This window comes from Scyliorhinus torazame, chromosome 4, assembly GCF_047496885.1.
Source record: "Scyliorhinus torazame isolate Kashiwa2021f chromosome 4, sScyTor2.1, whole genome shotgun sequence".
NCBI lineage: Eukaryota > Metazoa > Chordata > Chondrichthyes > Carcharhiniformes > Scyliorhinidae > Scyliorhinus > Scyliorhinus torazame.
Window position 1 is genome coordinate 310,492,999 of NC_092710.1, and position 272,819 is coordinate 310,765,817.

The 272,819-nt window shown below is 46.7% G+C and overlaps 1 protein-coding gene across 1 annotated transcript; it reads left to right on the forward strand.

Moving 5' to 3' along the window:
- Positions 1-32,001: 32,001 nt before the first annotated feature.
- Positions 32,002-233,902, forward strand: mrps5 (mitochondrial ribosomal protein S5). Its single transcript, XM_072500060.1, has 11 exons — positions 32,002-32,178; positions 66,471-66,614; positions 78,868-78,993; positions 80,633-80,866; positions 114,362-114,396; positions 201,028-201,118; positions 218,141-218,187; positions 221,786-221,843; positions 225,688-225,750; positions 230,489-230,625; positions 233,377-233,902. Exons 1-11 carry the CDS (start codon positions 32,133-32,135, stop codon positions 233,599-233,601), a joined length of 1,206 nt encoding a protein of 401 aa, XP_072356161.1. The 5' UTR covers positions 32,002-32,132; the 3' UTR covers positions 233,602-233,902.
- Positions 233,903-272,819: the final 38,917 nt, after the last annotated feature.

A 272,819-nucleotide genomic window follows, 5' to 3' on the forward strand; every position in this document is an offset into this window, starting at 1 on the left:
ATTGTCACTGGACTGGTGATCCAGAAACCCAGGATAATACACTGGGTATTCGGGATTGGATCCCGCCACGGCAGGTGGCAGAAATTGAACCCAATGAAAAATATCTAGAATTAAAAGGTGAATGATGACCATGAAACCATTGTTAATTATCCCAAGGGACCCAGCTGGTTCACTAATGTCCCTCAGGGAAGGAAATCTGCCGCCCTAACCTGGTCTGGCCTACATGTGACTCCAGACCCACAGCAATGTGGTTGACTCTTCATTGCCCTCTCAAGGGCAATTAGGGATAGACTCATAGAATCATGGAACTTAAAGTACAGAAGGATGGGCACTAAATGCTGGCACAATCTGCCACGGCCACATCTCGTACAAATGAATTTTAAAGAAAGTCCACAGAGCATAGCTCAGACAATTGATGGATCAGGAACAAATGATTTTTTTTTGCCAGTAAGATTGTGGCCCTCCGTCTTCTACTTCTCTTCCCTTCCCCTTGCCAATTAAGCCAATCCTCTCACCACCAGCGTTCTCCACCCCCAGGAAACCACGCAACCCCTCCCACCCCTCCCACAACCCCTCCCTCCCCACCCCCCGCCCCCACCGCACCCCCCCCTCCTTCCCGGCCTTCACTGTCATATGTTTCTAGCTTCTAACTTCTAGTATAATGGGTGGCCATGGTTTGGTGTTGACTAGGACACGGGAAGAAAAGGTTTGGATGAGCTGATGTTTACAGAGAGTGTAGTGTAGGGGTCCAACCAAGTCAGCATTGGAATAATTGAGTCTGGTGACGTAAACATAGGCAGGACTTTCAGCAGCAGTCGGGCAGAGGTGAAGACAGGGGATGTTAGGATGTTTGTGACGAAGAGGGTGTGGAATTTAAAGAAAAGTAATAGGCCAAATAGAAATTCTCCGACCGTTTGCTCACAGTGGGATTCTCTGGTGCCGCTGGCAGCTCACTCCCGCACGCATGTTTCCCAGCGACGTGGGACGGCTTCAATGGGAATTCCCATTGACAACAGCGGAAACTGAAAATCCCGCTGCCAGCGTACGGCACGCCGGCTCCCGCTGCCGAGAAACACGCGGCTAGTTTTGGGGTGGGTTCTCCGGTTTCCCAGCTGGCAGCGGCGGTTGGCAGGGCCCCACTCATTGGTCGTGGCATTCTCCACTCCCATCGCTGTCAATGGGAATTCCGATCGCCGCCAGAAGTCCACAGGCAGGGGTGCGTTGCCGGCGGCACCAGAGAATCCCTCCGCCAACGAACGGCCTTTTTCTTCATAATGTTTAACAGGAGGATTGAAGCTCATCCGAGGTTGGATGTTGCTGAGCTGAGATGAGTGACAGACAGAGATAAGCCATCCCTTAATCAACGGACTCGATCTAAGCTCTACATTGTTGCCGCATCCAGTCACGAATGATGGTGAACAATTTAACAACTGATTGGAGGAGGACTCTCCAATATCCTCATCCTCAATGAGGCAGCCCAGCACACAAGTGCAAAAGAATAAGACTGAAACATTTGCAATAATCTTCAGGCAGAAGTGGCAAGTGGATGATCCATCTTGGCCTCCTCCAGATGCCCCCAGAATCACAGATGCCAGCCATCAGCCAATTCGTTTCACTCCACGTGATATCAGGAAATGGTTGAATGCACTGGATACTGCAAAGGCTGTGGGCCCTGGCAACATTCCGGCAACAGAACTGAAGACTTGTGCTCCAGAACTTGCTGTGAGTTGTATTTTTAAATGAAATGAAAAATGAAAATGAAAATCGCTTATTGTCATGAGTAGGCTTCAATGAAGTTACTGTGAAAAGCCCCTAGTCACCACATTCCAGCACCTGTTCAGGGAGGCTGGTATGGGAATTGAACCATGCTGCTGGCCTGCCTTGGTCTGCATTAAAAGCCAGCGATTTAGCCCAGTGAGCTAAACCAGCCCCTAATGATAGGCTTGCCGACCACGACGATACAAACAAACAAGAATTTTATGGAAAGGTGTTTACTCTACAGTGTGTTAGGATAGACTGTCCATTTGCCCGCGCAAATGGCTGATGATTTCATCAATTCATCATGTGATCAGAATCTTAAAGTGACCTTGTCAACAACAAACATGAATACACAACACTTTCCTCCCCCTTTACATTAGAGGTCCCTGTAATGAAACATAATATAATAGTAACAATCAAAATTTAACAATATGAACAATTAATAAACTCAACAAGTCAGTAAGTTAGACCATAAGACCACAAGACCATATGACCATAAGACCATAAGACATAAGAGCAGAATTAGGCCACTTGGCCCATCGGGTCTGCTCCGCCATTTAGTCATGGCTGATATTTTTCTCATCCCCATTCTCCTGCCTTCATAAGACCAAACTTCGCCGGGCGACACATGCGCGGGAGCTTCAGCGGACGCTCATGGCATCCCCGCGTATGCGCAGTGGATGGGGTCTCTTCCGACTCCGCCATAGTGGAGACCATGGCGAAGGCAAAAGAAAAAGAGTGCCCCCACGGCACAGGCCCGCCCGTCGATCGGCGGGTCCCGATCGCGGGCCAGGCCACCGTGGGGGCACCCCCGGAGCCAGATCGCTCGCGCCCCCCCCAGGACCCCGGAGCCCGCCCGCGACTTCTGCCCACGCCGGATCTCCGCATCTTTGGGGGCCGAGCCCCAACATTGAGGGGCTAGGCCAACGCCGGTTGGAATTTCCACCCCGCCAGCTGGTGGAAACGGCCTTTGTTGCCCCGCCAGCTGGCGCGGAAATGACATCTCCGGGCGGCGCATGCGCGGGATCGTCAGCGGCCGCTGACAGTTTCCCACGCATGCGCAGTGGAGGGAATCTCTTCTGTCTCCGCCATGGTGGAGACGGTGGCGGAGGCGGAAGGGAAAGAGAGCCCCAATGGCACAGGCCCGCCTGCGGATCGGTGGGCCCCGATCGCGGGCCAGGCCACCGTGGGGGCACACACCGGGGCCATATCTCCCCAGCGCCCCCCCCCAGGACCCCGGAGCCCGCCCACGCCGCCTTTTCCCGCCGGTAAGGTAGGTGGTTCAATTTACGCCGGCGGGACAGGCAATTTATCGGCGGGACTTTGGCCCATCCGTGCGGGAGAATCGAGCGGGGGGGCCCGCCAACCGGCGCGGCACGATTCCCGCCCCCGCCGAATCTCCAGTGTCGGAGACTTCGGCAACCGGCGGGGGCGGGATTCACGCCAGCCCCCGGCGATTCTCCGACCCGGTGGGGGGTCGGAGAATGTCGCTCTTTATATCTGAATAGCCCTTTGTGTATCATGATTGTCAAATATGGTTGTGAATTTGGATTTACATTTATCTGGAGATAAGCTTGACTAAGGTAAACTTTACTGAAATGCTGGACTCCAGCCAACCGAGCAAATAAATCATCAATTAAAAGGCAGAGGGTACTGCTCTGCACACAGCACCAGGTTGATGCTGCAATGAGGCAACTATGAAAAGCCCCTTTAGCCAAACTACGGCGCCTGTTTGGGTACACTGAGGGGGAATTCAGAATGTTCAATTCACCTAACAAGCACATCATTCGGGACTTGTGGGAAGAAACCGGAGCACTCGGAGGAAACCCACGCAGACACAGGGAGAACGTGCAGACTCCACCCAGACAGTGACCCAAGCCAGGGATCGAAACCAGGTTCCTGGCGTTATGATGCCACTGTGCTAACCACTGTGCCAACGGAGTCTGTCTCTAATGGTGTCAGTCAAGGCATCTCCAAATTCACAGCATTCAGCTAATTTCTTCAAAGTAGCTACAAACTGTGTGATCGGTTTACCTTTTTGCTGGTTACGTTTGCGGAACCTGAACCTTACGGTGATCACTGAAGGTTTAGGTGAGAAGTGGCTCTAAAATATCTCCACACTATCATCATCATAATTTTTCAAGCCTGATTTATCTAGCTGCACCAGAGTACACAGGAGGTTGAATGTTTACCCCCCCCCCCCCATTGTACTCAGGAATGTTGGGACCATCCTATCTAATGTAATTTTATTCACTTGAACAAAATAATCAAATCTTTCAGTAAATCTGCTCCACCGCTTGGTGGTCTCATCATACGGTCCCACGGCGCCAAATATTCCAGTCAGTTTTACGATGGAAAGGGCTTGTGTAAGCACGATGTGCCACAAAATGTTTAACATGGCCTTGCTTCCTTTTTTAAACAAGGTATTCCTGAGCTCAGCCTGTTTCCTTCTGAGTTTTGGATCACCCCCCAGCTCGAAACTATTGTTACAGCGTACTTGCTACTCACAGTACTCCCGTGTTCAAAATCTTTCCGGGCAGAGCACGTGACGAGCTGCTTTATGATGTTCCGACCTCCTCCTGCCCAGTTTCCTTTGTGGTATTTTTAAAGGATAGCCTTGCAGATCACAAAGATACAAACAAACAGGAGTTTTATTGGAAAGGTGTGTACTCTACAGGCTGAAGGGACGATCCTTTAAAACTGAGATGAGGAATTTCTTCAGCCAGAGGGTGGTGGAACTGTGGAACTCTTTGCCGCCGAAGGCTGTGGAGGCCAAATCGCTGAGTGTCTTTAAGACAGTGATACATAGGTTCTTGATTAATAAGGGGATCAGGTTATATGGAGAAGGCAGGAGAATGGGGATGAGAAACATATCACCCATGATTCAATGGCAGAGCAGACTCGATGGGCTGAATGGCCTAATTCTGCTGCTATATCTAATGGTCGTATGGTCTTATGGCCTGAGGTAAGAGCAAGTTCATCAGTGAGAACTGGGAAATAAATGAACAAAGTGTCAAAAAAGTTGTAAGCTCTCATGTAGCCCCCAAATCCATTTACACGCTCTTAATTTACCACATGGGCATCACCAAGAAAGGTATCAGGAGGGATGAGAATCACAGCGAACAATTCATGCAGAATAATCCTGACTGCAATAGTTGTTTGTTCATGTGATTGATTATATTTAATTTTATAAAAATGGAGGCACCTAGTGCTTATCCATGCGTTTTAAACTATTACTTTCTACCAAAATGGCCACGGAGGAAATATGATTCTGACAGGCTGAAACTCCTCAGGGATTATTTTAGATTCACTTGGTGTTCCCTGAGATTAAAAGGATGAAATATTTGTTCCTTTGTGGCAATCATTGGCTGTTCAGGCGATATGAATGCTTGTCCTACGCTGCCTGGTTTGTCATCATTTCTTCTGTTCACTCCTATATCTCTCGCAGGTGCAAAGTGATTACTGTCAAAACGGACATGTGTACAATTCCTATCAGAGAGAAATTACTGGTTGAAGACACATTAAACAACGTATCGTCAGGAGCTACGATTTGCCTGGAAAGAAGTGTACTGTGAAGGAAAGGCAGGCAGAGCGAGAGAGAAATAAATAAAGCTGAACAGGGAGATAAACGGAGTGGAAAAACAGCAGTCTGAGCAGGATGTGGTTCAGTATGGCTACGTGTGCTCCATGCTAACGCAAGGTGATGAATGCGTCGTCTCACTTTAGAATTGCACTGACTTGGAGAGACAGCAAAGGAGTCCAGGAGAACTTGAATGAGGGAAAAAAAACAAAGATGGAGGCAAAGAGATTTCACATCTGCATTTCCGACAGCAACCACTGGATTGTTGTCAAGTGGCTAAGCTTTCATCTCCCCGGTTAAGTCCAGCTGTAACTTCCCCTTGTATTATCTCAACCAAGATTAGTGAACTCAGCACAGAGCATTGACTGAGCATGGACTCAGTGCCAAAACACACAGTCCAGTCACCCATTGAGCCATTCAAACCAGCAAAGCTGACTGCTTTGCCATCTTGGGTCATCAGAAAAGTAAAGTGAGAATATAATGTATATTGCCTGACCGTGGGAGTGCTACATGTGGCAGTGAATCTTTAATGTGAACAAAGAAAGAAGCAACAAATTGTACCATCAAATTGCTCCTCAAGGGCTGGTGAGGAGTTAGGAGAATGAAGAACAATTTCAAATGAAAAAGAATTTGTTAGACATGATTCAGTCAATGGAGCCACTGTCAGGAATTGACGACGAAGCCCAGAGACTATGGTACAAGACTAGTGACACAGCAGTGAACATAACAGAGAACCCCAAACCTTCTGCCAGCATATAAATAGTAAGTGAGCATTAAAAGGGATGGTGGTATCTATTCATAATGAAGAGGGTGATTTTGTTTTATTCATTCATGGGGTGTGGGTGGCGCTGACTGGGCCAGTATTTATTGCCCATCCCCATGTTCCCTTGAACTGAGATTCAACCCACTTTCCTGTGGGTCTGGAGTCACATGTAGGCCAGACTGGCTAAAGGTGGCAGATTTCCTTCCCTAAAAGACAGTGGTGAACCAGACACGTTTTTAATGACAATCAACAATGGTTTCATGGTCAACATTAGACTTTTAATCCCAGATTTTTTTATTGAATTCAAATTCCACCATCTGCTGTAGTGGGATTTGAAACTGGGTCCCCAAAGTATTACCCGAGTATCTGGATTCAAAGTCCAGTGATGATACCACTGTTCCACTGCCTCCCACTTTGAGGTGATGCCTGGGAGAGGGGGCTGCACATGGTGCGAACCCCAGGATCTTAAGGATAAGGGGTGTGGACCTGGGCTCATATCCTCCTTCCCTAAATAAAATGTCAATGATGGGCATTATCAGTTAATCATTCCAAAGTGAAATCTCATTTCCTACCAACTCCCGCTTATTTTCTCTGCCAGTGATAAGCGGGCATGAGGAGTGGATGCCGCGGAGAGACCATGAGGTTTTGGCTTTCTAATGGTCTGTGGCACTATCCATCAATCAAAAACCTGTACAGGTTGGGCTGGCACAAGCAGGTACAATCATATGCTCAGGAGGTGAAGGCATTCAAGCACTGGAAATGCTACATGAGGCACTGGGATGGAAAAATGTACCCATGACCCTACAGACCTGATTAGTTCTTTTGGGCTTTAAATGAACAGTTTTGTGTCCATCAAGAATTCACTAGATGCTAGCCTGGAGTCTTGTTTTGCTCTTCTGAGGTTAAACAGCAACTGAAGACAGAATCCAAAGGCTGTATAATGAAAGCAATTCAAACAGCTCAAGACTTGGTCAGATGACAGAGTGGTTTGAGGTCGAGCCACACAGCTAAGGGTGGACGTTACGGACCCTTGTTAAAACCCATTGTATTTTGAGCAGATAACTGTGGAATCATTAGCACAACCTTGGGGATGAGGAATCACAATAGCTTTGCCTTTGTCCAGAGCTGGCTGGTGTAGACATGGTGTTGACTTGGCTGGAACATCCACACAGTGTGAGGGGTGTCGCATTCTAGGAGGATGACGAGTTAGCCACTGTCCATTTTTAAAAGCAGAATTCAAATAAGATAATATGGGAAAAAAATGTGTAAGGTATTTTTTTCTCCACGCTTTCTAGGGCATGACATATTTAAAATCATGATGGGTTTAGGTAGAGAAAATAAAGAGAAACTGTTTCCAATAGCCAAGTGACACAAAGTTAAGATGCTTGGCAAAAGAACAGAGACGACATGAGGATTTTCTTTTCTCAATGGATGATTGGAATGCCCTGTCAGGTGGCAGAAGCAGGTTCAAAAGGGAATTAGATAAGTATTTGGAAGGAGGTTTTTTTAAGACGTAAATGGGTAAAGAGTGGTGTAGCATAAAGGGTTAATGCTGAATGTATTAATAAATAATCTACATCGTCAATGATGTAAGATCACATGACAACAGAGCCTTGAGAGAGATAGTTCTATGTGAAGAATCATGTAGACACTACGTTGTAAATAGTTAACATAATGTTCAATAAAAGATTGAATTTGCCAACAGTATCGTCTCCAGCCTCACCAGTAAGTCCAGGACCATGATTATTTATTTCATTGGGATATGAGCATTTGTTGCCCATTCCTAATTGTCCTTGAAATGAGAAACTTGCCAGGGCCATTTCAGAGTCAACCACATTGCTGTGGGTTTGGAGTCACAGATAGCCCAGACCAGCAAAGGACAGCTGACTTTCTTCTCCAAAGGATATGCATGAACCAAATGGATTTTTAACAACAATTGATGATAGATGTCATGGTCACCATTGCTGAGACTAGCTTTATAATTCAATATTCATCAACTGAGATGGCAATATTTGAATCCATGTCTGTTGACCATTTTCCGGGGACTCTGGATTACGAACTCAGTGTCATTACCACTGTACCACCTATAAACCAATGTATATTTACCTTTGTGGTGTATTAATCATAAGACCATAAGACAGAGAAGCAGAATTAGGCCACTCGGCCCATCGAGTCTGCTCCGCCACTCAATCATGGCTGATATTTTTCTCATCCCCATTCTCCTGCCTTCTCCCCATAACCCCTGATCAATCAAGAACCTATCTATCTCTGTCTTAAAGACACTCAGTGATTTGGCCTCCACAACCTTCTGCGGCAAAGAGTTGCACAGATTCACCACCCTCTGGCTGAAGAAATTCCTCCTCATCTCTGTTTTAAAGGATCGTCCCTTTAGTCTGAGATTGTGTCCTCTGCTTCTAGTTTTTCCTACAAGTGGAAACATCCTCTCCGCTTCCACTCTATCCAGGCCTCTCAGTATCCTGTAAGTTTCAATAAGATCCCCTCTCATCCTTCTAAACTCCAACGAGTACAGACCCAGAGTCCTCAACCATTCCTCATACGACAAGTTCTTCATTCCAGAGATCATTCTTATGAACCTCCTTTGGAACCTTTCCAAGGCCAGCACATCCTTCCTTAGATACGGGGCCCAAAAGAGCTCACAATTTTCCAAATGGGGTCTGACCAGAGCCTTATACAGCCTCAGAAGTACATCCCTGGTCTTGTATTCTAGCCCTCTTGACATGAATGCTAACATTGCATTTGCCTTCCTAACTGCCGACTGAATCTGCACGTTAACCTTAAGAGAATCGTGAACAAGGACTCCCAAGTCCCTTTGTGCTTCTGATTTCCTAAGCATTTCCCTATTTAGAAAATAGTCTATGCCTAAATTCTTCCTTCCAAAGTGCATAATCTTACACTTTTCCACATTGTATTTCATCTGCCACTTCATTGCCCACTCTGCTAGCCTGTCCAAATCCTTCTGTAGCCCCCTTGCTTCCTCAACACTATCTGTCCCTCTACAGATCTTTGTATCATCTGCAAACTTAGCAACAGTGTCTTCAGTACCTTCTTCCAGGTCATTATATTATGAAAAGTTGTGGTCCCAGCACAGACCCCTGGGGCACACCACGAGTCACCGGCTGCCATACTGAAAAAGACCCCTTTATCCCCACTCTCTGCCTTCTGCCAGTCAGCCAATCCTCTATCCATGCCAGGATCATACCCTGAACACAATGAGCTCTTAACTTATTTAACAGTGTCCTATGCAGCACCTTGTCAAAGGCCTTCTGGAAATCTAAATAATGACTTTTAATCATGTAACCGTGATTTTATTTCTTTCAAATGAATGTAAATTGGTTGTGGCGGGGTCCTGTGGCAGGATTTATCTCCCAGTGGTAAGAAGATGGAGCTACGAAGGGAGCATTCTCACCGAAGACATTATTGCTGTGATAGTTTTAACTAAAATACACACACACACACACTGTGGTAGTATGTATTGGGGGTCATGTGGGACTGGAAGCCCGAATGTCATTGGCTGACAGATCCCGGGTCCTGGTTGGCCGTTGACCTCAAGCTCCGCCCTGAAGGCGAAGTATAAGAAGCCGGTGTCTTCCCCCGCATGCCAGTTTACTATCGGGCTGCTGGGGAACAGACACGCTTAATAAAGCCTCATCGACTTCACTCTATTCGTCTCATGGAGTCTTTGTGCGCTACAATTTATTAAGCGTGCCTAAAAAGGACTATGGAGCTCAGGATCATTCCAGAATGCCTGAGGATCAGCCCCCACGCAGTGAATGCGGCAGCAGCCTTTAAACACTGGCAGACTTGCTTCGAGGCCTACCTCAGACCGACCACCGGCCGGGTCTCAGACGAACAAAAACTGCAGGTCCTGCACTCGAGGGTGAGCACGGAGATTTTCACCCTCATTGAAGACACCGACGATTTCCAGACGGCGTTCGCAGCACTGAAAAGTCTCTATGTCCGCCCAGTTAGCCAAATCTACGCTCGCTACCAGCTCGCGACGAGACGGCAAGCTCCCGAAGAATCGATGGACGAGTTCTACGCCGCGCTACCCGCGCCTACGGCCCCGACCGCGCGGCAGGCCATTGGGCCCCGTACGTACCCGTCGCGGCAAACCCCCCCCCCCGGACACCCCACAGGCTTGCGCGGCCCAAACCCCGAGTCGCACCGGGGGCGCCCGCTGTTATTTCTGCGGCCAGGCGAAGCACCCCCGACAACGCTGTCCGGCCCGCGCAGCCATCTGCAAAAGCTGCGGGAAAAAGGGCCACTATGCGGTGGTGTGCCGATCCCGCGTGGTCGCCGCCGTCCCGGGGCCACAGGGAGCCCTACAGGCAGTCTATGCCTCCCAACCCCCCCAGCACTCCATGTGCGACCCGCAGGCGCAGCCGCTCTGGGTCCCGACCACCGCGGCCCCGGGAGAACTGGGAGCCCTGCACGCCACCTACGCTCCCCAACCCCCCTCCCCGCAGTCCATGTACGACCCGCCGCCGGCGCTCCCGATTTGGGTGCCGGCCAACACTCTCCACGGAGAGGAATCGGTCTTTCGCGTCCCGAACGCCACCCTCACCCCCCTCCCGCGCCTGACCCGCCTGCGCCGCCTACCTGGGCCCTGACCGCCGCTGTCCCCGGTGAGGGAGCTCCTCGCGCTCCTTGCGCTCGCAGCCCCACGCCTGTCCCGCCGGCGCCGCCGACCTGGGCCCTCACCCCGCGCCCCACGCCTGTCCCGCCGGCGCCGCCGACCTGGGCCCTCACCCCCGTCCCGCGCCCCACGCCTGTCCCGCCGGCGCAACCTACCTGGGCCCCGACCGCCGCTGTCCCCGGCGAGGGAGCTCCGCACGGTCCCAGCGCTCGCGGCCCCACGCCTGTCCCACCGGCGCCGCCGACCTGGGCCCTCACCTCCGTCCTGCGCCCCACGCCTGACCCGCCGGCGCAACCTACCTGGGCCCCGACTGCCGCTGTCCCCGGTGAGGGAGCTCCTCGCGCTCCTTGCGCTCCTTGCGCTCGCGGCCCCACGACTGACCAGCCAGCGCCGCCGGCTTGGGCCCCGACCACCGCTGTCCCCGGCGAGGGAGCTCCGCGTGGTCCTAGCGCCCGCGGCCCTGGCGCTCGCAGAGAGGGAGCTCCGCGCGGTCCTAGCGCCCGCGGCCCTGGCGCTCGCAGTGAGGGAGCTCCACGCGGTCCTAGCGCCCGCGGCCCTGGCGCTCGCAGTGAGGGAGCTCCGCGCGGTCCTAGCGCCCGCGGCCCTGGCGCTCGCAGAGAGGGAGCTCCGCGCGGTCCTAGCGCCCGCGGCCCTGGCGCTCGCAGTGAGGGAGCTCCACGCGGTCCTAGCGCCCGCGGCCCTGGCGCTCGCAGTGAGGGAGCTCCGCGCGGTCCTAGCGCCCGCGGCCCTGGCGCTCGCAGTGAGGGAGCTCCGCGCGGTCCTAGCGCCCGCGGCCCTGGCGCTCGCAGTGAGGGAGCTCCGCGCGGTCCTAGCGCCCGCGGCCCTGGCGCTCGCAGTGAAGGAACTCCGCGCGGTCCTAGCGCTCCCCAGACCCCCCAGCACACCATGTGAGACCCGCAGACGCCGCCATTTTGGGTCCTGACCACCACGAGGGGAGGAGGGGCGCCGCCATCTTGGACCGCCCCCGACCTGCACGACGCATGGGGGCGGCCATTTTGTCCACCCCCGACGCCATCTTGTGACCCCTCAGCCACGTGCTATGTATGGGGGCAGCCATTTTGTCCATCTCCGACGCCATCTTGGACGGCAACAACGGACCCCACCCCACTACTACAACCAAGGCTCGCTTCGGTTACGCTCGATCAGGCTCGGCCCCGGACTCTCCAGACGACGACGACAACGGTCCTAATTAACGGCCACGAGACGCCATGCCTAGTCGACTCCGGGAGCACGGAAAGTTTTATACACCCCGACACGGTAAGACGCTGTTCCTTAACTACCTACCCCAGCGCACAAAAGATTTGCCTAGCTGCAGGATCCCACTCCGTACAGATCCAGGGATTCTGCATAGTTACCCTAACGGTACAGGGGAGGGAATTCAAAAACTACAAACTTAACGTCCTTCCCCAACTCTGTGCCCCCACCTTGCTGGGCTTAGACTTCCAATGTAACCTACAGAGCCTTACGTTTAAATTCGGCGGCCCCATACCCCCACTCACTATCTGCGGCCTCGCCACCCTCAAGGTGCAACCCCCGTCCTTGTTTGCGAACCTCACCCCGGATTGCAAACCCGTCGCCACTAGGAGCAGACGGTACAGCGCCCAGGACCGGACCTTCATTCGGTCCGAAGTCCAGCGGCTACTAAATGAGGGCATAATCCAGGCCAGCAATAGTCCCTGGAGAGCGCAGGTGGTAGTAGTGAAGACAGGGGAGAAACAAAGGATGGTCATTGACTATAGCCAGACCATCAACAGGTACACACAACTAGACGCGTACCCTCTCCCCCGCATATCCGACATGGTCAATCGGATTGCCCAGTATAAAGTCTTCTCCACCGTGGACCTCAAGTCCGCCTAGCATCAGCTCCCCATCCGCCCAAGTGACCGCAAGTACACAGCCTTCGAGGCAGACGGGCGATTATACCATTTCCTACGGGTCCCTTTTGGCGTCACAAACGGGGTCTCGGTCTTCCAACGGGAGATGGACCGAATGGTTGATCAACATGGGTTACAGGCCACGTTCCCGTACCTCGACAATGTAACCATCTGCGGCCACGATCAGCAGGACCATGACGCCAACCTCCAAAAATTCCTCCAGACCGCCAAAGCCTTGAACCTCACGTACAACGAGGACAAGTGCGTTTTTAGCACCGATCGGCTAGCCATTCTGGGCTACATAGTGCGCAATGGGATAATAGGCCCCGACCCCGAACGTATGCGCGCACTCATGGAATTTCCCCTCCCGCACTGCCCAAAAGCCCTGAAACGCTGCCTGGGGTTCTTTTCGTACTACGCCCAGTGGGTCCCCCAGTACGCAGACAAGGCCCGCCCCCTAATACAGACCACGACCTTCCCTCTGTCGACAGAGGCTTGCCAGGCCTTCAGCCGCATCAAAGCGGACATCGCAAAGGCCACGATGCGCGCCATCGACGAGTCCCTCCCCTTCCAGGTCGAGAGCGACGCCTCCGACGTAGCTCTAGCGGCTACCCTTAACCAAGCGGGCAGACCCGTGGCCTTCTTCTCCCGAACCCTCCACGCCTCAGAAATCCGCCACTCTTCAGTGGAAAAGGAAGCCCAAGCCATAGTGGAAGCTGTGCGACATTGGAGGCATTACCTGGCCGGCAGGAGATTCACTCTCCTCACTGACCAACGGTCGGTAGCCTTCATGTTCGATAATGCACAGCGGGGCAAGATTAAAAATGACAAGATCTTAAGGTGGAGGATCGAGCTCTCCACCTTTAACTATGAGATCTTGTACCGGCCCGGAAAGCTGAACGAGCCGTCTGATGCCCTATCCCGCGGCACATGTGCCAACGCACAAATTAACCGCCTCCAAACCCTCCACGAGGACCTCTGCCACCCGGGGATCACTCGGTTTTACCACTTCATCAGGTCTCGCAATCTCCCATACTCTTTAGAAGAGGTCCATACAGTCACAAGGGACTGCCACATCTGCGCGGAATGCAAGCCGCATTTTTTCAGGCCAGATGGAGCGCACCTGATTAAGGCTTCCCGCCCCTTTGAACGCCTCAGTCTCGATTTCAAAGGGCCCCTCCCCTCCACCGACCGCAACGCATATTTCCTTAATGTAGTGGACGAATACTCCCGCTTCCCTTTTGCCATTCCCTGCTCCGACATGACCGCGGCCACAGTCATTAAAGCCCTGAACAGCATCTTCACGCTGTTCAGTTACCCCGCATACGTCCACAGCGACAGGGGGTCCTCTTTCATGAGTGACGAGCTGCGCCAGTTCCTGCTCAGCAAGGGCATAGCCTCAAGCAGGATGACCAGCTACAACCCCCGGGGGAACGGGCAAGTAGAAAGGGAGAACGGCACGGTCTGGAAGGCCGTCCTACTGGCCCTACGGTCCAGGGATCTCCCAGTTTCACGGTGGCAGGAGGTCCTCCCGGACGCTCTCCATTCCATCCGGTCGTTATTATGTACAAGCACTAATCAAACGCCGCACGAGCATCTCCTTGTCTTCCCTAGGAGGTCCTCCTCTGGAACGTCGCTGCCGACCTGGCTGGCGGCCCCAGGACCCATCCTGTTCCAAAAGCATGTGCGGGCACATAAGGTGGATCCGTTGGTCGAAAGGGTTCACCTCCTCCACGCAAACCCCCAGTACGCCTACGTGGAGTACCCCGACGGCCGACAGGACACGGTCTCCCTGCGGGATCTGGCACCCGCCGGCACCACGCACACCCCCCCGACACCATCAACCCAACCGCCCCCCTTCCTGCCACCGCCGCACCCCGCGACCGCCCCCTTCCCAGGAGGATCAGTTCCCCTCCCTTTTGCACCGACAGCTGAAACCGTGCGGCTCCCGGAGGCGACAAAACTGGTACAAGCACCACCACCACCGCCGGGGCCGAGGCGATCGACACGGATGACCAGACCGCCCGACCGACTCGTGGCGTCGATGTAAAACAAAGATGGACTGTTCAATGAACATTTTGTTTTCCTATACCCTCTGTAAATAGTTGTAACAGGACGAAACTGTCCAATACTGTACTACCATGTAACTGTTCTATCCTCCCAGGACCATCCCTGTAAACCCTTACCACCATACGAAGCATCACCCCGCTGGGTTCAATTTTGACAAGGGGTGAATGTGGTAGTATGTATTGGGGGTCATGTGGGACTGGAAGCCCTAATGTCATTGGCTGACAGATCCCGGGTCCTGGTTGGCCGTTGACCTCAAGCTCCGCCCTGAAGGCGAAGTATAAGAAGCCGGTGTCTTCCCCCGCATGCCAGTTTACTATCGGGCTGCTGGGGAACAGACACGCTTAATAAAGCCTCATCGACTTCACTCTATTCGTCTCATGGAGTCTTTGTGCGCTACACACACACACGCATCATACTCACACACAGACATCACCACATACACTTTGTTTACAGAAACTGAACTAGACACTGGTCATTCAGGAATGTATAAATGGCCTACTCCCTGTCTCAGATACAGTATTCACACCCATTGTTGGCATATACCCCCCCTCCCTGCCAACGGCGGGATACAACCATGGCGGTCGTCCTGGATGGCCAAGGTAGAATTAATACTAATAATGATCTTTATTATTGTCACAAGTAGGCTTACATTATCCCTGCAAAGAAGTTACTGTGAAAATCCCCCAGTCGCCACATTCCGGCGCCTGTTCGGGTATACAGAGGAAAAATTCAGAATGTCCAAATCACCTAACAAGCCCGTCTTTCGGGACTTGTGGGAGGAAACCGGAGCACCCGGAGGAAACCCACGCAGACATGGAGAGAACGTGCAGACTCCGCACAGACAGTGACCCAAGCCGGGAATCGAACCTGGGACCCTGGTGCTGTGAAGCAACAGTGATAACCACTGTGCTACCGTGCCACCCTATACATACAGCTCCGATACCCCGGCCCTCCGAGTCCGCTCCATGTAGCCTGGGCTGTGAGTCTCCAAGGTAAGGTTTTTATACTTACAGCTCCAATGCCCCCTCACCTCCGAGTACGCTTCCTGGAGACTAGGCTGTGATCCCCGAGATAGGGTTTTTATACTTACAGCTCTGATACCCCTTCCCTCTGAGTATGCTCTTTGGAGAATAGGCCACGGATACCTGAGGTAAAGTGTACAATCGTGACTCGAACTATCCCCTCCCCCCAGCGCCCTCTCAGTGATCCTCAAGTTACTAAGACCTCCGTGCTCTTCTTCTATGTCTAGGTGTGTCCCCAGGATGCACATCAGAGGTAAGGTACCCTGCTGCTTACCGCTCCCTGGCAGCCCTGAGGGCCCTGGGGCTGGAGGGCCCCAATCACCTTGCCTCGCTGTGCCACCCTGTTCCACCCGCTGACCCAAGGTTTGCCGTTGTCAGGAGGGAGAGATAAGGGAGAACTGGTGACCTCCCGGACGGTGCTCCTAGGACCCTGGACAGAAGGGTGGCTGGAGTGAACTCCAGTGGCTTCTGTGTCATCGGGCTCTGCCAATCCCGGCTGCTCCCCATCGTCTGCACCATGGTGTCGATGCCCTCAGAGATGACCCTGAGTGCCCAGCCCACACTCTGGAGTGCCTTGACAATGTCCACCTGTGCCTGGAAAACATTCCTCAGTGACTGGGACATGATGTGGAGGCTCGGTTTCCTCCGAGCATCCCGTTTTCCTCCAAGTCCCGAAAGACGTGCTTATTAGGTGAATTGGACATTCTGAATTCTCCCTCAGTTTACCCAAACAATGTGGCGACTAGGGGCTTTTCATAGTAACTTCATTGCAGTGTTAATGTATGTCTACTTGTGATACTAATAAAGATTATTATTATTACCGGATCGGCCATCGGCCAATTCTCGCACACTACCGCACTTACTGCATCTCCTTGATCTCTCCTCCGGTCATTTATGCACTAACACTAGAAAATACCCATAAACATGACCAAATAACTGCAATAAACCAACTAGTTTAATCATGTCATTCAAAGAAGGAACCTGCCATCTCTTCTGATCTGTCCTACAGGTACCTCCAATAATACACTATGTGGTTGATTATTAATCCCCTCATGGCTACCAGTGATGGTCAATAAATGTTGGATGTGCCATCCACATTACAAGAACAAATTTAAGGAAAGATTTTGTAAACGTCCAGTTTGAGGAGCAAGAGGGAAGTTGCCGGCAGGAATAACTAACAGGGAAGTTGTTAAAAAAAAAATCCAGTCTCCTCTCTTACTTGACTGTAGTCCCAATCCCCTGCCCTCCGAGCACGGAGGTAAACTGACAGCAAAACATTGTCTATTTCTATCTTCTGAACACAATTATTTTCCTGCAGCCAAAACTTTAATGACAAGAATATTGGGGTTTGTGATAAAGAAATGGCAATAATCACAGGTTATTTTAATCTGGTAGCAGTAGTGTGGTTGAGGAGTTCATAGAAGTCTTTTGAGATAGTTTCTTAGAGCAGCACCATCTGGAACCAACCAGGATGCAGGTTATATTAGACTTGGCGTTGTGCAATGTGACAGGATTAATTAATGATCTTAGAATAAACTTCCAGGTAGCAGCTACCACATTATGATAGGAGGGCGGCATGGTAGCATAGTGGTTGGCACTGTTGCTTCACAGCACCAGGTCCCAGATTCCTTTCCCAGCTTGGGTCACTGTCTGTGCGGAGTCTGCACGTTCTCCCCTTGTCTGCGTGGGTTTTCTCCGGCTGCTCCGGTTTCCTCCCATAAGTCCCGAAAGAGGTGCTTGTTAGGTGAATTGGACATTCTGAATTCTCCTTCGGTGTACCCGAACAGGCTCGTGGTGTGAGGCACGATCAATTTGACTGGAGACGAAGTTGCATCCAAACTGAGGCTTTATTAGTATCAACTTATCATAGAATTTACAGTGCAGAAGGAGGCCATTCAGCCCATCGAGTCTGCATCAGCACTTGGAAAGAGCACCCTACCCAAGGTCAACACCTCCACCCTATCCCCATAACCCAGTAACCCCACCCAACACAAAGGGCAATTTTGGACACTAAGGGCAATTTAACATGGCCAATCCACCTAACCTGCACATCTTTGGACTGTGGGAGGAAACCGGAGCATCGGGAGGAAACCCACGCACACACGGGGAGGATGTGCAGACTCCGCACAGACAGTGACCCAAGCCGGAATCGAACCTGGGACCCTGGAGCTGTGAAGCAATTGTGCTATCCACAATGCTACCGTGCTGCCCTTAAGAACAAACTAATCTACACTATAGCATTCTACCGTAATCCATGTACCTATCCAATAGCTGCTTGAAGGTCCCTAATGTTTCCGACTCAACTACTTCCACAGGCAGTGCATTCCATGCCCCCACTATTCTCTGGGTAAAGAACCTACCTCTGACATCCTCCCTATATCTTCCACCATTCACCTTAAATTTATGTCCCCTTGTAATGGTTTGTTCCACCCGGGGAAAAAGTCTCTGACTGTCTATCTATTCCCCTGATCATCTTATAAACCTCTAGCAAGTCGCCCCTCATCCTTCTCCGTTCTAATGAGAAAAGGCATAGCACCCTCAACCTTTCCTCATAAGACCTACTCTCCATTCCAGGAAACATCCTGGTAAATCTCCTTTGCACCTTTTCCAAAGCTTCCACATCCTTCCTAAAATGAGGCGACCAGAACTGTACACAGTACTCCAAATGTGGCCTTACCAAAGTTTTGTACAGCTGCATCATCACCTCTCGGCTCTTAAATTCAATCCCTCTGTTAATGAACGCGAGCACACCATAGGCCTTCTTCACAGCTCTATCCACTTGAGTGGCAACTTTCAAAGATGTATGAACATAGACCCCAAGATCTCTCTGCTCCTCCACATTGCCAAGAACTCTACCGTTAACCCTGTATTCCGCATTCATATTTGTCCTTCCAAAATGGACAACCTCACACTTTTCAGGGTTAATCTCCATCTGCCACTTCTCAGCCCAGCTCTGTATCCTATCTATGTCTCTTTGCAGCCGACAACAGCATTCCTCACTATCCACAACTCCACCAATCTTCGTATCGTCTGCAAATTTACTGACCCACCCTTCAACTCCCTCATCCAAGTCATTAATGAAAATCACAAACAGCAGAGGACCCAGAACTGATCCCTGTGGTACGCCACTAGTAACTGGGATCCAGGCTGAATATTTGCCATCCACCACCACTCTCTGACTTCTATTGGTTAGCCAGTTCGTTATCCAACTGGCTACATCTCCCACTATCCTATGCCTCATTACTTTCTGCATAAGCCTACCATGGGGAACCTTATCAAATGCCTTACTAAAATCCATGTACACTACATCCACTGCTTTACCTTCATCCACATGCTTGGTCACCTCCTCAAAGAATTCAAAAAGACTCGTAAGGCAAGACCTACCCCTCACAAATCCGTGCTGACTATCCCTAATCAAGCAGTGTCTTTCCAGATGCTCAGAAATCCTATCCTTCAGTACCCTTTCCATTACTTTGCCTACCACCGAAGTAAGATTAACTGGCCTGTAATTCTAAGGGTTATCCCTAGTCCCTTTTTTGAACAGGGGCACGGCATTCACCACTCTCCAATCCCCTGGTACCACCCCTGTTGACAGTGAGGACGAAAAGATCATTGCCAACAGCTCTGCAATTTCATCTCTTGCTGCCCATAGAATCCTTGGATATATCCCGTCAAGCGCGGGGGACTTGTCTATCCTCAAGTTTTTCAAAATGTCCAACACATCTTCCTTCCTAACAAGTATTTCCTCGAGCTTACCAGTCTGTTTCACACTGTCCTCTCCAACAATATGGCCCCTCTCATTTGTAAATACTGAAGAAAAGTACTCGTTCAAGACCTCTCTTATCTCTTCAGACTCAACACACAATCTCCCGCTACTGTCCTTGATCGGACCTACCCTCGCTCTAGTCATTCTAATATTTCTCACATATGTGTAAAAGGCCTTGGGGTTTTCCTTGATCCTACCCGCCAAAGATTGTTCATGCCCTCTCTTAGCTCTCCTAATCCCTTTCTTCAGTTCCCTCCTGGCTATCTTGTATCCCTCCAGCACCCTGTCTGAACCTTGTTTCCTCAGTCTTACATAAGTCTCCTTCTTCCTCTTAACAAGACATTCAACCTCTCTTGTCAACCATGGTTCCCTCACTCGACTATCTCTTCCCTACCTGACAGGGACATACATATCAAGGATACGTAGGTGTGTGGCCTCCCACAGCAGCTGTCGAAATGGCTGCGAGCTGGAGGCCACGCATATTTATAACCCGCCTCCTGGGCGGAGCTAGCATGCAGGGGCCACAGGTGAACCTGTAGTGCAGGTTCTGCCATACAACCTCTAATATCAGAACACAGTGGTTTACCACATTCACACCCTGTTAAAATTGAGTCCGGCAGGGGTGGTGGATAACTATATACAATTAGTAATTTTTAATATTTACAGAGCAGTAAAAAAAATGTCTGGTCATCCGGTGGGCCGGTCAGAGGTTCAGCCGGTCCGGCGCCTTGATGGTCCTTTGAGATCAACGAAGTGGTGACAGCGATGTTGGCGCTGTCGTGGTCGAAGTTGACTCGGGGAGCGTGCCAAAAACCTCTTCATCAATGGGGGTGGGCAGGGGGAAGACGGACGGTCTAGGAGGTTGGCGCTCGGGGTGACGGGGGTGGTGTGGGGGTGGAACCTGCTGGTACCAGGCCCCTGAGGGAGATGGTATCCTGGCGGCCATCGGGGAACGCCACGTAGGCGTACTGTGGGTTTGCGTGGAGCAGGTGCATCCTTTCCACCAACGGATCCGCCTTGTGGAGCTGCACATGTTGACGGAAAAGCACAGTTCCCTGAGCTGTGAGCCAAGTTGGGAGCGATACCCCGGATGTGGACTTCCTGGAAAAGGCAAAAAGACGTTCATGTGGTGTACTGTTAGTAGCAGTGCAGAGTAATGAGCGAATGGAATGTAGTGCATCAGGGAGGACCTCTTGCCAGCGGGAAGCCAGGAGATTTTTGGACCTCAGGGCCAGCTGGACGGCCCTCCATACCGTCCCATTCTCCCTTTCTACCTGTCCGTTTCCCCGGGGGTTGTAGCTCGTCGTTCTGCTGGAGGCGATACCCCTGCTGAGCAGGAACTGGCGAGCTCATCACTCACGAATGAGGATCCCCTGTCACTGTGGATGTAGGCGGGGAAGCTGAACAGAGTGAAGATAGAATTAAGGGCTTTAATGACGGTGGCAGACGTCGATCGGAGGAGGGGAGGGGGCCTTTGAAATCCACGCTGAGGCATTCAAAGGGGTGGGAGGACTTCACCAGGTGCATGCAGTCCGGTCGGTAGAAGTGCGTCTTGCACTCCGCACAAGACTGGCAGTCCTTGGTGATCGTCCTTACTTCCTCGACGGAGTAGGGCAAATTTTGTGCCTTAATGAAATGGTACAACCGAGTGACCCCTGGGTGACAAAGGCTGTCGTGCAGGGTCCGGAGTCGGTCTACTTGTGCGCTGGCACATGTACCTCGGGATAGGGCGTCTGGGGGCTTGTTGAGTTTGCCAGGGCGATATTTAACCTCGTAATTATAGGTGGAGAGCTCGATTCTCCACTGCAAGATTTTATCATTTTTGATCTTGTCCCGCTGCGTCTTGTTGAACATGAAGGCTACCGACCATTGGTCAGTGAGGAGAGTGAATCTCCTGCCGGCCAGGTAATGCCTCCAATGTCGCACAGCCTCAACGATGGCCTGGGCCTCTTTTTCGACGGATGAGTGCCGAATTTCGGAGGCATGGAGGGTGCGGGAAAAGGATCCCATGGGCCTGCCTGCCTGGTTGAGGGTGGCAGCAAGGGTGACGTCTGATGCGTCGCTTTCTACTTGGAAAGGAAGTGTTTCGTCTACAGCGTGCATTCCAGCTTTGGCAATATCAGCTCTGATCCGGGCGAAAGCCTGTTGGGCCTTAGCCGTCAGGGGGAAATGAGTGGACTGTATGAGTGGGTGGGCGTTGTCCGCATAGTTTGGTACCCACTGCGCGTAATATAAGAAGAACCCGAGCCAGCGTTTGAGGGCCTTGGCGCAGTGGGGGAGGGGGAGGTCCATGAGGGGGTGCATGCGGTCGGGATCGGGCCCCAGAACTCCGTTCTGGACCACGTAGCCGAGGATGGCTAAGCGGTTCGTGCGGAACACACACTTCTCCTTGTTATATGTGAGGCTGTGTGGAGAAATTTATCGAGGTTGGCATCGTGGCCCTGCTGATCATGGCCGCAGATGGTCACATTGTCTAGGTATGGAAACGTGGCCCGCAAGCCGCACCGGTCGACCATTCGGTCCATCTCCCTTTGGAAGACCGAAACCCCATTGGTGACGCCAAAGGGGACCCTAAGGAAGTGATATAGCCGGCCGTCTGCCTCGAAGGCGGTGTATGGCCGTTCCGATTTACGGATTTCAGGTCCACCGTTGAGAAGACCCGGTACTGTGCAATCTGGTTAACCATGTCAGATATGCGTGGGAGGGGGTACGCATCGAGCTGCGTGTACCTGTTGATGGTCTGGCTGTAGTCCACGACCATTCGGTTTTTCTCCCCAGACTTAACCACTACCACTTGAGCTCTCCAGGGGCTGTTGCTGGCCTCGATGACGCCCTGCCGAAGCAACCGCTGGACCTCGGACCTGATGAAGGCCTTATCCTGGGTGCTGCCCCGTCTGCTCCTTGTGGTGACGGGTTTGCAATCTGGGGTTAGAAGGAAGGAGGATCGACCTTTAGATCGCGAGGCCACACACAGTGAGGGGTAGTAAGGATCCGCCGAATTTAAGGGTCAGGCTCTGGAGGTTGCACTGGAAGTCCAGGCCGAGGATAAGTGCAGCGCAGATGTTAGGGAGGACGTAGAGGCGAAAGCCGTGGAATTCTACGCCTTGGACTGTGAGCGTGACCGTGCAGCCGCTACGCGATGGGATCCGGAGGCCACGGAGATATTTTGATTGGTAGGGTGTACCTTAAGTGAGCAGCGCCTTACCGTATTTGGGTGTACAAAGCTCTTGGTGCTCCCGGAGTCCATTAGGCAGGAGGTCACATGGCCGTTGACTTTCACGTTGGTGGATGCATTGGTTAGATTATGTGGTCGGGACTGGTCAATTGCCATGGAGGCGAGCCGTGGTTGATCGTCGGGTAGTGAGGCGGCCGTTGAGTTGAGGTCCTGGAACGCCGTTGGTGTCCATGTGCTGCGGGGTGGACAAGATGGCAGTGCCTGTAGATTCTGGGGATTACAAAATGGCGGCGCCCATGGAACGCACTTTGTGGGGGTGGAGCAAGATGGCGGCACCCACGAAATGCACGTGTTGTGCGGGGCAGAAGATGGCGGTGCCCATTGGTCGCACATGGCCTGGGGAGGAGAGGAGAATGGCGGCGCCCATTGTCCGTGACCGGGGGGTAGTGGGGACGATCGCGGCCGCTGAGCAGGCCTGGCACACCGCAGCGAAGTAGCCCTTCTTCCCGCAGGCCTTAGAAAGGGCAGCGCGGGCCGGGCAGTGTTGGCGGGGGTGTCTTTGTTGGCCGCAAAAATAGCATCGGGGGCCCCCGGAGATCACTGGCTGCCATGTAGCGCAGGCATATTGGGTGGGTAGCGCCCTCGCTGGGGTGGCTACATGTGGGGCCCATGAAGGCTACGATGAGTGGGCCACGTGTTTGGGGGCGTAGGACTGGACATTGCGCAGGGCAACCGTCATGGAGAGCGCTAGCGTTTTAGTCTCTGCGAGGTCGCGCATGGCTCCTTCTAGGAGCCGCTGCCTGATAACATCAGAACCAATCCCAGTTACAAAAGCGTCACCATAAGGAGATCTGAGTGCTCCTTAGCTGTAATGTCCTGGCAGTCACCGACCCGAACTAGTGGGATCAGGGCTCTCCAGAAGTCCTCAATTGACTCACCAGTTAGTTGAGTACGCGTTGCGAGCGCGTGTCTGATGAAGAGCGTGTTCGTCTTCTGTACATAATTTTCTTTGAGTCGAGTCATGGCATCAGTGTAATTGGGCGCATCCTGGATCAGCGGGAAGACTTTGGAGCTGAGTCTGGAGTACAAGATCTGGATCTTCTGAGCCTCTGGAACAGGGGTCGGCACCGCGATGATATACGCTTCAAAACAAGCTAGCCAGTGCTGGAAGTCCTTTCTGGCGTCGCTTGCGTGTGGATCCAGCTGCAGGTGGTCTGGTTTAATCCGGAAATCCATTTTCTGAATCTGATACTAATAAATTGAGGCACGATCAATTTGACTGGAGACGAAGTTGAATCCAAACTGAGGCTTTATTAGTAACAGATGTGTGGCCTCCCACAGTAGCTGGAAAAATGGCTGCGAGCTGGAGGCCACGCATATTTATAACCCGGCTCCTGGTCGGAGCTAGCATGCAGGGGCCACTGGTGAACCTGAAGTGCAGGTTCTACCGTACAACCTCTAATATCAGAACACGGTGGTTTACCACATGGTGACTCGGGGCTTTTCACAGTAACTTCATTGCAGTGTTAAGTAATGTAAGCCTACTTGTGACAGCAGAACAAATCACTGCCTTGTCTTTAAGAAGAACCCGGCTCTTGGGAATAGCCACCACCCATAATAAAGATTATTATTGAATTTCACATCTAGTTTGAAAGGGAGAAGAGTGGGTCGAACACCAGTATTTTAAACTTAAATAATGGAGACTATTAGGGCTACGCTAGCTCAAGTTGTCAGGATCCTCCTGTTTCATCCCTGCCTGTACCCATTTCAGTTTCGGTGAACCCGTTCGCTATTGTTATTTTTTTTCCATGGTTAATGCCTTTAAGGCCAAGCAGATTACCTTCAATTTAAAAACAGGAAAATCCAGCAGGATGTGCTGTTTGGGCTGACATCAGCGATGACTCGGACTGAATGGCTTGGCTGGTGGACAATGAGCTATTCACAAGAGCCGGGTTCTTCTGGAGGACAAGGCAGTGATTGGTTCTGCTGTCTCTGGAACGTTCCTTAGGGAGCCCAGGTTTTACTTTCAGTTTGGTCAGAAGCTGGAGGGTCACAGCTCTGATTTCTCTCTCATCTAATAGATTCTTTCGGAAGACCCAAAATTAAGACCTTTCTCTCTCCACAGCCAAAACTGCAATGAAATCCAACCCAACCTTTGGCTGAAGGCTGGACCAGTTGTTTAAAAATCGTTTTTGAATCTCCTCTGGGGAACTCTTCTTATCTCAGTCAGGTTGTTCATCATTGGTGGGGTTGGAAACAAATAAGAATTAAATAGGCTTGAGGTGTGTCATGTGAGAGTGCCTTTAAGAAATGGATGTTTATGCAATGTACCTTTAAGAAATGCAGTGATGTCAGAGTATGGGTGGAGCTGGGCTTTAGCTCTGCCATTTTGCAGTTTTCTAGTTTCAGTTTTGGGAGAGAGCGGCTAAAAGGTTCCCATGCTGCTTTGCTGTGAGATGCTTGAAAGGAAAAAGCCTGTTTGAGGAGAAAGCTGGGAGGGGCTGTGTGCTGCTTGAAAGAAGAAAGCTAAGTTTTGAGGAAAAGAGCTTGGGTGTGTCTGTGTTTGCAGTGAGCTGGAAGTGCTGTGATCTCTGCCATGAAAGATTATCTATGGATCATTTGGGTGATTTAAACTCATAATAGTAAAGCCTTTAACCTGATGTGTTTCTGTTTAAAGGTGTTAAATCTCTTGGATGTTGAAAGGAATAACTGAAGGATTATTTAGTGTTGTATTATTTTCGGGGTTATCTTTGAAGTAAGGGGTGTTAAGTGATCCAATGTTTATTTAAAAGATTCAGTTGAGTTCATGGAATAAACATTGTTTTGTGTTTAAAAACCCACATGTCCATAATTGTAATCCCACACCTGGAGAACAAGCCGTGTGCTCGGAAAAGCAACAATAGCATTAAAGGGGGATGTAGGTTGAATTCCATGATCCATTTTGAGGTTCTGAAAATGCCTTTCCCATAACAGGTGGATCCTTTGAGTGAAGGCCCGGGTTAATAAAAGCTAAAGTGACTCCCCAGAGGGAATCCTACAGTCTGGGAGTTATGACTGAATGTTTCTGCTCATTAGCAATCCAACTGTTGGTTTAGATCCTTAAGCATCCTGGGAAGACTGTCTGCTGCAACGACTTCAACATTGGAAGCAAGGACACTCATTTTTCACTTCATATTAATCCCCTTATTATTTTACACCTTCCCCTTCCTCTGTGTCTGTCTGCCTTTTGTGTGTTTAGGCAGAGGTTGGGAAGGTAAAAGGGGTGAGTAGTAGATTAGCTGGCCGTTATTCTGTTATAATTATTGCATGTTTTAACTTTGTTCCTGTTAAAAATAAACAGTTATTTTGTTTACCCTACCAACCTGGTGGTTGTAATTTATTGAGCAGTCAAGGGGCCAAAGATTCTGCAAACTTTATACGAATTATTCGTTAATTCATTTGTGTTGGGACTGCGGGGTCTGTGAGGCTGGAATCGACCGTGCACCAGCCCAGGGTATAACAAATTAACTGGGATACGAAACTAGAGGTAAATCAATAGAGAAGCAGTGGCAGACATTTAAGGGAGCATTTCAGAATAAGTATATTCCTGCAATAAAGAACAATTCTAAAGAGAGAACCCAGCATCCGTGGTTAATGAAAAGTTACGGAAAACTTCAAGAAAAAGCATAAAACTGCGCAAAGATGAGTGGCAGGTCAGATGATTGTTCAGAATATTAAAAAACAGCAGAGTATGACTAAAGGGAGAAAGAAATTAAAGTACGAGAGGAAGCTAGCTGGAAATGCAAAAATAGAATGTAAGGATTTCCATGGGTAGTTAAAAAGGAAAAGAGCAAATAAAATGAGTATTGGTCCTCTAGAGAGTGAGAATGGGAGGTAGTAGTAGACAATAATGAGAAGGCAGGTGAAATGAATAAATATTTTGCTTCTGTTTTCACTGTAGAGGATACAAAAAAATTCCAGTAATCGCTGTGAATCAGGAGGTGGAAGGGAAAGAGGAACTTGGTGAAATTACAATCACCAGGGAAGCTACACTGAGCAAACTGATGGAGTTGCAGGTTGACAAATCTCTGGGTCCTGATTGATTTCAGCCTAGGGTCTTAAAGGAGGTGCTTAATGAAGTAGTGGATGTGTTGGTGTTAATTTTCCAAAATTCCCAAGATTCTGGAAAGGTTCCATCAGACTGGGCAGCACGGTAGCACAGTGGTTAGCACAGTTGCTTCACAGTTCCAGGGTCCTGGGCTCGATTCCGGCTTGGATCACTGTCTGTGCGGAGTCCGCACGTTCTCCCCGCGTGTGCGTGGGTTTCCTCCGGGTGCTCCGGTTTCCTCCCACAGTCCAAAGAGGTGCAGGTTAGGCGGATAGGCCATGATAAATTGCACTTAGTGTCCAAAAAGGTTAGGTGAGGTTACGGGGATAGGGTGGAGATGTGGGTTTCAGTGGGATGCTCTTTCCAAGGGCCGGTGCAGACTCGATGGGCCGAATGGCCTCCTTCTGCACTGTAAATTCTATGATTCTATGACTGTGAGTGGCATGGCAGATTGTGGGCAGCATGGTGGTTAGCACTGCTGCCTCACAATGTTAGGGACCCGGGTTCAATTCCGGCCTCAGGTGACTGTGTGGAGTTTGCACTTTCTCCCCGTGGTTGCGTGGGTTTCCTCCGAGTGCTCCAGTTTCCTCCCACAGTCCAAAGATGTGCAGGTTAGGTGGATTGGCCATGAACAATTGCCCCTTAGTGTCCAAAAGGCTAGGTGGGGTTACTGGGTTACGGGGATTGGGTGAGAGCCTGACACTAGATAGGGTGCTCTTTTAGAGGGTCGGTACAGGCTCGATGGGCCAAATAGCCTCCTTCTGCACTGTAGGAATTCTATGATTCTATGACTGTAAAGTAGCAAATGTGACCCCTCCATTCAAGAGAGGAGGGAGGCAGAAAATAGAAACTCCAGGCCAGCTAGCTTGACATCTGTTGTGGGGAAGGTGTTAGAACCGATCATTAAAAAGGTTATAGCAGGCATTTAGAAAAAATTGGAAAGAGTCATTATAGTTTGGGGAAAGGGAAATCATGTTTATCCAATTTATTGGAGTTCTTTATTGGCATAACATGCATTGTGGGTAAAGCGGAGCATGTAGACTGCTGTACGTGGATGTCCAGAAGGAATTGAAAGGGTGCCACTTGAAAGGTTATTGTGGAACATAAAAGCTTATGGTGTAGTTGGGGGTTAACATATTAGCCTGTTTAGAAGATTAGCTGGCTGGCAGAAAATAGAGAGTTTGCGTAAATGGTTCTTTGTTTGGAAGGATGTGATGAGTGGAGTCCTCAGAATTCTGTTCCAGGACCTCAACTTTTTACAATTTATATCAATGACTTAAATGAGGGGAATGAAGGCATGGGAGCTAAAGTTACACATTACACAAAGATAGGTAGGAAAGTATGTTGTGAAGACATAAGGAAGTTGCAGGTGGATATAGATAGAGTGTGTGGGCAAATCTCTGGCAGATTAAATAAAATGTTGGGAGAATGTCAAGTTGTTCACTTTGACAGGAAGAATAAAAAGTAGAGTACCACTTAAATGGAGAATGACTGCAGAATTCTGAGGGCCAAGGGATTCAAGTGCCCGAGTGCATGAGGCACAAAACGTTAGTATGCAGGTACAGCAAGTAATTAAGAAGGCAAATAGAATGCAATCATTTATTACAAGAAAAATTGAACAGAAGAGTAAGGATGTTGTGTTTCAGTCATACAGGGCATTGGCAAAGAACACATTTTGAATATTGTGTGTAGTTTTCGTCTCCTTATTTAAGGAAGGATGTAAATGCATGGGAGGTGGTTCAGAGGAGGTTTACTAGATTACATAGAACATGTAGATTACATAGAACGGGGTGAATGTGCAAACTCCGCACAGACAGTGACCCAGCGGGGAATCGAACCTGGGACCCTGGCGCTGTAAAGCCACAGTGCTTATCCACTTGTGCTACCATGCTGCCCCTGGACTGATACCTGGAATGAGCGAGATATCTTACGAGAGGTTGGATAGGCTGGTCTTCTTTCCACTGGAACTTAGAAGAATGGGGTGACTTGATTGAAAGTATATAAGATCCTGAAATATCTTGACAAGGTAGACGTGGAAAGGATGTTTTGTCTTGTAGGGGGCACTGTTTTAAATTTAGGCATCGCTTTTTGAGGGCAGAGATGAAGAGAATTTATTTTCTCTCAGACTTTGGAACTCTGCCTCAGGAAGCAGTGGAGGAGGGTCATTAAATATTTTGAAGGTAAATGTAAATTTATCAGCCTGGGGCTGGTTTAGCACAGTGGGCTAAACAGCTGGCATGTAATGCAGAACAAGGCCAGCAGCGCGGGTTCAATTCCTGTACTCTACCTCCCCGAACAGGCGCCGGAATGTGGCGACTAGGGGCTTTTCACAGTAACTTCATTTGAAGCCTACTTGTGACAATAAGCGATTTTCATTTCAATAGATTCTTGTTAAGCAAGAATTAAAGGTTATTGGGAGTAGATGGGAATATGGAATTCAAAACACAATCAAATTGTTTGCACTGGAGTGCTGACTTAGGGCTGCATTAGAGTGCTTAAATAGGAGTTTTGTGACTGAGGGAAATTAGGATTAATTTCTATCTAAAGTCTAGTCTTTGTTTGATTCAGTAATTACCTGCTGTTTGGGTTGGAAGAAGGTGAGATTTAGATCAGCTTTAAAGTAGGGTTCATACAGGCTCTGTTTGCAGCTGCAATGTATTAATTAATTAACTAGATTAATTCAATAACCAGTTTTCAGAGGCCAGATTCAGACAGTATTAAACTGACTTTGTTTGCACTGGAGTGCTGACTTTGGGCTGCATTAGAGTGCTGTAGTGGGAGTTTTGTGACTGAGGGAAATTGAGGGTTAATATTGAAGCACCTCAGAGTGCAAATTGATCTATGTAGACCAACTTAAATACCTTTGCACTAAATATTTCATAATGAGTTATAGAAAATACTTAATATATACATTAATAGGACTGTCATCAAATTCAAATGGTAAAAATTTGGTTCCAACTCCATCTACATGTTTGCTGACGGTACGACCATAGTGGGCCGGATCTCGAATAACGACGAGTCAGAATACAGGCAGGAGATAGAGAACCTAGTGGAGTGGTGTAGCGACAACAATCTCTCTCTCAATGCCAGCAAAACTAAAGAGCTGGTCATTGACTTCAGGAAGCAAAGTACTGTACACACCCCTGTCAGCATCAACGGGGCCAAGGTGGAGATGGTGAGCAGTTTCAAATTCCTAGGGGTGCACATCTCCAAAAATCTGTTCTGGTCCACCCACGTCGATGCTACCACCAAGAAAGCACAACAGCGCTTATACTTCCTCAGGAAACTAAGGAAATTCGGCATGTCCACATTAACCCTTACCAACTTTTACAGATGCACCACAGAAAGCATCCTATCTGGCTGCATCACAGCCTGGTATGGCAACTGCTCCGCCCAGGACCGCAAGGGGCTGTTTAGCACAGGGCTAAATCGCTGGGTTTGAAAGCAGACCAAGGCAGGCCAGCAGCACGTTTCAATTCCCATAACAGCCTCCCCGAACAGGCGCCGTTCATTTGAAGCCTACTTGTGACAATAAGCAATTTTCATTTCATTTTAAAGAAACTTCAGAGAGTCGTGAACACCACCCAGTCCATCACACGAACCTGCCTCCCACCATTGACTCCATCTACACCTCCCGCTGCCTGGGGAAAGCGGGCAGCATAATCAAAGATCCCTCCCACCCGGCTTACTCACTCTTCCAACTTCTTCCATCGGGCAGGAGATACAGAAGTCTGAGAACACGCACGAACAGACTCAAAAACAGCTTCTTCCCCACTGTCACCAGACTCCTAAATGACCCTCTTATGGACTGACCTCATTAACACTACACCCTGTATGCTTCATCCGATGCCAGTGCTTATGTAGTTACATTGTATATGTTGTGTTGCCCTATTATGTATTTTCTTTTATTCCCTTTTCCTCCCATGTATTTAATGATCTGTTGAGCTGCTCGCAGAAAAATACTTTTCACTGTACCTCGGTACACTTGACAATAAACAAATCCAAACCAATCCAATCCAAAAACAAAATAAAAATTTACATTTTGGACACAGAGGGTGTACAACTCTCACAGTCAATGTTGTGTGCAATCCGCATGCACCTCACTTCACCTGCCCTCTCTACATGTGCGCGTCACTTCAGTCATACCGGTAGAAAAAAAACTACACAGATGTAAATCAAAGGAACGTGGCAACACTACACGTGGAAAATGGTCCACAAAATGTCTCGTGAGTCGCACTCAGAACCCAGAGGGGTTGCATGCTGGTTTAGCACAGTGGGCAAAATAGCTGGCTTATAATGCAGAACAAGGCCGCAGCGCAGGTTCAATTCCCGTACTGGCCTACCAAAGAGGCGCCGGAATGTGGCTACTCGGGGCGTTTCACAGTAACTTCATTGACGCCTACTTGTGCCAATAAGCGATTATTATTATGTGGTCCCCAGGCTGCTGGTTGCCTGCCACTACTGTTTGGGAGGGCTGCATTATACCAGTCGACCCGGGGTCAGTGGTCTAATGGACCTTTTTAATCACCAGCGACTTGCTGCTTTCGGGCAGATAGCTGAACCCACCACTCCCTTCTCGAAAATGGCTCGGTGGCATGAATTCAACCCCAGTTCCCACTCCCACATTGGGGCGATAATCCGACCCCATGTCAGCCAGCCAGGCTGGATAAGTAATTGAATGGAAAGGGGGAATGAAAGGGGATCAGCTAATGGACACATGTGGCAGCACGGTCGCCTTGTGGATAGCACAATTGCTTCACAGCTCCAGGGTCCCAGGTTCGATTCCAGCTTGGGTCACTGTCTGTGCGGAGTCTGCACATCCTCCCCGTGTGTGCGTGGGTTTCCTCCGGGTGCCGGAATCCGGTTTCCTCCCACAGTCCAAAGATGTGCAGGTTAGGTGGATTGGCCATGCTAAATTGCCCTTAGTGTCCAAAAATTGCCCTTAGTGTTGGGTGGGGTTACTGGGTTATGGGGATAGGGTGAAGGTGTTGACCTTGGGTAGGGTGCTCTTTCCAAGAGCCGGTGCAGACTTGATGGGCCGAATGGCCTCCTTCTGCACTGTAAATTCTATGATAATCTATGACACGATGCAGGATTAAAATTACACATATTGTGGAGAATAAACAGCACCAGGAACTGCTCTGTTTCCAGACTGACATTTTTTTTAAAAAAGCTAATTCGATGAAACAAGAAAGCTCCCTGATCAATAAAAATCTGCCAGACATTTATTCATTCATTGACAGAGAGCCTTTAAGGTCTCCACAGCCGGGGCTGCTCCGGAAAGCCGGCTCCACATCTGCTGGAGGCAGTTTTAAATCCGTCAACCCCGGGATCAGCGAACCAACCCCGGGAGAGAAAGATGGCAGCAGCGCGGAGCCTGAGTCTGGGACTGAGGCTGGGAAAAGGTCAGTAACTGAGGCCGGGGATTGAGGCCCGGTGCCGGGGAAAGGTCAGTAACTGAGGCCGGGGATTGAGGCCCGGTGCCGGGGAAAGGTCAGTAACTGAGGCCGGGGATTGAGGCCCGGTGCCGGGGAAAGGTCGGTAATCGAGCCCGGGGATTGAGGCCTAGAGAAAGGTCAGTAACCGAGGCCGGGATAAGAAGTAGGTGGTTGGGGGTGGGGTGAGCGTCCCCTCCCACCCAAGGCCTTTCACCTGTCCCCAATGCAGCCGAACCCAGCACTTGCACAGGGTTAGCAGCATCTCCCTCTGACCCTCATGGTCAAATGTGACATTGGTGGTTTCTTTTAATTCTAATAACAGCTTTTGGGGGGAAATTTTTCTGTCTGAATTCTTAACTCTGCTCTTTTGTTTACACCGCCAGTATCTTGCCTCCTCTGAGAACAAGTTTCATCTGACATTTATCTGTCTGGTTAACAAATCTGTCCCTGCCTGTCCTTTTGACAGGTCGCCAGACATCCCATCTCTGTGATTTAGAAAAACAGAAAATCCTGGAAAAGCTCAGCAGGTCTGGCAGCGTCTGTGGAGAGAGAAACCTTCAACAGTTCAAGCCCATATGACTTTTGTATTTCTGTGGTATCTGGAAATTTTGACGGTACCTGAAGTCTATATTACTGATCTATATTTACATGCATATAAATACATTCTAGGTCAGGTAACCAGGAGCTTGGTCAAAGATGTCAATCTTTAAGGAGGAAGAGAGGTGACAAGGTTCAGGGAGGGGATGACAGCGCTTTGGCCTTTGCAGCTGGAGGCTCCAGCAGTGGTGGAGTGATTAAAATCAGAGATGCTCAAGAGGTTGGAATTAGAGGATCATAGATACATGGGGATTGTAGGGCTGAGGAGATCAGCAAGACAGTTAGGGATGAGGTGAGGGATTTAAAAGTAAAACAATTTTTAAATCAAGGCTTCACTTAAGTGGGAGCTAATATAGGTCAATGAGCACATGGGTGATGGATGAATGGGACTTGGTGCAAGTAAGGGCATGGCATGTAAATTTTAAGATGACCTCAAAACTTATGGGGGATAAAACGTGAGAGGCTGGCCAGGAGTGCATTGGAATAGTCAAGCCTAGAGGTAACTAGGGTTGCTGAGGTGAGGCGGGGTCACGTGATGTTATGGAGATGGAAATAGGGTGTCTTAACAATAGCATGGATATGTAGTCAGAGCTCATCTCAGAGTCAAATATGACACAAATGTTGCAAGCAGACTGGTTCAGCCTCAGATAGTTGCCAAGGAGCGGGATGGAGTTGGGAGCTCAGGAACAGAGTGTGACGATGACTTTTTTGCCCAGTGTTTAGATGGAGGAAATTTCTGCTCATCAAATATTGGATGATGGACAAGCTTTCTGATTTAACAATAGTGGAGGAGTCGCTAGATCTGGTGGGGAGGTAGAGATGGGTGTCATCAGCGTATATGTGAAAACTGCTTTTGGGTGATGTCGCTGAGAGGCAGCATGTAGATGAAAAATAGACCTATCGCTTATTGTCACGAGTAGGCTTCAATGAAGTTGCTGTGAAAAGCCCCTAGTCGCCACATTCCGACACCTGTTCGGGGAGGCTGGTACGGGAATTGAACCATGCTGCTGGTCTGCATTGGTCTGCTTTAAAAGCCAGCGATTTAGCCCAGTGAGCTAAACCAGCCCCTTGGACAAGGAGGATATCGGAGGTAACAAGGAGTGGAAAGAGAAACTATTGCAAGTGATCCTTTGGCTATGATTTGGAAAGATAAGAACGAACCATACATGAGCAGTCCTACCCAGCAGGATGACAGTGGAGAGGCATCGGAGGAGGATGGAGGATCAATCGTGCCAAATGCTGCAGACAAAGGCTTGAGAAGGACAAGGAGGGAAAGTTTATCTTTGTCGCATAGGCTGTCATTTGTGACTTTAAAAAAAAATTTAAAGTGACAAATTCTTTTTTTTCTGAATAAGGGGGAATTTGGCATGGCCAATCCACCTGCCCTGCACATCTTTGGGTTGTGGGGGTGACCCATTCAGACACTGGGAGAATGTGAAAACTTCACACAGACAGTGACCCGCGGCTGGGATCGAACCTGGGTCCTTGGTGCCATAAGGCAGCAGTGCTAACCACGGTGCCCCTGTGCCGCCCTATCATTTGTGACTTTTGAGAGCCATTTTGGAACTGATTGGAGGGATTGTCTAATAGTATGATCTCATCAAGACGTAGAGTCGTAGAATCATAGAATTTACAGTGCAGAAGGAGGCCATTTGGCCCATCGAGTCTGCACCGGCCCTTGAAAAGAGCGCCCTACTTAAGCCCACACCTCCACCCTATCCCCGTAACCCATCTAAAGTTTTTGGACATTAAGGACAATTTAGCATGGCCAGTCCACCTAGCCTGCACATGGACTGTGGGAGGAAACCGGAGCACCCGGAGGAAACCCACACAAACATTGGGAGAACGTGTAGACTCCGAACGTGCAGAATCCGCACAGACAGTGACCCAAGCCAGAGCACTCAACACATCAGGGTCCCCTGCTATTTGCGATTTTTTATCAATGACTTGGAGGAGGAGGCTGAAGGGTGGGTCAGTAAATTTGCTGATGGCACCAATATTCGTGGAGTAGTGGATGAGGTGGAGGGCTGTTGTAGGCTGCAAAGAGACATTGATAGGATGCAGAGCTGGCCAAAAAATGGCAGATGGAGTTTAACCCTGATAAGTGCGAGGCAATTCATTTTGGTCGCAAAAGTTTGAATGCGGATTACAGGGTCAACGGCAACGTTCTGAGGAATGTGGAGGAACAGAGAGATCTTGGGGTTCATGTCCACAGATCTCTGAAAGTTGCCACCCAAGTGGATAGAGCCGTGAAGAAAGCCTATAGTGTGTTAGCGTTTATTAACAGGGGGCTTGAGTTTAAGAGCCACGGGGTTATGCTGCAACTATACATGACCCTGGTGAGACCACATTTGGAGTATTGTGTGCAGTTCTGGTCACCTCACGATAGGAAGGATGTGGAAGCATTGGAAAGGGTGCAAAGGAGATTTGCCAGGATGCTTCCTGGTTTGCAGGATAGGTCTTATGAGGAAAGGTTGAGGGAGCTAGGGCTTTTCTCTTTGGAGCGGAGGAGGATGGCTGTTTGCAGCGCCATCTTGGTTCCTCGCCCTGCTCCATGCCTGCCAAGGCCTGTGTCAGTTCTGTTCCTCTACCTGAACCTTCCCTTTGCTTTTTTGTTCTGCGCTCCCCCCGACCCTTCTTCCCACCCCCTAGCCCATGTCCCCCACTCTGTGTTCTTTCCCCCCCCCTCCCCTTCTCTTTCCCCCCCCTCTTTGTGCCAGGTGCTCCCTCTACCCTGAGAGGTGTGCCACACCCCTCCTTTCTTTCTGCCCTCCCGTGTTGGCCCTCCTCACTAGTATGGTGCCTCCCCTCCCAGTGCTTATCTAGCTCTGGACCTGCTTTACCCTCCTCCTTCCACCCCTTATCTTGCCTTCCTGCCTGCTTTTCTCACTCTCTCTCCCCTTTCCCTGCTCCCCTCGTCGCATTGAGGGAGGACACGAGCCCGAAAACGAGGCAGCCTTATCTCGCCCTCCTGCCTGCTTTTCTCACTCTCGCTCCCTTGCCCTGCTCCCCATCGTCGCATTGAGGGAGGAGACGAGCCCAAAAACGAGGCAGCACAGTCCCACGTAAAACAAAAACATATGCAATAGAGTTCATGGTATTATTGTCTCTGTTTGAGGTCTGTCCTCCACTCTTTTGGATCCTTTTTCCCCCATCTGCCCCTGCAGCTTTCATGGTACTCGCGATTGTTCTTCCCCCAATTTGTTCGATTTAACAAACTCATCCTCCTCCGCTGGGGTGTTAAAGTACAGTTCCTTGCCGTTGAATGTCACCGAGTCTGGCCAGGAATAACATTCCAAATCGTACCACACTTTTGAAGAGCGCTGATTTTGCTCTATTAAATTTGTCTTTCTTTTTTGCTAGGTCCGCCCCAATGTCTTGGTCCACCCTTATTCTATGTCCTTCCCACGAGCACGATTTCGTCTGACGGGTCCACCGTAAGATTTTACGGTTGCTGCGCTCTGCTCCTGCTCCGTCGGTTCGCCAGCTTTTCCTCCTGGTTCGCCTGAACCTCCGTCTCGCCTCGTGTGGCTGCCTGTCTGTGCGCCCACAGTTCCTGCCCCTTTCCTTCGCTGCTGCTCCTAACACCAAGCCGTCCCCTCTGTTTGTTATTGTGAGTCATGTTCCTTTCTTGTGTCTTTCGCCTTTGGCTGAGTTTTGGTGGACTTTTTAAGCCGAAGTTCTCGATAAATTGCCTCTGTTGGGTTTGTTTGGGAGGAGAGCCACCTGGTGTGCATACGCTCAGCACATCGCCGCCACCGGAAGTCATCAACTGCTTTCTTTAATTCTTTTAATGTTACGGTAAGAAGTTTTACAACACCAGGTTAAAGTCCAACAGGTTTGTTTCAAACGCTAGCTTGCGGAGCAATGCTCCTTCCTCAGGTTAATGAAGAGACATACCTCTTCACCTGAGGAAGGAGCAGTGCTCTGAAAGCTAGTGTTTGAAACAAACCTGTTGGACTTTAACCTGGTGTTGTAAAACTTCTTACTGTGCTCACCCCAGTCCAACGCCGGCATCGCCACATCTTTTAATGTTGGTCTGTAAAATATTATATTATTCCCCATTTTAATTGCATGTCCATCATTATATCCCACTGTTATATCTTCCTCTGTTGCTTCCTCTCTATTTTCTATACCTAATTTTCTTTGGTATTATTAGTTCTAGACAGGTTCTGTCATTTTTTTAACTCATTTTAATTTCTCGACTCATAACTTCTGATTTTATTGCGCGCCTTTACTACTTATGGGAATGTTAAACAGTTTTTTTAATGGGAACGTGTGTGCTTTGTGCCCTAATCATCATCTTTGCAAGTTTTAGTGTTAATCAGCAGTTCATCATCAAAATGGTAGATGTGAACATTTTAAAGTTTTTATTTCAGGCAAATTGTTACTGAACGTCCCATGAATTTTTCCTCCCCCAGAATCTGAAATTTCCTGCATTTTGGTCTTGAGCAGGACACTGGAACAGGAGTTGGCCATTCAGCCCCTCGAGCCTGTCCCACCATTTAGTGTGATCAAGGCTGATCTAACTCCATATGCCTTCCTTTGGCCCATATCCCTTAATATTTTGCTTAGCAAAAATCTATCTGCCATGAATGAAATTTGCTAACTGCTTTTTTGGGGTCGGGGTGGGGGGGGGGGGGGGGGGGGGGGTGGGAGAAGAAATGAGGAAAGAAAGTTCCCCACAGGGCAACTCAAAATATGACAGCCAGTTTAAGTAGGTTAGAAACTTCACTGTTTGAAATATAGGAAGCGTGGCACCACTTTTCTTAAAATCCAGGCCCTGCAAACAGGCCCTGTGTTAACTCCCAAGACAATCAGTTTTATTGTTCATTCAAAACTATGGCCCAGATCGTTGGGCCAGTGACAGAGAGGGTGCGTCTGACATTTACTCCAATTTCAACTGCCCACTTCCATTTTACACTGAGTCTTTGTAGCTTCCGATGCTAGCTCCAGCAGGAATGTAGGGTAAATTGTCGGAAGTAGTTCCAGTGTGTCCTTTTCTTGTCATGAACTGAAGGCACATTTCTTAACATCTGACCAATGCTCGCCGCTCCGATGGTGCTGATCCACCTTTCTGCCCCCGCTGACCTGTGTTCGTGCACGCCCCAATAAGTGGCAGGGACCCGGGTTCAATTCCGACATCGTGTGACTGTCAATGGGGAGGTTGCACTTTCTCCCCGTGTCTGCATGGGTTTCCTCCGGGTGCTCTGGTTTCCTCCTCATCTAAAGATGTGCAGGTTAGGTGAATTGGCCATGCTAATATTGCCCAAAGGTTAGGCGGGGTTACGGGAATACAGGGTGGGGGGTTGGGCCTAGATATGTGCTCTATCGGAGCAAGGGCCGATGCAGACTCAATGAAGCCAATAGCTTTTGAGGGAGTGAATAGTGTTTCTCTAATTCTAACAGGACTAGACAGGATAGATGCAAGGAAGATGTTACCAAAGATGGGTGTGTCCAGAACCAAGGGTTACAGTCAGGATTCAGGGTAAACCATTTCGGACAGAGATGAGGAGACATTTCTTCACCCAAGGAGTGGTGAGCCTGTGGAATTCATTACCACAGGAAGTAGTTGATATTAAAACATTGAATATATTCAAGAGGCGGTTAGATATAGCACTTGGGGCGAATGGGATCAAATGTTATGGGGAGAAAGCAGGATTAGACTATTGGGTTGGATGATCAGCCGTGATAAATGGCGGAGCAGGCTCGAAGGGCCAAAAGGCCTCGTCCTGCTCCTATCTTCTATGTTTCTCCAGAAAATGCTGTATCATTGAGTTAAGCCTGTGGCAAAACTGATACCATCTAATATGTTTGCATGGTATAATTCCGAACATAAAAGATTGTGGGAGTTGTATATTTGAGTGTGATGTAACCCAGTTGATAAAGAAACCAAAAAGATTATTATCCTTTTGAGATCAGCTCAAAGTTTGATTGGATTGGATTTCAGTGAAAAGTAATGTTTTGCGTACAGCTCAGAAAGATCATTCCGTACATGAAAAGAAAATACATAATAGGGCAAACATAAAATACACAGTGTAAATACATAGATGCTGGCATCGGGTGAAGCATACAGGAGTGCAGTAGTACTCAGTAGAGCAGATATGTGAAGACATCAGATCAGTCCATTAGACGGTTGGGAAAGATATGAATTTCTGTACCCCTTCCCTCCCCCTGGATATGGTCCTCATGTGCTCTGCCCCAGTGCAAAACAGTGGTCTGGTGGACGATATCAATGGGACCATACTCCTCTCTATCTCTCCACGCATGTCGTCTGGTTGGGAAGACAGGAGCATATCACGATACCACATTTGAATAGCTGAGAAAATAACAAATATTTGAGAAACATTTTTTCCCATCTGATTGATGACAACAGAACAGTTAGTTTGTCTGTGGGTCAGTTTTAGTAATATTGGTGAACTTGTTTCTAATAGTGTACTTGGAAAACTTGCAACAAATAATTGAATTGCATTTAAGCCAATTATAAATCAACGTTTTAATATCACTATATTGAGATTTATGGCTGCGTAATTTACATATAATCACATATGGCTCTCTCCCATTGATATCTGTTCTTTGTTCTCCTCGCCTCAGTCTTCTTCCTTCACTTCTTCTTTGTTTCCTCGAGACAGTGTCCCAGGATGAATGCAGGTTCACAATTAATAATAATAATCTTTATTGTGACAAATAGGCTTACATTAACACTGCCAAGAAGTTACTGTGAAAAGTGCCTCGTCGCCACATTCCGGCGCCTGTTCTGATATACGAAGGGAGAATTCCGAATGTCCAAATTACCTAACGGCATGTCTTTCGGGACTTCTATTGGTAGCTGTCCAGTATCTCTCGTGAATAACTATCCTTCATATGTGACTCTGGACACTGAACGTTTAAAGATGGGAGGACATCGCAGGCATATAGGACCCTGTCCTCACTCCGTGTTGACATACATTCAATGCATACTGGATAGTGAATAAGAACATGAAAACTAGATTATTTATTTTCCCTCCCTTGCTTGGGGCAAGAAAACTTTAGTGTCTCAAACATTGCCTTGAATGAGAATAGACTGTGTTGCAAACGTGACATGGGTGCCAAAGGTCGGCCGGCGTGGGTGCCAAAGGTCGGCCGGCGTGGGTGCCGAAGGTCAGCCATTTTGCAAAAATGGGTCCTGGGGAAAAAAGCTGTGCTTTAGTCAGTGGATCTGTTGTGACAATGATGTTGAAATAGCCTATTAATTATGTCAATGTCATACTAGGAAATGAGCAAGTGGGAGATGTTGGCACATAAGCCGACCTGCGAATCCTTCCAATATTGTTCCAAAAATGGGGGGGTGCCGAGTGTAAAATATGAACTGCTGAGTGTGGGATCTCCATTTTTAAATGTGTTTTTTTAAAAAAAAGATAACTGGTAATTCATATTAAATTAATATGATAGCGGTTATTGAATAAATGCATAAAGATACTTTTAAACAAAGTGTTTTAAGTCCAGTCAAATTCATTGACTTTGGCATCTTAACGCAATGAGTTAATCAAATTAATTCTGAGTCACCTTGGCTTTAACATTATCGTGCGGATCCAGCTTTGGATTAGGTGAGACACTTCCACTGTAGAATCATTTCCTCCACCACAATTATCTTCCCCTCCATCCATTGAAACTTGCATTTTGGACAATCTGAGAGCAAGGCCATGAGCCTGATTATCATGCATTAGCATGGATTTTAATATTCAAAGTCAGCTTAAAGCCAAATCTTCCAGGAATATCATACATTCCCCAAAACTGGTGGGATGTGACGCCGGTGGGATGTGACGCCAGCGGGATCACTACTGGTAGACAGTCCAACTAGGGAAGGGGCGGTACTGGACCTGGTATTGGGGAATGAGCCCGGCCAGGTGGTAGATGTTTCAGTAGGGGAGCATTTCGGTAACAGTGACCACAATTCAGTAAGTTTTAAAGTGCTGGTGGACAAGGATAAGAGTGGTCCGAGGATGAATGTGCTAAATTGGGGGAAGGCTAATTCTAACAATATTAGGCGGGAACTGAAGAACATAGATTGGGGGCGGATGTTTGAGGGCAAATCAACATCTGACATGTGGGAGGCTTTCAAATGGCAGTTGAAAGGAATACAGGACCGGCATGTTCCTGTGAGGAAGAAAGATAAATACGGCAATTTTCGGGAACCTTGGATGACGAGTGATATTGTAGGCCTCGTCAAAAAGAAAAAGGAGGCATTTGTCAGGGCTAAAAGGCTGGGAACAGACGAAGCCTGCGTGGAATATAAGGAAAGTAGGAAGGAACTTAAGCAAGGAGTCAGGAGGGCTAGAAGGGGTCACGAAAAGTCATTGGCAAATAGGGTTAAGGAAAATCCCAAGGCTTTTTACACGTACATAAAAAGCAAGAGGGTAGCCAGGGAAAGAGTTGGCCCACTGAAGGATAGGCAAGGGAATCTATGTGTGGAGCCAGAGGAAATGGGCGAGGTACTAAATGAATACTTTGCATCAGTATTCACCAAAGAGAAGGAATTGGTAGATGTTGAGTCTGGAGAAGGGGGTGTAGATAGCCTGGGTCACATTGTGATCCAAAAAGACAAGGTGTTGGGTGTCTTAAAAAATATTAAGGTAGATAAGTCTCCAGGGCCTGATGGGATCTACCCCAGAATACTGAAGGAGGCTGGAGAGGAAATTGCTGAGGCCTTGACAGTAATCTTTGGATCCTCGCTGTCTTCAGGGGATGTCCCGGAGGACTGGAGAATAGCCAATGTTGTTCCTCTGTTTAAGAAGGGTAGCAAGGATAATCCCGGGAACTACAGGCCGGTGAGCCTTACTTCAGTGGTAGGGAAATTACTGGAGAGAATTCTTCGAGACAGGATCTACTCCCATTTGGAAGCAAATGGACGTATTAGTGAGAGGCAGCACTGTTTTGTGAAGGGGAGGTCGTGTCTCACTAACTTGATAGAGTTTTTCGAGGAGGTCACTAAGATGATTGATGCAGGTAGGGCAGTAGATGTTGTCTATATGGACTTCAGTAAGGTCTTTGACAAGGTCCCTCATGGTAGACTAGTACAAAAGGTGAAGTCACACGGGATCAGGGGTGAGCTGGCAAGGTGGATACAGAACTGGCTAGGCCATAGAAGGCAGAGAGTAGCAATGGAGGGATGCTTTTCTAATTGGAGGGCTGTGACCAGTGGTGTTCCACAGGGATCAGTGCTGGGACCTTTGCTCTTTGTAGTATATATAAATGATTTGGAGGAAAATGTAACTGGTCTGATTAGTAAGTTTGCAGACGACACAAAGGTTGGTGGAATTGTGGATAGCGATGAGGACTGTCGGAGGATACAGCAGGATTTAGATTGTCTGGAGACTTGGGCGGAGAAATGGCAGATGGAGTTTAATCCGGACAAATGTGAGGTAATGCATTTTGGAAGGTCTAATTCAGGTAGGGAATATACAGTGAATGGTAGAACCCTCAAGAGTATTGAAAGTCAAAGAGATCTAGGAGTACAGGTCCACAGGTCATTGAAAGGGCAACACAGGTGGAGAAGGTAGTCAAGAAGGCATACGGCATGCTTGCCTTCATTGGCCGGGGCATTGAGTATAAGAATTGGCAAGTCATGTTGCAGCTGTATAGAACCTTAGTTAGGCCACACTTGGAGTATAGTGTTCAATTCTGGTCGCCACACTACCAGAAGGATGTGGAGGCTTTAGAGAGGGTGCAGAAGAGATTTACCAGAATGTTGCCTGGTATGGAGGGCATTAGCTATGAGGAGCGATTGAATAAACTCGGTTTGTTCTCACTGGAACGAAGGAGGTTGAGGGGAGACCTGATAGAGGTCTACAAAATTATGAGGGGCATAGACAGAGTGGATAGTCAGAGGCTTTTCCCCAGGGTAGAGGGGTCAATTACTAGGGGGCATAGGTTTAAGGTGAGAGGGGCAAGGTTTAGAGTAGATGTACGAGGCAAGTTTTTTACGCAGAGGGTAGTGGGTGCCTGGAACTCGCTACCGGAGGAGGTAGTGGAAGCAGGGACGATAGGGACATTTAAGGGGCATCTTGACAAATATATGAATAGGATGGGAATCGAAGGATACGGACCCAGGAAGTGTAGAAGATTGTAGTTTAGTCGGGCAGCATGGTCGGCACGGGCTTGGAGGGCCGAAGGGCCTGTTCCTGTGCTGTACATTTCTTTGTTCTTTGTTCTTTGGTCTCAGAAAACGGAGACCAGATATAATGACTGCGCTGGGGTTTGAAGGCCATTGTAGCTCTCCGCTAGTTGGGGACATGGCAGCGGAGTGCCAACCTGGTGGGGCCTGAAGGGGGCAGGGGCAGGGCTGGGGCCTATAGGGAGACCCATTGGAAGAGCCCCGATGCCGATGTTCAGTGATGGGGTGGTCACTACGTCTGTGGCAGGAGAGGAGAGTGAGGGCTTCATTAAATTCAATTTGAGATGAGGGCGGCGTTGCAATCTCTGTGGAGCTGGGCTGCTGGTGTTTTAGGCTCTGCCCCTCGCAGCGACCGCACAAAACATGCCTCCCTTCTAAAACAAATGACAAAGTGGAAAGATCTCGATGGAAAACCTGCCCAAACACGCCGGTTTTCAGTCAGAGCCTGACAAATGGCAGCTTGTGGAAAATTCTACCCCAAATGTTTCAGTGCATATATTTCCACTTTTTATGAAGCCTTTTTCTCCATCAACCATCCACCCATTCAGAATGAAGACGATTCTTGAATGGCTTACATAGAAACATACACAGAAAATAGAAGCAGGAGGTGGCTCTTCGTGCCTGCTCTGCCATTCATTATGATCATGGCTGATCATCAAGTTCAAAACCCTGACCTCACCTTCCCCACATATCCCTTTAGCCCCAAGAGCTATATCTAATTCCTTCTTGAAATTACATAACATTTTGGCCTGAACTACTTTCTGTGGTAGTGAATTCCACAGATTCACTACTCACTGGGTGAAAAAATTTGTCCTCACTCAGTCCCAAAATGTTTACCCCTTACCCTCAAACTGTGACTCCTAGTTCTAACTCTCCCCACCATCGCAAACATTCTTACTGAATCCACCCTATCTAATCTAAAATTTCATAAGTTTTAATGAGGTGCCCCTCACTCTAAAACTCCAATGAATATAATCCTATCCGACGTAATCTCTCCTCATATGACGGTCCCACCATCCCAGGAATCAGCCTAGTAAACCTTCGCTGCACTCCCTCCATAGCAAGAACATCCTTCCTCAGATAAGGACACCAAAACTGCACACAATACTCCAGGTGTGGCATCACCAATGCCCTATACAATTGCAGTAAAATATCTCTACTCCTATACTCAAATCATCTCGCTGTGAACGGCAACATATCATTTGCCTTCTTTTTGCCTGCTGTACCTGTGCGCTTACTTTCAGTGACTGATGCACGAGTATACCAAATCTTCGCTGAGTATCCACCTCTCTCAATTTTCACTCATGCAAATAATAATCTGCCTTTCTATTTTTGCTGCCAAAGCGGATAACCTCACATTTATCCACAATATGCTGCATAATATATTGTCTGTCCAAATCCCGTGGAAGCATCTCTGCATCGTCCTTGCGGCTCACCCTCCCATCCAACTTTGTATCATCTGTAAATGTGGAGATAACACATGTAGTTCCTTCGTCCAAATCATTAGTATAGAATGTGAGCAGTTGGAATCCTAGCACAGATACTTGCGGTAGACCAATAGTCATTGCCAATCGGAAAAAGACCCATTTATTCCAACTTTTTGCTTCCTGTCTGCGAACCAGCTTTCTATCTATCTCAAGACACTACCCGCAATCCCATGGGTTTTAACTTTACATATTAATCTGCTATGTAAGGCCTTGTCGAAAGCTTTCTGAAAATCTAAATAAACCACATCCACCCGTTCTCCCTGGTTAACTCTACTAGTTACATCTTCAAAGAATTCCAGTAGATTTGTCGAGCGTGATTTCCCTTTTGTAAATCCATGCTGACTTTGTCTGATTATACCACTGCTTTCCTAATGCTGTGCTATGAAACACTTGTTAATGGACACTAGCAACTTCCCTACTACCGACGTTTTGGCTCGCTGGTCTAGAGTTCCCTGTTTTTTCTCTACCTCCTTTTTGAATAACAGGGTTACATTTGTTACCCTCCAATTTGTAGGAACCATTCCAGAGTCCAAAGAATTTTGGAAAATGAGCACCAATGTATCTAGGGCCATTTCTAGGGCCACTTTCTAAAGTACTCTGGGATGAAGATTATCTGGCCCTGGAGATTTATCCACATTCAATCCCATTAATTTCCCCAAAACTATTCGTTTACTAATACTAATTTCCTTCAGCTCCTCACTATAACCTGTGTTTCTCATAACCTACGGTTCATTATTTATGTCTTCCTTTGTGAAGACAGAAGCAAAGTACGAATTTAGTTCCTCAGCCATTTCTTTGTTCCTGTTTTCTGTTCCATTTCGGACTGTCAAGGGCCTACGTTAGTTTTATCAATCTTTTTCTCTTTACATACCTATAGAAACCTTTACAGTCAGTTTTTATATTCCCACTAGCTTACTTTCCTTAGTAATTTCCGCTTCTTAATCAATCCGTTGGTTCACCGTAGCTGAATTTTAAACTGTTCCAACCCTCTGGTCTATTGCTTGTTGAGACATACCTCCATAGGTTGATGTTGGACCTTTGGTACAAATGGTGTTTCTTCACAGGTTCTTCTTGATCTGAACATGTCTTGCACTAATGAGCTGCATTATTTATGAGGCCTTTGGGACGTCTATCCCGCACCTTATCGATCCATAGCTTCACTCCATTCCTGTTCATCTAACTGCCATGGGCATGCACAAAAAAACTCTGCAGGGTTCTGGATTTTTAGCATGGATTTGCATTTGAAAATTACCATAGACTTTAATTCCATTATGTGGAGATGCCGGCGTTGGACTGGGGTGAGCACAGTAAGAAGTCTTACAACACCAGGTTAAAGTCCAACAGGTTTGTTTCAAACACTAGCTTTCGGAGCACTGCTCCTTCCTCGGGTGAATGAAGAGGTATGTTCCAAAAACATATATATAGACGAATTCAAAGATGCCAGACAATGCTTAGAATGCGAGCATTAGCAGGTGATTAAATCTTTACAGATCCAGAGATAGGGGTAACCCCAGGTTAAAGAGGTGTGAATTGTCTCAAGCTAGGACAGTTAGAACATAGAACATAGAAAATACAGCACAGAACAGGCCCTTCGGCCCACGATGTTGTGCAGAACCTTTGTCCTAGATTAATCATAGATTATCATTGAATTTACAGTGCAGAAGGAGGCCATTCGGCCCTTTGAGTCTGCACCGGCTCTTGGAAAGAGCACCCTACCCAAACTCAACACCTCCACCCAACACCAAGGGCAATTTGGACATTAAGGGCAATTTATCATTGGCCAATTCACCTAACCCGCACATCTTTGGACTGTGGGAGGAAACCGGAGCACCCGGAGGAAACCCACGCAGACACGGGGAGGACGTGCAGACTCCGCACAGACAGTGACTCAAGCCGGAATCGAACCTGGGACCCTGGAGCTGTGAAGCAATTGTGCTATCCACAATGCTACCGTGCTGCCCTTGGGAACAAATAAATCTACACTATATCATTTTACCTTAATCCATGTACCTATCCAATAGCTGCTTGAAGGTCCCTAATGTTCCCGACTCAACTACTTTCACAGGCAGTGCATTCCATGCCCCCACTACTCTCTGGGTAAAGAACCTACCTCTGACATCCCTCCTATATCTTCCACCTTTCATCTTAAATTTATGTCCCCTTGTAATGGTTTGTTCCACTCGGGGAAAAAGTCTCTGACTGTCTACTCTATCTATTGCCCTGATCATCTTATAAACCTCTATCAAGTCGCCCCTCATCCTTCTCCGTTCTAATGAGAAAAGGCCTAGCACCCTCAACCTTTCCTCGTAAGACCTACTCTCCATTCCAGGCAACATCCTGGTAAATCTTCTTTGCACCTTTTCCAAAGCTTCCAAAACCTTCCTAAAATGAGGCGACCAAAACTGTACACAATACTCCAAATGTGGCCTTACCAAAGTTTTGTACAGCTGCATCATCACCTCACGGCTCTTAAATTCAATCCCTCTGTTAATGAACGCGAGCACACCATAGGCCTTCTTCACAGCTCTATCCACTTGAGTGGCAACTTTCAAAGATGTATGAACATAGACCCCAAGATCTCTCTGCTCCTCCACATTGCCAAGAACTCTACCGTTAACCCTGTATTCATATTTGTCCTTCCAAAATGGACAACCTCACACTTTTCAGGGTTAAACTCCATCTGCCACTTCTCAGCCCAGCTCTGCATCCTATCTATGTCTCTTTGCAGCCGACAACAACCCTCCTTACTATCCACAACTCCACCAATCTTCGTATCGTCTGCAAATTTAGCGACCCACCCTTCAACTCCCTCATCCAAGTCATTAATGAAAATCACAAACAGCAGAGGACCCAGAACTGATCCCTGCAGTACGCCACTGGTAACTGGGCTCCAGGCTGAATATTTGCCATCCACCACCACTCTCTGACTTCTATCGGTTAGCCAGTTTGTTATCCAACTGGCCAAATTTCCCACTACCCCATGCCTCCTTACTTTCTGCATAAACCTACCATGGGGAACTTTATCAAATGCCTTACTAAAATCCATGTACACTACATCCACTGCTTTACCTTCATCCACATGCTTGGTCACCTCCTCAAAGAATTCAATAAGATTCGTAAGGCAAGACCTACCCCTCACAAATCCATGCTGACTATCCCTAATCAAGCAGTGTCTTTCCAGATGCTCAGAAATCCTATCCTTCAGTACCCTTTCCATTACTTTGCCTACCACCGAAGTAAGACTAACTGGCCTGTAATTCCCAGGGTTATCCCTAGTCCCTTTTTTGAACAGGGGCACGGCATTCGCCACTCTCCAATCCCCTGGTACCACCCCTGTTGACAGTGAGGACGAAAAGATCATTGCCAACGGCTCTGCAATTTCATCTCTTGCTTCCCATAGAATCCTTGGATATATCCCGTCAGGCCCGGGGGGACTTGTCTATCCTCAAGTTTTTCAAAATGCCCAACACATCTTCCTTCCTAACAAGTATTTCCTCGAGCTTACCAATCTGTTTCACACTGTCCTCTCCAACAATATCGCCCCTCTCATTTGTAAATACAGAAGAAAAGTACTCTTTCAAGACCTCTCCTATCTCTTCAGACTCAATACACAATCTCCCGCTACTGTCCTTGATCGGACCTACCCTCGCTCTAGTCATTCTCATATTTCTCACATATGTGTAAAAGGCCTTGGGGTTTTCCTTGATCCTACCCGCCAAAGATTGTTCATGCCCTCTCTTAGCTCTCCTAATCCCTTTCTTCAGTTCCCTCCTGGCTATCTTGTATCCCTCCAATGCCCTGTCTGAACCTTGTTTCCTCAGTCTTACATAAGTCACCTTTTTCCTCTTAACAAGACATTCAACCTCTCTTGTCAACCATGGTTCCCTCACTCGACCATCTCTTCCCTGCCTGACAGGGACATACATATCAAGGACACGTAGCACCTGTTCCTTGAACAAGTTCCACATTTCACTTGTGTCCTTCCCTGCTAGCCTATGTTCACAACTTACGCACTACAATTCTTGTCTGACAACATCGTATTTACCCTTCCCCCAATTGTAAACCTTGCCCTGTTGCACGTACCTATCCCTCTCCATTACTAAAGTGAAAGTCACAGAATTGTGGTCACTATCTCCAAAATGCTCCCCCACTAACAAATCTATCACTTGCCCTGGCTCATTACCCAGTACTAAATCCAATATTGCCCCTCCTCTGGTCGGACAATCTACATACTGTGTTAGAAAAGCTTCCTGGACATACTGCACAAACACCACCCCATCCAAACTATTTGATCTAAAGAGTTTCCACTCAATATTTGGGAAGTTAAAGTCGCCCATGACTACTACCCTATGACTTCTGCACCTTTCCAAAATCTGTTTCCCAATCTGTTCCTCCACATCTCTGCTACTATTGGGGGGCCTATAGAAAACTCCTAACAAGGTGACTGCTCCTTTCCTATTTCTGACTTCAACCCATACTACCTCATTAGGGTGATACTCCTCGAACTGCCTTTCTGCAGCTGTTATACTATCTCTAATTAATAATGCCACCCCCCCACCTCTTTTACCACCCTCCCTAATCTTATTGAAACATCTATAACCAGGGACCTCCAACAACCATTTCTGCCCCTCTTCTATCCAAGTTTCCGTGATGGCCACCACATCGTAGTCCCAAGTACCGATCCATGCCTTAAGTTCACCCACCTTATTCCTGATGCTTCTTGCGTTAAAGTATACACACTTCAACCCATCTCCGTGCCTGCAAGTACTCTCCTTTGTCAGTGTTCCCTTCCCCACTGCCTCATTACACGCTTTGGCGTCCTGAATATCGGCTACCTTAGTTGCTGGACTACAAATCCGGTTCCCATTCCCCTGCCAAATTAGTTTAAACCCTCCCGAAGAGTACTAGAAAACCTCCCTCCCAGGATATTGGTGCCCCTCTGATTCAGATGCAACCCGTCCTGCTTGTACAGGTCCCACCTTCCCCAGAATGCGCTCCAATTATCCAAATACCTGAAGCCCTCCCTCCTACACCATTCCTGCAGCCACATGTTCAGCTGCACTCTCTCCCTATACCTAGCCTCGCTATCACGTGGCACCGGCAACAAACCAGAGATGACAACTCTGTCTGTCCTGGCTTTTAACTTCCAGCCTAACTCCCTAAACTTGTTTATTACCTCCATACCCCTTTTCCTACCTATGTCGTTGGTACCAATGTGCACCACGACTTCTGGCTGCTCCCCCTCCCCCTTAAGGATCCTGAAGACACGATCCGAGACATCCTTGGCCCTGGCACCCGGGAGGCAACATACCTTCCGGGAGTCTCGCTCGCGACCACAGAATCTCCTATCTATTCCCCTAACCATTGAATCTCCTACAACTATTGCTTTTCTATTCTTCCCCCTTCCCTTCTGAGCCCCAGAGCCAGACTCAGTGCCAGAGACCTGGCCGCTAGGGCCTTCCCCCGGTAGGTCATCCCCCCCCAACAGCATCCAAAACGGTATACTTGTTTTGAAGGGGAACGGCCACGAGGGATCCCTGCACTTTCTGCCTGTTTGTTTTTTTCCCCCTGACTGTAACCCAGCTATTCTTGTCCTGTACCTTGGGCGTGGTTACCTCCTTGTAACTCTTCTCAATCACCCCCTCTGCCTCCCGGATGATCCGAAGTTCATCCAGCTTCAGCTCCAGTTCCCTAACACGGTCTTTGAGGAGCTGAAGTTGGGTGCACTTCCCGCAGGTATAGTCAGTGGGGACACCGGTGGTATCCCTCACCACCCACATCCTACAGGAGGAGCATGTAACTGGCCTGGCCTCCATCCCCTCTTACCTGACAGAATATAGCTGCCCTGTGGACTAACTAGATCTCCGCCCTCCGATTCTGCTCCCAGTCAGCTACACTTTCTGTAAACTCCTGGCTCTCTTCGCACTCTTTGCGGAAATGTCGGAAACAATTTCCAAGTTGGTAGGATTTCGCAAGCCCAGGCCAAATGGTGGGGGGTGAAAGTAATGCGACATGAATCCCAGGTCCCAGTTGAGGCTGCACTCATGTGTGTGGAACTTGGCTATAAGTTTCTGCTCGGCGATTCCATTAGGCTCGTACCACAGCAAATCGTCTCACGTCCTGTGGATTTTTGGCATGGGTTTCATTTGAAAATTACCATGGACTTCATTTTAATTTCATTGGCCATGCAGGCTAATACCACTGCAAATCTTCTTGCGTCCTGTGGTTTTCCACTTCACAGTTCAGTGGCTGGGCAGACCAGAATTCGTGGGCATGCCATCCATTTTCCAATGCGGCACAATGGGTGTTCGTGTTTTTGCCGCTGTCTGATGATGAATTGCTGCAAACCTGTAATTTTGGCATTGAGGTTTTTGGCGGTCTCTAAGGGATCTTGGCCTTCTGCCACTTGTGCGGAGAACACAAATGTGTTGACGTTTTAGACATAGACCTAGGCTGACTGACCTGAGTGTGTGAAGCATTTTCTGTTTTTGTTTTTAATTTCTAGCATCTGCTGCTTTTGGCTGTGTTGTGTAAAGGATTAAGGCTGCATCTGTTGATTATCTATTTTTCCATGAATTCAGCAGGGTTAACTGGAATCGCATTTTGATAATATTTATTGGAAAGTCTCAGCCAGGTATCCTCATTGTTGAAGCAAGCAGGTGGAATGTTTGCAGTTTTGGAACATTGCTACGAGCAGGATGAAGTGTGTTGGAGGAGGGTTCAAAGAAAAGGCACAAACTGATTCTTGGGATCAGCTATGGTTTATCAGATGGTCTTCTCACTTCTAGATCCAAAGTTACATCATGAAGTCCCAATTCCCTGCTGTTTGCACTCGCGATTGAGCCATTGGCCATCGCGTTAAGAAGTTTGGGGGTATGGAAAGGGATAGTGAGGGGGGGGGGGATAAGAGCATAGGTGTCCTTAGATGCCGATGACTTGTTATTATAGGCGTCAAAACCAAGTGTGTCAATAGGGGGAATGCTGGAGCTCCTTCGGTTGTTTGGGTTCTCGGGGTACAAATTAAATCAAGACAAGAGTGAATATTTTGCGGTGTCTCGGCCAGGGGTGGGAGGGCTGCCATTCCGTAGTGCAGGGACTCACTTTAGATACCTGGGGGTGCAGGTCGCTCGGGATTGGGAGCGGGGCTCCGTAGGTACAACATTTCTAGTTTGGTGGGGAGGGTGACAGCTGATCTGGCAAGGTGGGATGGTCTCCCTCTGTCACTGGCGGGTCGGATACAGGCGGATAAACTGAATGTACTGCCGCGATTCCTGTTTATTTTCCAATGCCTGCCGATTTTCTTGACAAAGGCATTTTTTCGAGAGATTGAAGGGATGATTACCTCGTTCATGTGGGGAGGCAAGGTGGCCAGAATTAAAATGGTGCTACTACAGAGAGGAAGGCAGGCAGGGGGTTTGGGTCTTCCGAACTTGATGTATTATTACTGGGCGGTGAATGTGGAGAAGGTACGGAGCTGGGTCAGAGGCGTTGACTCCCAATGGGTCAGAATGGAGGAGAGTTTGGGTAGGGGGTGAGGATTGAAGGTGCTAGCAACAGCGCCGCTCCCGGGGAGATATTCGGGGAGTCCGGTAGTCATAGCTTTGTTGAGAATTTGGAGGCAGTTTGGGCAGCACTTCGGGTTGGGGGCAGGGTCAAGGGAAATAGCAATTCGGGGGAACCATAGATTTGAGCCAGAGAAGTGGGATGGAAATTTTCAGAGATGGGAGGAGAAAGGAATTAGGACACTAAAAGATTTGTTTCTTAGGGGTTGGCTTGCAGGATTGAAGGAGGTGGGAGCAAAGTATGGGCTGGAGCAGAGGGAAATATTTAGATACATGCAGGTTCGAGACTTTGCCAGAAAGGAGATACAGGGCTTCCCAGTCGAGCCGGCCTCCACATTGCTGGAGGAGGTGCTGATGATAGGGGGACTGGAGAAGGGGGCAGTATCGGCGGTTTATGGGGTTGTTTTGAAAGAAGAGAAGGCGCCGCTAGAAGGGACCAAGGCAAAGTGGGAGGAAGAGTTGTGAGAGGGTATGGAGGAAGGGTTCTGGTGTGAAGTGCTCCGGAGGGTGAACGCCTCTACCTCATGCGCGAGGTTGCGACTGATACAGCTGAAGATGGTATATGGAGAACACCTCACAAGGGTGAGGATGTGCCGGCTCTTTGAGGGGGTAGAAGATGTGTGTGAACGTTGCGGGGGGGGGGGGGGGGGGGGGGTGCAAACCACGCTCATATGTTTTGGTGCTGTCCAAAGCTGGAGGATTACTGGAAGGAGGTTTTAAGGGTAATCTCTCAAGTGGTGCACATGAAACTGGACCTGGGCCCTCGGGAAGCCATATTCGGGGTGTCGGACCAGCTGGGGTTGGAAATGGGTGCGGAGGCAGATGTTGTAGCCTTCGCCTCATTGAATGCCCGAAGGCGGGTCCTGTTAGGGTGGAGATCAACCCCTCCACCCTGTGCCCTGGCGTGGCGGGAGGACCTGCTGGAATTCTTGACTCTTGAGAAGGTCAAATTTGAACTGAGGGGAAGGATGGAGGGATTCTACAATTCATGGGCGTTATTCATTATGCACTTTCAAGAATTGGATTACATCGAACATTGGACGGGGTGGCAGGGAGGGTTGTGGGGAGGGGGACTGTATGTGTTAATGGTGACTATGGGTGATTCCTGATTCCTTTTTGTCATTTGTTTATGTTAACACGCGGGCTGCTGTGTGGGGGTTTGGTGTGAGGATGGGATCGTTGTTATTAATGTGGGGATTGACATTGCCTTTGTTACTGATTGTTGTTTATTGTTGGGTGTAAATTTGGCAGTAAACATGAAAAAGGAGGAGAATAAAATTATTTTTTAATAAAATGAAGTCCCATTCAACAAAAGTCAGGACAGAAGCCTCGGCTGATGTGGCAGTGCAGTACTGAGGGGAGTGCTGCACTGTTGGGGGTGTGCAGTCTTTCAGGTGCACAGATAAACCTGTCAGATTGATGTTTTTAAAAAATAAAAAAATCCCATGGCTACCATTTTGAAGTTATCGTGGTCAATAGCTACCCCTAAATCAGGATCACTAAAACAAACCATCAGTTTTTCTTACTCTTTCGTGGGATGTGGGTGTCACTGGCAAGGTCACCATTTGTTGCCTATCCCTAATAGTCCTTGAAATGAGTGGCTTGCATCTCGGGCATTTTAAGAATCAACCACCTTGTCTGGAGTCACATGTAGGCCTGACTAGCTAAATAAGGATGGCTGATTGGGCAGCACGGTAGCGCAGTGGTTAGCACAGTTGCTTCACAGCTCCTGGGTCCGAGGTATGATTCCTGCTTGGGTCACTGACTGTGTGGAGTCTGCACGTTCTCCCCATGTCTGCGTGGGTTTCCTCCGGGTGCTCCGGATTCCTCCCACAGTCCAAAGATGTACAGGTAAGGTGGATTGTCCATGATAAATTGCCCTTAGTGACCAAAAAAGGTTGGGTGAGGTTATTGGGTTACGGGGATAGGTTGAAAGTGTGGGCTTAAATGAGGTGCTCTTTCAAAGGGCTGGTGCAGACTCGACGGGCCGAATGGCCTCCTTCTGCACAGTAAATTCTATGATTTCCTTTCCCCAAAGGGAACCAGATTTGTTTTTACAACAACAACCAGTATTCCATGAAGGTCTGGAATTAAATTTCATCACCTGCCATGATGGGATTCGAACCTGGGTCCCCAGAGCATTACCCTGGGTCTCTGGATTATGAGTCCAGTGACCATGCCACAACACTGTATCCTTCCCACATTATTGTTTTGTTTCTCTTTGTGGGAGCTTGCTGTATGCAAATTGGCTGTCACATTTTCTATATTGGGACAGTAACACTTCAAAAGTACTTAATTGGTTGCAAAACACATTGAGACTGCCTGAGTTTATTAAGAATGGTATGATAATGCAATTATATATCTTCGGACATCAGGTTTGTAGAACTGAAATTGCGTTTTATTGGGGGAAAAGCATGAACGTGATAGATATAATCGAGCTGTTTGGTCTGAACTGTATACAGAATTAGTGCATGCAAAATTAACTTCCTTTGGATGAAAGTTGAGTTTAGAATTTTTTCTCCAAAGATTAATGAACTTGGAACAGACTGCCAGCAGAAGCAGTTAATACAAATGAAATGAAATGAATGAACAATGTTGAATAATTTTATTTAAAAATCTAGATAAAATATTAGGTCATAAATATGAAATGCAACATTCCAGGGTGAAAAGCAACTGCTAAGTTGGAATGAACTGAATCAATATTTCTGTATTGGCTTGCCCTAGAATTCAAAAGTCGTTTTCTATGTGTTTTTCTGTCGAAGTGGCTCTTAAAAATGTCCATCTTGATTTCATATCATGATAGTCCATTCCAATTTTAAAACATTCTTTCATGGAATATGTGCATTGCTGACTAGGCCAGCATTTATTGTCCATTCCTAATTTCCCTTGACCACCTTCTTGTACCGTTACAGTTCACGTGGTGTAGGTACACCCACAGTGCTGTGAAGGGAGGGAGTTCCAGAATTTTGATTCAGTCGTGAAGGAACGGTGATTATAGTTCCAAGTCAGGATGGTGTATGGCTTGGGAAGGGAGCTTGCAGGTGGTGTTTTACTCGTGCATCTGCTGCCCTTGTCCTGCTGGATGGTAGAGGGTGAAGGTTTGGAAGGTGCTCTCAAAGGAGCCTAGTTGTGCTTCTGTAGTGCATCCGAGAGATGGCGCATACTGCTGCTACTGTTCGTTGGTGGTGGATGGAGCGCTGATCAAACACCCTTTGCCCATGGAACCTGATGATATTCAGGCTTGGGTTGATAAGTGGCAAGTAACATTTGTGTCACTCAAAGTGTCAGGCGACAATTGTCTCCAACAAGAGAATCTAACCATGTTTCTTTGATAGTCAGTGGCATTAGCATTGTCACATTCCCCATCATCAACATCCCGGGGCTTAGCGTTTACTAGAAACTGAACTGAACCAGCCATATAAATACTGTGGCGACAAGAGCATGTAACGCGCCTTATAACTCCCTAGTGCCTGTCAAGCATTAACAAGGCACACGTTTAGGAGTGTTATGGAATACTCTCCACTTACCTGGATGAGTGTGATTCAACAACACTCAAGAAGTGAATGCAGATGTTCAGTAACAACACAAGAAGTGAATGTAGATGTTCAGTTCCAACCTTCAATGAACATCGCCTTCTGAGATGGAGGGAAGGTCATTAATGAAGCAGCCTAGGCCACCAACCTGTGGAACTCTTGCAGTGATGTTCAAGGGCTTAGATGATTGGCCTCCAACAACCACAATTATCCCTCCATTGTTATTAAGATTCACTGATGCCACACTCTGTCAAAGGCACTTACTTTCATTTCGCCTATGGAATTCAGGGGCTGGATTCATAGAATTTACAGTGCAGAAGTAGGCCATTCGGCCCATCGAGTCTGACTGGCCCTTGCAAAGAGCACCCCACTTAAGCCCACGATTCCACCCGTTCTCCATAACCCAGTAACCCCACCTAACCATTTTGGACACTAAGGGAAATTTAGCATGGCCAATCCACCTAACCTGCACATCTTTGGACTGTGGAACGAAACCGCAGCACCCGGAAGAAACTCGCACAGACGTGGGGAGAACATGCAGACTCCGAACAGACAGTGACCCAAGCTGGGAATCTAACCTGGGACTCTGGAGTTGTGAAGCAACTGTGCTACCGGAATCACGTTCGGCGAAGGGGTGGAGAATCCTTTTTGGTGCCGAAATCAGGAGTTGCACCGATTTTCTTTTTCAATTGCCACCCCCTAAAAAATCGGCGTACTCATGGAGTACGTCGCACCGAATATCCACCATCTCCGGTTATTGCCTGAGGCCCGCCCTGCGATGCTCCATTGCCGACGGCCGAATTCCCGACGGTGTGGGTTACGTGTGCTCACACCGTCCGGGATCCTCACATTGCGGCTGCGGACTCAGTCCGTGGCCGCCACAGTCGGGGGAGGGCCAATCGGCGGGCAGGGGGTCTTCATTTGGGGCTGGGGGCAATGTGTGTGGGCGGTCCAGGCACGCGAACGGCCAATGCGGGGCACTACTTCAGCGGTCCAGGTCTGCGGGCTGCGTCCGCCATGGAGCACGGTGCGGCCATTGCAGGCCCTTGCCGTGCGCATGCGTGGCCTCCGACCTGGAAGTGCTGGGGACCGTATCGGCTGCTAGAGCTACGAGCTCTACGACGGCTCCCTGCTAGCCCCTAGCAAAACGAGGAATCTGTGGCCTTTTGATGCCAGTTCTTCTGGCGTAAAAGACCGCAGTTTTCACGACGGCGTGGGTCTTTAAGCCTCCAAAACGGTGAATCCAGCCCCAGATCTTTTGTCCATGTTTGGACGAAGACTGTAATGAGGTCTTGAGCTGAATGGCACTGGTGGAATCCAAACCTGGCCCTGGTGGAATCCAAACCTGGTGAATAAATGTTGCTTTAATAGCACTGTCAATGACATATTCCAGCACTTTGCACATGATGGGGGTTGACTGATGGGGTGGAAATTGTCCCGATTCGATTTGTCCTGCTTTTTGTCATGGGGGTAGTTTTCCACTTTGTCGGGTAGATGCCAGTCTTGTAGCTTTCCTGGAACAGTTTCACCCATTCTGAGACCGACGTCTTCAGCACTACAGCTGTGATTATCTATGTGGGCTACTCATTCATTTTTCTCTCCTGAGCTTCGTCCAGTGGCCTTTGTTCATGTAGCATGTATTTTGGGGTTCAATTTATCGATGCCTTAAAGATCTTCAATCTCCCAATAAGGTATCTTCTCGGTCTTCTCTAGTGTAACAATAACACAACTATTTTGTCCATGTAAAGGTTGTAAATAGCTATGAGGTAACGACTAGCTAATCTGTTTCGGTGATGTTGGTTGAGTGATAAAGATTGTCCAGAATGTCCCACCTCATCCTCAAATAGTGCGATGGTGTCCTTTACATTCATTCAGGAGGACACATCCCGCTGGGCACGCCAGGAGGTTTGACTTGCTTAAAAGATTTTTTTAAAGTCGAAGTAGGCCTTTTTAAAAAAAAAAAAAAAAAAAAAATTTTTAAATCTTAATTTCAGAGAATACTATCGATTGGAGTGATTGCGTTCCTTTTCAAAACAAATCTTGCTGGGACAATGTAAAATATAAATTTTCCTTAAATTAATAAACACCCTGTGGCTAATGTCACATAGCTATTCTTTTTGTGGGCATTGTGGCCTGGGCTAAATCTCTTTTCAATGTGAAGATTTATTCTGTTTAGGGATGTCTCCCACTAAGATGGCCAGCTGATTAGCTGATTTTCAAACGACAGCTCTATTTTTGCTATGGTGCCAATATTTTTTGTGTGAACTTCCATTGAATGATGTTTGTGGTGACACTTGACAATGCATAAAACCGACACCAGGTGAACACATTGCAAGAAGCTTTCACAGCGTCAAAACAACATACTTTCTTTGCTAGTGTGCCACCTCTATTCCGCCCCCTCTATTATATCAAAAATAGGGACTCGCACCATCCTATTTAGTGAATAGAAACCAAGGGCAGAAAGAGAAAAGCTCTCTGTACATCTGTTGAATTTATCACACATGGTATATACTTTATATCCTTCTAGAAGACTGGCATTGAGATAAAGAACATCAATTATTTTTCAGGCATGGCGATGCCATAAGAGATAAAATGGCCTTCGGAATAGTAGATCCTGCATCCTGTTGAGGTAGAGTTGCCCATGTTTGCAGATAAGCCTCATTGTCTGTCTATATTCCTGGAAAATATAAACCTGTCCTCTTTTGGCATCATCACTATGACCTATTTTTATCTGAAAAATAAATGTAATAGATACGTGACTATAAAAAGGATGTGGAATAATACAATGGTTCGCAGTGTAGGCGCTTTAATTGATCTGTGGTTAAAATTACATTCGGGCCCTCCAGCTTCAAGACTCCCTGATTCCGACGTTGTGGATGGTAACCAATATAGCCCGTGATGTATTAAATGAGATTTTGTTTATTTTTCTGTTGTTTGGCTAGTCATTATCTGTATTGATTTCTGTTTAAAGGTCGTTATCTAAATACAACATTCATCACATTTAAGGCAGCTGCATAAAAATGGTTTTAAGGTTTTGATATATTTTAAATAACCTGTTTGCCTAGTTGGTAGCAGAGCAGATATCTACTAACGACGGTAAATCCCAATAAACAAGACTATGTTTAAAATGGACATTGCTTTCTGTTCATTTAGGAGGATACTGAAGAAGAGTCTAAGGACTTGACACATGAAACTGTCTCTCTCTCCACAGATACTGTCAGGCCTGCTGAGTTTTTCCAGAACTTTGTTTTTATCTCAGATTTCCGGAATCCGCGATATTTTGTTATTATTCCATATATTTGGGATTGATTCTGGACAGCGGTTCTGATGAAATAAAACGTGTGTAATTCAAGCAATTTATAATTGTCCATCTCATAAGATTCCTATTTCAAACTATCTTAATTTTCATAACATTCAACATAATCTTTAACAGGTGGTTTTTATTTGCCCTTTGGCCTGTTTGAATGTCGAGTGTGCTGCCGATGCTAACACTTGGTGTCATTGTGCTCTGTGGTTGATTAATGATCATTCCAAAGGAGCCACTATGACATTATTGAGAGATAATTAGTTGATTGTTGAGACAGGCTCTGGCCAATTTTGTCCTGGTATGATCTTAATGTCAGCGATTCCTTGCACAAATGTGGATTAACACAAGGACTTTAAACTAGCAAGTTGGGGGGAAGGGAAGTGTGAAGCTATGGACAGTATAATGGTTAATGGAGATCAAGGCAGCAGGTTACGTGACAGGTTATTATGTAGAGATATGGGTTCAAAGACAAGGAAAATTAGGAGAAAGGGTAAGAGGGAAAATAATCTGCGAAAAGTTACTGATCAAGGTGTTAGGATTCATAACAAAGACATAAAAAACAGCATAAGTGTACTTTACCTGAATGCTCGTAGTATACGAAATAAGGTAAATGAGTTGATGGCGCAAATTATCGTGAATGACTATGATTTAGTGGCCATTACTGAAACATGGTTAAAAGATGGTCACGACTGGGAGTTAAATATCCAAGGGTATCAGACTATACGAAAGGATAGAATGGACGGTAAGGGTGGTGGTGTAGCTTTGTTGTTTAAGGATGGCATCCGGGCAATAGGAAGGGATGATATTGGTGCTATGGAGGACAAGGTTGAATCAATTTGGGTGGAAATCAGGAATAGTAAGGCGAAAAGGTCACTGATAGGAGTAGTCTATAGGCCACCAAATAGTACCAGGATGGTAGGGCAGGCAATAAGCAAAGAAATCACAGATGCATGTAGAAATGGTACAGTGGTTATCATGGGAGATTTTAATCTGCATATCGATTGGTTTAACCAGGTTGGTAAAGGCAGCCTTGAGGAGGAGTTTATAGAATGTATCCGCGATAGTTTCCTGGAACAGTATGTAATGGAACCTACGAGGGAACAAGCGGTCCTAGATCTGGTCCTGTGTAATGAGACAGGATTGATTCAGGATCTCCTAGTTAGGGATCCTCTCGGAAGGAGCGATCACAATATGGTGGAATTTAAAATACAGATGGAGGGTGAGAAGGTAAAATCAAACACTAGTGTTTTGTGCTGAAACAAAAACGATTACAATGGGATGAGAGAAGAACTAGCTAAGGTAGACTGGGAGCAAAGACTTCATGGTGAAGCAGTTGAGGAACAGTGGAGAACCTTCCGAGCGATCTTTCACAGTGTTCAGAAAAGGTTCATACCGACAAAAAAGAAAGATGGTAGAAAGGGGAAAAATCGACCGTGGATATCTAAGGAGGTGAGGGAGAGTATCAAATTGAAGGAAAAAACATACAAAGTGGCAAAAATTAGTGGGAGACTAGAGGACTGGGAAGTCTTTAGGGGACAACAGAAAGCTACTAAAAAAGCTATAAAGAGTAAGGTAGACTATGAAAGTAAACTGGCTCGGAACATAAAAGCAGATAGTAAAAGCTTCTACAAATATATAAGACAAAAAACAGTGGCTACGGTAAATATTGGTCCTTTGGAAGATGAGAAGGCAGATTTAATAATAGGAGACTGGGAAATGGCTGAGGAGCTGAACAGGTTTTTTGGGTCAGTCTTCACAGTGGAGGACACAAATAACATGCCAGTGACTGATGGAAATAAAGATATTATAGGTGAGGACCTTGAGATGATTGTAATCACTAAGGAGGCAGTATTGGGCAAGCAAATGGGGCTAAAGGTAGACAAGTCTCCTGGCCCTGATGGGATGCATCCCAGAGTGTTAAAAGTGATGGCTAGGGAAATTGTAAACGCACTAGTGATAATTTATCAAAATTCACTAGACTCTGGGGTGGTCCCAGAGGATTGGAAAGTAGCAAACGTGACACCACTGTTTAAAAAAGGAGGTCGGCAGAAAGCGGGTAATTATAGGCCGGTAAGCTTAACTTCGGTTGTAGGGAAAATGCTGGAATCTATCATTAAGGAGGAAATAGCGGGGCACCTGGAGGGAAATTGTCCCATTGGGCAGACGCAGCATGGGTTCACAAAGGGTAGGTCGTGTCTGACTAATTTGGTAGCATTTTCTGAGGACGTTACCAGTGCAGTAGATAACGGGGAGCCAATGGATGTGGTATATCTGGATTTCCAGAAAGCTTTTGACAAGGTGCCACACAAGGTGCTGCATAAACTAAAGATGCATGGCATTGAGGGTAAAGTGGTAGCATGGGTAGAGGATTGGTTAACTAACAGAAAGCAGAGAGTGGGGATAAATGGGTGTTTCTCTGGTTGGCAACCTGTAACTAGGGGGATCTTATTGAAACATATAAAATTCTGAAGGGAATAGATAGGATAGATGCAGGTCCCTCAAGGATCAGTGTTGGGCCCGTAGTTGTTCACAATTTACATAGATGATTTGGAGTTGGGGACCAAGTGCAATGTGTCAAAGTTTGCAGACAACACTAAGATGAGTGGTAAAGCAAAAAGTGCAGAGGATACCGGAAGTCTGCAGAAGGATTTGGATAGGTTGGGTGAATGGGCTAGGGTCTGGCAGATGGAATTCAATGTTGCCAAGTGTGAGGCTATCCATTTTGGGAGCAATAACAGCAGAATGGATTATTATTTAAACGGTAAGATGTTAAAACATGCTGCTGTGCAGAGGGACCTGGGTGTGCTGGTGCACGAGTCGCAAAAAGTTGGTGTGCAGGTGCAACAGGTGATTAAGAAGGCTAATCGAGTTTTGTCATTCGTTGCTAGAGGGATGGAGTTCAAGACTAGTGAGGTTATGCTGCAATTGTATAGGTGTTGGTGAGGCCGCATCTGGAGTATTGTGTTCAGTTTTGGTCTCCTTACCTGAGAAAGGACATATTGGCACTGGAGGGAGTGCAGAGGAGATTCACTAGGTTGATCCCAGAGTTGAGGGGATTAGATTATGACGAGAGGTTGAGTAGACTGGGACTGTACTCATTGGAGTTTAGAAGGATGCGGGGGGATCTTATTGAAACATATAAAATTCTGAAGGGAATAGATAGGATAGATGCAGGCAGGTTGTTTCCACTGGTCGGGGAAAGCAGAACTAGGGGGCATAGCCTCAAAATAAGGGGAAGTAGATTTAGGACGGAGTGTAGGAGGAACTTCTTCACCCAAAGGGTTGTGAATCTCTGAAATCCCTTGCCCAGTGAAGCAGTTGAGGCTCCTTCTTTAAACGTTTTTAAGAAAAAGATAGATACATTTCTAAAGAATAAAGGGATTCGGGGATATGGTGTACGGGCCGGAGAGTGGAGCTGAGTCTACAAAGATCAGCCATGATCTCATTGAATGGCGGAGCAGCCTCGAGGGGCCAGATGGCCTACTCCTGTTCCTAGTTCTTACGTTCTTATGTAATTAACAAAAGCCAGCATGGATTTGTTACGGGCAAATTGTGTTTAATTGATTTGATCGAGGTTTGGCAATGAACTAACAGAGGTTTGATGAAGGTAGGGTGTGGTGCACATGGACCTTCAGTCTTTTTTTCTCCAGATATCACCCAAATCTCTTTGGAAAGCCATAACTCAATTTGCCTCCATCACCCTCCCTAACAATGGGGAGTGGGGCCAGCCAAGTTATTCTTGCAGAGAGCTGGCATAGGCACCAATGGCTGAACAGCCTCCTTCGGAACCATTCTATGATTCCAAGGATTCAAAAAGGCATTTTATAAAGTGCCACATAACAGACTTGTCAGCAAAGTTAGAGCCCACAGAATAAAATGTCCATTGACAGCATGGGTATTAATAAAAGCAACATACTGCAGATACTAGAAATCTGAAATAAAATCAGCAGGTCTGGCAGCATCTGTGGCGAGCAAAAAACAGAGTTATTGTATCGAGTCCAAAGGTGTGCAGGTTAGGTGGATTGGCCATGCTAAATTGCCCATAGTGTCCAAAACATGTTAAGTGGGGTTACTGGGTTACGGGGATAGGGTAGATACGTGGGCACCAGTAGGCTGCTCTTTGTTAGGACCGGTGCAGACTCGATGGGCCGACTGTCCTCCTTCTGTACTGTAAATTCTATGATTCTATATAAAGAATAATCATACCGGCCCAAAACATTAACTCTGTTATTTTCTCTCTCCACATGCGCTGCCAGACCTGCTGGGTTTTTCTAGCGTTTTTTGGTTTTTATTATAGCGTAGATATGAAGTTAGCAGAGTGTACCTTTTGAACAGTTGTTTTCTTTTTGGACTAGAGGAAGATTTATAGTGAGATTCTCCAGGTATTGGTATTCGGACTAGTGATTTTATTGATTTATATTAATGGTCTCCATTAATGTAGGGCAGCACTAGCACATGGCTAGCACTGTGGCTTCACAGCGCCAGGTTCCCAGGTTCGATTCCCCACTGGGTCGCTGTCTGTATGGAGTCTGCACGTTCTCCCAGTGTGTGCGTGGGTTTCCTCCGGGTGCTCCGGTTTCCTCCCACAGTCCAAAGACGTGCAGGTTAGGTGGATTGGCCATGCTAAATTGCCCTTGAGTGTCCAAAAGGTTTAGGAGGGGTTATTGGGTTATGGGGATAGGATGGAAGTGAGGGCTTAAGTGGGTCGGTGCAGACTCGATGGGCCGAATGGCCTCCTTCTGCAATGTATGTTCTATGTCTCAGTTTTTGGTGTTTTGGAATTTATAGATGATACGAAACTTAAACAGTATTGTGAACTGGGAGGATGATAGACTTAAAGTGGTGGGACGATGGCACAGTGGCAGGTCCTGTTGAGAAAGTGGCTAATATGTTTGACTTAACTATTGCTTGCTGCTGTGAGATTTGATCAAGGGTATTCAAAATCATGAGGGAACTGGACAGAATAGATGGGGGGTAACTATCTACACTGGTGGAAGGGGCAAGAATGAGGGGGTGCAGATTTAGAGTAATTGCTAAAGAAGCCCAAATGATATGAGGGAAAACGTTTTCACACAGAAAATAATGGGGTCTGGAATGACCTTCCTGAAATTGTGCTGCAGGCAGATTCAATCAAAGTAAGAGAATTTCTTAAATACCTTGAAAAGGAAGGATGTGCAAGGTTACAGCACTAGGTGAGTACCTCATTCGGAGAGCCAGAGCAGACGGGATGGGTCGTATGGTCTCTTTCTGCACTGTAATAATTCTGTGATTCTGGAAAAGTGAAGTATCCAATTACTTTTTTTGCAAGTAAATCTTAGAATCGCTCATGCCAATTTCTTGCTTATTGTGAAATAAAATTATTTTTTTTAGTCTCCTGGTCCCCTTTTATTCTGAACTGGATCTAATCAGTGGTATAGAATAGCATTGTGGTATTTTTCGGCTTCTTTGATACACTTCTTGCTGAAACTTGCAGTTAGTGCTGAATTCCTATAAATTTGGGAAGTGAAGTGAAAAAGTGAAAATCTCTTATTGTCACAAGTAGTCTTCAAATGAAGTTACTATGAAAAGCCCCTAGTCGCCACATTCCCGCGCCTGTTCGGGGAGGCTGTTACGGGAATTGAACCGTGCTGCCGGCCTGCCTTGGTCTGCTATCAAAGCCAGCAATTTAGCCATGTGCTAAAGCTGCACAATATGTCTAACTCCGTGTTCAACATTGGTTAATTTCTTCATGATGATATTCAATTTATTGCACTCTGGAGTACATTTGAGATTATTATAGAAACATAGAAAATAGCAGCAGGAGGAGGCCATTTCGCCCTTCGAGCATTATGATCATCGCTGATAAGTTGGATCTGCTGCTCATTTTTCCTCCCATGCAAACTCTTTTCTGCCTTTAACATAAGAAAATTGTGGCCGAACTGTTGATGTTTTTGTTGGACCTGCTGGAGAGCATGGGGAGAATTATGGACATACTGGAGAGGTTTGGAGCCTTCTTGGGATATAAGTTAAACGTTGGGAAGAGTGAGGTTTCCGGTGAATGCGGTGGATTGGGACGCCATCCTGGGGGTGTTGCCATTTAGGGTAGCCAGGGACAGGTTTAAGTATTTGGGGGCCAGGTGACTGGGGAGTGGGTGATGATGCACAAGTGGAATCTGACCACGTTGATGGAGGAGGTTAGGGGGGATTTTGGGAGCTGAGAAACGCTTCACCTGACATTGGCGGGGAGAGCCTAGGTGGTTAAGATGAATGTGCTGCCGAGACCCTCCCGATCCTGTGTTCCAGACCCACCCGATCTTTATCTGGAAATTGGAGGCAGTGATCTCGGAGATTGCACGGGGGGGAAGGTATCACGGCTAAAGAGGGCCTTGTTGCAGAGGTAGAAAGGGGGGCTGGCGTTCCAGAACCTGCTGCATTACTCTTGGGGGTGGGGGGGAGAGGGGGGAAACGTGGAGAAGGTGAGACCGTGATGGGAGGGGTTAGAGTGGGTTAACATGGAGGAGGAGGAGGAGGAGTCCTGGTAGGGGGTCCAGCTTGAGGGCCATGGTGACGGAGTCACGTCTGCTGGCTCCGGGGCGATACACTGGGAGCTCAGTGGTACAGTCTACGATCAGGGTCTGAAACAAGCTGAGGAGACATTCGGTTGGAGGGGATGTTGGTGCTGACATCGCTGTGCGGAAATCACCGGTTTAAGCTGGGGGAAGAGGGATAGTATGTATGGGAAGTGGCGGGAGGTGGGGCTGGTGAGGGTGTGGGATTTGTACCTGGAAGAGAATTTGCAGATCTGGAAGAGCAGTGGGAGAGGGTGGAGCTGCCGTAGGGATGTGAATTCTGGAATATGCATGTGAATTCTGGTATATGCAAGTGAGGGATTTAACGCAGAAGGAATGGAGACAGTTTTCCAAGCTGCCAGAGTACATCCTATAGCAGCGATTGTTGCTCCCTCAGGGGGAGGGCAGGATTGGTGATGCATGTATGGTTGGCTGGGGGAGCGCAGATGGTGAAGATCAAGAATAAATGGGAGGAGTTGTTTGGGGGGGGGGGCGGGGGGGGTGTGGTGATGCGTAGTGTAAATTCAACTTCCTCGTGTGTGAGGATGAGCTTGATTCAATTCCAGGTGGTCCACAGGGTACATATGACCTGGGTGAGGATGAGTGGCTTCTTCCAGGGGGTGGCAGATGAGTGTGAGTAAGGGCCAGCAGACCATGTGAACATGTTCTGGGGCTGTGAGAAGTTTGAGAGATATTGGGAAGCAGTGTTCGGGACGCTATTGAAGATTGAGGGGATAGAGATCAGGCTGGACCCAATGGTGGCGATCTTCGGGGTGTCCGAAGTGCCGCAGCTGGTGGAGGGGAAGAGGGCTGATGTGACATATTGCTGGATTGGCAGTCGGCAACGCCGCTGGGGGTGGCGGCCTGGTTGGGGGATCTATATGACGGATTTTGGCTGGAAAAGCTCAAATTCGAGTTGAGGGGATCAGCTGAGGACTTTGATACACGTTGGGGACTGTTCATGACCATGTTTGAGGAATTGTTTGTTGTTGGGCGGGGGGGGAGGGGAGCGGGAGATTGCTCTCGCATTTTCGTCTTTGTAAAACCTGTTCATTTTCTTCCCCTCTTTTAGGTAGTTTGTGTGTGAGCACTGCTGGGAAGTGGACTGCCTGCCCTTTTCTTCACTGCACCTCAGTCACACAGACTGGACTATCCACATCGACGCCGCTCCCTTTTGTATTCCATCAGTATAGATACAGCAGCTTCTTCAATAAATGTAAGTTTGTTTCCTGTCGCTGTAAGTGGCCCAAAGCACTTTAATATCTCTGGCATTCAACATTTCCATTATCTTAGAATATTTAGTGTTTGAAAGCTGTAGTGTGCGTGTGTGGTTAACTAATCATTCTGGTGAAGCTGCAAGGCGAGGTGCTGTGCACGCAAAAGTTAAAATCGTTACAGCAGCACTTCATTCTGGCCAGCAAGACCTGGCCAGATTTCTACCGTGCTGCCACTCCGCATGAAGAATCATTTGATTACCTTGTTGAATCAGAAATTGTTAATACTGGAGGCGTTTCAATCTGATTATACCATCTGTGCTGCCACCAGCAGAAGAGGTCTGCATTCCGTGTCTTGGAGGAGACAAAATCCAGCATATCCACAGCAAATAAGATTATTTTTCTCTTTAACCGTTTAGGGAGCATTTTATTATGTCCAGGAATAATTTTTAAGTTTGCAGTTTTGGATTTGTTCCAAGTATGGAATGGGGGTCTGTTAGGGTTTCAAAGAAGGCCATCGAATCATATTTTAAGCTGCCCACACCATTTTTCAGTGAGTGCGCAGGAAAAAATGATTGATAGCTGGAATGGGTGGGTTGTCTTATGAGGATAGGTTGGGTTTGTTTTCACTGGAGTTTAGAAGAGGTGAGAGGTGACTCATTCACCTTGATTTAAAGTGTATGAGAACCTTGAATGGTCTTGATAAAGTTGATGTGTGTTTCTTCTTGTGGATGAGTCCCGATCAGGGGGCTGTGTTTAAAATTAGGTAGGAGTTGCCCCGAGAAGCGGAGGAGAATTTTTTTCTTAGTGGGTTGAAAGACTTTGGAACACTCTGCCTCAGAAGGCGATGCAGGCAAGGTAATTGAATATTTTTGAGGTGGGTAGATTGATGCTTCTTAGGCAAGTGAATCTAAGCTAATCGGGGGTAGTTAGGAATGTAGAACTTGGAAGCAGAAACCGATGAGCCATGATCTTGTTGAATGGGGGAAGCAGGCATGAGCGACTGATTAGCCTACTTCTCTTCCTGTTATGGATGTTCAGATATTTTCCATTGATATTGATCGAAGTGGCCTTATCTGCTGCCGCGAGATCTTGGCAACCAGTTTGGATGAAGGTTACCGTGCACTGCTCCGTGTCAACAAAACCCCAAGACATGATAATTGGCTTTTACATGTGAAGAAGATCAGATATTTGCAACAACCAACTTATGTATTCCCTTAATATTGCGACTGGTTTAAGTAGGTGGGGCAAAGCTTGGTTTGAATCATTAAACTGCTTCGTTTCACAACAAGGTGAGATATTCAATACAACCTGCTTAATCCAAGTCACTCAGTTTGATCAGTAGAACCTGCCTTCAAGTCGTCAAAGAAAAAGCACACACTGCTTTCCCACATTGCAAGGTAATCCTGCATAGCTAAACCAAATGACTATCATTAAGCATTTCTCACTATTTTGTTTCAGCGAAGATCCTCACCGCTTTTGTAGCCTTGCAAATTCAAGGGTTCCCAGGAGAGGCCATTTCAAGAACTTGGCCGTGACTGGCTGTTTTGCTCAGCAATTCCATCAGGGTCTCTTCCCACCCATTGAAAAAAGGAATAGACATTTAAATCCCTATGGTAGGAATATTTGCTGGAAAATTCAATGAGGAGTGCGGGAGGGCATGCCAGGAGCAACACCAAGCATACCTAAAAATGAGGTGCCAACCTGGTGAAGCTACAACACAGGACTACTTGCAGGCCAAACAACGTAAGCAGCAAGTAATTGACAGAACTAAGCAATTCCACAACCTCTGAAGTCCTGCCGCATCCAGCTGTGAATGGTGGTGGACAATTAACTCACTGGAGGAAGAGGCTCCACAAATATCCCTGTCCTCCGTGATGGAGGAGCCCAGCAAATCATCTTCAGCCAGAAGTGCAGGGTGATCACCCACCCCTTCTCTGAAGAACCCCAGCATCACATGCCAGTCTTCAACCAACTTCATTCACTCCACATGATATCAATAAATAGCTGAAGGTACTGGATACTGAAAAGGCTATGGGCGCCGACAATATCCCGCAATTGTACTCTAGATTTCTGCTCCAGAACTTGCAGCGCCTCTAGCCAATCTGTTCCAATACAGCTACAACACTGGAATCTACTTGGGAATGTGGAAAATTGTCCAGTATGTCCTGTACACGAGAAACAGGACAAATCCAATTACTTCTTCATCGGTCTACTCTCGATCATTGGTATGATGATGGAAGGGGTCATCAACTGTGCCTACAAGCGACACTTACTCAGCAATAACCTGCTCACTGACGCTCAGTTTGGGTCCCGCCAGGGTCACTCAGCTCCTGACCTCGTTTTACAGCCTTGCTTCAAAACATGGAGGTGAGGTGAGAGTGATTGCCCTTGACATCCAAGATAGCATTTGACTGTATATGGCATTTAGGAACCCTAGCAAAACTGGAGTCAAGAATCAGGGGGAGGCCTCTCCTGGTTGAAGTCCTCATCTCCATTCCAGTGTTCCTCAAGGTAGTGTCCTAGGCCCAACCATCTTCAGCTGCTTCATCAATGATTTTCTTTCCATCATTAGGTTAGATGTGGGGATTTTCACTGATGACTGATGTTCAATACCAGTCGCTAATCCTCAGATACTGAAGCAGTCCATTGTATAGCAAGACCTGGACAATAACTAGGCTTGGGCTGACCAAGTGAAAAGTCAATGACCATCTCCAACAAGAGGGGATCTAACGATCGCTCCTTGACATTCAACGGCATTACCACTGCTGAATCCCCTAAAATCAACATCCCGGGAGTTACCATGGGCCAGAAACTGAACTGCACTAGCTATATAAATACCGTGGCTGCAAGAGCAGTTCAAGGCTAGGAATCCTGCAGCAAGTAACTCGTCTCCAGAATACTGTCCACTTGCCTGGATGAGTGCAGCTCCAACAGCACTCAAGAAACTCTCTAGCATCAGGAAGAAGCAGCCGCTTGATTGCTTCCCCTTCCACAAACATTCAATCCGTCCACCACTTCTGAATAGTGAACAGTGACAACCATGTGTACCATCTACAAGATGCACAGCAGAAACTTACTAAGGTTCATTAGACAGCACCTTCCAAACCCACTACCAATACCATCTAGAAGGACAAGGGTAGAAGATACCTGGGAATCCCACCACCTGAAAATTCTCCTCCAAGTCACCCTCCATCCTGACCTATCGCCGTTCCTTCAATGTTGCTGGGGCAAAACCCTAGAGTTCCTTCCCTAACAGCACAGTAGGTGAACCTACATCTCCAGGACTGCAGCGGTTGAAGAAGGCAGCTCATATCCACCTTCTGATCGGCAACTAAGGATAGTCAAGTTGCAGTTCATCACCCCACAAAGTTTGGAAGAATGAGGTGCATAAACGATTCTGTTGAGTGGGAAAAATGCACTATTTTACTCAACCCATCCAAAGATCCTTGAGTTTGGAAAGATATGGGGAATGTATGAAGGTACAAGGTCAAAAATGACTTCAGCCAACCTGGCCATTCTAAAAAAACAGTACCTTTTTGACTTCTACATCCTTCCACCTCTTTTTTTTTTTTCTCCACCCCATTCCAAAATTCATTCGGACATGGGATGTGGGTGCCACTGGCTGACCAACATTTATTTCCCATCCTAGAGTTCAATGATCAACCAAGTAAGGGCGACAGATTTCCTTAAAGGACATTGACACGACTGTGGTGGGTCTTGTCTCAAACAACGACGAATCAGACTACTGAAGGGAGATAAATCACATAGTTGCATGGTGTACCGAAAACAACCTCTCTAAATGTCGGAAAGACAAAGGAACTGATCATCGACTTCAGTAAGGATAGCACCCCTCCCCCCGCCCCCTGTCTGCATCAATGGCCCTGAAGTGGAGATGGCAGGTAGCTTTAAGTTCCTGGGGGGGGGTCACCATCAAAAACAGTCTGTCCTGGTCCACTCACGTTGATGCAACAGTCAAGAAAGCTCAACAATGTCTCTACTTCCTACGGCAGTTAAAGAAATTTGGCATGTCTGCATCAACTCAAATTTCTATAGATGTGCCATCGAAAGTATCCTATCCTGGTACATTATAGCTTGGTATGGCAACTGCTTGGCCCAAGATCGCAAGAAACTGCTGAGTGTGGTGAACTTGGCCCAACGCATTACACAAGCTTGCCACCCGCACATTGATTCTATCTATACCTCCTGCTGCCTCCCAGGCTTTGCCTTCTTCACAACCCTCCCATCAGAAGTCTGAAGAGCCGCACATCCAAACATAGGAACAGCTTCTCCCCCACAGTTACTAGACTCCTCAACGACTCTCCCTCGGACTGATCTGTTCCCTGTAAGAGCATTAATCATGACGCCCTATGCTGCTCTTGCTCATGTATTTGCTTTGTTTGGCCCCTTGTTCTGCACTGTAACCAATCCCTGTTTGTCGATGCACCATTTGTCAATGTACTCTGACGATTATTCTTTTTTGTCTACTATGTGCGTACTTGCGTACCCTTGGCTGCATAAAAATACTTTTCACTGTACTTCGGTACATGTGACAACAAATCAAATCATGAACCAGGTGGGTTTTTACAACAATGATTTTATGCTCATCATTGGACTTCTAATTCCAAACTTTCCATGGTGAGGTTTGAACCTGGGTCCCCAGAGCATTACTCTGGATTACTAGTCCAACGACAGTACCACTATGCCGGTGCTTCCCCTCAAATTTCCTTTAAATGTTTACACACTGTCTGCCTCCCCAGGACTCTATTCCACACCTTCACCACCCTCTCAGAAAAGTACTTAAATGTAAATGTTTCCTTAGTGGGAGCATTCTCAGCTCTTGTCAGAGGTTGAGAGTTCAAACAACACTAAGAACATAGAACATTGCAGCGCAGTACAGGCCCTTCGGCCCTCGATGTTGCGCCGACCTGTGAAACCACTCTAAAGCCCATCTACACTATTCCCTTATCGTCCACATGTCTATCCAATGACCATTTGAATGCCCTTGGTGTTGCCGAGTCCACTACTGTTGCAGGCAGGGCATTCCACGCCCTTACTACTCTCTGAATAAAGAACCTACCTCTGACACCTGTCTTATATCTATCTATCTCCCCTCAATTTAATCTATCTCCCCTCGTGCTAGACATCACCATCCGAGGAAAAAGGCTCTCACTGACCACCCTATCCAATCCTCTGATCATCTTGTATGCCTCAATTAAGTCACCTCTTAACCTTCTTCTCTCTAACAAAAACAGCCTTAAGTCCCTCAGCCTTTCCTCATAAGTTCTTCCCTCCATACCAGGCAACATTCTGGTAAATCTCCTCTGCATCCTTTCCAATGCTTCCACATCCTTCCTATAATGCGGCGACCAGAATTGCACGCAATACTCCAAATGCGGCTGCACCAGAGTTTTGTACAGCTGCAACATGACCTCATGGCTCCGAAACTCAATCCCTCTACCAATAATAGCTAACACACCGTACGCCTTCTTAACAACCCTCTCAACCTGTGGGGCAACTTTCAGGGATCTATGTACATGGACACCGAGATCTCTCTGCTCATCGACACTGCCAAGAATCTTACCATTAGCCCAATACTCTGTCTTCCTGTTATTCCTTCCAAAATGAATCACCTCACACTTTTCTGCATTAAACTCCATTTGCTACCTCTCAGCCCAGCTCTGCAGCTTATCTATGCCCGTCTGTAACTTGTAACATCCGTCCGCACTGTCCACAACACCACCGACTTTAGTGTCATCTGCAAATGTACTCGCCCATCCTTCTACGCCCTCCTCCAGGTCATTTATAAAAATGACAAACAGCAGTGGCCCCAAAACAGATCCTTGTGGTACACCACTAGTAACTGGACTTTAGTCTGAACATTTCCCATCAACCACCACCCTTTGTCTTCTTCCAGCTAGCCAATTTCTGATCCAAACTGCTAAATCACCCTGAATCCCATGCCTCTGTATTTTCTGCAGTAGCCTACCGTGGGGAACCTTATCAAACGCTTTACTGAAATCCATATACACCACATCAACTGATTTACCCTCATCCACCTGTTTGGTCACCTTCTCAAAGAACTCAATAAGGTTTGTGAGGCATGACCTACCCTTCACAAAACCGTGTTGACTAGCTCTAATCAAATGATTCCTTTCCAGATGATTATACATCCTATCTCTTATAAACCTTTCCAAGATTTTGCCCACAACAGAAGTAAGGCTCACTGGTCTATAGTTACCAGGGTTGTCTCTACTCCCCTTCTTGAACAAGGGGACAGCATTTGCTAACCTCCAGTCTTCTGGCACTATTCCTGTAGACAAAGATGACTTAAAGATCAAAGCCAAAGGCTCAGCAATCTCCTCCCTAGCTTCCCAGAGAATCCTAGGATAAATCCAATCCGGCCCAGGGGACTTATCTATTTTCACACTTTCCAGAATTGCTAACACCTCCTCCTTATGAACCTCAAGCCCTTCTAGTCTAGTAGACTGAATCTCAGTATTCTCCTCGACAACATTATCTTTTTCCTGTGTGAATACTGACGAAAAATATTAATTTAGCACCTCACTTATCTCCTCAGACTCCAAGCACAACTTCCCACTGCTGTCCTTGACTGGCCCTACTTCAGAGACTTGAGCACATATGATCCTACTGTGCATTATTGAGGGAATTTTGCACTATTGGAAGCGTAGCATCTTTTGGGTGAAATGTTAAGCTTATTCCTATCATAACAAAGTGAATCATTTCACTGTTTTGAAGTAAATTTCATCCATCACTATCCACTCATTCCACCAACCTGCCTATTTTCTCTTGACGTTGTACACAACTTTCCTCTCAGAGAGTGGTAGTGATAGGATGAAAGAAACAAAGCGTCAGTCCAGAGTAGATGTAAATAGATGAGTAAAGCTCCTCCACAATAGTCCTCCACACTGGGGCCCCGCAAGGCTGCGTACTTAGCCCCTTACTCTACTCCCTGTACACACATGACTGCATGGCAAAACTTGGTCCCAACTCCATCTACAAGTTTGCTGTAGATACGACCATAGTGGGCCGGATCTCGAATAACGACGAGTCAGAATACAGGCGGGAGATAGAGAACCTAGTGGAGTGGTGTAGCGACAACAATCTCTCCCTCAATGCCAGCAAAACTAAAGAGCTGGTCATTGACTTCAGGAAGCAAAGTACTGTACACATCCCTGTCAGCATCAACAGGGCCGAGGTGGAGATGGTTAGCAGTTTCAAATTCCATGGGGTGCACATCTCCAAAAATCTGTCCTGGTCCACCCACGTCAACGCTACCACCAAGAAAGCACAACAGCGCCTATACTTCCTCAGGAAACTAAGGAAATTTGGCATGTCCACATTAATCCTTACCAACTTTTACAGATGCATCACAGCCTGGTATGGCAACTGCTCGGCCCAAGACCGCAAGAAACTTCAGAGAGTCGTGAACACTGCCCAGTCCATCACACAAACCTGCCTCCCATCCATTAACTCCATCTATACCTCCCGCTGCCTGGGGAAAGCGGGCAGCATAATCAAAGATCACTCCCACCCGGCTTACTCACTCTTCCAACTTCTTCCATCGGGCAGGAGATACAGAAGTCTGAGAACACGCACGAACAGACTCAAAAACAGCTTCTTCCCCACTGTCACCAGACTCCTAAATGACCCTCATGTGGACTGACCTCATTAACACTACACCCTGTATGCTTCATCCGATGCCAGTGCTTATGTAGTTACATTGTATATGTTGTGTTGCCCTATTATGTATTTTCTTTTATTTCCTTTTTTTCCCATGTATTTAATGATCTGTTGAGCTACTCGCAGAAAAATACTTTTCACTGTACCTCGGTACACGTGACAATAAACAAATCCAATCCAATTCTCAGCTGCTACTGGAATTGAACCCGCGCTGCTGGCCTTGTTCTGCATCACAAACCAGCTAGTATCAAACCACTGATCAATTCCTTCCTGAGGTGACATGGTGGCACAGTAGTTGGCACTGCTGCCTCACAGCACCAGGGATCCGGGTTCAATTTTGCAGGTGACTGTGGCATTGTCCCCGTGTCGGTGTGCTTTTCCTCTGGGTGTTCCGGTTTCCTCCCACAGTCCAAACATGTGCAGGTTAGGTGAGGTTACAAGGATTGGGTCTGGGTAGAGTGCTCTTTCAGTGGGTCGGTGATACTCAATGGGCCGAATGGCCTCCTTCTGCACTGTTCCAAAAACTCGCATCTTAATAGAAATATAGCCGATATTGGGCAATACCCAAAATTAATTGATTTTTTTAAAAAAAGTGCCACCTACCAGTCCATTTTCTCAACTGTTCCAAATTTCTTTATATTTGGTTTGTGCATTTCTTACTGTTTGAACCCTTTCCATTGCCTGCCAGTTGGAGCGGGGCAGGGAATTGGGCAGATCAATAATCATATTCTCAAGGTCCTTGTCATAATATCCACTCATGTATATAATGAGATGCAGACAGGCAGTGATTGACACATAGAATGACCAGTAAGCATACAACACAGCACAGCCAATCACCAGACAGGACACCACCACTATAAAGCCAGAGGGCACTATGTTTCCCGCTCTCTCGTGACCCAGCTACTGAGACAGTCAGAGTCCACGAGCTAGCAAGCACAAACACCATGCGGTAGCTAGTAAGTCTGGTCGGGCTACTACAAGATCACTAGTCAGATCAGTATAGGAAAAAGATGGAAAATTATAGGCCCATTAGCCTAACCTCGGTTGTTGGCAAGATTCTAGAATCCATTGTCAAGGATGAGATTTCTAAATTCTTGGAAGTGCAGGGTCGGATTAGGACAAGTCAGCATGGATCTAGTAAGGGGAGGTCGTGCCTGACAAACCTGTTAGAGTTCTTTGAAGAGATAACAAATAGGTTAGACCAAGGAGAGCCAATGGATGTTATCTATCTTGACTTCCAAAAGGCCTTTGATCAGGTGCCTCACGGGAGACTGCTGAGTAAAATAAGGGCCATGGTATTCGAGGCAAGGTATTAACATGGATTGACGATTGGCTGTCAGGCAGAAGGCAGAGAGTTGGGATAAAGGATTATTTTTCGGAATGGCAACCGGTGACGAGTGGTGTCCCGCAGGGTTCAGTGTTGGGGCCACAGCTGTTCTCTTTACATAATAACGATCTAGATGACGGGACTGGGGGCATTCTGGCTAAGGTTGCCGATGATACAAAGATAGGTGGAGGGGCAGGTAGTATGGAGGAGGTGGGGAGGCTGCAGAAAGATTTAGACAGTTTAGGAGAGTGGTCCAAGAATGGCTGATGAAATTCAACGTGGGCAAGTGCGAGGTCTTGCACTTTGGAAAAAAGAATAGAGGCATGACTATTTTCTAAACGGTGACAAAATTCATAATGCTGAAGTGCAAAGGGACTTGGGAGTCCTAGTCCAGGATTCTCTAAAGGTAAACTTGCAGGTTGAGTCCGTAATTAAGAAAGCAAATGCAATGTTGTCATTCATCTCAAGAGGCTTGGAATATAAAAACAGGGATGTACTTCTGAAGCTTTATAAAGCATTAGATAGGCCCCATTTAGAATACTGTGAGCAATTTTGGGCCCCACGCCTCAGGAAGGACATACTGGCACTGGAGCGGGTCCAGCGGAGATTCACACGGATAATCCCAGGAATGGTAGGCCTAACATACGATGAACGTCTGAGGATCCTGGGATTATATTCATTGGAGTTTAGGAGGTTGAGGGGAGATCTAATAGAAACTTACAAGATAATGAATGGCTTAGATAGGGTGGATGTAGGGACGTTGTTTCCATTAGAAGGGGAGACTAGGACCCGGGGGCACAGCCTTAGAATAAAAGGGAGTCACTTTAGAACAGAGATGAGGAGAAATTTCTTGAGCCAGAGAGTGGTGGGTCTGTGGAATTCATTGCCACAGAGGGCGGTGGAGGCCGGGACGTTGAGTGTCTTTCAGACAGAAGTTGATAAATTCTTGATTTCTCGAGGAATTAAGGGCTATGGAGAGAGAGCGGGTAAATGGAGTTGAAATCAGCCATGATTGAATGGTGGAGTGGAGTCGATGGGCCGAATGGCCTTACTTCCACTCCTATGTCTTATGGTCTTATAGTGTCGACCCACAGCTGAATATGTACAGCAGTTCATCTAGTTGAATAAAACAGTGTTGGATCTTCTCCTGTGTTCGATGTCTGTTTCTAACTTCCCTGCATCAAGTGCAGTCCACATCGAACCAACCTGCCTAATACATCAGCCCTGACCACCTTCATGATGAGTTCACAATGGAGACCTTCCTGCTGATGTTGGAATGGTTAGAGCTCTTCCAAGCGTACTAGTTAAAGCAGCATTTCAGCAGATTCTTTCTGTCCTGAAATGCTCCTGTTCGTGCAAATCTTAAATTGGGGGTTGGCTTTTGTGCAGTACAATGTCCTTCACCGGGGTGAGGGGTGATCATTTTATTTGCTGTCTGAATCGGAAATTAAATGCATTGGGCCTTTAATAGGGAAGGAGAAATCTCTGCAAGACTCTACCATTCGGTTTGACTCCGATTTGCTGTGTGTTTTCTGAGTTGTGTTTCCCCCAATGGAAACAAGTTGAAGTTTTTTAAAGTACTTGTTGACAATCTCAGACTATTCTGACACGTTTGTAGTTTCAGTATAAAGTTGAGTTAGTTTTTTACTTCTACTTCCCTGGATTATGAAACGTGAAGCCATAGCCTGCAAAAAAACAAAATTGATATATTCATTGACCTGTGCTAAAATATATATCGGCTATATTTCTATTAAGATACGAGTTTTCGGGACAGATTAAAGGAATGGTATATGGAGGAATTTGATTCAGACCTGAAAAATGTTAATTTGCTTTGTGGAAAAACTATATTGCTGTCCTGGGAGGCATTTGATTTGCATTTGCAACTCCGGCTTCTTATTCTCTATCCTGCCTGATCCTCCATCTCTTTTCAATTTATCTTTTTAAATTTATTTTTCAAGGCATCTGAGTGTCTCTAGCTGGGCCAGCATTTATTGCCCATCCCTAATTGTCCTTGAGGAGGTGGTGGTGAGCTGCCTTCTCGAATCGCTGCAGTTCACCTGCTGTGGGTACACCCACCATGCTGTTAGGGAGGGAGTTCTGAGATTTTGGTCCAGCGACAGTGAAGGAACGGCGATTATATTTCCAAGTCAGATGGTGCCATTGAAGAATTGCTGCTGTGCAGACAGGGCCATCTGACGTACTCCTATTCCTTGTGTAGATTCTCCACCTCGCTGTTCTGGTGCTAAACAGGCTAACCAGCAATCCTTAAAAATAGGCCAAGGAGTTTCTAGTTCTTGTTGCGGGCCTAGGGCAGGTAACAGATGTGCTTACCCTGCTTTCGCAAAATGAAACCTTTAATCAGTGTGCCCACCCAGGTTAAATTCTTCCCCCCCCTACCCCCCCTTCCTTGTTGGGTTCTGTCTCGAGAACCCGCAGTACTGCAGTTCCTAATAGGAGGTGCAGAGGAGTACTATTGGGAATGGGAGTCTGACTTCCAACCATTCTAAATTAATAGTGTTACCGTGCTCCGTTGGACCTTGGTACTGGGAGCAGAAGAGATCATCATTTCATGGTGAACATAACTTGTCCAATGAGCCAGGGCAACACAGTCACACAGTGGTTAGCACTGTTGCTTCACAGCAGCAGGGTCCCAGGTTCGATTCCCGGCTTGGATCACTGTCTGTGCGGAGTCTGCACGTTCTCCCTGTGTCTGCGAGGGTTTCCTCCGGATGCTCCGGTTTCCTCCCACAAGTCGCAAAAGACGTGCAGTTGGGTGAATTGGACATTCTGAATTCTCCCTCGGTGTACCCGAACAGGTTCTGGAGTGTGGCGACTCGGGGATTTTCACAGTAACTTCATTGTAGTGTTAATGTAAGCCTACTTGTGACAATAAAAAATATATTGATATTCTTCCACTTTTTGACGGATGGTGCCGTACTCGCGCCGGCCGTAGCGAGTCAGCTTTCGGCACCAGAGCAGCACAATGCACTCCGCCGCTGTTAGCCCCCTAGGAAGAGATAAATGCCTGGGCCTGGAAGCCCATTGACGCCAGCGTCGCTCGCGCCGGTTTTGACTCTGGTGTGAACACTTGGCCGGGATTTCGGAGAATCCCGGCCTAGGACTTCAACAAAGATCTGATGGCAGAATTTTACTTAGAAGCTTGTAACCAAGTATGCTGACAATTGTGGCTTTGATCACCAGTGAAAATGCTTTATTCTCCACAGTGACAGCAGATGAATTATGGCGGGGTGTAATGGCGGAATTTGGTGCTGGAGCACGAAAGGGCAGAGGTAAACGAACTAAAAGGAAGATAAAGAAAGATTTGAACCGAGGACAGATGATCGGTGAAGGTAAGTAACTGCACCACTTCAACTCGACTGCAAGTGCATTGGCAAGCCTCTGCAACCCTTGTTGATAATCATGGATGCAAATCCACATTCGGGCTCTGTTGGCACAGAGCATTGGCGTACCAGTATACAATTTAAGCAGGTGGTATCCGAGGCGGACTTGCAATGAAATATTGGCACCCCAGCCAATGGAGTGGGCCTCCATACTGAGAGGGGACTATGGTGTGGGAGCACCAATCAGATCCTGGTAGCTCTGAATTTGCTGAGCTCATTAGCAGGCAACACAGTACAGCATCGGGCTCTGTTTGGTGGACTCCCCTTTAGTTTGCCAGATATTGAGAGGTGGTGGAGACTTCGAGTGGTTCTGACAGATCTCCTGAATTGGAGTGAAGTTTCTGAACTTTCATTGAGTGAACAACCAGTTTTCTGACATTCGTAGCGGCGGGCTGCCTGAGGCAAACGTGAGACCGCTAAGGGGTGTGCAACTGCAAAGCCTTCAGTGAGGTGAGGAGGTGGTGCTGACTAATAGATGTCGAGGGGAGCAGCGGGGCGACTCTCTATCTCCCAAGCTAGGGCTGAGGAGGGTGGGCAACCAACCAAACAAACAAATAAAGAATAGAGGCCAGGTCAGATAAAACCAGCAGCCAGCCAGGAGCACACCCGCAGTCATCGAGGCTCGAGGAACAGCCACCTGACTGAGCGTGATCAGTAAAAGGGGAATCGGAGTGAGCAGTCAGAGGTGTAAAGGCCAGGAAAGTTCTGATGTTGTGATTTTCAGGGCGTAGCGGCCAGCGGTTGCTACTCGAGCAAAGCCAGAGGCCAGGGCTGGGTGGCAACGAGACTGGCAAGGGTGAGAGAGCACAGGCCAGATAGCCACCAGCAGCAGCCAGACAGTCAGCCAGGAGCACACATGGTCGTCTAGGCTTGAGGCCTAGCCACCTGAGCAAGAGCAGAGAGGTGAGCAGTATGATAGTCAGGTAGACAACAGCATCATGGTTTTCAGGGAGCAGCGTGGCGACTCGACCAGAGTCCGGGCTGGGCAGCAATTGGATTGGCGAGAGCAAGAGCAGAAGCCAGGCTAGATAAGCAGCAGGGGCCTGGCAAAGAGGGTACACCGTGGGGCCCCTTAAAGTGTAAGTCTGCCCCTGGGTGACGTTGAGCCTTTGCCTTCAATGTTTCTTAAAATAACTTGTCAAAGTCAACCTCTTAATTGCCGATGAACAATGGTTGCACAGGTAAATTTAGAGGAACATTGACAATTTTTTGTGCTTTTAACATCTGGTGGTTGTAGAACGTTTCACAATGGCCCGTATTAAATAAAACAATGCCTCTACATTATTTCAAAAAGCAATCTATTCGATTCAACACATAAGGAGCGAGGTATAGAAGATAAAACCGAGGAAATGGAAGACTAGTTAGTTGGCCATTTGTGATTGTGAAGTGAGAGGAAGTGGAATTGTGTAGTATTGACAGTTTTGCAATTTGCATGATTTGTGCTCCATCGAAAGAATGTAATTTCCAGAAGGAATATAGTGTGAGAGTACACGTCTTAGAAGTTCCTCTGTTCGTGCTGTTCATGTTGACCTATAGATGTTATTAACCTTGGCTGAATGCAGTGATGGGGTTTTTTTTTTTTTTTCAGGACGTGCTGGTTTCCTGTGGCCCGGTTTAAATGCTCCTGTTGTGAAAAGTGGGACCATTCAGTCCATCGGGAAACGTGACCAAACTCAGCAGGAAGTGTTGCAGGCTGAAGCCCTTCGACAACGAGAGGAGTGGGACAGGCGAAGGAAAATGAAAATTAAAAGAGAAAGAGGCTGGACTGGTAACTCCTGGGGTGGCATCAGCCTTGGCCCCCCTGATCCTGGTCCCAATGGAGGTAAGAGAAAGATGTGTACTTGGAAAACAAATAGTAGCAGGGCTAAATACTGCATAAATAAAGAAAGATGATCTGCACCTCTGACCAACTGCTGCTTCCAGCCCAGAGCTGGAGCGCTTCAGTTTAATAAATTACCCTATCTGGCCATCTGTTCAGCAACTACCAAAACTTGGGCCAGAATTTTGGAGTCCCACTGAAGTAAATGGTATTTTAAATGACCTGCATCCACCGTAAAACCCTGGCCGTGGTTCTTATTGGTGGGACTGGGTTTTATTTCTGGTGATTTGGTTCCAGGTACAATAATCTACAGCTGCCAAGCCAATTCCAGTAAAATGCCATTGAGAATTGGTTTCTATTGCTGCGAAGTTGATTTGGCTTGATTTTGGAATTTGAAGACGCATGCAATCTGAAATCTGATTTAATGAAATGTTTGTGCTGATATCTGCAGTGAAGCATTAGAGCAAGGCTTTCTAGAACCTTCAGCCACTTCCCTGTAGTTTACACTGGCCACTCTTTGTTAATGAGGGCTTCAACCTTTGGTCTCATTATATTTTGAGGGTATCAGGAGATTATTACTAAATCTGACACCCGGAGTATTAGAGTGTTCCATTATTATGCTTGGAGTGTGCTGAGGTTTCTTATTAGGTCATGTAGAGGGATGCATACATAGAAACATACTTAGAAAATAGAAGCAGGAGGAGGCCTTTCAGCTCTTCCAGCCTGCTCCGCCATTCATTATGATCATGGCCGATCATCAAGTTCAATACCCTGATCCCTATCGCCCCAATAGCTAAATCTAATTCCTTCTTGAAATTACACACATTTTGGCCTCAACTACTTTCTGTGGCCGTGCATCTCGTACAGCCAATGGGAGCTCTGAGCGCATAGGAAATGTAGGCCCTGGACATGGTCAACATTTGCCTCTTTTATACTACCAGGTGAGTGGGAAAGCACTGGGACCAGATGAAATAGCAGAAAAGATTATTGGAGCAACAGGGCAGCTAGAAAGTGAAAAACCTCACTGTAGTTGCCAACACCAACGAGAACTACAATCCTGGTATTATCCCCAAAGATCTAATTAAATCAAAGAAACTTGGTACAATAGAAGGCAAGATACATCAAAAGATCAACTAAGCAATCAGTCTTCTCAAAATCCGGGAAAATAGGACAGTTGGCCCCTATACAGTGAATGTATTCTTGGACGAATTGAAGGAATGGGTGATATAAAGGTAGACGAGAGAGTCGTCACCAACACTCTCTTTGCCAATGACATTGTGCTTTATAGCAACAAGTGAAGAAGATTTGCAAAGCTTAATCAATACATTTATAAAGGAAGTGGTAGTAAAAGCTTACTTTTACTTGCAGTTGAGTGTATGTAATGATAATGAAGTAAAAGGATATTTCAGTATGCAATCACTGTATATGGAAGCAAGTTAGAAAACATCACTCAATTCATCTACCTGGGAAGCACATTAACCTCCTATGTTAAAAGCAGTACTGTAATTCTAGAAAGGATTGGACAAGCCAAAAATGTTTTTCTAAAATTCAGCAACATTCTAAGAAATATCAGCTAGAGCCTTGAAACTAGAAACTGCATACTAAAATTTTATGTTCAGTCAGTAATGAATTGTGACTATTGTTGGGATCCCTATGATGATCTATAAAAAGAAATCCTGAACTTTATTCTTTTGCTATTTTAAAAAAAAGAACATTTTCACCCCACCATTCAATCATGGCTGATTTCAACTCCATTTACCCGCTCTCTTTCCATAGCCCTTAATTCCTCGAGAAATCAAGAATTTATCAACTTCTGTCTTAAAGATTCTCAACGTCCCGGCCTCCACCGCCCTCTGTGGCAATGAATTACACAGACCCACCACTCTCTGGCTGAAGAAATTTCTCCTCATCTCTGTTCTAAAGTGACTCCCTTTTATTCTAAGGCTGTGCCCCCGGGTCCTAGTCTCCCCTGCTAATGGAAACAACTTCCCTACGTCCACCCTATCTAAGCCATTCATTATCTTGTAAGTTTCTATTAGATCTCCCCTCAACCTCCTAAACTCCAATGAATATAATCCCAGGATCCTCAGACGTTCATCGTATGCTGGGCCTACCATTCCTGGGATCATCCGTGTGAATCTCCGCTGGACCAGCTCCAGTGCCAGTATGTCCTTCCTGAGGTGTGGGGCCCAAAATTGCTCACAGTATTCTAAATGGAGCCTAACTAGTGCTTTATAAAGCTTCAGAAGTACATCCCTGTTTTTATATTCCAAGCCTCTTGAGATGAATGACAACATTGCATTTGCTTTCTTAATTACGGACTCAACCTGCAAGTTTACCTTCAGAGAATCCTGGACTAGGACTCCCAAGTCCCTTTGCACTTCAGCATTATGAATTTTGTCACCGTTTAGAAAATAGTCCATGCCTCTATTCTTTTTTCCAAAGTGCAAGACCTCGCACTTGCCCACGTTGAATTTCATCAGCCATTTCTTGGACCACTCTCCTAAACTGTCTAAATCTTTCTGCAGCCTCCCCACCTCCTCAATACTACCTGCCACTCCACCTATCTTTGTATCATCGGCAAACTTAGCCAGAATGCCCCCAGTCCCGTCATCTAGATCGTTAGTATATAAAGAGAACAGCTGTGGCCCCAACACTGAACCCTGCGGGACACCACTCGTCACCGGTTGCCATTCCGAAAAAGAACCTTGAAATGAATGAAAATCGCTTATTGTCACGAGTAGGCTTCAATGAAGTTACTGTGAAAAGCCCCTAGTCACCACATTCCGGCGCCTGTTCGGGGAGGCTGGTACGGGAATTGAACCGTGCTGTTGGTCTGCTTTAAAAGCCAGCGATTTAGCCCAGTGTGCTAAACCAGCCCCTACCTTTTATCCCAACTCTCTACCTTCTGCCTGACAGCCAATCGTCAATCCATGTTAGTACCTTGCCTCGAATACCATGGGCCCTTATTTCACTCCGCAGTCTCCCATGAGGCACCTTATCAAAGGTCTTTTGGAAGTCAAGATAGATAACATCCATTGGCTCTCCTTGGTCTAACCTATTTGTTATCTCGTCAAAGAACTCTAACAGGTTTGTCAGGCACGACCTCCCCTTACTAAATCCATGCTGACTTGTCCTAATCCAACCCTGCACTTCCAAGAATTTAGAAATCTCATCCTTAACGATGGATTCTAGAATCTTGCCAACGACCGAGGTTAGGCTAATTGGCCTATAATTTTCCATCTTTTTTCTTCCCTTCTTGAACAGGGGGGGTTACAACAACGATTTTCCAATCCTCTGGGACTTTCCTTGACTCCAGTGACTTTTGATAGATCATAACTAACGCCTCCACTATTTCTTCAGCTATCTCCTTTAGAACTCTAGGATGTAGCCCACCTGGGCCCGGAGATTTATCAATTTTTAGACCTCTTAGTTTCTCTAGCACTTTCTCCTTTATGAATGCTACCATATTCAACTCTGCCCCCTGACTCTCCTGAATTGTTGGGATATTACTCATGTCTTCTACCGTGAAGACTGACGCAAAGTACTTATTTAGTTCCTCAGCTATTTCCTTGTCTCCCATCACTAGATTACCAGCGCCATTTTGGAGCGGCCCAATGTCTACTTTTGCCTCCTGTTTGTTTTTAATGTATTTAAATAAACTTTTACTATCATTCCTAATGTCACTGGCTAGCCTACCTTCATATTTGATCCTCTCTTTCCTTACTTCTCTCTTTGTTATCCTCTGTTTGTTTTTGTAGCCTTTTCAATCTTCTGACTTCCCACTACTCTTTGCCACATTATAGGCTTTCTCTTTTGCTTTGATGCATTCCCAGACTTCCTTTGTCAACCATGGCTGCCTAATCCCCCCTCTGATAACCTTTCTTTCCTTTGGGGTGAACCTCTGAACTGTGACCTCAATTACTCTCAGAAACTCCTGCCATTGCTGTTCTACTGTCTTTCCCACTAGGCTCTGCTCCCAGTCGATTTTCGTCAGTTCCTCCCTCATGCCCCTTTAGTTACCTTTATTTAACTGTAACACCTTTACATCTGATTCTACCTTCTTTCTTTCAAATTGCAGACTGAATTCTACCATATTATGATCACTGCCTCCTAAGTGTTCCCTTACTTTAAGATCTTTTATCAAGTCTGGCTCATTACATAACACTAAGTCCAGAATGGCCTGTTCCCTCGTGGGCTCCATCACAAGCTGTTCCAAAAAGCCCTCCTGTAAACATTCAATGAATTCCCTTTCTTTGGGTCCACTGGCAACATTTATTTACCCAGTCCACCTGCATATTGAAGTCCCCCATGATCACTATGACCTTGCCTTTCTGACATGCCCTTTCTATTTCGTGGTGCATTTTGTGCCCCTGGTCCTGACCACTGTTAGGAGGCCTGTACATAACTCCCATTATGGTTTTTTTGCCTTTGTGGTTCCTCCACTCTACCCACACAGACTCCATATCACCTGACCCTATGTCGTTTAGTGCTATTGATTTAATTTCATTCCTAATTAACAAGGCAACCCCACCCCCTCTGCCCACCTCTGTCTTTTCGATAGGTTGTGAATCCCTGGATGTTTAAATGCCAGTCCTGAACCCCCTGTAACCACGTCTCTGTGATGCCTACCACATCATACCTGCTGGTCACAATCTGGGCCACAAGCTCATCTACCTTTTTCCGTACACTGCGCGCATTTAAATATAGCACCTTTAATTCTCTATTGACCGTCCCTTTTTGTTTTCTTAGTGTGGTGGACCTTGGTTTACTGAGCCTTTCCATACACTGTGTCATATTTTGTGAGATGGGGACTATCGTAACCTCTCCTGAGTTCTGTCTTTTTGTGCTTTTTTGTATTCCTAAGCAGCTACACTTCCCACTGATTACTTCACCTCTTGGTTCCCTGACTTTCCCTTCCCCCCCCCAATCTCTAGTTTAAAGTCCGATTGACCACCCTATTTACTCTTCGCCAGAACACTGGTCCCAGCTCGGTTCAGGTGGAGACCATCCAAACGGTATAGGTCCCCCCTGTCCCAAAACTGATGCCAGTGCCCCATGAAAAGGGACATGTATTACTTCACACTTTACTGGATTGAATTCCATTTGTCGCTTCTCCGCCCACTCGACCAAACCATTGCTGGCTTTGAAAGCAGACCAAGGCAGGCCAGCAGCACGGTTCAATTCCCGTACCAGCCTCCCTGAACAGGCACCGGAATGTGGCGACTAGGGGTTTTTCATTTGAAGCCTACTTGTGGCAATAAGCGATTTTCATTTCATTCTATCCTCTTCATTATCAACCACATGGCCAATTTTTGTGGCATCTTCAAATTTCCCAAGTTGTTTGCACATTTAAATATATATATATATATATATATTGTTATGGGCCAGGGTTTAGAGAACCCCGAAGTGTATCATGGAGTTCACCTGACCCACAACTTTTAATAGATTGTGGTATGGGGAGCACACGGCTTGCTCTACAGGTGTGGTACAGCAGAAAATGGACCCAGTATTTCTTAAAACAAAACAATGTTTATTCTATGAACTCAAGTTAACCTTTCTAAAACAAACAGTAAACATCTTAGCAACCAGTAAATCAAATACACCTCCCAAAGAATACAACACTAAATAACCTGTATGTTGTCCTTTTACCATCCAAAAGACTTAACAAACCTTCAAACAGGAGCACATTAGATTTATATTCAATACTGAGACCTTTTTTACAATTCTGAGTTCACCCAAATGATCCATAGATTGTCTTTGGATGGCAGAGATCAACAGCAGTGCAGCTCAGACACACCCAAGCTTTTCTCAAACTGAAACTAAAAAGCTGAGTGGAGCTCAGCTCTACCCACACTCTGACATCACTCCAGTACAATGGGCGGCTCCATTTCTTAAAGGTACATTTCTTAAACACTCATTTCTTAAAGGGTACTCTCACATGACAATATATACAACAACAGCAAGGTCCCCAACACTTGAGCCCTGTGGAACACCACTAGAAACTGTTTTCCATTCGCAAAAGCATCCATCACCCATTGTCCTTCGTTCTCTGTCACCTGAGCCATTTTGGTCCCAGCCTGCCACTTTCCCCTGTAGTCCATGAGGCATCACCTTTTAAAAAAAAAATAAAAAAATATATATATATTTTTATTGGCATTTCCCATATTTATAAACCGTTGTGTATATCACATTTTTCGCGCCCGCACTAATTTCCTTTACTATGCAGAGAGGTTTAGTTTGTCCTTCGTTTAACTGGCCCTACGTGCAATTTGTTGCCCTCTGGAACGGTCAATGGTTCCTTCCCCCCCCTCCCACCCCCGGCTTTGGCGGTGCTTTTATTTTATTTTCCAGACAATGCGGGGGGGGGAAAGGGGGGTACCCCCCCCCCCCTCCTCTCGTGGTTCACCCCCCCCCCCCCCCCCCCCCCCCCCCTAGGTTTGCGCAGTCTTTTGGTGCCTCATCTATCTTGGTGTTATTAAAAAAAAAAAAAAAATTCTTATTAGGTTACTCCATGTTCCTGGCCTTGAACAGGTTTGGAACAGACCAACAAACTGCCCCCAAGTATCCAGGAAGCCTTCCTCTGACCCTCGGGTGCCGTACTTAATCTTCTCCAGGTGGAGAAATTCCGAGAGGTCAGCGAGCCAGTCTGCAGCTGTAGGTGGTGCTGCTGATCGCCAGCCGAGCAGGATTCTCCGGCGTGCGATTAGGGAAGTGAAAGCAAGGGCGTTGGCCCCCTTCCCCATGTGTAACTCTGGCTGCTCCGATACCCTGAAGATTGCCACTATTGGGCATGGCTTCACCCTCACCCCCACAACTTTGGACATTGCCTTGGAGAAGGCTGCCCAGAACCCAGCAAGCTTGGGGCAAGCCCAAAGCATGTGGGTGTGGTTGGCCAGGCCCCTCTGGCACCGTTCACATTTATCCTCCACCTCGGGGAAGAACCTGCTCATTTGGGTTTTGGTCAGGTGCGCTCTGTGCACCACTTTGAGCTGCTTTAGGCTTACACTTGCGCAGGAGGAGTTGAACTTCACCCTGCTCAGTGCTTCGCTCCAGAGTCTCCATCCTACCTCTGTCCCCAGTTGAGGTATCACCTTTTTGACCAATTAGGCAGGAACTGAAGAACCTAGATTGGGGGTGGATGTTTGAGGGTGAATCCATATCTGACATGTGGGAGCCTTTCAAATGTCAGTTGAAAGGAATTCAGGACTGGCATGTTCCTGTGCGGAAGAAGGATAAATACGGCAAATTTCGGGAACCTTGGATAACGAGAGATATTGTAGGCCTCGTCAAAAAGAAAAAGGAGGCATTTGTCAGGACTAGAAGGCTGGGAACAGACAAAGCCTGTATAGAATATAAGGAAAGTAGGAAGGAACTTAAGCAAGGAGTCAGGAGGGCTAAAAGGGGTCACGAAAAGTAATTGGCAAATAGGGTTAAGGAAAATCCCAAGGCTTTTTACACGTACAGAAAAAGCAAGAGGGTAGCCAGGGAAAGGGTTGGCCCACTGAAGGACAGGTGAGGGTGAGGGAATCTATGTGTGGAGCCAGAGGAAATGGGCGAGGTACTAAATGAATACTTTGCATCAGTATTCACCAAAGAGAAGGAATTGGTGGATGTTGAGTCTGGAGAAGGGTGTGTAGATAGCCTGGGTCACATTGAGATCCAAAAAGATGAGGTTGGGCATCTTGAAAAATATTACGGTAGATAAGTCCCCAGGGCCTGATGGGATCTACCCCAGAATACTGAAGGAGGCTAGAGAGGAAATTGCTGAGGCCTTGACAGAAATCTTTGGATTCTCACTGTCTTCAAGTGATGTCCCGGAGGACTGGAGAATAGCCAATGTTGTTCATTTGTTTAAGAAGGGTAGCAAGGATAATCCAGGGAACTACAGGCCGGTGAGCCTTACGTCAGTGGTAGAGAAATTACTGGAGAGAATTCTTCGAGACAGGATCTACTCCCATTTGGAAGCAAATGGACGGATTAGCGAGAGGCAGCACGATTTTGTGAAGGGGAGGTTGTGTCTCACTAACTCGGTAGAGTTCTCGAGGAGGTCACAAAGATAATTGATGCAGGTAGGGCAGTGGATGTTGTCTATATGGACTTCAGTAAGGCCTTTGACAAGGTCCCTCATGGCAGACTGGTACAAAAGGTGAAGTCACATGGGATCAGGGATAAGCTGGCAAGATGGATACAGAACTGGCTAGGTCATAGAAAGCAGAGAGTAGCAATGGAAGGGTGCTTTTCAGATTGGAGGGCTGTGACTAGTGGTGTTCCGCAGGGATCAGTGCTGGGACCTTTGCTGTTCGTAGTATATATAAATGATTTGGAGGAAAATGTAACTGGTCTGATTAGTAAATTTGCAGACGACACAAAAGTTGGTGGAATTACGGACAGCGATGAGGACTGTCAGAGGATACAGCAGGATTTAGGTTGTTTGGAGACTTGGGTGGAGAGATGGCAGATGGAGTTTAATCTCAAATGTGAGGTAATGCATTTTGGAAGGTAGGTATGCAAGTCGGGAATATACAGTGAATGGTAGAACCCTTGAGCATTGACAGTCCGAGATATCTAGGTGTACAGGTCCACAGGTCACTGAAAGGGGCACCACAGGTGGAGAAGGTAGTCAAGAAGGCGTACGGCATGCTTGCCTTCATTGGCCGGGGCATTGAGTATAAAAATTGGCAAGTCATGTTGCAGCTGTATAGAACCTTAGTTAGGCCACACTTGGAGTATAATGTTCAATTCTGGTCGCCACACTACCAGAAGGATGTGGAGGCTTTAGAGAGGGTGCAGAAGAGATTTACCAGAATGTTGCCTGGTATGGAGGGCATTAGCTATGAGGAGCGATTGAATAAACTCGGTTTGTTCTCACTGGAACGAAGGAGGTTGAGGGGAAACCTGATAGAGGTCTACAAAATTATGAGGGGCATAGACAGAGTGGATAGTCAGAGGCTTTTTCCCCAGGGTAGAGGGGTCAATTACTAGGGGGCATAGGTTTAAGGTGCGAGGGGCAAGGTTGAGAGGAGATGTACGAGGCAAGTTTTTTTAACACAAGGGTAGTGGGTGCCTGGAACTCGCTGCCGGAGAGGTGGTGGAAGCAGGTACGATAGTGATGTTTAAGGGGCATCTTGACAAATACATGAATAGGATGGGAATAGAGGGATACGGCCCGGAAGTGCAGAAGAATTTAGCTTAGACGGGCAGCATGTTCGGCACGGGCTTGGAGGGCCGCAGGGCCTGTTCCAGTGCTGTACTTTTCTATGTTCTTTGTTCAGTCTGCTATGTGGGACCTTGCCAAATGCCCAATGAAAATCCAAGTCGACAACATCCATTGCATTACCATCATCAATCCTCTTCGTTACTTCCTCAAAAAATGATTTAAAGTTAGTAAACCATGCTACTATCCCAGATCAATCTGTGCCTTTTGCGTGACAATTTATACATCTCTCAGAAATATTTCCAATGGACTTCCGGTGATGGCGGGCGGGAGGCAGCTGCGCGTTGGAGGGCTCCCGTTCGGGAACGACATTGTCGGGGGTTAACGCCCGGTCCTAGGGCCAGCGAAGGCAATAAAAGTCGGGAGACCACACCGAGGAGAAGAATGTCGAAGACCAGCAAAAAAAGGCCTTTTGGGGAGTGGAAAGGTCACCGCGGGGTCAGTAAAGAAAATGGAGGCTGGAGCACCAGGGGAGGCCGCAGTACTTACGGCTGAAGGAATAACTAAGGTGATGGCTGCGGAATTGGAAAAGCAGTTTGCGAAATGGATGGAGACGGTGAGGAAGGAGATGAGGGAGGTTTTGAGTGCGCTGGTGGAGGAGGCGATTTACCCGGTGATGACTGCGGTGGCGAGCACAGTGGCCGAGGTGCGAGAGCAAGGGGAGGCGCTGAAGGAAGTGGAGGAGACGTTATTGCAGCACGGTGATGGAATACTTGCTTCGATGGAGCAGGAGATGCGGAAGGTGATGGACATTAACAAGGATCTGCGAGGAAAAATGGAAGACCTGGAAAACAAATCCAGGCGACAGAATTTGAGGATTGTGGGGCTGCCCGAAGGAGTTGAAGGACCGAAGCCGACTGAGTATTTTGCCGCGATGCTGGCAAAACTATTGGGGGAGGGGGAGGATCCCTCCCGATATGAACTGGATCGGGCTCATCGGCCCTGGAGGCCTGTACCAAAGGCGAGTGAGCCGCCAAGGGCAGTGACTCTGTGCTTCCGTAGGTACAGTGTGAAGGAGAAGGTCCTAAGCTGGGCCAAGCAGAAGCGGGTGGTGCAGTGGGCTGGAGCTGGTATACATGTATACCAGGACTTTATGGTGGAGCTGGCGAGGCGGCGGGCTGCCTTCAACCGGGTGAAGAGGGCACTGTACATTAGCAAGGTGCAGTGCGGCATTGTATATCCAGCGAAGCTGAGGGTGACTTATAAGCTCTGGGACTTTTATTTTGGAATGGCGGAAGCAGCGGAGGAATTTGCGAAGGCAGAAGGACTGGCAGAACTGACAAATTGAGAAATGGCCATGTGCCGATGTAACCTCATGACTGTATTTTCTTCTTTTTTGTTTCACTGCGCGCAGGTGTAGAGGCTAAAGGAGCCAATGTTGTATATATTTGGACAAGGGAAGTGATGGGGCTTTCACTCGAAATGAGGGCTCTTTGAGGTGTCGATGGATATGTGGGGTTTGTGTGCTAAAAGGGGATCTCTAGGCTTTCCAAGGGCCGGGAAAGGGACCTGGACGGGGGCCTCCATGCTGGCCGGTTTAAGCCGGCCAGTGAACGGGAGTTAGGTGAGGGGAGGGGCTGCGGCCATCGGGGCCTAGCAGAACAGGGTCCGAGTGGTCGTGGTCTAGCCGGGGTGGAAAGTTGGGGGGAAGGAACCGAGGTTGGGAGGAGGAGTTTTACAAGAGGCAGTGGACGGGAGGAGCTGGAGACTTGTGGGGGGGGGGGGTACAACTCTTGGGTATCATGTACGGTACTCTTTCAGAGGCTGGATGGCGTTGAGTGTAGGGGGGGAGGGTGAGTGGACTCTATAGGTCAATGGTGACCATGGGCGGTCCCGGACTCCTTTTTCTTTTTCTCCTTTGTTTTTTGTTTCCACCGTGGGAGGGTTTGGTTTATTGGATGCATATATTGACAGGTGGGCCATTGTTTGGGGTGGTGGGAGGATGGGATCATTGGTATTGTTAAGGGGATTGATTTTGTATTTGTTACCATTTACTGTTTGTGGGTGGGGTGTAAATTTTTGAAGGAAAATGTGAAAATGTAGAATATAAAGAAATATTTCCAATAATTTGCCCACCACCGAAGTCAAGACTGACTCCTGCAGTGATGTCCCAGAGCCAAGATGATTGCTGTCTGTCACTGTCCATGTGGAGTTTGCACATTCTTCCCGTGTCTGCGTGGGTAACCCAAAGAAGCTGTTGCTTCACAACGCCAGGGACCCGGGTTCGATTTCCGTCTCGGGTCACTGTCTGTGCAGAGTCTGCATGCTCTCCCCGTGTCTGCGTGGGTTTCCTCCGGGTGTTCCGGGATCCTCCCACAAGTCCCGAAAGGCGTGCCTGTTGCGTGAATCAGACGTTCTGAATTCTCCCTCTCTGTACTCGAACAGGCGCCAGAGTGTGGAGGCTAGGGGATTTTCGCAGTAACTTCATTGCAGTGTTAATGTAAGCCGACTTGTAACATGAATAGAGATTATTTTTTTAAAAGATGTGCTCGGTAGGTGGATTGGCCACACTAAATTGTCCCTTAATTGGAAAAAACATAATTGGGCATTCTAAATTCATTTTTTTTTTTTAACAATTAGATGATTGACTTCCAAAAACTACAGTTATTTTCATTTAGCCCTTGTCCTTATGCAGCAAAGCCTGGACAATATTCAGACTTGAGCTGACAAGTAACATGTAACATTCGTGCACACAAGAGCCAGGCAATGACCATCTCCAAAAAGAGTGAGTCTAACATTCTTCCTTTGACATTCGATGGCATTTCGCTGAATCCCCCACTATCAACATCCTGGGGGTTACCATTTGAACTGAAACTGAACTGAACTAGGCATGCAAGTACTGTGGCTATATGAGCAGGTGAGAGCCTGGAAATTCTGATGGGACTTAACTCACCTCCTGGCTCCATAATCATGTCTGCTATCTGCAAGGCACAATTCAACAGTGTGATGAAATACTCTCCACTTTCCTGGATGAGTGCAACTCCTAAATGCACTCAAGAAGCTCGACAGCATCCAGGACAAAGCAGCCCACTGATTGGCACCCTGTTCATCACAATGAGCATTCCCTCCCTCCACCACCAATGCACAATAGCAACTGTGTGCACTATCTACAAGATGCACTGCAGCAACTCCTCAAGGCTCCTTCGACAGCACCTTCCAAACCCACAACCTCTACTACCTGGAAGGACAGGAGCAGCAGATGCTTGGAAACACCTCCACATGCAAGTTCCCCTACAAATTAAACACCATCCTGACTTGGAATTATATCGCCGTTCCTTCACTGTCAGAATCCTGGAGCTCTCTTCCCAACAGCACTGTGGGTGTTCCTACACCAGATGGACTATAACGTTCCAGGAAGGCTGCTCACCGCCTTTTCAAGGGCAATAAAGGATGCACAATTAATGCTGGCAGAGCCAGCAACATTCACATCCCGTGAATTAATTATTTTTTTAAACCGTAAGGGGATTATATGCTATTAACTCCTCTCTCCATAGTGGCGCCCTGACCTCCTGTAGTTCCCAGCTTTTAATGCATTTTATGCATAATTTGTTTTTTTTATTTATGCTCGCTGTCCTATTGGTGTAGCAATCTTAACAGTAATGTCAAAATCTCCCTCTCCTTAATATCTACTTCTTTCACCAAGCTTTTGCTCACCTATTCTAGTTTCTCCTTTTTGACTTGATGCCAAATTGTGTCTGACAGGTGCTCCTTAAGGTGTTTTGATACGTTCACTGCCCAAATGGTTCTATATAAATGTATCACTGTTCTAGTTTTCTTGCATAGTCAGCATTCTGGTTGGTAAGAACAGAACCGATTTCAGCTGTATAATTGGGCAACTTCTCAGTATGATATTCATAAAGTAGCCGCAATAGTTCTTTTTGCTGACGGTTCCAGCAAGTTTAATAATTCATTAAATTTGGCGTATATGGCTAGAGCATCATGATTACAAGAACTTGGGGCTCAGTATATCTCATGTTGGATTTCTAGTAATTATGAAACATGGAGTCCAAATTGATTAATAGCTTTAAAAAAAGCCCTAGAATGAGCCTTCTCCTTGATTTTCAGATTTTAATATTATGTTGCTTCAGGCATCTCATGCATCATGTCAATCCCAAATATTTAGCCTTGTACAAACTGAGCTTAATTATATGATAATTAAACAAGAAGGAAAACCTAGGGGAGATCATTTCAGTACAAAGTGCTCCCCATCTGTGTATTTTTTTAAAAAAACTCAATTTATTAACAGTTTCTCACCCATGACCATTCACCAGAGCTAGGAAATGGTTACTAATATATGTTTCTGGATTGTTATCCGGGTGAATGTGATGTGTTGAGCTCCACAAGTGCCACTAATGACTCCAGTTTGTGGTATTTTTGCCTGTGGGTCAGAAGGTTGTGGGTTCAAATCCTAATCCAGGATTTGCGCACAAAAATAAAGGCTGACACTCCAGTGCTGAAACTGAGGGAGTGTTACATTGTCAGAGGTGCGTCACTGTTTTTTTTGAATGAGATGATAAGCCAAGCCTCCGAACATCCTCTCTGCTGAGTGTCAAGGATCCCTTGGCAGAGTTTCAAAGAAGAGCAGGGGAGTTATCCCGGGTGTTCTGGCCAATATCTATTCAGTAATTTGGTAGTACAGAACTTGAGCATTGCTGAAAAAGAGACATGTCAAAGCTTTTCATCTTGCACTCATCAGGACCCCCCCCCCCCCCCCCCCCCCCCCCCCCCGGCTACATCAATGGCTCCGAAGTGGAGATTGTCGATAGAACATTACAGCGCAGTACAGGCCCTTCAGCCCTCAATGTTGCGCCGACCTGTGAAACCACTCTAAAGCCCATCTACACTATTCCCTTATCGTACATATGATAGCTTTAAGATCCTGGGGATCACCATCACCAACAGTCTGTCCTGGTCCACTCATGTTGATGCAACGGTCAAGAAAGCCCAACAACATCTCTATTTCCTACGGAAGCTAAAGAAATTCGCATGTCTGCATCGACTTTCTCAAACTTCTGCAGATGTGCCGCAGAGAGCATCCTATCCGGCTGCATCACAACTTGGTATGGCAACTGCTCGGCCCAAGATCGCAAGAAACTGCAGAGTGTGGTGAACTCAGCCCAACACATCACACAAGCTTGCCACCCTCCCATTGATTCTGTCTACACCTCCCGCTGCCTCAGGAAGGCAGACAGCATTGTCGGAGACCTCTCCCACCCAGGCTTTGCCCTCTTCCAGACATAACATAAGAACTAGGAACAGGAGTAGGCCATCTGGCCCCTCGAGCCTGCTCTGCCATTTAATGAGATCATGGCTGATCTTTGTGGACTCAGCTCCACTCTCCGGCCCGTACACCATATCCCCGAATCCCTTCCATCAGGCAGAACATACAGAAGTCTGAAGACCTGCAAATCCAGAAACAAGCCTAACATCGGTACGGGGAAAATTCTTGAATCCATTATCAAGGACTTTATAGCAGAACATTTGGAAAGCTGTGGCAGGATCAGTCAGAGTCTGCATGGATTTATGAAGGGAAAATCATGCTTGACTAATCTGTTGGAATTCTTTGAAGATGTAACCAGTACAGTTGACAAAGGGGAGCCAGTCGATCTGGTATATTTGGACTTTCAGAAGGCGTTTGACAAAGTCCCGCATAAGAGATTATTGTGCAAAATTAAAGCACAAGGGATTGAGGGAAATGTATTGAGGTGGATAGAAAACTGGTTGGCAGAGAGGAAACAAAGAGTAGGAATTAACGGGTCCTTTTCAAATTGGCAGGTAGTAACTAATGGGGTGCCACAGGGATAGGTGCTGGGACCCCAGCTATTCACAATATATATTAATGATTTGGGTGAGGGAACAAAATGTAACATCTCAAGTTTGCAGATGGCACCACGTTAGGTGGGAGGGTGAATTGTGACGAGGATACCGGGATCCTACAGCATGATCTGAACAGGCTGGGCGAGTGGGAAAATCAATGTCAGATGCAGTATAATTTGGATAAGTGTGAGGTTATTCACTTTGGAAGCAAAAGCAGGAAGGAAGATTACTACCTGAATGGTTGTAAATTGGGAGAGGGGATTGTGCAGCAGGACCTGGGTGTCCTTGTGCACCATTCGTTGAAGGTAAGCATGCAGATGCAGCAAGCAGTAAAGAAGGCTAATGATATATTGGTCTTCATTGCGAAAGGTTTTGAGTATAGAAGCAAGGGATGAGTTGCTGCAATTATACAGGGCCTTGGTGAGGCCACACCTGGAGTATTGTGTGCAGTTTTGGTCTCCTTCTCTGAGGAAGGATGTTCTTGCTCTCGAGGGAGTGCAACAAAGGTTTACCAGACTGATTTCAGAGATGGCGGGACTGTCATATGAGGAGAGATTGATTAGGCTGGGATTGTTCTTGCTGGAGTTCAGAAAAATGAAGGGGGATCTCGTAGAGACATAAAATTCTCACCGGACTCGACAGGGTAGATGCAGGGCAGATGTTACCAATGGTGGGTGTGTCCAGAACCAGAGGCCACAGTCTGAGGATTCAGGGTAAACCATTTCGGACAGAGAAGAGGAGACATTTCTTCACCCAAAGAGTGGTGAGCCTGTGGAATTCATTACCACAGGAAGTAGTTGATGCTAAATCATTGAATATATTCAAGAGGCGGCTAGATATAGCACTTGGGGAGAATGGGATCGAGGCGGCTAGATATAGCTCTTGGGGAAAATGGGGAGAAAACAGGATTAGGCTATTAAGTTGGATGATCAGCCATGATTGTGATGAGTGGCTGAGAAGGCTCGAAGGGCCAAAAGGCCTCTTCCTGCTTTTATCTTCTATGTATCTATGACATGGGAACAGCTTCTTCCCCACAGCTACTAGACTCCTCAACGACTCTCCCTCGGACTGATCTGTTCTCTGTAAGAACACTATTCATGACGGTCTCTGCTGCTCTTGCTCAAGTATTGCTTGTTTGCCCCTTGTTCCACACTTCACTATTTGTTAATGTACCGTTTGTTAATGTACTCTGTCAATTATTCTTTTGTCTACTGTGTACGTTCCCTTGGCTGCAAAAAAATACTTTTCACTGTACTTCGGTACATGTGACTAAATATCAGTCAATCAAATTAATTTTTACAGTATGTGGGCTTTGTTGGCAGGGCCAGCATTTGTTGCCCATGAGAAGGTGGTGGTGATCTACCTTCTTGAACTGTTGCAGCCCATATTGTGTAGGTACACCCACAGTGCTGTTAGGGAGGGAATTCCAAGATTTTGACCCAGTGACGTATCTAATTTAGATGGTGAGTGATTTGGAAGGGAACCTCCAGGTGGTGGTGTTCCCATGTGCCTTCTATCCTTGTCCTTCTAGATGGTAGTGGTTGTGTGTTTGAAAGGTGCTACCCATGGTGCCTTGGTGAGTTCCTGCAGTGCATCTTGCAGATGTTGCATACTGCTACCACTGTGTAGTGGTGGAGGGGGTAAACGTTTGTGTAAAGGGTGCCAATCAAGTGGGCTGTTTTGTCCTGAATGGTATTGAGCTTCTTGTTGTTGGAGCTGCATTCGTCCATGCAAGTGGGGAGTATTCTATCACACTCCTGACTTGTGTCTTGCAGGTTGTGGACAATCAGAAGGTGAGTTACTTGATGTAGGATTCCCAGCCTCTGACCTGCGCTTGTAGTCACAGTATGTATATGGCTCGTCCAGTTCAGTTCCTGGTCAATGGTAACCCCCACAATGTTGATAATGGGGGATTCAGTGATAGTAATGCCATTAAATGTCATGGGGCGATAGCTATATCCCATCTTGTAGGAGGTGGTCATCGCCTGACACTTGTGTGACGCGAATGTTACTTGCCACTTGTCAGCCCAAGCCTGGATATTGTCCAGGTCTTGCTGCATTAGGACATGGACTGCTTCATTATTGCTGCATTTGGACATGGACTGCTTCATTATCGGAGGAGTCGCGAATGGTGCTGAACATTGTGCAAACATCCCCACATCTGACCTTATGGAAGGAAGGTAATTGATGTAGCAGCTGAAAATGGTTGGGCCTAGGGCACTATCCTGAAGAACTCTGCAATGATGTCGCAGCACTGAGATGACTGATCTTCAACCAGTTTCTGGTCAATGGTAACCTCCACAAAGATTATTGTAAAAAAAAAAGATGGGCAGGGGAGGTGAATTGGCCATGTTACATTGCCCCTTAATTGGGAAAAAATAATTAGACATCCTAAATTCATTAAACGAAATAAGATGATTGACTTCCAACAACAAGTTATTTTCATTTAGTCCTTGTCCATATGCAGCAAGACTTTGGACAATATTCAGACTTGGGCTAACAAGTGGCAAGTAACATTCGCGCACACCAGTGCCAGGCAATGACCATCTCCAACAAGGGAGAATCTAACACTTTAACATTCAATGACATTACCATTGCTGAATCCTCCACTATCAACATCCATTTGACCTGAAACTGAACTGAACTAGGCATGCAAGTACTGTGGCTATATGAGCAGATGAGAGCCTGGGAATTCTGATGGAACTTAACTCACCTCCTGGCTCCCTAATCATGTCTGCTATCTGCAAGGCACAATTCCGCGGTGTGATGAAATACTCTCCACTTTCCTGGATGAGTGCAGCTCCTAAATGCACTCAAGAAGCTCGATACCATCTAGGACAAAGCAGCCCACTGATTGGCACCCCGTCCATCACAATGAGCATTCCCTCCCTCCACCACCAATGCACAATGGCAGCTGTGTGCACTATCTACAAGATGCACTGTGGCAACTGCTCAAGGCTCCTTTGACAGCACCTTCCAAATCTGCAACCTCTACCACCTAGAAGGACAGGAGCAGCAGTTGCTTGGGAACACCATCACATGCAAATTCCCCGCCAAATTAAACACCACCCTGACTTGGAATTATATTTAATTGGTAACCCCACAATGTTGATGGTGGGGAAATCGGTGCTAGTAATGCCATTAAATATCATGAGGTGATGGTTAGATCCTCTCTTGTAGGAGATGGTCATTGCCTGGCACTTATGTGGTGCTAGACAATGTTACTTGCCACTTGTCAGCCCAAGCCTGTATATTGTCCAGGTTTGCTGCATTTGGACATGGACTGCTTCATTATCTGAGGAGTTGCGAATGGTGCTAAACATTGTTCAGTCACCTGCAAACATCCCCACTTCTAACATTATGATGGAAGGAAGGTAATTGATGAAGAACCTGAAGATTGTTGGACCTAGGACACTATCCTGAGGAGCTCCTGCAGTGATGTCGCAGGACTGAGATGACTGATGTCCAATCACCACAAATATCTTCCTTTCTGCTAGTTATGACCCCAACCAGCAGAGAGTTTCCCCCTGATTTCCCTCCAGTTTTGCTAGGGCTCTTTGATGCCATACTCGGTCAAATGCTGCCTTGCTGTCCAGGGCCATTACACTTGCCTCACCTCTGACATTCAGCTCTTTTGTCCATGTTTGGTGCAAGGCTGTAATGAGGTCAGAGGCTGAGTGACCCTTGCGGAACCCAAACTGAACATCCGTGAACAGGTTATTGCTGAGCAAGTGCCCCTTGATAGTACTGTTGATGATTCCATCCATCACTATACATGATTGAGAGTACACTGATTGGCCGGGTTGGATTTGTCCTGCTTTTTGTGTACGGGACACACCTGACCGATTTTCCACATTGCTGGGTAGATGTCAGTTGTACTGGAACAGCTTGGTTAGGGCTGCAGCAGGCTCTGTACTAGCGCCGGAATATTCTCCGGGGCCCATAGCAGTTGCAGTATTCTTCAGCCTTTTCTTTATCAACTTTTATTCCTTAATCAACATTGCAAAGCAGATTACCTAGTATTATAATATTGCTGTTTGTGAGAATTTGCGGTGCATGAATTAGCTGTCCTGTTTTCTAAATTGCAACAGTCACCCCATTTTAAAGACTCTTCACTGACCATGAAGTGCTTTGGGTATCCTGTAGTTGTGAAGCGCTATCTCATTGCAAATCTCTCTCTATCAGTAAATTGAGCTGTTCCAGGCTGTGTCCATAATCCACATCAGAATGGCAGTGGGAGCAGGTTAGATCCTTATACAATGAAAAGTATGTTATTGAAATGAAAATATGTCCTTTGTTTCTCGAAGCTATGCCACTAGTCGTTACTTTGTACAAAAATTACTTGCCATTTGCTTCCCTGACATGTGTTTAGGTTTAGTACTTGTGGTTGTATCAACATTTTATTATTCTGAATACTAATTGCACCAAGACCTGCTCACCCATCACCCTTGTGCTTGCTGAGCTACATTGGCTCTCAGTTAAGTAACACGTCAATGTTAAAATTCTCATTGATATTTTGATATCCCTCTAAGGCCTGCCCCCCATCCATTTCTGTAACCTCGCCAGCCCTGTAAACCTCCGAGATTGCTGTGCTCCTCCAATCCTAGCCTCGAGTGCAAACTTGATTTTAATTACTCCACTATTGGTAGTTGTGCCCTCGGCTGCTGAGGCACAAAGCTCTGACATTTTCTCTGTAAAGCTCTTGGTCTCTACCTCTCTTTCCTTCTCTTCAGATGCTCCTCTAAAACCTGTATCATTTTTCCCTAATGTCCCTTCTATAACTCGGTTCCAGAAATAGTTTGAGAATGCTACTGCAGTGTTTTGGGAAGTTTTAAAGGCGCTTTATAAATGTAATTTGTAGTTGTTGCATTGCTAGTCTTCCTCTGCTCCTGCTCCCGCTCCCACCCACCCCAAGTTCCTCCTTGTGATATACTTTCCCTATACAATTACCTCTTTAGTGGAAAATTTGCTCAAATTTAGGGCCTTTAATCCCAATGTTGTACTCTTGAAGCTTCACATAGACGCAATGCAGAAAACCTTGCCAAAAAAAAGCTGAATAGAAGAGAAGTGAAGTTTCAGTCACGATTTAACAAATTTGCATAGAAATATTTGAGCAGCAGTAAAGTCGGCATCCTTCACTAGTAAGGATGATTGTCTTCCATGAGTCCAAAGATAACAGACACAAGTAACGTTGGGATCTGCCGACTTGATGACAGGTAGGGCATTTGTTGTCATCTGGGATGTCTGGTTGAATGTTATCAGTTTGGGTCATAGTGTGTTCTTCTCGCTCCTTGTGCTTTTCCTCTTCGCTTTGCCGTCAATGGATGTTAAAATGCTGAGTTCCTTCCCACATCTTTCTGCCACCATCTGGCTTGGTCCAAGGTAATAGTCTGCCAAGAGTTAATGTCCATGCTACTTTATTTCTTGCTGGTGTTCAACACATCCTTGAAGCGCCTCGTCTGGCATGTCTGCTGTGACTGAGCTGGGAGAAGTGGACTTGCTTTGGGAGCAGTGTTGTAAAAGCAGGCTGAGAAACCACATCACCGTATTGTTTCAGCACTTGTGCGCCATGGACAGCAATGATAATGATAAATGAACCACTGCACTACAGATTAGGAGTCCTCCAATTTGCCTTTAGAGCAATGATCTCTTCCTCAAGCAACATGTTAAAAAAAGATTGAGCTAGTCCCATGCATTGGTCAAGTTTCCTTCATGAAATGAACATGTTTGAACTTCAAGGTACTGGCCATGTAATAGATTCCCTGGGCTGCCCAGTCTGAAATTGTGTCAGAGGTTGATGGTCCCCGACCTGTCTCCTGAGCTGCTCTCTGAATAAGGAGCCAGTATGCACAGCACATTGTTGGACAAACATCTCGGGATAGCCTCATCTCTCAATCGTATAAAAATAAGTGTCAAAGCACTTTTAACTTTTTGTCAGGTAATAGTTTCCACCAGGGTTAATGTAGGGGATAATTTTAGCCAACGAAAACTATGTCTTAATGGTCTGCAGACAATTTGTAGCAAATGACCCCTTGGTAACACCTTTTGCTCTGTAAGAGTCATTTGACCCATGGTGCTGTAAGATCATCTAGATGCATGTAGATTATTTCCGATGAGGCCACTGGTCCTCGGCCTGTGAAATTTTTGATTGATGCCCTCTGAATACATGGCATCAGCACGTCCCTTTGGTAATGAGAGCCCAATAAAAGCTTTTGAGTGTTCATCATATTCCAGATGTGACACTTCACAGCCAAAAGTATAAAGAGAAAACAATCAATGCTATTTTTATTTTAAACATCGAGCTGATTGTTTACAGCCAGTTTTCCCTGTAAACTGACAACAGCCTCCACCTCTCGATGGCATACCCTACTGAGTGGATTTGCGAACATCACCAACCGCAGCCAGGAAACAACTGACCCGAGTAACGGAGTTCCAAGTTTCATCTTCCACAGAAAACCCAGACAATCCTCCGCTGACATGAGGGCGGGGCCAGGTAAGGGTAACCACTTGCTCCACAAGTAGAACCTGAAGCTCAAATTGTGGCTGCGGTCATCCAGGTCAGACCATCGCCAGTGCACTGAGCTTCCCACTCTGAGAGAGTCATTCCTGGCGACATCACAGCCCATTCACGCTCCATCAGATTGAAGGCGTTGAATGGAACTACTGAATTGGCATCGAACTATAACTGCTTCCCAACATTCAATTACATTTTTTGAAAATTACAAGACCGTAATTGAACTCTGATATGTCAGGGATAGTTTGGCTACTTCCCCATGGAAAACACTTGAGCACCGATACTAAAGGAACCAGCACAATCAGCAGCTGCTTGGACTGAGGTGGCAGGCTAGACATGCGCAATGTCACAGGAGCTCAGCTAGTTGTAGCTCATTATTTTCAGTTTACTACATAACGTTATTAGTCCAAGCAGCATACTGTTCGACAACCAATATTCGTCTGGGTAATATAAAGTTTTGCAATGTTTTTTTTAAGCCAGGAGAGGGGAACTATTATGCATGATTAAATTGATTTGAATAGTGTTGATGCACTGAACTGTGTAAATACCACTGGTGTCTTGTTCGGGGTTCAGTTGTCACTTTTTAGTTTCAATGTGGTTCATGTGTCTTTGTAGCAAGCGGATTGTAGAGTACATAATTTTTTTTAGACCTAAACAGCAAGTTTCTGCACACTTGTGATTTTTTTTTTATAAGCATACAGTGATTATCTTGGTAACTACCGAGTTGTCTGTTGAACAGTTTAGCCTCGAGCAGATATTCCAGCTCTGTGATTGTGGAGCTATTTCTCCTATTGGTTGGATTAAAATTTTACCACATCTTTACTAATATGAGTGGCTTAATCATTTTATTAGAAGACAAGTTACTTCTGCATTCAGCTGGAAAGCTGCAGTTTCACATTTGCCGTCCACATTCCTGTCTCAATTCAGGGGTGACACTGCACATTTGGACGATTGTTGTCATTCATCGCTTTGCAAATTTGTTAAATGTTGATATAACTTTCAGTAGGCTGGTATGTTCAAGGTAAGTATAAATACGGTCATAATCATTACACTTTCAGACTTTGCAAATGACTGTACATAAATATCTCATTAGCTGCATCCTAGCTGACATGTTCCATTGAGAGTGTGGGGGAAAAATTAACATTTTGGATTTAATTTAATGGCTTCTGTTCAAACAGTTGTAACACTTTTCATATGACCAAAAAAAAGAGGAGCCTGCTCCTCCTCAATCTGATCGTATCTCTTCTCCCTGCACTACCCCCCATATTTCTTACTTTAATTCTCTTATTACCCAAAACTCTAAGGATCTCTGTCTTGAATATTTTCATCAACTGAGCATCCACATTTTTCTAGGACAAGAGACTTGACCTCATCTCAATCCTGAATGACTGACCCACTTATTCTCAGAAGTTCTGGATCTGTTAGCTTAGATCTTCTAATCTTTGCAGTTCCAAAAACAAACTAAATTGAGATGAATGTATGCCTTGAAAGACTTCTTCTCAGTGCATATGATCCCATGCCTTTTAAATCATGACTCCGGTGGGTTTTTACTTTGCCAGTTTTTCCAGTTTGTTGAACACTCCATACCTGTCATAAGTGGATGCACTCAAACTCTCCTACATGTCCTACCCTCGCTTTTTGGTCAAGGTATCGTTCCACGACATGTTTGGCATTGAAATGAAATGGGGCAAAACAGTTAGGTTGTTTAATAGTTATTTTTCCAAGGCATTCAAATCGGCGTGGCTGGATTATTTCCAAATTAAAGGGACACCAGAAGAATAAATCTCCTGTACCAGATGACATACATTGTAGGTTTCCTCCAGGTGCTCCGATTTCCTCTCACAAGTCCCAAAAGATGTATTGGGTAATTTGGACATTCTGAATTCTCCTTCAGTGTACCCGAACAGGCGCCGGAATGTGGCGACAAGGGGATTTTCACAGTAACTTCATTGCAGTGTTAATGTAAGCCTACTTGTGACAATAAAAATTATTATTAGAACAAAGGAGATTGTGGGAGGGGTTTTGCGAGGCATTGATTATCATCATTAAGGATTTGTTAAGCATTAGTGAGGTAATTCAGATTGAAACCAACCAAACATTATCGGTATTTAAGTGTTGGTAAATTTGAGCCAAATAACTACAGGCCCGTTATACCTGCCAGCAGGTATAATAATGGAAACTACTCTGAGTTGTCGGCTGTAGGATTGGCTGTATTGTGATAGTTTAACAAGAAGCATGGATTTGAAGAGAATGCCTTCCTGTCTGCCACCTTGATGCCATAAAGGATAAAGAAGTTCATCAAACTGCCCGTTGCGTCATTTCTTTGGAGTTTCGGAAAGCTTTAGAAAAAGTCCTGTAGGTGGAAGGGCAGAGATGCCCTGTGATGACCCGCGGGGATTGATGAGTTGATTGTTCTTGCTTCTAATCTCCATAAATGCCTTGCTAATCGATGGTGAATCTCAATTTAAGCTACTGTTGATTAGAGTAACGTGAGGAGAGTATTTGAGGCAGGAGATCTGACAAAGCTGTTTTTATTGTCTTTGTAGCTGTCCGTATAATTGACAAATGAAAGCTGTTGCTGACGTGTGTACGGCATTCTGCTTTGTTTTGTACATTACCATAAATCTGCATTGAATCGAAAAGCAGAAAGAGGCTTAGTAAGGTGCCTGATTACTGTGTCAATTCCAATCTCAAAGAAATATTGGAGACAGCAAACAGAAGAGCCTCAAGCAGGCTATGAGGAATAAATAGGGAAATTCAAGCAGAAAGAAAACAATTAAGGCTGACCTCCTAAAGATGCAGGCTGCCTCCTAATAGTTCAAAGTCCATTTTTGCACTTTAATTAAAAAATCAACTTGCATTTACCAAAATGCAGGTTGCTCATGCTTGCAGAGGGACTAATTCCTAAAATATATTTTTTAAATTTGGAGTGAATTTCTTCAACTCACAATATTTCACAGTAACATGGGCTAGGCTGCTTGAGGCTCGCAAGGTGCGGTTCTGCAGTGGAAGTACGGCCACTGTGTTGACATGCATGGTAGGCCTCTTAGGAAAATCTCTCCTTGTTTTGAATGAGGATGAACATCCAGCCCAGATATTGAATTTGGAGTAGACAACATATATTTTGGTTTAGATAAAGAAGATCCAAAGTATTACTTTCAGCTAATTCAGAAAATCAGACAATATGCATTTAAACTAATGTAAAGTAAATTTGGAACCTATTCGAGGAATAATTTGCACTGATAGCCATGATAACAAAAAACATTAGGGATGTTCAAAATGTAATTTGATGATGAAGTGATGGTGCCTCAGTAAGAGCTTCAAAGGACTGGAAGGGCTTTTTCATCTTGACAATCTCTACCACCTAGAGCTACAAGGGCAGCAGGTACAAAGGGAACACAAACGCCTGCAAGGGGTCACTTGCCATCCTGACTTAGAACCAGATTGCCGCTCCTTCACTGTCACTGCGTCAAAACCCTGGGACTCTCTTCCTAACAGCGCTATGGGTGTACCTGCTGGACTGCAGCAGTTCAATATGGTGGCTTATCACCACCTTCATAAGGGCAATCCAGGATGGGCAATAAATGGGCAGCACGGTAGCACAGTGGGTAGCACTGTTGCTTCACAGCTCCAGGGTCCCAGGTTCGATTCCCGGCTTGGGTCACTGTCTGTGCGGAGTCTGCACATCCTCCCCGTGTGTGCGTGCGTTTCCTCCGGGTGCTCCGGTTTCCTCCCACAGTCCAAAGATGTGCAGGTTAGGTGGATTGGACATTCTGAATTGTCCCTCTGTGTACCCAAACAGGCGCTGAAATGTGGCGACTAGGGGCTTTTCACAACTTCATTGCAGTGTTAATATAAGCTACCACTGTATTTACAGACTTAGTGTGCATTCTAAAGGCACTCGTACAATGTCACTTGCTTAGTTTAGGTTACAGGAGATGGGCTGTTGGTTAACTCTGGGAGGGAGAATGGTTTACAGTTCTGACATTGAGGTAAGGGAGACATTGTAAAGTAATTGTGTAGATTCAGCTTTATGGTCATTGGTCCAATGTGGAACTTGGTTCCGAATAATGCCAGCACTCCAAAATGTGATGATTCACTCGTGCACTCATCGGCAAGAGTGCATCGGTACTTTGACACGCCTCAGTAAATGTAGTGTTTCTATGGGCTGAAACTGCAGTGTAATATGCACACAATGGCAGAAATATGAAGCGAGATAAACAAAAAGTAAAAATGTGTTCAAAAATTGTGGATAGGGAAAATGCCAGGTGCCATTGAAAACAGTTCTGGGCCTAAATTCTGTAAGAAATGTGTTGCTGTTGAGTCATGAAAGCAAAGAGCACATCAGTCTGTACATCTAGTTTGTTGCATGATGTTCCTCACAATGCTGTAAATATTAATTCAACATTGATATTTCTTCCCTGGATCAATATTGCATTAAACTTTCATGATGATAGTGGGTCCTTTCAGACTGGCACACAAAGAAAGAACTTTTGATCAATAACCTCGCAGTCTGCCCATTATATTGACACTCTGTAGCATTAATCATGTTGAAATGATCTGATCCCAGTATACTTCAAAGAAAGCCCCGAATATAGTGTTGGACAAAGGACTTCGCTTGTAATATATGAACTCCAGAAAGAGATGCGACATTGGATCCGTAAAGTTTATAGACATTAGGGACAGAATTTTCCATTCTGGAGAAGTGCAGTGGTGGGTGAAAATGTTAGCGTGGTTCCTGCTGGACTGGTGAACACATGCAATCTTTTTCACTTTTCAGTTCATTCATTGCGCATGCGCAAGGAAATTGGCAAATTTTGTGGCAGGAAGAAAGTTGACTGCCCTGCCGTTACCTCCACAGGGTTGAGGATCCTGACCTGATACTTGCAGGGCACCTGGGCACTCATTCATTCATTGCAGACCAGGAGCTCTGCATTATTCCTCGAGGGTCCTTGCAGCCACACCTATGTTGCTAACTTTTGGTTGGCTCTTAATTCGTAATTTGCTCTGTTTCTTTAACCTTTGCTCTAGAGTCGCCAGGTATCTTTATGATACCACCATGAGGTTCAAGTAATGATCAATAACTCAACACACCAATTAGTAAGATTCAAATCAAAACACATTTATTATCCACAGTAAATCACTACTCGTGCATAAACTCTACTTTCTAGGCTATTCCTATCACTAAAAGGCCTATACTTAGCTTCGGACTGGCCCACCAGGTCAGGGGAACAAATGGCCTTTCGTTCAGGTCCTGAGTGCAGGATTCAAAAGCTGGTATGGACTGGTAGCTAGGAGCGCCTATCTCGTAGCGAGCGTTGACTTGAGACTTACTTGGTTGGCGGCAGCTGAGACAGGTCACTCTCACGGGTTGATTCAAGTTGCTGAGTGACCCTGCCAAAGAAGGAAGATTTGAACTTGGGGGCTTTATTTTATAGTCCCCAGGGGCTTCCCGCCCTTCGGGGCGGACCCCGTGCCTGGTTCCAAGTGATTGGACTGCGTTCTGATCACTTGGATCGATTTCTCCAATACTGGAGTTGTTCCCTGATCATTGGGCGGTCCCTAAATGTCCGTTGGCCTTCCTTTGTCTTGGCTCCTGCTGGCGCCGAGGAGTCTGGCTTGGCTTTATTCACCTTAACTGTTGCGATTGTGCCTTGGAATCGCTCATTACGACGCAGATGGCTGCTGCATTACGATGCAGATGGCGGCTGGTTTCAGTGCTGGTTTCTTACAGGTTTCAATACACATGATTTCTGTATTTGCTAGTCTTTGCCTGTGTTTGCTGAATTTCCCTTCAGCCTTTGCGGTTCTCCATTTTAAGTTGGGAAGTGGCCGACTCAAGTGGCTACACCTTGTGCTGAAGAATCTCGCAGGTATGAGCAACCATATCCCAGGGCATATGAAGACCATAAGACATAGGAGCAGTATTAAGCCACTCGGCCCAGAGAGTCTGCTCTACCATTCAATCATGGCTGATATTTTTCTCACCCCCATTCTCCTGCCTTCTCACCATAACCGCTGATCCCCTTACTAACCAAGAACCTATCTATCTCTGTCTTAAAGACACTCCGTGAATTGGCCTCCACAGCCCTCTGCGGCAAAGAGTTCCACAGATTCACCATCCTCTGGCTGAAGAAATCCCTCCTCATCTCTGTTTTAACACAGACCCCTGAGGCACACCACTAGTCACTGGCTGCCATCCTGAAAAACACCCCCTTTATCCCCACTCTCTGCCTTCTGCCAGTCAATCAATCCTCTATCCATGCCAGGATCTTACCCTTAACATCATGTGCTCTTAATTTATTTAACCGTCTCCTTTAGGGCACCTTGTGAAAGGCGTTCTGGAAATCTAAATAAAGCATGTCCACTGGTTCTCCTTTGTCTAACTTCCTTGTTACCTCCTCAAAGAACTCTAACAGATTTGTCAGACATGACCTCCCTTTGACAAAGCTATGCTGACTCAGTCCTATTTTATCATGCACTTCTAAGAACTCCGCAATCTCATCTATAATGATGGACTCTAAAATCTTACCAATGACCGAAGTCAGGCTAACTGGCCTATAATTCCCCATCTTCCGCTGCCCTCCCTTCTTAAACAGTGATGTTACATTAGCCACTTTCCAGTCCTCTGGGACCCTTCCTGCCTCTAGTGATTCCTGAAAGATCATTACCAATGCCTCCACAATCTCCTCAGCTATCTCTTTTAGAACTGTGGAGTGTAGTCCGTTCAGCCCAGGTGACTTATCCACCTTCAGACCTTTCAGTTTCTCCAGAACCTTCTCCTTAGTGATGGCCACTGCACTCACCTCTGTCCCCTGGTTTTCCTGGAGCTCTGGCATCCCACTGGTGTCTTCCACCGTGAAGGTTGATGCAAAGTAACTATTAAGTTCGTCTGACATTTCTTTGTTTCCTATTATTACTTCTCCAGCCACGTTTTCCATTGGTCCAATGTCTTATTTTTGCCCCTCTCTTTACCTTTATTTATTGAAAATAACTTCCTTTTTATATATTGAAAAAAACTCTTCCTATTTTCTTCTATATTACTAGCTCGCTTGCTCTTGTATTTCATCTTCTCTCCCCTTATTGCCTTTTTAGTTGTCCTCTGATCGCTTTTAAAGGATTCCCAATCTTCTGGCATCCCACTAATCCTCACTACTTTGTATGCTTTTATGATGTCCCTGATTTCCCTCGTCAGCCATGGATGCCTTGTCCTCCCCTTAGCATGTTTCCTCCTCCTTGGGATGAATTTCTGCTGTGCTTCCCGAATAACCCCCCAAAACTCCTGCCATTGCTGTTCCACTGTCTTCCCTGCTTGATTCCTTTTCCAATCAATTCTGGCCAGCTCCTCCCTCATGTCTTTGTAGTTACCCTTATTTAATTGTAATACCGTTACATCTTCTCCCTCTCAAACTGCAGGGTAAATTCTGTCATATTGTGGTCACTGCCCCCACCCCCCCAAGGGTTCCTTCACCTTCAGATCCCTAATCAAGTCTGCCTCATTGCACATCACCAAATCCAGAATTGCCTGTTCCCTAGTAGGCTCTTGTCACAAGCTGGTCCAGAAAAACATCTCTTAGAAATTCCACAAATTCCATTTCTTGTGGCCCACTACCAACCTGATTTTTCCAGTCCACCTGCATATTGAAGTCCCCCAAGATTATTGTGATATTGCCTTTTTTACATGCCTTTTCTATCTCTTGATTTATTTTCTGCCCCACATCCTGACTACTGCTAGGGGGCCTGTACATAACTCCCATCAGGGTCTTTTTAGCTTTGCGATTCCTCCACTCTACCCACAGAGATTCTATGCCTTCTGATCCTATATCGCTCCTTGCTATCGATTTAACTTCATTCCTTACTAACAATGCAACCCCACCCCCTTTGCACCATCTGCCTGTCCTTTTGATAGGACATGTATCCTTGTATATTTAGATCTCAGCCCTGATCCCCTTGCAGCCACGTCTCTGTGATGCCCACAACATCGTACCGGCCAATTTCAGTGTGCGCAACAAGCTCATTTACCTTGTTCTGTATACTGCGTGCCTTCAGTCCTGCACTGACCTCTTTTCTCACACTTGTCACCGTTTTTGCTCTGCCTGAGGGTGGTGATGTTCTCTTATTTTTGTTCTCTATTTCACCTTCAATTATGATACCTTCTAAGCTAACGCTCTGGCTCTGACATTGTACGTCTTTTGACAAGAGCTCAGCCGCCAATGCACCTATGGTGGGGCCGATGCTTGCAGTTGCAGTAGTCATTGACCTGTTAGAGGCCTTACTGCTCAGGCCCTTGCACCTCATGACCTTGTGCCAACCAACAACGGGCCTCCATCTCTTCACCTGAATGAGAGCCATTACCAAGGCAAGGTTGCCTGCAGCTTGCATCATCACCTCTGTGTTTGTGAGAATGAATTGAAATGTTGTATTTAGTGAACATGGGCGTCATTCTCCGACCCCCCGCCGGGTCGGAGAATCGCCGGGGGCTTGCGTGAATCCCGACCCCGCCGGTTGCCGAAGTCTCCGGCACCGGATATTCGGCGGGAATCGGGCCGCGCCGGTTGGCGGGACCCCCCGCTCGATTCTATGGCCCGGATGGGCCGAAGTCCCGCCGATAAATTGCCTGTCCCGCCAGCGTGGATTAAACCACCTTTTGAACGGCGGGACAAGGCGGCCTGGGCGGGCTCCGGGGTCCTGGGGGGGGGGGGGCACGGGGCGATCTGGCCCCGGGGGGTGCCCCCACGGTGGCCTGGCCAGCGATCGGGGCTCACCGATCCGCGGGCGGGCCTGTGCTGTGGGGGCACTCTTTCCCTTCCGCCTCCGCCACAGTCTCCACCATGGCAGAGGCGGAAGAGACTCCCTCCACTGCGCATGCGTGGGAAACTGTCAGCGGCCGCTGACGCTCCCGCGCATGCGCCGCCCGGGGATGTCATTTCCGCGCCAGCTGGCGGGGCAACAAAGGCCGTTTCCACCAGCTGGCGGGGCGGAAATTTCTCCGGCGCCGGCCTAGCCCCTCAATGTTGGGGCTCGGCCCACAAAGATGCGGAGCATTCCGCACCTTTGGGGCGGCGCGATGCCCGTCTGATTGGCGCCGTTTTGGGCGCCAGTCGGCGGACATCGCGCCGTTTCGGGAGAATTTTGCCCCACGTCTTTTTACAGGTCTCCGTCCATCTCAAAGCCAGCAGACAGGCTGTAAGCCCTTGTGCCATGTGCAAGGAAGTGGACATTTTTCCGTTTTCTCTCCTCCACCCTTGAAATTCTAGTGGCAGCAAAGAAAAACTGCATAATCCCACCTGGAGGTTTGGAGTCACGTGTTAGCTACCCTTCACCAACCGTGTACTTTTTGAGACATCCATTTCCCTTCCTTCATCTCTGCCCCCGACTTCAACTGATGACAAATAATAATAATCACTTATTGTCACAAGTAGGCTTCAATGAAATTACTGTGAAAAGTACGAAGTCTTACAACACCAGGTTAAAGTCCAACAGGTTTGTTTCGATGTCACTAGCTTTCGGAGCGCTGCTCCTTCCTCAGGTGAATGAAGAGGTATGTTCCAGAAACATATATATAGACAGATTCAAAGATGCCAGACAATGCTGGGAATATGAGCATTAGCAAGTGATTAAATCTTTACAGATCCAGAGATGGGGTAACCCCAGGTTAAAGAGGTGTGAATTGTGTCAAGTCAGGACAGTTGGTAGGATTTTGCAGGCCAGATGGTGGGGGATGAATGTAATGCGATATGAATCCCAGGTCCCGGTTGAGGCCGCAGTCATGTGTGCGGAACTTGGCTATAAGTTTCTGCTCGGCGATTCTGCGTTGTCGCGTGTCCTGAAGGCCGCCTTGGAGAACGCTTACCCGGAGATCAGAGGCTGAATGCCCTTGACTGCTGAAGTGTTCCCCGACTGGAAGGGAACATTCCTGCCTGGTGATTGTTGCGCGATGTCCGTTCATTCGTTGTCGCAGCGTCTGCATGGTCTCGCCAATGTACCACGCTTCGGGACATCCTTTCCTGCAGCGTACGAGGTAGACAACGTTGGCCGAGTCGCACGAGTATGTACCGCGTACCTGGTGGGTGGTGTTCTCACGTGTAATAGTGGTATCCATGTCGATGATCTGGCACGTCTTGCAGAGATTGCCATGGCAGGGTTGTGTGGTGTCGTGGTCACTGTTCTGAAGACTGGGTAGTTTGCTGCAAACAATGGTTTGTTTGAGGTCGCGGTTGTTTGAAGGCAAGTAGTGGGGGTGTGGGGATGACCTTGGCAAGATGTTCATCGTCATCAATGACGTGTTGAAGGCTGTGAAGATGACGTCCAGTACTTCCGCTCCGGGGAAGTACTGGACGACGAAGGGTATTCTGTCGGTTGTGTCCCATGTTTGTCTTCTGAGGAGGTTGGTGCGGTTTTTCGCTGTGGCGCGTTGGAACTGTCGATCGATGAGTCGAGTGTCATATCCCGTTCGTACGAGGGCATCTTTCAACGTCTGTAGATGTCTGTTACGCTCCTCCTCGTCTGAGCAGATCCTGTGTATACGGAGCGCTTGTCCATAGGGGATGGCTTCTTTAATGTGTTTAGGGTGGAAGCTGGAGAAGTGGAGCATCGTGAGGTTATCCATGGGTTTGCGGTAAAGCGGTGCTGAGGTGACCGTCCTTGATGGAGACGAGTGTGTCCAAGAATGCAACTGATTTTGGAGAGTAGTCCATGGTGAGTCTGATGGTTGGATGGAACTTATTAATGTCATCGTGTAGTCGTTTCAGTGATTCTTCGCCGTGGGTCCAAAGGAAAAAAATGTCATCGATGTATCTGGTGTATAACGTCGGTTGAAGGTCCTGTACAGTGAGTAGGTCCTGTTCAAACTTGTGCATGAACATGTTGGCGTATTGGGGTGCGAATTTGGTCCCCATGGCTGTTCCATGCGTCTGGATGAAGAACTTGTTGTCGAAGGTGAAGACGTTGTGATCCAGAATGAAGCGGATGAGTTGCAGAATTGCGTCTGGAGATTGGCAGTTGTCGGTGTTGAGTACTGAGGCTGTTGCAGCAATGCCGTCGTCATGGGGGATGCCCCCACCCACCATGATTCTCGCCACCAGAGGGAGGAGAAAATCCCCTCCCAAGTTTGAGAGGGAAAAACAAGAATAGCAAAGGAAGGTTGCAAATTAAAGGAAGGCAGATTTTGAAGAAAGAAGATATGAATTAACCGCAGTCAACTCGTAAAAACTGTTAATGGGTAAAGTATTTAGTGCAATACAAGACCAGGATCTACCCCTAAAAGATAGAGGTTCTGCTTTTGTCATTACACAGCAACACTCACATGAGATGAGAGACATTACTATGTTATAAGAAAAGGTTTATGAAAATACAATGAAAGTTGAAAGTCCAGTGGACTGAGTGAGTTTAAGAAACAAATAAAGAAATGATGCAAAGAGGTAATAAAGAACAAAGGTTGCAAGCAATGTCAAAATTACCATTAAATGTTCAAAGGGCATTTTAATAAACATGGATAGGATGGGTATAGAGGGATACGGCACAAGGAAGTGCTGAGGATTTTGGCAAAGGTTGGTACAGGCTTGGAGGGCCGAAGGGCTTGTTCCTGGGCTGTATTGTTCTTTGAAAGATTATAATAAAGGGCCCGTTAAAGATGGATGCAAGTGAAGCCAGACTGGAAAATAAGAAAATTGCAGAGTTATTGAATGAGTCTCTGTATTTGATTTCTTGGTGGATGAAGGGAACAAAATATCAGCGATACTGAGGGGTTGGTTGTAATTTTATAATCGAGTTTGTTTTGTCAATTGAGGTGTAAGCTGGAAGCTTTAAATGGTCCATGCAGAGAGACGGACACTTCTAAACTGTCAGTAGTCCAGGCGTTTCAATTTGGAATGAATCTAAAGTTCTGTCATTTGTTTACATTATCAAAAAGCTCATGGAAATGAAAGTTCCCTTTTCTTTGTATTTGCAGAAACGTATGAAGACTTTGACTCCAGGGTGATTGAGGTAAGGGTTTTCACACAATATAGCTTTAATTTTCTTACCTCCACGATTGAAGGTGGGTGGAGGTAATGTTTTAGTGTCTGTTTGTTGTTAACAGTGGAGTGGGGGTATTTCCTGGCCGGCTGTTCTCTTCAACGGGATTTTCCTGTCCTCCGATGGCGAACCTCCGCGTGTTTCCAGGCGGCAGGGTTTGGACTCAATGCAAAACCCCTTTGACATCAGTGGGAGCAGAAGATCCTGCTGCCAGTCAACGGCAGGCTACCTCTTGCCACTGCGAAACACCCCGGGGTCATGGAAAATCACCTCTTTTCACCCCCCCTCCAAAAAATATCAAACGAATGGACAGATTTCAATGATACATGGTACGCAAGGTGTTGCCCAAGGTAGAACCAATTTGTTTTTTGCCGAAGATGTGGATAGGGATCCAGATCCTGGGATTTAGAATTCGTTAACGTTGGGAGATGGGGCGAATTGGCAATTTTTAGAATTATGTTGGTTGTTTTATTTAGAATGTTGTCATCTACTGTGCTGAAATTATCAGTTGTCAAAATGTGAGCAGTGTTATTAGAGCAGGTTGTTGGATCTGGATTGGCCTGAAGCCTCTCAGTAAGATGGGAGCTCTTAATGAAAAGCTGGCTTTTTTCCAACTGTATAGGTACAGAGCATCAACCAGGCAGAAAAAAGCTCCAAAGAATAGCTGCGGAATTGCAATAATGTTGAGTTAACAAAGGCTTGGCAGCGGTATGCATTCGATTGAGTGCCCTCTGCATTTATTCGCGTAGTGCCAAAAAAGGTGCATGGAGATGCAAGGTGCATCCATTTTATTTGTCCCCACACATAAATTACCTGAGGAGGGAAAAAGAGGATTGAAATAAAATGTGCCTCTTCACAAAGATGGGTTTGGAGATTTGTCGCAATAGGCATTTGACATCTTTGATTGCCATATTATTTTTTCTAATTAAGGGCCAATTTCGTGTGGCCAATCCACCGACCCTGCACATCTTTGGGTTGTGGAGGTAAGATCCACGCAAACAAGGGGAGAATGTGCAAACTCCAAATGGGAAGTGACCCAGGGCAGGGGTCGAACCCGGGTCCTCGGCGCATGAGGCAGCAGTGCTAACCACCGCCACCGTGCTGTCCTTGATCGCCATATTATGGGACTGAGGGAATGGTGCCTCCTTTCTAGAGGTCATTGCTTTAGAATTGATAAATACTTCCTTTATTAATTGAGCCAATTTAGGAGCAGAATGTCGAAGGTAATTCTTTACTCGTCTCTGCATGTCTTCTCCAATTGTCATGTACAGATTTCAGTAGAATTTACATTATTCATTTCTGAGCTCTGTAGCAAAATTGAGCTCCTTCTATTTTAAAAGGCGCCTTATCAGTTCCTCTCTGTCAGACCATCTTTAGTGACATTGAAAAGAACAAGGCACATGAATTAAAAGCCAGCCATGAAGTGATTTTAGCACTCAGGCAGCAAGTTGCTCAATGTAGCCATGTAACTGATATGAGAAGTGTTTTCTGCATAACCCTTCTGTATAAGGTGTGATGTGCATCTTTAATGCTAATGACCAGTTTTGCTCAACACCAGACTGAAGTTCTGTTAATTTTTATCTTGCCCTTGCTTTTTTAATTTAAAATGAAGCATTGGTGTTAATGTTGTTCTGTGTGCAAGAGAGCAGTTTGTCCTGGGTTGTGGGGACAGTGGGAACGCCGCAAATTGTGAGTGACACTGACGTTTCTCGCAGTATGATAATTTAGCACTCTGTTTGTGTGTTGGAGAAAATGTTTCCTTTTTAGTATTTGTGCAGTGTTAAAGCCTCCAATTTATGTCGAATATATAAATGAATACCTAATGAATTCTTGTGAGATACCTGCTGAGTTGCTCTTTATTTCCTTCAGCGCCTATGGTAACGGTGGCTCCAGAAGCTCCACAGTTGATGGAGCCTAAGGGGATTTCTTTTTACGATTTCAGCATTTCAAGTACCTTTTTAATGTTGTGCCTCATTAAACATTTTTCTCCATTTCTTACATTTTTACTAATAGCTTTGAAGAAAAAAAAAATAGATGGATTTTCTTTTCCTGCTTAAGTTAAGTTGATCGTTGGAGGGCCTCAAATAAAGTTTTCATAGTTGAGGTGATGCAAGGTGAAAGGGTGCATGTCCGAGATGTGGAGGACCCTAGACCAAGGACTATATCCTCAGTGGGCTATCAGGAAACCAGTTTCAGCCCGTCTATGATCTCTGACAAGATGAGCGCACAGGCATGGCATCACTGGTGTTTGGCAAAATCACCACCGACCTCCTCTATTATGGGCTCCTGTACCGCCTCCTTGACCATTTCTGCAATATCAGCTGATGTGTTTCTCACGCATATCAAATAGTTGTCTGGTGTATCAGTAAGAGTGGCAAGCATATTCATGTCCTTATGCATTGATTAGCTGGATGTTACTATCTAGGGCACTGGTATATTTACCCCAAACTAATGCCACCGCGGTGGGACCACAGGATTAACACCATTAGGCTTTCCCAGTTTAAACTGTTTATTATTTATTATGCCGTCTGGTTCGTCAGAATAAACACCAGATAGAAATCAAAAGTGTACCCAATGGCAAAAGTCAACATTTCAGAGCAGCAGACGGCTAAAAGTAAACGGACAAGCTTGTCTTCTCACCAAAATGATAGTTGTCAGCTCTGCGCTGCTCCATGACACCCTGTTCCTAAGTGTCAGCATTCCAACATGCCTGTGAGGATGCAGAGGCAAGATTCTGGGCTGACTGTTGCTGTCACAGGATGTGACAGGCGTCCTCGCAGAAGATGGCAGAACTCCACATCTGCCTCTCTGCTGATTCAGACACTTATAATATTCCCGCACCCCTCCCATGGTTGTTGCTCAAAGGCACAGCTAAGACTGGCGGCATACTGTGATTGTAGTATTTTCTAAGGACATAGTCAACACCAGAGGTGCGTCATTACTGTCAGAATGAAGAGTTTACCTTTATTTACAGAGCTGGGGGTCTGAACTTGGCGTGTATCTCCTGCTTCCTGGTATATCTCCACATACCCCTCCCCTTTTCTAAATATGCCAGATATAGGCTCAATATTGGCCTGGAAACCTGTTTGTAGCAATAGTGGTGATTGGGAACATTTTAAAATAATTTGAGAGCAGTTGTCACAAAGGTTCTAAGCAAGAAAGAAAGTATAATAAAATAAAACACAATATGGCCAGAATTATTACTTCTAAGTTCCATACTGGCGCTTGTCCTGCACACCAGAAACTGTAATGCATTGCATGTATCTCCCCAGTGTCTGTTCAAACTCCTGCCCGTGTTTTAGGGGGGTAAAATCTTAAAAATGGACTGCTCACCTAAATAAAGCCTTGAACGCTCACTAGCTTCTGAAGGCTGGGTCCTTCAGTGCCAGGGTCCCTGCCTGGTCACTGTCTGTGCGGAGTCTGTACGTTCTCCCCATGTCTTCGTGAGTTTCCTCTCCAGTCCTGAAAGATGTCCTGAAGGAATCTCTGATCCTGGGGCTAAGTGTTGACGCCGTCGTAAACGCCGGAGCGTTTTATGCCGGAGTCAACAGGCCCTCAGGATCAGCGATCCTGCGCCCATAGGGGGATCAGCACGGCACTGGAAAGCCTCACGCTGCTCCAGCTGCCGATACGGTTGTCAGAATGGGCGCCACGGGTCCGTGCATGCACGCTACGGCAGGCGCGGGTTCACGCATGTACCTGGGTTGCCTTCTCCGCGCCGGCCCCGATGCAACATGGTGGAGAGCTAGAGGGGCGCGGCGCGGAGTAGCATAGGCCCCCACCAGGATAAGCCTGCCCGCCGATCAGTAGGCCCCGATCGCAGGCCACCGTGGAGGCCCCTCCTGGGTCGGATCCTCCCTCCCCACCAGGCAGGGCCCCCACCCGCCCCCCCCCCCCCCCCCCCGCCGCAACATGAACACCGAGGTCCCGTCGGATAGGACCAATGAGAACAGCGCCGGCAGGACTCGGCCTAACTCGGCGGGCACTCGGCCCACCGCGCGCGGAGAATCGCCGGGGGGGGGGGGGCAACCGCCACTGAAGGATGGGTCGGACCGGCATTGGGGCGTCGTCGCGTGAACCCCCCCCGGCGATTCTCCGATCCAGGGCGGGGTCGGAGAATACCACCCATGCTTGTTCGGTGAATTGGACATTCTGAATTCTCCCTCTGTACCCGAACAGGTGCCAGAATGTGGTGACTAGGGGCTTTTCACAGTAACTTCATTGCAGTGTTAATGTAAGCCTACTTGTGACACTAATAAAGATTATTATTAAATGTAAAAAAGCAACACCACCTCCCTTTCTGCACCGAATTCCCACTTCTACCTTGTCGCACTCTGTGCCAAATGGAAGTGTGGGAGCACATCGAGTCCACTCTGTAAGAATAGTTTAGCTCGTCTTCCTTCCTCGGTGCATTGCAAACACGACAGACTTTTTTTCCTCTTTGCATCCAGGAAATATGTGAACCCTGGGTGCAAGACAGAAAGTAATTCTTCCCTATGTTTCTTAATATATATATTTTTTTAATCTTAAATTTCTGAAACCGTTTATAACTACAGTAGTAAATTTGGAAGACTGGGATGCATAACTATTGCTGTTGTTTCTTGTTTCAGAAGAGTAACTAATTTGTTTTTATCCATTCAATTGGCTACAATACATTGCCCTTACAGGCATAAATATGACAGAATCCCTCGAGTCTATCAAGTCCCGCTCTGGTCGTACTTCTAATTGAGAAACAACAGTCGGGCAACATAATTCAAAGTGGAAGTACATTTATTTGCAAGCCTATTTCACGTCAAACCAGCATGCACAAAATAATGAAAAAATAGTAATAATCATGGCACTTTTACAGCCGGGGCCAGATGACGCCTAAATCAAAATAACATTAAAAAGTGGACAGCTTTCTAACAGGAAATGCATACTTGATTTTTAGATGTTATCTCTCTAAACATACATGTTTATATCGCATGCACATCATCTAGTGAATCCCCAGAGTTACAATAATAAAAGCAAAATACTGCGGGTGCTGAAAATCTGTAATATAAATAGAATATGTCTGGAAAACTCAGCAGATCTGGCAGCATATGTGGAGAGAGAAACAAGAGTTAATGGCTGCCATTCTCCCAAAAGGTAACCAAGTCCCTAGCGAGAGCATTTAGCCGTATATTTCAAGGTACTTGCAATGCCGAGAAACACGTAGCTATTCAACACTCGCGTTGCATAAGGGACCTGAATGGGGAACGCGTGGCCACGCCGCACGTAACCCCATTTTGTACAGTAGGGAGCTCCGCTCACCGGAACTCTCCAATGTGCCGAGAGATCGAGACGCTACTTTTTTGTTACACAAGTGTTCCAAGGGTAAGAGGAACAGTGCAGATATTTGCAATACTACCTTTGATACCCGTAACTTCAATAAGTAATACTGCTTTTCTGTAGAAGAAGCACATGAGCATTTATTTACTCTAATGGGATAAACAATTTAAATTAATATTTAAATGCCCGTGAAACATTGATTGTCTAGATTGGTTGTGTGAAGGGGTAAATTACCGATTCTAACTAGTTGCGGCAAGATTTGGCAAAGCTTTTTCAAGATCATTACCCATCTTCCAAAAAGCTATATCATTTTATTGGTGAAGACAGGTCCTTTATGCTTTGTTGTTGACACTTCTTCAGTTTGGAAAAGGCACAATACAGACAGGATATCTTTGTCCCGGCAATTAATGTATCGCCACAGAAATAATTGCTAATGTTGTAAATAGTTTCAGGGTGATGTGCAACTAAACTGGAAGATACCAATACATAAGCAAGGCCAGGCTCTCCCTCCATTAGATTGTTTAGCACCAGATGGGTTGCTATTCCATTTGTTCTTGCTGACCATTGGAATTGCTGAGGGTTTTATAATGTCGCCCTGGGAAAGTTACTTGATGACTAAGAGTAGACTTTGTAGACTTTGGCTGGACTTTTCCAGCCGTCCACGTCGGTAGGATCTTCTGGTCTCCCAGCAGCAGGAAACCCGTTGACAACAGAGGGACCAGGAGATTCCACTGGTGGCCAGTGATGGGCCACCTTCCGCTGTGGCAAAACACGTGGCAGGTTTTATGATAAATCCCGCCCTTTATTTTAACGCTGGTCATTGTAATCAAAAAATGACATGATTTTGTATAATCTCGCATTGATCACTGAAGAAAAAGTAGCGAGCATGGCAGAATATGATTTGTGCCGGGATCACCGTTGGACCTCATGGAGAAAATAAATTGAGACCCTTGTCTGTTGTCCACCTTGGTGAATAATGCAACCACAGTTAACAGTGGCAATAAATTGAGACGGTCATAATGGCTTCTTCTTTCGTCATGAAGGGTTCTACCACGACAAAATTGATTTGACATCAGCTGAGACTACCGAATGAAGGTTTCTGGGCATTTCTACAATACTGAAGCTCTTGCTTGCAGTCTTTGAAGAGTTGAAACATGGAGCTAATTTAGATCTGCAATTTTCATCATTTTCTGCAATCGTGCATAGCCCTGAAAGGACTATTAGAGCAGGAACTGGAAAGAACACAGACAAAAGGGGGAGATATTGTGTTCGAGATTGATGCCCTCATTCTGCAGGATTGTAATTATTTAGAGGAAGCTGTATAATAATTTGTTCATAACCCATAATTCACTCTATTGTGCTTCGAAGCAACCAGGGCTATAGGTAGTGAGGCAGAAATCACAAGCATTTGCTGTGCTGTTGCTGCATTGTCGCTATGTTTTCAAAAGATATCTGAGAAGTGTTGCTGTTCTGTGAGACCTGGTCTAAAGCTAATTTCAAATTGAAAAAACAGTAGGAGCTCTGAACCTTGATTTGTAAGAAATTCATAAGAATTGGAAAAATGCAATGCATTTGATTTAATCTAAGTGGATGTAGCCAAATTAATTTTTTCATTAATTCACGGAATGTGGCGTCGCTGGCTAGTTCAGCATTTTTTGCTCCTTCCTAATTACCCTTGAGAAGGTGGCGGTGAGCTGCCATCTTAACTGTTGCAGTCCATGAGGTGTAGGTGTACCCACAGTGCTGTTAGGGAGGGAATTCCAGGTTTTTCCAGTGACCATGAAGGAGCACCAAGTCAGGATGGTGGCGGAGAACCTAGAGGTGGTGGTGTTCCGATCTATCTGCTGCCCTTGTTTTCAAGATGACAGTGGTCATTGGTTTGGAAAGTGCTGTCTAAGAAGTCTAGGTGATTTCCTGAAGTGCATCCTGGACACACTGCTGCCACTGTGTTTCGATGGTGCAGGGATGTCTGGGATTCCATAAGACTATTTTGGATTTGATTTTTGCAGTTGTTTTATTGTCACGTGTACCGAGGTGCAGTGAAAAGTATTGTTCTGCGTACAGTCCAGACAGATCCTTTCATACATGAAAATAAACCATAGGACATACCTAAGTACAAATACATAGAGATAGACATTAGGTGAAGCATACGGAGTGCAGTACTACTCAGTACAGAAGATGTGTGGAGAGATCAGTTCAGTCCATAAGAGGATCTGTTATGAGTCTGGTAACAGCGTGGAAGAAGCTGGTTTTGAACCTGTTCGTGCGTGTTTTCAGACTTTTGTATCTACTGCCCGATGGAAGAAGTTGGAAGAGTGAATAAGCTGGGTGGGAGGGGTCTTTGACTATGCTGCCCACTTAGCTATGAGGAGCGGTTGAATAAACTTGGTTTGTTCTCACTGGAACGAAGGAGGTTCAGTGGCGACCTGATAGAGGTCTACAAAAGTATGAGGGGCATAGACAGAGTGGATAGTCAGAGGCTTTTCCCCAGGGTAGAGGGGTCAATTACTAGGGGGCATAGGTTTAAGGTGAGAGGGGCAAGGTTTAGAGTAGATGTACGAGGCAAGTTTTTTACGCAGAGGGTAGTGGGTGTCTGGAACCCGCTACCGGAGGAGGTGGTGGAAGCAGGGACGATAGTGACATTTAAGGGGCATCTTGACAAATACATGAATAGGATGGGAATAGAGGGATACGGACCCAGGAAGTGTAGAAGATTGTAGTTTAGTCGGGCAGCATGGTCGGCATGGGCTTGGAGGGCCGAAGGGCCTATTCCTGTGCTGTACTTTTCTTCTTGTTTTCCCCAGGCAGCAGGAGGTGTAGACAGAGACTGTGGATGGGAGGCGGGTTTGTGTGATTGACTGCGTTGTGTTCACAACTCATTGTACTTTTTTATAGTCTTGGGCTGAGCAATTGCCATATTAGGCTGTGATGCAACCAAATAGGATGCTTTCTGTGGTGCATGTGTAAAAGTTGGTAAGACTCAATGAGGAGTATACTTCCTGAGGAAGTATAGGCGCTGCTGTGCTTTCTTGGTTGGAGCATCGGCGTAGGTGGATCAGGACAGATTATGGTGATGTGCATACCTAGGAATTTGAAGCTGTCGACCATCTCTCCACCTTGGCACCATTTATGCAGGCAGGGGTGTGTCCGATACTTGGCTTCCTGAATTCAATGACCAGCTCTCTAGTTTTGCTGACATTGAGGGATCATAGAATCTAGTGCAGAAGGAGGCGATTCGGCCCATCGAATCTGCACCGACTCTTGGAAAGAGCTCCCTACTTAAGCCTACACCTCCACCCTATTCCCGTAACCCAGTAACCTAACCTTTGAGGACACTGAGGGCAATTTTGTATGGCCAATCCAACTAACCTGCACATCTTTGGACTGTGGAAGGAAACCCGTGCAGACTCCGCACAGGCAGTGTTCCAAGCCGGGAATTGAACCTGGGACCCTGCCGCTGAAGCACCAGCGCTAACCACGGAGCCTACCACACTATTGCCATGCAATTACCATTTCTAACAAGAGTGAGCCAAGCCTTTACTATTCTTTGCGACATTATTATTTACTGGTAAGCCTCTCATTCTTTCAGTTATGAACTAGGAATTCAAATATCTTAAACGTTATAAATCTCAATGTAGATTGTAAAAACAGTCTGGGGATAAGGGGCCAGTTAGGCTGGGAATAAGGAGAAATGTCTTCACTCAAAGGGTTGTGAATCTTTGGAATTGCCTTCCCAAAGGGTTGTGGATGCTCCATCATTAAATATATTTTAGGCTGAGATCGACACTCTAATGATAGAGGGAGAGGCAGGATTATTGAGTTGAGACAGAACATCATACTAATGGTGGGGCAGGCGCGAGGGGTCATATGGTCTCCTTCTGCTCCAAATATGCTTTTATCACCAGGTACCCACCACCAATACCTTGGGGTCACTATTGACGAGAAACCCAACTGAACCAACCTCATAAAAGCCTTGACCAATACTGCAGGTCATAGACTTGGAATTCTGCAGTGCGAGGTTCATAACCTGACCCAGAAAGCCTCTCCGTTACCGACAAGTCAGAAGCTTGCTGGAATGTTTTCCGATTGCTTGGATAGAGCAATTAGCTGCAACTTCAGATTAACATCCAAAAATTAATAAATTGAATCACTCAAAATGATACTCCACAATATGAAATGCACATTGGTATAAATGCCTCTCTGGGAAAAGCACAATTTAAATACTTTAAAGTTGTCTTGAAAGTTGAAAGACTATGTTAGGGTGTGGAAGGAATGTTGGTAAAACTGACTTTGTAAGTTGACTGGTCTGGAGCACAGATAACATGCTGTCTGTAGTTACCATTTGATGGATGTGAGGATTTTTGCAAAAGGTTTCAAAGGTCAGTCAGATAAAATAAATACTTCACATTTCCAGCCAGATTTTGGCACCCTGCCGTTTCGCGTCATCTGTCAGTTTCTATGGATTTTAACTACTTTTAGATGTAAATAAAGTTTAAAATTCCAGTGGGAGGTTGCATATAGAGAATATTAAAATGTAGTCCAAACGTTTAGATATGAGGATTAAAGATCTAAGAACTACTCACTGTCAAATGCTATCCAATCCATTCTATTTGCATTTTGTGATCAAGGCACCTCTGACATCCTGAGAACTGCTGAGAACTCTCCGTTCACAATAGACTATAGCTAAGCAGGAATTTCAGCAAATTAAAACATAGTTTACAGTTTCCTGAATTATTCATTCGTAAGGTAGGGACGTTGTTAATTGATTCTGATACCAGTTGGTGAAATATGAAACCAGACACAAATAAAGATAGATTTATGCAGAATTAAACATTACAAATCACGAGCATTGGCTTCTCAACCTGCATCTGCACTGCTCCCTCTGATGTCTCCCAACGATCTATGCTTGGCCCCTCGCTTTTCTCATCTACATGCTACTCCTTGACAGCAAGGTGCCTCCTGTCTCCCCAAAGCCTATCCACAATCTACAAGGCACATGTCAGACTTGTGATGGAATAAGACCATAAGACATAGGAGCAGAATTAGGCCACGTGGCCCATCGAGTCTGCTCCGCCATTCAATCATGGCTGATATTTTCTCATCCCCATTCTCCTGCCTTCTCCCCATAACCCCTGATCCCCTTATTAATCAAGAACCTATCTATCTCTGTCTAAAAGACACTCAGTGAATTGGCCTCCACAGCCTTCTGCAGCAAAGTGTTCGACAGATTCACCACCCTCTAGCTGAAGAAATTCCTCCTCATCTCTGTTTTAAAGGATCGTCCCTTTAATCGGAGATGGTGTCCTCTGGTTCTAGTTTTTCCTACAAGTGGAAACATCCTTTCCACGTCCACTCTATCCAGGCCTCGCAGTATCTTGTAAGTTTCAATAAGATCCCCTCTCATCCTTCTAAACTCCAACGAGTACAGACCCAGTGTCCTCAAACGTCCCTCATACGACAAGTTCTTCATTCCAGGGATCATTCTTGTGAACCTCCTCTGGACCCTCTCCAAGGCCAACACATCTTTCCATAGATATGGGGCCCAAAACTGCTCACAATATTCCAAATGGGGTCTGACCAGAGCCTTATACAGTCTCAGAAGTACATCCCTGGTCTTGTATTCTAGCCCTCTTGACATGAATGCTAACATTGCATTTGCCTTCTTAACTGCCGACTGAACCTGCACATTAACTTTAAGAGAATCATGAACAAGGACTCCCAAGTCCCTTTGTGCTTCTGCTTTCCGAAGCATTTCCCTATTTAGAAAATAGTCTATGCCTAAATTCCTCCTTCCAAAGTGCATAACCTCACACTTTTCCACATTGTGTTTCATTTGCCACTTCATTGTCCACTCTCCTAGCTTGTCCAAGTCCTTCTGCAGCCCCCTTGCTTCCTCAATACTACCTGTCCCTCTGCAGATCTTTGCATCATCTGCAAACTTAGCAACAGTGCCTCCTTCCAGATCATTAATGCATATTGTAAAAAGTTGTGGTCCCAGCACAGACCCCTGAGGCACACCACTAGTCACCGGCTGCCATCCTGAAAAAGATACATGCCAGGATCTTACCCTGAACACCATGAGCTCTTAACTTATTTAACAGTCTCCTATGCGGCACCTTGTCAAAGGCCTTCTGGAAATCTAAATCAATCACGTCCACTGGTTCTCCTTTGTCTAACTTCCTTGTTTACCTCCTCAAAGAACTCTAACAGATTTGTCAGACAAGACTTCCCTTTCCACTTGCCTGGAATAGTGAAGCTCCAACAAGACTCGAGAAGCTCCACACCATCCAGGACAAAGCAACCCTATCCGCAAACATTCACTTCCTCTGTCCCCAACACACAGTCGCAACAGTGTATGCCATCTACAATATGCACTGCAGGATGTCACCAAAACTCCTGAGACAGCACCTGCTAAACCTACACCATCTAGAACGACAAGGACAGCAGACACATGGGTGCCGCATAGGAGACTGTTAAATAAGTTAAGAGCTCATGGTGTTCAGGGTAAGATCCTGGCATGGATCTTTTTCAGGATGGCAGCCGGTGACTAGTGGTGTGCCTCGGGGGTCTGTGCTGGGACCACAACTTTTTACAATATGCATTAATGATCTGGAAGGAGGTACTAAAGGCACTGGATGTTGCCCTGCCAAGTGAGTCACCATCCTGACTTGGAATATATCGCCATTCCTTCACCGTCACAGGGTCGAACTCCTGGAATTCCCTCCCTAACAGCACTGTGGGTGTACCTACACCACATGGACTGTAGCAATTCAGGAAGGTCGCTCACATCACCTTTGAGGGCAATTTGAAATGAGCAATAAATGCTGGCCAAGCGAATGAAACCCACATCCCTTGATTGAATAAAAAAGTAATTTTCACATGTACACTGACAACACCCAGTTCTACCACACCATGACACCTCTTTCTTCACTGTTGCTGAATTATAAGACCACATCTCCGATATCAGTACTTTTAAAACTTTTATGGGGTGTAGATGTCCCTGGCTAGGCCAGTATTGCACATCTCTAATGTGTCTTGGGAAGGAGTGTTTTGGCCATTTTCAGTTAAGAGCCAATCATATTGCTGTGGGTCTGGAGTCATTTAGGCCAGATCAGCGAAAGACGGCAGATTTCATTCCCTAAAGGACATTAGTTAACTGGATAGATTTATAAAGTTTCAATTGACCCAATTCCAGATTAATTAATTGAAGTTATTAGCATTCCATTTCCACCCGCTGATGTGCTGGAATGTGAACATATGCCTCCAAAGCATTATAATAATAATAGGGCAGGATTCACCACAATCGGCGAATTGGCCCGGCGCCAAGAACGGCGCGAACCAGTCCAGCGCCGGGCCAACCAGAAGTTGCAGAATTCTCCACACTTCCGGGGGCTAGGCCAGCGGCGGAGGGGTTGGCACTGCGCCAGCCGGCGCCGAAGGGACTGCGCGGGTTAGCGCTTGCGTGGAAACGCCAGCGTGGTTTAGCGCATGCGCAGACTGGCCGGCGAATTCTGGTGCATGCACGGGGGTATCTTCGCCGCGCCCCGGCCATGGCGGAGCCTTACAGAGGCCGGCGCGGAAGGAAGGAGTGCCCCCACGGCACAGGCCCGCCCCCAGATCGGTGGGCCCTGAACGCGGGCCAGGCTACCGTAGGGGCCCCCCCGGGGCTGGATTCCCCCCACGCCCCCCCCCCGAGGGCCGCACCAGCCAGGTCGCGCCGTGTGGGACCATGTCCCATCAACGCCGGCGGGACTGGCCAGAAACCGACGGCCGCTCGGCCCATCGGAGCCCGGAGAATTGCCTGGGGGGGGGGGTCACTGCCAACGGCCCCGACCGGCGTGGCGTGTTTCCCCCCCCCCCCCCCCGCCTGAAAACCTGTGGCGGGGGGATTCGCGCCGCCCCCAATGGATACTCTGACCCGGCGGGGAATCGGAGAATCCCGCCCATAATCTTTATTATTGCCACAAGTAGGCTTATATTAACACTGCAATGAAGTTACTGTGAAAAGCCCGTCGTCACCGGCCTCTGGATTATTCTTCCTATGACATTACCACTATGTTACCATCTGACCCTGGATGAGCAGAAATTGCCTCCAGTTAAATATCGGGAAGACGGAAGTCACTTATTTCAGTTTCCACTCCAAACCCTGCTCCCTATACTGACTCCATCCCTCTCGGCAACAGTCTGAGGTTAAACCACTCTGTTCACAACATTGGCATCATGTTTGATCTCAAGATGAGCTTCTTGCATCCTGCCGATGCCATTACTAAGATTGCATGTTTTCACCTCTGTAACCTCGCCACTAATCAGCTCATCTGCTGAAACTCTCACTCATGCCTTCATTTCCTCAAGATTTGACAATTCTAATGCATGCCTAGCTGCGCTCAAACATTTTACCTTCTTTCAACCTGCGGTCTCAACATGCAGCAAGTTCCATTCCCCTTTCACCCCTGTGCTCACTGACACACGTGGCTCCCAAAAAAGCAATACCTCTAATTTAAAATCTTCATCCTTAATTTCAAATCCCTCTATGGCCTTGATCACCACCCCTATCCCATCTCTGTAACCTCTTCTACCCCCACAACCTTCCGGTATCTGCACACTTCTAATTTTGGCCTCTTGTACATCCCTAATTCTTTTTTTATAAATTTAGAGTACCCAATCCACCTACCCTGCACATCTCTGGGTTATGGGGATGAGACCCATGGGAGAATGTGCAAACTCCACACGGACAGTGACCTGAGGCCGGGATCGAACCCGGGTCCTTAGCGCCATGAGGCAGCAGTGCTAACTACTGCACCACCGTGCATCCCCGATTTTAATTGGTCCACTATTAGAGGATGTGCCTTTAGCTCTGGAATTCCCTCCCTAAACTTCTTTACCTCACCTTCTTCCTTCCAAACACTCCTTAAAATTTACCTTTTTGACCAAGTTTTTGATCGTCTGGCCTTCTAACTCCTGTAGCTCAGTGTCATACTTTACATACGAACATACTAATTAGGAACAGGAGTAGGCTCCTTGAGCCTGTGCTGCCATTCAATAAGATAATTGACGATCTGATTGTAACCTCAATCCCACATTCTTGCCTGCCTCGGATATGTCACCCCTTTGTTCATCAAGAATCTATCTACCTCTGCCGTAAAAATATTTGAAGACTCTGGGCGCGATCGAGTGGCCACGGTACGCCTGAAATGCACTGAAATTCATATATCTCATTACTCATTTGTGTGATAGGCAGAATGAATTTTTGGCTTGGTTGCAGCATCCTGTTAGTGGTTAGTTGGCTCTTGCAAACATCTTTGTTGGGTTCCATGAGAAATGTGCCTTTGATGGAATGACACCTAACTTCCTACCCCTTCTGTTTTTCCAAGATGTAGATGTTATGTTTGTTACATTTAAATCCGTAGTAGCATGTAATAATTTCCTTGCGTGTCTTAATCCATCCTGTGCTCAAATCCACCTTTGAAATGGAGCAGTCCCTTTTCTTGACATACTAGTTGAGAAATTTGTCCGGGGATTCTCTACCACAAGCCTATCTTCACTGGTCAATACACACATTGGTATTCGTATAGTCAAACATGCGAATATTGGTCTTATTGGCAACCTTGTAAATAGGGCCATAGCCATTTGCTTGTCTTGCAAGCTTAATGCTGAAATCAGATGCATCAAAGACATCCAAGGACAGTGGGGTAATGGCTACCCTGATCTGATCATTGTGCACTGTAGACTGTATACCACTGTTAGGACACCCTAGACTAGAGCATTTTGATTTGATTTATTATTGTCACATGTATTAGTTTACAGTGAAAAGTATTGTTTCTTGCATGCTGTACAAACAATGCATACCGTACATAAGGAAGGAAGGAGAGACTGCAGAATATAATGTTACAGTTATAGCAAAGTGTAGAGAAAAGATCAACTTAATATGACGTAGGTCCATTCAGAAGTCTGATGGCAGTAGGGAAGAAGCTGTTCTTGAGTCGGTTGGTACGTGACCTCAAACTTTGGTATTTTTTTCCTCACGGAAGAAGGTGGAAGAGAGAATGTCCGGGGTGCGTGGGGTCCTTAATTATGCTGGCTGCCTTTCTGAGGCAGCGGGAATTATAGATAGAGTCAATGGATGGGAGGCTGGTCCAGTGAGATGGACTGAGCTACATTCACAACCTTTTGGAGTTTCCTGCGGTCTTGGGCAGAGCAGGCTCCATACCAAGCTGTGATACAACCAGAAATAATGCTTTTTATGGTGCATCTGTAGAGGTTGGTGAGAGTAGTAGCTGACATGCCAAATTTCCTTCGTCTTCTGAGAAGGTTTGGTCGTTGGTGGGCTTTCTTAACTATAGTGTCGGCATGGGGGGACCAGGACAGGTTGTTCGTGATCTGTACACCTAAAAACTTGAAGCTTTCGACCCTTTCTACTTCATTCCCATTGATGTAGACAGGGGCATGTTCTCCACTATGTTTCCTGAAATCGATGACAATCTCCTTTGTTTTGTTGACATTGAGGGCGAGATTATTGTCGTCGCACCAGTTCACCAGATTCTCCAACTCATTACTGTACTCTGTCTCGTTATTGTTTGAAATCTGACCCACTACGGTGGTGTCATCAGCAAATTTATAAATCGAGTTGGAGGGGAATTAGGCCACACAGTCATAGGTGTATAAGGAGTATAGAAGGGGGCTGAGGACACCGCCTTATGGGGCACCGGTGTTGAGGATGATCGTGGAGGAGTTGTTGCCTATCTTTACTGATTGTGGCCTGTGGATTAGAAAGTTCAGAATCCAGTCGCAGAGGGAGGAGCCTAGGCCAAGGCCACGGAGTTTGGAGATGAGTTTTGTAGGAATGATGGTGTTGAAGGCTGAGCTGTAGTCGATATATAGGAGTCTGACATAGGTGTCTTTGTTATCTAGGTGTTCCAGGGTAGAGTGCAGGCCCATGGAGATGGCGTCTGCTGTGGACCTGTTGCAGCGGTAGGCGAACTGTAGTGGATCAAGGCAATCCGGGAGGCTGGAGTTGATTCGTGCCATGACTAACCTTTCGAAGCACTTCATGGTGATGGATGTAAGAGCCACTGGCAGATAGTCATTAATACACGCTGCTTGGCTTTTTTTTGGTACAGGGATGATGGTCGTCTTCTTGAAGCAGATAGGGACCTCAGATTGTTGTAAAGAGAAGTTGAAAATGTCTGCGAATACCCCCGCCAGCTGATCCGCGCAAGACCTGAGTGCTCGTCCGGGTACCCCATCCGGGCCAGTGGCCTTCCAAGGGTTGACCTTCGAGAAGGCTGCTCTGACGTCTGCAATGGTGATCTCAGATATAAGTTCATCCGAGGCTTCTGGGGTGGAGAGCTTGCTCTCGCTGACCTCTTGTTCAAAGCGTGCATAGAATGCGTTGAGCTCATCAGGGAGGGGTGCATTGGAGCCGGTGATTTTACATAAGACCATAAGACAAAGGAGCGGAAGTAAGGCCATTCGGCCCATCGAGTCCACTCCACCATTCAATCATGGCTGATTTCAACTCCATTTACCCGCTCTCATGCTTTTATCTTGTAGCCCGTTATGTTTTGCAGACCTTGGCATAGACGGCGGGGGTCCGTGGGGCTAGCTTGGGACTCGATCTTGGTCCGGTTGACTACTGTCTAATCCAGACTTGGAAATATATCGCAGTACCTTCACTGTCGCTGGGGCAAAATCCTGGAACTCCCTCCCTAACAGCACAGTGGGTGTACCTACACTTCAAGGACTGCAGCGGTTCAAGAAGGCAGCTCACCACCACCTTCTGAAGGGCAACTAGGGATGAGCAATAAATGCTGGCCTAATCAGCGACGCCCACATCTCGTAAATTAATAGAAAATATATATAATACAAACAGGGGAAAGAGGGGTGTAAAATAATGATGGAAGTAAAATGATAAGAGTCTTTGTTACAGTTAGTTGTGTTCCAATTAGTTGTTTCTTCAGTCTAGGCTTTCAGATGGATATTATATTTTCTTTCAACTTGTAATGGTTTTCACTCTGGACTTAAGGAAATAGCAGGCAGCCAGCATTCGAGAGAGAGAGAGAGAGAGAGAGAGAGAGACAGCTTCTTTCAGGGTCTAGAAGCTGATGTGTTGGGTACTCTGGACCTGTGGAGACTGCGTTTACCTTAGCAGTAACATAGACAGGCTACCAACACTTGTAACAGTACAACTCTATTTTATTTAACTAAGAGCTGTTAAACATGCTTGCACTGTGGGTCAACACTCTGTTAGATTGACTGAAGACCTATGCCTAACCTGGCCAGCATATACTGCTAGCACATGGTGGATGTTTGCTGACTGCGGGCTCTGTCTGTCTCAGAGGCTGCATCCCCAATGAGCGGGAAAACTAGTGCCCTCTGTCTTTATAGTGACCGTGCCCTAACTGGTGACTGGCTGCTGTGTTGGATTGGTCTTGCAGTGTGTTAGTCAGTGTGTGTCTGCACCATCATATACTGATGTGTATATTAAGGCAGAAGCTTCTGCCTTCAGACAGTAGGCAACGGATCAGAGAGAGAGAATTGCTTCCACCTTGAGGATCCAGTCGCTTCTCCTGGGTTCTCTCTGAAAAATCCCACCTGACGGGAACCAGTTGCTGGGCAGAATACTGTCTCTGACTAATCCATTGGCCACCAGCCCAGTCAATTGAAACAAACCCCTCCAATCTCTTGGGTGTCCTAAAGTCTGGGTTCTTATGCCCAAAATACAAAACTTTTTAAAAAAAAATAATTTAGAATACCCAATGCTTTTTTTTCTTCCAATTAAGGAGCAATTTAGTGTGGCCAGTTCACCTACCCTGCACATTTTTGGGTTGTGGGGGCCCACGCAGACACTGGGAGAATGTGCAAACTCCACATGGACAGTGACCCTGGGTTGGGATGGAACCTGGGTCCTCAGTACTGTGAGGCACCAGTGCTAACCACTGTGCCATCATGCCACCCTCAAAATACAAAACGTTATAGTACAGTGTACTATTTTGACACCTTTTAAGTCGAGCAGAGGAAGTAAGGAAAGCATGTCTCCATTAACAATCCATGGACCAAAAACGATAAAGACAAAATAAAAGGAATAGTAACTAAGGGACTCCACAGAAAGGGCCCTTACCATCAACGGGCCAAAGGCCATCACTTTCAGCCCTGGAAAGTGCCAGTCTACGTTGGATCAGGGTAAGATATCTCAACAATTTGAGCAATAGGTAAAGCCAATATTTCACACTGCTACTAATCAGGAGCAATACAAATGGTATTCATCACTAACAAGATGCGACCGTTAAGCCAAAAAGATATTCTTCTATCACATAAATGAGTAATGTGGTGTACGTATTTCAGTGCCCATGTGATATGTAGACCATACATCCCAAAGAAGGGCAGAGGGTCTAACTGTCCATAATGGGCAAGGTACAGAACATACCCAACCAGCCTGTGTTTGCAAAACGGGAAACGGTGTCCACCATTCAATGTGATTCCGCGATTGGACAACATTTGCTAAATCATTCTATGGACTAAAGCTTATGCTGACAATTTAAGATTGTCAGTCGGGCTGAAAGTGTGTCATATTTGCATGTACTGGAATTTTTAAACTTAATTTAAGTAAATGGCAGTTAAATGCTAACTGCTGACCAGATTGTCTCACAGATGTTTATACTTAAAACTCCCCACTCACCAAACACTCATCAGCTTTCTCTGCTTGCAATCTGCACTCCTATTGTTTTTATAATGCTCCTCTGAAGTGCCTTGGGGTGTCCTATATCTGTTACCCCTCAGTTTAAAGCTATGTCCCCTCGTGCCAGCCATTTCCATCCGCGGGAGAAGGCTCTCACTGTCCACCCTATCTAACCCCCTGATCATATATATTATATATATATAAATTATCAGTGTTGTTGTTGTTGGTGGACCCAGCAGAGGGCCAATACAGTTCCCGTTCTCAAAACAATACGTTCCATCAAACCAGGCCTTGGAACCTCCTTTCATTGCAGCGTCAAACGTATCGGCCACCGTAATCCCCTCCTGCGAAACCGCATCTGAATTAAAAGAGATTTTCAGGGATTTGAGGGAATTGAGAGATCTGGAGAAAGAGCAGGGAAGTGGAATTGATGCAGAAGATCAGCCACAATTCTGTCAAATGGCACAGCCAGCTCGAGGGGCTTGCCCATTATTTACATTATATTTCCTTTGCCAATATCGTTGGCTTAGGAATCGTAACTGCTGGTTGGAAATATACCAACTAATATCTGTTGCTATCATTAAAAAAATCTAGTTTTATATTAAAGCAATCTAAGAGAATTATCTTGTACATATAGGGCAGTATAATCCAGAAGTATTAACACCCATAATCTCCTGAACAAATTAAACTGGGAAAGTGACAGTATCTGAAAATCTCCATGTGGCACTTGGACACAGATTAATACTAAATTCTATGATATTAATGCACAGATTATATTCTGTGAACCTGCGCTGCGCAGGAATAATAACAAAATGTATAAGACCCATCTCAATAATTCAACAGTCAATACTTATTTGTGCAAAATCCAATAGTTAGTATTTATTTTGCTGGCAGTGCAGTGCAATAGATTAATGTTTATGTGCACTGGTGGGACCCAGTGCTGTTCTCAGGTATTTTTTTGCAGTAATGGGAAAATGAATAATTACACTCTTACTGCTTCAGTGATTCTAAAGAGTTTTGTTTAAAGAAGCCCACTGATGCAGTACTCTTTAGACACCTAACATTTGTCTGGATAGGTATACCCAATTCATTCGAATTCCTCCAACTTTTCCCAAACAGTCATAAATCATCTCCCATATTGTTTGAGTATTCCATTAAATTGATCAATGTGCTCGAGTCCCTCAGTGTTTAGAGCAGATGAATAGATTGCAAGGTGAGAGCCTGCGCGATATTTAACTTTAACCATCTGACACTTGGAAATTCGACAGCACAGGCGATGAGCAAAGACCAGCAGCACTAGGAGATGCAGCCTTTACAAAAACAAAACACTTTGGGGAATCCATAGAATCCCTACGGTGCAGAAGGAGGTCATTCGACCCATCGAGTCTGCACCGACCCTCCGAAGGAGCACCCCACCTAACCTGCACACCTTTGGACTGTGGGAGGAAACCAGAGCACCCGGAGGAAACCCACGCACACACGGGGAGAATATGCAAATTCTACACCATCGGTCACCCGAGGCCAGATTTGAACCCGGGTCCGTGACGCCGTGAGGCAGCAGTGCTGACCATTGTGCCACCGTGCTGCTCAGAAGGCTGACATCAAAGAATCCCTGCCATTCGGCCCATTGACTCTGCACCAACACTCAGAAAGAGCACCCTACATTACCTATCCCTGTAACCCCACCTAACCTTTTGGACCAAGGGACAATTTAGCACGGCCAGTCCACCTAACCTGTACACTGAAGTGTAATTGCACCGACTACCATGTGTGGAGCTTCTTCCATCTTGATAGAGGTTTATAAGATGATCAGGGGAATAGATAGAGTAGACAGTCAGAGACTTTTTCCCCGGGTGGAACAAACCATTACAAGGGGACATAAATTTAAGGTGAAAGGTGGAAGATATAGGAGGGATATCAGAGGTAGGTTCTTTACCCAGAGAGTAGTGGGGGCATGGAATGCACTGCCTGTGAAAGTAGTTGAGTCGGGAACATTAGGGACCTTCAAGCAGCTATTGGATAGGTACATGGATTACGGTAAAATGATATCGTGTAGATTTATTTGTTCCCAAGGGCAGCACGGTAGCATTGTGGATAGCACAATTTGCTTCACAGCTCCAGGGTCCCAGGTTCGATTCCGGCTTGGGTCACTGTCTGTGCGGAGTCTGCACGTCCTCCCAGTGTGTGTGTGTGTGTGTGGGTTTCCTCCGGGTGCTCCGGTTTCCTCCCACAGTCCAAAGATGTGCGGGTTAGGTGGATTGGCCATGATAAATTGCCCTTAATGTCCAAATTGCCCTTGGTGTTGGGTGGAGGTGTTGAGTTTGGGTAGGGTGCACTTTCCAGGAGCCGGTGCAGACTCAAAGGGCCGAATGGCCTCCTTCTGCACTGTAAATTCTATGATAATCTATGATTAATCGAGGACAAAGGTTCGGCACAACATCGTGGGCCGAAGGGCCTGTCCTGTGCTGTATTTTCTATGTTCTATGTTTCTTTTCTGCAGCCAACAATTTATCTGCATTATCTCCTCTGCCTCTCAGCCAACCCCTTCCAAAGTATTATCTGAGGGTGTTCATTCGTACAACCACAACCACATCAATGCCTGTGCTCAGCTGTCTTGTCATGTTCTGGTTGAGTTGTGTGAAAAGAATATCTCCACCTGGTCGGCTCGCTTCCTTCTCCAAGCTGATTGAAGTGAGCTCATGATGGTCAACATTGCCCCCTAGGGGGTAACCCGTGCAAATGCTCGTTGAAGCTGCGATTCAACCACAATTTTGTTTTTATATTGCAGCCAAACCAATATCACCTTGCCTTATATAATCATTTATTTTTGATATTTTTAACTGAACTATGCCCTCAAGTCCATGATTAAGCAGACAGTATTCCTTCAGCTACTGGAACTTTAAAATAAAATAATTCATGGTTGTGTGGGCACCGCTGACTAGGACACCATTTATTACCCTCGAGAAGGTGGTGTGAGCTGCCTCCTTGAACCGCTGGCTATCTTGTTCCATCGTTTGACCGAGGGCTCTGGACAGAGTAGATAAGGAAAAAGTCTTCCCCTTCAGTGGCTCAAAAAGAAGACAGTACGAAGTCTTACAACACCAGGTTAAAGTCCAACAGGTTTGTTTCGATGTCACTAGCTTTCGGAGCGCTGCTCCTTCCTCAGGTGAATGAAGAGGTATGTTCCAGAAACACATATATAGACAAATTCAAAGATGCCAAACCATGCTTGGAATGCGACCATTAGCAGGTGATTAAATCTTTACAGATCCAGAGATGGGGTAACCCCAGGTTAAAGAGGTGTGAATTGTCTCAAGCCAGGACAGTTGGTAGGATTTCGCAGGCCAGATGGTGGGGGATGAATGTAATGCGACATGAATCCCAGGTCCCGGTTGAGGCCACACTCATGTGTGCGGAACTTGGCTATAAGTTTCTGCTCGACGATTCTGCGTTGTCGCGGGTCCTGAAGGCCGCCTTGGAGAACGCTTACCCGGAGATCAGAGGCTGAATGCCCTTGACTGCTGAAGTGTTCCCCGACTGGAAGGGAACATTCCTGCCTGGTGATTGTTGCGCGATGTCCGTTCATTCGTTGTCGCAGCGTCTGCATGGTCTCGCCAATGTACCACGCTTCGGGACATCCTTTCCTGCAGCGTATGAGGTAGACAACGTTGGCCGAGTCGCACGAGTATGTACCGCGTACCTGGTGGGTGGTGTTCTCACGTGTCATAGTGGTATCCATGTCGATGATCTGGCACGTCTTGCAGAGATTGCCATGACAGGGTTGTGTGGTGTCGTGGTCACTGTTCTGAAGACTGGGTAGTTTGCTGCAAACAATGGTTTGTTTGAGGTTGCGCGGTTTGAAGGCAAGTAGTGGGGGTGTGGGGATGACCTTGGCAAGATGTTCATCGTCATCAATGACGTGTTGAAGGCTGTGAAGAAGATGACGTAGTTTCTCCGCTCCGGGGAAGTACTGGACGACGAAGGGTATTCTGTCGGTTGTGTCCCATGTTTGTCTTCTGAGGAGGTCGGTCCGGTTTTTCGCTGTGGCATGTTGGAACTGTCGATCGATGAGTCGAGTGCCATATCCCGTTCGTACGAGGGCATCTTTCAACGTCTGTAGATGTCTGTTACGCTCCTCCTCGTCTGAGCAGATCCTGTGTATACGGATAACTTATGCAGATATACAGACAGGTCCTTCTGCTCCTGCATCCCCTTATATAGTGTATTGAGCAGCATAAGAGGTAGATGGTGTGGAAGGTAGGAGATTTTATATCTTTATTAGCGTAACAAGTAGGCTTACATTAACACTGCAATGAAGTTACTGTGAAAATCCACTAGTCAGTCACCACATTTCGGCGCCTGTTCAGGTACACAGAGGGAGAATTCAGAATGCCCAAATGACCAAACAGCACGTCTTTCGGGACTTGTGGGAGGAAACTGGAACACTCGGAGGAAACCCACGCAGACACGGGGAGAACGTGCCCAGACAGTGTCTCGAGACAAACATGGGACACAACCGACAGAATACCCTTCGTCGTCCAGTACTTCCCCGGAGCGGAGAAACTACGTCATCTTCTTCACAGCCTTCAACACGTCATTGATGACGATGAACATCTTGTCAAGGTCATCCCCACACCCCCACTACTTGCCTTCAAACAACCGCGCAACCTCAAACGAACCATTGTTTGCAGCAAACTACCCAGTCTTCAGAACAGTGACCACGACACCACACAACCCTGTCATGGCAATCTCTGCAAGACGTGCCAGATCATCGACATGGATACCACTATTACACGTGAGAACACCACCCACCATGTACGCGGTACATACTCGTGCGACTCGGCCAACGTTGTCTACCTCATACGCTGCAGGAAAGGATGTCCCGAAGCGTGGTACATTGGCGAGACCATGCAGACGCTGCGACAACGAATGAACGGACATCGCGCAACAATCACCAGGCAGGAATGTTCCCTTCCAGTCGGGGAACACTTCAGCAGTCAAGGGCATTCAGCCTCTGATCTCCGGGTAAGCGTTCTCCAAGGCGGCCTTCAGGACCCGCGACAACGCAGAATCGCCGAGCAGAAACTTATAGCCAAGTTCCGCACACATGAGTGCGGCCTCAACCGGGACCTGGGATTCATGTCACATTACATTCATCCCCCACCATCTGGCCTGCGAAATCCTACCAACTGTCCTGGCTTGAGACAATTCACACCTCTTTAACCTGGGGTTACCCCATCTCTGGATCTGTAAAGATTTAATCACCTGCTAATGCTCGCATTCCTAGCAATGTTTGGCATCTTTGAATTTGTCTACGTATGTGTTTCTGGAACAGACCTCTTCATTCACCTGAGGAAGGAGCAGCGCTCCGAAAGCTAGTGCCATCGAAACAAACCTGTTGGACTTTAACCTGGTGTTGTAAGACTTCGTACTGTGCTCACCCCAGTCCAACGCCGGCATCTCCACATCAAAAAGAAGAGGGCACAGATTGAAGGTAATTGGCAAAAGAAGCAATTGCGACTTGACCTTGGCACCGGAAATGACAACGGCAAACTCAGCTCCGTCAACCCCGCAATGTCCCCCTTACTAACATCTGGGGGCTTCTGCCAAATTTAGGAGAGCTATCTCACAGACTAGTTAAGCAACAGCCTGACGTAGTCGCACTCACTAAATCATACTTTCTTCAGAGAATGTCCCAAACATCACCATTCCTGGGTATGTCCTGTCTCACCGGCAGGACCGATCCAGCAGAGGTGGTGGCACAGTGGTCTGCAGTCTGGAGGGAGTTGACCTGGTCGTCCTCAACAGCAGCTCTGGACCCCATGAAGTCTCATGGCTTCAGGCTAAACATGGACAAGGCAATCTCCGGCTGATTACCACGTACCGGCCACCATCAGCTGATGAATCAGTACTCCTCCGTGTTGAACATCACGTGGAGGAAGCGCTGAGGGTGGCAAGGGCACAGAATGTACTCTGGGTAGGGGACTCCAATGTCTATCACTAAGAGTGGCTCGATAGCACCACTACTGATCTGGTCCGAAAGGACTTGGCTGCAGCAGGTGGTGATAGAGGTAAAAACATACGTGGCCTCATCCTCACCAACATCCCATGACGGTGTCGATAGGAGTGACCACTGCACAGTCCTTGTGAAGACAAAGTCGTGAAGACAAAGTCCTGTCTTCACATTGAGGACACCCTCCATCATGTTATGTGGCACTTCCATTATGCTAAATGGGATTGACCGATCTAGCAACAATAGGCTGGGCATCTAAGATGCGCTCTGGGCCATCAGCAGCAGCAACAGAATTGTACTCGATCACAATCTGTAACCCATATAAGCCCAGCATATCCCCCCTCTATCACTAAGCCAGGGGTTCAATGAAGTGTGAAGGAGGCCATGGCAAAAGCAACACCAGGCATTCCTAAAAATTAGGTGTCAAAACCTGATGAAGCCACACGCCAAACAGCATAAGCAGCAAGTAATAGACAGAGCGAAGCAATTCTACAACCAATGGATCAAATCTAAGCTCTGCAGTCCTGCCCTATCCGGCCCATGAATGGTGGTGGACGGGGCAGTACGGTGGCACAGTGGTTAGATTTGCTGCCTCACGGTGCCAAGGTCCCAGGTTCAATCGTGGTTCTGGGTTCACTGTCCGTGTGGAGTTTGCACATTCCCCCTGTGTCTGCCTGGGTTTCGACCCCACAATCCAAAGATGTGCAGGAGAGGTGGATTGACCACGCTAAATTGTCCCATAGTTGAAAAAAATTAATTGGGTACACTAAATTTTTTTTTTTTTAAATGAATGGTGGTGGACAATTCAACAACTCACTGTAGGAGGAGACTCCACAAATATCCCGATCCTCAATGATGGAGGAGACCAGCATATCCGTGCAAACGACGAGGCTGAGGCATTCACGTCAATTTTTAGCCTGTAATAACATAGAACATAGAAAATACAGCACAGAACAGGCCCTTCGGCCCACGATGTTGTGCCGAACCTTTGTCCTAGATTAATCATAGATTATCATTGAATTTACAGTGCAGAAGGAGGCCATTCGGCCCTTTGAGTCTGCACCGGCTCTTGGAAAGAGCACCATACCCAAACTCAACACCTCCACCCAACACCAAGGGCAATTTGGACATTAAGGGCAATTTATCATTGGCCAATTCACCTAACCCGCACATCTTTGGACTGTGGGAGGAAACCGGAGCACCCGGAGGAAACCCACGCAGACACGGGGAGGACTTGCAGACTCCGCACAGACAGTGACCCAAGCCGGAATCGAACCTGGGACCCTGGAGCTGTGAAGCAATTGTGCTATCCACAATGCTACCGTGCTGCCCTTAAGAACAAATAAATCTACATTATATCATTTTACCGTCATCCATGTACCTATCCAATAGCTGCTTGAAGGTCCCTAATGTTTCCGACTCAACTACTTCCACAGGCAGTGCATTCCGTGCCCCCACTACTCTCTGGGTAAAGAACCTACCTCTGATATCCCTCCTATATCTTCCACCTTTCACCTTAAATTTATGTCCCCTTGTAATGGTGTGTTCCACCTGGGGAAAAAGTCTCTGACTGTCTACTCTATCTATTCCCCTGATCATCTTATAAACCTCTATCAAGTCGCCCCTCATCCTTCTCCGCTCTAATGAGAAAAGGCCTAGCACCCTCAACCTTTCCTTGTAAGACCTACTCTCCATTCCAGGCAACATCCTGGTAAATCTTCTTTGCACCTTTTCCAGAGCTTCCACATCCTTCCTAAAATGAGGCGACCAGAACTGTACACAGTACTCCAAATGTGGCCTTACCAAAGTTTTGTACAGCTGCATCATCACCTCACGGCTCTTAAATTCAATCCCTCTGTTAATGAACGCGAGCACACCATAGGCCTTCTTCACAGCTCTATCCACTTGAGTGGCAACTTTCAAAGATGTATGAACATAGACCCCAAGATCTCTCTGCTCCTCCACATTGCCAAGAACTCTACCATTAACCCTATATTCCGCATTCATATTTGTCCTTCCAAAATGGACAACCTCACACTTTTCAGGGTTAAACTCCATCTGCCACTTCTCAGCCCAGCTCTGCATCCTATCTATGTCTCTTTGCAGCCGACAACAGCCCTCCTTACTATCCACAACTCCACCAATCTTTGTATCGTCTGCAAATTTACTGACCCACCCTTCAACTCCCTCATCCAAGTCATTAATGAAAATCACAAACAGCAGAGGACCCAGAACTGATCCCTGCGGTACGCCACTGGTAACTGGGATCCAGGCTGAATATTTGCCATCCACCACCACTCTCTGACTTCTATCGGTTAGCCAGTTCGTTATCCAACTGGCCAAATTTCCCACTATCCCATGCCTCCTTACTTTCTGCATAAGCCTACCATGGGGAACTTTATCAAATGCCTTACTAAAATCCATGTACACTACATCCACTGCTTTACCTTCATCCACATGCTTGGTCACCTCCTCAAAGAATTCAATAAGATTTGTAAGGCAAGACCTACCCCTCACAAATCCATGCTGACTATCCCTAATCAAGCAGTGTCTTTCCAGATGCTCAGAAATCCTATCCTTCAGTACCCTTTCCATTACTTTGCCTACCACCGAAGTAAGACTAACTGGCCTGTAATTCCCAGGGTTATCCCTAGTTCCTTTTTTGAACAGGGGCACGATATTCGCCACTCTCCAATCCCCTGGTACCACCCCTGTTGACCGTGAGGACGAAAAGATCATTGCCAACGGCTCTGCAATCTCATCTCTTGCTTCCCATAGAATCCTTGGATATATCCCGTCAGGCCCGGGGGACTTGTCTATCCTCAAGTTTTTCACAATGCCCAACACATCTTCCTTCCTGACAAGTATTTCCTCGAGCTTACCAATCTGTTTCACACTGTCCTCTCCAACAATATCGCCCCTCTCATTTGTAAATACAGAAGAAAAATACTCATTCAAGAAAATGTTGAGTGGATAATCCATCTTGATCTCCTCCAGAGGTATCCGACATCACAAGATGTCAGTCTTCAGACAATTCGATTCACTCCCACATGATATCAAGAAGCGGCTGAAGACACCGGATACTGCAAAGGCTATGGGCCCTGACAATATTCCAATAATAGTACTGAAGATTTGTGTTCCAGAACTTATCGTGCTCAAAGCCAAACCGTTCCAGTACAGCTACAACACTGGCATCTACCGGCAATATGAACAATTGCTCAGTGTGTGTTCTGTACACAAGAAACCGGGAAAGTCCAACCCAGCCAATTACTGCCCCATGAGCCTACTCTCGATCATCAGCAAAGTGACGGAAGGGGTCATCAACAGTGATAAGACCATAAGACATAGGAGCAGAATTAGGCCACTCGGCCCATCGAGTCTGCTCCGCCATTTTCTCATCCCCATTCTCCTGCCTTCTCCCCATAACCCCTAATCCCCTTATTAACAAAGAACCTATCTATCTCTGTCCTAAAGACACTCAGTGATTTGGCCTCCACAGCCTTCTGTGGCAAAGAGTTTCAGATTCACCACCCTCTGGCTGAAGAAATTCCTCCTCATCTTCGTTTTAAAGGATCGTCCCATTAGTCTGCGATGGTGTCCTCTGGTTCTAGTTTTTCCTACAAGTGGAAACATCCTCTCCACTTCCACTCTATCCAGGCCTCGCAGTATCCTGTAAGTTTCAATAATTATGTCAATAATCTGCTCAGTGCTCAGTTTGGGTTCCGCCAGAGTCACTCAGCTCCTGGCCTCATTACAACCTTGCATCAAACATGGATAAAAGAGCTGAATGCCAAAGGTGAGGTGAGAGTGACTGCCCTTGACATCAAGGCCACATTTGACCGATTGTGGCATCAAGGCAGGACAGCACAGTGGTTAGCACTGCTGCCTCACCACGCAAGGGACCCGGGTTCGATTCTGACCTTTGGTAACTGTGTGGAGTTTTCATATTCTCCCCATGTCTGCGTGGGTTTCCTCCGGGTGCCCCTTGACATTCAATGGCATTGCCATCGCTGAATACCCGACTATCAACATCATGGTGGTTACTATTGACCAGAAGCTGAACTGGACTAACCATATAAATACTGTGACTACCAGAGCAGGTACAAGGCTAGGAATCCTATGATGGGTAACTCATCTCCTGACTCCCTAAAGCCTGCCCACCATCTACAAGGCACAAATCAGGAGTGTCAAGGAATATTCTCCACTTGCTGGATGAGCGTTCCAATGACACTAAAGAAACTTGACACCATCTAGGACAAACATTCATTCCCTCCACCACCGACGAACGTTGGCGGCAGTGTCTCCATCTACACGATGCACTGCAGCAACTCACCAAGGTTCCTTAGGTAGCACCCTCCAAACCCATGACCTCTACGACCTAGAAGGCCAAGAGCAGCAGATACCTGGGAACCCCACCACCTGGCCGTTTCCCTCCAAGTCACTCACCATCCTGACGTGTAAATATATTGCCGTTCCTTCACTGTCACTGTTCAAAATTCTGAAACTCCCTCCCTAGCAGCACCGTGGGCACCTACCCCTCGGAGACTCCAGCGGTTCAAGAAAACCGCTCACCACCACATTCCCAAGGACAATTAATGCTGGCCTTGTTGCCATCATTAATTGTGTGGAGTCCCGTAAATTAATTTTAAAAACATATTCACACTGAGGACGGCTTGCATCTGGATGGCACTGCCTGAGAGCCTTTTGGGAGTCGTGAGTAAAGGTATTCAATGAAGGATTAGATTGTTATGTGAAAAGGAAACGTTTGCAGGGCTGCAGGGAAGGGTCGGGTCATTGCTCCAGCTGAATTGCTCTTGTAGAGAGCCAGTACTAGCATGACGGGCTGAGTGTCCACCTTCAGTGCTGTAAGCATTCATCTGTGGGGAAGGGAATATTGCCGCATAATCTGAAGGGATTGTACTTTGTATCTAAATTTGGGTGAATGGTACGTTTTACTCCGTTTGGTCCCCTAACCACCCACGTGCAACAAGGTGACCCTTTCATCAGGCTGCTCATTGTTCGTTTAAGTGATCTACATATTTAAGTAAGGTAGCTGGTGATAGAATAACAGCATTAACATTTCTATTGCCAGCAAGTTGAGCATTTATTTTTAAAACATCATCGTGGATTAATTTCTAAAGCACTTGTAAAGATTTGGCAGAATTTGATGTGCATCAGTGCCAGATTTCATTAGAATTCCGCATGTTCGTAAGATACTGGTTTAGCCATCCCTGCTGACTTCCTGTCCCATTCTGAGCATAAGGTAGTGACAGTGGAAGAGAAAAGACTGGCTGGAGATTTGCAGTAACCCATGAGTAGATATAGTGCTGCGTAACAGAAATACAAGTATGTCATGTGATTGTAAAAAAGAGAACTAGAACTCTACCAATCAGAGACCACTTGCAAACTAATAAGCATTCTCTTCTTGTGCAGTATAAATCGTGTTGGTATCCCCGTGAACTAACCTGAGGAGTGTCAGATGAAAAACTTCGACATGTCTCTTTTTTTTCAGCAACACTCGAGCTAGAACTTTTCATTTTATGTTAATAACAGCTGAAATGCTAAATTATATCAAGGTTTGAGCTGCATATAGACATTTCACTAAATTCCCAAAGCTTTTTGAGGGGGTGGGGGCCACGTAGCTTATGAATTGAGATGCTCAGGGTGCAAAGTAGCCAAGTCTGCGTATGGACCACATCGGTTGACGGGCTACTCGGCCAATGATTGAGGTTAGTCTGATTCCCCAGTCTCTCCTTTCTTGCCTTGTGTTGGGATTTGTGCAATGTCTGTTCTGTTGGAGCAGACCTCCAGTCCCTGACCGCTGACCAAATTGGAAAATCCTATCCTGAGTGGTGTGACTGCCTCCTAGTACAAAGCATCCAGGTAACTTTCCCCCTCCCTGATCTGTCGCAGTGTCTGCAGCTCAGCCTCCAGCTCAATGACTCCGAACTCCTAGAACCTCAAACACTTGCTGCCGACGTGTTTGCTCTGGGTCACACTGGCATCCAGGAACTCCCACTTGCTGCAACCCTGAGACATCACCTGACCTGTCATCCTTAATGTGTGTTAATTAATTACATAGTTATATCATTCACTTAGCTACTTTCCTTTTTTTCATGTAATTTATTAACTTGACCACCAGTTTGTACACTATTTTAAACCGAAGGACTGAAACAGACCTTAACATTTACCGGATACTTACCAAACAACTAGCTCCTTTCACTATTCCTGAGAGTCTTTAAGATAGAACATACAGTGCAGAAGGAGGCCATTCGGCCCATCGAGTCTGCACCGACCCACTTAAGCCCTCACTTCCACCTATCCCCGTAACCCAATAACCCCTCATAACCTTTTTTGGTCACAAAGGGCAACTTATCATGGCAAATCCACCTAACCTGCATGTCTTTGGACTGTGGGAGGAAACCGAAGCACCCGGAGGAAACCCTCGCAGACACTGGGAGAATGTGCAGACACGGCACAGACCGTGACCCAGCAGGGAATCGAACCTGGGACCCTGGCGCTATGTAGCCACAGTGCTAATCACTTGTGCTACCAAGCTGATAGAGACAGATAGGTTGATTATTAAGGGGATCAGGGATTATGGGGAGAAGGCAGGAGAATGGGAATGAGAAAAATATCAGCCATGATTGAATGGCGGAGCAGACTTGATGGGCCGAGTGGCCTAATTCTGCTCCTATGTCTTATGGTCTTGTTCCTGCAGGCTGAAAAAGATAGGAAAGGTGACGGGAAAGGAATACCTCCGTCCCCTTCTCCCTCCCCCCCCCCCCCCCCCCCCCCCCCCTCTCACCAACCTTCCAGGTGTGCACTCATTCCAAAGCTGCACTCGTTTGACATTTGTAAATGTGGTTAGTTCCAAATTAAATGGGAAAATATTCAACACTCCATGCAAATTGTAACTTCTCTGTTAATAAAATCCGTTTAAGTGGATAGCATTACTATCCGAGTTGGTGTTACTACTGGACAGGAAGATTCCAGAATAGAACCCTGACTCAAAATATCTTTACTTTTATTTTTTCTTTAAAAAAACATGGAGGAACAGAGTCACTGGACCGGTAATTAGTTTTAACAACAAGAAAAAAAGCATTTATTGAACATTCAGAGTTGGGTTATGATGCAATATTCCTTTACTACCCCTTTAGCGCTTTCTTTTTATTCGTTCATGAAACATAGGCGTCCCAGACTGTGCTCGCATTTATTGCCCAACCCTAATTTCCCTTGAGGGGGCAGTTAAGAGTCAACCACATTGCTGTGGGTCTGGAGTCACATGTGGGCCAGACCGGGTAAGGATAGCAGATTTCCTTCCCTAAAGGACATTAGTGAACCAGATGGGTTTTTACAACAATCGACAATGGTTTCATCGTCATCATTAGACTTTTAATTCCAGATTTTTATTGAATTCAAATTTCACCATCTGCTGTCTTACTCTGGGTCTCTGGATTACTAGTTTCTCTTATAATTCCTCAGATTATTGTCACATGGGAGTTTTGAAACTCCACTCCCAAAAGACACGCTTTTAAATCTTTTTTCAGACCATGCTTTCCATCAGCTGTTCACATTATGAATCCATTCCAGATTTTCCAGCTATCCCTTCAAACAAAGCTTCTACATGTGGGCAGCACGGTAGGACAATGGTTAGCACTGTGGCTTCACAGCGCCAGGGTCCCAGGTTCGATTCCCTGCTGGGTCACTGTCTGTGCGGAGTCTGCACGTTCTCCCCGTGTCTGCATGGGTTTCCTCCGGTTTCCTCCCACAAGTCCCGGAAGACGCGCTGTTAGGTGAATTAGACATTCTGAATTCTTCCTCTGTGTACCCGAACAGGCGTCAGAATGTGGCGACTAGGGTCTTTCACAGTAATTTCATTGCAGTGTTAATGTAAGCCTACTTGTGACAATAATAAAGATTATTATTATTCCCCTTTTTAACGAGAATTTCAGCACAAGCTTTTTCACCTCTCATTTCAGGTTTCTCTAGTCTTAAGTACTTTTACACAAACCCAGGTACTCAGTCCCCAACAGAATACTATTGTTTCAAACACTGGAAATGAGGATGCCAAACCTTATGATTACTTCAGATATGTGGTTTGTTTGTAGCCAACCGCAGCTCTTCTCGACCCAAATCTTCGATTGGATTGGATTGGATTTGGATTTGATTTATTGTCACGTGTACCAAGGTACAGTGAGAAGTATTTTTCTGCATACAGTCCAGACAGATCGTTCCATACATGAAAAAAGCGTAGGGCATGCATAAATACACAATGTAAAAGACTGACTTCCCTAAACAATATCCTGCTCCAAAAAGTGGTTCCTCTTTATTCCTTTAACTTCTGGCCTGTAGGAAACTGCTTTTTGTTTCTCTAGTTTCCTTCGCTAGCTGTTCTTTAGGTTTTCTGCACTTGTTTTCTTAACTATTACTCTATGGTATGACTTTTCTTCCTGCAAAGCTGAGTGAGATGTTCTCTCTCTAGACTTCTATAATGAATCCAGTTAAAAATACACTCAAAAAGCATTCCTACACTAAAGGTGACCCCAGTTCCTAAGCAACAACTTCTACTTCTCCCCAACTTGTTTATTTTTCACACTGTAATCCTCTTAAGCATAATAGAAGCACAGTATTATCTGAAACCAAAACTCCCCAGATGCAAACGTTTTTGTCTAACGCAAATCTAACTACAGGTTTCCCCTTCCTGACAGAGCAACACTAAATTATACACATTTAAATCTATACCTTGTATCTAATGTTCAACAATACAAATATAAATCCCTTAACTGTATTCCTGACAATAGAAATAGAACATAATTGGAAGTGAATTGATTGGTGTTCATTTACTGCAAGGTTTTGCTATTTTAAAACTTGGTATGTGTCAAAAAATATGTCACTTTTGGTTCAAAAAATTCTTATTTGTACATCGGATTGTTGTTTGCAGTGTTTTTGAGGGTCAGATCTTTTGGATATTGGTGGCGGGTATTGCATAGGGCCAGGGTCAAAGAAACTGAGCTGGTAGCATAATATGAATGACATTGGATGTTAAGTACATCAAACTGAAATCTGAGCTTCAATGGAGGAGGGGGAGGCTGAAGATAAGGGGCTTGGTGCAGCACCAGGGCCCATGGTTTATCGCCCTGGCCCTGGGTGTTGTATTGCCCTGGCATTGCTGCCATTGTTCTTTGAAAGGTTGCAAGGACTGCACATGCTGTAAAACTGTGACTGGTCAATTTTTTTTTAAACTGTCATTTTAATTTAACCGTGTTCTTGATGGCATTTGCCCAATATAGAATCGCAAAATATTTGAAGATCAGGCTGAGAAAGAAGAATAATTGATCTCTTGATGAGTCACATTCTTTGTCAAGGACAAGCAAATGATCATTATAACTATGGTAATTCAGCTATCTTGATGAAATCCAGTTTTTGTATCATCATAAAAACCTATTTTCTGAATATGTGTGTGTGTTAGCTAAATAATCTGCGGTGGTGGGTTGAATATTTATTTTCAGGAATGACGTTGGTTAAATTTTGGAACAAGCAAGGACGTCATGGCATGTTTCAAAATTAGATGGGTAAGTTATCAGAAAATCAATTTCCCATTTCGTTCAAAGCTGGCGAGTCGTACCAATTCTTGTACTCACTCCTTGATAGCTTGCCAATCCTGAATTAGTCCTGAATTTCCCGGCAAGTAGCATCGTGGAATTTTGAAGACATTTATTATTTACAGCTTTTCCTCATTTGGAAAAGAAAATGCAACATGGGCAACACAGTTTACGTGAAAATCATTTGGTTCCCCAGAATCTTTTGCGTATTTTGAGAAATTGCAACCCTGGAAAATTCTCGGACGCATTTGAAAGCTGTCTCCAAAGCATAGAACGTGGGCCTCGCTTCTATCCGAATAATTTGTTGTCTGTTAAGGCTTGTGAACTGCAGGAATACAGGGATTTATTTGCTACATGATATTTATTAACAGTGAGCTACTTAATAAATCTATTGATGGTTAAAGATGGTCCATTTTACCTGCAGGAGCCTGCTCGGACGAAGGGAATGTTATATATCTTGCCAGATATACATCTATGAACACCAAGTAAGGACAATCTTAAGATGTAACAGTTATGCGCCATATCCATAGAATCCCTGCAGTGCAGAAGGAGGCCATTCAGCCCATCGAGTCTGCACTGAAACTCTGAAAGAACACCCTGCCTAGGCCCACTCCCCTGCTCTATCCCTGTAACCCCATCTAAACTTTGGATGCTAAGGGTCATTTTAACATGGCCAATTCACCTAACCTACACGTCTTTGGACTGTGGGAGGAAACCGGAGCACCTGGAGGAAACCGACGCAGACACTGGGAGAATGTGCAAACTCCACACACAGTCACCCAAGATTGGAATCGAACCCGGGTCTGTGAGTTGTGAGGCAGCAGTGCTAAGCACTGTGACACTGTGCTGCCCATAGTTTAATAGGTCTCTCAAAAAGCATCCATCACTTAGGCTCGCATATTAAGGGTGGGATTTTCCGATCATGCCGGCACCGGGATCGAAAATCCCCACCCGACGTCAACAATCCGTGAAATTGTCCTTCCTGCCCGCGACAATTTCCGTTGCAGGCCGGACCGGAAAACCTACCCCCAAGAGTGGTCACTCCGCTGAAGTATTGGCAAGCACCGGGGGAATGGTGTGTTAAATGTGTTTTTCATAACTGCGATGTTGTGATTGCATTTGAAAGTTAGATTTTGCCCATCCATCCCTTTGTCATCTCTAGTCTTGCCTATTCCAATGACCCCCTTGCTGGCCACCCACATTTTACCTTCCATAAACTTTGAGGTTATCCAGAACTCTGCCTGTGTCCTACCTTGCACCAAGCCTTGTTCGCCAATATCGTCCTTGTTCTCTGACCTACATTAGTTCCCGGTGACCAATTTTAAAAAAATTCTCATTCTTATTTTTAAATCCCTCCAAGGCCTTGTCCCTTCCTATCTCTCTGTAATCTCTTCTAGCTCCATAACCCTCTGAGATAGCTGCACTCCTCAAATTCTGGTCCCTTTAGCGTGCCTGAATTTAGTTGTTTCACAATGGGTCGCCATGCCTGCAGATGTTGGGGCTGTAAGCTCTGGAATTCCCACCCTAAATCTCCTTGCTTATCTACCTCTCTTTCCTCCTTTCAGATGCCAACACAAAACCTACTTCCACCTGCCCTGAATATCCCGTTATATGGGGCTGTGTCAAATGTTGGTTGACTGTGCTCCTGAAAAGTGCTCTGGGAAGTTTCACTGCATTAAAGGTGTTGCATAAATGCAAGTTGCTGTTGGATTCTCCCCCACCCCCAACCATTTCTTTCCTTGTGATGTTCCACATTAGTTTAGACAGGCAGCATGGCCAGCGCAGGCTTGGAGGGCCGAAGGGCCTGTTCCTGTGCTGTACTTTTCTTTGTTCTTTGTTCTATTCCTTTTGCCGCATATATTTCTTCGTTAATAGAGTATTTGCTGAAAGTTGGACCTTTTAAAAACTTTTTTCAGGATAAAAGACTCCTATTAAAATATGTAGATTTAATAAGTGGACTTCAGCACGCTATTTTTTTAAAAACAAAAACCCTGTCTAACAGCATAAAAGAAAACCACGGCAGCCACAGTTCCACATGTTCCCAGAATGACTGAGGGCATAGTAGAAAATAAAGGTTCACGGTTCAAGTCCCACTCCAAACACTTGAGCACCAAACACTCCAGGCCCTGATTTAAGGGAATGCTGCACTGTCAAAGGTGCCATTATTAGTGAGACATTAAACCAAGGTCTTCTCTCTCGGGTGAACGTAGGAGACCCCATGACATTATTTCAAAGAGCAGGGGATTTACCCCAATTGTCTTGGCCAATATTTATCCCTCGATCGTTACTTAACTTCAATAAAAACAAGTATCATTCGAACATTGCTGTTGTGGATGCTTGCTGTATGGATATTGAAGCCAAGTTTCCTACTTTACAACAGTCGCAACACTTAAAATATTTAATTGCTTGTGAAACGCAAAATTCTGAAGTTATAGGCACGATATAGATCTACTTCTTTTATGCTTTTTCTCCTTTTATATAACGGGGGAAGGTGGGGTAGGACATGTATTAGGGTGAGGTAAGAGGTTTAGAATGGATTTTAGGAGGAATCCTTTCACCCAGAGGGTGGTGGGGAACTGGAACTCAGTGCCTGAAAGGGTGTTCGAGGGGGAAACCCTCATTACATGTAAAACCTACTTGCATTAGCACTTAAGTGCTCTAACCGACGAGGCTAAGGGCCAAGCGCTGGAAAGTGGGATGGAACTGGGTGGTAACTTGCCGGCCGGTGCAGGTAGTGAGCTGAATGGCCTCCTTCCATTCTGGAAATTTCTATTTGGGGGACGGGGGGGACAAATGAAAAGGACAGCAAGAGCAAAAGAGGCCTTGAGTAGAAAGAATCTCAGCGCTGCACATCTTTGGATGGCACCAGTGGCCCTGGAGCTAGTCATTCCTTGGGTGACCTTTGACTAATGCCAGCGAGTACCTTTTTATGATCAAAGACTGAAAGTAGGCATGTAAGAAAGTGCTGCAAGAATTAAGGGGCTTAGTCCTGCTTGCACCAAGCCACCGTGTATTGTGGTGTCATTGATTTGGTTCTGTTTAATCTCCAGGTGAAGCTTGTTTTTAAGACCCAATTGTAATCAAGCAAAGCTCCGGAATATTGATGTAACATGTCAATCAGCATTATTGAATTCTGGCTGCTTGCATTACACAAGTGACATTTATATAGTCCCAGTGGCACAGGGACCTGAACAGATGAGTAAATGACACTTCTAAATTGTGCAGTGTTATTGATTCCTGTAAAATATTTATCCACCGTTCTGATAATACTTTGTGTAGCTAACCGTGTAACGACCACAGTGCTATTTGGGCACCAGTTATACAGTTTGCTAAGGTGTGATTCTCCCTTTTTTAGTGGTCATTATAGATCGGAGTCAATAATTAGTTTGATTCAGTTTCCAGATCTTCATAATATTGTAACAGTACCATAGATAGTGTAGTAAAACTGTGGCCATGTTCACCAGATAAATGGCTATAGGTTGATTCCCAATTGGATCAGTTTTCTTTGGGCCAGAGATTTTGTAGAACAGTGTTACAGCTGTAAAAACAGTACTGCAAATAATTGTGGAATCTATAAGTCAGGGTAAAGACATGTTGTACCCTCTTGACTGCAAGGTCTTTGTTTTGCCAGTCTGAATTTCAAACCGCACATTGTCTTCAGTTTTGCAACAATTAATTTTGTCTAAATTGATCCATCAATTTCAGTAGCTCACTCAACCCCTGAAATGACTTGTGCTGTGACCACTGAATTTTATGTCCCAGTCATCTCTATGCATGGACAGAAACAGTCAGGGCTGGCTGATGAGCTACACTGGTGGAGCAGCAAAGGTAGGAGTGTGAATGCTTCCTTTCTAAGAGAAGACCGCACACTCGTGCTCTGTGGAGCCCCTGCCACTCTCCTGAGGTGATACTGTAGCAGTCTTAGTAACCTGTTCCAAGGACAGATTGCTGGGCTGCTGTGACGTCCACCAGGCCCCTTTGTACACAGTAGCCAAGATGGCAGCAGTCTGAGAATCCACTGTAACACTCGGGTATTGGGTGCCTGCTGCTTCTGCTACAATGGAAGCTGAGGCATCGGCTGTCGGATGCTAGAACCCGGTTGGGTTCACAAGTGTGTTAATGCTGGAAAGGACAGGCTCCAAGCTCTGAGCAAACCCCCGTGTCAAGTTCGTGTTGGACTCTTCCATGCTCCTTGACATTGCACAGATGGCTAGTTTTCCAAAGCTCCAAGCACTTAGGTACGCTTACTCATCAGTGTTCTGTTGGCTGCCCCCATCAATCTCATCATCATCTGATTTCTGTGCAGTGGCAACCATGTGTGATCTCAGTCAAATTACACCGGCACTCGCCTTTTCTCCTTTCCCACTCGTGTCTCAACAGCTACAGATTCTGTCCCTAAAGTTATGCGCAGTGTCAGTCTCCGAGTTGTGACTGTGAATGTAAAATCAGGTTGTGCACCTTCTCTGTCATTCTCTTGATATTCCCCTGCAGCCTGGCCAGGTTGCATCTCTTTGGTATCTGCATGGTAAAAGGCAAAAGGGCAAGATTGTGCTGCGGGTTGGGAGCAAAGCAAGAAGTACATACTTCTATATCATCTGTAGCTTATAAACCAGAAGATGAGGGGGAAGGTAGATGTGACAAACTGGATTAGGTATGAGAATGCCATCATCTTTGATGGTTTCAGCTTTGCAAATATCTATGCCTTCAGCAATGGCAATCCCAATAATAACCAGCACCTTTTCACTGATGGGGTGGGGCTGGGTCATGTTCTGATATGCAGGCGCAGCTGTCTCCCTCCAACTAGTTGCTGCCTCTTCTCATTCACCACCTTGTCCTGCAAGAAAAAGAGAAGTGTCACTGGACTAGTAATACAGAGACCACCTCCCCCAGAGCAAGATCTGGGGACCCAGGTTCGAATCTAATGACAACCTGATTGTTGTAAAGGGAGTCTGCTGGTTTAGCTCAGTGGGCTAGACAGCTGGTTTGTTATGCCAGCAGCTGGTTTGTGAAGGCCAGCAGCGCGGGTTCAATTCCCATACCAGCTGAGAATTCTGAATTCTCCCTCTGTGTACCCGAACAGGCGCCGGAATGTGGCGACTAGGGGCTGGAGATCAAAGAAGACCGCACACTCGTGCTCTGTGGAGCCAGCCAGCGAAGCCCACATCCCCTGAATGAGTTTTTATAAAAAGCCAGTTCCTTGGGGGTTCGACCTTTGCCATTGTTCTCCATGGCTGTCTGCTTCCACAGCCATTTGATCCGCTGCTGCAGATTCAGGATAACTCTCCTACTCTCTTCCACTTCCACCGCCAAGATCTCCAGTGCAGCATCTGGAAACCTTGACGTCCACTCACTCCCTATGTTTTGCCATCAGACTCTCTTCACTCACAGCTCACAGCACTTGCTCCAACCGCGTGCCTCTCCTCTTGAGTTGCAGACTGGCTTTAAGCATTACAGGCTAGGTTTAAGTGCTAGGCGCCGGAATTGGCGACTAGGGGCTTTTCACAGTAACTCCATTGCAGTGTTAATGTAAGCCTACTTGTGACAATAAAAAAGATTATTATTATTACCAGCCACTCGTGGTATTGGCCCTGTGCTGACGTATGTAGCTAGTGAATAGTGCAGTCCGTGCTTCATACGAGGATCTTGGAAGTGAGCAAAAAGCACCAAGTCAGAGTTTTGCCTGTGATTTCCATTGGCAAAGTGCAGGTTAATCGCAGCCCCCGCATCCTTTTCGGGGTTGTTCAATTTAGCCTCCAACCTGTGCACTCCACATTAGGCAAACAGAAAATCGATCAATGTGAATGTGCCAAGAGCTTGGCTTGGTGTCACTTTCTGTGCATCTCCGATACATGAATAATGAAAGAAAATCCCAATGCTACTCTGTGTAGCATGTTAGTACTGTCTCATTTTTATTCGTTCCTGCTGTGAAAATTGTAACTAGTGTCAGTATAGGTGCAGGTGCTGAACCATCCATTTGCTGTACCTAACTACATTTTATGTTATTAAAGCAAGACTTCGCAATCACGGGAGATTGTTGTGGATTTAATGGTTTGAGTTTTCACTGATTCATTTGTCCTGTCAGAGCTTGATCTCTGCACGGGATTCAATTTTATGTTGATTAATGATCATAAAAGTAGTCGTCTGCGAGCTTATTCATCTTGGTTCAGTGAAACTGGCTTCTGTCACTTCGAGAATTAGACATCTGGGATTGCCACAATATCATAAAACTTGAGTGAAACCCAACATTGCCACTAGTTATTTGTTGTTATTTACGATAGGTACCTTTGCACATGTATGTTTAAAAATAAAATGTAGTCTGCTTCACTAGCTCTCAATATCTGTCTTCAGACTGCATCTATGATTTTATTCTATCTCAATATGTTAATCCTGACTTTCAGAAATATCTGAAAGCACGTACCATGCAGTGAGTTACTCTGAAGGGAAACCACTTGTTGTTGGGCCTTGGGTTTTCAAACTGGTGTTCACAAGGTTGTCTGACTTTACTAACATTTTATTTCTGTTTCTGTGTATGGTCTACAATGATGAGAGCATTTGGACAGTAGACCCCCAGGAGAAACTCCTGCCGTTGTGGACAGCAAGGTCCCACATGCTGGTGGTGGATCGAGCAATTGCCTAACCCCCTCCCCCCTTCAATTTGTTCTCTCTTAGCATTACCTAACGAGAGCAAGATCAATGGGAGCAGCACGGTGGCACAGTGGTTAGCACTGCTGCCTCACAGTGCCAGGGACCCGGGTGATTGTGTGGAGTTTGCACGTTCTCCCCGTGTCTGTGTGGGTTTCCTCCAGCTCCTTCAATTTCCTCCCACAGTCTAAAGCTGTGCAGGTTGGGTGGATTGGCTGTGCTTGATTGCCCCTTGTCCAAAGATGTGCAGCTTACGTGGGGTTATGAGGTAAGGGGATGGAACGGGGGAGTGGGCCTTGGTAGGGTACTCTTTCAGAGGGTTGGTGCAGACTTGATGGGCCAAATGGCCTCCTTCTGCATCGTAGGAATTCTATGGATTCTAAGTGGAGTCGTAAGGTCAAGTAGTATCTGAGTGTGAAGATAATTAGATCGAGAGAGAGCTCCAATGCTGAAGACTTGGGAGAGGACTGGTGGAGGTGGTTGTTGACTTGACTTACCTGAGTAGACAGACAAAACCTTTTACTTTAACACAACCGCCAAAGCATGACACCAGCAATGCTGCCACCTAGCAGTGCAGCCTAGTTAATGAAGAGGTCCTGATAAAAATTGAGCCCATAACCTCTGACCCAGTTTTACCAATTGAGCTTGTTTATTACAAAATAGAAAAAAATGGCAAAAAGTAGGGGAAATTAGCAAAACGTGGGAGGGAAAAAATACAAAGCATGAAAAAAAAAAGTCCACACTAAAGGAGTAATGAGTGATGACGAACACCATTATATATTAGTGAGAGTCCTAAGGCAGCACGGTGGCACAGTGGTTAGCACTGCTGCTCATGGCACCGAGGTCCCAGGTTCGATCCCGGCTCTGGTTCACTGTCCATGTGGAGTTTGCACATTCTCCCCGTGTTTGCGTGGGATTCGCCCCCACTACCCAAAGATGTGCAGGGTAGGTGGATTAGCCACGCTAAATTGCCCCTTAATTGGAAAAAATGAATTGGGTCTCTGAGAGTCCAGGTAGAAAGAGATTTAAAACCTGGAGTATTGGGAGCCTTGGCAACACACAACTATTTTCTTCCCCTGTTGTCATTTCATTGTATTTATTTTTGATCATGTTTCTGTTCCTTATTTAGGACATCTGTCTCACGTGTGCACAATGGCCCTGATAATCAAAAGAGAAGGGAAAAGGTTGGGAAGGGAGTAGTGGCGGTCAGAAAATCTGGGAGTAGAGGTTTCCTGGGGATTCTGGCAAATTCAATGGCAGAACTGGATTTAAAATATAGGAATCTGTTTGGCGGCCAGCCGTTTTGTCAGATTGGGAAGCCAGTTGTAAGGCAGGAAAAATCAGAGTGATGGGCTGTGTATAGATCGCAAGCCAAAGAGATCGAGGTAAGAGCACACATTGATCGTGGGCCACTGAAGTTATGGATGGGAGGGGGTATTGTGGATAGGTTGCAGACTATAGACAATGGGGACAGATGGGCCGTGATAGATTGCTGGCTAGATATGCATTTACCTGTTTGATCCACTTGTTATCAGCTCTCTTCCAGAGTACTGGGATTACCATCCCCAGGTGTTGATGTTGAAGCACGGCTAAAATTTTGAGCCTTAAGTCTGCAATAAAACATTTAAATTGGGATTAGTCACCTGTCCCCTGCCTTCAATCTGCTTCTGTTAAAACCTGTATGGGATTTCGCATTATTGGATTTTTAAACCCCAGTCATGATGGGTCAAGTAATGTGAGCTCTGGCAAGGCTGCATTTTTGCAAGCTTTGGCTCTGCTCATCTTTTAACCTATCTTTTCATTCTAGTGCGCATTTGTATTTGCCTTTTCTTGGTGTACAGACCTTGTGCTATGTCCCAAGAAATGTTTGGCCGGTGTCTGTACATGAAAGAGCTGAGATACAATGCTTAAATCCTCATTTGTTTGTGGCTGGGGTGGGGCCTTGCTTTCAGTGACGCAGATGCTAACGAGCGGGCACTCGCCTTGATGAATTGGTTGCCATGCTTCAGGGATCGTGATTTGGAGGATGGTGATGGGCGTATCAGATTCAAAGGAGCACAGCGTATCCTGTCTTTACAGCTGGGTGTCGGTTTGTCGTGCCGATCACTGGTCCTGGTGCTAGTCATGAGGGAGATGGCCAAACCAGCCGAGTCATCCCTTCCCTGACCGGGATCGAGGCTGGAGACCGACTGGGTGTTAGTGAAACAGCATAGTGAAAATAATAGTGTCTCGTGCTTCGATCTTTGGAATCCTTGGAAGATCCTGAGGAGTGCTCGCTGATCCAGTTTTATCCTTGGCCTCTGCTTTCTTCATGTGTTCGTGAAAAAGTAATTATCCTGGTGATTCCCCTGAAATTTGGTCATTATCCTGGACATTGGTTCCTGTTGATCACGTTGTTATTGGTTTGATGGTGTCTTTTTTTTCCCTACGGGTAAATGTGTAATATGAGTGTAATGCAGCACGGTAGCACAATGGTTAGCACTATGGCTTCACAGCGCCAGGGTCCCAGGATCGATTCCCGGCTTGGGTCAATCTCTGTGGGAGTCTGCACGTTCTCCCCGTGTCTGGGTGGGTTTCCTCCGGGTGCTCCGGTTTCCTCCGGGTGCTCCGGGTTCCTCTCTCAATTCTCGAAAGACGTGCTAGTAGGTAATTTTGACATTCTGAATTCTCCCTCTGTGTACCCGAACATGCGCCAGAGTGTGGCGACTGAGGAATTTTCTCGGTAACTTCATTGCAGTGTTAATGTAATCCTACTTGTGACAATAAAGATTATTATTATGGTCTGTACCATTGGTTATCCTGGTTTAGCAAGCTCATGTCATGTTGAGGTGAATGTTGAATGTGGGATTTGTGCACAGTTTCAAACCTAAATGTATGAGGCCTTATCATGACTGATAATCTGTAAGGTGGAGGGAGGTGGGTGTTCCTTGTTGTTGCTCCCCTGTCTCGTTTAAGGGAAGATGAGCAAAGCTGGTATGACGAGAGGGGTTGGAAGTTTGGGGTTGGTAGGGTTAGTTTGTCCTCGATGTGATTGAGAATCACACACCCCAGTTAGAGGTAATCAGTTTGAGGCTTTTCTTTTTTCTGTTGGGTTTGGGTTTGAGAATCCCTGCTATTATCCTCCCTTGGCCCGGGCAGACTTCCTGTTATCCTTGAGTGGACTTGGTTCTGTTCCACTCTTCCTTCGGGTTGAATGGGTCTATCGCTTTGGATGTTTTTGATACTAAATGGAACTAATACGGCCTTCATTTCCGGGAGCGTGAGAGAGGGAGGGAGCTGGAGCGAAGCGAGTGCAGCTTGGGATTCAGGTAGGTGTTTAAACTTGCCCCCAGGTTCCAGCGGCCTTCATTTTCGGGAGTGGGAGAGAGAGAGGGAGCCGGAGCGCAGTGAGTCCAGCTTGGGATTCAGGTAGGTGTTTAAACTTGCCCCCAGGTTCCAGTGGCCTTCATTTCCGGGAGCGGGAGAGAGAGAGGGAGCCGGAGCGCAGCGAGTGCAGCTTGGGATTCAGTTAGCTGTTTAAACTTGCCCCCCGGTTCCAGCGGCCTTCATTTTTGGGAGCGGGAGAGAGAGAGGGAGCCGGAGCGCAGCGAGTGCAGCTTGGGATTTAGGTAGGTGTTTAAACTTGCCCCCAGGTTTCAGCAGCCTTCATTTTTGGGAGCGGGAGAGGGAGCCGGAGCGTAGCGAGTCCAGCTTGGGATTCAGGTAGGTGTTTAAACTTGCCCCCAAGTTCCAGCGGCCTTCATTTTTAGGAGCGAGAGAGAGAGAGGGAGCTGGAGTGCAGCTTGGGAATCAGGTAGGTGCTTAAGTGTTTGATTTTTACCTCTATTTAAGTTGGGCGGTTGCTAAACTACACTTGTAGTGTCTCCCACCCTTCCACCTCCTTTAACCTAAGGGGGTGAGTGAATATCAGGTAAGCTCTCTCTTTTCTTTTTCTTTTATCCGCAAGTTATAGCTTCAGATTTTCGGCGGGCGCAGTGGCCAGGGGTCCGTCGGGAAGGTAAGTAGCTGGGAGAAATTTAACTCTTCGTGGGTTGGTAAGTATTGTGATTGGTAAGTAAAATCCTTATTCCTTTCACTTATTCATTATTTGATATTATATTTGTAATCAGTTAAGGTAAAGTGTATAAATGGCAGGAGATCCCAGACCCGTATTATGCTCCTTGTGCTCAATGTGGGAGTTCAGGGACGCGGCCGATGCCCCTGACTCCTTCATGTACGGGAAGTGTGTCCAGCTGCAGATCTTGTTAGACCGCATGACGGCTCTGGAGCTGCGGATGGACTCACTTTGGAGCATCCGCGATGCTGAGGAGGTCGTGGATAGCACATTCAGTGAGTTGGTCACACCGCAGATTTGGATTGGTGAAGGAGACAGGGAATGGGTGACCAAAAGGCAGAGAAAGAGCAGGAAGGCAGTGCAGGTGTCCCCTGCGGTCATCTCCCTCCAAAAAAGGTATTCCGTTTTGGATACTGTTGGGGGAGATGACTCACCAGGGGAAGGCAGTAGTAGCCAGGCTCATGGCACCATGGCTGGCTCTACTGCACAGAAGGGCGGGAAAAAGACTGGCAGGGCTGTAGTCATAGGGGATTCAATCGTAAGGGGAGTAGACAGGCGTTTCTGTGGTTGAAAACGAGACTCCCGAATGGTATGTTGCATCCCGGGTGCACGGGTCAGGGATGTCTCAGAACGGCTGCAGGACATACTGAAGGGGGAGGGTGAACAGCCAGTCGTCGTGATGCATATAGGCACCAACAATATCGGTAAAAAACGGGATGAGGTCCTACAATCAGAATTTAGGGAGTTAGGACCTCAAAGGTAGTAATCTGAGGATTGCTACCAGTGCCACGAGACAGTCAGAGTAGAAATTCAAGAATAGTCAGAATTAATATGTGGCTTGAGAGATGGTGCAGGAGGGGAGGGGTTCAGATTTTGGGACATTGGAACCGGTTCTGGGGGCAGTGGGACCATTACAAATCGGATGGTCTACACCTGGGCAGGACTGGAACCAATGTCCTAGGGGGTGCTTTTGCTAACACTGTTGGGGAGGTTTTAAACTAATGTGGCAGGGGGATGGGAACCAGATTAGGAGGTTAGAGGTCAGTAAAGAGGCAGCAATTAAAGCCAGTAAGGTACTAGATGGAGCAGAATTTGTAAGGAGCATCCAGGAGAGTTTTTTTAGAGCAGTATGTAAATAGTCCAACTCGGGAAGGGGCCATACTGGACCTGATATTGGATCCCGGCCAGGTGGTTAAAGTTTTGGTCGGTGATTACTTTGGGAATAGCGATCACAATTCCGTAAGTTTTAGAATACTCATGGACAAAGACGAGAGTGGTCCGAAAGAAAGGGTGCTAAATTGGGGAAAGGCCAAGTATAACAAAATTCGGCAGGAGCTAGGGGATGTGAATTGGGAGCTGCTCTAAGGGTAAATCCACATTTGAAATGTGGGTGTCTTTTAAGGAAAGGTTGATTAGAGTGCAGGACAGACATGTCCCTGTGAAAATGAGGGGTAGAAATGGCAAGATTAGGGAACCATGGATGACGGGTGGAATTGTGAGACTAGCTAAGATGAAAAAGGAAGCATACATAAGGTCTAGGCGACTTAAATCTGATGAAGCTTTGGAGGAATATCGGGAAAGCAGGACAAATCTCAAACGCGCAATAAAGTGGGCTAAAAGGGGTCATGAAATATCTTTGGCTGACAGGGTTAAGGAAAATCCCAAAGCCTTTTATTCGTATATAAGGAGCAAGAGGGTAACTAGAGAAAGGATTGGCCCACTCAAAGACAAAAGAGGGAATTTATGCGTGGAGTCAGAGGAAATGGGTGAGATTCTTAATGAGTACTTTGCATCAGTGTTCACCAAGGAGAGGGACATGACGGATGTTGAGGCTAAGGATGGATGTTTAAATACTCTAGGTTAAGTCGGCATAAGGAAGGGGGAAGTTTTGGGTATTCTAAAAGGCATTAAGGTGGACAAGTCCCCAGGTCCGGATGGGATCTATCCCAGGTTGCTGAGGGAAGCGAGGGAAGAAATAGCTGGGGCCTTAACAGATATCTTTGCAGCATCCTTGAGCACGGGTGAGGTCCCAGAGGACTGGAGAATTGCTAATGTTGTCCCTTTGTTTTAAAAGGGAAGCAGGGATAATCCAGGGAATTATAGACCTGTGAGTGGTAGGCAAACTGTTGGAGAAGATACTGAGGGATACGATCTATTCACATTTGGAAGAAAATAAACTTATCAGTGATAGGCAGCATGGTTTTGTGCAGGGAAGGTCATGTCTTACAAACCTAATAGAATTCTTTGAGGAAGTGACAACGTTAATTGATGAGGGAAGGACTGTAGATGTCATATACCTGGACTTCAGTAAGGCGTTTGATAAAGTTTCCCATGGCAGGTTGATGGAAAAAGTGAAGTCGTATGGGGTTCAGGGTGTACTAGCTAGATGGATAAAGAACTGGCTGGGCAACAGGAGACAGAGAGGAGTGGTGGAAGGGAGTGTCTCAAAATGGAGAAAGGTGACTTGTGGTGTTCCACAGGGATCCGTGCTCGGACCACTGTTGTTTGTGATATACATAAATGATCTGGACGAAGGTATAGGTGGTCTGATTGGCAAGTTTGCAGATGATACTAAGATTGGTGGAGTTGCAGATAGCGAGGAGGACTGTCAGAGAATACAGCAAAATATAAATAGATTGGAGAGTTGGGCAGAGAATTGGCAGACGGAGTTCAATCCAGGCAAATGCAAGGTGATGCATTTTGGAAGATCTAATTCAAGAGCGGACTATACGGTCAATGGAAGAGTTCTGGGGAAAATTGATGGACAAAGAGACCTGGGAGTTCAGGTCCATTATTCCCTGAAGGTGGCAACGAGGTCGATAGAGTGGTCAAGAAGGCATACAGCATACTTGCCTTCATCGGACGGGGTATTGAGTACAAGAGTCGGCAGGTCATGTTACAGTTGTATAGGACTTTGGTTAGGCCACATTTGGAATATTGCGTGTAGTTCTGGTCACCACATTACCAGAAGGATGTGGATGCTTTAGAGCGGTTGCAGAGGAGGTTCACCAGGATGTTGCCTGGTATGGAGGGTGCTTGCTATGAAGAAAGGTTGAGTAGATTAGGATTGTTTTCATTGGAAAGACGGAGGTTGAGGGGGGACCTGATTGAGGTCTACAAAATTGAGAGGTATGGACAGGGTGGATAGCAACAAGCTTTTTCCAAGAGTGGGGGGGTCGATTACAAGGGGTCACGATTTCAAGGTGAGAGGGGGAAAGTTTAAGGGAGATGTGCGTGGAAGGTTTTTTACGCAGAGGGTGGTGGTTGCCTGGAACGCTTTGCCAGCGGAGGTGGTAGAGGCGGGCACAATAGCATCATTTAAGATGCATCTAGACAGATATATGAACGGGCGGGGAACAGAGGGAAGTAGATCCTTGGAAAATAGGTGACGGGTTTAGATAAAGGATCTGGATCGGCGCAGGCTGGGAGGGCCGAAGGGCCTGTTCCGGTGCTGTAATTTTCTTTGTTCTTTGTTCTTAATACAGTGTCCGCTCTGTTTTTGTAACAGGCCGTGGTGGAGTTGGTTTCCGTGGTTTGGGATGAGGGATGAGATCGGCCTTGTGTATTCTTTGTGCGGTGGTGGTATCCGTGATCCAGTTGAGCGTCCCCTCACTGCGGAGGGAGGAGTTCTTTTTCCTTCCCTCATCTGGATGAGCGTGGTGCTGGTCCTGGTCTGCTGTGGGTGGGTGATCGTGGGGGTGGGACCGTCCCTACCTCGCAGGTTGCCTGTTTTGTGGATGTCTTGATGGTTCTTCTCCCTCTGGACTGGGTCCCCTCCTGGCTAAAGCCAGAGTGTTTATCCTTTCCCTTCTCGTGCAGGTAGTGCATTGCCGTGGTTGGGACTGGGTAAGTGCAGATTCGATGGGGTGCCGATGTTGGGGTTGTGTGGAAGATTCTAGGGTCATATACTCAGAATTTATTTTGGGACAGTGCTAGGCAAGGTCAGGCCTGGGGCCATGGTTGGCATCTATTATCCCTGTGGATTAGGGGAGGGCACCTGTGGGGGGAGCTCAGAAAGGCTGGGTTTAGCATCCAGGTGGCTGGAGATTTTGGGATGGACTGAACGCTATGCCTAGTAGATATCCTGTTTCTTCTTCCCTGGGGTAGGAGTGATACCCCCTTGTTGTTTGGATGGCTGGTTCTTTTTGTTAGCATGCGTCGGGTGGTTGGGGTCTGGGCTGGTTGCTGATTTCCTATCATCCGTGAGATTAGTTCTGATGGTTATTGCTTGTTCTTTTTTCTGGGAGACCCCAGAGTTAATCCTTATATTGTGACCCTCACTTTGCACTTGCTTTTCTCCTGAGTTATCTGAGGTGAGGTTTTCCGGGTGTGATGGGAGGAGGTGGGTTAGTCTTCCGTCCCATAGTCTTCCCGGGACAGTACTTCTCCGTTTTGACTGGGACAGAGAATATCGTTGCTTAAACTTCGGGCCTCATAGTTATCCTGTCGTTCCCCTTGGGGTGTGTTCTTTTCATCAAGGTTGTGTGGCCCTTTGGTTGTTGGGCACTTCACGTGTGCTATGATGGATATGGATCCGGTGGGTTGGCTCTGGTTTTTACTCTCTCTATAGGACCCTGGGTCTGAGAATAATTTGGACCTGTTGCTGCTGGTCCTTTCTTCATAATTTTGTAGTCATATGAACATAGAACTGTACAGCACAGTACAGGCCCTTCGGCCCACGATGTTATGCCAAACTAGTCTGAAACTAAGATCAAATCAACCTACTCCCAATCATTCTAGTGCACTCCATATGCCTATCCATAACCACGTGAAAGTTGCTAAAGTGTCCGACTCCACTACCATAGCTGGGAGTGCGTTCCACGCCTAAACACTCTCAGAGTAAACAACCTACCTCTGACATCCCTCCTATATCTTCCACCATGAACCTTATAGGTATGCCCCCTTGTAACAGCTACATCCACCCGAGGAAAAAGTCGCTGAACCTCCACTCTATCTATCCCTCTCATCATCTTATACACCTCAATTAAGTCACCTCTCATCCTCCTTCGCTCCAATGAGAAAAACTCTAGCTCCCTCGACCTTTCCTCATAAAACCTACCCTCCAATCCAGGCAGCATCCTGATAAATTTCCTTTGCATCCTTTCCAATGCTTCCACATCGTTCTTGTAATGAGGTGACCAGAACTGCACACAATACTCCAAATGTGGTCCACCCAAGGTCTTGTACAGTTGCAGCATAACCTCACGGCTCTTAAACTCAATCCCCCTGTTAATAAATGCTAACACACTATAGGCTTTCTTCACGGCTCTATCCACTTGGGTGACAACTTTCAGAGATCTACGGACGTGAACTCCGAGATCTCTCTGCTCCTCCACATTCTTCAGAACCCTGCCGTTAACCCTGTAATCCCATTCAAATTTGTCAGGTTGGCCAGGCTAAATTTCCCCCAGGTGGGGTTACGGGGATAAGGTGGAAAATTAGGCCTCAGTGGGGTGCTCTTTCTGAGTGTTGGTGCAGACACAATGGGCCAAATGGCCTCCTTTTGCACTGTAGGAATTCTTATGATTCTGTGAACTCAGTTTGGAAGGTGCTGTTGAAGAAACCTTAGTAAGTTGCTTTGATTTGATTTATTATCACATGTACCGAAGTACAGTGAAAAGTATTTTTCTGCGGCCAAGGGAACGTACACAGTACTAGAGGATTTTCACAGTAACTTCATTGAAGCCTACTTGTGACAATAAGCTATTATTATTATTATTATTACAGTACGTACATAGTAGACAAAAGAATAATCGACAGAGTACATTGACAAATGGTACATCAACAAATAGTGATTGGTTACAGTGCGGAACAAGGGGCCAAACAAAGCAAATATATGAGCAAGAACAGCATAGGGCGTCGTGAATACTGTTCTTACAGGGAACAGATCAGTCCGAGGGGGAGTCGTTGGGGAGCCTAGTAGCTGTGGGGAAGAAGCTGTTCCTATATCTGGATGGGCGGGTCATACTTTCTGCTTGATGAAAAGGTCTGGAAGAAGGCAATGCCTTGGTGGGAGGGGTCTCTGATAATGCTGTCTGCCTTCCTGAGGCAGCGGGAGGTGTAGACAGAATCAATGGGAGAATGGCATGTGTGCTGCGTTGGGCTGAGTTCACCACATTCTGCAGTTTCTTGCGATCTTGGGCCGAGCAGTTGCCATACCAAGCTGCGATGCAGCCGGATAGGATGCTCTCTATGGCACATCTATAGACGTTTGTGAGAGTTGATGCAGACATGCAGAATTTCTTTAGCTTCCGTAGGAAGTAGAGACGCTGCAGTGTATTTTGTTAATTGGACACACTGCTATCATTGTGCACCAGTGGTGGAGGGAGTGAATGTTTAAGGTGGTGGATGGGGTGCCAGTCAAATGGACTGCTTTGTCCTGGATGATGTTGAGCTTCTCAAGTGTTGTTGGAGCTGCAATTATCTGGAAAAATGGAAGGGGTTCGATCACACTCCTGGCTTGTGCCTTGCAGATAGACTTTGAGAAGTTGCCAGGTGAGTTACACTCCACAGGATTCCCAGCTATTGACTTGCCACAATATTTATATGGTGCATCCTTTTTGGTTTCTGATCAATGGTAATGCCCCATATGTTGAGCAATGGCTCTTCGCGTTGAATGTCAAGCAGAGATGGTTTGATTTTCTTTGTCTGTCTGTCTCTCTCTCTCCTGAAAAATGTAAATGAACAGTGCATACCCAATTTATAGGAGATGCTAAGGATACAAGTCCAATAACTAATGGTGTTCCACAGGGATAAGTGCTGGGACCTTTGTTGTTTGTAATAAAATGTTGATTAGGCCACAGCGAGAGTGTTGTATACAGTTCCGGAATCCACATTATAGGAGGGATGTGATAGCACTGGAAAGGGTGCAGAGGGGATTTACCAGGATGTTGCCTAGGCTGGAGAGTTTTAGCTATGAAGAGAGATTGGATAGACTAGGGTTGTTTTCCTTGAGCAGAGGGGACTGAGGGGAGACATGATTGAGATGTAATATTTAAAAATGGAGGTGGAGAGAAAGCAGGGAATTATAGACCAGTAAGTCTGGCGCCAGTAGTGGGGAAAGTTCTAGAATACATTATCAAAGATTTTATAGCAGAACACTTACAAAACAATGGTAGGATCAGACAGAGTCAGCATGGATTAATGAATGGGAAATCAAGCTTGACAAATCTGCTGGAATTCGCCGAGGATGTAACTAGTAGAGTTGATGAAGGGGAGCCAGTGGATGTGGTGTATTTGGACTTTTAGAAGGCTTTTGACAAAGTCCCACATAACAGATTAGTGTGTAAAATTAAGCACTTGGGATCAGGGGTAGTGTATTGAGATGGATTAAAAAAACTGGTTGGCAGAGAGGAAACACAGAATAGTAATTAATGGATCTTTTTCAAATTGGCAGGCAGTGACTAGTGGGGTACTGCAGGGATCGGTGGGACCCCAGCTATTCACAATATATATTAATAATTTAGATGGGAGAACAATATGTAATATCTTCAAATTTGCAGATGACACAAAGTTGGGTGAGAGGGTGAGCTGTGAGGAGGATGCAGAGATCCTTCAGTGTGATTCAGATAAGTTTATTTTTATAAATATTTTTTATTAGGTTTTTGAACAAAGTATATTTACCATTTTGTACACAGGATAAGAAACATATATATATATTATATATATATATATGGCAAACCCAAACATACCAGAGAAAAGAAAATAGTAAATAGTTTTTTTTAAAAAACAATAAAAAATAAAATGGGATAACTGGTAGGGTATTGTGCACCAGCTCAACAGCAGCAACACTACAACTGGCAAGATTATTTACAACACATAAGTAGGCGACTGTTTGCGGGAGGGAGGGGGGTGGGTGTGGAGACCGGGGAGGTAAATATACATTTGGGTGCTGGAGAGACCATTACAGTGGGCAATACTCGAATGGTTTGGTGTTATTGTCGCTTGCTTCTACCGGACGGATCTCGCTGCCATCTCGCGCTCACCTCCGCTTCTGCCGTTCCTCCCGTCTTTCGTCTTCATTCTCCTCGTTCCCTGCTCCTGGAGACGCCATGTTCGTTATTGTACCCCGTGCCTTCCTTCTGGCTCTCATTCTCTTTCTCTCTCTCCCCCCCGCCCCCCCCCCCCCCCCCCCCCCTGCACCTCCCTGGTTCTCCTCGCTTGTTCCCTGTTTCTTCCCTCTCCCCTCCCGTGGTTCGCCTTTCTTTCCTTGTAGGTTTAGCTGTCCCCCCCCCCCTCCTCCCGGTCTATCTCTCCCTTTACTGCTTTGGCTACTTTCCCCTGATTCTTGGCTACCTGGCTATTCTTCCTCTTGTTCATTGGCCACAAATAGGTCCCGGAACAATTGGGTGAATGGCTCCCACGTTCTGTGGAAGCCGTCGTCTGACCCTCGGATGGTGAATTTGATTTCCTCCATTTGGAGAGATTCCGAGAGGTCGGACAGCCAGTCTGCAGCTTTGGATGGTGCTGTTGACCGCCAGCCGGACAGGATTCTACGGCGGGCGATCAGGGAGACAAAGGCAAGGGCGTTCGTCTCCTCCCCAGGAATAGATTTGGCTGGTCTGATACCCCGAAGACCGCCTCTTTCGGGCATGGCTCCACCCTCATCCCCACCACTTTGGACATTGCATCTAAGAAGGCTGTCCAGTACCCTGCAAGTCTGAGGCAAGACCAGAACAGGTGGATGTGGTTGGCCGGGCCTCCTTGGCACTGTTCACATCTATCCTCCACCTCCAGGAAGAATCTACTCATACGAGTTCTTGTGAAGCGGGCTCTATGTACCACTTTTAGCTGCGTCAGGCTGAGCCTCGCGTTTCTTGTTGCGTCCAGTACGGTGTCGGCCCTTTCCATCATCGGTCATATATGTCACTACAGTTTCCTTTGTCTAGTATGCTTGCGTCCAGTAGTTCTTCCAGTAGTGTCTGTCATGGCGGTTGTGGGTACGTCCTTGTCTCCTTTCGCAGGAAGGTTTTGAGCTGTAGATACCTTAGCTCGCTCCCCCTGGTTAGCTGGAATTTCTCTGTCAGATCGTCCAGTGTTGCGATCCTGCCGTCCGTGTATAGGTCCCTGACTGTCAGTGTCCCTCCGTGCTGCCCCACCTTTTGAAGGTGGCGTCAGTCAGTGCTGGTGTGAACCTATGGTTGTTGTCCAATATTTTGGTCAGGCCAACTTGCTGCCGTAGTTGGTTCCAAGATTGGAGGGTGACTATCACTACCGGGCTGCTGGGGTGTTTTTTGGGTGGGGATGGGAGTTCCGCCATGGCGAGGGCCCGGAGGGAGGTCCCCATGCAGGAGGCCTCTTCCGCGCGCACCCACTCGGCTTCTGGCTCCTTGATCCACCTCCTTATTGTGATTCAGACAAGTTGAGTGAGTGGGCAAATGAATAGCAGATGAAGTATAATTTGGAGAAATGTGAGGTTATCCACTTAGGTAGCAAACATTAGGAGAGGTGAATGTGCAATGAGACCTGGGTGTCCTCGTACACCAGTCATTGAAGGTATGCATGCAGGTGCAGCAAGCGGTAAGGAAGGCAAATGGTATGCTGGCCTTCACTGCGGGAAGTACAGGAGCAGGGATGTCTTGCTACAATTATGCAGGGATTTGATGAGGTCACGCTTGGAATATTGTGTGCAGTTTTGATCTCCTTATCTGAGGAAGGATGTTCTTGCTCTGGAGGGAGTGCAGCCTAGATTTACCAGACTGATTCCAGGGATGGCGGGACTGTCATACCAGGAGAGATTGACTAGGTTGGGATTGTTCTTGCTGGAGTCAGAAGAATGAGGGGGGATCTCATAGAGACTTATAAAATTCTAACAGGACTAGACAGGGTAGATGAAGGAAGGATGTTTCCGATGGTGGGTGTGTCCAGAACCAAGGGTTACAGTCTGAGGATACAGGATAGACCATTTAGGTCAAGAGTTGAAGAGAAATTTCTTCACCCAGAGAGTGGTGAGCTTGTGGAATTCATTACATTGTATGTTTTAAAGAAGCAGTTAGATGTAGCACTTAGAGCGAAGTGGATCAAAGAATATGCAGGGAAAGCGGATGAGTTGAATGATCAGCCATGATCATAATGAATGGTGGAGCAGGCTTGAAGGGCCAAAAGGCCACCCCTTGCTGTATTTTCTATGTTTCTATGATAGGGTGGTAATTGGCTGTGTTGGACTTGTCCTGTTTCTTGTATACAGGACACACCTGGGCAATTTTCCACGTCAGGTCGATGCCAGTGTTGCAGCTATACTGGGACAGCTCGTCCATGGGGGCGGCAAGTTCTGGAGCAGAAGTCTTCCGTACTGTTGTCAAAATATTATCAGGGCCTTTGCAGTACCCAATGAATATATTCTGCGCCCCTGCCACCTTCAGTGGTTCCTCCAAATGGTGTTCAACATGAAGGAGTACTGGTTCATCGACTGGTGGTGAATGGTACGGAGACAGGACATACCCAGGGAAAAGGCAGGAGAATGGGGAAGAAGAACATATCAGCCATGATCGAATGGCGGAGCAGACACGATGGACTAACTGGCCTAATTCTGCCCCTTTATATTATATAAGATTATGAGCGGCATAGATGGATTAAATAGGAAGAAACCTTTTCCCCTGGGTGGAGGGATCAATGCCAGAGATATAGATATCATCATAGAATTTGCAGTGAAGAAGAAGGCTATTCAGTCCATCGAGTCTGCACCGGCCCTTGGAAAGAGCACCCTACTTAAGCCCCTGTCTCCACCCTATCCCTGTAACCTTTTGGACAGTAAGGGGCAATTTAGCATGGCCAATCCACCTAACCTGCACCTCTTTGTGGGAGGAAACCAGAGCACCCGGAGGAAAACCACGTAAACATAGGGAGAATGTGCGGACTCCACACAGACAGTCACCCGAGGCCGGAATCGAGCCCAGATCGCAGCCGTGCTAACCACTGTGGCACCGTGCCAACATAGATTTAAGGTGAGGGGCAGGAGGTTTAGAGGGGATGTGAAGAAAACCCTTTTCACTCTGAGGGGGGTTGAGGCTGGAACTCTCTGCCTGAAAGGGTAATGGAGGCAGAGACCCTCACAGCATTTAAGGAATATTTAAGGAGCCAAGGTACACAAGACTATGTATAGGCCAAGAGCTGGAAAATGGAATTTAAATATTTGGGTGGTTATTTTTGACTGGCGCAGACGCAATGGGCCGAAGGGCCTTTTCTGTGCTATAGATCTCTATGAATCTATGTGACAACTATCAGTTACAGGGACAAAACCCTGGTAGGGAAACCCATGCGCTCTAACAATTATTGATGATCTGTTAGTGCTGTACTGTTCTATGTTCTATGTTGTATTGAATTGAGAATTGCTTCCATTCTTGTTTTTTTGCGACAGCCATGGGATTAAGGAGAGAATTGCGAGGCAGTGGGTATATTACAGAATCTGAGCACTGGCCGATATTTTCTGAAAATCTTTGGATATTGACCGTGGCATCAGCTCATAGATTTTGGCTGAGAGGCTTTTAAAAATTTGTTATATAGAGATTGTGCTCCATCGTCCAGTATTTTGGTCATAAAAACCAACCTCTGAAAGCAGTTAGGAAGTCTCTGTGGAAGTCTGTTGAGGAAATCAATCAAATGGAATCTGTACTGTTGAACAGGCTGGTAAGCAGCCACATAATGATGCAAAATAAAATGGTTTGCAAAGCAATTGTCATTATGTCTGCCTCTCTGCCTGTGATTAAAATTAGATTGTTTTATATACTTAACATTGGTCAATACGGCCTTGGATCGAGAAATGAAAGAAGGAGGCTGATACCATTTTGTCACGAAAATGACCTGATGGTGACAAATGCCTTCTTTAAGTAACCAAAAAGAAGACTGCATACTTGGAGAAGTCCAGGCGATGTGTGTAGAAATCAAATAGATTATATGATGGTGAAACAATATTTTAGAAACCGTAAAAATGAACATTCTTGCGTACCCCAGCGCAGATATACATCCAAATCATTGTCGCCTTGTGGCAAGAATGAGGATGAAACTGAAAATACCAAAAAGGAAAAGATATGTGACCATTTAGACCTTGATTTGATTATTGTCACGTGTACCAAGGTACAGTGAAAAGTATCGTTCTGCGTACGGTCCAGACAGATCGTTCCATACATGAAAAAGAAACATCGGACATACGATAAATACAAAATGTAAATACATAGACACAAACATCGGGTGAAGCATACGGAGTGTAGTACTTGTGTTATTCACCCTGGGGTAACAAGGACCGCAACAGGATGCAGATGAACGGTAAAGCATACACCAAATGTAGGCGTTGGTTCAATACGATCTATTGAACTTCTGTAACAATGCACACAGCTGGCTGTGGGTTGACACTCTACTACTCTACGTGTACTAAATCTAACTTACTAGACCAGGCTAGCTCTGATCCACGTGTAGAAGGTGCTGACTGATATATACACCCTGACTGTCACTACAGTTGTCACCAGTGGAAAGAGGTGGAGTGCTAATGCCTCGTGTGTTTTATAGTTGGAAGCCCCCCCTCTGGTGTTCTGTCTGGTGATTGGTTGTGCTCCGTCCTGTATGTTGATTGGCTAACCTTGGTGTCTGTCACTGCCTGTTTTTACCTCATGATGTGCATGGGTGCATATTATGACAGTACTACTTAGTAGAGAAGATGTGTGAAGAGATCAGTTCCGTCCATAAGAGGGTCATTCAAGAGCCTGGTAACAGCAGGGAAGGAGCTGTTTTTAAATCTGTTTGTGCGTGTTCGAAGACTTTTGCCCGATAGAAGAAGTTGAAAGAGAGAATAACCCTTGTGGGAGAGGTCTTTGATTATGCTGCCCGCTTTCCCAAGGCAGCAGGAGGTGTAATGAGGGGTCAATGAATGGGAGGCAGGTTCGCGTGATGGACTGGACTGTGTTCAAGACTCTCTGTAGTTTCTTACGGTCTTGGGCCGAGCAGTTGCCATACCAGACTGTGATGCAGCCCGATAGGATGCTTTCTATGGTGCAGCTGTAAAAATTGGTAAGAGTCAATGTGGACATGCCAAATTTCCTTAGTTTCCTGAGGAAGTATAGGCGCTGTTGTGTTTTCTTGGTTGTAGCATCGATGTGTGTGGACCAGGACAGATTGTTAGTGATGTGCACAACTAGGAATTTGAAGCTGTCAACCATCTCTACCTCCGCACCATTGATGCAGGCGGGAATGCATGACATGCTGAAGGATGGGAAGGTCAGAGAGGCATTGGTCTTGAAGTCAAAAAAAAAAAAATGGGTACGAATGTCTCAGAACTGAGGAAACGGAACAAACGGAGATCTCAGAACAAGAAATAGAAGACAAATGGAAAAATATGAAAGAGTATGTACAACATGCTGCAAAGGAACTATTACCAAAATGGAAAAGAGACGAGCAGTGGATGACGGAATAGATACCAGCAATGAGACAGAAAAGGGAAAGGAAACACACCCGAGTATGACGAAATTGAAAATAAAATAAAGAATACATGTAGTGAAGCTAAAGAGAAATGGTATAAATGAGATGTTTCACAAAATGAGTGCTGTGCGCCAGATGGTGAAATTTTGACAGATAGAAGGAAAGGGATAAATACAGATGTGGGTGTATAAAATTCAATAGATTGCAAAATATTGGTTGAAAGGGATGCATTGGCGAAAAGACGGGCAGAATGTATGTGAATTGAATGATGATTCAGATCAAGGAAGCCCTCCGGATATAGAGGCAGACGATAGGCTAACCATTATGATATTAGAGGTAAAGAATACTTCGAAATTGATGAGTACAGGAAAAGCTCCTGGCAATGATGAAGTAACAGCAGAACATCTAAAAATTCTCAGAGAAAGAGAAATAGAAGTGATAGCAGATTTGTGATCAAATGTACAACAAAGAATATATTCCAAGTGGCTAGAGCCATTCATTGTTGGTTAATTTACCGCAGAAACTTAAAGCAATGCAGGAGGATCATTTTAGGATGATGAGTTTAATGAGTCATCTTGTTAAGAGTGATGTTGAGAATCTTTATAAGGAGAAATAGTATCCCGTTCGAAGCAGAAATTGGTGAAATGTGGCCTGGGTTTAGAGAGAATATTTTTTTTATTTATATATATTTTTTTCTCTATCAATTTAGCGTACCCAATTATTTTTATTTTTCCCCCAATTAAGGGGCAATTTAGCCTGGCCAATCCACCTTGAGTGGCTGCAGCTGCTCTCTGTGTCTGTTGCTGAGTGCTGGCTATTGCTGACTTGCCTGCAGGAAGGAGAGAGAGAGAGAGAGAGGGAGGAGAGGGGAGGGAGAGAGGAAGGAGGGAAGGAACAACAACAACAACCGGAAGGTAGCTGCTAAAACAAGGTGGGAGGAAAGCCCCTTTGTTTGCTGAGCCCCTCCCTGGCTGAGGGCCTGGCCCTTCCCAGTTCTCCCAACTGTTGCTCAGAAGGGAAGGGGGGAGAGGAGTAGAGCATTAGTCATTGGAGACTCCATAGTTAGGGTGGTAGATAGGAGATTCTGTGGGAACGAGAGAGACTCGCGGTTGGTGTGTTGTCTCCCAGGTGTCAGGGTGCGTGATGTCTCGGATCGTGTTTTCGGGATCCTTAATGGGGAGGGGGAGCAGCCCCAAGTCGTGGTCCACATAGGTACCAACAACATAGGTAGGAAAAGGGATAGGGATGTAAGGCAGGAATTCAGGGAGCTAGGGTGGAAACTTAGATCTAGGACAGAGTTATTATCTCTAGGTTGTTATCCGTGCCACGTACTAGCGAGACGAGGAATAGGGAGAGAGAGGAGTTGAACATGTGGCTACAGAGATGGTGCAGGAGGGAGTGTTTCAGATTTCTGGATAATTGGGGCTCATTTTGGGGTCGGTGGGACCTCTACAAATGGGATGGTCTACACCTGGACCAGAGGGGTACCAATATCCTGGGGGGGAAATTTGCTAATGCTCTTCGGGAGGGTTTAAACTAGTTCAGCAGGGGCTTGGGAACCTGAATTGTAGCTCCAGTATACAGGAGGTTGAGAGTAGTGAGTTCATGAGTAAGGTTTCAAAGTTGCAGGAGTGTACTGGCAGGCAGGAAGGTGGTTTAAAGTGTGTCTTCTTCAATGCCAGGAGCATCCGGAATAAGGTGGGTGAACTTGCAGCATGGGTTGGTACCTGGGACTTTGATGTTGTGGCCATTTCGGAGACATGGATAGAGCAGGGAGAGGAATGGTTGTTGCAGGTGCCGGGGTTTAGATATTTCAGTAAGCTCAGAGAAGGTGGTAAAAGAGGGGGAGGAGTGGCTTTGTTAGTCAAGGACAGTATTACGGTGGCAGAAAGGACGTTTGATCAGGACTCGTCTACTGAGGTAGTATGGGCTGAGGTTAGAAACAGGAAAGGAGAGGTAACCCTGTTAGGGGTTTTCTATAGGCCTCCGAAAAGTTCCAGAGATGTAGAAAGGATTGCAAAGATGATTCTGGATAGGAGCGAAAGCAACAGGGTAGTTGTTATGGGGGACTTTAACTTTCCAAATATTGACTGGAAACACTATAGTTCGAGTACTTTAGATGGGTCTGTTTTTGTCCAATGTGTGCAGGAGGGTTTCCTGACTCAGTATGTAGATAGGCCAACGAGAGGCGAGGCCATATTGGATTTGGTACTGGGTAATGAACTAGGACAGGTGTTAGATTTGGAGGTAGGTGAGCACTTTGGTGATAGTGACCTCAATTCCATTGCGTTTACTTTAGTGATGGAAAGGGATAGGTATATACCTGTAGAAGCCAGGCAGGGCAAGAGTTCTATCTGGGGGAAAAGCAATTATGATGCGATGAGGCAAGACTTAGGATGCATCGGATGGAGAGGAAAACTGCAGGGGATGGGCACAATGGAAATGTGGAGCTTATTCAAGGAACAGCTACTGCGTGTCCTTGATAAGTATGTACCTGTCTGGCAGGTAGGAAGTGGTCGAGGAAGGGAAGTGTGGTTTACTAAAGCAGTCAAAACACTTGTCAAGAGGAAGAAGGAGGCTTATGTAAAGATGAGACATGAAGGTTAAGTTAAGGCGCTCGAGAGTTATAAGTTAGCTAGGAAGGACCTAAAGAGAGAGCTAAGAAGAGCCAGGAGGGGACATGAGATGTATTTGGCAGGTAGGATCAAGGATAACCCTAAAGCTTTCTACAGATATGCCAGGAATAAACGAATGACTAGGGTAAGAGTAGGGCCAGTCAAGGACAGTAGCGGGAAGTTGTTCTTGGAGTCCGAGGAGATGGGAGAGATGCTAAATAAATATTTTTCGTCCGTTTTCACACAGGAAAAAGACAATGTTGTCGAGGAGAATACTGAGATTCAGGCTACTAGACTAGAAGGGCTTGAGGTTCATAAGGAGGAGGTGTTAGCAATTCTGGAAAGTGTGAAAATAGATAAGTCCCTGGGTCGGATGGGATTTATCCTAGGATTCTCTGGGAAGCTAGGGAGGAAATTGCTGAGCCGCATTTGGAGTATTGCGGGCAATTCTGGTCGCCGCATTATAGGAAGGATTGGATTGGATTTGTTTATTGTCACGTGTACCGAGGTACAGTGAAAAGTATTTTTCTGCGAGCCGGATGTGGAAGCATTGGAAAGGGTGCAGAGGAGATTTACCAGGATGTTGCCTGGTATGGAGGGAAGATCTTATGAGGAAAGGCTGAGGGACTTGAGGCTGTTTTCTTTCGAGAGAAGAAGGTTAAGAGGTGACTTAATTGAGGCATACAAGATGATCAGAGGATTGGATAGGGTGGACAGTGAGAGCCTTTTTCCTCGGATGGTGATGTCTAGAACGAGGGGACATAGCTTTAAATTGAGGGGTGATAGATATAGGACAGATGTCAGAGGTAGGTTCTTTACTCAGAGAGTAGTAAGGGCGTGCAACAGTAGTGGACTCGCCAACACTAAGGGCATTCAAATGGTCATTGGATAGACATATGGACGATAAAGGAATAGTGTAGATGGGCTGTAGAGTGGTTTCACAGGTCGGCGCAACATCGAGGGCCGAAGGGCCTGTACTGCGCTGTAATGTTCTATGTTCTAACTGTCAGGCCTTCCTCATTCCATCTAGTGAGCATATTCAGGGACGGGGCCATTCAGTGGTTGCTGGGCCCATCCCGGGCTGAAGATCCCTTACGCCCACAGGGAGGAGATCGGTTCCATTGGGTGGTCGTTTCAGGGAGCAGCACAGTCTGTATTTTGCTGAGCCCTACTTGGGCCGAGGACTTCTTTAAACCAGCATCACTTACCTCAGTGTGGTGACCGAGGGTGGGAGCACGGACTGTGTTTTTGTTTTGCTGGCCCCCCTCCTGGGCTGAAGATCCCCAATCCTCCCACCCTCCAGCTTCACCCGGAGTCTCTCACCTCGCGCACCATTACACCTATGGTGCCCCACCCCCCTGTGTTGCTGACCTCCTCCAACAGTGCTCCTTGTTCTCTCTTCTCTTCCCTTCTCTGCGTTGCTCCCCCATATACCTTCCAAGGGGGAAGAGTATGTCATTCCACCTCGCCCTTCCTCTGACAACCCCCTTCCCACTATCTATTCCGTTAATTAAATTCCCACGTGACAAGGCCCTCATTGGGGTGGGCGTGGCACTTGCCCTGATGGCCACGCCACCTACGCCAGTGGCGGGGCCGACCAGAGCCACCTATGCGGGAGTGGTAGCCTCTTCGGCCTCCACTGTTCCCGCAGCCCCGCCACCTTTCCGGTTGCTGACCCGAAAGCTGGGCGTAAACTGCTACGCTCACCCCACCGTCACCATAGAGGCGTGCATTCGCGCAATGGCCGGGGTCGTCGGCCATTGTGGCCGCCTCTCGAATGTATGGGAAAGTCGTGTTCTTCCTGAGGGCCAAGAGGGTGGTTCACCTCGTCCTTGAAAGGGAGCTCGCAGTGGGCCGGACCTACGTGGCAGTTGGACCCCCTTGAGGCCACTGCCGAGCGGGTCATATTGGCCAATGTCCCGACTTACCTCCCTACCGAGCTCCTCCTCCCCCACCTCCAACTACTGGAGGAGGTTCGTTCTGAGGTAGCGCCGCTCCCTCTCGGCCTGAAGGACGCGCCCCTCAGGCACATCTACTCATTCCGGCGCCAGGCTTCCATCCGCCTGGCCCGGGAGGATGTATTAGAGGGGGGATTCGAGGTCTCCCATCTAGGGGAGACGTTCCGCATCTTCTGGTCTGCAGATGGCGTGCGGTGCACGCCTGCAAGAAGGTGGCTGCGAGTGGCACCGCCGGCCCGGCCCCCTCCATTGGCATTACCACCCCGACCCGACAGGGGGACACCGTGTTGACGCAGACTGGCCGGTCGGCTGCCGGAGTGGAGGAGGGAGGGCATCCACCAGGCCGCAAGGCCCGAAAGAAGGGATCGGCTGAAATTACCCCGACCCCAACAGCCTAGAGACTCCTGCGCCCCAGAACGCAGGCCTCGGGGCCACCGCGGACACTCAAGCTCATCCTGGGCCCATTGATGCCTCAGCGTCGTGTACTGGGCCCGTCGTATTTTGCCGTGGGTCAGCAAGGAGGGGGGTGGTGATGCGCGTGCTCCCAGGCCGGCGCATAAGACTGCAACATCTCGAACCCGGGGTCAAAGTGCTGAGGGAAGGGGGGGGGGGGGGCGTTGCCAGAATGGAGATTTCTTCCGTGCAGGGCACCCTCTGCAAGCGGCCCTATTCCTTGGAGGGGGGGGAGGAGAAACATCATGACCCCCACTGGAACGGAGTGGGTGGCGCCCCGACCCCTGCCCCTCGACATAACACCACGCCCCCGGAAGAGATTAGACAAAATCCATCATCTGTTGACCCCTGAGCTGTCACAGCCCCCCGAGCAGGACGCCTAGGGACCGGGTGCGAGCGAGATCCCCGAGGACCCATTCCGCCCGGTGCCATTTTGTACCCCAGAGGCGTTCCTTTTTACAACGCCGTAGGGCTGAGACGGCTCTCTGACCTCCGGGTCATTGGGTGGTGGTGGCGAGGAGCGCCTCCTCTCTCCACGCCAGCCTCCGACGCCTGCAGTCCCCATCTCCACCCCGGAGCATTTTCCACAACTGTTCCCGGGTCTATCCGGTGGCCCGGCAGCGCAAGAGGAGGGGGGATCTGAGCCGCCACCTCCCTCTGGCCTGATACAATTAGAGGAGTCTGCGAGGAACCCGCCTGTCAACGATCTGGGGGGTGGGATCGAGGCAGACCCAGGGCCTCTAACCTCACTTTGAGTTGGTGGGATCGTGCCATCCGCCATACTCAATGTGACGGCGGACTCGCTCCCAGGCGGCAACTGCCCGGAGGAGGAAGGTTGCTCGGTGGGGGGCACGGGGATGATTTTGGGTCCATCAGCAGCGAGATGGTGGGCTCCCTCGTGGCCAACACCGCCCCCTCATGCCCCGAGGGGAACTGCGGGATTTTCTGCGTGCAAACCGCGGTTGCCGAAACCAAGTGCAGCTAGCCCTCGACCGGTGGTCGGACTTGGTGCTGCTCATCCGGTCTTCCCACGCCTACGTTAAAGAGGCGGGAGACACGGACGCTTCTGAGCAGCGCTGGCAGAAATGTTTCCCTCGCCGGACTCCTGAGGGACAGAGGGGCCTGCGCTCCTCTGCTCCTTCCGAGCACTGAAAAGCTGAAGGTATCACTTTACTGCTGACATGGAGGTGACCATAGCCAGCCTCAACATTAATGGCAGCAGGAACGTGCTCCGCAGGTTCTAGGACTTCTCGGTCCTCCGGGACAGGGAGTATGCGACATGCTTACGTGGGGGCGGCGGCGGTGGGGGGGGCCCAAGAGTCTACATGAGTCATCTAACCTCACTTTTAGGCGGGGTGGCTATCTTGTTGGCCCCACATTTTCAGCCGGAGGTCTTGGGGGTCAAGGAGTCAGTGCCAGGCCGGTTGCTGCACTTGACGGCCCACGAGGGGGTTGAGGTACTTCATTTTGTGAATGTCTACGCTCCCCAGCAGCAGACGACTTTCTTCGAACAAGTGTCCACTCATCTTGGCACGATCGCCGTGGGCGATTGCATCGTCCTGTGGGGCATTTTAATTGCACCCTCGGGACAAAGGACGCCTCGGTACCCAGTGCAGCTCTCGTGCGGTGGTGAAGTTAAGGAACCTGGTCGGGTTCTTTGACTTGGTGGACGTCTGGCAGACTCTCCATCCTGACTCCAGCGTCTTCACTTTTGTGAGGCCTGGCGTTGGAGCGTCCAGAATCGACCGCCTCTACATTTCAAGGGCGTATCTGCCTCTGTGCAGCAGGTGTCGTGCTCGGACCACTGTCTGGTGTGGGTGGGGCTCGCCCTGTCTCGCGCTCAGTCGCGGTCCGCATACTGGCATTTTAGCAACCTGCTGCTGGAGGACGAGTGGTTCTTGGGCTCATTTCGTCACCTCTGGACCGGCTGGAGAAGGAAGCGGGGAGGCTTCCCCTCCTTGAGGCTATGGTGGGATGTGGATAAGACTCACATGCGTACCTTCTGTCAGGAGTATGCGAGGGGGTCGACAAAGAGGCGGAAATCCAGGGTCGAGGAGCTGGAAAAGGAGGTGCTTGACCTGGAGTTAAGTCTCGGTCAGCCCGATGAAGACCCGGCCCTGCGGCTGGTGTACAGAGAGAAGAAGGGAGCACTGCGGGACCTGCAACTTGTCGGGTCCTGAGAGGCGTATGCAAGGTCACAGATCCAGATCCTTACGGACATGGACCGCGGCTCCCCCTTCAACTCGCTGGAAAAAAGGCGCACGGTCCGTCAGCAGCTCGTTACGCTGCTGGCCGACGACGGGTCCCTCGTCCCGGATCCGGAGGAGGTTCAGGCCCAAATCTGAAGCTTCTACAGCGTTCTCTTCTCTCCGCATCTGTCCAGCGAGGATGCTTGCAGAGTTTTGTGGGAGGACCTGCCGCAGGTCGACCTGGAGGGCGCCGGTAGGCTTGATACCCCTATAAGCCTGGGGGAGCTGGCTGGCGCCCTCGACAGCCTGTCCAGGGGCAAAACCCCAGGGCTGGACGGGCTGACCGTGGAGTTCTTCAGGGCGTACTGGGACCTCCTGGGAAGCGACTATGCGGGGGTCCAGGGGGAAAGTATCGCAACCGGGGGAGATGCCCCTCTCATGGCGCAGAGCCACCATTACCTTGCTGCCAAAGAGGGGGGATCTCTGCCACCTTAAAAACTGGCGTCCGATCTCCCTCCTCACCACGGATTAGAAGATTTTAGCCAAGGCAATGAGTTTGCGCCATGGCACCGTGCTGGACCACATGATCCACCCTGACCAGTCCTACATGGTCCCGGGCCGCACAATCCATGACAACATTCATCTCTTCCGGGACCTGGTCCATCATTCCCAGAGGGCTGGTATGTTGAGCGCCTTCCCTTGATCAGGAGAAGGCGTTCAACAGGGTGGATCACGAATATTTATTCAGGACTCCGCAAGCATTCGGGACTTCTGTACACTGCCGCAGAGTGTCTCGTTAAGGTTAACGGGTCTCTGACGGCGCCCCTTCGCTTTGAGAGAGGAGTGCGTCAGGGCTGCCCTTTGCCTGGCCAACTTTATTCTATTTGCGTGGAGCCTTTCCTGCGTCTCCTGCGGAGGAGGCTGTTAGGACTGCTTCTGCGTGGGCCGGGCATTGGGGTGGTCCTTTCGGCTTCCACTGATGACGTGCTCCTCATGTTCACTGACCCTGCTGACCTGCGGAGGATGCGAGACTGCCAGGCTGCGTATGAGCGAGCTGTGCCTGCCGGGGTGACCAGGATCGGGGACGTGCTGGGTGGCGGAGGAGTGGGCTGGATGACACCCCATGAGTCAGCACAACATGCAGCGGTGGACGTCCGGCTCGCAGCCAATCCCATCCAAGATCTCAAAACGGTCGTGCTCGGACCCGATGACACTCGTTTTTTGGCAGATGCGCAGGTGTGTGGTGGTATCCCGTCTGCCCGGACGGAATTCCACATTGGTCCCAGACCCCGAAACCTCCCTCGGGGGCTGGTGCCCCACAATCCTAGCCACCTCGCAGAAATACCCTCCGTGCCTTTTCGCACTGCGAGGAGGGGTTTCCTGTACGGGCTGCTGCTGCACATCCTTCACCTCCTTACCCTCGCCCGTTGTCCGGACACGCCATGGCATGCCTTGTTGCCATCCGGCGGTGGAGTTCCCTACTGGAGGTCCCTCCATGGAGGAGTCCTCCCCCTCAATCTTGGGGACCTGGGGTGGAGGGTGTTGCATGCAGCAGTGCCGTACAATCACTGATTGCACCGGTTCATGGACTCCCAAGAAGCCTGCCATTTTTGTGGCTTTGAGGAGTCCGTGCACCATGTCTATGTCCCATGTTTTAGGCTGCGCTCCCTTTTTAGATTTCTAACCAATGTTTTGCTGGAGTTTTGTTTGAACTTCAGCCTCTCCGGTGCGGAGAGGGGCGGGAAAGGCGGAGGACCGCCTTGTGAACCTGGTTCTGGGCCTGGCAAAGCACGCCATTTATAGGTCCAGGCAGCGGGCAACCGATGGGGTCGTCCGGCCAGACTGTCTGCCCCTCGTCCGCAGCTACATTCACGGCCTGGTGTCCCTGGAAAGGGAGCATGTGGTGTCCACGGGGGCCATCGAGGCCTTCCGTGCCCAGTGGGCACCGCAGGGCTGGGGTGCTTTATTGACCACTTTAACTGCACTATTATTTGATGTTTTTTTAAGTTTCCGTTGACCTTTGTTATATTCAGGGAATGCCCCTAACAGGAGCGGCCCTTTATTGCTTTGCCCCTCAGTTTATTTTCCGTTCTTCTGTTTTGTTGGTGGACCTCAAAAGAGTGGCCAATCCACCTGACCTGCACATCTTTGGGTTGTGGGGGTGAAACCCACGCAGACACTGGGAGAATGTGCAAACTCCACACGGTCAGTGACGCAGGGCCGGGATTCAAACCCGGGTCCTCAGCGCCGCAGTCCCAGTGCTAACCACTGTGCCACGTGCCGCCCCTTAGAGGGAATATTTAATTAAAACCGAAAATGCTGGAAAAACTTAGCACGTCTGGCAGCATCTGTGGAGAACGAAAGTAGAGTTGGAATTTCGAGTTTTTAACCCAAGAGCAACTGTTGATAAATATCTAGACGTAAACAAGAACATTTACTTATGCTTCACAGGCAGTGAAAAATGTTTTCATCATCAACAAATCCTGCTGAAATGTGACATTGACAGTGAAGATGTGAGACTTACCGAGAGCCTACTTGGGCCAAGTACTGAGTATCAAGCTGAAAGATGAGCCATCAGATATAATTCAAGTGAAGAAAGGAGTATGACAAGGCTGTGTGCTGTCCCCAAAGTTTTAAAATCTGTACATAGACCAAGGGCGGGATTCTCCACTCCCACGCCGAAGTGCCCACGCCGTCGTGAACGCCGTCGAGTTTCACGACGGCGCGAAACGGCCCCTATCCCGACCGATTCAGGCCCCGACAATGGGCTAGGATCGGGGCCGCGTCATCTACACGCGCCAGGCCTTGTCGCCGCGTAAAGGCGGCGCCGCATAGATGACACGGCCGGCGCTGCATAACTGGTGTCACCCGCGCATGCGCGGTTGCCGTCCTCTCTGAGTCCGCCCCGCAAGAAGATGGCGGACGGATCTTGCGGGGCCGCGGAAGGAAGGAGGTCCTCCTTCAGAGAGGATGGCCCGACGATCGGTGGGCACCGATCACGGGCCATGCCACATTTGAAGTACCCCCCGGTGCTGGATCCCCCCCAGTGTTCCCGCGCTGTTCCCGACGGCAGCGACCAGGTGTGGATGGCGCCGGGGGGGGAACCCGCCGTTTTGGCCTGGCCGCTCGGCCCATCCGGGCCTGAGAATAGCGGGGGTACCAGAGAATCACCATTTTGGGTGTCTCCGGCGATTCTCCGGCCTGCGGTCCGCGGAACTCGACGGGGCTTCCCGCCGCTTGGGAGAATCGCGGGAGGGCGTCGGACCGGCGTCCCGGGAAATTTTGGCGGCCCAGGCGATTCTCCCAACCGGCGTGGGAGTGGAGAATCTCGCCCCCAAATGTTCCAATTTGAATGTACTTTCAGTGGTTAAAAATTGAAGGCAAGTTCACAACAAACTTGAAGTGTGCCGACAGCACGATGCTACTTTTGGAATCCAAAGAGGCCCTACAGAATATCGTTGGTGAAATAAATCTGGAGTTTAGAATATGGATTGAGTGTGAACATTAAAAAGACAAAAAAAATATGGCAGTTAGAGGGAACACTTTAGAAGAAACTAGAGTGAGGTTAGATGTCAAGATAGCACACTGGAACAAGTAAATACATTCGTCTACTTTTTTAACATATCATCACGCACATGTCTTATCCCTTTGGGAAATAGTGGGGAAATGGTAGAAGGATTCCTGGCTAATTATTAGCTTGTTGAACCATGCAATGAATGCTCCTTCCATGGCCAATGCCTGTCAGGGGCTTCTGATCCAGAGGTAGGGACACTATAATTGCGTCACAAGACCTTTTGAGCTTGTCTACTCGGGACAAATGATAACCCAGATGGTAATGTAACTGGGCTAGTTATCCTGGGAGCATGGGTTCAAATCCCACCATGGCAGCTATGTTTAATTTTTAAATCTGGAATTGAAAGCTAGTCTCCATAATGATGACCATGAAATTCGCATTGATTATTGTAAAGACCCATCTGGTTCACTAATGTCCTTTAGGGAAGAAAGTCTGTTATTGTTACCTGGTATGGCGTGGCTTACATGTGACTTCAGACCCTTATTGATCGATATTTGATATTTATTGTCACATGTACTGAAGTACAGTGGAAAGTATTTTTCTGCAGCCAAGGGAACATACACAGTACGTACATAGTAGACAAAAGAATAATCGACAGAGTGCATTGACAATGGTACATCAACAAATAGTGATTGGTTACAGTGTGAAACAAGGACCAAACAAGAACAGCATAGGGCATCGTGAATAGTGTTCTTACAGGGAACAGATCAGTCCAAGGGAGAGTCGTTGAGGAGTCTGGCAGCTCTGGGGAAGAAGCTGTTCCTATGTCTGGATGTGCGGGTCTTCAGACTTCTGTACCTTCTGCCTGATGATGGAAGGGTCTGGAAGAGGGCAAAGCCTGGGTGTGAGGGGTCTCTGACAATCTGACAATGCTGTCTAACTTTCTGAGGCAGCAGGAGGTGTATACAGAATCAATGTTGGGGTGGCAAGCTTGTGTGATGCGTTGGGCTGCGTTCACCACACTCTGCAGTTTCTTGCCAACTTCGGCAGAGTAGTTGCCATACCAAGCTGTGCAATGTGGTTGACTCTTAAGTACCCACTAAAATGGCCTAGCAAGCCACACAGTTAAGGAAATCACCTCCCATGAAAGAAAGTTTTAAAAACAAAATCTCAGAAACATTTCAAATCGCCTTGTACAACAAACGTAATTGTGTATGGCACACGTGGCAGCCATTTTGTGCATGGCAAGATCTGCCATAAAAGCTGAATGACTGATTAACCAATGACTGATTGACCGGTAATAATGTGTGAAGAAACAGCCAGTATGAAATTAAATCTTGCTTGACAATGAGATGATGTGGTTTGACTTCAAGATGCATACACAAAAAGCGTCTAATTAAAGGCCACATTAATCCAGATTAAAATATGACATTGATAAGAGAGTAGTCAAAGAAACGGGAAACAAAGTACACAAGAGGAGCTGAGTGGAGTCCCAGGTTTGGTGCTTGGACCTCAACAGAAGTTTTGTTGTCCCACATTAGTTAACTTGCTGTGAGGAATTAAACTTGTGGGGAATTAAACGTTGTCAAATAAGAACAAAGAAAATTACAGTAAGAAGTCTTACAACACCAGGTTAAAGTCCAACAGGTTTGTTTCAATGTCACTAGCTCTCGAAGCGCTGCTCCTCCTTCAGGTGAATGAAGAAGTATGTTCCAGAAACATGTATATAGACAGATTCAAAGATGCCAGACAATGCTTGGAATGCGAGCATTCGCAGGTGATTAAATCTTTACAGATCCAGAGATGGGGTAACCCCAGGTTAAAGAGGTGTGAATTGTGTCAAGCCAGGACAGTTGGTAGGATTTCGCAGGCCAGATGGTGGGGGATGAATGTAATGCGACATGAATCTCAGGTCCCGGTTGAGGCCACACTCGTGTGCGGAACTTGGCTATAAACTTCTGCTCGGCGATTCTCCGTTGTCGTGCGTCCTGAAGGCCGCCTTGGAGGACGCTTACCCGGAGATCAGAGGCTGAATGCCCTTGACTGCTGAAGTCTTCCCCGACTGGAAGGGAATATTCCTGCCTGGTGATTGTCGCGCGATGTCCGTTCATTCGTTGTCGCAGCGTCTGCATGGTCTCGCCAATGTACCACGCTTCGGGACATCCTTTCTTGCAGCGTATGGGTTAGACAACGTTGGCCGAGTCGCACGAGTATGTACCGCATACCTGGTGGGTGGTGTTCTTGCGTGTAATGGTGGTATCCATGTCGATGATCTGGCACGTCTTGCAGAGATTGCCATGGCAGGGTTGTGTGGTATCGTGGTCACTGTTCTGAAGGCTGGGTAGTTTGCTGCAAACAATGGTTTGTTTGAGGTTGCGCGGTTGTTTGAAGGCAAGTAGTGGGGGTGTGGGGATGACCTTGGCAAGATGTTCATCTTCATCAATGACGTGTTGAAGGCTGTGAAGAAGATGTCGTAGTTTCTCCGTTCCGGGAAAGTACTGGACGACCAAGGGTATTCTGTCGGTTGTGTCCCGTGTTTGTCTTCTGAGGAGGTCGGTGCGGTTTTTTGCTGTGGCGCGTCCCACATCTCCACATCAAGAAAATTACAGCACAGGAACAGGCCCTTCGGCCCTCCCAGCCTGCACCGATCCAGATCCTTTATCTAAACCTGTCACCTATTTTCCAAGGATCTACTTCCCTCTGTTCCCCACCCATTCATATATCTATCTAGATGCATCTTAAATGATGCTATTGTGCCCGCCTCTACCACCTCCGCTGGCAAAGCGTTCCAGGCACCCACCACCCTCTGCGTAAAAAGCTTTCCATCTCCCTTAAGCTTTCCCCCTCTCACCTTGAAATCGTGACTCCTTGTAATTGACACACCCACTCTTGGAAAAAGCTTGTTGCTATCCACCCTGTCCATACATCTCATAACTTTGTAGACCTCAATCAGGTCCCCCCCCCTCAACCTCCGTCTTTCCAACGAAAACAATCCTAATCTACTCAACCTTTCTTCATAGCTAGCACCCTCCATACCAGGCAACATCCTGGTGAACCTCCTCTGCACCCTCTCTAAAGCATCCACATCCTTCTGGTAATGTGGCGACCAGAACTGCATGCAGTATTCCAAATGTGGCCTAACCAAAGTCCTATACAACTGTAACATGACCTGCCGACTATGCAGCAATACTGATAAGTCAATAGATGCAGGCCAAATAATAGCGGGAAGTTGTGCTTGGAGTCCGAGGAGATAGGAGAGGTGCTAAATGAATATTTTCCGTCAGTTTTCACGCAGGAAAAATAAATGTTGTCGAGGAGAATACTGAGATTCAGGCTACTAGACTAGAAGGGCTTGAGGTTCATAAGGAGGAGGTGTTAGCAATTCTGGAAAGTGTGAGCATAGATTTTGTGAAGGGCAGGTCGTGCCTCACAACCTTAGAGTTCTTTGAGAAGGTGACCAAGCAGGTGGATGAGGGTAAAGCAGTTGATGTGGTGTATATGGATTTCAGTAAAGCGTTTGATAAGGTTCCCCACGGTAGGGTACTGCAGAAAATACGGAGGCATGGGATTCAGGGTCATTTAGCAGTTTGGATCAGAAATTGGCTAGCTGGAAGAAGACAAAGGGTGGTGGTTGATGAGAAATGTTCAGACTGGAGTCCAGTTACTAGTGGTGTACCACAAGGATCTGTTTTGGGGCCACTGCTGTTTGTCATTTTTATAAATGGCCTGGAGGAGGGCAGAGAAGGATGGGTGAGTAAATTTGCAGATGACATTAAAGTCGGTGGAGTTGTGGACAGTGCGGAAGGATGTTTACAAGTTACAGAGGGACATAAATAAGCTGCAGAGCTGGGCTGAGAGGTGGCAAATGGAGTTTAATGCAGAAAAGTGTGAGGTGATTCATTTTGTAAGGAATAACAGGAAGACAGAGTACTGGGCTAATGGTAGGATTCTTGGCAGTGTGGATGAGCAGAGAGATCTCGGTGTCCATGTACATAGATCCATGAAAGTTGCCACCCAGGTTGAGAGGGTTGTTAAGAAGGCGTTCGGTGTGTTAGCTTTTATTGGTAGAGGGATTGAGTTTCGGAGCCATGAGGTCATGTTGCAGCTGTACAAAACTCTGGTGCGGCCGCATTTGGAGTATTGCGTGCAATTCTGGTCGCCGCATTATAGGAAGGACGTGGAAGCATTGGAAAGGGTACAGAGGAGATTTACCAGGATGTTGCCTGGTATGGAGGGAAGATCTTATGAGGAAAGGCTGAGGGACTTGAGGCTGTTTTTGTTAGAGAGAAGAAGGTTAAGAGGTGACTTAATTGAGGCATACAAGATGATCAGAGGATTAGATAGGGTGGACAGTGAGAGCCTTTTTCCTCGGATGGTGATGTCTAGCACGAGGGGACAAAGCTTTAAATTGAGGGGAGATAGATATAGGACAGATGTCAGAGGTAGGTTGTTTACTCAGAGTAGTAAGGGCGTGAAATACCCTGCCTGCAACAGTAGTGGACTCGCCAACACGAAGGGCATTCAAATGGTCATTGGATAGACATATGGACAATAAGGGAATAGTGTAGATGGGCTTTAGAGTGGTTTCACAGGTCGGCGCAACATCGAGGGCCGAAGGGCCTGTACTGCGCTGTAATGTTCTATGTTCTAAATAAAGAAATTATTCAGCTCAGTTATGTAATTAACAGTTGCGTTTCAATTGAACACAAGTCAAAAAGTGTGGGACATACATTTATGTTAATAGAATTTAGTTGACAGATTTTGTTTCCTATATATTCAACATGTTACTCAGTACAATGAAGCAATTTACTAAAACTAATGGGGAAGCGGTGGGGTAGTGGTATAGTTGTTGGACTATACCACTGCATCATCGCTGGACTAGTAATCCAGAGACACGGGTTCAAATCCCACCACAGCAGATGATGAAATTTTAATGCAATAAAAATATGGAATTAAAACTCTAATGATGAACATGTTCATGATACCATTGTTGTAGAATGTATCTGGTTCACCAATGTCCTTTAGGGAAAGAAATCTGTGTCCTTACCTGATCTGTAAGAAGTCTTACAATGCCAGTCATAGCTGTTTAGGGCCCTTTAGCCCAGCTTGTCCATGCCACCCAGTATCTATCACTAAGCTAGTCCCACTTGCCCGCATTTGGCCCATATCCCTCTATACCCACCCTGCCCATGTAACTATCTAACCTTTTTAAAAGGATAAAATTATACCCGCCTCTACCATTGCCTCTGGCAGCTCATTCCAGATGCTCACCACCCTCTGTGAAATAGTTTCCTTTCTGGTCTCTTTTGTATCTCACCTTAAACCTATGCCCTCTAGTTCTTGATTCCTCTACCTTTGGGAAAAGATGTTGACTGTCTACCTTATCTCTGCCCCTCATTATTTTATCGACCTCTATATGATCATCCCTAAGCTTCTTACACTCCAGGGAAAAAATGTAGTTAAATGTAGTGAGACATTGAGGCCGTACTCATGCAAGCGGAACTTGGCTATCAGTTTCTGCTCGATAATTCTGCGTTGTCGTGCATCCTAACTACACTTAACCCCCCCCAATCTGGCCTGGGCTTGTGAAATCCTACCAACTTCTCAAAGAGGAAAGGATGGCGAGGATGATCCTGGATAAGAGTGAAAGTAACAGGGTAGTTATTATGGGAGACTTTAACTTTCCAAATATTGACCGGAAAAGATATAGTTCGAGTACATTAGATGGGTCGTTTTTTGTACAGTGTGTGCAGGAGGGTTTCCTGACACAATATGTTGACAGGCCAACAAGAGGTGAGGCCACGTTGGATTTGGTTTTGGGTAATGAACCAGGCCAGGTGTTGGATTTGGAGGTAGGAGAGCACTTTGGGGACAGTGACCACAATTCGGTGACGTTTACGTTAATGATGGAAAGGGATAAGTATACACTGTAGGGCAAGAGTTATAGCTGGGGGAAGGGCAATTATGATGCCATTAGACGTGACTTGGGGGGGATAAGGTGGAGAAGTAGGCTGCAAGTGTTGGGCACACTGGATAAGTGGAGCTTGTTCAAGTTCAGCTACTGCGTGTTCTTGGTAAGTATGTACCGGTCAGGCAGGGAGGAAGGCGTCGAGCGAGGGAACCGTGGTTTACCAAAGAAGTGGAATCTCTTGTTAAGAGGAAGAAGGAGGCCTATGTGAAGATGAGGTGTGAAGTTTCAGTTGGGGCGATGGATCGTTACAAGGTAGCGAGGAAGGATCTAAAGAGAGAGCTAAGACGAGCAAGGAGGGGACATGAGAAGTATTTGGCAGGAAGGATCAAGGAAAACCCAAAAGCTTTCTATAGGTATGTCAGGAATAAGCGAATGACGAGGGAAAGAGGAGGACCAGTCAAGGACAGGGATGGGAAGTTGTGTGTGGAGTCTGAAGAGATAGGCGAGATACTAAATGAATATTTTTCGTCAGTATTCACTCAGGAAAAAGATAATGTTGTGGAGGAGAATGCTGAGACCCAGGCTATTAGAATAGATGGCATTGAGGTACGTAGGGAAGAGGTGTTGGCAATTCTGGACAGGCTGAAAATAGATAAGTCCCCGGGGCCTGATGGGATTTATCCTAGGATTCTCTGGGAGGCCACGGAAGAGATTGCTGGACCTTTGGCTTTGATTTTTATGTCATCATTGGCTACAGGAATAGTGCCAGAGGACTGGAGGATAGCAAATGTGGTCCCTTTGTTCAAAAAGGGGAGCAGAGACAACCCCGGCAACAATAGACCGGTGAGCCTCACATCTGTAGTGGGTAAAGTCTTGGAGGGGATTATAAGAGACAAGATTTATAATCATCTAGATAGGAATAATATGATCAGGGATAGTCAGCATGGCTTTGTGAAGGGTAGGTCATGCCACACAAACCTTATCGAGTTCTTTGAGAAGGTGACTGAACAGGTAGACGAGGGTAGAGCAGTTGATGTGGTGTATAAGGATTTCAGTAAAGCGTTTGATAAGGTTCCCACGGTAGGCTATTGCAGAAAATACGGAGGCTGGGGATTGAGGGTGATTTAGAGATGTGGATCAGAAATTGGCTAGCTGAAAGAAGACAGAGGGTGGTGGTTGATGGGAAATGTTCAGAATGGAGTTCAGTTACAAGTGGAGTACCACAAGGATCTGTTCTGGGGCCGTTGCTGTTTGTCATTTTTATCAATGACCTAGAGGAAGGCGCAGAAGGGCGGGTGAGTAAATTTGCAGACGATACTAAAGTCGGTGGTGTTGTCGACAGTGTGGAAGGATGTAGCAGGTTACAGAGGGATATAGATAAGCTGCAGAGCTGGGCTGAGAGGTGGCAAATGGAGTTTAATGTAGAGAAGTGTGAGGTGATTCACTTTGGAAGGAATAACAGGAATGCGGAATATTTGGCTAATGGTAAAGTTCTTGGAAGTGCGGATGAGCAGAGGGATCTAGGTGTCCATGTACATAGATCCCTGAAAGTTGCCACCCAGGTTGATAGGGTTGTGAAGAAGGCCTATGGAGTGTTGGTCTTTATTGGTAGAGGGATTGAGTTCCGGAGTCAGGAGGTCATGTTGCAGCTGTACAAAACTCTGGTACGGCTGCATTTGGAGTATTGCGTACAGTTCTGGTCACCGCATTATAGGAAGGACGTGGAGGCTTTGGAAGGACGTGGAGGCTTTGGAGCGGGTGCAGAGGAGATTTACCAGGATGTTGCCTGGTATGGAGGGAAAATCTTATGAGGAAAGGCTGATGGACTTGAGGTTGTTTTCGTTGGAGAGAAGAAGGTTAAGAGGAGACTTAATAGAGGCATACAAAATGATCAGGGGGTTAGATAGGGTGGACTGTGAGAGCCTTCTCCCGCGGATGGAAATGGCTGGCACGAGGGGACATAGCTTTAAACTGAGGGGTAATAGATATAGGACAGAGGTCAGAGGTAGGTTCTTTACGCAAAGAGTAGTGAGGCCGTGGAATGCCCTACCTGCAACAGTAGTGAACTCGCCAACATTGTGGGCATTTAAAAGTTTATTGGATAAACATATGGATGATAATGGCATAGTGTAGGTTAGATGGCTTTTGTTTCGGTGCAACATCGTGGGCCGAAGGGCCTGTACTGCGCTGTCTCGTTCTATGTTCTATGTAACTATCCTGGCTTGAGACAATTCACACCTCTTTTAACCTGTGATTATCCCTCACTCCAGCCGCACTGTCTGGACCTGTAAAGACTTAATTACCTTCAAAGACTTGCATTCAAAGTATCATCTTGCATCACGTGCTTTGTCTTTATATGCTGTGTTTGTGTAAATTACCTCCTCACTCGCCCGATGAAGGAGCTGTGCTCCGAAAGCTAGTGAATACAAACAAACCTGTTGGACTTTAACGTGGTGTTGTAAGACTTCTTACTGTGCCCACCCCAGCCAAACGCCGGCATCTCCACATCATGCTTGCTTGATCTGGCCTACGTGTGACTCCAGATCCACTCTTAAATGGGCAATGCTGGCAATTTTTTAAAAAAATCTGTGCAATCACCAGGACAGCGGTTTCATAAAATGTTTTAAAACTTGGAATACAGAAGCGAAGCAAAATACTGCAGATGCTGGAAATCTGAGATTAAAACTGAAAGTTTTGGCAACACAAAGGATGCATCTGGCAAATTGGTTCCAACAAAAGGTGATTGCCCCGAAGCCCACTTTTTACTCTTTGCAGATGCCTGTCGTGCTGAATGTTACCAGCATTTCTATTTTAAATACAAAAATCATAATATATATATATGGGAATGGATGCAGAAAACAGGAGCAAGACTGATTTCAAATTTAAATAGAAAGCTGTTCGGGAGGGACCTCATCAAAGTACATAAAATATTTAACCATGTTGATGGTGGAAACGTAACAACGTCTGCGTTAGCTCTTTCCAAAACTAACCGATAGTCCTTGTTTCTTCCTCTGCTTCGTTTGAAGCCTGTGACAATCAGCGATTTTCATTTCATTTCAAATATTTTTTTTCAACTTCCCCTTCAAGTTGAAATATTTGCCTCAACCGCTGTCTTTGATAAAGGGTCGAATTTTCTTCTCCAAAATCCTTTTCATACAAAATGTATTGCTCCTAACGTCACTCCTCCCTCTTAATGACTAATTGTCATTGACTCCCCAACCAAATTAAATAGTCTTTCACTAGTTTGATTGGGTCTACATGTTCCGGCACAGGAATCATTCTGTGTCCCGTTCACTCAGTCAAGCAGGCAGCTTCTACTCCCCTAGGTCCCCTGTTCGCCCTTCACACCCTTCAGTATCTTGCCATTGAGTATATACTCCGCTTCTTTGTTTTTCTCTTACAGAATGTATTACATCACACTTATTCAAATCCAATTAAATATTCTGCCAATATGCTATTCCACCAACCAGCTTGTCTTCCTGCAGCCTCCTCACTGTTTTGTCAAACACAAACTAATACACAAAATGCCACATCTGCATTACCAGCCCGATGCACATCTTGCCCTCTCCCACCATTAATATGCTTTCATCTACTCCATATGCATCAACTCTCACAGCTGCTATTCATGGCACTTGACAAAAATTATATTGAAACCTTGCCGCGGGCAAGGTCTGCATACACTGTATTGTAATGAAAGCATTGCTGAATGTACCTATTGCTTCTTAACTACTGTGATTTCCCCAGGGTGCCTGAATGATTTTTCATCCCTCAAACTCAGCCTTGTGCTTTCTCTTGGTGCTACCTGAGTGGCTTAGAACGAATGAGCTGCTGCATTCGAATAGTGACCTCGGAGCTGGGCTCGTCTCATGGTTGCAAAAACATCAGATTGACATGTAAAAAAAGTGAGAACTTCTCTGGGTACAAAAGCCAAATGTCAGCCCACTGTCATTTATAGATTTAATAACAGCTGCCTTCAATTAGATTCTTTTTAAATATTTTAGTGATTCAATTACATGCAAGGCTGTGAGGAAGACAACACTTGCAATCGAGGGCTGGGCTTTGAAGGGTATTTGGCAGCCTCCTGAACTTTGACCATAAGCACTTAAAACATTGAGCAATGGAATGCCGTGAAAAACGGCATTTTTGCTGAAGACGTTTTTGGATGGTTTTGCTCTTGCCTTGCCCAGTCTAGAAAGAACATTCCGCTTTTTCCAGTGCAGGGATGCTGTGTGGCACATGTTGGCATTGATGTAGTACCTTGTTACACAGCTCTCCGTGGGCGCTGAATTGCCAAACAAGGCCTTCCTCCTCTGCCTTACTTCACCCAACACCACTTTAGGAACTCCATCAGACAAGTTGGGGACCCCTGCTCTTCTGAAGATCCCACGTTTTTAAAATGACAGCTTTGTGTGTGCCTAATTCCCAGCTATTTTGGCACATTGCTGCCTCAAAGCTGCTGTAGCTTTTTAAATCCTACAGCAGTGCTCTAGTCTCTGCTCCCTCCCCCAAAGGGTGCGCTCCTACTCTCCTGGCAGTTCTGATGCTCAGATTTTATCCCAATTATTCAAATTAATCTGGGTCACATTGGGCAGATGCAAATCATCCTATTTACATTTGTAACTTTCACTCCTGCAGAAAATCTCGGCTCATATTTCCTCCAGCTCAAATTCAAGATGTATTCATTTGCATTTTCTTTCATTTTACAGTTCATGGAAGTTAATGAATCTTAATACAGCCTACATGAGAACAGAAAAAAAGCAAAATGCTGCAGACGCTGGAAAGTACAAACTTCCAGTGGGCAATTACCCTTCACTGAAAGCCATCCGATGAGTGAAATTGGAGACTATGGAGATGGTTTCAATGGCTTTAGCAGCATGGTTACCCAAAAGAGGTTAGAGAATTAGCAGCACGGTTACCCAAAAGAGGTTAGAGAATTAGCAGCATGGTTACCCAAAAGAGGTGAGAGAATTAGCAGCACGGTTGTCCAGGAAAGGTTAGAGAATTAGCAGCACGGTTGTTCAGGAAAGGTTAGAGAATTAGCAGCACGGTTACCCAGAATAGGTTAGAGAATTAGCAGCATGGCTACCCAGGAAAGGTTAGAGAATTAGCAGCACAATTACCCAGGAAAGGTTAGAGAATTAGCAGCACGGTTACCCAGAATAGGTTAGAGAATTAGCAGCACGGTTACCCAGGAAAGGTTAGAGAATTAGCAGCACGGTTACCCAGGAAAGGTTAGAGAATTAGCAGCACGGTTACCCAGGAAAGGTTAGAGAATTAGCAGCACGGTTGTCCGGGAAAGGTTCGGGAATTAGCAGCACGGTTACCCAGGAAAGGTTAGAGAATTAGCAGCACGGTTGTCCAGGAAAGGTTAGAGAATTAGCAGCACAGTTACCCAGGAAAGGTTAGAGAATTAGCAGCACGGTTACCCAGAATAGGTTAGAGAATTAGCAGCACGGTTACCCAGAAGAGGTTAGAGAATTAGCAGCACGGTTGTCCGTGAAAGGTTAGGGAATTAGCAGCACGGTTGTCCAGGAAAGGTTAGAGAATTAGCAGCACGGTTACCCAGAATAGGTTAGAGAATTAGCAGCATGGTTACCCAGAAGAGGTTAGAGAATTAGCAGCACGGTTGTCTGGGAAAGGTTAGAGAATTAGCAGCACGGTTACCCGGGAAAGGTTAGAGAATTAGCAGCATGGTTACCCGGGAAAGGTTCGGGAATTAGCAGCACGGTTACCCAGGGAAGGTTAGAGAATTAGCAGCACGGTTATCCAGGAAAGGTTAGAGAATTAGCAGCACGGTTACCCAGGAAAGGTTAGGGAATTAGCAGCACGGTTACCCAGGAAAGGTTAGAGAATTAGCAGTATGGTTACCCAGGAAAGGTTAGAGAATTAGCAGCACGGTTACCCAGGGAAGGTTAGAGAATTAGCAGCACGGTTATCCAGGAAAGGTTAGGGAATTAGCAGCACGTTTATCCAGGGAAGGTTAGAGAATTAGCAGCATGGCTACCCAGGAAAGGTTAGGGAATTAGCAGCACGTTTATCCAGGGAAGGTTAGAGAATTAGCAGCACGGTTGTCCAGGAAAGGTTAGAGAATTAGCAGCACGGTTACCCAGAATAGGTTAGAGAATTAGCAGCATGGCTACCCAGGAAAGGTTAGAGAATTAGCAGCACAATTACCCAGGAAAGGTTAGAGAATTAGCAGCACGGTTACCCAGAATAGGTTAGAGAATTAGCAGCACGGTTACCCAGGAAAGGTTAGAGAATTAGCAGCACGGTTACCCAGGAAAGGTTAGAGAATTAGCAGCACGGTTACCCAGGAAAGGTTAGAGAATTAGCAGCACGGTTGTCCGGGAAAGGTTCGGGAATTAGCAGCACGGTTACCCAGGAAAGGTTAGAGAATTAGCAGCACGGTTGTCCAGGAAAGGTTAGAGAATTAGCAGCACAGTTACCCAGGAAAGGTTAGAGAATTAGCAGCACGGTTACCCAGAATAGGTTAGAGAATTAGCAGCACGGTTACCCAGAAGAGGTTAGAGAATTAGCAGCACGGTTGTCCGTGAAAGGTTAGGGAATTAGCAGCACCGTTGTCCAGGAAAGGTTAGAGAATTAGCAGCACGGTTACCCAGAATAGGTTAGAGAATTAGCAGCATGGTTACCCAGAAGAGGTTAGAGAATTAGCAGCACGGTTGTCTGGGAAAGGTTAGAGAATTAGCAGCACGGTTACCCGGGAAAGGTTAGAGAATTAGCAGCATGGTTACCCGGGAAAGGTTCGGGAATTAGCAGCACGGTTACCCAGGGAAGGTTAGAGAATTAGCAGCACGGTTATCCAGGAAAGGTTAGAGAATTAGCAGCACGGTTACCCAGGAAAGGTTAGGGAATTAGCAGCACGGTTACCCAGGAAAGGTTAGAGAATTAGCAGTATGGTTACCCAGGAAAGGTTAGAGAATTAGCAGCACGGTTACCCAGGGAAGGTTAGAGAATTAGCAGCACGGTTATCCAGGAAAGGTTAGGGAATTAGCAGCACGTTTATCCAGGGAAGGTTAGAGAATTAGCAGCATGGCTACCCAGGAAAGGTTAGGGAATTAGCAGCACGTTTATCCAGGGAAGGTTAGAGAATTAGCAGCATGGCTACCCAGGAAAGGTTAGAGAATTAGCAGCATGGTTACCCGGGAAAGGTTAGGGAATTAGCAGCACGGTTACCCAGGAAAGGTTAGAGAATTAGAAGCACGGTTACCCAGGAAAGGTTAGGGAATTAGCAGCACGGTTACCCAGGAAAGGTTAGAGAATTAGCAGCACGGTCACCCAGGAAAGGTTAGACAATTAGCAGCACGGTTACCCAGGAAAGGTTAGGGAATTAGCAGCACGGTTACCCAGGAAAGGTTAGAGAATTAGCAGCACGGTTACCCAGGAAAGGTTAGGGAATTAGCAGCACGGTTATCCAGGAAAGGTTAGGGAATTAGCAGCACGTTTATCCAGGGAAGGTTAGAGAATTAGCAGCATGGCTACCCAGGAAAGGTTAGAGAATTAGCAGCACGGTTACCCAGGAAAGGTTAGGGAATTAGCAGCACGGTTACCCAGGAAAGGTTAGAGAATTAGCAGCACGGTTAACCAGGAAAGGTTAGAGAATTAGCAGCACGGTTACCCAGGAAAGGTTAGAGAATTAGCAGCACGGTTACCCAGGAAAGGTTAGGGAATTAGCAGCACGGTTACCCAGGAAAGGTTAGAGAATTAGCAGCACGGTTAACCAGGAAAGGTTAGCGAATTAGCAGCACGGTTAACCAAGAAAGGTTAGCGAATTAAAACCACTTCTGCATAGTTAACCAGGAAATGTTAGCGAATTAAAACCACTTCTGCACGGTTACCCAGGAAAGGTTAGTGAATTAAAACCACTTCTCACTCCTGGGTACTTGGGACCCCCAAACTACTGTCCCGTCTACACCCCGCCTTCCCCCCCCCCACATCCCATCAAACCACAACCCCCACCCACCGTCACCAATGCCCCTGCAACTCCTTCTGATTCTTCCCACTCCCAGCTACCACCTCTGCTGACAGCTGACTCCCACAAATCCACCCTGCCAACAACCCCCTCCCCCACCAACTAACCCACCTGAACCACTTACACACTTAGCTTGTTTTCTCAAAGTGGCTGGGACTTTTAATCTCACCTGCCGTGTGGTAGCTCGTGCTGCAAAAAGGGGTTGTAGCCTCAATTCCCTAATGGTGCTCCTGCATTTGTTTGAAGGAATCCTGCTGCATTGCACTTTCCTCACCAGGCCCGAGTCAAGAGGTCGGGCGAGAAATGTGCCATTCCCTCCTAAGTAGGAGCATGGTGATTATCACTCTTTGAAAGTTTGGGTTAAAAGAAAACCACTTAACTTTGAATTAGTCCATGTATTGCAACTGGGCATCGGTATTTCTTAGCAACTATGAAAGTTTACCTTTCATATGCTTGTGCAGATACGCTTAAATTCAACTATAGGCGGAATTCTCCCAAACAATTACAACGTCTAATCTTGGGTGAGAAAATGAGTGCCAATCACGTTGGCTGTTCCATTGGGGGTTCGCATTGCAATCTTAGTCATTCTTTAGGAAGGGGGCATGATTTGCAATAGCACTGAGAATGGCGGGGCCTAAACACACCAGCACGCCTGGCTTCACAGAGATCAGGGCGGCATTTTTAAAGAGTGCCCTGATCTCAAAGTGGGCGATAAGGGCCCCGCCCCCAAATTTCTCTGACATTGTGTCTTCATTGCCCCCTATCATCCTTGCTGGCATCAATCCCCTCCTCTCTCTCCCCTGTCCCCAACATAGGATCCCACTGTCTCCCTTCAGACCTTCTTTCCTCTTCCCCCCCCCCCCCCCCCTCCTCCCCCAGGTGGATGACACCCTGCTATAGGGTTGCCAAATGAACCCATAAACCCTAACCCTTACCACCCCCCACCCCTCCCCCCGGTGCCAACCTGGCAACCCATGTCCCCGACCACCAGTGTCCCCCAAAGCCTCCTGGTCATCATGCCTGGTCTCTGGTGATGGTGACCATTAACGATTCCTGCCGGCCTTGCGCTGCATCGAGTGGAAGGGGGGTGGGGGCGCGGGTGGATACTAGGAGCAGGGAAACTGTTTGAAACTGGCCCACTATATTTAAATGCTGATTTATATATGTTAATTTGGCTCACGCCAGTGAGGTGCGAACCAGATTCCGTCTGCTCCAGCGGACCAGGAGCATTACGCAATGATTTACACCTGCCACATTAGGATTCTCCTTTTTATCCCTGACATAGTGGCATCTTTGTCGGTCTGGAGAATCGTCCGCTATAACTTTGTTAGCTTCAGACTAATATGTTAGTTTACCTTGAGGGTAAACATAAGCGGAGAGCAGGTATTTAGAGTGAGATATCTTTTCTCCAAGTTAGTTTGTTTTGTGTGGTCATTTTCCAAAATTCTTTGGACTCTGGAATGGTTCTTGTTGATTGGAAGGTAGTGAATGTAACCCTGCTATTCAAAAAGGGAGGAAGAGAGAAAACAGGGAACGATAGACCAGTGAGCCTTATGTCAGTAGTAGGGAAGTTGCTGGAGTCCATTATCAAGGATTTGATAGCACAGAATTTGGAAAGCAGTGGTGTAATCCGACAAAATCAGCATGGATTTACGAACGGAAAATCATGCTTGACACATTTACTCGAATTCTTTGAAGGTGTAACTAGTAGAGTTGACCAGGGAGAACCGGTGAATGTGGTTTATTTAGACTTTCAGAAAGCTTTCGACCAGGCCTCACAAAGCAGATTAATATGTAAAGTTTAAGCGCATGGGATTACGGGTAGTGTCTTAAGATGGATAAAAAGTTGGTTAGCAGATGAGAAGCAAAAGTTGGAATAAATGGGTCTTTTTCTGATTGGCAGGCAGTGATTAGTGAGGTACCGCAGGAATCTGTGCTAGGATCCCAACTGTTCACATTATATGTTAATGATTTGAACAAGGGAACTAAATGTATGATTTCCAAATTTGCAGATGATACAAAGTTGGGTGGGAGGGTGAGCTGTGAGGAGGATGCAGAGATATTTCAGCGAGGTTTGGGCAGGCTGAGTGAGTGGACACATGCACGGCAGGTACAATATAAAGTGGACAAACGTGAAGTTATCCACTTCGGTAGCAAAAAAGGAAGGCAGATTATTATTTGAATAGGTGTAAATTGAGAGAGGTGGATACTCAGAAAGACCTTGGTGTCCTCGTGCATCAGTCACTGAAAGTAAGCGCATAGGTACAACAGGCAGTAAAGCGGGTAAATGGTATGTTGGCCTTCATAGTGAGATTCCGAAAGAATGTTCCCGCTGGTGGGGGAGTCCAGAATTAGCGTTCATAGTTTGAGGACAAGTGGTGAACCTTTCAGAACTGAGATGAGGAGACATTTCTTCACCCAGAGATTGATGAATCTGTGGTATTCACTACCAAGAAAGTAGCTGAGGCCAAAACATGTGTAATTTCAAAAGGAATTGGATATCGCTCTTGAGGCTAAAGGGATCAAGGTATATGGGGAGGGAAGGTGGAATCAGGGTATTGTATTGGATGATCATCGTGATCATAATGAATGGCGGAGCAGGCTCGAAGGGCCGAATGGCCTCCTCCTGCTTCTATTTTCTATGTCTTTATGTGTGGACAATGATAGAGAAAGCTTGGTCGAAGACTTCTTTACGTTCTTAATATTAATCGCTGTACCATGACTTGAGACTTTCATTCTCTGGTCTTCCTCTCCTTCTTTAAGATGCTCCTTAAAATCTATTTCAGTGAACAAGTTTTTGGTCTCCTGTCCTGATATTTCTTGATTGGCTCAGTGGCAAATTTTGTGGCAAATCTGCGAAGCACCCTACGATATTTAGCTATATTAAAAGCTGTATGGTACATAAATTAACCCCATTTCTTCGTCTCCCGGTCTTTGCCGATGGCTAACAGTTCTGATGAATCTGTCCTAAGTCAGTCATGACCTGTTTTTGGACACGTGCCTCTTCAGGTGGAACTTGTGCATCTCCTGTTTTGCTAAAACTCCCTCGGTAATCCTTCGAATATCGCTGTAATAGGTTTGTACGCGGTAACATCTCTTTGTCACACTCTGAGCGGATGCAAGACAGAAAGGGTGCCAGATGAAGCCTGTGATCAGATGTTCTCTGATATTGTAGCATCTCATTTGAATCTAGTTTGGTTTTAGAATAGAAATATTTTGTTTCCAAATTCCCAAGATTTAACCAGCTCTATTCTTTATCTGACAGGTTAAAAGTGTCTTCAACATGACCGCAAAAGAAGGCAGGAAGAGATCTGTCAGTGCTTTGGTGGTGGTTGGAAATGCAAACGGAGCTGCAGGTGAGTTCTGAGTCGAAGGAAGCCATCAATTTAACTTTTCAATTGGGGTCATCAAAAGAAATAGCTAATGATACAGTTTTATTCAGGTGATAGATTGTTCAGTTATCCGACAAGTGGAGAGGAAAGATAGTCTGCTACCTTTGAAAATGCTTTGATTTTATGGTGAGAACTTATTTTGCAGTCATTTCAAGATGAACTGATATTTGAGGTTGGTTGAATGGAGCTGATCACGCAGTGTTGAAGGGGACCGAAGACAGGGTGGTGGGGGAAGTATTTTTTAATCAGTATTTGTGTGCAGCCGCCCCTCCCCCCCCCCCTAGTGGGGGACTGGCATTGGTGCTAACCACTCTCCCTGCTCTGGCTGCCAGCCACTCATGCCTGCAATCTCAGCAAATCCAGATCTCTCTATATGCTATCCTCCAAACCACTGTTGGTACCTTAGCCGATGGCTGGAGTGAGAAATCAAGCTTTACCTTTCTGTTTCATCATTAGCTTCTTGTGCCAATGCCTGGTTGGGTGGGTGGTGGTGGTGGGGGTAGTTGGGGAGAGGGGGGGACAGGGCGGGAGGAGGGGACGTGCAGCTATGCCCATTCCCTGGCGGTTAGATCCTGCTGCCTCTGGCTGTGTGCCACCTTGTCCTGCAAAGAGAGAGGGAAATATGTCATAGTGTGGAACAATGGGTTGGTTGTCAAGTAGCTGCCAAGATTGAATAGCACATGTAATGGGGGAGATGTGGCCTTGCAACAGTGCTAAGTAGATTGGAGTGCTCTTGAGAGGTGCTTCAGGATGTTTCCTGTCTTCAACCTGTTATTTAATGCAAGGAGTTGCTGTCAAATGTTTTTCAGCCAGTGAGTTACCTTTAGCAAATGTGGACACTGTTGTTATGTTGACAACGCCTGCAGCTAATAACACACAGTTGAAGTCCCAGAAACAGCATTCAAGTGAATGACCAGTTTTATGTGGTGTTGGGTCAAGACACTGGGAAGAATCACTGCTCCTCTTCAGAAAAGTGCCATGGGATCTTTTATATTCACATGAACAGGCAAACAGAGCCTTGTCTTATCATCTCAGTGGAAGGTGGCACCTTTCGATGCAGCACTCCCACCGTTCTACGTCCAAGTGTCAGCTTGGATTATGTACTCAAATGGAGTGGGCCTCAGGTAGCATAGGAATCCCTCGAGACTGTTCTCCAGTCTATTTTTTTCTCATTGTAATGTGGCTTATTTTGTAAAACCCTGTCATACTCACATCAGTGTAATTTGTACCATTTCATTGTAAGCATGAGTCCAGAACAACAGAAACGTTCACTGCTCTACACATCCCTGTCTCCAGATGATGCAAGTACCAGCGATATGACTTCATATGGACCAGTGATGTGACTTCATACTGCCATCTGAGCTGCACCGCCTGGAAGGTTCTGGATCGAATAATGAACCCTGGTCCCTAGAGAATTCATCTGGGTTTCCAGACAATTCGTCTGGGTTTCTGAATTACTAGTCCAATAACATGATCCCTACGCCACCCATCTCCACCATTTCACACTCAAGTATTTAGACTTAGCTGCTGCATCCGAGTAAAGCTCCAATGGAAGCATCAAGGCCATTAATTCCACTAACCATTTACAATCTACCACATCATGATTTTATTTCTGACCTATTTGATAGGACAGGAAGAATTTTGAAAAGTTACCCATTGCCTTTTAACGGTAATCACAGTCAGCTCTGGTACATCTGTCTAGCCTAGAAACCAAGATCATTCATCTTCTAACCTGTTCCTTTCCATGCCATATTTCCGTTGTTTCAATAGCTTTGGAGCTATTGGGCAGAAGTTTCCATTCTGGAGAAACCAGTGGTGGTGTGAAAGTCGGAGTGATTCCTGTTGGACAACGGGGCAGGTACACGGTCTTCTGCTTTTCAGCTCATTAATTATGAGGAATTATTAGTGCGGAACTGGCCAAGTTTCATGAGGGGCGAGCAGGAGGTTACCCGTCCTGGCATTCGCTCCTAGGGACAAAGGTCCTGACGTTTTAAAGGACAGACATTAACTCATAGCGTGCCAGGAACTCTGCCAGAGTCCTTACAGCCACAGCTCAAACTAGAGAAGCTCACCGATGTGCACAAATCACATTCTGGGACATATCAGAAAACCTGCAGCATTGCCTTTCGTTCATCTCTAGATAAGAGCACCGCCTGCACTAGACCCATGACTGGGCCAATGCTCGCCATTGCAGTGGTCCATGTTAACCAGCATCTTGACCTTTTAGAGACCCCGCTGCCTTTTGCTGCTCAAACCCTTGCTCCTCATAGCCATGTGCCAACTTGCGATGGGCCTTTCTTCTCATCTGGATGATGCAGGCAGGCTTGCCTGCAGCCTGCATTACCAGTGGATGTGTGAACAAATTGAAGTGATACATTTAGTGAGCATGGCCATTACAGGTTTCCCTCTAATGAAAGCCAATTCTGGTCTATGTAAATCTTTTCCCTTTGTTGTTCTTGGAATATGTGCAATGCTGACAAAGCCACATTAATGGCCCACCCCTGATTCTCTGAGAAAAAGGTGCGGTGAAGCCTTTTCCTTGAACGGTTGTAGTCTGTGTGGTACTCCCATAATAGAATTAGTGAGTGTTGGCTACACATCAACATGAAAGTGGCAATATAACTTTGAAGTCAGGGAATGATTTATCTACTGAAAAAAGTGAAGACGTGTGAGGTCACCTCTGGGTAGAGAGCCTTATGTAGTTAGAATACACTGACCTTCCTGGCAGCTTGTTACTGGCTCAATAATGTTTTTAATCCTTCATAATATTAAAAGTTAAGCCCCCACTCCCAGCAAGCAAACACATTTTGGATTAAATCCAAGCAGCATAGCAACATAACTGGGGTCTGCCAGCTGAGTAGCACTGTTTTGAATGAACACACTGTCTAAATTATAACAAGCGGCAGCCCTGAGTACCTGAAATCCCATCATCATCTGTCAAGACCCCATGCAATATTGCCAATCTCTCACTATGATCTCTACAGGGTTACATTTAAAAGATGTGGGGTGGCGCAGTGGTTAGCACTGCTGCCTCACTGCGCCGAGGACCCGGGTTTGATCCCAGCCCCGGGTCACTGTCCGTGTGGAGTTTGCACGTTCTCCCTGAGTCAACGTGGTTTTCACCCCCACAACCCAAAGATCTGCAGTGTAGGTGGATTGGTCATGTTAAATTGACCCTGAATTGGGGAAAAAAATATAATTGGATACTTTAAATTTACATTTTTTAAAGATTTAAAAGATGTACCCGATACTTAATTATTCTCAACAATAATCGTTTTCTAGGAACTCATCACTAAATAAATTCTTTATATTTTTCACTTCTGGTGGTGGGGAAAAGATTAATATTGGAGCATTTCATCATGGACAAATTTTATTTCTGTTCCAAATACGTTTTCCTTGTGTATCCATAGTTATAAAGCTGAGAGCGGCACAGTGGTTAGCACAGCTGCCTCACAACGCAAGGGACCAGGGTTCAATTCCAGCCTTGGCTGACTGTGTGAAGTTTGCACATTCTCCCTGGGTCTCCGTGCGTTTCCTCCCACAGTCCAAAGATGTGCAGGTTAGGTGGATTGGCCATACAAAATTGTCCCTTTGTGTCCAAAAAGGTTAGACGAGGTTACGGGGATAGTGTGGGGGCGTGGGCCTATGTAGGGTGCTCATTCTGAGGGCTGGTGGAGACTGGATGGGCCGAATAGCCACCTCCTGCACTGTAGGGATTCTATGAATTGATCTAATTGAATTGGGTTTCCTTTAGAACATAGAACATAGAACGATACAGCGCAGTACAGGCCCTTCGGCCCACGATGTTGCACCAAAACAAAAGCCATCTAACCTACACTATGCCATTATCATCCATATGCTTATCCAATAAACTTTTAAATGCCCTCAATGTTGGCGAGTTCACTACTGTTGCAGGTAGGGCATTCCACGGCCTCACCACTCTTTGCGTAAAGAACCTACCTCTGACCTCTGTCCTATATCTATTACCCCTCAGTTTAAAGCTACGTCCCCTCGTGCTAGCCATTTCCATCCGCGGGAGAAGGCTCTCACTGTCCACCCTATCCAACCCCCTGATCATTTTGTATGCCTCTATTAAGTCTCCTCTTAACCTTCTTCTCTCTAACGAAAACAACCTCAAGTCCATCAGCCTTTCCTCATAAGATTTTCCCTCCATACCAGGCAACATCCTGGTAAATCTCCTCTGCACCCGCTCCAAAGCCTCCACGTCCTTCCTATAATGCGGTGACCAGAACTGTACGCAATACTCCAAATGCAGCCGTACCAGAGTTTTGTACAGCTGCAACATGACCTCCTGACTCCGGAACTCAATCCCTCTACCAATAAAGGCCAACACTCCATAGGCCTTCTTCACAACCCTATCAACCTGGGTGGCAACTTTCAGGGATCTATGTACATGGACACCTAGATCCCTCTGCTCATCCACACTTCCAAGAACTTTACCATTAGCCAAATATTCCGCATTCCTGTTATTCCTTCCAAAGTGAATCACCTCACACTTCTCTACATTAAACTCCATTTGCCACCTCTCAGCCCAGCTCTGCAGCTTATCTATATCCCTCTGTAACCTGCTACATCCTTCCACACTGTTGACACTTTAGTATCGTCTGCAAATTTACTCACCCGCCCTTCTGCGCCTTCCTCTAGGTCATTGATAAAAATGACAAACAGCAACAGCCCCAGAACAGATCCTTGTGGTACGCCACTTGTAACTGAACTCCATTCTGAACATTTCCCATCAACCACCACCCTCTGTCTTCTTTCAGCGAGCCAATTTCTGATCCACATCTCTAAATCACCCTCAATCCCCAGCCTCCGTATTTTCTGCAATAGCCTACCGTGGGGAACCTTATCAAACGCTTTACTGAAATCCATATACACCACATCAACTGCTCTACCCTCGTCTACCTGTTCAGTCACCTTCTCAAAGAACTCGATAAGGTTTGTGAGGCATGACCTACCCTTCACAAAGCCATGCTGACTATCCCTGATCATATTATTCCTATCTAGATGATTATAAATCTTGTCTCTTATAATCCCCTCCAAGACTTTACCCACAACAGACGTGAGGCTCACCGGTCTATAGTTGCCGGGGTTGTCTCTACTCCCCTTCTTGAACAAAGGGACCACATTTGCTGTCCTCCAGTCCTCTGGCACTATTCCTGTAGCCAATGATGACATAAAAATCAAAGCCAAAGGCCCAGCAATCTCTTCCGTGGCCTCCCAGAGAATCCTAGGATAAATCCCATCAGGCCCCGGGGACTTATCTATTTTCAGCCTGTCCAGAATTGCCAACACCTCTTCCCTACGTACCTCAATGCCATCTATTCTAATAGCCTGGGTCTCAGCATTCTCCTCCACAACATTATCTTTTTCCTGAGTGAATACTGACGAAAAATATTCATTTAGTATCTCGCCTATCTCTTCAGACTCCACACACAACTTCCCATCCCTGTCCTTGACTGGCCCTACTCTTACCCTAGTCATTCTTTTATTCCTGACATACCTATAGAAAGCTTTTGGGTTTTCCTTGATCCTACCTGCCAAATACTTCTCATGTCCCCTCCTTGCTCGTCTTAGCTCTCTCTTTAGATCCTTCCTCGCTACCTTGTAACTATCAATCGCCCCAACTGAAACTTCACACCTCATCTTCACATAGGCCTCTTTCTTCCTCTTAACAAGAGATTCCACTTCTTTGGTAAACCACGGTTCCCTCGCTCGACGCCTTCCTCCCTGCCTGACCGGTACATACTTATCAAGAACACGCAGTAGCTGTTCCTTGAACAAGCTCCACTTATCCAGTGTGCCCAACACTTGCAGCCCACTTCTCCAACCTATCCCTCCCAAGTCATGTCTAATGGCATCATAATTGCCCTTCCCCCAGCTATAACTCTTGCCCTGCGGTGTATACTTATCCCTTTCCATCACTAACGTAAACGTCACCGAATTGTGGTCACTGTCCCCAAAGTGCTCTCCTACCTCCAAATCTAACACCTGGCCTGGTTCATTACCCAAAACCAAATCCAAAGAGGCCTCGCCTCTTGTTGGCCTGTCAACATATTGTGTTAGGAAACCCTCCTGCACACATTGTACAAAAAACGACCCATCTAATGTACTCAAACTATATCTTTTTCAGTCAATATTTGGAAAGTCAAAGTCTCCCATAATAACTACCCTGTTACTTTCGCTCTTATCCAGAATCATCTTCGCCATCCTTTCCTCTACATCCCGAGAACTATTTGGAGGCCTTTAGAAAACTCCCAACAGGGTGACCTCTCCGTTCCTGTTTCTAACCTCAGCCCATACTACCTCGGAAGAAGAGTCCCCATCTAGCATCCTCTCCGCCACCGTAATACTGTTCTTGACGAGCAGCGCCACACCTCCCCCTCTTTTGCCTCCTTCCCTGAGCTTACTAAAACACCTAAACCCCGGAACCTGCAACATCCATTCCTGTCCCTGCTCTATCCATGTCTCCGAAATGGCCACAACATCGAAGTCCCAGGTACCAACCCATGCTGCCAGTTCCCCAACCTTATTTCGTATACTCCTGGCATTGAAGTAGACACACTTCAAACCACCTACCTGAACACTGGCCCCCTCCTGCGAAGTCAAATCTGTGCTCCTGACCTCTATACTCTAATTCTCCCGTACCCTAAAACTACAATCCAGGTTCCCATGCCCCTGCTGCATTAGTTTAAACCCCCCCCCAAAGAGCACTAACAAATCTTCCCCCCCCCAGGATATTTGTGCCCCTCAGGTTCAGATGTAGACCATCCTGTCTGTAGAGGTCCCACCTTCCCCAGAAAGAGCCCCAGTTATCCAGAAATCTGAATCCCTCCCGCCTGCACCAACCCTGTAGCCACGTGTTTAATTGCTCTCTCTCCCTATTCCTCATCTCATTATCACGTGGCACGGGCAACAACCCAGAGATAACAACTCTGTTTGTTCTCGTTCTGAGCTTCCATCCTAGCTCCCTGAAAGCCTGCCTGACATCCTTGTCCCCTTTCCTACCTATGTCGTTAGTGCCAATGTGGACCACGACTTGGGGCTGCTCCCCCTCCCCCTTAAGGACCAGGAAAACACGATCCGAGACATCACGTACCCTTGCACCTGGGAGGCAACATACCAAACGTGAGTCTCTCTCGCTTCCACAAAATCTCCTATCTGTGCCCCTGACTATCGAGTCCCCAATTACTAATGCTCTGCTCCTCTCCCCCCTTCCCTTCTGAGCAACAGGGACAGACTCCGTGCCAGAGGCCCGTACCCCATGGCTTACCCCCAGTCCCTCTTACAGTTACCCACCTATCTCCAATCTTTGGTGTAACTAATTCCCTGAAGCTGCTATCTATGACCCCTTCTGCCTCCCGAATGATCCGAAGTTCTTCCAACTCCAGCTCCAGTTCCCTAACTCGGTCTTAGAGTAGCTGGAGATGGCTGCACTTCCTGCAGGTAAAATCAGCAGGGCCACTAACGGCATCCCTCACCTCAAACATCCTGCAGGAGGAACATTGCACTCCCTTCCCTGCCATCCCTCTAACTTCCAACCAAGATCTAGTTAATAAATAATTTTTTTTTAAAAAGAAAAAATACAATAATATAATATGGCACTTACCTCACACCAATGGGTTTTATTATTAGGTTAGAGGAGGAGGGCGAGTGGGAGACACTACATGTGTAGTGTCTCGGGTTTCCTCTCCACCAGAATTTATTGGTGGGGGGGGAGAACCTTCCCAGAAGTTCCGGTTTCGGGTCGAACTTCCGGTTCCCGCCTTAAAAAATAAAATAAAAAATAAAACCGAAAAGAAGAACAGAATTGTAGCAGAATGCTACAGTTTTAATTTGTCAGTTTATAACATTGCAGGAATATTCTCCCAAAATTCATTATGCGTAGTTTGACCCTGATGAAGTATGGTTAGCACTCTGTGAATCATGGTTCAAGTCAAAAGTCTTTTTAAATTATCATTCAGTCGGATCTGCATCCTAAAGGATTGCAAATTCTCAATCCAACTGCTGAATCTTATTTAATTCCATGAGCCTTCATATTATTTAAAACAGTGTTCTTCAAACTTTTTTTCTGGGGACTCATTTTTGCCAACCTTCGCGGCCCACGCCGGCCGACCTTCGCGACCCACGCATGCCTACCTTCGCGACCCACCATTTTCTCTTACCTTGATTGCTGCTGACAAAAATGGAGGAAATGGTTTTGTGTCCCTTTGGCCATCGTACACGCTCCTCCAATGGAACCTGTTGGATGAAGGCGAAGCCTTCTGGTGTCGGAAAGTATGGAGTCTCCATCTGTCCAAAGTTCCGCATTTTTTTTCCTGTAAACTTTTATCAAATAAAACCCCCCCGAACTTGTAAAAAAAAATTAAAATAAAATAAATGAAAAAAAGAAAAATTAAATGAATAAAATAAATGAATAACCCCCCCCCCCCGAACTTTTTAAAAAAAAAAAAGCAGCCGCATTGCGCATGCGTGCCCGATCATTGGCGCGCATGCACATAGTTTTGCGCATGCGCACCGATGATCTGGCACACATGCGCGTGCGGCCGCATATTTTTTTACATGTCGCAGCCATTTTGAAGGCCGCTTGCAGCCGCCGTTATTAACAGCCGGCTGCTGCGGCTGTTGCGCGCAGGTTTGCGCGATCGGGAGTGCCGCGACGGACGGCTCAGTGACCCTCCTGACACCCACCCACGCCCCCGAGTTTGACAATGCCTGCTTTAAAAGCTTCTATTGTGAAGCTTTATCAAATAACTTCTTCAAATGTCAATATTGTTTACTGGTGCAACAGGCTTTTTTGGATTAGGGATTCTGTCTAATACACGTGACCAGGAAGCGGTTTATGCATGTTGGAATTCTGTGCCTGAATAAAACTGCAAATCAAATGGGTACTCTTTATCAGCATTGTCGTCAGCCTAAAATTTTTAATTGTTTATTATAAATTAATAATACTTGTGTCCTGTTGCTGGCCATTATCGATAAGTCGCGTTGACTACACACTGTAACTTAATCCACTGTGAAGATGAAAATAATCAACTTTTGAATATAAAATAATGTCCTGGATTTTAATTATGCTGATAGGCATTACATTGGATCACTGGTGTCTTTAACCATGAGAAAATTACACTGCAGCCTGTTCCTTATGCCATCCGACAGGAGTCGCTAATTAAATCATCATTTCACTGTTACATTCATAGAACTGTCGGTACCCAATTATCCTCTTGGTTTATGATAGTGGTATGCAGTGTGACTCCTTGTTTACTGAAACAAGTGCAGGCTGTCATTTGGTTCACAATCCCAAAGATTAAAGATTCACAGCTGAATTATTCTTTCTGTAATCCTTTAAATCCAGCCAGTTTTTGTATTTTCACAATTATTGTGCACATATTTAAAAGCTGCAGAAAAGGCCCACCAAACAGTTTAAAGTGGCAAAAGCTTGTCAAAATTATTATTCAACTCATGCATTCAGAACTGTGGCAGACCCCATATTGCAGCGTGAGAGCGTTCTGATAGAGATGGCAAATTAATGGAGTCTCGACATAAGGGACACGCAACTGACTGTGAGGTACTATGTTATCAGACACACTAGAAAATATGTAACGTGCAGCGAGTGAACATGGTAAATTGATGGAGGTAGGAGAAAAACAAATTGAAGCCATAAAACATAAAAAGAGGCTAGACAGAATGTTACAAGATGGCCATTGGAGGACGGTCGGTCAGAATTAAAGAAAAAGATTGAAGGCCCAGACCGAAGGAAAGTAATTATTTCCATATCATACAAAAATCATTATTTCTGTCAAATAACTTAATATTTTGAGGAGTTGGCCAGATAGTTAGAAATCCAGTGCAAATTTGATTCTGTGAAGGTAGCTTGGGAAATGCAAACAATTGGACACGATGTGAGTGGGCGGAACAATAGCAAGTAAAAAAAATAAAGCAAAAGAAATGAAGTAGTGTACATGGGAAGAAAAATTGACTTCCTCGATGAACGGTCCTGAAATAGTTGAAGAAGCTGGGTATAAGCTAGATCCTCAACATGTCCAACTACTACAGATCAGCAATCAACAGAGCAAATTGAAATGGAAAATAGCCAAATCCATAAAATACAAGAAAGAGAAAGTCATATGTGCCTGGTCCACATCCCGCTGTTCCGGGACACAGGAATTAATTAAGAAGGGGAAACACGAGTATGAGAGTAAGCTTGAGGGGAACATAAAAGATTGATTGTAAAAGCTTCTGTAGGTATGTGAAGAGAAAAAGATTTGTGAAGACAAATGGAGGTCCTGTCAGAAACAGGGGAATTTATAATGGGGAACAAAAAAATGGCTGACCAACTAAATACCAACTACATTTAATCTGCATATACATTGGGTGAGTCAGATTAGTCACAGTACAATAGAGGAGGAATTCCTGGAGTATGTACGGGATGGTTTTCCGAACCAATACATTGAGGAACCAAGGGAACAGACCATCTTGGACTGGGTGCTGTGCAATGAAAAAGGATTAATTGGCAATCTTATTGTGAGAGAACCCTTGGGGATGAGTGACCATAATATAATAGAACTCTTTATCAAGGTGGATAGTGAAGTAGTTCATTCTAAGACTAGGCTCCTGAATCTCAATAACGGTAACTATGATGGTATGAGGTACAAGTTGGCTATGATAGACTGGGAAAAATTACTGAAAGGAAGGACAGTGGACAGGCAATGGCAGGCATTCAAGGAACGAATGGGTGAACTCTAAAAGTTTTTTCCTATTTGGCATAAGAGTAGAAAGGGAACCATGGCCAAACCATGGCTAAAAAGGGAAATTAGAGACAGTATTAGATTCAAGGAAGAGGCATACAAGTTAGCAAGAAAAAGCAATACACCTGATGTGGGCAGCACGGTAGCACAGTGGTTAGCACAGTTGCTTCACAACCCCAGGGTCCCAGGTTCAAATCTGGCTTGGATCACTGTCTGTGCGGAGTCTGCACGTCCTCCTCGTGGCTGCGTGGGTTTCCACCAGGTGCTCCGGTTTCCTCACACAGTCCAAAGATGTGCAGGTTAGGTGGATTGGTCATTCTAAATTGCCCTTAGTGTCCAAAGAAAAAGGTTGGAGGGGTTACTGAGTTATGGGGATAGGGTGGAGGTGTGGGCTTAAGTAGAGTGCTCTTTCTAAGGGCCGGTGCAGACTCGGTGGACCGAATGGCCTCCTTCTGCACTGTAAATTCTCTCATTCTATGATTGGCAACAGTTTAAAATTTAGCAATGGCAAACCAAGGAATTGTTTAAAAAGGGGAAATTACAATAAGCAAGCTAGTGGGAACATAATAACTGACTAAAAGTTTCTGTAGGTATGTAAAGAGAAAAAGATTGATTACAAATTAATGAAGGCCCCTTACAGTCAGAAACGGGAGCACTCATAATGGGGAAACAGGGGGGCTGCTGAAGGACTTGGACAGGCTAGGAGAGTGGGCAAAGAAGTTGCAGTTGGAATACTATGTGGAAAAGTGTGAGGTTATGCACTTTGGAAGGCGGAATGGGGGCATAGACTATTTTCTGAATGGGAAAATGCTTCGGAAATCAGAAGCACACGGACTTGGGAGTCCTGGTTCACGATTCTCTTAAGGTTAACGTGCAGGTTCAGTCGGCAGTAAGGAAGGCAAATGCAATGTTAGCATTCATGTTGAGAGGGCTAGAATACAAGAGTAGGGATGTACTTCTGAGTGCATAAGGCTCTGATCAGATGCCATTTGGAGTATTGTGAGCAGTTTTGGACCCCAAATCTAAGGAAGGATGTGCTGGCCTTGGAAAGGGTCCAGAGGAGGTTCACAAGAATGATCCCTGGAATGAAGAGCTTGTCGTACGAGGAACGGTTGAGCACTCCGCGTCTGAACTCTTTCGAGTTTAGAAGGATGAGGTGGGATCTTATTGAAACTTACAGGATACTGCGAGGCCTGGATAGAGTGGACGTGGAGAGGATGTTTCCATTCGTAGGAAAAACTAGAACCAGAGGGCACAATCTCAGGCTAAAGGGATGATCCTTTAAAGCAGGTGAGGAGGAAAATACTTCAGCCAGAGGGTGGTGGATCTGTGGAAATCTTTGCCGCAGAAGGCTGTGGAGGCCAAATTACTGAGTGTCTTTAAGACCGAGATAGTCAAGATTATCTAATCTTGATTAGTTCTTGATTAATGTGGGATATGGGGTTATGGGGAGAATGGGGATGAGAAAAATATCAGCCATGATTGAACAGCGGAGCAGAATCGATGGACTGTGTGGCCTAATTCTGCTCCTATGTCTTATGGTGTTGTGGAACAAAGAAATGCCAAGGAACTAAATTCATACTTTCCTTCTGTCTTCACAAAGGAAGACATAAATAATGTACCAGAAGTTCTGCGAAACAGAATGAGGAACAGATGGAAATTAGTGTTCGTAGAGAAATGGTTTTGGGGAAATTAATGGGATTGAATGTGAATAAATCTCCAGGGCCTGATAATCTTCATCCCAGAGTATTTAGGCTTTCAACAAAGTCTCACATAGCAGATTACTATGTCAAGTTAAAGCGCATGGGATTGCTGGTAGTGTCTTGAGATGGATAGAAACCTGGTTCGATGGACCGAATGGCCGCTTCCTGCATCTATTTTCTGTGTATGTTTCTATGTATACTTTGATTCTGCCTCAAATAATGTGTCAGAATGTTGGGGAACACAAGGAGGAACTGAAGATCAATATTTGTAGACAAATTGATGGGATTGAAGGCTGATAAATCCTCAGGGTCTGATAATCTACATCCCAGAGTACTTAAGAAAGTGGCTATAGAAATAGTGGATGCACTGGTGGTCATTTTCCAGGATTCTATAGACTCAGGAACAGTTCCTGCAGATTGGAGAGTGGCTAATGTGACTCCACTATTTTTTTAAAATGTAGAGCGAAAACAGGCAATTATAGACCAGTCAGCCTAATGTCGGTAATGGGGAAATTTCTAGAATCCGTTCTCAAAGATTTTATCGCAGAGCACGTAGAAAACAGTGGCAGGATCAGACAGAGTCAGCATGGATTTATGAAGGGGAAATCATGCTTGACAAATCTACTGGAATTCTTTGAGGATGGCCTTCATAGTGAGAGGATTCAAGTACAGGAGCAAGGATGTCTTGCTGCAATTATACAGGGCCTTGGTGAGACCACACCTGGAATATTGTGTGCAGTTTTGATCTCCTTATCTGAGGAAGGATGCTCTTGCTATAGATGGAGTGTAGCAAAATTTTACCAGACTGAGTCCTGGGATGACCGGGACTGACGTATGAGTAGAGATTGAGTCGGTTACGATGATATTCGCTGGAGTTTAGAAGAATGAGGGAACTCGCATCAAAACCTATAAAATTCTAGCAGGACTAGTCAGGGTAGATGCTGGAACGATGTTCCCGATGGTAGGGAGGCCCAGAGCCAGGGGTCACAGTCTTAGGATGCGGGGGAAACCATTTAGGACTGAGAAATTGCTTCACCCAGAGAGGGATGAGCCTGTGTAATTTTGCTACTGCTGGAAGCTGTTGAGGCCAAAACATTGTCTGTTTTCAAGACAAAGATGGATATAGTTCTTGGGGCTAAAATGATCAAAGGATATGGAGGGGGGGAGGGGGGGTAGAGAGAGCGGGAACAGGATACTGAGTTGGATGATCAGCCATGATCATAATGAATGGCGGAACAGGCTCAAAGGGCCGAATGGCCTCCTCCTATTTTCTATGTTTCTCTGAAATCTTTGCACACGTTTGACAATTGTCAATCATTCATTGAGATCAGCATTGTGGTCAGTGGAAAGAGAGCCTGACTGAGCAGCTAACAAATTTGTAAAATGTAATTAGGATAAAGTACTTATTTTTAAAGAATAACCTGGAGACATAGACATTACTTAGGATAAAAGGAAATATAATTTTCTAATAAAACCTAGTGAATATGTTCCATTACAAACATTACCAAGGCATGAGCTTATATAAATATAATATGACAAGTTTACACAGGGAAACCCATGGTAAGTATGGACATAGGAATTTATAATGATCGACGTTGGTGCAAAAATAATGATTAAAAACATGACGAAGCAATTCAAATGGCGCAGATAGAAGCTAACGTAACATCTTTACTATCCTTTAGAAGGCTTAGGATGTTACACCATTATTATTTGTAAGTCAAATGAAGGGGTTCAGACAAATTATTAAAACTGTGAGGAAAGCAACTGCTTAATATTTCTTCTTTGCAATATCATTGTCATATATTGAGAAACAAGCTTGTTTGGGTGAGACTGGTTTAATTGAATTGGGGACAGAATGCTGCAACAGTCAAAACATCAATAAAGGAGATGTGGAGGCAAGTGGTTTGAATGAACAGAGAGCCAGGAGAGCTTGAATAGAAATTTACAAAAGGCAAAGAAAAAAGTGCTTTAAAGTTGGCTGTTGTATTTCAAAAGGACAATTGCAAGATTGTAAATAGACGAGGAACATTGTGTAAGTTTACTTTTAGAGTATGAAATGAAATGAAATGAAAATCACTTATTGTCACGAGTAGGCTTCAATGAAGTTACTGTGAAAAGCCCCTAGTCGCCACATTCCGGCGCCTGTTCGGGGAGGCTGGTACGGGAATTGAACCGTGCTGCTGGCCTGCCTTGGTCTGCTTTAAAAGCCAGCGATTTAGCCCAGTGAGCTAAACCAGCCCCTATAGTATAGTAGCCATAAAGCAAAGGCGGCACGGTAGCACAGTGGTTAGCAGTGTTGCATCACAGCTCCAGGTTCCCAGGTTTGATTCCTGACTTGGGTCACTGTCTGTGTGGAGTTTGCACGTTCTCCCCGTGTCTGCGTGGGTTTCCTCTGAGTGCTCAGGTTTCTTCCCACAGTCCAGAGATGTGCAGGTTAGATGGATTGGCCATGATAAATTGCCCTTGGTGTCCAAAAATGTTAGCTGGGGTTACAGGGAGAGGGTGGAGGTGTGGGCTTAAGTAGGGTGCTCTTTCTAAGGGCCGGTGCAGACTCGATGGGCCAAATGGCCTCCTTCTGCACTGTAAATTCTATGAAAAGGAGTTGAGGGCAGCACGGTGGCGCAGTGGTTAGCACTGCTGTCTCACGGCGCCAAGGTCCCGGGTTCGATCCTGGCTCTGGGTCACTGTCGTGTGGAGTTTGCACATTCTCCCCGTGTTTGCGTGAGTTTCACCCCCACAACCCAAAGATGCACAGGTTAGGTTGATTGGCCACGCTAAAATTGCCCCTTAATTGGAAAAAATGAATTGGGCACTCTAAATTTTTTTTTTAAATAAAAAGGAGGTGATGCAATCTGGGAAAAGGAACTTCTAAAAGGATTGTAGAAACAATAGATTGGGCAGCACAGTGGAGCAGTGGTCAGCACTGCTGCCGCACAGCGCCGAGGATCCGGGTTCGATCCCGGCCCTGGGTCACTGTCCTTGTGGAGTTTGCACATACTCCCCGTGTCTGTGTGAGTGTCACCCCTACAACTCAAAGATGTTCAGGTTGGGTGGATTGGCAACACTAAATTTCCCCTTAATTAAAAAAAAAATGTTTAAAAAAAGAAACAATAGAGTTAAAGGTCGAAGATGAAAAACTGATTTAAGTAAACATTGAAGATTGTGGCATGTGGTGGCGGTGAGAACTCAAAGAAAACTATGTGTGTGTGTCCGAGTCCGATTGAGGCATCAAGAGGCCCTAGCGAAACTGGAGTCACTGGAAATCAAGGAAAACTCTCCTTCCTCAGAATAGTGCCCTAGATCTAGGAGGTGATCGCACAATGTTCAGCACCATTCGCAACTCCTCACTCTCTGAAACAGTCCCTGTCCATATGCAGCAAGACTTGGACAACATTCAGGTTTGGCCTGATACATGGCACGTAACATTGGTGCCTGGCAGTGACCATCTCTAAAAAGAGAGAATCCAACCATCTCCCCTTGACTTTCAATGACATCCCCATTGCTAAATACCCTACTATCAATACCCTGGAGGTTACCATTGACCAGTAAATGATCTGGCACACCCAGATAATTACTGTGGCTGCAAGAACAGATCAGAGGCTGGATATTCTGTGGACAGCAACTCCGTTTCTGACTCCCCAAAGTCCTTTCACCATCTATAAGGCACAAGTCAGGAGTGTGATGGAATACACTACAATTACCTGGATGAGTGCAGCTCCAACAACGCTCAAGAAGTTCAGCACCATCCAGGACAAAGCCACTTGATTGGCATACCATCCACCACTTTCAACATCCACTTCCTCCACCATGAAAGCATAGTGGCAGCAGTATGTACCGTCTGCATGATGCACTGCAGCAACTCACCAAGGCTCCTTCGACAGCACCTTCCAAACCTGTGGCATTTACCACCTAGAAGGACAAGGCCATCAGATTCTTGGGAACACCACCAGCTGCAATTCCTCTCCAAGCCATACGCCATCTTGACTTGGAACTATATTGTGTTCTATCACTGCTGGGTCAAAATCCTGGAACTCCCTCGCTAACAGCACTGTCGGTTTATCCACATAGACTGCAGCAGTTCAAGAAGGCAGCTCACCACCACCTTCTCAAGGGCTTGGCCAGCAATGCCCAAATCCTGCAAAATAATTTTTTTAAATCAGGCAATGAGTCTTTTAGTTTTCCGTTGGAGTGTGAAGGTGAAGCACTGCAATGATGGATGTGTTGCGTGACCAAATTCAGGAGAGGCAGCTGGAAGTCTGAGGGCCTAGGCAGAATCCTCCCAAGAACACATCAATTCAAGGTAGGCAACCTTACTATAAATGAACGCAAGAAGCAATTAAATGCATTGATCCAGGCTAATGATGTTTTCGCTCATGACTGTGATCAATTTTCTCCCGTTTATAGACGCTAGGCCTGATTCTAGGCCTCATGACCTCCTGGTGGGACCTTCTTTAATACACTACTGTTTGTTAAACTAGTGTGTTATAGCTGATTAGCTCTTATTTTATTTTATTCAGGTTTTGCATTGGGTAAGGCACCTGACAGAACAACAGCTCTCCGAAAGGTAAGGATTTGTGTGTGGAAGGGTGGGGTTTAAATCATTATTGGTGTATTGGACCCATGGCAGAGAAATCAAGAGGCTGAGCACAACTCCAACAAAAATACAGGATTGTTGCTCCTGAGAACTGTGAAAATAGATGAGAAAAATACTAAATTTACATACAACGTGGGAGCGAAAACACAATTTTGAAACTCACAACATAATGGGCATATCCTTTGCAGTTGGAGCTGTCAAAATGGGCCCCCGTTACCCACTTGTTATCTATCACTGACACCCACTGCTGGCCCAGTGAAAGCAGCGAGTATTGGTGAATATGGAGAGCCAGGGCAAAGTGAAAGCAACTGCAGCAGCACGCTGGCCGCCATAAGATGTTCCAGTATTAGTGTTATTTCTGACTGAAATCACAATATGCATCAGATTTGGGGTGGTGAGGTCCACAACGAGTCTCATGATTTACAGGTAAATGGTGATGTGGTGGTCATGTCAGTGGACCTGTAATCCAGAGGCCCAGGCTAATGGGCACAGCTGGAATTTAAATTTGGTTAATTAATCCAAAGGAAATCCGGACTGAAAGCTAGTTTCAGAAATAGTGACCATGAAGCTAATGTCGATTGTTGTAAGGCCCCCCTTCTGGCTGACTGCCGTCTGGCTCCAGACCACAGTGTGATTGGCTCTTAACCACACCGTGGGCAATTGGGACGGGCAACAATTGCTGGCATTACAAGCGACACTCATCCCGTGCATGAATGAAGAAAAATTGTAGGATATTTTTAAGAAACAAAAACGTTCTTAAATCTTTGAGCAAGCTTTGGGTCATCTTTCTTAAGTCTTGTCTCACAACTCCGTCTTTGCTCTTTTATTTTGTTCATTTTCCATCCCCACATTCTAAAGGACTTTTTTTAGGTGTGAATAACACAATATAACTGCAAGTTATTGTCTTATCCTGGATATGACTTTAAGGGTCATAGAACGACACAGCACAGAAAGAAGCCTTCAGCCCATTGTGCCCATGTGGATTCTTTGAGTTTCCTAGTCAGCCGAAGGCAGTGACAAACTATTACAGTATTTAGCTGAGTACCAATCCAATGGAAGTCTATGTTTGCCAGTTGCCCTCTTCGGGTATTGTACCTGAAGAAGCTTATTAAGAGATAAAAATAAATGTCAAGAGTTCAGGGATGAATCCGCCATGATGTAATTAAAATACTGAAACAGGTTCAAGAAACTGAGTGGAATTCCCGTACTTGTGTTATATTGAATTATTTCATTTTAATTGTCAAATGCTGTTGTGTTCTATGAGTCTTTATTCATCAACGATTCATCAAACCCATAAACAACGTGCTCTGCATGGGCCCGTGTTTGATTTTAAGAGGGTTCAGATTCCAGAAACAATTCATAATGTCAGTGAGGATAACCCGGGGGGGGAGCCTTTCCGTGGGCAGGGGCAGCTTTGGCGGAGGCTGGGGGCACTGGTGGGGGGTGTTCCGGGGATGGCGAGGCTGATTACAAGGGGGCTGTTTTTGGGCAGGCCCCCGTCGTGCGCATGCGCGGCCACAGATCCAGCAATACTCCGGGCGTATCCGCAGGTAAAGCCGGGGCTTTACGCTGCGTGCCTACTAGCGCCCCCCCCCCCCCCACACCAGACAGAGGATCGGTGCTGCTCAATGACGTTTTTCTGACATAAAACCCCACTGTTCCCATCCCGGCGTCAGCACTTATTCTTCAATCGGAGAATCTAGCCCCAGGTCTCGCAGAATTCCCGCTATTTACAACTCTCACATTTCGCTGAAGCCTCGATATTATCCCCCACGCTCCTCACTAACCTCCCTCATTTTATCCTGCTTTCCTCACTGATGTCTCTTTACCGCAAACCCATCTCCTCGCTGATATCTCCTGCTTTACTATTCCACTCTCCTCACTGAAATCACCCTTTTTTATTTTGGCAGCCTCACAAAATCCTCTGAAGATCTGCTCTTTAAAGTCCATTTTCTCACTGAAGTTTCACTCTTAGTTGCTCAGTCTCCATGTTCCATCCGGACCCTGTTCAGACTCCCTGGCCCGGAGCCCAGGCACCCAGATTCCCTTTCCAGTGGAACTGTGCGTCTCAAAATGCAGAAATGTTGTACCTTTGCACAAAACGTCAAGGTCCACTTGGACAGTTCTCACCATTCCACCCACCGTGCCATTGTTCTTCGCCAGTGCTGACGGAATGGGCAGAGGGGGCCTTTCTGTGCTGAAGACCTGAAAAACTGGAAGTGAGTGGGCAAAAAGTCTAGCAAATGGAGCATAATGTGGGCAAATGTGAAATGGTTCATTTTGGCAGAAAGAATAAAAAAGAAACTTCTCTAAATGGTGAGAGATTACAGAGCTCGGAGGTGCAGAGGTGTCCTAGTGCATGTGTGCAACTGAGAATGTTATCATTTTTTCTGAGGGGAATCGATTACCAAGGTAGGAAGCTTCTGCTTTAGTTCTACAGGGCATTGGTGAGACCACATCTGGAGTGTTGTGTACAGTACTGATCCCCATTTTTAAGGAATGGTGTAAATGCATTACAAGCAGTTCAGAGAAGATTTACTAGACTAATACAAGGAATGGGCTGGTTGTGTGACTTGGAGGAGATCTTGCAGGGTGGTGGTAATCTCGTGCATCAGCTGCCCTTTCCCTTCCAGGTGGTACAGGGTGGAGATTTGGAAGGTGTTATTGAGGAGCTTTGGTGAGCTATCTTGTAGATGTTCCACGCTGCTGCCACTATGTGTCGGTGGTGAAGAGAGTGACTGTTTATTGTGGTGGGAGGGGTACCAATCAAGCGGGGGGCTGCTTTTTCCTGGATAGTGTTGAGCCTGAGTGTTGTTGGAGCTGCACTCATCCAGGCAAGTGGAGTGTATTCCATTACACTCCTGACTTGTGCCTTATAGGTGGTGGACAGGCTTTTCGGGGTGGGGGGTCAGGAGGTGAGTTATTCGCCATGGGATTCTGAACCTCTGACCTGCTCTTGTAGCCACACTATTCATATGGCTAGTTCAGTTCAGTTTCTGGTCAAAGATAGCAACCCCTCCCCCGGCCCAGAATGTTTAGAGTGGGGGATTCGATAACGGTAATGCTATTTAATGTCAAGGGAAAATGATTCTCTCTTGTTGAAGATAGGTATTGCCTGGCACTTGTGCAGAGCAAGTGTAATTTGCCATACCCCAAGCCTAAATATTGCTGTATGTGGACATGGACTGCTTCTGAGGAGCTGGGAGTGGTGCTGAGCATTGTACGATGATCCGCAAACATCCCTGCTTCTAATTTTATGATGGAGGGAAGAATGACTCAGTTGCTGGTGGTTTTCCCATTTCCCTGTGCAAAGCCACTGCTGTGCAGCATCATTCCCCCATCTAGTGGCTGTGTTGAGAACAGGAAAAATATTAACCAAGATCAACCAGCATTCTTGGGACTCAAACTCTGTCTTGTCTGACTGGACTAGAGTTGAGCTGAACTATTTCGCCTCTCAAGCGAAGTGATTTACTGACTTAATAAATAATTATTTTTTTTGTCTACAACCATTTAGTTCAGTAAACCATTTCGGGTTCCGTTTTAGTTGTGTGCTTTGTTTGATCCACAGGCGAAGAACAGAGCTATCCACTACTTGTACTACATCGAGCGGTACAGCAGCCACACCAGTAAGTATCTGTTGTTTGTCATTCTGTACATTTCTCAACTGTAGGAGTATAACATAGTATGATGTGTTCTGAGAAACCAAATGCGAAGTGCACACAGGAATGTTGCAGCAATATAAATGGATAGTTCTATGTGTCTGGTCTCTATCCCTGTGTCAAAATAAGCCAGAGGATTTTCAGAATTGCGCCAGTTTGCCTTTTCCCCCACTTCTGTCTGGCTAATCCTGGATCATAAATTGTATCTGCCAGCATGCCAGTCAGAACAGGAACACTGTTTCCACAGTTTTAATACTTGCATCCTACATTATTGAGAGTAATTTTGGAAATCTCAGTTTAAAAAATGTTCCCCTTAAAGACCCAATGGAATGAAATGATAAAAGCAGAAAACTGACGACAGGATTGGCAATAAACCCAGAGCACATTGTGTAATTCGAACAGTTTGAGAGATGTGCCCTGGACTTATCTCCTTCAGGATCCAACTGAGAAAACCCACGCAGATGTACTATTATCATTGTCCAGGCTTATGGGTAGTAATCCAGATCTGAAAGCATTAATACTTTGGGGAGGCGGTGGCACAATGGTATTGTCACTGGATTAATAATCCAGAAACCCAGGGTAATGCTCTGGGTACCTCAGTTTGAGTTTCATCAAGGCAGATGGTGACATTTGAATTTAATAAAAATCTGGAACTAAAAGTCTAATAAAATAAAAACTAAGAAACCGTTGTCGATTGTTGAAAAACTCATCTGGTTCACTAATGTCCTTTGGGGAAGGAAATCTGCCGTCCTTACCTGGTCTGGCCTACATGTGACTCCAGACCCACAGCAATGTGGTTGACTCTTGCACGTCCCCTGAAATGCAGTTCAAGGGCAATTAGGGATGGCCAATAAATGCTGGTCCGGCCTGCGAAGCCCACGTCCCATGAACGAATAAAATAAATAAATAAATACAGGATTGGGAGATACGCAATCTAATGAACACATGACCGGACAAAAATACAGGCTGACTAAGACCAGTTGGTCCGTGATGCCGGTTCCAAACAACCACAACACAACTAAGGATCATCACTCCCAGTGCATCTTTCCCCCAATCTTAGTCATGTAATTACTTAGGAATTAGACGAGAAAGAAAAACCCCAGACCGTTGGGGATGAACATCTGTAAAATACTCTTCTGATCCAGAAGGCCATCAAAACATGTTCCAGAAGATCACAGTGACCACGAGGCACATACCTGAGGTCACACCTACCTACCTTTTATGTGCGCAGTGATTCACCCATAAACAAGAAAATGGTAAATCCAGAAAATCGCTTTTAAGTTATATTGCAAGAGTGGAACAGGGGAAACTGGATTAATTGGGTAAAAGGCAGATTTAAAACAAATATTAGGAAGTTTTTCCACACACTAAAAATGATGAATGCATGAAAGAGGCTTCAGGATAGAGTAGCAGCCCAAAACCTTTTGTCCAAAGATTGGATGCGATGGGTGATCTTTGAATGGATGAAGTAAAATGGGCCAAATAGACTTGCTTTTCCACGATGATTGGGATGTAATACCATGTGTGGTATTGCCTGTCGGCAGTATGGTGATCTGATAAGCCCAGACGAGATTTGTAATATATGAAGAATACTTCGCCCGATGGGTTTTCATGATTCTGTTGACTTTAAACACTGCATCTGCTGGTCATAAACTTAATATCTTGCTCAACCCGCACAATAAATAAGTGGGGAAAATACAGGAACACCACCAATATTCACCTAGAGGTGAAATTAGGAATGCGAGGAATAAAGTTGTGGATTTTTATTCTGAAGAAGCAATAAACCAGTAAACTTTGATATTTGTAGCTGCCTCCATTTTCTTTGGGATGATTTTGCAGTTGGTGGAAACTTCACTTGTGACCGTTTCATTTTCCATTTTACTGTCATCCTCTATTTCTTCTCCAGTAAGGTATACATTTATATTCTTGACAACTGAGAAGTTGTAATGTTCCCATTCAACATAAACATGGTCAAGATCTAGAAGGTAGATTTCCAGAATGCCGGGAGATATTCATGCCAATTTTCTAACTCTCTTGCCTCAACATGCACTTCCAGTTGTTGAAATGGGCGGTAGGTGCAACTTCAAAAATTGAAACCTCACTGCAGCAAAATAAATGAAAATCCCACTGTTTTGGTAGTCTCACTGAATGTTCATGTCATAATGGAAATACCTCCTGATTCAATACAGATCTTTTCTGAGGTTTGGAACGAAAGCAGAGTGGAAAAATCTTTACCGTGTATCTGATCTGTGCTTCCACTTGGTACACTTGACTTTGGCATCAAAAGGAGGATTTTTTTCTACACAGCCAAACTGCAGAGCTTAGATCTGTCGCTTTGCTCTGTTTATCCCATGCTGATTCTGCTGTTTGGCACGCAGATTGTGTTGTTTCACCAGCTTGACAACCTCATTTTTAGGAATGACTGTTCTGCTCCTGGCATGCGCACTTGCACTCTTTGTTGAACCAGGGTCAATCCCCTGGCTTGATTGTAAATTAGAGTGGAGGATATGCTGAGCAATGAGGTTACAGAGTGTGGTTGAGTACAATTTTGCTGCTGACGACCACAGCACCTCATAGGTGCCCGGTTTTGAGGTGCTAGATCTGTTTGATATCTATCCCGATTGGCACTGTTTTGCCACATAACACAGTTGAAGGTTTCCTCAATATGAAGGCAGGACTTCACCTCCACAAGGCCTGTGGAGTGGTTATTCCCATCAATAATGTCATGGATAGATGGATCTGTGACAGGTAGATTTATGCGGGCACAGTAAAGTAGATTTTCCCCTCTTGGTGGTTGTCACCCTACACAACGCAGACTCCAGTCTGGCAGGTATATTGATCAGGGCTCGATAAATATTTGTGCCACTGAACACCCTTGGTAATGGAAGTTGAAGTCCTCTGTTCAGAGTACATTCTGTGCTCTTATCACCTTCAGTGCTTCCTTCTAGTAGTGTTCAACATGGGGGAGCACTGATTTGTCAGCTGTGGGAGGGCAGTAGGTGGTAATCAGTAGGAGATGTCTTTGCCCATGTTTGACTCGATGCCTTGAGACCTCAGATCTGGAGTTAATGTTGGGGATTCCCAAGGGAACTCCCTCCTCACAGTAAACAACTGCCTCTGCTGGGTCTGTCCTGCTGATGGGACAGGACATTCCGAGGGATGGTGAAGGCGGGGTCTAGAACATTGCCTGTAACACATGATTTAATAATTATGACAATGCCAGGCTCTTGCCTGACTAGTCTGTGGAACTGCTCTCCCAATTTTTCCACAAGTACCCAGATATTAGTAAGGAGACCTCAGCAGGGCTGGGTGTGCCTTTCTTGTTTCAGGTGCCCAAGTAAATACTTGGTTGGCGATCCAGTTTTATTCCTTTTGGACTTTTCTGTAGTTTTGTACAACCGAGTGGCTAGCGAGGCCATTTCAGAGGGCAGTTAAGAGTCAATTGCCCCTGATTTTTTTTTTTTTTTAGATTGTCAACCACATTATTGTGGATCTGAAGTGATATGTAGGCCAGACTAGGCAAGGATAGCAGATTTCCTTCCCTAAAGGACACTAATGAACTAGATGGGCTTTTGCGCCAATTATTTAATGGGACCATTACTGGGAGCAACTTTCAATTCCAGTTTCCTTTTATTGACCTGATAAACTTATGTGCTTCCAGCAATTTTGTGCTTTGTTTTCAAATTCTTGGCACTTGCTATTTTATTTCAATCACTGGGTATCTCAATGGTGTGTGCCAAGAAATACAACAGATTAAAATAAATTTGTGATTTGTATGTACTAATTGAAAAGTATTTTTTTCTTAATTCAGTTTATCAGGATATAACATCGAAGTTCAAACGAACAACAATCAAAATGAAGAAACAAAACCATGGTAAGACTCAGTACAGAGGTTGTGCGCATAATTAGGTGCAAAGCATTAATTAATTAAAGTGTCTATTTGGATCACGTTGGAGGGGGAAATCCAATTATAGCACTTCAGCAAAGAGGATTTTCCACACTAAATTAAGCAATGAGATTTTTGGTCAAAATCCAAAAGCTGAAAGCATCCTTCAGGTGCTGATGCGGGTAAACTCCTTTATCAATCCTTTTGACAGATTGAGAATTGAAGACAGTCTGTGAAAATGAGTATGAAATTTATAACGTAAATCTAATGTTTTTTAAAACTGATAACTAGCATCATTAACAGGTCCTTTGAGCAGCCGCTTATCAGTTCTTCAAAGGCCCTGTCATCAAACACCCTCCTCTTAGCACATCTGTCCTTTCAAATTACCATTTAGCCTCCAATTCTTCTCTCAAAGTCTGGACATACCAAATTCACAGTAACTACTACATGTTCAAATCTCCACCCTCTAGCTTCCAACCTGCCCAAACTACTACACAACCCTGGTCAAAGAAAGTCTTGCCAATTCATTTGTCTTAACAGGGGACGGCACGGTGGTACAGTGGTTAGCACTGGTGCCTCACAGAGCCAGGGACCCGGGTTCAATTCTGGCCTTGGGTCACTGTCTGTGTGGTGTTTTGTACATTTTCCCCCATGACTGGGTGGGTTTCCTCCGGGTGCTCCGGTTTCTTCCCACAGTCCAAAGATGTACAGGTTAAGTGGGATGTGCGGGTTAGATTATAGGGTCATGTTGATAGGGCTGGGTTGATGGGTGTGTGCACATAGGTAGAGTGCTCTTTTGAAGGGTTGGTGCAGACTCGATGGACCGAATGGCCGCCTTCTGCACTGTAGGGATTCTATGAAAGTTCTATGACTCGGTTTCATAATGATTGACAGCAAATGATGGCAATGTTTACATTAGCTCTGTACTTTCCTGTAATTTAGTTTTGCCTGAGAATAATGGAGCACAATTCAAAGAATGTTATCTATTATTTGTTAATCTGGTGTGATGGGTTGTCTCTCTCAATATTTTTACTCTAAGATTAAATGAATGGGGTATAAACGGGGTCGGCTAAAAGTTTTTAAAGGCTTCTCTCCCGACGACGAGACCCGGCCCAACTCGACCAGGAGAGGCCCGCCCAGCGATCCGACCTGGAGAGGCCCGCCCAGCAACCCCACCTATCTGGAGATGGAGGAAAGAAAAATCCACGTGGAGGCCCGACTGGGCTGACTTCAAGACCCGACCCCAGGAGCGCTCAAGGGGGGAACAGACCACGGGACCCAGTCCAACCTGCCTCAGGATGCCCCTGCCCACGACCCAGGACCCCCGAAATGGCGGAGACCCCGCGCGAGGACCCGAACGCGCTGCAAGGTATTCCCGTGCTCACAGAACATGCCCTCCCAGCAACCCCACTACCTCAACCAGCGCCCGGGACCCTGCCAGACGCGTCCCTGGGAACGTAACTAGCGCCCTGGTCCCCGCCAGCGCCCTGGTCCCCGCCAGCACCCTGGACTCCGCCAGACGCAACCAGCTAGCTTCTACAAGTTCAAACTCCACCTATTGGATGCCGGGACCATCCAGCCGCAGCCACCGACCGAGAAAGCGAGGGAAACGTGGCGGTCTGCAGGTTAGACTGAAGCAACGTGGTTTCAAGACCCCTCTCCCCAGCATACTCCGGGCAAACCTCCAAGCGATCGAAAAAAGCTGGATGAACTTCACGCTAGACTTACCTCTCAGAGGTTTCACAGAGACATGGCTCACCCCCGCCTCACCGGACTGTGCCATACAACCTGAAGGCTTCTCAATTCACCGGGCGATCCGCACCGCGTCATCAGGCAAAACGAAGGGTGGAGGAGTTTGCCTCCTCATCAACTCCTCCTGGTGCTTGGATGTGGTGACCCTGACGACCCACTACACCCCAGACCTGGAATACCTGACCGTGCAGTGCCGCCCATACTATCTTCCACGTGAGTTCACCTCAGCCATTATCACAGCGGTCTACATCCCACCCCAGGCAGTAGTGAGGAAGGCGCTGGACGAACTGCACAGTTATAAACAACTACGAAACAGAACACCCAGAGGCCTTGTTCATCGTGGCCGGACACTTCAACAAGGCCAACCTCAAGAGTGTACTGCCAAAATTCCACCAGCACATCTCCTGTCCCACCAGGGGCGACAACACTCTTGACAACTGCTACTCAAAAATCAAGGGCGCCTACCGTTCCATCCCCCGACCGCACTTTGGGAAATCAGACCATAAGACGGTGCTCCTTCTCCCGGCATACAAGCAGAAACTCAAGCGGGAGAATCCAGCTAAGAAGGTTGTGCAGTGCTGGTCCGAGGAGACAGAAGAGCTCTTACGTGACTGCTTAGAGACCGTGGACTGGTCCATATTTAAGAACTCAGCGACCAACTTAAATGAATATGCTACCACCGTCACAGACTTCATCAGCAAATGTGTGGACGACTGCGTGCCAAAGAAAGCGGTACGTACGTTGCCCAACCGGAAACCATGGCTCATTCGCGAGATTGACTCCCCACTGAAGGACAGGTCTAAGGCATTCAAGTCAGGCGACCCTGACCTCTGCAAGAAATCCAGGTACGACCTCCGCAAAGCCATCCGAGATGTCAAGAGAGAGTATCAAACCAAGCTAGAGTCACAGACAGACTCTCGGCGATTGCGGCAAGGACTAAACAACATAACGGGCTACAAAGCGAAGCCAAGCAGTATCTCCGGCGGCAGCAGCGCACCTCTCCCCGATGAACTCAATGCATTCTATGCTTGGTTCGAGCAGGTAGCCAACAATCCGCTGTCGAGTGCCCCAGCAGCCCATAACTCACCCATAGCCACCATCACAGCTTCCGAAGTCAGATCGGCCTTCCTGAAAGTGAACCCGTGGAAGGCGACGGACCCGGACGGGATCCCTGATCGTGCACTCAGAGCCTGCATGGACCAGCTGGCAGAGGTGTTCGCGGACATCTTTAACCTGTTCCTACTCCACTCCGAGGTCCCCACCTGCTTCAAGAAAACCACCATCATACACCGGTGCCAAAGAAGAACCAGGCAACGTGCCTCAATAACTATCGTCCAGTGGCCCTGACTTCAGTCGTAATGTGCTTCGAGAGGTTGGTCATGAAGCGCATCACCTCCATACTCCCAGAAAGCCTTGATCCACTGCAATTTGCATATCGCTGCAACTGGTCCACATCAGACACCATTTCCCTGGCCCTACACTCATCTCTAGAGCATCTCAACAACAAGGACTCCTACATCAGACTCATATTATTGACTACAGCTCCGTCTTCAACACCATAATCCCATCCAAGCTCATATCAAAGCTCCAAAACCTAGGACTTGGCTCCCCACTCTGCAACTGGATCCTCGACTTTCTGACCCACAGACCACAGTCAGCAAGAATGAACAACAACACCTCCTCCACAATAGTCCTCAACACCGGCGCCCCGCAAGGCTGCGTACTTAGCCTCCTACTCTACTTCCTGTATACACACGACTGCGTGGCAAAATTTGTTTCCAACACCATACAAGTTTGCTAACGATACGACCATAGTGGGCCGGATCTCGAATAACGACGAGTCAGAATACAGGAGGGAGATAGAGAACCTAGTGGAGTGGTGTAGCGACAACAATCTCTCCCTCAATGCCAGCAAAACTAAAGAGCTGGTCATTGACTTCAGGAAGCAAAGTATTGTACACACCCCTGTCAGCATCAACGGAGCCGAGGTGGAGATGGTTAGCAGTTTCAAATTCCTAGGGTTGCACATCTCCAAAAATCTGTCCTGGTCCACCCACGTCGACGCTACCACCAAGAAAGCACAACAGCGCCTATACTTCCTCAGGAAACTAAGGAAATTCAGCATGACCACATTAACTCTTACCAATTTTTACAGATGCACCATAGAAAGCATCCTATCTGGCTGCATCACAGCCTGTTATGGCAACTGCTCGGCCCAGGACCGCAAGAAACTTCAGAGAGTCGTGAACACAGCCAGTCTATCACACAAACCTGCCTCCCATCCATTGACTCCATCTACACCTCCCGCAGCCTGGGGAAAGCGGGCAGCATAATCAAAGACCCCTCCCACCTGGCTTACTCACTCTTCCAACTTCTTCCATCTGGCAGGAGATACAGAATTCTGAGAACATGCACGAACAGACTCAAAAACAGCTTCTTCCCCACTGTCACCAGACTCCTAAATGACCCTCTCATGTACTAACCTCATTAACACTACACCCTGTGTGCTTCATCCGATGCCGGTGTTTATGAAGTTACATTGTGTACCTTGTGTTGCCCTATTATGTATTTTATTTTATTCCCTTTTCTTCCCATATACTTAATGATCTGTTGAGCTGCTCGCAGAAAAATACTTTTCACTGTACCTCGGTACATGTGACAATAAACAAATCCAATCCAAAAAACAACTGCTCCACCTCCTCCAGCACCCCCCTCAACTATATCATCCATTATGTTTACCTCTTCAGCCCTGAGGAAGAGTCATATGGACTCAGTTAACTCTGTTTCTCTCTCCACTGATGCTGCCAGGCATGCTGAGTTTTTCCAGCATTTTCTTTATTTATCATTAGAAAAAAATCTTTTTGAAGCCTTTATATGCAGTGCCATCACTAAGTTATTCCAGCTCTCGCGAGTGTAGTTTCAGTCCATATATGTACGATGCTTTTAAACATATTAATTCTTTTTCTGTCCTCAGGGCATGGATTGCATTGTCATCGAGCTATCATTACAATATGCAAATTAATTGGAATTAAGGACATGTATGCCAAAGTTTCTGGATCAACCAATCTATTGAATATTACCAGAGCCCTTTTTCAAGGATTGTCAAAGCAGGTAAAGTTGCATCTAAAAACACATGGACTCTATTGTTCAATTTTCAGTTTGACCAAATCAGATTTGATGATTATGTAGGAACATGGGAATTAGGAGCAGAAGTCGGCAATCCAGCCCTTCGAGCCTGCTCCGCCATTCAATCAGATCATGGCTCATCTCTTCCTGGTCTCAAATCCAGCTCCCTATCTGTTCTCCATATCCCTTTAACCCGTTTTTAAAAATCAGAAATTGATTGACATCAAACCAGTCTGGATAACTGTCATCCGGACTTCAAGTTTATTAATGTCAAATTCATCTGGTCTTTTTGTAGATCGTTTGGGAACTCATTCAGTAAAGTCAGTCTACAGTTAGATCACATAGACCCGTCACTGAGTTATCACAGATCCTGGCTAATACAACCGCAGGGATGCAATAGTTGCCCATATTTGCCCTGGTGTCCCCAGCAGTGGAGGGAAAACTGAAGGAGAAGCGAATAGAAATAAATAATATTTTAATAATAAATAGGCATTCCTTCCTTGTTAATTTTAAAAGATAGCAGAATTTGTTTTTGTTGATCACTGTATTTGCATCTCAATGGACCTCGGTATCCCTGTGGCTGAGAGAGAGTTGTTATGCTGTCAGGTCTCCACAAGCAACTCTTTTCAGCTGGATTCTATGAGGGGGAGGAGGAATTCGGGTACAAAATAGAGGAAACCAGGTTCAGAATTGAGTATTTCAATGCTTCTTCATGGCTGGATAGTTGTTTCAGACATTTGAGAGACTTGAGTTAGGGATGATCCTTGGAGAGTTTGACCAGCCTCTTTGGCAACTCCATGAATCTACATTTTCCTACTGGCTGCAACTTCCATATATAACTTTTAACTTTCTTAAAAGATCTTGAGCAATTGTCTCGCAGTCATTCCCTCGCTAGTAATTGTTTTTTATAAATATTTATTAAGGTTTATTATTGAGTTAGAGACATTAACAACTCCTCCCTTATTCAAAAAGGGAGGGAGGCAGAAAGTAGGAAACTATAGATCAGTTAGTTTAACATCTGTCGTTGGAAACTTGTTAGAATCTATTATTAAGGAAGTAATAATAGGACATTTAGAAAGTTAAAATGCAATTCATCAGAGTCAGCATGGTTTGACTAATTTGCTAGAAGATGGTACAAGCCATGGGACGGCACAGTGGTTAGCACTGCTGCCTCACAGCGCCAGGGACCCGGGTTCGATTTCGAACTCTGCTTACTGTCTGTGTGGAGTTTGCACATTCTCCCCGTGTCTGTGTGGGTTTCCGTCGGGTGTTCCGGTTTCCTCCCATATGATGTGCAGGTTAGGTGAATTGACCATGCTAAATTGCCCTTTGGTGTCCAAAGGTTAGGTAGTGTTACGGAGATTGAGCTGGGGATTGGGCCGAGGTAGGGTGCACTTTCGGGGGTTCATTGCAGACTCGATGGGCAGAATGGCCTTCTGCACTGTTGCGATTCTATGATTCTAAGTAGACAATGGGGATCTTGTAGATGTAGTATATCTGGACCTCCAGAAGGCATTTGATAAGGTGCTACACAAAAGGTTAATACACAAGGCAAGGTCACATTGGATTAGGGGTCATTAGTAACTTGGTAGATGACTGGCTAACCAACAGAAGGCAGAGAGTTGGGATAAATGGGTCTTTTTCTGGATGGCGAGATTTAACTAGTGGGGTGCCACAGGGTTTGGTGCTCGGGGCCCCAACTATTCACATAGGGATAGAAGGTACTATAGCCAAATTTGCAGATGACACTAAAATAGGTGGGGTAGTAAGTTGCAATGAGGAAATAAGAAATTTACAAATGGATATAGATAGGTTAGGAAAGTGAGCCAAAATGTGGCAGATGGAGTCCAGCGTGGATCAGTGTGAGATTATCCTTTTGGTAGGAAAAATGGAAAGGCAACTTATTATCTAAATGGAGAAAAACTTCAGAGTGCTTCAGGGCAGAGGGATCTGGGTGTCCTTGTGCATGAATCGCAGAAAACTAGTATGCAAGTGCAGCAGGTAATAAGGAAGGCAAATGGAATTTTGGCATTTATTGCTAAAGGAATAGAGTATAAAAGTAGGGATGTATTGCTGCAACTGTACAAGGCATTGTCAAGACCACATCTGGAGCACTGTGCGCTGTTTTGGGCCCCTTCGTTGAGGAGAGATGTATTTGTATTAGAGGCAAGTCAGAGGAGGTTCACTAGTTTGATTCCAGAAATGAGGGGTTTGTCTTCTGAAGAGATACCGAGCAGTTTAGACCTATACTCTCTCTATTTTAGAGAGGAGATCTAATTGAGGTATATAAGATGATAAACGGTATGGATAAAGTAGACTAGAGCAGGTGCTTCCTCATGTGGGACAATCTAGAACGAGAGTTCATAGTTTTAGGATAAGGGGTAGCAGATTTAAAACCGAGATGAGGAGAAATTACTTCTCTCAAAGGGTCGTGAATCTGTGGAATCCACTACCCCAGAGCACGGTAGATGCCGGAACATTGAGTCAATTTAAGGAGGATAGATTTTTAATCAGTAATGGGTTAAAGGATTATGAAGAGCGGGCAGGGTAGTGGAGTTGAGGCGAAAAGGAGATCAGCCACGATTGTGCCGAATGGCGGAGCGGGTTTGAGGGGCTAGATTGCCAATTCCTGCTTCTATATCTTATGTTCTTTTGTAAGCAACTATAACTTTGCCAAAAACTGACAGTAGGTTATGTGATCAAAGTGTTTACTTTATTTTGGCTGTAATCCCACAGGAGACTCACAGCGACTTAGCTGACAAGAAGGGGCTACATGTAATAGAGTTCCGAAATGAGTGTGGGCCTTTGCCCCTGATTGCTGCCTCCCCACGTGGTGAAGTCAGGAAGGTGCCCGAAGCCCAGGATGAAATTCCCAACACCAAGTTGGATTGGAGCGAAGTGAAAGCAGCACAGGGTACGAAAAGGTCCATCTGGGCAAATGTCAAGCGTACAATATGGTGAGCAGCTGGGAGCTGATGATGAGATGCTGGTGAGGCTGTTTTCCTGACTGAATTAGCAAAGAAAACTGGAGATCCTGGCTGAGAACCCACGAGCTCTCTGCAGACTTGGCACATCCTAGAACGATGACATGCTTAACGTCATCTGCCCTGATTGTATTTTATGGATGAAAAGATTTGCTAATTAAACATTTTCCATTGTGTCAAGGGTTCTTTATCTGGAAGAATGGAGGTTTGTGAACATATGTTAACGCTAATGTTGTCTTTTGCCATAATGCAAATAAAATTCATTGTGTTTAATAGAATGCTGACTTTGTTAATGTTAATGCTGAGTTGATTTTCTGGTACCGGATGCAGCTGTTTGGGAGAGGGGATTTATGCATTTATGCCAGTGTTCCAAATATCATCAAAATTATACTTCACCGGAGTTCTTCACTTTTGAAGAACAAAGTTTGCACACAGGTAAAATGTCAGTTCAAGCCCGTTGGCATTTAATTAGCAAATTTTGTTTTGGCTTCAGATAATATGGAAGTAGGTAGCAGAAGGGATAGACTTGAGACAGAATAGATATGATGCTGCGGTGTCTACATTTTAGCTGCCTCTTGCTGACTTATGCCAGATGCTATTTCAAGAATGCTTACTTGCTGGTCTGTTGAAATCCATTATGTGCAGCTCATAATTGCCCTGTTCAGGAGCCACTGGTGCAATTTATTCATTTTTGTTTCTAAATTTTGTGCAGTGTGTGCTTTTTCGCAGAATATGAAGTGACTAATAATACTTCTAGAACCAACATTTCAGCAGTATGTAAACATTAACAGGTGAATGATGTGTGTTGTAGGTGAGTGAATGGAAGGGCTACCCAGTGTTAACTGGAATGTTGTGATTGTTTGAATTAAAACACTGAAGAATTTCATTTGTATAATATGTTTGCTAAAAAGATTAGATGCCTTCAGTTTGTGTCCAAAGCTATAATTTTCCGACAGATACCATAAACAGTAAAGCTTCTCACATTATCCAATATAGCCTATTTGCGGTAAATCTCCGTGAGAATTAAAAACATCTTGAGGCTCTAATTGACATACAACATTACTGATAATCTAAGACATCTGGCGACCATCACCAGCAGTGGAATGTGCTCACAGACAATAGACCTGCCAATTTGTAGTCTGCGTGCTGAACCAATATCTTTAAAAAGTTCTGATTCAAATTTATCTTGTATTGAAGAATTTGCCGAATTGCAATACTTATCGTAAGTTGTTTCATTGCAGATTAAGCCACTTAAGGAAAAAAAACAAGGGATAGAAATTGGTTCTCATGATGCAATTGAACCATCCTACTTTTCAGGCATTCAGCACAGCACCGGAAATAGATTTTCACTCCTAAAGATAAATTGTTCATTGAAAGTTCATTCAGCGCCGGTGTGTTGCCAGTTTTGTAGGCCGTACGACCGAACGACGTGGATCGTATCAAAGAGCACATTCGCAATAGACAAAGTACTGACTACCCAACTAGACTGCACTCGCAAAACTTGTGGGGCAAGATTTTCTGCATCCCCAACGGCATGTGTTGGGATGGCAGACGCAGCCTGCCATGGGCCGACAGCAGGATCTTCTGGTCCCATCGCTGACAATGGGGTTTCCCATTGTATCACCCCCCCCCCCCCCCCCCTCCCCTGCAGCCGGGAAACACGTGGTGGGGGGCCAAAATTGGCAAGAACTGAGCATCCTGCCAACGGGACCAGCCACCGTGTCCAACATTAGATGTGATTCTGCAATTGGACAGCATTTGCTGAACAATCCTGATTCTGATTAGAATTATACTAACAACCAATTTAAGATCATCAGTTGGGCTTGCAGTGTATCGCACTTACATGTGCTGGAAGCTACATTTATTCGCACACATGGCCCTGATCCTTTGTAAACAGAATATCCAAATCTGTGCTTTGTGTCTTTCTCAATTAAACAAAAGCTATCGAAACAACCCTTCCCTGGTTCATTCCCCATGAAGGGGCCTTGATCAATCAGTCAAGCTGTCTGGTTTGAATGTAAATAAAGCTTGGCAGTTAATGTCCCCTGGTGCATTATCCATGGCATATGGCAATCAATCAACACTCTCTTCTCATGCAGTATAAATTGTTGTCCCCTTTAGAATTGGTATTATTGCGAATGTGTCCTGCTGAGTTCAAGACACAGCTTTAATGGCATGTCTTTTTTTTTCAGCAATCCGAAAGTAAGTTTTCTGATTCTGAAGAAATTCTGTCAATGGAAATAAAGGGTGGAATGCAACCAAACAAAAGTGTAATTGTGGGCACGTTTGGCGGGGTATTTCTCACCAGCCTTTTGGGTGAGATCCACACCCATGGTCCCACGCTAGTGCAGTCACCGGGAAATCCCATTGACAACGGCACGGTCGGTAAATCCCGCTTAAGGGCTGCCTTCGCCGCCGAAAAACACGCGGCGGGTTGGTCTATAAATCCCACCCATAGTCATTTTTTTGGACCTTGGGGAGTTTCTACCTGGTCGAACCCACACTTGGAACTTTTTTCATACTGGGGGCTGAACACGTCGGCTCCTTGAAGATCAGGCCACCATTTTGAAAGGATGCCCTGATCACCAAGTGGGTATTTATCCCCATCCCGAGTTGGTGCATTTATTGCATACTGTTGGCACAGAAGGTAACTCATTCTGGGTTCCAAAATGTGTCCATTTTGCGTCAGGTGTATTTAAGCGGAAGAAAAACTAATTTCAGGCAACAGTTAAATGACTGTAAATGTACGCAATCAATATCAAATGTGGGTAAATGTTTAATTCAACCATCAGCTTCAAGGCAACAGAATGTGCAAAGCACTGACGTAAAAATTCTTTCAACAAGTTCAAGCTGAAGAGCACCCAGGACTGTCCAATGAATCTTTTAGACATTCCAAATTACAGATGTTTAATTATCAAGCATGAAGTATAAAGATGAGCATCATTCCTTTTTTTGTTTGCAATTTTATAACTGATTTTGATGCAGAAAATATGCTTGTGGGAATCTGGAATATTTTAGAAGCAAAAAAGACTAAGAACCTCTGACTCACTTTTGTAATGACATTGCGCAATCGTTCACATTTGGATTCTTGTCCCAGCGTGTGTAAAGTATTGCAAAAAGAAAAGTCGCAAAACATCGTGGGCGGGATCCTCTGAGCCCGCGCCGGGTCGGAGAATCTGGGATCCTCTGAGCACGCGAATCCCACCATGCCGCTCTGCCGACGGGCTGCCGATTCTCTGGCGACCGGGAAATTGCCGCCAATCGCACCGGTGAGGTCACTGCGGCGCCGGTCGGGGGCCATTAAAAGCAGCCCCCGTGGTGATTCTCCATGCTCGATGGTCCAAGTGCCCGCCGAGTCCCGCCGGCGTCGTTCGTGTATGGTCCTACCTGGCAGGACATCGGCATTCTGGATGCGGGGGCCATCCTGGTGGGGGGGCAGGGTGAGCCGACTCTGGGGGGGCCTCCATGGTGGCCAGGCCCGCGTCAGGGGCAACCGATTGGCGGGCGTGGTCATTCCTAGGAGGGCCTATGTTCCTCCGCGCCGGGCCCCTGTAGGGCTCCGCCTTATTGCCTGAAAGCCGGCGCAAAGATGGCTGTGGCCCACATGCGCGGACCCACGCCGGCCATGGCGCACATGCGCGTACCCGCATGGCCGTGTAGGGCCGGCTTTCAGCACTGGAGCAGCGCACGGCACTCCGGCGCCTTGCTAGCCCCCGAGGAAGGGGAGAATGACTGGGCCTGGAGGCCCGTTGACGCCGGCGTCGCTCACGCCAGTTTTGATGCACGCCGTCAACACTTGACCGGGATTTTGGAGAATCCCGGCCCATATATATGGATCGGTGGTGAGGGGGGGAGGCTGGGAAATAAATATATGTCTACTTCAGAACAAATCTAGCTTGTTCAGCAGAGTATTGATTTTGAACCTTCCTTGATTCCTTTCTATCCAAAGAAAATGCCTTTTTAAACACCTTGCAGTTAATGACCATCTGGCCTTCATGGTACAGCGCTCTTCTAACTTAAATGTTGCAGCTCTGTGGAAGCTAGGCTTCATCACAGACACGCATCATCATGATGCTCATTTCAGGTGTCAAGCGTGTCGTAACTGTATGGCTGAAGTGCCTCCTGGCAGCTTTGTGTTTTGCTGGCTGGAAACACCAGTTATCAACTTTTGTTTAGAGTCTCTACACATCCCATACTGTCCACAAATGTGTGGAAATGGTGTAATTTGCAGTTATTTGTATCTGAACTGTGTATTACGAAGGACAACTTGCTGAAACGCCTTTCCCATTACCCCAAAGCACTGTACAACTGGTGCACATTCTTGAAGTGTAGTCACTGTTGTAATGTAGGAAATGCAGCAGTTGATTTGTGCACAGCAAGGTCCCATAAGCAGCAAGGAAATAAGAAACCAAAGCATGTCTTTTAGGTGATAAAAAGAAAATGCTGGAAACACTCAGCAGCTGACGCAGTATCCATGGTAAGGGAACAAAGTTAACATTTCAGGTCAATGCCCTTTCGTGGGCGGCATGGTGGCACAGTGGTTAGCACTGCTGCCTCACGGCACCATAGACCCAGGTTTGATCCCGGCCCAGGGTCACTGCCCGTGTGGAGTTTGCACATTTTTCCCATGTCTGCGTGGGTTTCACCCTCCCAACCCAAAGATGTGCAAGTTAGGTGGATTGGCCACGCTAAATTGCCCCTTAATTTGGAAAAAAAAATAATTGGTTACTCTAAATTTAAATTTTTTTAAAATTACCTTTCATCAGGACCATCAGTTTTAGATGTTGGTTGAGGGATAAATATTGGCCAGTGTAGCAGGGGATGATCTCTGCTCTTCTTCAAACAATGCAGAGGATCTTGCACACAGCTGAGAGTGCTAAAAAGGCAGCTCGGTTTGAGGTCTCACCCATAAAAATGGTACCTCTGACCCTGCAGCACTCTCTTGTGATCACCTTTAACCTGGAAGCATTATGGCAGGAAAATCTGTACATTTTCTAATGTCTAGGGAAGTTTTAATTGTTTTTAAGAATGTTTTGAAAATGATTTTGAGACTTTACATCAATCGTAAAGAGATAAATCATCCAAGAAAATTACAACAAGTACTGTCCATGTAAACTGGTGACCTTTGACCTGGAAACAATACCAGCAGATGTGACGCGAAAGCTTGTAAACTCGTGAAATACCCTTTGTTGTATCTGGTATTCCATGTGTAATTTATAGTTCCTGGTGACCATAATTTAATTCCTGTTGTTCAATTTGCATTGATTCGGACCCATCTCTTTTTTTAAAATGAATTTAGAGTACCCAATTCATTTTTTCCAATCAAGGGGCAATTTACGTGGCCAATCCACCTAGCCTATACATCTTTGGATTGTGGGAGTGAAACCCACGCAAACACGGGGAGAATATGCAAACTCCGCACGGATAGTGACCCAGAACCGGGATCAAATCTGGACCTCGGTGCCGTGAGGCTGCAGGGCTAACCCACTGCGCCACCGTACTGCCCCGATTCTGACCCATCTCAAAGTAAAAGCTACAACAGGTGGTCATTTCTTCATTTGGGGGTCAATTGGTAAATTTGTTCATTTTGGTTTACAGTTTCCCCTATGGCTACCTTGATTTATTTATTTATTTTATATTAAAAATTTTTTTAGAGTATCCAATTAAGGGGCAATTTAGCGTGGCCAATCCGCCTAGCCTGCACATCTTTGGGTTGTGGGGGCGAAACCCACGCAAACACGGGGAGAATGTGCAAACTCCACACGGACAGTGACCCAGAGCCGGGATCGAACCTGGGACCTCGGCGCTGTGAGGCTGCAGTGCTAACCACTGCACCATCGTGCTGCTCTCCCCTATGGCTATCTTGACACCCTGTACTGTGTGGAAGTTCCAGCCAAGAAACAACCTGACATAGTCGTACATGTCCCAGGCACCACCATCTGCATCCTTGCCAGTGGGACAGGGCATACCCACCAGACGTGGTGGCACTGTCATTATCGAGTTGCCCTGGGAGTCCTCCGTATTGACTCTGGAACCCATGAAGTCTCATGGCTTGAGGTAAAACATGGGCAAAGAAACTTGCTGATTACCACTTACGCCACCAGCACTGTCAGCTGATGTATATGTACTCCTCCATGTTAAACATTGCTTGGAAGAAGTACCTGAGGGTTGCAAGGGCGCAGGATGTATTTTGGGTGGGGAACTTCAATGTCCATCAACAAGGGTGGCTTGGTAGCACTGCTACATGACGGACAAAACATGTGAGAGAACCAAGAAATAGGAACAGGAGTAGGCCATTCAGCCCTTCGAACCTATACTGCCATTTAATAAGATCATGGCTGATCTAACACTCACTAAGTCCACTTTCCTGCGTTTTCTACTCTTAAAAAAACCTATCGATCTCAGCCTTGAAAATATTCAAGGAGTCTACCCCAGGAAGCTGTGGAGACAAAATTCCAAAGATTCACCACTCTTAAAGAGGAGAAATTCTTAAATAAGCACCCTCTTATACTTTGTCCGCTGGTCCCTATGAGTGGAAACATTCTCCCAATGTTTACCCTGTCTAGCCCCAAAAGAACCTGTACATTTCAATCATGTCACCTCTCATTCTTTTGAACCACAAAAAGTACAGACCCAACCTGTTTAATTTTTCCTCATATGGCAATCCCTCCATACCCAGGATCATACTAGTATATCTCCCCAGTACTGCCTCTAGTGATAACATATCTTTCCTTAAATAAGGAGACCAAAAATGTACACAATATTCAAAATGTAGCCTCACTAGTACCTTGTCCAGTTACAGCAGTAACTCTACATTTATATTCCAGCCACCTTGAAATAAAAGTCAACATTTCCATTTGCCTTCCCCCTACACCTGTATGCCAGCTTTCTGGGTTTCATGAATAAGGATCCCCAAGTCTATTTGTCCTACAATTTTCTGCAGTCACTCCCCATTTAAGTAATAATCCTCGTTCTCATTCTTTATTCCAAAGTAGAAAATTTTACATTCTCCCAGATTGAATACCATTTGCCAATTTTCTGCCCACTCAATTAACCTGTCAATAAATCAGGGAAAAGACTTCCCAATGTGCCAAATAGTCGCACGAAAGGTGGCTCTCTAGAAACTTCAACTTGGGTCCTTGTAACCTGGCCGTTAAGCCAACACCCCCCCCAATCCACCCTCACCCTAAAACAAACAACCACCCAAAGAAATTCCCTCAAGTCAAACAAGATGCTGAAAAGTTAGTAAAAGCAGCAAGAGTCAGGAGAGGAAGACCCAAGCTGCAGGCACGAGGAGTGAAGCAGAGCAAGACATGGCGGACCGAGCAGTTTCGCCAATGCAAATGCTAGTCCACCCACTGACGGGACAGTGGATGTAGGTCCTAACAAGAGCTCCTAAAACTTAGGGACTCCGTTAAGGAGGACCGCTTGATGACCGTGAGGTAATCGCTCTGGCCCCTTTCGAAGAGGCGCTGGATAGGACAGCGAGGAAACCCAGGAGGTGACGGTGCGGGAACTAGAAAAAGTGGCCACCGACCAGGGTGAACGGATCGCCTCACTTGAGATACAAGAGGCAAGGTTGTGGCAGCCTTGGGAGCGCTGAAGAGGAAGGTGGAGGACCAGGAAAATAGATCCCGCCGCCAGAACCTCCGAATCATCAGGCTATCTGAAGGCACGTAGGGCAGAGACTCAATGGAATACATAGATTCTAGGGAAGCGGGTTGTGGGAGAAAGCTTTTCTAAGCTCCCCGACGTAGACAGGGCCCACAGGTCACTCTGGCAAAGGCCCAAAACAGGAGAACCACCGCAGGCGATAATTGGAAAGCTCCACAGATTTCAGGGTAAGATGAAAATTCTGAACTGGGCGAGGAGCAGATAATCCTGCAAATGGGAAAGGTATACGATCTGCATATCAGGACATTGGGTCTGACCTGGCCAAGCACTGGGCAAACTTCAACGGGGCCAAAGTGGCTCTATTTAAGTGCAAAGTGTGGTTCAGGATTCTGTACCCGGCAAGATTCTGTGTGACAGACAACAACAAGGAGTATTTCAACACCCCGGGAAGCAGACAAATTCACTCAGAAAAACGGGCTGGGAAGACAGCATTAATGGATACCCATGGACCACTAATAATGCTCTTTTTAAAAATTATTCTGTCCTTGGCGCTCTCGGGAATGAACACCTGCACATCCTAGGGGAAGGGGGTACAGCAGAGAGACACTGAAGCCAGAGGGAGAGTGACCAACTAAGGGCGAAGGATGGGAGGAACTGTTCCCAGGGGGAGCCACCAGACTGACGAACATACGAGCACATGGAAGAGGAGAGGAGGGGAAGAGAACAGCACAGTTCCTGGCAGGAGGAAGGGGAGAGAACAGCACCATAATCATTTGCAACACTCGGGTAGCCATTCAGCCCAGCAAATGTGTTGGCGCTTACAGGAGCAAACCAAATCTGTCCCTGTTACCCTACTCCTGTCAAATATTCACACATCCACACTGGAAGCTTTGCTAGAGCTCTTCGGGAGGGTTTAAACTAGTTTGGCATAGGGATGGGAAACAGAGCTATGAATCAGAGGATGGGGTATCTGTTGAACAGGCAGAAATAGTATGCAGCGAAGTCTGTTAGGAAGGATAGACAGCTGATAGGGCAAAGTTGCACTCCGTGGAATGGGTTAAAGTGTGTCTGTTTCAATGCAAGGAGTGTCAGGAATAAGGGAGATGAACTTAGAGCATGGATTAGTACTTGAACTACAATGTTGTGGCCATTACGGAGACATGGATTTCACAGGGGCAGGAATGGTTGTTAGATGTTCCAGGGTTTAGATGTTTTAAGAAGAATAGGGAGGGAGGTAAAAGAGGAGGCAGAGTGGCACTGTTAATTAGGAAGTGCATCACAGCTGCAGAAAAGGAGGTGTAATTTAGAAACAAGAAAGGCGCAGTCACTTTATTGTAAGTTTTCTATAGACCCCCCAATAGCAGCAGAGAGATGGAGGAACAGATTGGGTTTTGTCATGGGTGACTTCAGCTTCCCTAATATTGACTGGAATCTCCTTACTGCAAATGGTTTGGATGGAGCAGATTTTGTCAGGTGTGTACAGGAAGGATTCCTGACTCAATATGTAGATGGGCCGACTCGGGGGTGGGGGGGGGCATATTGGATTTGGTGCTTGGCAACGAACCACGCCACATGTCAGATGTCTCGGTGGGAGAGCATTTTGGTGACAGTGACCGCAACTCCTTGACCTTTACCATAGTCATGGAGACAGATAGGAAAAGGCAGTATGGGAAGGTAGTTAATTGCGGGAAGGGAAATTATACTGTTATTAGACAGGAGTTGAGGAGCATAAAGTTGGAACAGTTGTTCTTGGGGAAATGCACAACAGTAATGTGGGGATTGTTTAAGGAACACTTGCTGCGAGTGCTGGATAGTTTTGACCCACTGAGACGAGGAATGAATGGTAAGGTGAAGGAGCCTTGGAGAACAAGAGAAGTGGAGCTTCTAGTCAAGAGGAAGAAGGAAGCTTACGTAAGGTTGAGGAAGCAAGAATCTGGCACAGCTCTAGAGGTTTACAAGTTAGCCAGGAAGGAACTCAAAAATGGACTAAGGAAAGCTAGAAGGGGGCAAAAAAAAAAAAAAAGGAGTTGCTCATTTTAGACAGAAATTCGGGGATCTATTTTTCTCACAGGGCCACGTGTCTCCTGAACTCTCTTCCTCGAAAGGCAGTGGAAGCAGTCTTTGAATATTTTCAAGACCGAGCGAGATAGATCCTTGATAAGCAGGGGTAAGTGGGAATGTGAGGTTGAGGTTACAAACTGATCAGCCACAATCTTTTTGAATGTCAGAGCAGGCTCGATGGGCCGAGTGGCCTGCTCCTACTCCTAATTCATATGTTTGGATGTTCGTATTCACTGTCAAAATTCATAATAATCGCCATGAAAGCTCCTCTTAGCATCATCTGCCTCAACCAAAATAATGCAAGAAAATTTCTCTCCGTCTATATTTTTTATAGTTACTATGAAGGAGAGCATCCAACGTTTTAAGTTTGAATACTGGACCTCTTTGGTCATCCAGCGTTAGTATCAAGTACAAACTCCTTTGCAGTTCATCAATTTAGATGAACTTCGAAGAAGAGCTTTGCAATGTGAAGTTCCCAAACTGTTATGAATACAGATGTGCCGGTTAGGTGGATTGACTATGATAAATTGCCCCTTAGTGTCAATAGGTTAGGTGGAGTTATGGGGTTACGGCGAGAAGGCCTGGGTGGGGTGCTCTTTCAGAAGGTCGGTGCAGACTTAATGGGACGAATGGCCTCCTTCTGCACTGTAGGGACTCTATGAAAGAGGCCAAAACATTAGGGCTATTCATAATGTAAGTAGATGCCATAAAGAGGGACTTGACTAGAAGATGAGCTTCAATGGGCAGGTGGCATTTTTCTACCCTAACATTTCTATTGTTAAAGATGATTTTTAATTTAAGGTAGATCATGGGACAGCACGGTGGCGCAGTGGGTTAGCACTGCTGCCTCATGGCGCCGAGGTCCCAGGTTCGATCCGGCTCTGGGTCACTGTCCGTGTGGAGTTTGCACATTCTCCCCGTGTTTGCGTGGGTTTCGCCCCCACAACCCAAAGATGTGCAGGGTTGGTTGATTGACCACTCTAAATTGCCCCTTAATTGGAAAAAATGAATTGGATACTCTAAATTTATTTTTAAAAAGGCAAATTACTAGTAGTTTTGTGTTACAGACCGTTATTCATTGGGAGTTGATGAAACTAACTTCACCAATGATCCTCATACCTATCTATCATAGCTGACTTTCATCTCTTCAATGTGGGTGGAGTTCAAACTCAAGATGCCAAAGACGAAAGAGCTGCCTGTGGACCAATTTCACCTCCAGGTAGATATTTCTAAATATTTCGAGAAATAGATCTGAATTATGTTGTTTTGAGTTCTCCATCCGGTATGGAAAATATAAATTAATGCTATTTTATTGTGCCCTGTGTGATATCTGGTAAGGAATTTACCTTGAGTTGTAATTTGTATTTGGATTTACAGTGTACAATTTTGAAAAATGTCCAGAGATTCACCGAATGCTCCCTTCCAATGTGGCCTCTTTCATCGCACTTTGTTGCTGACAGGCCTGTGACATATACTTAGCAGCAACAGGATTGCATGATCTACCAAGTCAGTGGCCTCGGTCATACATTAGGCCCACTGTAATTTGTTTGCCCTTCATGCGCTATCTCTTGCTGTTGGCATTAACACTGCAATACTGAATATGTCCAGTGATGGTGCTGTGATGCTGCAGTGCCGCAGTTCTGTGCTGTACCCCATTTATACTGGGTTTCCTGAATTCCTATTCTCTATCATTTTAAATAAGGTAAATAAGCCCTATTAAAGGCTAGACGGGAAGATGATATGTGGTGTGTGTGTGGCTGAGATTTGAACGAGGCCAGATTTGATAGAAAATATCTGCAATAATGCTGTTAAATTTAAGCACGAATCCAGGCTGTTGGTACTGGTCGATTTACATAAGTATAAGTTATGACATATATAATCACCATAAATGTATACGGTGGAGGAAATGCACCATCTTTGTACTGAAAGAAAGGTCAAATGGAATTCAGTTTGATAACGTAGAGCTGGAAGGGATGCAGTGCGTTCTTTCTCGTCTAGAAACACTTTGGAGTGTAGAAAGAGCCGAAAATAGAGTAACAAGATAATTTTCTACAGAGCTGACATGGGCTGTTAACTGGTTTTCCCACATCATTAGTCACTGAGGAAAATACCATTGCGGGAGGTTACCATTGTAATAATAGAATTCATCTAATTCTGTAGTTCAGAGAGACTGGGCTAACGGAGTGTGTATTGAAAATGGAGTTTTGGATAAGAAAGTTTGGGCACAGGATTAGAGGGCTTTTTACAGCGAGTTAATAAAGTGTATTTTACTACTCTACCCATTCCAGTATCTACTTTTTTTAAATTTAGAGAACCCAATTTCTTTTCCCCAATTTAGCGTGGCCAATCCACCTACCCTGCTCGTCCTTTTGGGCTGTGGGGGTGAGACCCACACAGACACTGGGAGCATGTGTAACCTCCACACATACAATGACCCGGGACCGGGATCGAACCCGGGTCCTGGGTGCCGTGAGGCAGCAGCGCTAACCACTGTGCCACCATGCTGCCCTTTCCATTATCGACTTGATATTAGACAATAAATGTTAAAGTAGAGTGATAATATTTATTGGATACTAGGAGGATAAATAGAATTATAGAATGATTACAGCACAGAAACAGGCCTTTCTGCCCGTCGAGTCTGTGCAGTTTTCTGCAATGGCAACCCAGCTACTCGCACTCCCCCATCCCCCCCCCCCTCCCATGCCCTACACATTTTGTGTTTAATCTTCAGGTGTTTATTCAATTCACTTTTGAATGTCATAGTTGTATCTGCTTCCACCACTCTCTCAGGTACTGCGTTCCCGGATCCCAAACACTCAGTGCGTTGAAAATGTTTACACATATTGCCCTTGACTCTTTCGGCAACCACCTTAAATCTATGTCCTCGGGTTCTCTGCCGATGGGAACAGTTTTGCCTGTCTACTCTGCCCAGAGTCCTTTTGATTTCAAACAGCTCTTAACAAATCTCCTGTCATCTTCTCCAAAATGAACAGCGCCAGGCATCTCCAATCCATTCACATAACTTAAATTCCTCATCCCTGGAATCAGTCTCGTAGATCCCTTCTGCACCCTGTCTAATGCAATTGCACATTTCCTAACTCGTGGTTCCCAGAACTGAGCAAAGCGCTCCAGTTGAGGCTGAGTTAGTGTTTTATATGGAATTATCGTGACTTCCTTTTATTTTACGCCGCCGAGTACAGTAACTCACCATTTAATGTTTCCCTGTTTAACGTTGATCAGTTAATGGGGCCTCTATTCCCGTTTAATGTAGTGGGATTTGTTTTAACGCTGTTTCCCACCAGTCTGACTTAGGGCCACGTGACCCAATCAGCTCTATTTTGAGTGGCAACCTCTCCCACTCCCTAACCCACCCTCTCACTGCTGACCCTCCGGGCTCAAAGTCTCTGCCACCCCCCCCCCCCCCCCCGACTCAACCTCTTGTCCATCCTTGCGCTCACAAAACCTCCCGTTCCCCAAATCTCTCGTTCATCGTTTCCACCCCCCGAATCCTCACTGTGAGCGAGGGCTCTGAAGATGAACAGCAGGTAGGAGGAGCAGGGCGGGACGTGCAACTTGGACAGGCAGGAGCTAAATTCTCTTTTAGTGGGTTCTGATCGGCTTCTCCCCATTCTGATCAGTAAACCCCTGGTAACAGATCCCTGATCCTGACAATCGGACAACTTCACTCAACAATGGAGTTGGACACTTGTTCAGGACGCCAGGCTGAGACGTGATTCGTCTGGGCTGCGGTAAATCCAGCAGGGCAGCGGCCCCACTTACCCTACCTGCACTTTAGACATGGGAATCACCACCGATGACTTTAAAACCCTGGGCGGGGGACGCAGAAAATGCTCCTGCATGTGAGATGGACTCGTTGGACCGAATGGCCTCCTTCTACACTGTAAGTTCTATGATTTCTGTTTGTTTAAAGCCATTGTATCTTGTGGTTTTATTCCCTGAGTAAGCACCTAGGATTCCAAACTTTGTCCACTTTGAACAAAAGTTGGTGGTCCATAACAGGAGTGAAACATCTTCTTGTCCTACTTCCCCTTTTTTCAAGTGGGATTCCAGATTAGCTTCGCCTCTCAGACATCTCGGCCGGAATTCTCCAGTCGTCGGGTTCACTTTTCCCGCTGACAGCGTACCCTCTTCCCCCAGCAGGTTTCACCGCAATGTGGGGCGGTTTCAATGAGAAATCCCCTTGACAACAGCGGGAAGATAGAATTAGCAAGAGACCATGAAACACGCGGCTGGTGGACTGGAGAATCCCGCCCCTCCTTTCCAGGCCAAAATGTCTCAGGCTTTCCTTGCAGCTCAGATCTTTGGCACTCAGAATCAGCCTTGTCTCTGCGTTGCTGCCTCCAATAGATAAGTGTCTCCCTTGAGTCTCAGCTGCCACAGCAATGTGATAAAACTATAAAAGTATTCACATCCTCCTCTGCCCTGTTTTCCATTGTTCTGGTTATGTAGCTCAACATAGGACCATAATAATCTTTATTGTCACAAGTAGGCTTACATAGGACCATAATATCTTTATTGTCACAAGTAGGCTTACATTAACACTGCAATGAAGTTACTGTGAAAATCCCCAAGTCGCCACACTCCGGCGCCTGTTCGGGTACACAGAGGGAGAATTCAGAATGTCCAAATTACCTATCAGCACGTCTTTCGGGACTTGTGGGAGGAAACCGGAGCACCCGGAGGAAACCCACGCAGGCACGGGGAGAACGTGCAGACTCCGCACAGACAGTGACCCAAGACGGGAATCGAACCTGGGACCCTGGCGCTGTGAAGCAACAGTGCTACCGTGCCGCCCAAGAAACAAATACGAACAGCAGTAGGCTATTCGGCCCCTGGAGTCTGCTCTGCCATTCAATATGATCAATGCTTATCTGGCATTCCTCACTTCCAGTGCGGCAAGTGGACAATACGGCAAGGCAGGCAACCCGTAAATAACATCCATCAAGTAGAGCTAAACATGCAGTATGTCTTGCTTATCGGAGACTTTTAACTCCTGACCTTTTCACTGATTCAAATTGGTCTCTCACAAGGGTCGTTTGGGAAGAGATGACAGGCCGGCTGGTGACCTTTAACCGCCCCCCCCCCCCCCCCTCCAGCATGAGTTCACCACATTCAGTAAGGGGAGAGGACAGCCTCTGGTTGGAACTGTAGCTTTGTCGGATTTCCGAAGCCTCGGCATTTCAAATCCATTTCGCAAAGTGAATTGTTTGCTTCAAAACCCATGTGTTTTGCTAATGAGTGCTGAAGCAGCAAAATGAGGTTGAGTGGATGAGCAGCAGGGACAGGTACACATTCGAAACAATTTTTTCATAATTGAGGCAGAGCAGCTGTGCCGCAGGACTACTAATTGGCGTAATTAAAATGGATGATTCTCAGCTCATTGTGCAATACACATTTAATCTAATTCTTCTTCTGAAACTGTAGAATCATTCCAGAGGTTTATTTTTTTGTTTGGTATTCAGATGTATCAATATTTAAGCCTCTCCAAAACATTGGGCAGCACGGTAGCATTGTGGATAGCACAATTGCTTCACAGCTCCAGGGTCCCAGGTTCGATTCCAGCTTGGGTCACTGTCTGTGCGGAGTCTGCACATCCTCCCCGTGTGTGCGTGGGTTTCCTCCGGGTGCTCCAGTTTCCTCCCACAGTCCAAAGATGTGCAGGTTAGGTGGATTGGCCATGATAAATTGCCCTTAGTGTCCAAAATTGCCCTTAGTGTTGGGTAGGGTTACTGGGTTATGGGGATAGGGTGGAGGTGTTGACCTTGGGTAGGGTGCTCGTTCCAAGAGCCGGTGCAGACTCGATGGGCCAAATGGCCTCCTTCTGCACTGTAAATTCTATAATGGGGCCTCCCAAGGTTTCCAGCAATGTCCAAAGTCTCAGCAACTGCTGACACAATAAGAATTACTTCAAGACTTTTTGGAGACAAGCAACAAAACCTTCTTGCAGGGTTCTGTATATTTAGACAATGCTTCCCTGATTTTTTTGTAAGATAGTTTGAAGTCGGATGGCACATATCCTGCAATATTTTCCAAAGCTCCTCAGGAATTTGCTTATTATTCAGGCCGTCGTCATTCACTATTTAAGCATCATACTCGAGGCCAGAGTTTCACACAGTAAATACGGGCGCGCCCTCAACGGACCTCATGTGAAATTACGCTAGAAGACGGGCGCGTGTCCCAATGTCATCCCGCACGGGGGCAATATTGCGGTTGGTAGGGACGCACGGGATTTGCCAGCGCATCTACTGATAATTAAACATGCAATTAAGCTCAATTAAACAGCCAAGGAGTAAAATTCTACCAATCCCGTGCAGTTTATGCGTGCACGTACTGGCAAAATGGGCAGGTGAGCAATGCATTTTTCTCATGATGTCATCCAAGGGCAGGTTAAAATTGGTCCAGAGTGTTGTCGTTGTAAGGAGTGAGATAGTCTGCTGCTGCTGGTTGCTCAGTGAAACTTGATGCTTTATCTCTGTTTTTAACTTCAGTCTTTGCATTGCTCACTTTCATTTGATGTCTCCAAGGCGCCTGGAAGATTTATACTGGGTTGAGCTTTCTGGCCACCAGGCAGATTTCTGTTTCTCTGGCAACGGGGATTGTCGACTCCACTGGTGGGAGGACTCCCGCCTCTGAGGAGGAAGACAGGGGTAGGTGGGAGAGGAGGCCAGGTCCCCACAGGCTGCGTCCAAAGGAGTGGCCTGTAGGAGAAGAGATGTAGGCACAGAGTGCAGGACCAACAGGGAGTCCAAGGCGGAAGGGGCCACAGAAGCTGCCATTATCCTGCTGCCAGAGTGTACAGGCAGCGATCCAGCTACCTCGACATGGGAGACTGTGATCTCCATATGTCAGCTGACAGGGCCGAAGATCTCCTCCAACTGGGGTGGCCGCCCAATGTCAATGTTGTAAAGGTGACAGCAACCCTCCGCTTCCATTCCTCTGGTTCTATCCAGGGTTCAATGGAAGATCTACACTTGTATCCCAATTTGCTGCCCACAGTAACGTCAACCTGGTCACTGAGGCTGTGTTCAGGCGGCCATGACATTTATTCATTACCAGGTGGATGAAGCCAGCCAGACTGAAGGAGCCAGAGGCTTTGCTCCAATTGCAGGGATTCCCCTGCATGCAGGGTGCCATCGACTGCACTCATGTGACCATCAAGGCGACCGAGGGTGAGCCAGGTGCTGTCATGAAACAGATATAGTTTTAAGTAATCTATATTTGTATTTGTGGGTATTATATGTTAGGTTCCGAAGGTAAGCCTACCTTCCCTTTATCTTGTACATTCAACCAGTTTTTATACTTTCCTGCGGCCTTCCCTGCTCTACCAACCTTAGTTGCATCCTTCCACTGATTGGCCCCTTCTGACAAATAGGTCACTTTAGCGCCAACCTTTAGCAGTTGACCTTTGGGACAAAGAGCCTTACCCAGTTCACCATAATTAATATGCCCCTTTTCAGATATACTGTCAATTTCCACGACCTGGTACTCATAATTCTGTAACATGTATATGAGAAGTACCTGGTTCCTCAGCACTTTCAATAACCCCTTTTGAATCTGCAGACTTGTAATTTGTGCCCACTAATCTTGACGAGTGAACCCGACCAGTCTTATTTCCATGCTGCAAATAATTGTTCTACCATCTGCACCTGTAACCTGTAACCTTTCCTGGACCTTTCCATTCATTAAATCCATCTCTTTTATAGTAAGAAGTCTTACAACACCAGGTTAAAGTCCAACAAGTTTGTTTCGAATCATTAGCTTTCAGAGCACTGCTCCTTCCTCAGGTGAATGAAGAGGTAGGTTCCAGAGACATATATATAGACAAAGTCAAAGATGCAAGACGATACTTTGAATGTGAGTATTTGCAGGTAATTAAGTCTTTACAGATCCAGATGGAGCAACTGCGGAGAGGGATAATCACAGGTTAAAGAGGTGTGAATTGTCTCAAGCCAAGACAGTTGGCAGGATTTCGCAAGCCCAGGCCAGATGATGGGGGGGTGAATGTAATGTGACCAGAATCCAAGGTCCTGGTTGAGGCCGTACTCATGTGTGCGGAACTTGGCTATAAGTTTCTGCTCGGCAATTCTGCGTTGTCGTGCGTCCTGAAGGCCGCCTTGGAGAACGCTTACCGAAGATCAGAGGCTGAATGCCCTTGACTGCTGAAATGTTCCCCGACTGGAAGGGAACATTCCTGCCTGGCAATTGTCGTGTGATGTCTGTTCATCCGTTGCTGCAGCATCTGTATGGTCTCGCCAATGTACCACGCTTCGGGTACATTGTAGCGTATGAGTTAGACAACGTTGGCTCATACGAGTCGCACGAGTATGTACCACGTACTAGGTATACCACATCCACAGGTTCCCCATTATCCACTGGTTACTCAAACAACTCAAGCAAGTTTGTCAAGCATGACTTACCCTTCATAAAACCATGCTGACAGGCTGGCGGTGTGTTTTTATAAGCCATGTTTGTTAGGGTTTGTGTTTGGGGGGAATGATGGTTATTTCGCTGCGGGTTCTGTTTGTTGTTATTGTTGAAAAGTATTAAAATTATAAATGCCTCAATAAAATATTTTCTAAAAAAAAAAACAATAAATCCATGCTGACAATGGTTCTGGTGTTGGTGATTCTCCAATTCTTTATTAGCCTCTTGCCCTTCCTTTTCGTTTTCTAAAATTTTCCCAATCCTCAAGTTTACTCCTATTTCTGGGAACTTTATAGGCCTTTGGACTTCCGGTAATGAAATGAAAATGAAATGAAAATCGCTTATTGTCACAAGTAGGCTTCAAATGAAGTTACTGTGGAAAGCCCCTAGTCGCCACATTCCGGCGCCTGTTCAGGGAGGCAGGTACGGGAATTGAACAGTGCTGCCTTGGTCTGCTTTAAAATCCAGCTCTTTAGCCCCGTGCTAAACCAGCCCTGGGGATGTGCTGAGTTGACGCACATCATAATAATAATCTTTATTATTGTCAGAAGTAGGCTTGCATTAACACTGCAATGAAGTTACTATGAAAAACCCCGTCGCCTGTTCGGGTACACTGAGCAAGAATTCAGAATGTCCAAATGACCTAACAGCACTTCTTTCTGGACTTGTGGGAGGAAACCCGAGTACCGGAGGAAACCCACACAGACACGGAGAGAACATTCACACTCCGCACAGACAGTGACTGAAGCCGGAATCGAACATGGGAACCTGGTACTGTGAAGCAGCAATGCTAACCACTGTGCTACCGTGCTGCCCTTTGGCATCAGATGGCTCTCCTCCAGACTAAAACCAAATAGACACTTATAGGCGAATTTTGCCTGAAAACCTAACCTCAACAGTGAGAAGAAAAGATGAGAACCAAAATGCCAGATAACGGGAGCTCGAAGGGTGAAGGGATGGCAGAAGTGGTGAAAAGGGCCACGAGCAGCAGGCGAATAAGCCGGCGCACCCACGAGGCGAGGGGGCTCCAGCCACCCAAGAGAGAGGGAGATCGATGACCCGAACATCAGCCTCCACCTCCCCCCCCCCCCCCCCCCCGCCCCGGCCACTTAGGAGACGGATGGAAGACCTTCAAGGAGCTGACCACCATCAAAGTGGCGGTGACAGAGACGTTGGTCACTATACAAAAACAATTGATGCGTTGGGGAAGGAGGTAGTAGCACATGAAAGGACAATCCACGACCGAGAGAAAGCCCCGGTGGATCAGAGCGACAGGATTGTTGCCCTGGAGGCAGACGTCAAAACGTTGGTGGCGGCCCAAGGGAACTTAAAGGGTAAAGTCGAGGACCAAGAAAACAGGTCCCGACGTCAGAATATTCAAATTATAGACATGCCAGAAGGTATTGACGGCAGAGACCTGACAGTACGTCGCCCAAAGGTCGGGCAATCTAGCCGGGAGAGACCGCTTCCCCAACTCCCCCAGAATTCGACCAAGCACGCAGGTCGCTCAGGATGAAACCCAAGGCGGGGGAACAGCCGAGGGCAGTCATCGCGAAGCTGCACCGGTACCAGGGTTGTGAAGAGGAGCTTGAGGTGGGCGAGACAGACTAAGGCGCGTGTTATGTTCTAGTGCATGGACAATGATTGAGTCAGTGCACCAAGGAACATCTAGTTCTAGACTAGTCAAATTTATTATTGTACAACAAACTTTGGGTTGGAAACTAATACTAACCAACTGGAACAATCGCAAACACAACTAGCCACCACAATTTCTTCTACAGACTTCCCCTAGGTTGCAGTGGCCTGCCACCTAGTGGTCGGAAGTCAAACATATTTATATGTACAGTTGCTTATGCATATCACTACAGCGAGTACCTGGGAAGGGCACAAAGTCCGAATATATCGAGACATTGGGGCAAACACAGGGCCGAGTTTAATCAAGCAAAATCGGTCCTGTACAAGAATAGGGTGTGATTCGGAATGCTGTTCCCAGTCAGGCTCTGGGTCACATAACAGAACAAAGAGCATTATTCCCCCCCACACACCCGGCGGAGGCAAACAAATTCATACAGACCAATGGCCTGGACAAGAAGCAGGTGAGGCAGCGATGAAGGCAGATCAGAGAGGACTGCTAAAGACAGAGAGACCTATGTGATATGTTCACGTGGGACTGGGCCGCCTCGCTCTGATGAAAAAGGCTCGGTCACAGGGAAGGGTGAGGTCAGGGACTGCAGGTGAGGAACAGAAAGAGGAAGCGGACAGTCAGTGGTCGTATGTTAGGAACTAGATCAGACCTGGGCCACCACACTAGCAGGGATAGATAGCATGAGAAGGCAGACAGCAAGGGGGCTACAACGCACTGCCTGGCTGGCGGGTGGGGTGGGCAGGGTGGACACAGACAATGAGAGGGAACGCCGGGAAGGGGAGGGGGCAGGGGGGATAAGGCACACAAAAGGAACAGAATGGGAAAAGAGGGTAGGCTCTCGGATTGACCTCAGCAGGTACGGAACAGGTTGAGGAAACAAAGATGGCAGCGCAAGCAGAGACCCCAGAGCGTAGGGGGGGTTAGCGACCATGTTGGGTGCTGCCTGGGCAAAGGGAAACCCCGGAGCGTAGTGTCCCGGCCTCATGGTGAGAACTGCGACCTGGCTATTTTGGACTGCCCCCTAACAAACAGAAACTCCAGCATGCAGGAGCATGTCCAACGCGTAAATATGGTTGATCCCTCAGCGGGGAGGGGGGGGAACAGGACTTCCGGTGGCGGCTCTGGAGGAGTAGGTCGCACATTTGATATCTCCCGCCTGTGACGGACTTTTGGACCTTTTTCTCCCATTTTTTTTCCTGATTCTATTGGATAAATCGGTGAAGAGTGAGACAGTGAGGAGAAATCCCCCTCCGGTGTATGGAGAATTGGATCAGAAGTGGCCGTGTGAGGAGACAAAGTCCTACAAGGAAGACGCGAGCAGAGCTGGCAATGGGGAAAGCATGGCGGAGAAACAGATGGTGAAGTTTTTCAAAGATTGCTTCGCCAAGCTGAAGAAGGACACGCTGGACCCGATTAAGGCGGTTGATCAGGTGATGCAGAATCAAGAAATCCACGGACGTGCAATCCAGGATGTGGAGAAAAAGGTGTCTGAGCATGAGGCGTATATAACCGTGCTGGAGACCAAGGTGGAGATGATGAACGGCCGCCAGAAAAGAATGCAGGAGAAGCTGGAGAACAGGTCCAGGAGGCAGAATCTGAGAATCGTCGGCCTCCCTGAAAGCAGTGAGGGATCGGATGCGAGGGCCTATGTGACGGATATGCTGGAGAGGTTGATGGGGGCTGAGGCGTTCCCTCGGCCCCTGGAAGTGGATAGAGCGCACAGAGTCCTCGCGAAGAAACCCCGAGCGAACGAGCCGCCGAGGGCCATGGTGGTACGTTTACACCGATTCCTGGACAAGGAACACGTTCTGCGGTGGGCCAAGAAAGAACGGAGCGGCAAGTGGGAGAATTGTGAGCTGTGCATTTATCAAGACCAGGGAGCGGATTTGGCCAAGAGGCGAGCTGGATTTTGTTGCTATATTTACTTGCTATAAATATGGCGGTTAATAAGGTCGCCTTTCTTAAATCCTAATTATAAGTATGCCTTCAGAGTCGCCAGATATCTCTCGATACCGCCACAAGGTTCAATCCGAATACTGATCAAAGAGCCAATACACCAGTTAGTTAGTTCAAAGTCAATACTACTTTATTTACACACAGGATGATTTACTCATGCACAATAACACTACAGGCTAAACTATATCTATCACTAACGCCTATACTTAACTTCGGGTGCCCACTTAGGTCAGAGGAACAATGGCCATTGTTCGGATCTGAGGCTGTTGGGTTTGAAGAGGTAACAGGAGAACAGCTAAGGTTGTCCGTCTGGTAGCGAGTATTGAACTTGAACTTACTTGCTTCTGGTGGTGCTGGTGGAAGGGTCTCTCCGCTTGAGAGCCAAATCCAAGAGACTGAACCTTTCGCAGGGGTTCCTTCTTATACTTGGAGGGGCTTCGCGCGCTTTTAGGCGGGCCTTAAACTTGGTCCCAATTAATTGGGCCACTTCTTGATCATTGTCATCGATCTGAGCCAATAAAGGGGCGGGTGCCTTGATGGCTGGGTGTGGCCTTGCTTTGTTTGTGTCTTCTGGTTGGGGTAATGGCGCCGGACTGTCTGGGACAGTATCGGCTACCTGAGCACTCGTTCTTTGTTTCCCGGAGATGGGCCATCAATATGTAAATCGACCCAGAGTTTCGGTTCCGTCTGCTGACTGCCTTCCAAATATACATTCAGGCTCTGCGCCTGCTTGTTGCTTTGTATTGTCCATTTTTCCCTATAGGCTCTGTGAGTGTCCATTTTGTATACTGAAAGTGGCCATCCAACCAGCTTCCAGTAAAACAAAGTTAACTTTAGTCATCAGAACAGCCCCTTATTGCACATAACACTACTTATTCAAACCAGCACAAAAGTGATTTTCAACAAATCGCCATTACAATACTCTCCAAGGATTCAGTGTCTTTAGTTCACCTCCAGTCTTTTTTCCTTGATGAAAGTTTATAAGATCACTTATCCCAATGGCAAGTCAGGATGGTTTCACATAAACCAGCTAAGGCTTATGGCACGCAGAGCAACCACTCACACCACGTCTCACTTGCAGCAGCAGACGAACACGCCCCGCCCATGGACGGCCTATTCCTACCCCCCCAACCAGTCCAGCCCATCCTCGGACACCACTTCGACTCCACCCCCAGAGACACTCCCTCCTTGTGATCCTCAACGTGAAGTGTGAAGGATCATATTACTGAATCTTCTCTGTTCTCTGCCTAAGTCAAGCAGCCGCAATCAAGGACAGGTTCTATTCTACTCTGTCCTATGGATTGGAACCTTTACCTAAATTGCTTTATGTACATCACATTATTATAAAATTCTAAGGGGCGCTATAACATTCAAGCATGCATTACATTTCTTTATCATTTAAAACATGGGAACCTCTAACTATCCTTCTCCAAACTACCTTTGGTCAATCAAAAGAACTTACAAACAGTATAAACTATTTAATAGCAGCATCACATTTCTCTGAATCTTGACGGTCAAGTTCAGAATTTCACATCTTTCTTTTATTAGAACAAACAAAAAATTAGTTGATGCACTTTATTTACTTAGAGAGAGGGGGGGTTTGCTGGTGTCCGAAAATAGGGGGTCTGAGTGTATATACCAGAGTGCGGGAGGCTTTCCTTTGCCATTTCCGAAGTCTCAGTGTCTGGATGACACTGCAGAGTATCGCTATGACTAACAGTGTTTCCACGATGTATGAAAGGGAATATCATTTTATAAAGTTGCCACACCAGGTTGGTGTGTCAGTGGCTGTCTCTAGGTGTGGTGTGTGGCAAGGATGGGAAGCATTCATGGCCTGTGGGTAGGGGTCAGGGGGGTGGCGTCTGCGCACAACTGTAGTGATCCCACGAAGATCCAAATGTAGATCATGATGTCTGTCTTCATGTTCTCTTTTTCCTCCTTGGTCTTCCTTTGTATTCTGTTCTGGATTTCCTGTGGAAACAAGCATAGGATCTGTTATTACCTTGTTTAAGATCTTGTATGTCTGACCATCTGTCCTTTTATTATCAATTGTCCATTAAAATTGTCACCATATGTGACTCACACATTTTTTTAATTTTTAAAACCAAATATTTCTGGGGACAAGACATCCGAAAAAGAAAATACTGTCACAGTGCGAGCAGTCTCGCAGCCTGTGTGATCGATGCGCTGAGTGGGCGGACAATTTCTCCATCCAGCAGCAAAGCGTTTCATCCAAGTGTTTGAGGATGTAAATAGCATGTGGGAGAGCGGCCTAAGGGTCGCCGGAGAACAAACAAAACTTGTGGCAAGAACATTCTTTAAACCACAGACTAAAAGAACAATAAAAGAGTTTTGAACCAAAAGCTCCGAATGGGGTGCGTATGGGCCGCGGCGGGGCAAGAATGGGTGGAATCCCCGTGTAGGACGGTGACCAGTGCCTTAGGTGCACTACCCAAGCATATCTCACCAGATGGGGGTCCTCAGGCACAGCGGGGATCAGTGCCGTTACTCCACTGCCTGGGTGACCGGACAAGAACGGAAACAATTTGTGTTCATCGTGGATACTGCCTCCTATGATTACCGTCGAATCAGAAGAGTAGTTATGACTGGGTGTCTGTCGACAAACATGTTCCTCTAACTACCATTTGGCATTAAAAGAGTAGGTCTGACTGCATCAAAATGTGGTATGGGGCTATGAATAAACTTTATCAAAGGGTCGTACACAAAACAAACATTCAGCATTTAAAATTAACAAACTAAAATAACAAAATCGGGCAGGCTCCATCAGAAAGGACACCGTAAATCTTCATCGATTCCTTTTTACCATCATCTGGACACCTCATTGCTCTATAGCGAAAAGAGTCGCAAAGGGGCTCGTCTGGTGGGAGTCAGACTCTGAGTCAGCATCTTCTCCCGGTTGCCACACTCGTGACTGGAGTAGCTGTGCCAAGGCTGCTTGGGGCAATGTGGGGTCCATCTCATCATTACGGATGAGTCGGTAGGAATTGTCGCAGTGCCAATGTTTAGTGTCTAGGTTGGAGGCGGTAGGGGGCAATCTATCGTCATCGGGCGGTGGGTCTGTTTCAGGGGCTTTTATATAAGTGGTCTCGAAGGGGTCGAATGAATCTTGTTCAGAGTCGCTGGGAGTGGGGCCTGGTGCAGAATTGAAATCGTGTGGCGGTTCCATGGGGTCTAATGTATCAGTGCTGTCACTTTCGCTGTCCGTGCTGGTCGAATGAAGGGAGAGGCGGAGTTGTGCATGGCACTGGAGCGGTTCACGCTGCTCCAGCTGCTGATCCTGGCGTCAAATGGGTGCCGCGGGATCCGCGCATGTGCAGTGGCACCTGCGCCAACGCGCGCATTCACAGTGGCTCCATTCAACGCGCCGGCCCCGTCGCAAATTGGCGCAGGACTACAGGGGCCGGCGCGGAAGAAAGGAGGCCACCAGCCAGAGAGGCTGGCCCGCCGATCAAGGGCCAGTCCACATCGCAGGCACCCCCTGGGGTCCCCCCCCCCCCCCCACAGGCCACCCCCTGACCTTTCCACGCCGAGTTCCCGTCGGCTGAGAGCAGGTGTGGTCGGCGCCGGCATGACTCGGCTTTTTTATGACGGCCGCTCGGCCCATCCCGAGCCAAGAATCGGTGGGCCGGCCGCGTAGAGCGGTCCCCGACCAGCGCCGCACCAACCGCACTGGCGCCAATGGCGCTGATTCTCCACTCCACAGATAATCGTGTGCCAGCATCGGGGTGACATTGCGCGATTCGCTCCAGTTGCAGGGATTCTCCGGCCCGGTGTCGGGCTGCGAGAATCCCACCGGTGATGCTTTGAATATGTTTGTCCAAATGGGAGGGATGGGGGAGAGAACAATGGGGAGCCAGACTGTTTAGTGCCATGGGTGGGAGCTATCAAGTCTGCTTAGTCAGCTGACTCACGGAAGCACAGTGGGGGGGGGGGGGGGGCGAGCAGGTGTTAAGCTGGAGCTTGAGTTGGGGGGGTTGGGTTTTTGGTGATGTTACCGGGAGCGGGGGGGGGGGGGGGGGGGGAGCTGCTTTACTGACGGAGGAGGAACTGTTACTAGGGGACAAATGGGAGGTTGGTAAATGCCCGAGGGGGGGCTCAAAGAGGCCGGGGGCGCGAGCTGGAGGCTGGCCAAAAAAGGGTGATGGCTAGTCGGCAGAGGGGCGGCGGGAAGCCCCCCGACCAGGCTGATTACATGGAACGTTAGAGGGTTGAATGGGTCGGTCAAGAGCCTCAAATGTTTGTGCATTTGAGGGGGCAGTGGACGTGGCAATGTTACACAGCTAAAGGCTATAGTCCAGACTAGATTGAGAAAGGGGTGGGTTGGCCAAGTATTGCACTCAGGGCTGGACTCAAAGACCAAACGAGTGGCATTCGAGGCAGGGAGAATTGTGTCAGACCATGGGGGGGTAGGTACAGAATGGTGAGTGGGAAGCTGGAGGGGGTGCGGGTGGTACTCGTGAACGTATATGCTCCGAATTGGGACGATGTGGAATTTATGAGGCAGGCGTTAGGTTAGAGTCACATAACATGATCATGGGGGGAAATTTTAATACAGTCATTGATCCGGAATTGGACCGGTCAAAATCCAGGAGGGTGCCAGCTGCGGCAAAGAATTGAAGGGGTTTATGGAACAGATGGGGGGAGCAGACCCATGGAGGTTTGCACGGCCAAGGGCGAAGGAGTTTTATTTTTTCTCACATGTCCACAAGGTATACTCTCGCATCGACTTTTTTGTTCTGAGCTGGGCTCTAATACCGGGGGTGGTGGAATCTGAGTACTCGGCAATCGCAGTGTCGGATCATACCCCATATTGGGTGTATCCACGGGTTAGTTTGGAGAGAGGACAACGCCCACTGTGGAGGCTGGATGTGGGGTTGCTAGCGGACGAAGCAATCTGTGAGCGGGTGAACAAGTCCATCCAAAACTACCTGGAAATAAATGCGGATGACCTGCTCCTCTACGTCTCAGACCCACAGAACGGCCTGAAGGCAATTATGAAGCCCGTGGAAGAGAGTGTGGTGCCTTCTCGGGCTACAAACTCAATCTGGGCAAGAGCGAGGCATTCCCGGTGGACCCGAACGGGGGAGGGACAGAGCTGGAGGGACTCCCATTCAAACTAGCCTAAAACAAATTCCGCTACCTGGCGATCCAGGTAGCCCGGGACTGGACACGGATCTACAAATGGAATCGGATCAGTCTGGCAGAGGAAGTTTAAAAAGGACCTACAGAGATGGGATGCACTCTGGCTTTCCCTGGCGGAGAAGTTGCAGACGATCAAGATGAACGTACCGCCAAGGTTCGTCCTCCTGTTTAGATCCATAACGATCTTCATCCCCAAGACTTTCTTCCAAAAGATAGACAAAATGAACATGGTGTTTGTGTGTGTGTGTGGGGGAGGGGGGGGGCGGTGTGCACGGGGTAAGAACCTAAGGATCTCTAAGTCGACATTGCAAAAGAGGAAAATATGGGCTGCCTGCTCCTACCAAACCTACAATACTATCACTGGGCAACCAGAGCTGAGAGGGTGAGGGGATGGATACGAGAACCCAAGACTGAATGGGTGATGCTGAAGAAATCCTCCTGCAAGGGAACAATCCTTCGGGCCCTCACCACGGCAGCGCTCCCATCCCTCCAGGCAAAGTACACATCCTGCCCGGCGGTGGTAGTCACATTGAGAACATGGAACCAAATGAGACAGCATTTCGATCCAACCGAGATGACCTCTGCGGCACCCATCTGCGGAAACCACAAATTCAGCTATTCCTACACAGTTCAAAGTGGTGAACAGAGCGCACCTGACCAGAACCCGAATGAGCAGGTTCTTCCCGGAGGTGAAGGACAAATGTGAATGGTGCCAGAATGGTGCAGCCAACCACACCCACATGTTCTGAACAGCCTTCTTCGAGGCGATGTCCAAGGTTGTGGGGGAGAGGGTGGAGCCGTGCCCGAGACCAGCCAGAACTACATGTGGGGAAGAGGGCCGACGCCCTGGCTTTTGCTTCCCTGATCGCACGCTGGGGAATCCTGCTCGGCTGGCGATCAGCCGCACCACCCAAAGCTGCAGACTGGCTGGCGGACCTATCGGAATTTCACCACCTGAAGAAGATCATGTACACCATCCGACAGTTGGACGAGGGTTTCCACAAAGCGTGGGGACCATTCATCAGCCTGTTCCCAGACCTGTTCGAATTCAACAATGGATAGGAAGAGAAGGGTGGGGAGGGGGGAAGGAGGGACAGAAGAAAACAAATAAAAACACACAGCTAGAGAGGAGCAGAGGAGGAAGCGGAGAGGGAGTCACAGAGCGAAACGGCAGCACAGTAGCACAAATGGATAGCACTGTGGCTTCACAGCGCCAGGGTCCCAGGTTCGATTCCCCACTGGGTCACTGTGCGGAGTCTGCACGTTCTCCCCGTGTCTGCGTGGGTTTCCTCCGGGTGCTCCAGTTTCTTCCCACAGTCTAAAGATGTGCAGGTTAGGTGGATTGGCCATGCTAAATTGCCCTTAGTGACCAAAATAGATTAGGAGAGATTATTGGGTTACGGGGATAGGGTTGAAGTGACGTCTTAAGTGGGTTGGTGCAAACTCGATGGGCCGAACAGCCTCCTCCTGCACCGTATGTTCTATGAAACAAGGAGAAGAAGGGAGGGGTAGGAATCACCCCCCGATCCGCAAGGACAACAACTAAAACCGCAGCCGAGAGGGGCGGAGCACAGTGTGTGAGATTCAGGGCGGAAGTTCAAAGGGGGGAAGGGAGGGGAACGGAGGGTGCAGACAGAGGGATTATATGTAAAAAAGTCTGTAAATAAGAAATGTCACGATATGTAAATACCAGATACACTATAGATTGAGTTGTTATTCTGTTAAAACTAAAAAATGCCAATAAAAAATATTTTAAATAAAATTTTACAGGCCTTTTCTTTTATTCCTGGACAACTTAATGCGTTAGCCACTGCTAACTGACTTTTGTGTTGGGGTTTTGGGGTTCAGTAATGGTATTGAATGGCATGAGGAGATGGTTAGATTTTCTCTTATTGGAGATCATCATTCCCTGGCACTTGTGTGGTGTCAATGCTATTTTCCACGTGGCAGCCCAAGCTTGAATGTTGTCCAGATCTTGCTGTTTCTGGGCACGGACTGCTTCAGTATCCGTGAATTTACGAATGGTATTGAGCATTGTATAATCATCAGCCAACATCTCCACTTCTGACCTTAGGATGACGGGAAGGCCATTCATGAAGTAGTTGAAGGTGATTAGGCCTAGAACACCACCCTGAGGAACTCATGTAGCGATATCTCAGGTCCGGGATGATTGACCTCCAACACATGTTGGTAAGTGTGGCTTCCCAGCACTACCAACGACACCTTCCATCCCTTTGTTGATGACTGAGAGTAGACCGATGAGCTGGTCAGTGGCTGGATTGGATTTGTCCTGCTTTTTGTGGACAGGATATAGCTGGGCATTTTCCCACTTTTGTCAGGAAGGTGCCAGTGTTGTAGCTGTAGTGGAACAGCTTGGCTAAGACTGGGGATAGATCTACACCACAGGCCATCAGTACTTCTTCTGCGATGTTGCCAGGGCTCATAGACTTTGTTGCATCCAGTGCCTTCAGCCATTTCTTGATACCCCATGGAGTAGACCGAATTGTCTGAAGACTGGCTGGTTTAGCACAGTGGGCTAAACAGCTGGCTTGTAATGCAGAACAAGGCCAGCAGCGCGGGTTCAATTCCCGTACCGGCCTGCCTAAACAGGTGCCGGAATGTAGCGACTAGGGGCTTTTCACAGTAACTTCATTGAAGCCTACTTATGACAATAAGCGATTATTATTATTCTAATGCTGGGGGCCTCAGGAAAAGGCCAAAATGGATCTGTGCTTCTGGCTGAAGATGGTTGACCATCCTCAGCCTTGTCTTTTGCATTGGGCTCCCTCATCATTGAGGAATGGGATATTTGTGCGGCCTCCTCCTTCAGCTAATTGTCTAATTGTCCACCATCATTCACGACTGGATTGGCAGGACTGCAGATGGTTGATCTGATGAATTGTTAAGGGATCACTTTGCTCTGTCCACAATATGCTGTTTCTGCTGTTTGGTACGCATGTAATCATGTGCTGGAGCTTTTCAGGCTTAGCTGGTGCTGCTCCTAGGATGCTCTCCTACACTCCCTCGTCTTGATGATAATTAGAGTTGCCAACCTTGGTTGGAAATATTTCTGGAGATTTCATCTCCTGCTGGTAGCTACTGCCCCTCCCCCTCACCTCCAGGTCAGCCAACATGTCTGCGCTCATGATGCATCACCTTCCTCTGCCAATTAGAAAGTGAACAGCGATGTAGACGTTAGGTGTGATTTTCCACAAACCCCGCCCCCGTGCATGTCTTGCGGAGGCGGCCCAAGATTGGTTGGTGGCGGGATCTCCTAGTCACGCCGCTGTCAATGGGGTTTCCATTGCTCGCTCCCTCCACTCCCCGGAAAGGCCGGAAGGTCCCACCAGCAGGAATGGCCAGACAATCCTGTCCATCACCTTTTTGACCAATTTTTCAGTCAGTCAAACAGCCTATTATCTCATGTCAGGTGATTTCATGAGCGGTAAACAAATGTGTTCCAAGGAAATGTTAATAGAAAAATACACGTTTTGAATGTCCTAATCATTTTGCTCACAACAGTTACCTACAGATTAATCTTTAATTCCTCGCGATGCCAGGGCAGGCCTGGAGGGTTGGCAACCCTCATGGTAATGGGGAAAATGGAGGGCTGTGAGATTACAGATTGTGGTTGACTACAATACTTCTGCTGATGGCCCACAGCGTCGCATGAGCACCCAGTTTTGAGTTACTAGGTCTGTTCTGAATCCATCCTATTCAGCACAGCTAGACAACATAGGGGATAGGGTGGAGGTGTTGACCTTGGATAGGGTGCTCTTTCCAAGAGCCGGTGCAGACTCGATGGGCCGAATGGCCTCCTTCTGCACTGTAAATTCCATGATAATCTATGATAACATGATGAAGATCCTCAGTGTGAAGACCAGACTTCATCTCCACAAGGACTGCGCAAGTCACTTTTCCCAATACTGACATGGACAGATGCATCTGAAACAGGTTCGATTGGTGAGGGTGAGGTAGAGGAGGCTTTTCTCTCTGATTGTCAACCTCACCTCCTGCCACTGGCCCAGTTTGGATTATATATCCCTGAGATCTCAACCGGCTTGGTCAGTAGTGATGCTCCCAAGCCATTCTTGGTGATGGGCACTGCAGTTCCCCCATCCTGAGGCAGTTTTGTGCTCCTGCCACCTTCAGTGCTTCACCCAAGTTGTTTTCAAGATGGAGGCGACTAATTCACCTGCTGAGGGAGGGTGGTTACTGAGAATCAGCAGGAGGTTTCCTTGCCCGTGTTTCACCATGAGACATCTTGGCAGACAGAGTCAAAGTTTCAGACTCTCGGGGCCACTCCCTCCCGACTGTACACCGACCACTCTGCTGGTGAGTCTGTCTTCCCACTGGGACAACCAGGGATGGTGATGGAGGAGCCTGGAACATTGACTGTAAGATATGACTGATTAAGTATGACTATGTCAGGCTGGTGCTTGACTGGGTTTGGGGACAGCTCTCCTAATTTTGGCACAAAGCCCCTGACGGTACCGAAGAGGACTTTACAGGATCAACTGGCCCGGGTCATTTTCAGTGCCTAGGTCGATGCCCAGTGAACTGCTGGGTTTTATAAGACCATAAGATGTAGGAGCAGAAGTAGGCCATTCGGGTCATTGTGTCTGCTCCGCTATTCAATGAGGTAATGACTAATCTGATATAATCCTCAACTCCACTTTCCCACCTAATTTCCATAACCCTTGATTCCCTTTACTGATTAAAAATCTGTCTATCTCAACCTTGAATATATTTAATGATCCAGCCTCTACAGCTCTCTGCGGTAAAGAGCTCTACAGATTCACTACCCTCTGAGAGAAGAAATTCCTCCTCATCTCGGTCTTAAATGGGTGACCCCTTACTCTGAGATTATGTCCTCTGGTTCTAGGCTCTCCCACAAGGGAAAACAACCTCTCAGCATCTACCCTGTCAAGCCCCCTGAGAATCCCGTATGTCTCAATAAGGTTGCCTCTCATTCTTCTAAACTCTAATGAGTACAGGCCCAATCTACTCAACCTCTTCTCGTAAGTTTATTAAAATTTATTAAAATTTATTGCAGTAGTTTGATACAACTATTACAGTAGTTTTCTCAGCCATCTCAGAAGGCAGTTAAGAATCAGCCACGATACTTTAGTGGGTCTTTAGTCATATGTGAGCCAGACTTGCACTGAAAATACTGCTACAAAAGGTGATCAGGATAATTCTCTCCAAGTCCAAACATGGATTACTTTTAAAGCACCAAGTCAATAAAGTTTCATAATGAAATCTGCAGAAGTGAATGTTCTCTGATTGACATATAATCATGATGTTGGCATCTACTACTTATCTCGGATTGATTCTCAGAGCCAGTGAAGACATCCTAACACCAATCACTCACATGTTCCTTGACTGTAGAGAACCATTGACATAAATCAGTCCTTACGAGATGGAACTCTCCCATTTCCAGTGATTACCTAGTCAGTTTGAAGGCAATGTGAGAAATTCAAGATGAACCAAGTAGGTGTTGATTGACTGATTTAGAGGTTAGGACTGTCAGGAATTAGATTAGACCAATCAATTATATCTAAATACTGATAAAATGTTCTGCCAAATCCAGTCATGAATAGAGGTGGACAATTAAATGACTGAGTTGTGGAGCAGGCTCCATAAACAACCCCATTCTCAATGATGGCCGAGTCCATCAGTGCAAAAGACAAGGCTGAGTCATTTTCAATCTGAAGTGCCGAGTGGCTGGTCCACCTTGGCCTCCCCCTGGGGTCCCCAGACTCACAGATGCCAGGCTTCAGACAATTCAATTAAATCCATGTGCTACCTAGAAATGGCAGAGAGCACCGGTCACAGAAAAGGCTGTGGGCCCTGACAATATCCCGGCGGTAATACCAGAGGCTTGTGCTCTAAAAAGCAAGTAGGTCCTTAGCCAGGCTGTTCCAGTACAGCTACAACACTGGCATCCACCCAGTAATGTAGAAGATTGTCCAGCAAGGCCCTGCCCACAAAAGGCAGGACAAATCCAATCCAGCAAATTACCACACCATCAGTCTTCCCAGCTAAGTGATGGAAGGTCTCATTGACTGTGTTATCAAGCAGCACTTAATCAGCAATTAATTGCTGGTTTAGCTCAGCTGGCTGAACAGCTGGTATGTAATGTGGAGCGAGGTCAGCAGCTGTGCGTCAATCCCCGTATCTGGCTGAGATTATTCATGAAGGCCCTGCCTTCTCAACCTTGCCCCTCGCCTGAAGTGTGGTGATTCTCAGGTTACACCACCCCTTCTGGTCTGGCTGTACCGTGGGGTAGCACGACGGCACAGTGGCTAGCACTGTTGCTTCACAGCACCAGGGTCACGGGTTTGATTCCCGGCTTGGGTCACTGTCTGTGCGGAGTCTGCACATTCTCCCTGTGTCTGCGTGGGTTTCCTCCGGGTGCTCCGGTTTCCTCCCACAAGTCCTGAAAGACGTGCTTGTTAGGTGAATTGGACATCCTGAATTCTCCCTCCGTGTACCCGAACAGGCACCGGAGTGTGGCGACTAGGGGCTTTTCACAGTAACTTCATTGCAGTTTTAATGTAAGCCTACTTGTGACAATAAAGATTCTTCTTATTATTATTTGGCATCTTTCTTTCTGTCTTCGTTTTGTTGGTGGTGTGGGAATGATTCGCTTCGTTTGCAGCCGCTTTTTCAGGCATAAAGTGTCTTATTTTTCAGGTTCGCGGGAGGAGAGCCACCTGATGTGCGACTTCTCAGCACATCCCCAGCACCGGAAGTGGGGAATGTTTGTTGATGATGACACAATGTTCAGCAGCATTAGCAAATCCTCAGACTGAAGCAGCCTATGCCTACATGCAGCAAGATCTGGACAACATTCTGGTTGGGGCTGATAAGTGGCAAAGTAATACACCCAGGTAATGACTATCTACAACAGGAGATAATCTGACCATCTCCCCTTCACATTCAATGCCATTACCATCACTAGAAGTGGCGGCAGCATAGTGGTATTATCACTAGTAATCCAGAAACCCTGGGTAATGCTCTGGGTGCCTCGGTTCGAATCTCACCATGACAGATGGTGAAATTTGAATTCTATAAAAATCTGGAATTAAAAGTCTAACGCTGACTCTGAAACCATTGTCGTCAAAACCCAACTGTTTAAAATGCCCTTAAGGGAAGGAAATCTGCCACCCTTACCCGGTCTGGCCTACATGTGACTCTTAACAAATGCTGGTCCAGCCAGCGACTCCCACATTCCAACAGATACAACATCCTGGGCAGGGTTACCATTGACCAGAAACTACTCTGGGCCAGCCATGTAAACACTGTGGCTACAAGAACAGGTCAAAGCCTGGGAATTGAGTAGTTAATAGCTCACCTGCAACTTCCCCTCCAAGTCACACACCATCCTGACTTGGAAAAATATTGCCGCTCCTCCACTATCACTGGAAAATAAATGCTGGCCATGTCAGCGATGTCCAAATTCCATAACACTTTTAAAAAATCTTAACAGACAAGAAGGATCTAAATTAAGGTGCATTGTAAACACAAACAGAAATATTGGAAATCTGTAATTTACCTGGATCTATATGGGTGCTCATCAAGAACAGAGGCAGTCAGCGCCCGCTGAAAGGAGTACTTCGAAGATCTCCTTAACAGAGACTCTGTCTTCAACGCGAATGTCCTTGACTCCATCGCACATCATGCTGCCCACCACCATCTCAGAACAGCCCCAGCCTGGCACCAGGTAAAAAAGGCCATCCTTGTACATGGTTTTCTCTGACCTCACAAAGGCCTTCCACAATGTCAACCGGGAAGGATTATGGGGCATCCTCCTCCAATTCTGCTGCCCCCAAATTGTTGTCACCATCCTCCGCCTGCTCGCTGATGGCCTTGAACCTGACCAACGAATCCACCACACTCCCAATTCACATTTGAACGGGGGTCAAATAAGCCTGTGTCATCTCATCGACAATCTTCTCAATCTTCCTTACTGAAGTACTCCATCTAGCCCTCCGTAAACTCCCCCCTGGAGTGGAGCTAAATTACAGAATAAGTGGGAATCTGTTCAACCTCCACAGCCTACAGGCCAGATCCAAGGCCGTCCCATCTTCTGTCATTGAACTACATACAGTATGCACATCACGCTTGCGCCTCCACACATTTGGAGGCAGAGTTCCAAGCCATCGTCATTTATTTCTGTTTTTATTCCTTTTATAAATGGACCGCATTTTTGAAAAATCCGTTAAAAGAATGCAAAATGAAAGTGACAGCATCTGGGAACATTTCTGTCTCTTCAGTAACCAGTATCGAGTTTAAGGGTCGCGCATTTCCAGCAACAAATTCGACATCGGCAGAGGTGCCAAACACAGGCCACATCTGGCCCCTGCACAATGTAGCAGCCAGTCTGCAGTCCCTGGCCTGAATCTTTTGGATGGTGGGGGCTCGGTGGTGGAGAACGCACCCCTTCTGGCGCCAACAGGCCAGCTGCCATTTTACACTCGAATGAACATTGATTGGCAGCAGGTGGGACCTCTGCCTGCACTCGGAAGGAAGGAAGTCTCGCCTTGGCCAATCAAATTTTTTAAATTAAGATTAGAAACAACGCCAACCCTTCCCCCCCGCCAACACAAATGGATGTCCCCTGCCCCGAACCACGGAACGCTGCCCCCTCCCCCACAGAACTTTCCCACTTGCACTCCAGCTCCTACCGCAGAAACCCTCAAATTATTTTTCCCCCCCTCACCACGGAACACCCCACACACAGAAAAGCCCCCTGGCACTGCCCCCTGATGATTTCCAGGGGTCAGTGATAGGCTATTGCTCAGGCCTGACCCTCTCCCCCTGGGGGCTGTACTCATCTGTGCGCCTCAGTCGGGTTCTATTCACCAGGTTCACATCATGGGTGACCTGTCATGATCCACGTGTACCCATGCCGATGTCAATGGACAACTTGACGTGTAAAGATCTGACAATTATATTTAAATTATTGCAAATGTCAATCTCAACTTTTAAAGATGCATCTACCTGTGACAGATGCATCTGTCCATGACAGTATCGATAGAAGTGACAACTGCACAGTCCTTGTGGAGACAAAGTCCCTCCATCGTGTTGTGTGGCATTATCACTGTACTAAATGGGATAGTCTTCAAACTGATCTAGCAACTCAAGACTGGGCATCCATGAGGGGCTGTGTACCATCAGCAGCAGAATTGTATTCAACCACAATCTGCGACCTCACTGCCCGGCATATCCCCAGAAGAGTGCAGGATAGCATGCAGGAGCAACATCCGCCATATCAAAAGATGACGTGTCAACCTGGCGAAGCTACAACACAGGACTACCTGTGTGCCAAACAGCGTAAGCAACAAGTAATAGGCAGAGCTAAGCGATTCCCCAACAAACACATCAATCTAAGCTCTATAGTCCTGCGACATCCAGCCGTGAATGGTGGTGGACAATTAAACAACTCTGGAGGACAAAGCCTGCCCACCATCTACAAGGCACAAGTCAGGAGTGTAATGGAATACTCTCCACTTGCTTGTATGAGTGCAGCTCCAATAACACTCAAGAAGCTCGACACCATCCAGGACAAAGCAGTTCACTTGATTGATCCCCTTCTACAAACATTCAAACCCTCCACCACTGACGAACAATGGCAGCCATGTGTACCATCTACAAGATGCACTGCAGTAACTCAGCAAGGTTCCTTAGACAGAACCTTCCAAACCCATGACCATGACCATCTAGAAGGACAAGAGCAGCAGATACCTGGGAACCCCACCACCTGGAAGTTCCCCTCCAAGCCACTCACCACCTTGACTTGAAATCTATCACTGTTCCTTCACTGACACTGGGGAAACATCCTGGAACTCCCTCCCTAACAGCACAGTGGGTGTACCTACACCTCAAGCAGTGCAGCGGTTCAAGGAGGCAACTCACCATCACCTTCAGAAGGGCACCTAGGGATGGGCAATAAATGCTGGTTTAATCAGCGACGCCCACATCCCATAAATGAATTTTTTTTAAAAATTCCCATTACATCATTGGCGGGAAGTGGGGACAATCGATCGGTGAAACCTGCTGCCAAAAAATCCTTTTGGGACTCTGGTACGATTCTCCGCCCCCTTCTCCGCCGTTCCCGTCCCCTGAAACCGAGAACAGAAAATCTCTCCTTTGCATACTAACCCTAACTTTAACTTCCAACCTAATATTAACCACTAATCCCAACCAATGATCCTAATCCCAACCGCTAATCCCAACCAGTGATCCTAATCCCAACCGCTAATCCCAACCACTGATCCTAATCCCACCCACTAGTCCCAACCACTGATCCTAATCCCAACTGCTGACTCTAATTTTAATCATTAACCTTAATATCAACTGCCAAGCTTAATCATAACCACTAACTATCCTAACCATCAACAACTAACCTTAATCCTAACACCTAATGCTAATGGCTAAATTTGACCCTGACCTTAAATTGTTAGCCTGTTTTTGGTGTATAACTAATGGTCACTCAGATAATCGGTATTTGTATAACACACCCATTCGTAAAGATTTTTAGTTGAAAACCCCTTCAACTGGGGTAGTAATCACACACCACATCTGAATTAAAACTAATAAAAATTATCTAACTCCTTCTTGCTAACGTGTTTTGGCCCCCACTACTTTCTGTGATAACAAATTCCACGGGTTCAACATTCTCTGAATTAAGAAATTTCTCCTCATCTCAGTTATAAATGTTCTATCCCATATCCTTCGGCTGTGACCCCTGATTCTGAACTCCCCCACCATCAGGAACATCTTTCCTGCATCTATCCTGTCTGTCCTGTTAGAAATATATAGGTTTCTATGAGATTCCCCCCCCCCCCCCTCATCGTTCTGAACTTCAGCGAATGTAAACCTAAACTTTATACAGATTAAAGTCCTCAGAAAAATTATTTGTTGGGTCTAAAGTTCATCTAAGGAGCCTCATCAATTTGGTGAAAATGTGCTGGCTTGTATATGGTGCATGGTGATCTTTTCACATTCTCCGTGAATTGTTTTCGAAAAGCTGCTGCTAGAGTTTTTACTCTATTCCTCCAAAGAAAAGACCCCCCCCCCACAGAAGGCACGGTGATTGATTCAAGCGAAGAGCAAGTATAGGGCAACTGAATCTGATATAACAACATGTGGCTGCAGGAAGCACACAGGTTAACATCCAGCTTTTAGAACTGTCAGCCTGTCAGATCAGTGGAATCTCAAGAGGATAAGGGAAATGCTTTTTTTTTAAAGTCTCACTGTGCAGTCAAATGTGCGGAAAGCTACTGTGATAGTCACTCAAATCGCCAAGGTGTGACAAATGCTCTGCTGTTATTACCTCCGCCACTGACACTGGTAATGTTTTGCTCCTGTTTGTTAGCATGTTTGTCTGTTTGCAAACAATATATGAAACACGGTACACAGATAAGATAAGGCCCAAGGGTGGCCTGATTAGCTTTTCGGTAAGTTGTAGATGTGGATCTTGGAGTATTTTAAAGGATCCATTAACATTTGGAGATTGGGTGAATTAACATTTTTCAGAATGTTGTGCATTGTTTTAGAACATTGTGCATTCTTTTAGAATGTTTGAATTGTCTCAGCTGCTGTTCTGAAATTTGTCACAGCTGTCAAAATGTGAGCAGTGTTTTCAGAGCAGGTTGTTGGATATGGCTGGTCCTGAAGGCTTCTCAATGAGCTGGAAGCTCTGAGTAAAAGGTTTATTTTTTATCAGCTTTGTAGATGCACGGCATCAACCAGCCAGGGAAAAACCTCAAGGAAAATTTGCATAATTGTAATAATATTTACAAGCGTGGCAGAGGTATACTGAGTGCCCTCTTTACTCCTTATCCTGCTTTTGGGGGGATAGGGTGAAAAATTATTTCTGGATTTTCGGCTAGCACGAGTCGAGAAATTTTCCCACTTGGCAGACTTACCTCAGTATAAAATGTCCCGTCAGACCCCATTTTCATTGCAGTGGGCTGGTGTGGGGTTGGGCCTGTTGTTCATGGAATCATAGAATCATAGAATTTACAATGCAGAAGGAGGCCATTCGGCCCATCGAGTCTGCTCCAGCTCTTGGAAAGAGCACCCCATTTAAGCCCACACTTCTTTTTTTTCTAAATTTAGAGTACCCAATTCATTTTTTCACAATTAAGGGGCAATTTAGCGTGGCCAATCCACCTAACCAGCATATCGTTGGGTTGTGGGGGTGAAACCCACGCAGACACTGGGAGAATGCGCAAACTCCACACGGACAGTGACCCAGGGCCAGGATTCGAACCCGGGTCCTCAGCACCGTAGTCCCA

What these genes read in the sequence shown, in the direction of transcription:
- mrps5 (XM_072500060.1), top strand. Translation starts at nt 32,133, where the DNA reads ATGGCAGCAGCGCGGAGCCTGAGTCTGGGACTGAGGCTGGGAAAAG. An exon ending in TGATCCTGGTCCCAATGGAG is followed by an intron (nt 80,867 to 114,361) that starts GTAAGAGAAAGA and finishes TTGTATTTGCAG; the next exon opens with AAACGTATGAAGACTTTGAC. An exon ending in GAACAACAGCTCTCCGAAAG is followed by an intron (nt 218,188 to 221,785) that starts GTAAGGATTTGT and finishes TTTGATCCACAG; the next exon opens with GCGAAGAACAGAGCTATCCA.